The 288,358-nt window shown below is 40.0% G+C and overlaps 4 protein-coding genes across 5 annotated transcripts; 2 read left to right on the plus strand and 2 right to left on the minus strand.

Moving 5' to 3' along the window:
* Window positions 1-17,144: 17,144 nt before the first annotated feature.
* LOC5564667 (glutamate receptor-interacting protein 2) lies at window positions 17,145-158,508 on the plus strand. 2 transcript variants are annotated; one of them, XM_021839180.1, is made up of 11 exons: window positions 17,145-17,530; window positions 27,423-27,801; window positions 68,686-69,109; window positions 131,025-131,150; window positions 150,032-150,229; window positions 151,146-151,336; window positions 151,395-151,693; window positions 151,754-151,920; window positions 153,041-153,854; window positions 156,909-157,902; window positions 157,962-158,508. In XM_021839180.1, exons 3-11 carry the CDS (start codon window positions 68,797-68,799, stop codon window positions 158,070-158,072), a joined length of 3,213 nt encoding a protein of 1,070 aa, XP_021694872.1. In that variant the 5' UTR covers window positions 17,145-17,530; window positions 27,423-27,801; window positions 68,686-68,796; the 3' UTR covers window positions 158,073-158,508. The 2 variants fall into 2 exon arrangements, with proteins under 2 accessions (XP_021694872.1, XP_021694871.1); XM_021839179.1 differs by having other exon boundaries at window positions 17,145-17,335.
* Window positions 158,509-179,401: 20,893 nt separating this feature from the next.
* Window positions 179,402-208,914, plus strand: LOC5564669 (pancreatic lipase-related protein 2). The gene is made up of 4 exons (XM_021839181.1): window positions 179,402-180,000; window positions 207,141-207,562; window positions 207,623-208,401; window positions 208,463-208,914. Exons 1-4 carry the CDS (start codon window positions 179,895-179,897, stop codon window positions 208,758-208,760), a joined length of 1,605 nt encoding a protein of 534 aa, XP_021694873.1. The 5' UTR covers window positions 179,402-179,894; the 3' UTR covers window positions 208,761-208,914.
* Window positions 208,915-217,924: 9,010 nt separating this feature from the next.
* LOC5564668 (pancreatic lipase-related protein 2) lies at window positions 217,925-222,650 on the minus strand. Its single transcript, XM_021839182.1, has 4 exons — window positions 222,223-222,650; window positions 219,333-219,604; window positions 218,452-219,271; window positions 217,925-218,388 (listed from the first exon to the last, which is right to left on the minus strand). Exons 1-4 carry the CDS (start codon window positions 222,344-222,346, stop codon window positions 217,973-217,975), a joined length of 1,632 nt encoding a protein of 543 aa, XP_021694874.1. The 5' UTR covers window positions 222,347-222,650; the 3' UTR covers window positions 217,925-217,972.
* Window positions 222,651-252,617: 29,967 nt separating this feature from the next.
* Window positions 252,618-254,845, minus strand: LOC5574426 (pancreatic lipase-related protein 2). Its single transcript, XM_001661391.2, has 4 exons — window positions 254,482-254,845; window positions 254,098-254,360; window positions 253,295-254,039; window positions 252,618-253,232 (listed from the first exon to the last, which is right to left on the minus strand). The coding sequence occupies exons 1-4, from the start codon at window positions 254,591-254,593 to the stop codon at window positions 252,802-252,804; spliced, it is 1,551 nt and encodes a 516-aa protein (XP_001661441.2). The 5' UTR covers window positions 254,594-254,845; the 3' UTR covers window positions 252,618-252,801.
* Window positions 254,846-288,358: the final 33,513 nt, after the last annotated feature.

The raw sequence follows: 288,358 nt of genomic DNA on the forward strand, positions 1-288,358 counted from the left end.
TGTGAATTTTCTCTAGAAAGATTGGAAATCTTCTCCAGGGATATTGGAAATTTTCTCCAGGAAGACTTAGAAATCTTCTCCACGAAGGATTGCAAATCTTCTCTAGGATGATTGTAACTTTTTTCTAGGAAGTTTGTAAATCTTCTCCAGGAATATTGGGAATCTTCTCCACGAAGATTTGGAAATCTTGTCTAGGAAGATTGTGAATTTCCTTCTTCAGGATGATAATCATCTTCAGGAATATTTGAAATTTTCTCCATGATGATTGTGAAATCTTCTTTGGGAAGGATTGCAAATTTTCTCTTGGAAGATTGGAAGTCTCCACTTGCAGGATTGGAAATCTTCTCCAGGAAGGTTTAGGAATTTTCTCCAAGAAGATTGGAAATCTTTGCCAGGAATATTTAGAATTTTCTCCAAGAATATCTTCTTCAGCAATAATTGCAAATCTTCTTCATGAAGATTGGAATTCTTCTCCAGGAAGATCTGGAAATCTTCTTTAGGAAGATTGCAAATCTTTTTGAGGAATCATTGGCAATCTTCTTCGAGAAAACTGAAAATCTTTTCCAGGAAGTGAATCTACAAAAGATTGGTAATTCTCCCAAGGAATGATTTCATTTATAAAAAATTGCGTTCCAATTAAGATTTAAAATCTTTCCAAGAAAATAGGAATTCTACCCACAGAAGATTGGAAACTTTTTCGAGATTGAAATTTTATCAGATAGGAAATGATTATGATTTTTTTCAAGAATGATAAGAAATCTATTCCACGAATCTTCGTAATCTTCTCCAGATAGATTTGTAAATTTTTGGCTGGTAGATTTACAATCTTGGGAAATTTCTTCAGAAAGATTGGACATATTCTCCAGGAATATTGGAAATCTTCCTCAGATAGATTGGGAATCTACTCCAGAAGATCGGAATTCTTATCCCCAATGAAATTCTTAGATATAAACTCTGAGAGATGTCAGGTCGTATTTTCTGAGGAATTCTTACTAAAATTTAGGAGTATTTTCTAGACCCTATCTGATCTGTTTTTAATTCATGCTCAGGCTTTTTTAGATCTCTTTCTTCAGGAATATAAGGTCTCTAAAGTGTCCTATTTTTCAGACACTCAGTCGCTACCATCCCTGTTCCCAACGCGACGACCAACGGTGGGTGATGATCCGTCCCTCCAGTCGATTAGAAGCAGTCACCAGCCTTGGAGGAGGTAAGTCCCACTAGGTTCCCAAAACCGTCGACAGGATGTTACCGTCGTAACGCTCATTTAGGTGCGCATTTCTGTCACGCTCGTTTGGTGGGGTTGTTCGTCGTTTTAGGCGGAGATTTATATCTTGTCGCCTGGCTGATGCGTTTTGTATGCGCGCGCGCAATTTGGGACGGTACGCTTGCCTAAGCCGAGGAGGGGGAGATTTGGTTTAATGTTCAGATCGGATGACGGATGTGCGTCCTCTTTGCTTTGGATTCGGTTGGATTAGAATGCTTAGCGCAGATGGTTTTGATGAACTACAGTCAACTCTCTCTTACTCGATATTACGTATCTCGATATCAAGTTAGAGAACCATTTTAAAAGTTGGTTTTCATGGTTACCTCGATGGTCCCTTGGGTCGTATTTGCACTGGTTTTGTGTGCTATAACTTGATACCAATATCAATATCGAGTTATGGAAAGTTGACTGTATATAGGGAAAACTGTTCAGCGTTAAAATGTTGTGGCTTCTGTTGGGACGTGGGTAACTTTCCATATTTTCGATGTTGCGTGTGGATTGTTTAAGCGAGATTTAACTCCTTGCATTTGTTGTTGAAGAAGAGTTCGAAGATCTCACAAGAAACGTGACTATGAAAGAACAAATAGTTTTTATCATTACAGCAAGACAACTTTTTGTGTTCATTAATGATCAATCTATTCTAAAGCGTATTATCTATTAGATAATTGAGTTCTGCCAACTAATTTGATTTAATTTTAAATAATATAAATCAGTGCACTATTCAGAAAACCATAAGCGCTAATAATCAGCTCCAAATCAGCAGCAGTAATGCATTTGAGCAACTTTCGCTGAAACAAGGCCGCCTTTGGCACACATCGTTAGAATTTCAATTTTATGTCACTGATCGCTAGTTGTGTTTATTCTGCGCGGCGTGTGAGTCGAGACGAGTCGCTCTCACCGCGAGTGACGTGAGACGACTAATGTTAATCAAATGGGAGTGAGTCGACAATTGTCACCTCATTCGACTCATGTCACCTCACACGCCGCGCAGAATAAGCACAAGTATATGCCCGAACTGTTTAGCTAGCTGGCGAACGAGGGGTACACCAATTTGAGAAGATTGAAAGGACCACCCTTTAGTTTTAGCGTGTGGCGTTTTTGTTGAGTCAAGTTTGAAATTTCGACTCATTTTTTAAATTAAAGTTTAATTATGACAAAACCGTTTTTTGAGCTGGAAAATTTGCCAATGTATTAGCAAGACCACGCTATATCGTGTTATTAAATAATAACAAGATCATATATATATATAAAACTGAACTCCTATTTTTCTAGTGATTTGATTACCATTCATAAACACTGGAATCTCTAGCAGTAGCAGAGAATAATAAAAAATCATGACGACTGAAATGACGAACATCTCCTCAGAGTCTGCAGAAAGAGCTATAAGCAGACGATACTCTTATACTCTTCGGTATAAGTGGATCACATTTAGATAAGAACAACCTCAAGCAAACTGCAACGATATGGCATGCTGTCGCCATCTAAAGAAGAAAACGGAAGTGCATTTTTTTCGTTTTTTATACCATCTTGCTCTAGGTCATGCATTGTCGATTTTCATGGAAGGTAGATGTCTCGTGCTTGCTGGTTCCTTCTTTTCTGACGAAAATTTTGAAGCTGTTGTAAGCACTTCCATATTTCGATTTTTTCGTTCGAGCAACGTTCTATCTAGCCAAACTGCATTTACATAATAATCCAGTTATAGCTGTAATTTGTTGGCAAACTACATCCACTCACATCCATTTGCACATATGCACACTTTTGAGTCATGCTCGCGCTTCAACGGTTGTCATTTCGGACCGTGTGTCTCCATCGTGAACTGCCGTCGTCGCCGTGATATCTCGTGATGCTCTCGCTCTCTCAGAAGATACCACACAGTGTAACGATTCCATCATGGAGAGAGATGTTGCTGCTCTACGCTTGGATTCAGACACGCTTCACGGCGGTTACAGTCTGCAGTGAAACTAGGATAAGCCGGAAAGCTGAGCAAGGAAGAAGTAACTTTTTCCTTGGAAGGCCTAGCGAATGAGATGATAGTTTCTTTTGGAGTAGTTTAGCTAGCTACATGGAAATGGCCCTTCATAGATGGAACAACATCAATGACCTCGACGATGATGTCGTCTGAGAGGCGGCTTCATGGTAATAAAGTATCGCGACAGTTGGTGCACGCGAGTGTGTCTCTTCTGGTGCAGGATGGGCAACGGAACTTAAAACTTAAAATTTAAAACTTAAAACTTAAAACTTAAAAACTTAAAACTTAAAACTTAAAACTTAAAACTTAAAACTTAAAACTTAAAACTTAAAACTTAAAACTTAAAACTTAAAACTTAAAACTTAAAACTTAAAACTTAAAACTTAAAACTTAAAACTTAAAACTTAAAACTTAAACAAAACTTAAAACTTAAAACTTAAAACTTAAAACTTAAAACTTAAAACTTAAAACTTAAAACTTAAACTTAAAACTTAAAACTTAAACTAAACTTAAAACTTAAAACTTAAAACTTAAAACTTAAACTTAAAACTTAAAACTTAAAACTTAAAACTTAAAACTTAAAACTTAAAACTTAAAACTTAAAACTTAAAACTTAAAACTTAAAACTTAAAACTTAAAACTTAAAACTTAAAACTTAAAACTTAAAACTTAAAACTTAAAACTTAAACTTAAAACTTAAAACTTAAAACTTAAAACTTAAAACTTAAAACTTAAACTTAAAACTTAAAACTTAAAACTTAAAACTTAAAACTTAAAACTTAAAACTTAAAACTTAAAACTTAAAACTTAAAACTTAAAACTTAAAACTTAAAACTTAAAACTTAAAACTTAAAACTTAAAACTTAAAACTTAAAACTTAAAACTTAAAACTTAAAACTTAAAACTTAAAACTTAAAACTTAAACTTAAAACTTAAAACTTAAAACTTAAAACTTAAAACTTAAAACTTAAAACTTAAAACTTAAAACTTAAAACTTAAAACTTAAAACTTAAAACTTAAAACTTAAAACTTAAAACTTAAAACTTAAAACTTAAAACTTAAAACTTAAAACTTAAAACTTAAAAACTTAAAACTTAAAACTTAAAACTTAAAACTTAAAACTTAAAACTTAAAACTTAAACTTAAAACTTAAAACTTAAAACTTAAAACTTAAAACTTAAAACTTAAAACTTAAAACTTAAAACTTAAAACTTAAAACTTAAAACTTAAAACTTAAAACTTAAAACTTAAAACTTAAAACTTAAAACTTAAAACTTAAAACTTAAAACTTAAAACTTAAAACTTAAAACTTAAAACTTAAAACTTAAAACTTAAAACTTAAAACTTAAACTTAAAACTTAAAACTTAAAACTTAAACTTAAAACTTAAAACTTAAAACTTAAAACTTAAAACTTAAAACTTAAAACTTAAAACTTAAAACTTAAAACTTAAAACTTAAAACTTAAAACTTAAATAAACTTAAAACTTAAACTTAAAACTTAAAACTTAAAACTTAAAACTTAAAACTTAAAACTTAAAACTTAAAACTTAAAACTTAAAACTTAAAACTTAAAACTTAAAACTTAAACTTAAAACTTAAAACTTAAAACTTAAAACTTAAAACTTAAAACTTAAAACTTAAAACTTAAAACTTAAAACTTAAAACTTAAAACTTAAAACTTAAAACTTAAAACTTAAAACTTAAAACTTAAAACTTAAAACTTAAAACTTAAAACTTAAAACTTAAAACTTAAAACTTAAAACTTAAAACTTAAAACTTAAAACTTAAAACTTAAAACTTAAACTTAAACTTAAAACTTAAAACTTAAAACTTAAAACTTAAAACTTAAAACTTAAAACTTAAAACTTAAAACTTAAAACTTAAAACTTAAACTTATTTAAAACTCATCTTCCAAATTCCAAAGTCCAACTTTCAACTTATAAACTTATAACTTAAAAACTTTCAACTTTCAAATTCCAACTTTCATCTTATAACTTACTTCAACTTACAACTTAGGAACATTCAACTTTCATCCTTTAACTTACAGCTTCCAACTTAAACTAAAAGAAGTAAAATAGATTAATAACAGTTCAAATTAGGAAGACCAATAAAAACTGAAAGAATCCGAAAAGGACAAAACAGGCAAATAAGGTAAAAAAGCTTAAAGAGGTCCAAACTTGGGTGATGCGAACTGCAGCTAGCCTGCTGTTAATCCTTAATTTTCTTAAAAATGATCTGAGTGTGCGTTGAAACGTACGGTCCTGATTTAGTCACGCTAAAAATGTTATATAATTTATATAACACAAAGACTACAAACTGTTAAGAAATTTTTTACAACTTTTCTGAAATATCTTTATAACTAACTTTTGGCCAGCAACTTTCTGATTTTATTGGGTTACTTGCCTACATCGAAATGATGAAGATTTGTGTGAAGTATTTTAAGGGTGCACTTTTACTGTGATTTCCTGCGAGACAACTAAACAAATAACGGATAGCAACCTGAATATTCATGTCCGCATCTCCTAGGTCCAAACACACAATAGAATGGAATAGAATCAACTAAAAATGTGTTTGACAAATTTGCCAAATAAGGTGAAACAAGGCCAATTTAAGCCAAATATACTACAACAGGGACCCAGTTAGTTTTAAACGATAGATAGTTAGTGGTAAACGCGCAGCTACCGTACACTCCTCTGAATTTGAACGACATCTAATGCAACCCTTCGATATTAATGTTTGTTTTAAACTTCTAGTCATCCTAGGCCAACGAAAAAAAAGTGTTCCTAATCACCTTATTTCCTGTTCTGTTTTAATTAAGTATCCCTTTTCACATTGTTCCATTTCACTCACGATGTACAAACTAGTGGGGGTCAAATTAAAAATGTTCAGATTGAAAGCGGTGCCAGCAACGGGGGTACACGGTATTCAGCAAGACTAAGCTGAGGGTCATGGGTTCGAATCTTACCGGTCGAGGAACTTTTCATAATGGAAATTTTCTCGACATCCCAGGTCATAGAGTATCTTCCTACCTGTCACACGAAATACGCGCAGAACAACTTGAATCATCGCGACACTGCACAGCAACTGTTGTGGCAGTCAACATCGGAAGCAAGGTGCGACGTTGCGATCATAGTTGAGCCGTATAGAGTACCGCTCGATAATGTCAACTGGTTGGCAGACAGCACGGGAATAGCGGCGATACAGGTGATGGGTAGGTTCCCTATCCAAGAAGTGGTTTCTAGCACCAAAGAAGGATTCGTGATCGCGAAAGTCAATGGTGTCTACGTAGGCAGCTGCTACGCTCCTCCGAGGTGGACGCTCGACGAATTCAGGCGGATGTTAGAGGAATTAACCGATGAGCTTGTCGCTCGGAAGCCAGTACTAATTGGAGGTGACTTCAATGCATGGGCCGTGGAGTGGGGTAGCAAGGTAACCAATGGCAGGGGTTACAGTCTGCTGGAGGCCCTAACAAAGCTAGATCTTCAGCTGTGCAATGAAGTTACCGTTAGCACATTTAGAAAAAACGGACGAACATCGATCATCGATCTTGCATGGTGTAGCCCATCGCTGTCGGGCAACATGAACTGGAGGGTAAGTGATATAACCAGGCAATCCGCTATGTCATTGGCCGACGGGACTGCGTGGCAAAGCCGAGAACTTCTACTATCGTACAGCAGTGGAAGACGAAGGCCTTCGACAAGGACTTTTTCGTTGAAGCACTTCGTGTAGACAGCGATGTGCCAGGAAAACGGAGGCCATCAAACATCCGACGTCTCGTATACTGGTGGAACGAGGCACTCTGCACTCTTCGCGTCGCTTGTCTTAAAGCGAGGAGACGATATCAGAGGCACGAGGAAGTCCCAGAAGAGCGAAGAATTGTGTTCTAGCAAGCCAGGACGGTTTTCAAATGAGAGATTAAGCTGAGCAAGTCCAACTGCTTCCAAGAGCTGTGCCAAGCAGCTGATGCTAATCCTTGGGGGGATGCCTACCGAGTAATAATGGCTAAAACCAAGGGCCCGTCGACGCCGGCCTAAACAGTGGATACACTCGGTAAACTCTTGGAACGGGTTATCCTCAGCACAGAGGGCGAGAACGGGCTATCAGAAAGGCAGTTTGGATTCCGGAAAGGAAGATCGACGGTGGACGCAATTCGGACAGTGCTCGAGAGGACCGAGAAAGCATTGAAACAATAGATATGAAGAACGCGTTCAACAGCGCCAGCTGGGAGGCCATTGCCAGTGCGCTGCACAGAATGCGGGTTCCCGACTACTTGTGCCAGATTTTGAAGAGCTACTTCCAAAACGGTGTACTGAGGTATGAAACCTACGCCGGCCCGAAGGAGTTAAGAATAACGGCTGGAGTCCCACAAGGTTCCTAGCAGGTGCTACTAGTAAGCAACTGAAAAGCAGTCATGCAAGGTGAGATCACTGTCGGGGGGCATGCCATAGCATCACAGCGAAAGTTGAAACTCCTGGGCGTAATGCTAGACGATCGGCTGAACTTCAACAGTCGCGTCGATTATGCATGCGAGAAGGCGACGAAGGCGAACAATGCGCTCACAAGACTTATGCCCAACATAGGTGGTCCTAGAAGCAGTGAGAGACGTCTTCAGGCTGTCGTATCAACATCGCTACTAAGATACGATGCGCCAGCCTGGGGCGCGGCGCTACAGACCAAGCGGAATCGGGATAAGTTAAATAGCACGTTCCGACTCATCACCATGCGAGTGGTGAGCGCGTACAGGACTATATCGTCGGAGGCGGCATGCGTAATCGCTGGGATGATCCCGATCTGCATCATTTTGTCCGAAGAGATCGACTGCTATCAACGAAGAGAAACTAGGCAGGCGAGGAAGTTGGCAAACATTCGTTCGCTGGCTAAGTGGCAGCAAGAATGGGATGCCTCCGAGAAGGGTAGGTGGACTCACTGGCTAATCCCGAAACTATCGGCCTGGGTGAACAGGGAGCACGGAGAAGTGAACTTCCACCTGACAGAGTTCTTGTCAGGTCACAGCTGCTTCAACCAGTTTTCTTCTTTCTGGCGTTACGTCTCAACTGGGACAGAGCCTGCTTCTCAGCTTAGTGTTCTTATGAGCACTTTCACAGTTATTAACTGAGAACTTTTTTCCAATTAAACATTTTTGCATGTGTATATCGTGTGGCAGGTACGAAGATACTCTATGCCCTAGGAAATCGAGAAAGTTTCCAACCCGAAAAGATCCTCGACCGGTGGGATTCGAACCCACGACCCTCAGCTTGGTCTTGCTGAAAAGCTGCGCGTTTACCGCTACGGCTATCTGGGCCCTGGGCTTTAAGCAGTATCTGCACCGATTCGGCCATGCGTCTTAACCATTCTGTCCTGAGCGTATGGAGATTGAAGAAACGCCAGAACATGTTGTCTTCGACTGCCCGAGGTTCAACATAGAACGAAACACGGTGGCGACTGCTTTTGGTGAGTACTTCAGCGTAGAAGGTGTGGCCACGGAATGATAAGCGATTCCGATCTTTGGAATCTGATGACCAACATGGTGGTGCAAATAATGTCTGGCTTACAGCGCAACTGGCGAGAAGAGCAGCGAAACGAGACGCAGAGAGCAGCGCTTGACGTCAGGGCGCTGATGAACCGGAAGCCAAGCTCCCACCGGAATTGTCGGACTAACCTCGGCACTCGATAAGCCAGTCTGTTGATGAGAGGAGACCATCGGACGCGATCGGAGTAGGCTAGATCCTCCGTCGGGGACTAGACCGAGTAGAACGAGCGTAACGTAGTATCGGTAATAAGTCGTCGAGGCGCCTGTGAACCGAAAGTCACCCTCCAACCGGAATTGCAGAACCGATCCTGACATTTGGCCGACCACCATCGAGTCGGAGTAGGCTAGATCCTCCGCAGGGGACTAACTGAGTAGATCGCGGAACAGCACCGGCAAATGATCGTCGGGGCGCCTGTGAACCGGAAGTTTCCTTCCACCGGAATCACAGGATCGACCTCGGCATCTGTCCAGATAGCATCGGTTCGGAAGGTCTTCCGCCGCTGGGGAAATCTTCGTCGGAGTAGGATAGATCGGGAGATATTCCTCCGTCGTGGTAATCTCCATCGGAGAAGGCTAGCTTCACCGTCGGGAACTAAGCCTCAAAATGTGAGTGACGGTGAAGAGACAAATTGCAGCCAGATCGAATAGAGCACAAGCTGACGCAAAGGCGTAGAGGCATCAACAAGCCCTCTGCCTCCCGAAGTAATACCATGAGGCAGTTCCAGGAGGAAATCGGACTTTTATCCCAAGCCAAAGAAAAGCGGCGTGGTACAGAGTTGGTTAATCCTTTTTCCTCTGTTACCGCACTCGAGACGTGCATCCGCAGTAGACCGTTGAGTAATAGACCGTAATAGACCGTTAAGTGAGAACCACAGAGCCTAAACCCCATGTGCTCCCCAGATAGCCGGGTTAGGTGAAAGTTTCTAGCACTGCGAAAATTCTATATATACAAAAAAACACGAAATACACATGGTCCATTGCCAAAGAAAGCTCTCAGTTAATAACTGTGGAAGAGATCATAAGACCAGCTGAGAAGCAGGCTTTGTCCCAGTTGGAACGTAATGCCAGAAAGCAGAAAAAGAAAAAAAAAAATACTACAGAAGATCAAACAAGTGGTCGCAGTGGTTTAAGTTCCGAACAGAAGTCATATACGGTCAAAGAAGCTTGAATAAGGCCAAACAAGCAAAAAAAAACATACCAAGAAAGGCCAATAAAGTTCTAAAGAGTTAAAAAAGATAAAAAATAAGGCCAAAAAAAGTCAATAAGGATCAAGAAGGGAAAAAGCAAAACGAAAAAAGGCGACACAATTTTGAATAAGACCAGGTGAGGACGAAAAGGTCAGCGCGTAGACTAAAACAGACCAAACAAGTCGAAGACAAAAAGTTCCGAAACAGCTTTAGGAGACCGAAAACTGCAAAAAAAGTTTAAATAGGGAAAGTGTATCAGTTATGGCTGTAGTGGTTCCCTATTTGGCCATATGTTTTCCAGAAATCTTTCACCTTTTAAAATTTTTGAATGTTTTAACATCGAGTTATATTTGATATCAACCTACTTAAACACACAGAATTATTAAACATGAATTAAACAGAATGATAAATAAACTATTACGTATGGCGAAATAGGGAACCATTATGTCCATAACTGGTACACCTACCCTAGGGTACAAACGTCGGGAAAGCCATATGGCCCAAAAATGTCAAATACGCAGGGTGTCTTCTACCTGGAAAAACCTGGAAAACCTGGAATTATCAGGGAATTTTATTCAACCTGGAAAAAACCTGGAATTCTCAGGGAATTTCGGCTATACTCAGGGAAATTATTTTGAAGCAGTAGTGCATGGTGGGGCCCAGCAGTGGTGGAAAGAATCATGCTAGAAATCCTTTATAAGAGAGATTCGCGGAAGCTAACATTTCTGTCAAAGTGTAAGCCAATTGAGCAGCGATAGCTGTCAAAGTGTGAGCCAAACGAACATGCGTTATGTTTGTTTTGAACTTTTCTTGAGGAGTAATGTTATCCGCTTGAAATTATATCGGTAAAAGTAATTTTGCATGAAGCAAAAATATGAAATATTTTTTTTTTAATTTTTGTCAATGCGATTTTTAGTTGTTGATTTTTTTGGGCTGTTTATTAGTTTGAATATGTAGCTCAAAGATCTATAACGAAACAAAATATTTTTTGTAGCAATGAGGAAGTCATGTCCGTGTTACAATATTGTTCTCGACGCCGAGCAAAATCAGCACTGCTGGTCTGTTGTCAAATCTTTCCATTTTACTTCCGCTTATCTCTCTATAAAGGATCACTAAATCATGCCGTTTACGCAAAATGAACCAATATTAAGCAGGATCCACGCTCACACGCTCACGAACCAACAGCGACCGATTTGGTCACAGATTCTTGCATCGGAGAACCAGAACAAAACAAATGTAAAAAGAGCGTGATTGCTGGATGAACAGAGTCTGCTCGCAGCTTTTTTTTCCGTTCATAGCTATTTTTGTGAATAATTGGATGGATTATGAGTATAATAGATAGATTACGAACTAATGTACTACAGTATTGAAAAAATTGACCGATATGTGGTATTATTGTAGAAATATCACAGGGAATCGGACGCGTGATTGCATGTCAAAATAAAATGATGCGATGCCTTTTACAGTATATGTGTTCGGGCGATCGTGAGCAAAGAAAGCAAGAACGCAATCGCACAAATTTTTCTGGTGTGCATGAACAGACTCTGTTCACCGTTTTACAGCACTGGGGCCCAGATAGCCGTAGCTGTAAACGCGCAGCTATTCAGCATGACCATGCTGAGGGTCGTGGGTTCGAATCCCGCTGGTCGAGGTTTCTTTCGTAAAAGAAACTTTCTCGATTCCGAGGGCATAGAGTATCTTCGTACCTGCCACACGATATACACATGCAAAAATGGTCAATCGGCAAAGAAAGCTCTCAGTTAATAACTGTGGAAGTGCCCATAAGAACACTAATCTGAGAAGCAGGCTTTGTCCCAGTTGGGATGTAATGCCAAAAAGAAGAAGAAGAAGAAGTGCATGGTAGAATATGGTAGAAAATGTTGTTTAGGTGGCACAAAATATATTCAATCAAAAAATTTTAATCAAATCGCTAGTTGACATGTTTGAACCTTTTAACGATTTTTATTTATTCAGCATAAAACATGTTTAGACAAGAAAGCAGAACTTAAGATTGCCAAGTTGGGAAAGGCAAGTAAAGTTCCAGTTGAGTGTCGCATGAAAGTTGTCATGAGCATATGAAACCTAGGTGTAAGCATTCCAAATTTTCTTTCAAATTCTTCTGGAATACTTCCAGGAATGCTATAAGTGATTTTTCAATGATGCCTAGAAGAATTTCTTCAGAACTTGGTTCAGAAAATCTGTAGGATCTAATCAATCTCTGATTTATATTGTATCTACCTGCACAGAATAAAACGATCATTATTAGTTGACACTCAGACAGAAGTAGACGTCTCTACAAAATCCAGAGCCAAAAAAAAAAACTGCAGTAATTTTCACAGAGATAACCCTGAAAAAATTCTAGTGATTATCCCAAGATTTTCTCAAGATGCTTTTCCACTAATATTTCCACCGATAACTCTTTTTGTTACTTCTAGAAGATTTTCCACAGATTTTTCAGGATTTCTTTTTTATTCCAGACTTAAAAAAAATCGTTTAGACGTTTTTACAAGAAACTCTACAATAATTCCTACGCCGATTTTTCATTTATTTTAGGCATTTTCATTTCATCAAAATATTATTGCCGTTGTTCAAAGATATCTTTAAAAACATTCAAAAAATATTTCCAAATCTCCATGGTTCACTATATTCAAGATTCCACACAAATTAATACTATAGCAATTATTACAGTTATTGCTCCGATCATTCATAGATAGTTTTTTTTAGGGATTCAGTCCGAATTTCACCAAAGAATTTCTTCAAAACGTCTTATAGGACATTACCCAGAAATTTTAATTGAATAGATAGAACTCATACAAGTTTCAACAGAGGTTACTCTAGGATTTTCTTTCGAAATTCCTCGTAAATGTTTTTGACACTTTCCCCAAAACAATCTAAAAAAAAAATACCGTTTCTCTGGAGATATTCTTGTATGAATAATTGATTTAGCGTTAAAAAAATGAAAGGTTTTTCTAAAGAAGTTTCGAATTAGGTGCTCTAATCGGAAATGTTGGAGGAAGTCCTAGGGAAATCAATGAAATATTTTTTGGTGAATTTGATGCTTCATTGAAAAATGTTTGAAACGATCTTTGTATGGAATCTCCAAAGTATTTTCTATGAAAAATTCCCGATTAAATTTTCGGAGGTATTTAAAACGATTTTTTTTGTAAGAATTACTTAGAAAGTTCGTGAAAAATCTCAAAATAAGCTCCTGAAGAGATCTTCGAAATGAAATATGAAGGAAACCAGTTAAACATTCGATATTTTTCGCGACTTTTTTTTTTCTTCCATGGTCAGCTGTCAAACGATTTCTCTACACTTATACGTCACCTCTTGTACACAGCACGAACGGTAGAATGAATATCTAAAAACACAAAAAACGTGGAATGAATGTCGTCTAACACAATGACATTTTCATGAAGCACAAATTTTGTATAGAATTCAGAAATGTCCGACCATAAACAACAAGAATAGTCTACTCTTGCTTGTAGTGTCGATTTTGACACATCTATATGAATAAAAACGGAGTGGTGTTTGTAATGTCACAAAATGGCTTGAAAACTGGTGCACGGATTGACGTAAGTTTTAAAATGTTGCACTCGCCAAGGGATGCGACGTGATCTTGTGAGGAAAAAATTGGGAAGTTTCCGGAATAATTGCGAAAACGGTAGAATACATAACAATAACAGCAGGAATACTTGTAATGTCACGAGGAATTACAAAAAAGTCTTTAAAATAATCTTATAAAAACATCTGTTCAACTTAGGAATCTTACTCTCATGTCGTAGTTCCTGTTAGGTTTCTTTATGTATTCATAATGCATGTGATACATCGTTTTGGCTGATAATTGTTTCTTTTTACAAGCAAGAGGTGTCTCAAGTTTTTATTTTCAAGACGATAAGTCGCTACCAGCACTGAGTTTTCCAAGATATCAATCAGTAAAAAATACAAAACTTTCTCCGGGTACGTCACTGATGTTCATAAATCTTAATTTCGTTTTAAAAGAAAGACTATTTTTTCCTTAAGTTCGAATGGACTGTTTTTTATATCTGACTTTGATGATTATCGGCATTTTCAGATCATTTGATATGAACCTTTCATGGAAATTAAGTAGAAATCACCAATTTTTTCCTATGTTGCTTAAAAGTTTAGAATAAAACAGATAGTTTTTAGAAGGTAAAAACACTTTGAAATTTATCGTTACATATTTTTTCAAGATATCAATCTTTGAAAATTTATTTTCTAAATTTATTTTTTAATTACCTTACATCAATTATTTATGTATTTTGGAGATTTTTTCAAACCTGGAATTATTTTTTAAGACCTGGAAAAACCTGGAAATATCAGGGAATTTCATATCTGTAAACGAGTAGACACCCTGAATACGGGTCAATTAGGACCAACAAAAATTGAAAAAGCCAAGGAAAGACCAGAGTAGGAAAAGAAAAGATAAAAATAAAAAAGAGCAAACGAGGCATTAATGGTATAAAAAGACAAAAAAGAGAACGAAACCAAAGAAAAGATGCCAAAAATGATCAAATAAAGCCTAATAATTCCAAAACAGTTGAAATAGCCCAAATATGCCGGAAAAGATCAAATAAAGCCGAAAAAAATGGCAGCGGCCAAAATAGGCTTAACAAAGACAATAAAGTCAAAAAGGTCAAAATAAGAAAATATGGGCAAAATAGGTAAATAATATCAAATAGGGTCAAATATAAGGCCAAAGTTAAGAAATGTCAAAAAATGGTCAGTAAAGATTAAACAAAAAGAGTAATAAATGGAAAGGCGAACAAAGCCAAATAAAGACCTAAAATCGCAAAACGCGGCGAAAAAGGTTAAAAAGGGTCAACATTTTGTAACTGCTGGTCAGCTCAGAGGGGAGCCTTCCTGAGACTCCCTGAAACATGACCTCAGGGTCGGCATGCTTACTCATTACAATTTTCGCGAGGCAGGGAATGTTCGCACTGTCACACATAAAAACTCACGTCTTATTGGTTTCGACACACAAACTACTTATTCATTCCGGACTTTTCCGGCTCATACTTCCTTCATTTTCCCACTTTCTTAATCCTACTCTAACCTGTCCTTTCTTCTCACTACTTCACATCTTTCGGGGCCCCTCTTCTTCCACCATCCATCACCTCGACCTTCTCCATGGCTGCGTCTACGCTGATCGTCGGCTTCTCTTCTTCTCCTTCCATTTGGGATGACGATGGCGGCATTTCTGGACCTCGTCCATTCCCCGGGCCTCCGAGTATGGTGACGGACTCGGTCAACGGCGTCTTCGCCGGAACTGCCCAACGTAGGGGGGGGGGGGGGGGGGTGGGGTGGTGATGGACCGCCAGCAGACGTTCTGTCCAAAACAGCGGGGTTCTACGAATCCAGAATATGGTGTTAGGTTTTTTGAGAGCGGCCTTGGAGGAAGAACCTGATTACCTGCTGTCATATTCCACTTCACTCAACTCCTCTGCGTTTTTTCGTGTTCTAATTAACTAACACTTTGTCACTAGTGCACGCTTCTAGTTTACGACCGTATTTGGTTGAGGGTCACAAGACAAGTGATTTTATTAAACCTGGGTCACTGTCCTTTAAGTCCTGGTCAGTGACCCAGACCATTCGTGTCGACTCCGTGAAATCATCGTGCCCGTTAGACCGTCCATCTTGGTTACCGTCTATCTGCCCTTTTTGGCTACCAATATTTTCAGCTTATCCCTCTGGTGGCAGGTGGAGGAAGTTGATGGTGGATGATGGTATAGTACGGTGGACTGTTCTACTATGGCCTAACATGGGACTAACTGACGGAGAAAACTGCACAACATATACGGACACTACCTGCACTGTATTTTAACAAATTTACGAATCACTTACAAACAAAACCTCAAAAATACTCTACACTGAACTACGAACACTTACAATTTTTAGTGAAAATGACTATATAAGTTCAAATAAGGTAATGAAAGATAGAAAAAAGTCAACAAAAACCAAAAATGGTTGAAAAATAAATCAAAAATAGACAAAAACGACAGGAAGATGCTAATGAGAGGCCAGCCGAGAGTATATAGGGAAAGTGTACCAGTTATGGCCATAGTGGTTCCCTATTTGGCCATATTTGAAATTTGATAACTCTAACTTTTTTAATCTTTTTGGATGTTTCAATATCAAGGTATATCTTAAATCTAACTACTACAACACACAAACATTTTCAAAAATTGTAGACATTAAAGTAATCACGTATGGCGAAATAGGGAACCACTATGTCCATAACTGGTACACCTACCCTACTATGAGATCATAAAATATAAATGACGGTTGAAAAGGCCAAGAAGAAAGCTAACAAGGATGAAAATTGGGAAAAGTACAACAATGGCTGAACAAATGGTAAAGTGTATTATCCTGAATGTAATCTGAGAAATTTCGTATTTTCCTCACGATCACGAAAATCTAAAATGTTGAAAAACTAAAATTTTCCGAACAAATCCTACACTGTCCTACCGTGTTTCGCCGCTATTTGGTTTGTTCAATGCTTTCAGTCTCTACCCCATTCCGCTCTTCACGTTATCTTCAATAGAAACGCTTCAGAAGAAATGGGAAAACGCAATTTTCCTCCATTCTACCGATGTACCATCTGACTACTACTAGATTACTAGACGATTGGGTTTTCACTCTCTCTTGTACACGTAATAGGGTGTCTCAGAAAATATCAATGTTCGAAAAATAAATGCTTGTTTACAGCATTTTTGTAGAACATTTAAACTTTCTAAAAAAACCGTTTAGATGTTCCGCAAATTTTGGACTGAGAATTGACTCTTCGAACATTTTTTTTTCTGGGACACCCTTACGGGCATCCAGTCACATTTATTCGAGTGGAAGCGAAGGAATGCTTGCTAAAAAATCAGAGCATCCATGCGACAGAGCGGTCGCTCTCTCTCGCATTCTGTCATTCTCTCTCCCCTCCTTGGGATGGTTTTCCACTTCGCTTTTCCAACCATCGGCTGCTTCGCCTTCCGTTTGCTGCGATGACGACGATGATTGCTGATGATGATATCCGCGCTTGGCCTACTCTGGATGGTACATCTCTCACTGCTCTCGTCGAATCGTATGGAAGGAAAACTCGTGAGAAAATCGCTCACTACTTTATATCGTTCGTTCGTTCCGTTCTAAAGCTAAACGCGCGTCGCATCGCAGTCTCGCGAGGATTTTGGCTTCAGTCAGATAAATTTCGGCACTCGGTCGGCGCGGAAGGAAATTTCGCCAAGTCGCGCGCGGAACGTTTTTATAGTTGAACGAGTGTTTGTGTGAGTGTGCGCACCTTTTGATGGCTGAGGCGCACACTTTATTTTTCCTCCCGTGATTAATTAGTGGGGATCTTTCTGCGCAAAGAATTCGGGTAATTTCATCAATATCAGTCGGGAAAGTGCTTGATTTCGGTGGGATCGGATTACAGATGGACATCGGGAGTGCGAAAATCATGCGGATCGAAGAAGTTGAAGACGATCGCTGAAATAATTTGTGAAGAAGCAATATGGTTGTGGTTGTGTGAAGGGTGATCGTGACACGGAGTGTCACAACTGTGCGGGATTTGGTGTGTACGAAGAGATAGCGAAGCGTGAAGATGTGCGAAGCGATCAGTTTTTCCTGTGGTTGTGAACGGTGAAAACGTTTTCCCGTGCGGATTAGATGGTGTTTTGAAGAAGTTCGACAAAGGGTGTATTTTTTCTAAGAAAAATTAAGAAGTGATGTTTTGGATATTTTGAATTGAAAAAGGGAGAACCAGTATACTATTCTGAAACGACATTAACATGTTGCATATTGTCCTATCTCAAGTAATCATAATGCTTAAGCTGCAATTTACGCATATAAACGGTGTATTTTAAACCAGCATTACTTTTTTTTTAAATTTCTTCATTAGTATCATTACACAACACTATCATCCTAGTTTGGTAACACAAATCTAAGATTTTATTACCATTTTGTTAACAACATATTACATTTCATTTGCCGTTGCAGTTCAGATTTTTTACAGGTGAGTTGATTTCACCTTCTTATAAGAGAAAAAAAAAAACGTTTTGAATATACTTAACCTAACTTAACCTAAACATGGCTAGTATTACTGTATAACTACAGTCAATGTTGATTGAAAGTAGGGAAGGCTCCCACAAATTCCGAGTAAGTTATATGCTTAATATGTCTACTGAGGTCCTTTCTCACTACAAATGAACTTTAATGGTACTTATATAGTACTACTAGCTTTATTTACACCATGTGTATGCATAAATTACAGCTTCAGTAATTGTCACTTGAGATATTTGAAATCAATCCAATGATACTAGTCCATATTCACTCGAATTTTCAAGAGCACAAATCTAGTGTTGTGTTGAGCGTTGTTGCCTCTCAGCACAATTGATCGAGTTTCAATTCTCATAGTCGCGGTGGGTCGCGAAGAAAATTTCAATTTGTTTTTATTTGGACTTTACCAATTTGGATTGAACCTAAATTAATGACATTAAAAAGATTATAATATCATATGCGCTGTGATTTACATGAACTTTTACATTTTGTGATCAAATTGCGTATCCGACCTAGTGACAAATGACTATGAAAGTTTCAATACGAAAATCAATTATTAATCATTTTTTCCTGATCGGTTGCGAGGAATATACATGTCGACTAGGTGGGTCGCACACTCGAGAAGTTTGAAAACCTGTATTCAATAAAATATTTGAGGTGTATCTCTCTTGAATATCTGTAACGCCTGAAAGAAGATATACTACTGAAACAGAGCCTGCTTCTCAGCTAGTGTTGTATGAGCACTTTGACCAAAGACAGTAGAGGGGGCTCAGAATTGGTACCACTTCTAGTACCGTAATCCGGGGCAAATTGATCATTATTTTATAACTTTTTGTTGTGTGATCCTTCGGAATTCATATCTTGTCAAAAAATTTCGACAAAATCAGTACTCCATCAATCTTCATCAGTTTATTTAATCGTCTTTTATTGAAATAATATTTAACATATCATAAAAATAGTTTATATATTAAAAAATGAAAATTACACATTGGGGCAAAATTGATCACCATATAACAAAGCAGGTTTAAGAATAAAAAAATAATCTATCTACTAAATTTGGATCTCCTGAATCTGAAAATGACGTTAAAATTCTTACAACTTGAGTATTTCATAATTTTTAGGGGTCTATTTTGTAATTCGAGCGAATTTTCGTGACTCGTCTGTAGTCATTGTCGATCAAAGTAAGCTTGCATATTTCAGATGTCACCCGTCGACTCCCATAGTCCATTTTACGAAACGGCAACACTGATGATATTGCACGTTACGACACCGCCTTCTGTCAAATTTTTATTCATAAAATGAGCGATCAGCTGTTCAAAAACGTCTCGTAAAATGTAATACTATAACAGTCACATGCTAGGACAGGACGTGACAGCTCAACTAAGACTGCTCCGTTGTTATTCAGCCGATAACCTTGACGATACAGAAGCCAGTGCTACCAGTATCCTTTTTAAGCAAATCTTGTGATCAAATTCAAATATAAAGGCTCATAATTTGATTGTTTCTTGCACGCTTTATTCATTTAGCGCAATAAAATATGCTATATTTATAAACTAAAAACAGTTTAAAATTCAAAATCGGCGATATTTCGGGGAAAATCGACACAATTTCGATTATATTGGTCTCAATGAGGTATTTTTATTTATTTAAGCATTATAGGAGCACTTGCTTTGATCTTTACATCGAACATAAATGAATTTGAAACAAAAAGATTTCATTTAAAAATTCCAAACTTTTGATAAAAACTCTAATTTATGAACTAGCAACACGGCCGGGCTAGCAACAAAGTGCCCTGTTGCAATCCAACTGAACGATGTGAAAGTAGGCCTTTGCCAAAACGACCAATGAGAAGTGGTCTTTTTTTTTTGTCAGGCAATTGGTTTCATTTTTGTACTTTGTCCTGTCACGTCTTGTCTTAGGTCACATGGAGTGACAACTGTCGATAAACTCGAGTGACAGAGCCAAGCCGAGCGAAATTTTAGGTCGACAGTGACTCCAGTCGAGTCGTTTTTGATCGACTCGACTTATAAAATAGGACCCTAAACTTTGAAAATCTGCCTAATACGCCTAAATGTAGACAATTGTTCTTGTAATAAGCACATTATTTGAGAATAAAAGGTTTTATGAGTTAGAAACTATACTTACCAAGCTGTATGACATCACAAATGAGTTCAGTAGTTCATACTTAAGCTGACACAACATTTCAAACACTCAAAGTTAACATGTAGGCATAGTACCAGTGAATTGTTTAGCACCAACATTTCCAACTGTATTGCTTACACCTTCAAAAAGTTTGAATATTTCTATGCAAAACTGATCCTAATAAAAATGAAATAGTTCAAAATCATCATTAGACATCTATAAACGAGAAAACACGGAGCGTCTGTGGTGCAAAACAAAACCTTCAGCATCCTTGGGAGGACATGTTTTTTGCTACCGACCTGATCAGATTCACCCCAGTGATCAATTTGCCCCCGGATTACGGTACGGTGTTTAGACAGAACGGACTAGGTGATATTTTGGCGTTCTAAAGATTCGTCAAGGATTCTACCGATTCAGATTTTTTCCGTTGCTATTTTTATACAGATGTTTCCTCCTATAGATTAGGTCTATCATAACAGCAAATAAAGCACATATATTGATATTTTCAGGATTCTGAATTTTCGTATCAATGATGCGAAATCTAAGATTGTTCGCATGTAAGGAGAATGCTTTTTTCGCTTCCTCACGTGAACATCTTTTATCGCTCACACTAATTTTTCCTGGAGCTACGATGGAGGATAACCGAAAATCACTCCACTCTGGGGATAGTTTATTTTTCATTCCATCATATTTTCGCTCACCAACTGCTCCCGAGAATTATCACTATGTGGATAAATAAACAAAAACTAGTGCCGGCGACGTGATTCGAACTTATAACATTGCTAAAAACAACCGCGATGTGTGCACGCTAACCATGCTACCACACCAACTTGATGAAAGGAGTGGTTAATAGGGTCCTAAAGCCCTGTCCCAATTTTAGTGCCAAACGCTTAAGTTTAGGCCAAAAACACATGTTTACTCAATTTTCTAATGTTTTCCGTTGGTTTAAGCCCAAATACATTTTTTTTAGATTTTGTCACAACCTTTGGCTTAAACTCAAATTTTAGGTGTATTTTGTTTTCCGTGTCCCTTACGAAATGTCAGATACGAACAACCCCAGTGGTCGAACTAAAACCCCTGTGGTGTTTTTGTCGACTAAGCGAACGTCAAACATGATCAAAAGTGTCAAGGTTCATTTATGGACTAAATTTTTAAATTAAAGTTTAAACATGATATAGCCATTATTTGAGCGGGAAAAATTGCTAAAGTAGTTAGAGTAACATGCTCTTTCGTGTTATTAAATAAAAACAAGATTTCATTAAAAATTTTAGGACCCAATTTGGTGCATAAAAGCAACTGCTGCTCGTGGCGATGGATACAGGAAAAGTTCTCCATGGATCGGAGAAGGAGTAAACAAACTTCTCACAGCTGCGGAAAAGTGCAATAGGGTCCTAAAATGTTTAATGAAATATTGTTTTCATTTGATAACACGAAAGAGCATGTTACTGCAACTACTTTAGCAATTTTTCCCGCTCAAATAACGGCTATATCATGTTTAAACTTTAATTTATAAATTGGGTCCATAAATGAACCTTGACAGTTTTGATCATGTTTGACGTTCGCTTAGTCGACAAAAACACCACAAGGGTTTTAATTTTAACACTGGGGTTGTTCCTATCTGAAATTTCTGAAGGAACACGGAAAACAAAATACACCCAAAATTTGAGTTTAAGCTAAGGGGTGTGACAAAATCTAAAAAAATAGTACTTAAACAAACGAAAAACATAGTGCATGTCGCATTACTCCATTTCCATTGATAGGTAATGAAGTATCGATTTCTGTACAGTTCTTGTTTTGATTCCTCAGATATTGATAAAAATCGACTATGATGAAAAGGTACCGCTAAAATTTTAATTACGAAAAGATCCTGAATCGACCGGAAATCGAACCCAGAACTTTCAGCGTGTTTTTTCTTTGTAGCGGATTTTACCACTAGGCTAAGGAAGGGCCATGTGAAAACTACATGCGTATCCAGTGATGTATCTGACATGCATGAATAAGATCTAAATATTAACATTATGGTTCACTTCCAATTTTGCCATACATACGTTTAGCGACCCGTTTAGCATTACCAAGAGTACCATCCGTTGACGAAAATTGTGATTAAACCATGTTTTGGTTGAATCCATTTGATCATACACTGGTTTGACGTCAACTCGATGACATTTCTCATTGTTTAGATTTTATATTCCTAGAGTTCAAGCCCAACATTTGAAAACGTACTATAGAAAACATCGTGCAAAGTAATAAATGGAAAAAGGTTGACTTATTTAATCTGCCTCTTCTTAACTATTGACGAATAAATGTGAGGTTAAATTTCGTAAAATCTATTTTGAAAACTTAAAATTGGTGCCTACCTGTCAACTTTAATTGTGATGAAAATATAAGAAAAATGGTTTTATCAGAATCTTGACAAATTTTCTATCATTTGGGCTAGTCAGAAATAGCAAACCCTTTTATTCGTCAATAACCTTTGGTGAATGGCGTAAACAGTCAGGCGCTTTATCTCTTCTAATTAGGACTTGACACGTGAATCACTCGGTTGCTTTTGTGAGAAAAAAAACAATAATTACTCCCAAACGGAAGCGAGTTTCTTCACTCACCAAATTACGCATTTTTTAAAGCTTTAAAAGCGTTTCATAGACTACTTTGGGGCCTTCCTTAGCCGAGTGGTTAGAGTCCGCTGCTACAATGCAAAGCCATGTTGAAGGTGTCTGGGTTCGATTCCCGGTCGGTTCAGGATGTTTTCGTAATGGAAATTTCCTTGACTTCCCTGGGCATAGAGTATAATAGTACCTGCCACACAATATACAAATGCGAAAATAGCAATTTTGGCATAGAACGCTCTCAGTTAATAACTGTGGAAGTGCTCATAAGAACACTTAGCTGAGAAGCAGGCTCTGATCCAGTGGGGACGTTAATGCCAAGAAGAAGAAGACTACTTTGATGAGATATTTGAATTGAAATCGGTAGAGCCAGAAAACCAGTTTTGTTTGAACCACCCAATGTCTCCGTAGGAAAATGCTCTAAATCGATTAATTTAAGATATACAAAAAAACTTTTTTAGCAAAGCTGCTTGAAATTCAATGGTCTACAACTTTGCTGAAGCATGTGTACTATAATTTCTACAAATAAGAAAGTTAGTTACACCATTTCCATGAAAACGTGGACCTCCGACCTCCCTAATTTTCAATAACACCAAAAAGGGCCTAACCAATATAAACAACTTTGTGGAAGACCGTTTTCGTCTAATGTTTCATTCTACAGCTCAAATCTTACCAGCTCCCATATTGAGAGAAGTTAAGAAAGCCAATCAGCATCCTAATGATTTTAACAAGCATCTCTTCTGTAATCCACCAATAAACTTAACAGCAATTCAACAATGAGTTATTAAAGAATTTATCATGAATATTGCCATGAATCTACAAAGGATCGCAGAAGACAAAAGACATGTTTTGCCGGGAATCCGCCAAAGTTTTTTTCAATCTACACAGAAAAAAATCCGTTCTCGTATCCGTGAACAGCAGACGTGAACTCGTCAACAAGCAAAAATACATCGAGAACTAGATCATGTATCTGTGACCAATGATGGTAGTTCACGGTGTATTTTTGACAGTTCACGTTTCCCAGAACGCTTTTTTGAGCGGGGATTCGCTGGTTGGAACACGACTGCCTTCCATCTAACGAATCCGACCCGTTAGTTGGAACGACTGACAGCTGGTGAAAATGCTCCAGACTAACGCATCCGGAACGCAAATCGTCACGAAACGCACATATACATACACATTTGTTCTATATATGGAGATTTCAATGCGACGGTAGTCAGACGTCAAAGTTAGTTTGACATCTTCTCCTGACATTCGAGTGCTTTTTAGTTGGATTTTTTTCAACCAGCGAACATTCAACGATCGAGTCATTCCATGTAGAGGACCCCCAACGAGCGAATCCCCACTGTAATAATCTGACACATAATAGGGTCCTAAAGGCCTGTTGTAATTTTAGTGCCAAACGCTTAAACGACTAAACGAACGTCAAACATGATCAAAAGTGTCAAGGTTCATTTATGGACCCAATTTTTAAATTCAAGTTTTAATATGATGTAGCCGTTATTTGCCGGGCCCAGATAGCCATAGCGGTAAACGCACAGCTATTCAGCAAGACCAAGCTGAGGGTCGTGGGTTCGAATCCCACCGGTCGAGGAATTTTTCGGGTTGGAAATTTTCTCGACTCCCAGGGCATAGAGTATCTTCGTACCTGCCACACGGTATATAAATGCAAAAATGGTCAATTGGCAAAGAAAGCTCTCAGTTAATAACTGTGGAAGTGCTCATAAGAACACTAAGCTGAGAAGCAGGCTTTGTCCCAGTGGGGACGTAACGCCAGAAAGAAGAAGAAGCCGTTATTTGAGCGGAAAAAATTGCTAAAGTAGTTGCAGTAACTTGCTCTTTCGTGTCATTAAATAAAAACAAGATTTCATTTAACATTTTAGAACCCAATTTGTCAGAATCGTGATATGAATAGGGTCCTAAAGCCCTGTCCCAATATTAGTGCCAAACGCTTAATTTTAGGCCAAGAACCCATGTTTACTCAATTTTTTATTGTTTTCCGGTAGTTTAAGTACAAAAAACATTTTCTATGTTTATTTTAGATTTTGTCACACCCCTTGGCTTTAACTCAAATTTTGGGTGTATTTTGTTTTCCGTATCCCTTGCGAAATGTCAGATAGGAACAACCCCAACTATTTTTGTCGACTAAGCGAACGTCAAACATGATCTTAAGTGTCAAGATTCATTTATGGACCCAATTTTTAAATTAAAGTTTAAACATGATATATCCGTTATTTGGGCGGGAAAAATTGCTAAAGTAGTTGCAGTAAGGTGCTCTTTCGTGTTATTGAATAAAAACAAGATTTCATTAAACATTTTAGGACCCAATTGCCCACAAACATTGTTTCAAATCGATCAATGATATGGTTGTGAGAACGAATTTTCGTTAAGACCAAAGAAAAAATATAGAAATATATTATGGATCCGACAGAAATAAGGACAAACATTTTTTTTAAATATATTTATTTCTCAATCTCCAAGCGTCGCGAGTAATATTTGAATAGTGCGCTGTGTTCATAAACATCGTAAGAATGCAGCGCCTCACATGTCATTATGACAGTTATGTCGGGAAGGAGTCACACGTCGCGTGTCCCACACGCGCATTCCGATTTGGTGGGCGCACTACAATAGTCGGACTCAGAATGAGTACTACATTTGATCCCTTGGTACTGCACTCGGTACCCAAGTTTGACAGATCGCAGTAAACTTTTCACAGCATTCTAGATTTTGATCTATTACCTCATGTGCTATAAAATTTTGAGCAACTGCAAAAATCATGAAGGTCTATATGAGCCTCTGTACGTGCCATCAATTCTTTTGTTCTCATGACTTTTACTGTGCGCCGTGTGTTGGTGCTGTCTCGCTCACTCTTACGGGCAACTTGAAAACAGGGCGCACAGTAAAAGTCAAACGTTTTATATTATGCATAGGCTCATTTTGTCTTTTTTTTTTGACAATGATTCAAGATAAAAATTGAATAGTGTTTCTACGAAAAAACGTTTTGAGAACGGGTCAACTAATGTTTATAACCATGCCATTGCCGCATTCATCCAGAGCTCCCAAGTACTTTTTTGAAGTGAGAGTTTATAAAAGCGTTCAAATGATTGAAATGAAAAAACAAATGAAAATAAAATTGTTGTTTTGGGGAGTTAGAGTGCCTATGTCTTTATTTTATTTTATTTTTTGGTGTAACGGTTATTTATTATCGAGGTTCGGAAAATTAAACAGAAAAAATTTGGCTACCTACAATAGAATCACTAGTTGCCGAAGCCGCGAATCGTCCAATTTAAATGAATTGTCTGAAATTCAAGTGAAGCTTGTAATTGAATGACTGTACTCGTTGAGGAAAAGTTGTGAACATCTTTCACTGTCTGAAAGTCTGCCTCGAACGTCCCGACCCGAAAGTAAACCATTTACGTTTGATCAGTCTCGAAGAGTGCAATCACGCGTGTTTTGTTTTCCTTCGAAGCAAAACAAAACTTATCTTTTCTCGTATGCGCGTTTTCTTTTAGCCTACTTGGATCCGCGTGGCGCGAACAAACTGTCACAATCAATTTGCTGAATGAAAAATTCGTGTAAAATACTCATCGAAGTCGACGTACTCAGAGGCGTACGCAGCACCGAAGGAGATGGACTTTTTATGTGTGTGTGGGTGGTGTGTCGCCCCCTCAGCAAAAGTGTGGTCAATTGCGGGCCAAGTTAATTAATGCTCAAGTCGTTATAACGAAAAGACCGAACGCCAAAAGTGGATCGCTCCTACTTTTGAATACGATGGTTGGTCCATAGACATACAGACGTAAGTGCTAGATGAATTATAAATTTGCAATATAGTCTCGCGAACAGTAACGCCTAATCCAAAATAAAATAAAGACTGTTATGTCCCTGGCAGATGCCCAACATATTATGGTACACGAAGTAATAGACCAAAATCTAGAATGTTGTAAAAAGTGGATTGTGATCTGTCAAAAATTGGGTACCAAGTGTAGTACTAGAAGTGGTACCCATTTTGAGCCCAACTACTACGTGTTTGGTCTAATCTTTTTCTAATAATTAAACATGGAAAGGTGTTTGTATGTCACGAGTTGGCTTGAGAGGGAGTTAACGGATTTCCATAATTCTTTTATTGTTGCATTCGAAAAGGACTACGACGTGTTCGTACTTAGAACAAGTTTAGGGCAGTCTTTGGATTGGTCGAAATTCAAGAGAAAATTAATCTGTAATTTTGTATAGGATATTGCATGTCAACATTAGAAAAAGCTCTGTTTTGCTGTACGATGAAAATATCTCAAGTGTTTCGTCTGTTTGCCTGTGGAGGTACCTGTCGCCGTCGCTTTACATTACGGTGCGTCGTCGTCGCGTTGTGACGATTCTTGACGAGAGGACTTTGGCTGGCTGGCTGGCGGACGGTTATGAAATCTTCGACTGTGACTCTGACTGGTAGTGATTTTTCCGAGAAGGGTCTTAAAAATAGACATTTGGCGCTTTATAGGTGGAAAATTATGACAAACGGGACGAGGGGCAGATTGAACGATGGTCGTCAAGAAAAAAAAATGGGAAAACACAGGGAAGACTGATCGCGAACGCCATTTGAATGGGGGGATTTGTGGTTTGTGTTTTGAGTTTTTATCTAAGAAAAAGAAGTAATTTTCCCACTTACAGCAAGATTGAAGATTCATTCATCGTGTCAAGCGAACATTGTAGTACTAGAGCGCGGTTGGACAACAATGGCGGATGAAAAGCGGTTTTAGCAACATGGCGGCCTGAAGCGATGAGTGCGCGTCGGTTTTGACAGCCCACTAGAACAGAAAAAAAACACCATCAGAGTAGGCGAGGGTATTCAAAACAAACAGTGTGTAGTGATTTGTCGACGTGGCCGCGGGCAGAGGGCTGCTAGCTGCCAGCTTTAACGACCGGATTTTATGTGACCGCGCGAATAAAAGTGGCGAATGAGCTATTAAAAAAGGAGATTGCGATTTTTTTCGTGCCATTCGCAAATCTGTTGACGGATTGATTTTTCAACTGGCGTCGAGAAACCGGGGTGAGTTCAGCGAACAATAGCTTCGAAAACGATAGCGGAGTTTGGGGCAAGTAGGCCGCTCGAACTTTTTAAAACAACGAGAAAACATATTATTGCTTTGAGTTCAATAATATTTTCCCTTATAGTTCCGAATGCAATTCACAAAAGATAATGAAAATTGCTATATTTTTTCACGTATTTTCATTAGTTTCTACCAAATATCAGTGGATTTTTCTTAGAATTCACGGTTTCATTGCAGGGAGTGTCGACTCACGGATGCATAAAAAAAAGTATGAAATTTGACTAACGAGTTTCAGTTTGTTTGAAACCTATATTTTTTGAGCCAAGTGATGCCAACAAAATCATAATAAATACCTAGGGGGTGCGAACTGGATATCAACAAGCAGCCAGGCTGCTGTGAAGCTAAAATTTTCTTCAAAATGATCCGAGTATGCCTAGGAGTGTGCGGCCATTACTTCGTCACGCTAAAAACTGCTATACATTTTATGTGACACAAAACTATCAACTGTTGAAAAAACGTTTACTTGGTCTTATTGATGCGTAAGTTTGTCAGAACTTTTGTGAAATATATGTTTTACTAACATACGGTCAGAAACTATGTGATTCAGCTAATTTATTGAACTAATTGCCTGCATCAAACTGCAGAAGCTTGGTGTTTTGTATTTTGAGTGTGCATCTTGAAAATGGTTTCCTGCAAGACAAGCAAACAAACAACGGTTAGCACTGCTTAGCTTAGCTTAGCTTAGCTTAGACTGACTACACATATCAATGGTTGCTATTCCGTGATTGACCGAAGTCAGTGAAAATGCACAAAGAATCAACTAGAAGTTCGGCTGGGATTGGCCATAATCTTCTTCAGTGTGCATAATTCAGTGCCTCTATTTATACATGGTCAATAACGGCGCCGGCCACGTCCTTGCAGTCAGGTGGGATTGGGGGAAGGAATGTTAGTGTGTAACCTTTGCTATTTGGAGACCGTGTTTGCCTCTGCATCTCCACAAAGGTTACTGGGAGGGATGTTTGGTCATGGGAAGGATCGTTGGGTCACAGGATTCACTTTGATAAGCGATTAGACCATGATAAATAATTATTTGTGAGATATAAACATGCTTATATGTAAATATAATATTTTCATTTGAACAATATCTATTTAGAGAAAAATTATGCCGTCACTTGAGGTGACGAACCTTTCAAAGTTTGTTGAATAAAGTGAACCTTTCGGAAGTCTACACTTGAAGTGTCGAACCATTCAAAGTTTTTTTTTAATTACAAAAATAAAGGTAAAAAGAATAAGGTGTATTGAATAAAAAAAAATTAGACATAAATAATTTATGAATCACAGTTTATGTCGACACTCACAGTGACGAACCATTCATATTTTTTGAAAAATCATATTTACGTCTCACCGTTGTAACGATTGAAGGTGCAGTCATACATATTTTATAGATTAGAAACAGTAGCATGAAATGAGCTCACCAATTGATCCGTCATACTCGAGCAGCAACAATCCTCTTTCAGCTTCACTCGTTTGCTAGGCTATATAAAAGCATTCAGAGAAAAAAGGCATGCGACCCGTGAGGGAAAACAACTGACGGCTGCTCGGGCTTTCTTAACGCACTGCCCAGGAGCAAGCGTCAACGTCGAAAGATCGAAAAGGACTAATCGAAAGCGGCACTTTATCACTTTACTCGATCGACGCGCGACATATTTGACCCTGCCCTCATCGCCGGCCCCCGCAGGAGCAAGCGTCAAGGTCGGAAGATCAAACACAACTCTCAAACAAACAACGGTTAGCACTGGTAGAAAAATTTGTTTTCGAATTGAATGACCAAAATGTTGGAGACCGCACCCCTCAGATAAATACTTAATCAATAAGTACAGTGGTGATTTCTCTAGTGTAAAAGGGGAATAGCTGACACACTCTAAAAGTGATTGTTTTTTGATATTGAATATGATGATATATTTAGACGTAATAAGCACTTTATTCAAAGAAATTTTGGTCTACATCGAGATTTCACCGTTCTTTAGTGCTAATATAGTGTAATATTACACATATTTATCGTAATCTGTGGTAAAAAAGCATTTCCAGGCCAAAACGCAAACTGCGCAGACGCTTCACACTTAGAATAAACCGTAGAATAAATCATCGAATTTTAACTGTGAACACCAAAAAATATACTTTCCTGTGATATCTACTATTAGGGCCCATTTACAAATTTCATAACGCTAAAGGGGGTGGGTGGGTGTCGTCGTGGTGTTACGGCTCATACAAAATTTGTAAACTATTCATACAAAAAGCGTTGCGAGGGGGTGGGTGGGTGTCGAAAATGGCCATTTTTGGCGTTATGAAATTTGTGAATAAACCCTTACACCGACAAAATCCGTGAAATTTACTATTTTACTGATAACAAATAAATTTATTGTAATCCTGTGAAATACAACAGATGAACGAAAATAACGAAATAATGACATAGGGTAACGGTCGTATTTTGGACCCGCTAAGGAAGTGATTTTACATTTTTGTCCCAATTAATTAATTGCACAGCGTAACCAAGTCAAAGAACATACCAAAATGTAGAGAAAAACTTCCTCTACGAGATAAAAATGCCCATACGGTCATGTAGGATCCAAAAGACGTCGAAAATAATTGAGTTGTGATGCACTGTTTTTCATTATTTTGGACACACCAATACATTTTGGACCCTCAAAGTATATATTTTGGACCCCCGGCATTTTTTTTATCGTTTGGCGACAAAGTCCACGGCACTGGTTGTATAATATGCTTGCCCATAGTCTAATCATTCGATTGACAATGGAAAAGCGAAGAAATTCTACGCTTTTAGTTCAGAAATTAGAAAAAAGTTTTTGTTTACATTTGAAAAATTTCTGACGTCTTCAATTTCTGTCTGTAACGTGTTGTAACGGTTGCATGGATGAACCGATTAAATTAAATTAATTTCAGATAAAATAAACACATTTTCCATGCACAAACGCTTGTTGCAAGTGCGGAATAGTCCTATCTTTCCAAATGGCATGCGGATTATATTGGTATTTCGATTTAAACTGGAAAATTTACAGGAAAATGGCCCAGGGGGTCCAAAATATATAGAAGTCCAAAATATATTGGTTACCCTAGTAGTCGCAGGTCCGTCCCACTCGGGCTCAGATTGGGTACCACTTCTAGTACTGATCCCTCGTATCGGGCGAAATTGATCCCTATCCAGCTTTTTACGCTAGCTTGCCATAAACTTTGAATTACCCCTTTTTGACGTTCCTTGTCTACACTATAATGTTTTTATGGTTGAATCTAAGCAAGCTTTGCGTTGCTGAAAAATTTTCATGTTTATGCAAACGAACGTCAAAAAAATCCCTCATCCAGGTAACAAAAATTTGAAAGTTTTATTACGAATTTTCTGCGTTTAATACAGTTCAATACTATTATTTGCCATTTTAGATTTATGATAAGCAGCCATGGACTGGTGCCTGTTAATTCTCGATAGGTTATTTTGAGAATTAAACAACGTGAATAAATGTTACGAACTTTACAACGAATTTAGTTTGTTTGGCAGTGCTCTAGTGATCAAATACTAATATTTTTTTTAGATTTTTCTGCAAGGCGTACCTTGGACGACCTTTGAATGAATTTATGGAGTTCGGAGCTATTCTCGTTTATAGAACAGACCTTCAACCCTACCTTCCCCGGCAGTTACTGAGCCTTTTTTGAATACAAAGGAATGAAACATTTTTTTTAACAACCAAGTGATCCAATAGGTAGATAGACTGTACTCCACATTTGGTTTACACGGCGAGTCACTTAACTCGGGTCTGGAATTGTCACCTCGCTATACGAGACCGAGTTTCTCATCCCACTCGCAGAATAAACCCAAAAATAACAGCATGTGTGAATGACAGAGACCTGGACGGAGATCTATATTTGAACATCTCAGACCACTTTGAAAATATCCATGTAACTTTTAATGTATCTCCTCTTCCGTGAAGTTTCCGGAAGGTTATCAAAAATATAACGGCCGAGGTTGGATTATGTTTGTTGATTGTGTTAATCAGAGTATAGAGCCAATAACGATGCATAAAATGCTGTCCTCTCGAATTTCTTTATCTTAAATAATTAGGTCAGGAACGCTTTTCTCGTGTCGATGCCTAATATAAATAGAAAGAAGTTCGTAAAAAACTAGGTGAGTTTTGTAATATAAAAAACACAGTTGCAAAACAAACCCAGTGAAAATATTTGACATTGCAATCAACAATCGAAGAGCATGGCCTACTAAGACCTAACTATAAAATCGGTTGCCAACAAATGTCATAGTCAAATCACCCCCCACAGTTTTATAGCTAGCGTAAAAAGCTGGATAGTACAAAAGGTACCCAAGTTTGACAGATCGCAATACACTATTCACGGCATTCTAGATTACCTTAAGAGCTATAAAATTTTGGGCAACTGCAAGAGACATAGAGGACTTTAATGCGTCTTTGGTAGTCGGGCCTAGTATGGGTACCACTTCTAGTACTACATTTGGTCCCTTGGTACTACACTTGGTACCGTAATTTCGGGCGGAATTGATCAATTTTCATGGTTTTAAGAACTGTTTTCTATAATGTTGTCTATATCAAACAACTGAATTCATCAAAACAAGTGCGACGGTGATCGTCAATAAGACTCTCACAACAACAAGAACAAAGGCGAATTTTCGTTTGTTGTTTTCATACGGAAACGGTTTCTATACGAAAACAATCCATATGAATGATTAAACGTCAAATTCCCTTATAGCACATGTACCGAACTATGATTTTAGAGCTAAAAATTGTGTCTAAATCCCATTTCTATGTAACAACACAACATTCGACAAGGGGGTGACCCATGTCACATAAAGACGTTTCGCATAAGGACGTTTGGCATAAAGCAGTTCCATATAAGAAAAGGTAGCATTTTAAAGAAGGCGTATAATTCTCATTATGCCAAACGTTTTTAAGCGAAACATCCTTAGGGATGGTACACAAATTATGTCACGCCAAATTTCAACTTTTTTGACCCCCTCCCCCCCTTTATAACGTTTTTTGTATGAGTCCTCCGAAATTTTTGTAAGACTTGTCAAGCTTGGCTTGACCACCTACCCCCCCTCGGAGAGTGACGGAGAAGATCGTGAAATTAAATGATTCCACTAGCAGTCTTATCATCAATGTTTAAATACTCAATGATTTTATGTTGAAGAGCATAGGAAAACAACTTGAATTTTCAATCACGCTTCCTTCAGTGTGGCAAATTTTTTGCACTCTTCTCTACCAATGTGCGGTTTTCGGTGACAGTTGATGACAGGTTCGCAATGACTTTTGGGAGCTTGCAATCAAAGCCAGCTGTCTCATCTCTCTCTGGTTAAAACAAATGACGTTCATTTGACACAGTTTGCTTTGATATTGATGATATTCTATTTGTAAGAAGTAAAAAAATTCACCCTACCGATCATTTTCACCAGAATTTAACCAATTTTGACAGATCGCAGCACATTTTCCTGCAAATTTTCCAGTTTAAATCGAAAGACCAATATAATCCGCATGCCATTTGGAAAGATAGAACCATTCCGCACTTGCATCAAGCGTTTGTGCATGGAAAATGTGTTTATTTTATCTGACATTAAGGTGAAGCGGCGTGTAACTCAAAGAATCAATAGAATCATCATTGATGTAACAGTAGTAGTGTCGCCTTTCCATGTATATTTTCAAAACAAACAAACAAAAAATATAACATTTGTGTTAAGCATATTTTTATGTAAACACATGGGAAATTTAGTAGATTGACGAATATTGGAAATCAAAATCAACTGTTCAATCGTACATATCAAAAGTAAACATTACAATTCAACGGAATTTCTCTGTTTTTTATTGGATTTATCGCATATTTTTGTTATGCATCGGTACGGTTTATGTTTACAAGGGATGACGGTGTTGCCAGGTGATTGGTGACAGATTTTTCTAGCAATTGTTATATGCTTGTTTCCGGAACAATTGCTGCAAATTATAAAAACTTATCATTTTGCAAATAGTTTTCCATCACAAGATCACTGATTTCATAAAATTTTAATGATTTTTGTGATCAATCCACATTAAATGCTATGATTTTACAGATAACAACTCTGACATCACTGCGCTCAACGATCGCGATGATTGTGCACACACGATAGATGCGTCTCGACGCATCCCGACGCATCGCACTGTGGAGCTTTTCAATTATTTTGGGTGGTCCAAATTGATAAACACTTGGTATGATTTTATGCTTCGTAGAGATGGTTTCTGTAATTTGAGAGAATCGAAAAACAAACAACGTATGAGTTTCAAGTTTCTATGCTTTGCCCAACCTGTCTGCACTGAAAATTAATACAACAGAAAAAAAGTTGGATATTTTAGACTATAAACACAGGCTTGTCTCAGTGTGCGGTGGCGGCGTCGATTCGCAACAAGTGAAAACCATCGCCATAATAATTTTGAGTGATGCGGTTGATAAAACTTTATAAATATTGAAATCCCGGTGGAAATGTGTTCCTTTAAGGAAAGTGAATAAAAGTTTTGTTTAGAGGAAGTGTAGTGAACGCAATATGGAATCCAAAACACAAATGCTTGCCGCTGAATTACAATCGAAAAGGTAGGCACCTCCTATTTACCAGTGAAGTTGTGTGAGGCAATGAAATGTGGCATGAAATCGGAGATTATTTTTGAGAATATAAATCTCATGTATATTGTCGCTAAATTGATAATGCTGTATCTGAAAGTGTTGATTAAATATTGAAATACCACCTGAAGCATTTTTCTTCGCATAAATTATCCATTAAATCAGGTGATAAGCAGTTATATTTCATCGATGTTGCAAATACCAATACTATCATAACAATATGTTAATGATTTTGGAAGAAGCCATTTTGTGATGACGCACCAAAAGGCCTTAATTTAATTCAATCGGTTCATCCATGCAACCGTTACAACACGTTACACACAGAAATTGAAGACGTCAGAAATTTTTCAAATGTAAACAAAAACTTTTTTCTAATTTCTGAACTAAAAGCGTAGAATTTCCTCGCTTTTCCATTGTCAATCGATTGATTAGACTATGGGCAAGCATATTATACAACCAGTGCCGTGGACTTTGTCGCCAAACGATAAAAATTTGCCGGGGGTCCAAAATATATACTTTGAGGGTCCAAAATGTATTGTTGTGTCCAAATTAATGAAAAACAGTGCATCACAATTCAATTATTTTCGACAACTTTTGGATCCTACATGCCCGTATGGGCATTTTTATCTCATAGAGGAAGTTTTTCTCTACATTTTTGTATGTTATTTGACTTGGTTACGCTGTGCAATTAATTAATAGGGACAAAAATGTAAATGTGTAGGGGCCTTCCTTAGCCGAGTGGTTAGAGTCCGCGGCTACAAAGCAAAGCCATGCTGAAGGTGTCTGGGTTCGAATCCCGGTCGGTCCAGGATCTTTTCGTAATGGAAATTTCCTTGACTTCCCTGGGCATAGAGTATCATCGTACCTGCCACACGATATACGAATGCGAAAATGGCAACTTAGGCAAAGAAAGCTCTCAGTTAATAACTGTGGAAGTGCTCATAAGAACACTACGCTGAGTAGCCGGATATGTCCCAGTGGGGACGTTAATGCCAAGAAGAAGAAGAAAAATGTAAAATCACTTCCTTAGGGGGTCCAAAATACGACCGTTACCCTATTAGTAGCTATCGAATATAACGTTTCCTATCAAAATTTTGCTAAATTTGCTAGACCACTTTTTGAAAAAAAAACTGTCAAACAAAAGGATCATTATGATTTTAAAATTTATGACTCGAAAACGGTGCATGCGGTGTCATACGATTGAAATGATGTTTTCAAGGAAGTGTCAGTGAATAACAAGGACTATTAGAAAAAAAGTACACTGGAAGAAAAATTATAGTGCATCCAAGTTAGATTATATATTAAGCCGATTTTTTCAGAATCACATCCTTCAATTTTTTTTTTAATTTTTCGATGAGAAAGCTGAAGTCTAGTCCTAAGATTGCCCATGTAGCGTAGAATGGTCAAACATATTTTTCCATTATTTAATTTTTGATGGTGTGCAAAATAAATTGTTGTTATGTTCGATATCAATACCCGATTTAACGCAACATTTCCTTTCAATTTGATTATACACTTTTTTTTCCATATCTCTTACCGTTCTTAGGTTGTTGCAAATATTAAAGTGAAACTTACATTTTCCAGTATGTTGGCCCATTTAGAATGTTATTCGAGGTGTAAAAGTGTGTACTATGCTTATCGCAATTTGTAAGCACTGATCAAACATTCTAGGCTGTATTTTTGAATATAGGGAGAGGCTTTTGCTTTCTACAAAATCTATAACATTGTATTGAAAAAAAAAAATAATCTATTTAATAAGGCGCAGGCAACTTTCCTCTCCTTCACTCGATATTTCGTGTCTCTATATCGAGTTAGAGAACAATAGTAAATGTTTGTTTTCATGCCAACGTAGATGGTCCCTTGGATAGTATTTGAACTGGTTTTTGTTTTTGAAAAATTCCATTCAGAACGAATCGATTTTTTTTTTAAATCGCAGTGAAGACTATCTATTGATTGAATGTCGCATATGTTTTCAGTATGGTAGAATGAATGCATACGCCCCTATTCTAGCACACGCTTGAATTGAACATTTTGACTTAAGAATAACTTCTGAAAATGGCCGATGGGTTTTTGCTTGCAATTTATTTGAAAAATATTAGCTACAAAGTTGTTGTTCTCAGAGAAAAATGTTCTATGAGATGTTATAATCGACCGTTTGAGCTACGTGGAAAAAGTACAAACTTTATAATGAATTTATAAAGTTCTTCAAAAATCCATTTATTTTTTATTTTATTTATTTATTTCTTACATCTTCAACTAGTGTTGCACAGATATTTACTTAAGCTAGATATTTAATTCTATGCTTATACGCAGACTTACTCAAATTGAAATCAAAGACGTCACATGTTTCGTTGAACAAACGGCAGCACATGGCCCATGGCTCGTTGTATCCATAGTTGGTGCGATGAGCTGGTTGCCACAGAAGACTGTAGTTGCGAAGGGGTCTTTGGGGAATGGAGAAATTGAGTTGTCCCAAAAGGGAGTTGCAATCTACATCACCATTCAATAAGCCAAATACAAACATTCGTTGCAATAGTTTTCTCCTAGTTGCTAGTGAGTCCAAGCTGATCAGCCTACATCGTTCTTCATAGGGCGGTAAGTTCACGGTATCATTCCAGGGAAGAATTCTTCTTACTCTAAAAAAAATGAAATACAACTTGCGACCATTCTAAAAGTTTGTTCTGAGTAACCTGTGAGAAATCCTTCAAGAACTTCTTCGGAAATCCTTAAAACAATCCTTTTTCATTCTAGGATTAATTCAGAATGCACACCAAATCAAGAATTCTACTGAAAACATCTTCAAATTTCTCAAGTAAAAGTTAATCTTACTTACTTACTTATTTGGCTTTACATCGATTATCTTGATAAATCCTCGCCAACAATATTCCGCCAATTCACTCGGTTCATGGCCGCTTCTCTCCATCCTCGACTGTGACCCACGATCTCCAGGTCCTGGTGCACCTGGTTAATCCACCTAGCTCGCTGCGCCCCACGCCTTCTTGTTCCGACCGGATTCGTAGCGAACACCATCTTTACAGGGTTGTTGTCCGGCATTCTTGCAACATGCCCTGCCCAGCGTATCCTTCCAGCTTTAGCTACCTTCACGATACTGGGTTCGCCGTAGAGTTGAGCGAGCTCGTGGTTCATCCTTCGCCGCCACACGCCGTTCTCCTGTACGCCGCCGAAGATCGTCCTTAGCACCCGACGTTCGAAGACTCCAAGTGCTTGCAAGTCCTCGTCGAGCATCGTCCACGTTTCATGCCCGTAGAAGACTAATGGCCTTATGAGCGTTTTGTACATGGTACATTTGGTGCGGGCGTGAATCTATTTTGACCGCAGCTTCTTGTGGAGGCCATAGTAGGCCTGACTTCTACTGATGATGCGCCTCCATATTTCACGGCTAACGTTATTGTCAGCCGTCAGCAAGGATCCAAGGTAGAAGAAATCGTCGACCATCTCGAACGTATCCCCGTCTATCGTAACACAGCTACCTAAACGAGCCCTGTCGCGCTCGGCCCCACCAGCTAGCATGTACTTTGTCTTGGACGCATTCACCACCAGTCCAACCTTCTGGATCTCGTAAAAATCGTAACCCGGCTGTTAAGCCCGGCTCTCCACATAACACCTTCTAGCGCAATATTGAACAACAGGCACGAAAGTCCATCACCTTGTTACGACCCCGGTGGGATCCAAATGAACTGTAGTATTCACCTGGAACCTTCACACAATTTTGCACACCTTCCATCGTCGCTTTTATCAGTCTCGTGAGCTTCCCTAGAAAGCTGTTCTCGTCCATGATTTTCCATAGCTCTACGCGGTCGATACTATCGTATGCCGCCTTGAAATCGATGGAAAGGTTGGGACCTGGTATTCACGACATTTTTAGAGGATTTGCCGCACAGTAAAGAATTGGTCCGTTGTCGATCGGCCGTCAACGAATTCGGCTTGATAACTTCCCACGAACTCGCTTACTACAGGTGACAGACGACGGAAGATGATCTGGGATAATACTTTGTTCGTCGCATTTAGAATGGTGATCGCTCGGAAGTTCTCACAATCTAACTTGTCGCCTTTCTTGTAGATGGTACATATTACACCTTCCTTCCACTCCTTCGGTAGTTGTTCTGTTTCCCAGGTTGTACCTATCAGCCGATGCATACAAATGGCCAGCCTCTCCGGACCCATCTTTATGAGTTCAGCTCCGATCCCGACCAGACGGAAGAAACAAGATTATAACAGAATGTGTTCCCCTGATATTATTTTTTTATATCACCAGTTGTTATAAAACATGTACCGTTAGTAGTTAAAATAACAAAAATCCTAACAAAATTTGCACCAAATTAATCTAAAATATAACAAACCCTGTTACAATTATATCAAAATTATTATAGAATGTGTTGCAAGGATGTTACAAAATAACAAAATTATAGCAAACTATGTTACTGTTAATGACATCGGATGTTATTTGCAACAAACTTATAAATGCGATGTCAAAAATATAACAAATCTTGTTATAAATGTGTTGTTAAAAATATAACAAGTTGAGAACAAAGCCATCTTGATAACAAAATTTTATCAACTTCTGTTATTTTTAACTGCGGTCGATAGAAATGTGTTATGATCTTGTTATGTGGTTCTGGTCGGGATACCATCCTTACCAGCAGCTTTATTGTTCTTGAGCTGGTGAATGGCATCCTTAATCTCCCTCAAAGTAGGGGCTAGTTGGTTTCCATCCTCCGCAGTACTGACGAAGGCATTTGCTCCGTTGCCCCGTCCTTCATTGCCTGTGCCTCAGCGCCATTTAGGTGCTAGTCGAAGTGCTGCTTCCATCTTTCGATCACCTCACGCTCGTCCGTCAGAATGCTCCCATCCTTATCCCGGCACATCTCAGCTCGCGGCACGAAGCCTTTGCGGGATGCATTGAGCATCTGATAGAACTTACGCGTTTCTTGAGACCAGCACAGCTGTTCCATCTCCTCCCACTCCGTCTCCTCCAGGCGGCGTTTTTTCTTCCGAAAGAGGCGGGTCTGCTGTTGCCGTTTCCGTCTATAGCGTTCCACGTTCTGCCGGGTCCCTTGCTGCAGCATGACCGCCTGCGCTGCATTCTTCTCCTCCAAAACCTCCTGGCACTACTCGTCGAACCAATCGTTTCGTCGACTCCGTCCCACGTACCCGCCGTTGCTCTCAGCTGCATCGTTGATGGCTGCTTTTACTTTTCTCCAGCAGTCCTCAAGAGGGGCTTCATCCAGCTCACCCTCTTCCGGTATTGCAGCCTCGAGGTGCTGCACGTATGCAGCTGCGACATCCGGTTGCTTGAGCCGCTCTAGGTCATACCGGGGCGGTCATCGGTACCGTACGTTGTTAACGACGGAGAGTTTTGGGCGCAGTTTGACCATCACCAGATAGTGGTCAGAATCGATGTTAGCGCCACGATAGGTCCTGACGTCGGTAATGTCGGAGAACGTGGTTGATTTGCGATTCTGTCAGCTGTGGTGATTTTCAGGTGTATCGGCATGGAAGGCTGTGCTGAAAGTAGATGCTACGAATGGCCACATTCTTGGAGGCGGCGAAATCAATTAGTCGTAGGCCGTTTTCGTTCGTCAGCCGGTGGGCGCTGAACTTTCCAATCGTCGGTCTGAATTCCTCCTCCTGGCCAACCTGAGCGTTTAGATCTCCTATGATGGTTTTGATGTCGTGGCTTGGGCAGCTGTCGTAATCGCGTTCGAGCTGCGCGTAAAAAGCGTCTTTATCATCATCAGTGATTCCGGAGTGAGGGTTGTGCACGTTTATTATGCCGAAGTCAACCCGACCACGCGCCTCTGCATATCACCCATCACTATAAAAGCTGTTCCCAGATCATGTGTATTGCCGCAGCTCTGGTAGATGGTATGGTTACCTCTAAACGTTCGCACCATGGATCCCTTCCAACACACTTCCTGCAATGCTACGATGCCGAATCCGCGGTCTTTTAGCACGTCGGCGAGTATGCGTGTGCTCCCGACGAAGTTGAGAGATTTACAGTTCCACGTACCGAGCTTCCAATCGCTAGTCCCTTTACGTCGCTGTGGTCTTCGCCGATTGTCCCGGTTCGTATTCTCTCGTTGATTATTTGTTGTTTGATTTTTTTTACGGCTGGCTTGCAGGGCCTGACACCAACCCCCTAGATTTCCGGAGAACCATTCCCCCTAAATGTTCGGAAGACCATAGTGCACAGTTTAGCGTAGAGTCCTTCTCTGGCAATCGGACGATGATCAGCCACCCCTGACATGGGCAACAGACGCTGTTGTGTGCCGCTCCTAACATGGAGTACAGACGCTCCAGGTTTGCAGAAGCAAAAGCAACCCCCTCCCCCTTCCCTGTCAGCATACGACCAAAGTTCCCACCGGGGGTTGGTTACCCGATCTTCCCTAAGGTTACTCGTACCCCGGCCAGTACCGCGAGGAGGTAGGGATAGGAGTTGCTGGGCAAGAGGCTATGGACCGCACAGAGGGGTCTATTTTATTTCTTCAGGTACGTGAGGCTTTGTTTGAGAACAAATGAAAAATTGGTAAAATTCGAAAAATCTCGTATTTTTCTCTCCACATAACACAACATCTCGAAGTTATAACTCTATAAATATTAATAAAAATAAAACATTTCAGAATTGCGAAAGGTTAATCCCCATTCTCTTGGATAAACAACTTTAATTTTTGATTTATCCATGTGTTTACGTAAATATAAGGATTTTTTTTGACCACTTTCAAATCGATCACGGTTGAAAACGGATTTTGAGTTCCAATACAAATTTTACATGCTCAAGATTAAAGTTTCAATTTGAATAAGTGACAATCCAATCAATTTTAATATCGTCGCTGATAAATACATTTTTTCAGATTTTTACTAAACGCACCTTCTGACATATAACAATTTTGTAAACCAAAGTCGCTCAAAAATAACGCGATTTGTTAAATTATTCATTGAAAAATCGCAGTCTACTCTTGTTGGGCACAGTAATTAAATGTATAATAATCAGATTTATATCTTCACTAGTCTTGAAATGGCAGTATGGTGAAGTCGTGCCCATACTTTCTGGGGCACTCTATATGAAAAAAAAAACTTGTACAACATTACATTTTTTATGTGTCTTCTGAAGATTCGATGTTTTATATTGAACGAAATTTATATCAAAAGAAATAGGACGAAAAGGTAGCTCTATTGGAAAATAAGGATTTCAAACAAATAAATTATTGCTCTATGAAAGCTCAATTATTGGAATAAGGTCTGTCATATACAGCAATAAATATATAGGGTACAATGTTTTGCTTACGGTTTTTCTTAAATATGTATAGAAACTTTTCCAATCAAAAATTCTTTTTTTTTCGTGTTTTGAATTTGCTCTCAAATGCTGTATTTTTCAATAAATTGTTTACACTATGTCATGCGAATTGTGACAACGAGTATATTAGCATAAACATAAATCATTTTTTCTTGAAATTTCATCAAATCACATTTTTCTACATATTTTTTTAGAGGTGTGCAAGATTTTCTTCGTCATCTGTTAGTAATTTGAAAAATTAATCATACCAAAAGCCATTTTATTGAAAGTATATCACGACCTCATCATGTTTAAATACATTGTAGAGCATTCCTGATCATAAAAGTGTTTGTGGGATAAACCCAATATTTCTGAGATTGTTATACATGTTTGCAACTACTTTTGGATACACTCATTAGCCCAAACGATTCACCACAACTTTCCAGAGAACTTTTTCCTCTAAAATACAGTTCCGGAGCTAGCTTTTTTCAAAAGAATTGCATGCAAAATCCCATACGCCATTCTCAGGAGTTATTCTTGAGTCAAAATGATCGATTTATTTTTGGAAAACACTTATACCATAACAACATATACGCGCAGTACATTCTTGGACACTTCGAATAATATGCAAACTTTTAAACACATGTGTATTTTATTATAAAGTTTACAATAACATGAGAACGGGTAGGAATAAAAAATGTTATTATAATCAAATTGAAAACAAAAAATGTGAAAAATCTGATTTTGATATCGACTTTAAATATCAAAAATTTGATGTTTTAACCTGTTTTGCATATGATTAAAAATTTAAATCACCTTTATGATATTTTAAAGCATTTAACCATTTCGAACTATATATTCGAAGTTAGGCTAGACATCAGCTTTCTCAAGAAAAAAAATATAAAAAATCGAAGGGTATGGCTCTTAGAAAATCGGCTTTATGTGTCTTGGAAGAAGTTCTAGCAAATAACAATGACTATTGAAAAAAAAGCATGGCAAATCCACGTTAGATTGGATTTGCCATGGTATTTTCTCTCGATGTTTTTTTTTAACATAGTCATTGTTATTTGCGTTTGGTGTTCCCGCATTTGATGTTTGCATTTCAAACGCACACAACAATACTATTGAGGACGCAATAAAGAGTCGACTAGCTCGTACTAAGGTTGGAACAAGAATGATCAAAATTTATTTGTCAAATTAAGCTACGCATAACAATGGGTTACTTCGATCTGCTTCGCAACACTCCTCCTTTAGCCAGTTATGCGATTCCCATGGCTTGTCGATTCCGCTCCAGCTTCATCCGTTGGAGTGGTTTCGTTAATCCGTCAGCTACTTGATCGTCGGTATTAATGTAGTTGATCTTCACAATTTTCCGATCCTGTGCGTCTCGGATGTAGTGATGACGAATATCTTTATGCTTTGTCCTTGGGGTGTATCCGCCATTCTTTGCTATACAAATGGTGCTTTTGTTGTCACAGTAGAGATCTATTGGGTGTTTACCGCCAAACTGCAACACGAGTCCATGCCACCAGGAAGCCTCCTGAACCGCTGCAGACATGTACTTCGCCTCGCAGGTGTACAATGCAACGGTCGGTTGTCTCTTGCAGCTCCAGGATACCGCTCCGCCTTGCAACAGGAACATGTATCCGCTGGTTGACTTCCGGTCGTCCATATCAGCGGCCCAATCAGCGTCGGAGAAACCACAGATGTCCTCGTTGTCAGTTCTTGAGTACTGCAGCTTCAACGTCGATGTTCCTCTCAGGTATCGCATCAGGTGCTTCACGGCTTGCCAATGACTTGGTCCGGGGTTGGTGTTGTACCTACTCAGTTGGTTGACGGCGAACAGGATATCGGGTCTGGTGCACTGAGCGAGATACATTAGGCACCCTACCGCTTCTTGGTAAGGTACCGCCGCCATTTGTTTGGCTTCTTCTTCGGTTTGCGGAGACATTTCTTTCTTGACCGCAGTGGTCATCGGTGTCGCTGTGGGTTTTGAATCTTGCATCATGAAGCGGGTCAAAACCGATTCGATGTAGGCTTCTTGATCAAGTCCTATGCCCTCCTCCGTGCGCGTGATCCGGATCCCTAGGCAACTCTTTGCGGGTCCGAGATCCTTCATACGGAACAAGCTATTTAGCTTGGCCTTGATTTCGTTCTTCAAATCTTCGTCGTTGGAGAATAGCATCAGGTCGTCTACGTAGATTGCGACAAACAGAACTTTCCCGCCGCTAACAATGTAGTAAAGACACGGATCGTATCTCGAAGGCTTCAGTCCAAGCTTCTTGAGCGCCGCATCCAGTTTCGCGTTCCACACGCAGCTTGACTGTTTCAGTCCGTATAGGGCTTTATTTAAACGGCACACCATTGGTCGTTTTCCGGGTTCCTCGAAACACGGGGGTTGTTCCATATATATCTCCTCGTCCAAATCGCCTTGGAGAAAAGCGGTGATGGCGTCCATCTGGTCGACGAGAAGATTATGCTTGGCAGTGTAATGCTCGACTAGCCCCGTGGCTATACCCTCTCAGGGTCGGCGATGGCTTGCTGGAAGAGGTCTCACCAGAATCAAACAACTGAACAACAAGGTGAAAACAGCACAAAGTGGAGAACCAAACGAGACAAGTGGTTTGAAAGGCTCAGGTTTGAAAAATAATCGTAACAGAAAAATATAGCTTAACCATACATATTTTATTTAAACGTACAAATTACATGCTTCTTTAATTTTGATTGAGCTCGGTGCGGCCGTTACTGGAACGTTGGGGCCCTTGCTACTCTTTAAATAATGGTAAGGAGGAGGAGGAGGATTTGTCATACCTTTTCATGCGGCTTGTTCGATGGCTTGTCTGATGGAGTCGGCGACTTGGCGCTGGCCGATACCTTGCTGACGATACAGACCGGGTTTACCGAAGGGGGGGGGGGTCTGAATGCCCAAAAGCGCTCCTTGTGGATGGCTGAGCAACGTGGGTGTCCTGGTTATTGGTGGTATTGGCTTCCGGCCTTAATTCGTCCTCGAGCTGATCGGCTCCACCGGGTCTTGGATGTGGTCGTTTAGGCTCTCACGGTTGGCTTGGCTCGTCATGGATTTTGAAGGGATTCTCGGTGCCCGCTGACGGATGCGGTACGCATTGGTCCGGTATCCTCGGTAAGCGGGCGCGAAACCACACAACCTTACCGGGTCCTAACCTCAGTAACGAGCGTATGCGCAATCTCGCCGCGTGTGACCCAGCGAAATTGGCGATGGGTACTCACTGGTCACCGGCACGGGTATTTCGTCAAGGGTGGTTCTTACTGTCGTCAAAATGGTCCAAATGCCCGCTGGCGGACGCGGAACGCATCGGTTAAGGGTCCTCAGTAAGCGGGCGCGAAACCACACAACCTTACCGGGTCTCAACCTCAGAGACGAGCGCTTCGGCGATCACGCCACGTGTGGCGCAGCGAAATTGGCTATGGGTACTCGCTGGCCACCGGCACTTGACCTTGATCTGGTGTCTGGATCCGTCTGGTGGCACAAATTGTTCCCGTAAACGTGGGAAACCTGTTGTCCTCGATCACACGCGGAACCACTTTCGAAGGTGTTGAACCGGCCACAGTACTTCACACGCCACTTTTGGTGATCTCGAAGCACACTTCTTTCCGGGTTGACGGACCGAACTAGACTCTCGTCTGCTCTCGTTCTCTATTCTCTCCTCCTCCCTTACCATCCTCCTCCTTTTTCTTGATGACTATTGCTACCGGAACTAGTGTTGTCGCATGTGTTTTAGATCCCCTTTAGGTAGTTATTTTATAGCATGAAGCGTTAGCAAGTATTTTTGGGTGGGGGTATAATTCCCTTTGATGCCTAACTTTTATATAATTCAAATCTAATTTTAAATATTCTTTTGAGCCTATTTTTAGGTAATTTAATCTACTAACAATTAACAGTTCCCTAAACCTATATGTTTTGGTTGTATCCACATTGTGACTGTGTATATTAACGGTAACAATCATCCCACCTCCCGAATAAAAATTACCTTGCAAGCTGTGAACGCTTTCAAAGGTAATTTTTCTCATGAAAATATACTGTGCATCATCCAATCAGTTTTTTCAAAGAAACGTCACTTATCTGAATCACATAGTTTTTTGTTTTCCTTATAAATACTACTCCTCACAGTTCATCTCAATTATTCTCTATCTGTCATCATTTCAACTACAGAATCTTATTCATTCTCCAGTTAATAACAAACCCTTCTTTACCCTAATATTAATTCATTCAGCTTTTCTCTTATTACCTACATTTCTTTATCACAGCATAACACTCTCACACTCAGTCGGGATCCCTGCTAACTCATTCATACCTTTCATTCATTCCTCACATTCAAAATTAGTCTAATTTATACCCTATACTATTTCAGAAGACTATTGTGTACATCTTCCGTAACCTGAAGAGGAAGATCCACCTCTTCAAGAACTAATCCTTAGAATATTGTGCCGTGTATAACCCGTTCATCTTTCTCGAGTAAAGAAGAGGGTTGGAAGTGATCGTTTCAGATCTGTGACCTTTCAGTTTTCTCAAAACAATTGGTCCCTCGATCGAAAGTTTTATAGCATATTTTCGCTATCTTTTGACAATTAGGTTGAAATACCGGATCAACTGTGGTATAACTAATACAATTAAATCTATGTTCCACAACGGTTGTGGTGCAAACCTAAATTCAGAAAACGACCAGCTTCTAAAGAGAAGACTACAGAATTCAGACAAAGACTTATATTTTAAATAATTTCTATTTGTTTTCAGGCGCAGGACTACCCTGGTATCGATTTATTTATCTAGGACATGGATTGGATAGTTATGAACGAAGTTATGTTTAGCAGAAGCAGTGTTTCGGTGGAATTAGTGGACGATGAGAATTGCTTTAGCCCGGCTTTAAATGTGCGGCCGGCCAGACGCCCAATGATTTCCCTTCTAAATCTTCAAGTTCGTACGAAGCAGAGCCTATTTTGCGAACAATTTTGGCTGGGAGGTATTGAGGACCATATTTTGCGTTATATTTTTCAATGGCGCTTGATTGTTTCATATTTCGCCTATAGACCAATTGGCCAACCTCCAGAGTTTTGGCGTAAGTTCGATGGCGCAGATCATAACGTTTCTGCCCTTCGCGATGAGCTTTTTCTAAGTTCTTTTTAACAAGTTTATTGATATCAGCGAACATTTCAACTTGTCTTTTGACGTAGAAGTACGTCTTTCTTCTCTATACAGGAGTGAAATTGGAATTTCAAAACCAGGAGCGTTACGTTGGCATGAAATATTTTAAACGTTTATAACTTTGCACTGGCTTAACGGAATTTCTTGATTAGCACCTCAATCGAAAGCCAAGACATCAAAGCTTCATGTCGTTTACTTACTGAATCCCACATACCTGTCCAAATAGTTTAATAACTGTTTTAAAAGAGAACGTTGATTTCAAGCAAATCTATAAATAGGGGTGGCTAGAGAAAATTTGACGTCATTTGCTTTTCACTCTCCGATTGGCTCGCATCTCAGCAGGCGACAGATCGGCTTGCTCTGACCGGACGTGCTTTACAGGCACAGACATCGATAGCGAAGGACGCCCCCGTTTGTCTTGCTTCGCTCAAATCAAACTGTCGAGCGAGCGAGAGAAGATGCCGTCCGACGCTAAAGCCATCACCGCTGCCGCCGCCTAGAAGAAGAAGAGGAAGCAGTCCACAGGAGAAATTGCGGTCGAACTGTGAACACGGTCGGGCGAGTCATTCTCGCTTTGTGGTTCACCGCTTGTTTGCGTTCACCCAGCCATCGTCATCGCCGCCGCAAATTTAATCGGCCGAGAAGCTGTTGACCCGCGCTTCAAAATTTCGACTCGTGATGAAATCATCATTGGTGGTCAAAAAGCAATCCCGTTAGGAGCAAATAGGGTAACCAATATATTTTGGACCTCTACATATTTTGGACCCCCTGGGCCATTTTCCTGTAAATTTTCCAGTTTAAATCGAAATACCAATACAATCCGCATGCCATTTGGAAAGATAGGACTATTCCGCACTTGCAACAAGCGTTTGTGCATGGAAAATGTGTTTATTTTATCTGAAATTAATTTAATTTAATCGGTTCATCCATGCAACCGTTACAACACGTTACAGACAGAAATTGAAGACGTCAGAAATTTTTCAAATGTAAACAAAAACTTTTTTCTAATTTCTGAACTAAAAGCGTAGAATTTCTTCGCTTTTCCATTGTCAATCGATTGATTAGACTATGGGCAAGCATATTATACAACCAGTGCCGTGGACTTTGTCGCCAAACGATAAAAAAAATGCCGGGGGTCCAAAATATATACTTTGAGGGTCCAAAATGTATTGGTGTGTCCAAAATAATGAAAAACAGTGCATCACAACTCAATTATTTTCGACGTCTTTTGGATCCTACATGACCGTATGGGCATTTTTATCTCGTAGAGGAAGTTTTTCTCTACATTTTGGTATGTTCTTTGACTCGGTTACGCTATGCAATTAATTAATTGGGACAAAAATGTAAAATCACTTCCTTAGCGGGTCCAAAATACGACCGTTACCCTACCAGAAGCCCCCTGAGTGTTGCTGGTCCGAGCAGTGTTATTTATCCGTAACAACATCGAAGCTAACAAAGCCATCGGTTCTTTTCAGAGCCATCAAATTTGTGGAAAAGAGTTAAAAGAGAAATATTTCCGATTTTATTTATAACTTCTAATATTCCTAAATCAATTTCACAGCTTCATACAAAATTTCATTTGTCACGAATAATTTATGACTCAACCATTTGAGATTGTACTCGCGGACGCTGCTGCAGTGCCGTCGGGGTGAGTGCTCAACATTTCACAACGATTGCAAAATAGAGTGGCTTTTCCAACAGCGCCTTTTATGTTCCATATTTTATGGGAACACTTTGATTAGGAAAATTATCCCATGTGACAAAATTGCGACATATTAAGAATGCTTTTGAAAAGACATTCTCATTGAACAATTGTAATAATTATGGCACCCATGGATCAGAAATTTACCGTCATAATAAAGAAAACTATTAATTATCAATAGCTCGTATTGAATATTTAGGGAATGCCAATCATTCCAACAATTCATGTTCGACCAATTTCTCACGTATTAGTATTCTCCGTAATTTTCAAGTAATTCCAAGCCCAACACATTATTGGCACATACCCATTTCCCAGATTGGTCGTTCAGAAAGCGAAGAGCACAAAAGGGAGGAGCATCATCTGCTATTCCAAAGTTATAAAACATGCTGCCTTCGTTGGATTCAGTTTCATTCCATTTCCGCTTTCGAGCTGGTAAGAGCTCCTCCGAACTTGCTTAGCGAGAAGTACCTCGCTGCTAGAAGCTTGCTGAGCTGTTAATCCAGAATCTGGTTTGTGAAATCACTCAAGATTTCAAGATTGAGCTACGTTTCCAGATTTCAACTAAATCCCTGTGATCCGCTACCCTGTTTCTGTTGTGCACCCATGAATTATTCAGCTGGTTTGTTGAATAAACAGAAAACTTATTCACATCTTCTTCTTCTTGGCAAAACGTCCTCACTGGAACAGAGCCTGCTTCTCAGCTTAGTGTTCTTATGACACTTCCACAGTTATTAACTGAGAGCTTTCTTTGCCAAAGTTTCCATTTTTGCATTCGTATATCGTGTGACAGGTACGATTATACTCTATGCCAAGGGAAGTCAAGAAAATTTCCATTCCGAAAAGATCCTGGACCGACCGGGAATCGAACCAAGACACCTTCAGCATGGCTTTGCTTTGTAGCCGCGGACACTAACCACTCGGCTAAGGAAGGCCCCAACTTATTCGCATGCATTTGCAACTTTTTCGATTTTCCATACAAAATGACCAACTTTGGTAAGTTAGATCTCAGTTATTATGGAAATATTTTTGAATGAAACTTTCACAGAACATCAGATGTAACTTGAATTTTAACATATATTTTTGAATAATTTTTCCAATCACAAGTTTATAAGTAATAACGGTTTGACTAAACTGTAATTTTCGACGAAAAATTCAAAACTTTTTATCTTAAAATTTCATAGCCTTACACAAAAACTGTCTTCAGCAAACTTATTCATCTCGTCAAAGTCTACAACTTTGCTGAAGATACCATGAAGCTATTCCTTCAATATGTTTAGTTATGTCAATCATAAAAAATCGTCAAAATATTCACTTTAGTCAAACCGTAACTGCCTTTCAACGTGTGATTGGAAAAATCACTCAAAAACATATGTTAAAATTTAAGTTATGTCTGATATTCTGTAAAAATTTCATTCAAATCGGTCCATAAATAACTGAGATATAGTTTATCAAAGTCGGTCATTTTGCATGAAAAATCAATAGAGTTGCCTTTTTTTCTCAGCGAAGAATCACACCATCAACGAAAATAGCGCGAAAGCAATAACCAATCGCGTGCGAGTAGCGAACGGAGTGACGAAACAACCAAGCGAGAACCCCACCACTCGCCATCGGTGAACGGAGCTCGAGCAAATAAAACCACTGGTTGTTCTGCCCCCAGCTCATTCACAAATCGAACGGCATAACGAACGGATCAAGCAGCGGAGCAGCAAAGAAGAGCGCGTGAAAGCCACAGCAGTGTGCGAGTAGCGAACGGAACCAGAGATCAACGAAGCGAAAGCAACAACTGAAAATCATTCAGTGGTCGGATTAGTAGTCAGCGCGAACCGGCGACCTGTTGGAAAGTAACGCCAGCGAAATATACACCATCTGCCTCTCCTTACCATTCATATTCTTGCACTTGATGAATTCAATGAAATGGTTTGGTTTGGCGATGGAGCAAAGAGTTATTAAGGATGATTTTACTTAACAAAGAGTTAAGTTAAATATTCCAATCAATAAGAGTTGTTTTGAAAAAGTTCACTTTTATCAGAATTATCCTCGGAAAATTTCTGCTTTACCTAAGAGTTGTTAATGAAATTCCTGCAGTAAAGGGTCGAGTTTCTTCCCACGAATATATCCAGCCAGGACCAGTCATGGAGGACAATCCATCCAGAGCATCACGGCCCCCGCTTCCAAAATTCTCGAGTACGGAAATTGGAAAATGTATTAAAATTGCGACATTAAAATCAATAAATTGTTTCTTGACCAATTGTAATGAGCAACTATTGATCTGAATTGATTTTTCTACATGTTGTCTATTCCTCAAATTGTCGTATTGTCGATTATTCGTGATAAATCAGATATTGTACGAGATGAATTAAGAGATTATAGCAAGTTTTTGGTAAGCAAATTAAGAAATATTACTAGCTATATTATCACGAGAAGTTCTTACTAGCTCGAAAGTGTAAATGAAATGAACCGAATCCTGTTGTTGTTACAGAGGGATTTTAATCCGAAGGTCATTCGTCCCTTAAATGAACCGAATCTGTCAAAGATAGTATGTTTTACATAATTTGAATTGCAGACGATGCTCCTCCCTTTCGTATTCTTCGCCTTCTTCTGATTGACCAATCTAGGATAAGGTACATGAAGTTGATGTCTTGGTTAGGGATTTACATATCTTGGAAAATTCACATGCGCGTTCGTATGGACAGTAAAAATATCAACATTATTTTAATAGCTTACAATAAATTAAAATCACGCATGATATTCAATAGTTTTCTTCATTATGACGGTAAATTTCTGATCCATGGGTGCCAAAATTATTACAATTGTTCAATGAGAATGTCTATTCGAATGCATTCTTAAAATGTCGCAATTTTGTTACATGTGATAATTTTGCTAATCAAAGTGTTCCCACAAAATGTGGAACATCAAAGACGCTGTTGGAAAAGCCACTCTATTTTACAATTGTTGTGGAATGTTGAGCACTCACCCCGACGGCACTGCAGCAGCGTCCGCGATTACAGTCTCAAAATGTTTAGTCATAAATTATTCATGACAAATGAAATTTTGTATGAAGCTGTGAAATTGATTTAGGAATATAAGAAGTCATATATAAAGTCGGAAATATTTCTCTTTTAACTCTTTTCCACCAATTTGATGGCCCTGAAAAGGGCCGATGGCTTTGTTAGCTTTGATGCTCTTACAGATAAATAACACTGCGGGATGTTATCAGTTGCTTGCCATGGTCAAACGGGGAATCCTCAACTCAAATGTATAAATTTGAGCAAGTTATTTGCTTATACGACGAACCGAAAGATTCGTGGCGTGGATGACGCACAACAATAACAGGTAGTGGATCACCGGGCTTAAGTTGAAATCTGATGATGGCGGCGATGACGATGGCTGGGTGAATGCAAACAAGCGGTGAAGCACAAAGCCAGAATGACTTGCCCGACCGTGTTCACAGTTCGACCGCAAATTTTCCTGTGGACTGCTTCCTCTTCTTCTTCTTCTTCTTGGCGGCGGCAGCGGTGATGACTTTGGCTTCGGACGGCATCTTCTCTCGCTCGCTCGACAGTTTGATTTGAGCGAAGCAAGACAAACGGGGAAGTCCTTCGCTATCGAAGTCTGTGCCTGAGAAGCACGCCCGGTCAGAGCAAGACGATCTGTTGCCTGCTGAGATGCGATCCAAGCGGAGAATGGAAAGCAAATGACGTCAAATTTTCTCTAGCCACTCCTATTTATAGATTTGCTTGAAATCAACGTTCTCTTCTAAAACAGTCATTAAACTATTTAGACAGTTATGTGGGATTCAGTAAGTAAACGACATGACCCTTTGATGTCTTGTCTTTCAATTGAGGTGCCATTCAAGGAATTTCGTTAAACCAGAAAACAGTTATGAGAGTTCAAAATATTTCATGCCAACGTAAGGCTCTTGGTTTTGAAACTCCAATTTCACTCCTGTATAGAGAATTTTTATTTTACTTTCAAACTGTGCGGCATAATCAAATGCAAACGCATTCAGTTCCCGATGGTTAGCGCCTGTGCTTTTACTGTTCATAAGTCGCAAGGTGGAACTTTCCCCGAGGTCGTGTACGACTATGACAAAAGCCAGGATCAGCAATTGGTATATGTTGGTTTGTCGCGGGTTACTTCACTGCAAGGGCTATTTTTGACAAACTCTTCCAATTTTTTGACGTTGGATAACGTCTTACGGCAACATACTGGGGTACAATTTCGAAAAACGAAAAATCGCTCGCGTCACGAAAAGTTGTTAGATTTTGACTTTTAATAACTTACTAACGCCCGGATAGATTTTCAAGATTCTTGCACCAATCGATTGGAAATCTTTCGAATCTACTCCAACAATGAAAACTATTGATTATCATGACTAAACTATTGAAAAATTGGGAAATACCGAAGCATGTCTTATTTTTTATAGAAAAGTACATTTTTCTTGTGTATTCCTGACACAGACATCATTGCGCGATATCTTAGCCACTTTCGTCATTCAAAGGGAAACGCCCCTTTCGGTCTTCTTCTTACTTCTCTTTATTATCTCGTGTTCAGTCGAAGCCAACCAAACTCGACTTCACGCGCGCATCAGTCAATCGTTGACCAGCAACCGGAGAAGGACTCATATCGGAATAAAATTTACACGTTCGTCGCTGCTGCTGCTGTTTATTCCCAAGCTAAAAGCTGCGGGTTCCGTGTAATCGCTCATCATGGCCCTTGGCATCCAGCTAGCCCATCGAATTCGTGGAGAATGCGTCCAGAAACCTTGATAATTACCGTCGGAGGAGTGAGCAAACCATCGAATACAAGGATGGACAAGAGAGCACAAAATTACCGACCGCATTTTAATTTAATCGTTTTCGGTGATCTTTTGGTGTATTTCTGTCTAACAATGGAATGAAAACCCAGTTTGATCGACGGTGACTACCACCAACCGTCCTTTTCAGGACGACAATTTCATTTTAAAAGAGTTGTGAGAATTTTCCACCGTGAAGAGCGACATTACTGATGATTGAATGTGATTGATTCAGATTTTGGTCAGTCATTTGCACGCAACCATAAATGGGAAATAAATTTCCCATTGTGCGCGCGCGGGGCGATCCTCGACAGTGTGTGCATGAGTCGGATAAATTGCGAACGGCACTTGAATGAAGAATTCCTCCCGGTTTGTTTCGCATTTAGAGATGATCGCATAATGCCGTTGTCACCGTCGCTACCTAAATGATACTAGAGCGATCAGTATCAACTCGTCGAACACAGAGCTAAAACTAATAAGAAACAGCTTTGTTGTCTTTCGATTTGGTAAGACATTGTCGAACGAATGGAAATACGCACACAGAAAAAAACTGCTACCGCCGCCCGACCCGAACGACGGGAACCTATGTTAAACTTTGTTTGCCATTTATCTCCGTTGAAAACTAATCATCCGAAACTATAATTGATAACTAAATAAATTATTTAATCAATTGTGGCCCTGAAAAGGGCAGTTGTTTGAAATTGTGCTTCAATGCAATTTCAGCACGTTCGCCACGGATACGACGAGTATCGAAAGGCTTCGGAACCCACTTAAGCAATCAATCTTAGTGGATCATGCGTGGACCTTCAAGCGGAATATTTGTTTGTTGAGCAAAAGTTATCGCTCATGCTTCTTTTTCCATCGACCGGTTGAAGAGTTAATCGAACCAACCAAATAATAACACAAAATGTTCATAATAGGTCAACAATGGCATGCAACAAATAGTGTGAAAATTGATTAGAAGAGCACTTATTTTCGACCTACAAGAATTCTGTGCCAATTTTCGGATTTTCATACAAAGTAGGCCAAAACCGTATCGAAAATCGGTCGAAAGTTAGTGTTGGGTCGAAAATTGGTGCTGTTCTCTCAGAAATCTTTCATAAGTTCGTGACGGTCTCAAGCCAGGAAATAGAAGATGCTAATGTTATCCAACGTCACTTTGGCGGTCGTATCTCGGAAACAACCTCTTACTTTTTAAGTTCAATCACGCCAAAGGCAGCAATTCTACCAAGAGGGTTGACTTGAGGAATGAGCTGCAGCGCTTAGGCAATCATCGATTAGTGACGCTTTGAGACAAACTGCGTGAAATACTGGATCATAGCGGCCAAGCCTGCATATTGATGAGTATCAATGTACAGAGCCTAAATGCTCATGCAATGGATATTGCTACAGACCAAAGCACTATGGGCGGTTTCCATACAGACTGGCGGACAAAAATATTTTTTCCATCTCATGTCGTATTTGTGAGTTTTATGATACAAATTTGATGTTTTATTTTCAAAAACAAGTTTTCGAAACTAACTTTTGAATAGGGCCTATAGCGAAATATTAAACTTTGTTACTTATAATGCATATATGCCATTTATGCGACTAACGTTGTGCAAACCATTATAAATATTAAAACTTACATAGAAATAATGATATGAATGATTTAACGAAATTCAGTTATTTGCTGAATTAGTTTTTAGCTGTTTTCAATAGAAAATGTTTAAAAATATTGGAAAAATTCAAAAAGCCTTATATTAAAAAAGTGCAAACTTGTGCAGCTAAATTCTTCACGATCCTTTAGTTTACATCTCAAAGTATCCTCTGAACTGAATTTAAGGCTGGGACAACTTGGGACAAAAAAGTACTCGATGTGTTAACTATAAGCTTATTCGATTTTTGAACCGCTTTTTAAAAAAACATCATTGAAGCCACTATTTTGAAGCTTTTTTTATTTTTTTTATTGTTTCTAGGAAGTTTTTTTTTGTAAGCTTTCAAATGGTGTAAAAACATTTCACGTAAGTGTTATAGAAAAAAAGTTATATTCATTTGAGTAAACCATAGTTTTTGTTAATAAAAACAAGTTTTTCTCCATAGGCTCAACTTTGACACCTCATATCTGTGTGTGCAATGCAAATCATGCCCTAATATTTTGGGGATTTCTTAGCAGACATGTTTACAATGAGATGGCGAACAAGAATTGAAATTTGGGGCACATCATTTTTTTGATTATTGGCCACCTGATAAGCCATAGTGCAAAGCACTGGACCGATTCTATCGATTCTCACGATCGAAGCACCCGAGCTATCAAACATCTAATCTACTGGAGGAGTTTGGCGAACTACAGCTGGAGCCAGAAACCGATCACCCAACCAAGCAACACAAGTAAGCAAAGACCAAAAAAAAAAATTCAATCATCTGGCATTATTCCTGGAACACCAAACACTGGTTCTCGGAACCACAGAACGACAAATGGTTCTTTTCAGGACTACCAAAATAAGTCCAAAAAGAGTTAACTTCTGAAAACTTCATCCGATCAATAACAACACAAAACTAGTACACTTACAAATTCATTCACTTGACAAATCAAATTATTAATCATCGTAGTTCTACGTCAACCCCGCGGTAATGTAATAGACATTACCCACCCCAAATTTTTTTTCCCTTTGCGTAGAAGACAAAATTGGATCCCCACTTCTAATCTGATGATCGGTTCCTTTCTGGAACATTTCGTATCCATGGGTGATAAAAAAGGGTGTCAGATCTGTGGCGGAGTGTATGGACGTATTCAGAACAGTTTCTATTTCTGATAGTTTACTATCCCACAGTTTCTGATCTGTTTTCACATACGTTCGTATGGCAGCGTTAACGGTCCTGTTTACCCGCTCCACAGGATTCGCCTGGGAGTGGTATTTAGAGTTTAGCCAGTGACGGATCTCGAACTGACTACACAAAGATCGGAATTCATGCGATAGAAAACACGACGCGTTGTCTGTGATCAATACTTCTGGAACTGAGTTCCGATAGAACCATTGATCCTTCAAAGCTTTGCAAAGAGTCTTGCTGTCTATCTTCCGGAAAGGAAGCAACATGAGCCACTTGCTAAACATATCAACCACAGACAAAATGTATTGGTTTTGGGTGCGACTCCTTGGTAAAGGACCAATGAAGTCTAAAGCAACAATCTGCCACGGATGTGTGGTGATTCGTTGCTCTCCGAAAGGAGGGATTAAGGAAATTGTTGGAGCTTTTGTTTCTTTGCAGGTGGCACATCGAGTGACGTATTCTCGTACTTCGGTAGCCATTCGAGGCCAAAAGTAGCGCAATCGGATTCGACTCAACGTGCGATCTATACCAGGATGCATTGAGTTGTCATGGCACTCCTGAACGATTGCCAGACGATCATTGGGATGGGGAACAACTTTCCAATCAAAACGATTATCATGGGGTTCGCTGGTATTCTGAACGTATTTGTGCAACACCCCGTCACACGTTCGAAAATCTGGGTGATCATCCGGTGCTTCAGAGACTTTTTCAAGTAGCTCATCGTACCATGAGAGAGCTGAATCCCTTCCATTTGAATTCAAAGGTTCAAGGATCGTAGGCACACGAGAAGTATCTTGAGTGGTCTGAGCAATTGCGGTGACACTACGCGAGAGTGCGTCCGGCACCACGTTCTCCTTTCCTCGACGATGTTTAATCGTCATATCGTGTTGCTGTAAGTCTAGGCACCATCGACTACAGCGAGAAGCGGTTTTCCATTTAGCCGTGAGGATATGGGTTAATGCCGCGGAATCTGTGATCAGCGTAAAATGTGTACCCTCTATATAGCCTCTAAAGGCTTCTATAGACAACAGGGCAGCCAGCGCTTCTTTCTCACAAGCGTGGTAGTTTCTTTGCGGCGTTGTCAACTTGTGGGAAAAGTAGGCAATTACCCTTTCAAAGCCATCCTGAACCTGGGTTAAGATTCCAGCCACCGCTACATCGCTGGCGTCGGTTTGGATCGAAAATTCCTGAGAAAAGTCGGGGCATGCGAGGATGGGAGCGGAAATTAGCTTTTCTTTAATCAAATTGAAAGCCTCCTCAGCCGCCTCATTCCAACCAAGTACCTTCGACTTCGTTTTCAAGAGATCTGACAATGGGGCTGTGACCCCACTGAAGTCCTCTATAAAACGGCGGTAGTAGTTTGCCATTCCCAGGAACCTTCTCAATTTGGTGACCGTTGTTGGTCTTTCATATTCCACAACGGCTTGGACTTTCTCGGGATTGGGTCGTAGACCCTCAGTTGAAAGAAGGTACCCTAGGAATGGCAGTTCACTTACCCCGAATTTGGATTTCTCAATGTTAATGGACAGGTTCGCTTCTGATAGACGCTTCGCTACTTCCCGAAGGAGCTGTACGTGATGCTCGAACGTCTCCGATACAATGACTATGTCGTCAAGGTATACGAAGACGTTCGGTTCCAATTCACCATGCCCAAGAACCTTATCCATCAATCGAGACAAGGTTGCTGGACTATTAACCAATCCAAATGGCAGGCGGGTGAATTGGAACATTCCCTTGCCCTGGACGCTAAATGCCGTGTACCGTCTTGATCTGTTCTGCAGAGGTATTTGAAGAAACGCCTCCGACAGATCAATTGTGCTTAGGTACTTGGCTCGGGGCAGTTGACCGAGAATTCGACCGGGGTGGGGCAAGGGATATGCGTCACGTACAGTCCTTTCGTTTATTTTGCGAGCGTCTAAGCAGAGGCGAATCTTTCCAGTTGGCTTAATGACCGGTACAACATTAGAGCACCAATCAGAAGAAGTCCTTTCAATTATTCCAATCGATAGCATTCGGTCTAATTCCTCCGCTACTTTCTGTTGCACTTTCGGAGAAAGTGTATACGGATATTGTCGAACGGGAGCCTTTCCTCTCCAATCGTCCGCAATTTCAATTTTATGCTCGATCAGAGGCGTAATTGTCAGCCTATCCGACCTGGCACATAGGAATAACTCTTTGACTTCCGCAATCTGTTTAAGTTCGTAGGTGGAAAAACCGACGTTTTCCTGATCACAGGTTAAAGCTTCGTTACAATTAACTGCCGCACAATCTCGAATAGTGGGCCAAATTTGAAATTTCTTCCAAAAGTCAATGCCTAGTATGCAGTCAACCGATAATGTCCTCACCACTAGGGTGGGTACAATTTTAATTCGGCCCGTAAAATTAAAGGGTATTGCGACCTGGCCCAACACTTCCATTTCGGACCCATTGGCCGAGCGTACTATTATGGGCTGATTCATAGATTTGAGTTTCGGTTTATTGAGTTTGTTGTAAACATCCTCGCTTATTAAGGTAAGTTGACTGCCAGAGTCTAACAACCCTTTTGATGGGCGGCCGTAAATTTTTATGCTGGCGTAAGGTCGATTATCCTGAGTGTCCCCAAGAGAAATTTGAAGCACCTGGGACTCATTTCTGGCGTACTGATCCTCACGTACTGGTTCCCAGAATTCTGACAAGGTGACACCCACAGGAAATAAGTTTACGCGCTCGGATTGGACGGTCGGCGATTTCGGACCGTCTGCAATTCGTTTTTTTGACAGTAGGGGCAGTTTTGGGTATCAAACCCTTTGAAGCCACAAACCATGCAAAGCGAACCTCGATAATTTCGACATTGCTCTAACGCATGATTAGTCTGACGACAGAATAGGCATTCGTAACTCCGTGGGGGTCTATGAGCTTCCACCAGCATTTCCAAAGTTCTAGGTTTTGATGGGCCTTCTTTCGGATCCACTGGCTTCCCTTGTTCAGATTGTGGAGGACGAGGGGAATTTTTCCCAAAGGGTTCCTCTTTCTTTATAGGGTTTTCATCTTTCGTTTTTGATGGATTCGAGCCTTTTTGTTGAGGGAAGGGTTTAAACGGAGGCCTACCTTGGTCTCGGTATCCCTTAGAATCCCCTTTTTTAGGCTTCGATTCAGTAATCGCATTGGTGGTCTTTTCGTTGCCAAAAACTTTTGCATATAATGAAAAGTTCGAGGCATCGATCATATGTCCTGCCTCCAGGAGATCTGGCAGACCCCAAATTGGTTTCCAGAGAAGCATTTTCTTGTAGTCGCCTCTCATGTTTCTCTTTAGCACATCCAACTGTTCCGCATTACTCATGGGTACTATCATTGACCGGAACATACTTTCCATGTCGTAATAGTAGTCCTGAAAGGTTTCATTTCTTTGCTGGCGCCTTTGGTAGATTCTGGTACGAACTAGTGAGTCCAGTTCCGGGTGAGCAAAATTTCTTCTTAGTTCACTGATCAAATGTGGCCAGTTAGCTAGTCGTCCCGAAGATCGCATGGTCATGTACCAGCTTAAAGCTGGCCCGCTAAACAAATGAAAAGCAGAATCGAACAACTCAGCTTCGGAGGTTCGTTCTGAAAGAGCTAGCTGGGATACCAGATTCAAAAACTCATTTAACTTGAGCCCTTGATCTGTTCCGGCATATTTCTCCAGCTTCCACTTAGAAACCGGCAACGATTTGTAGCTAGAATGACTACGAGTTTGATCTACTCCTAGAAATGGTACTGAATGAGATGCCTGGAATTGACCTGATGGTGATTGCTGAGAAGTCCCTAATGGATAGTAATTATTACCAGCGTTCATCGGGTTTAATGAAACCCCGAAACTTGTAACCGACGGATAGGGGGGGACCGTTGGTGAAAATAGGATACTTCCTGGATATGCAGATGCTCCATAAGGGTGGGTTACTCCTTGCGCATATTGTGAAACCGAAGCTGTGCTAACCACCGATGTGGTCGTTACTACAGGTGCGGTAGGCATACTACAAGGAATGTGAGTCCCCGGTGTATATGCTAGGGGTACATTCGAGTGCACCGAACTGGTGACTCGAGGTATTGCATTCGTGGAAATCGGGTGTGTAGTGAAATTAATCACAGGGTAAGTGGTTGGAATATCAGGTACGCATCCTGAAGCCACTGTTGAATAATTTGCAAAACTAGTCATCGTATTCGCTCCTGCACAAGTAACTGTCGGCCACTGGCTATTGATATGCATATTGCTCGAAGCAATCGGCCTCGGTGTGTACCCCGCTGTTGACGGTACTGTCCACTGCGGTGAGTACCAGTTCAAATTAGCTACCTGTGGTTGAGTTTGTTTAGGAATTGTACCAGTGTATGTAGTACGGCTCTCCTGAACTGAAATTTGCGGAATATTGTTCCCAGCAGGATTTACTGTATTCGTTGAATGCAAATTCTTGAACCTACGAAGTAGATATAGCTCTTGCTCTAACGACATTAATGCTTCTCTTACATCTCCTTTATCAACGTGTTGTACGTTGTCAGATCGCAATAAGCCCAACCTAATCAAAGACTCCGCTATGTCCTTGTCTTCTACTGGCACTGAATCCAAGGTTGACTGCCGAGTCTCCCCTGCTATACATTGATCAGCAAATAATCTGTCTATACCAGTGTCCTCCGGGTCTTCTGTTAAAGAAGCTCGTTTACCGTAGAAGAATCGATTCAATAGCGATAAAATGGAATTCTGTAGCTTCACTAATTCCGCCTTCTCATTTTCTGACACCTTGTCATACAACAAAATCGACCTGCTCCCTAGATGCAATAGGCGTGATTGACACCTAGGAGGCACGTTTTTTGCCGAAATGGTAATAGCTCCCTCAATCTCTCTAAATTTCTGCATACAACAATTAAATTCTTCTTTGGGATCCCGTTTCAAACTCGATATTGAATTTGCTTCTACTTTTTCCTTCTTCAACGTTTCTCGCAAGGCACGACGTTTTCTGGACATGGATTCATCGTTATTGAACACAATATCGCGAACCTCTAATTCAAAGTCTAATTCATCTTCGTTCAAGTGATCAATCCTAATGTCGTGATAAAGTTGTTTCAATTTCTCCTCAACTAAGTCCTCTACGGTCGTAGCCATTATTACTGAAGTAAACTAACTAATTCAAGAGAAAAGCTAAATCAATTAAACTAAGTATTGTATTTACAATTGTGCTTTTGTGAAAATTTAACAAAACAGTTGAAATGATTTCAGTTTTAGAGAGAAATAACCTTAACTTTCTATGTGGTAGTAACTATAACGAAATTCAGTTTTTTTTTAAGATCAAACAGATTATGGACGAATTTCAAATAGATGATTGAACAACACACAGAATAACTTCACGATTATCGAAAGGCAGAATCGTGAGTCTCCCCCTGCAAGCTTAAAATATTCCTAGGGAATATTTTCCTTTAACGTGGATCGCCAAATGTAATGCTCGACTAGCCCCGTGGCTATACCCTCTCAGGGTCGGCGATGGCTTGCTGGAAGAGGTCTCACCAGAATCAAACAACTGAACAACAAGGTGAAAACAGCACAAAGTGGAGAACCAAACGAGACAAGTGGTTTGAAAGGCTCAGGTTTGAAAAATAATCGTAACAGAAAAATATAGCTTAACCATACATATTTTATTTAAACGTACAAATTACATGCTTCTTTAATTTTGATTGAGCTCGGTGCGGCCGTTACTGGAACGTTGGGGCCCTTGCTACTCTTTAAATAATGGTAAGGAGGAGGAGGAGGATTTGTCATACCTTTTCATGCGGCTTGTTCGATGGCTTGTCTGATGGAGTCGGCGACTTGGCGCTGGCCGATACCTTGCTGACGATACAGACCGGGTTTACCGAAGGGGGGGGTCTGAATGCCCAAAAGCGCTCCTTGTGGATGGCTGAGCAACGTGGGTGTCCTGGTTATTGGTGGTATTGGCTTCCGGCCTTAATTCGTCCTCGAGCTGATCGGCTCCACCGGGTCTTGGATGTGGTCGTTTAGGCTCTCACGGTTGGCTTGGCTCGTCATGGATTTTGAAGGGATTCTCGGTGCCCGCTGACGGATGCGGTACGCATTGGTCCGGTATCCTCGGTAAGCGGGCGCGAAACCACACAACCTTACCGGGTCCTAACCTCAGTAACGAGCGTATGCGCAATCTCGCCGCGTGTGACCCAGCGAAATTGGCGATGGGTACTCACTGGTCACCGGCACGGGTATTTCGTCAAGGGTGGTTCTTACTGTCGTCAAAATGGTCCAAATGCCCGCTGGCGGACGCGGAACGCATCGGTTAAGGGTCCTCAGTAAGCGGGCGCGAAACCACACAACCTTACCGGGTCTCAACCTCAGAGACGAGCGCTTCGGCGATCACGCCACGTGTGGCGCAGCGAAATTGGCTATGGGTACTCGCTGGCCACCGGCACTTGACCTTGATCTGGTGTCTGGATCCGTCTGGTGGCACAAATTGTTCCCGTAAACGTGGGAAACCTGTTGTCCTCGATCACACGCGGAACCACTTTCGAAGGTGTTGAACCGGCCACAGTACTTCACACGCCACTTTTGGTGATCTCGAAGCACACTTCTTTCCGGGTTGACGGACCGAACTAGACTCTCGTCTGCTCTCGTTCTCTATTCTCTCCTCCTCCCTTACCATCCTCCTCCTTTTTCTTGATGACTATTGCTACCGGAACTAGTGTTGTCGCATGTGTTTTAGATCCCCTTTAGGTAGTTATTTTATAGCATGAAGCGTTAGCAAGTATTTTTGGTGGGGGGTATAATTCCCTTTGATGCCTAACTTTTATATAATTCAAATCTAATTTTAAATATTCTTTTGAGCCTATTTTTAGGTAATTTAATCTACTAACAATTAACAGTTCCCTAAACCTATATGTTTTGGTTGTATCCACATTGTGACTGTGTATATTAACGGTAACAGCAGCTAGCGCAAACAGAAACCGAAACGAACTGTGACGAACCACTGGCGAATAGGTTTCGTCGTAGTCCACCCCCTTTCGCTGAGAGTACCCCTTGATGACTAGCCGCGCCTTGTAGCGATCGGCTGCGTCATGCTTGGTCTTGAATACTCACTTGCACTTGATAGCTTTTCTTCCTTCCGGGAGGGCCGTCAGCGTCCACGTGTTGTTGTCCATTAGTGCCTGGTATTCTTCACACATCGCCGCCTTCCACCGCTCGGAGTCGTCACGCGCCAGTGCATCCTGATGGGTGTACGGATCTTCAACCGTTGTTGAAATCCTGGCCTCGGATTCGGACGTTACGATCCCGCTGAATTGACCCTGGCTCTCGGGTCTGGTGGCATCACGTGAACTACGGACTTCGCTTTGGGATGTTGTACCATCGTCGGATTGACTCTGGTTCCTCGGTCCCGGGGGCATTACATTTTGTTTCTGGGAAGGAATGGAACTGGGAAGACCTCGTGTTGGAACTACAAAATTTTTATACTTGCCTGGAAGGGCGTGCTCCCGACCGCTGCGCCTCGACACCTCTGACCTAGGTGGATATGAGTTTTGTCGCGGTGGGAGCATAGGGATCAAGTTGATCACGGTACTGTTGGCATCTTCAGATTCACTCAAGGTCGCTTCATTGTCGTCGTAGGTTTCATCGTTAACATCGGTGTAGAATTCCTCATCCTCTTCCTCGTCCTCGCTTGGTACCTTGTCCTGGACAACATCGTTCGGTGATAGGGACACCACCTCTTCGTGCTCCAGGAGAATAACCTTCTTGACCAGACTTGTTGGTTGAGCCGGAACAGACTCCCCTTCGTTGATAAAGTTGACCTCCCGACTGATGACAATCATCTTCGACTGCAGATTGTACAGCCTGTATCCCTTGGTTTGCTCGTCGAATCCCGTAAGAACGCATTCTTCGGATTTTTCGTCCCACTTCTTGCGCTTCTGTTTCGGAACGAAGACCATGGTATGAGTTCCAAAAATCCGTATATCCGTATATCCGTGACCTTTGGTTGGCGACCGATTCAGCAGGTACACGGAAGCAGCCACTGCCTCCGCCCAGAATCCTTTCGATAGCTTCGCCATGTGCAACATGCATCTCGCACGCTCCACGATCGACCTGTTGGCACGCTCCGCCATGCCATTTTGCTCCGGGGTATACGCATTCGTTGTTTGGTGGACGATTCCGTGTCGCTCCAAGTACTTTTTGAAGCCCGCGTTGACGTATTCTCTTCCGTTGTCTGTTCTGAGTACGTCCAGATTGTCGTTCCGCCATAGCGTGGAAATCCTGGAAAGTTTTGATGCCCTCAGCTTCCGACTTCGTTTTCAAGAAATACGTCCACATTCTGCGCGACTTGTCGTCCACGAAAACGATGAAATAACGGCTTCCCCCAAGCGACTTGACCTCCATTGGCCCGCAGATATCGGAATGGACCACGTCCAGTACTCCTTCCGCGCGAGAACCTTGCTTAGGAAACGGATGTCGACTATGCTTGCCCATCGGACACACCTTACAGTCAGCCATGCTTCCTTTTCCTCCAACGACATTGACGCCAGTCACCGGTCCGTTGGCCAGGCTGCGCACGCCGTTGACATTCAGGTGCCCCATCCGTTGGTGCCACATCTCCAAGCTTCCTGCTGATGAACATGATAAAGCGGTTTGCTTACCTTGTTTCCGTTGTTCAAGTTTAAATAGATCGTTGCGGTGGCTTCCAGTAGCGATTACATCGCCGTCCCGTCGATCACCTTGCACCCATCGTTGTTGAAGACGACGGTATGGCCCCTCTTCACGATCTGGTTGACCGACAGTATGTTCGCAAACAGATCCGGTAATTACTGAACGTCATGGACAGGAATCTCATCGTCGTTGCAGGATTGTTGCAGTACAGATGAACCAGTAATCTTCATGTTACCTCCGTTTGCTGCTACCACGGTACCACTTGACGGTTCGATGTTCTTCAGAAGGCTGCTGTTGCGCGTCATATGCACGCTCGCTCCGGAGTCGAAATACCATTCCGAGTCCGGCATCGATCCGAAAGTAGAAAGCACGGTACAGAATGCGTTGTCCTTCCTCGAGCTTCGTCAGTCCTTCGCACATTTCCGGCACTTCGGCCCCTTGGGAGGATCCGATTTCTTCACTTGCTTACCGGCATTTCCGCTTCGCTTCTTTGCTGCAAACGCGGAATCGTTGGACATCGCCTGTACCTCTTGAAGAAGTTTTGTTTTGATCAGGGCAGGCAATCGTCAGATTCGTCACAGTGCGATGACGAAATAAAAAAAGACATCGTCATCCAGTATAATAACTCTGGCAGGTCGTCGTCTCATCGACGAAAGAATGCACGACGAACGTCAATCCAAAATCGTCAACTAACCACTTTGTCTTCATTCCGTTCGCTCCTCTTTCTCAAACAAAGGAGGCGTTCATTGTATATTCGCTTGCTATGCACAAAACGGCGAATGCCATCATAGAACTGCTTGTATTGCCGATTTAACCCATACTCCTCAAGCTTCAACAATAGATCTGTTGGTAAGCGCGTGACGTTGACGATCCAGAGCTCGTTTGATCAATTCCGGACACGTTTTGTTGTTTTGTTTTTGATTTATTTTTTCAAAAAAGGCTCAATCTATCGACGCTACGGTTCATATTTTTAGTCGGCTCAGAGCTCCCGAACGAAGATTCGACCATAACGAAGGAGGCTTCTTTGATCGTCATGACGCCGAGCCTTTGTGACGGACAACTGCAGCAAATCGTCATCCAACGCTGGTTGAGTGACGATGACGATTCTATTTTTAGTTTCGTCGGCGACTTTTTCCATTTGACGGTGACGATTGCCTGCCCTGGTTTTGATGATGTCTCCACTGATGGGTATTCCCGAGTTCTCCAACGCCATAATCATTGGACGGTACTCATCGAGCAGGCCAGTCAGCAGCAGTGTTCCGACCCACTCTTCGGTTATCGCGAATCAGATCCCGTTGAGTTGATGAGCAGTCGAGACAATCTGGTTCACGTAATCGTCCATGGATTCGCACGATGCCAAGTCCGTCTTGATCAATTTGTGGAGGAGTCCGACCCGCCTGGTCAGACCCGAGTCTTCGAAGGCTTTCTCCAGCTTCGACCAGACTTCTCTCGCTGACGTCGCTTCCTTGACATGAACGTAATTGATGGAGTCAAGAAGCAGGATGATCTTCGCTCTTGCCTTGCGATCCTTGTCCGCGTTTACGGCTTCGTAGGTTCCGCCTTCATCTTCGGCTTCACGACGCACCAGAGATCTTCGAGCTCCAGAAAAGTTTGCACGGCGAACTTCCAGGTGGCCCAGTTGTCTCTTCCGGTCAGTCGTTCAATTCCAGGAAGGCTTGAAGTGACTATGCTACTGCCCGCAGCGCTTGAGGATCCAGCTGTATTGGAGGTCATCTTGCAATCTTGATTGGCTAACAGTTCAGAAGTATCTTGAATACTTGAAAAAACTGTTCCGCAATAGGCCCATAACCTTTTGAGGACGCTATAAATAGTCGACTAGCTCGTACTAAGGTTGGAACAAGAATGATCAAAATTTAGCTTAGCTTAGCTTAGCTTAGACTGACTACACATATCAATGGTTGCTATTCCGTGATTGACCGAAGTCAGTGAAAATGCACAAAGAATCAACTAGAAGTTCGGCTGGGATTGGCCATAATCTTCTTCAGTGTGCATAATTCAGTGCCTCTATTTATACAGGGTCAATAACGGCGCCAGCCACGTCCTTGCAGTCAGGTGGGATTGGGGGAAGGAATGTTAGTGTGTAACCTTTGCTATTTGGAGACCGTGTTTGCCTCTGCATCTCCACAAAGGTTACTGGGAAGGATGTTTGTTAATGGGGAGGATCGTTGGGTCAAAGGATTCACTTTGATAAGTGATTAGACCATGATAAATAGTTTTTTTGTCAAATATAAATATGCTTTTATGAAAATATAATATTTTAATTTGATATGAACAATTTCTATGTAAAGGAAAATTATGCCGACACTTGAGGTGACGAACCATTCAAAGTTTGTTGAACAAATATCTAAATGTAACATTCCTACAGCTGTCAGGACGAAAGCATGTGTTATTATATTTTACTTATTTGAAAAGAAACAAAAACTCGATTGGCTGGAACATCATAGAACACTCTTATTCTTATGCCGACACTTACAGTGGCGAACCATCCAAAGTTTGTTGAATTAAGTGAACCTTTCGCAAGTCTACACTTGTAGTGTCGAACCATTCAAAGTTTTTTTTTTATAATTACAAAAATAAAGATAAAAAGAAAGGGGTGTTTTGTAAACAAAAAAATGTTAAACATAAATAATTCATGAATTAGAGTTTATGTCGACACTCACAGTGACGAACCATTCATAGTTTGTTGAAAAATGATATTTACGTCCTACCGTTGTATCGATTAAATGTGCAGTCATACATATTTTATAGATTAGAAATAGTAGCATGAAACGAGCTCACCAATTGATCCGTCATTCTTGACTGAGCAGCAACAATCCACATTCAGCTTAACTCGTTTGCTCGGCTATATATTGAGGATTTTGCCCTCTAATAGACTCACACCTAAATAATTTTGTCACACCAAAATATTCTCCCACCATGTTTGCCATATATTGGATGGCGTCGTAGCTAACAAAACCAACAAGTAACGCATATGTAACGCATTATGTTGGATTGTACATTGAATGCAAGTTGCGTGCTTTTATTAAAGTGCCGTAGAAACTGACGTGTGAGTATTTATTTTTCCACGTTCAAAATGTGCTTGAGAATCTATTCCTCAACAAAACGAACAATAAAAGCACTCAGAGAAAATAGGCGCACGACCCGAGAGGGAAAACAACTGACGACTGCTCGGGCTTTCTTGATGCACTGCCAAGGAGCAATCGTCAAGGTCGAAGATCAAACAGAACTAACCGATCGCGGAACTTTTTCACTTCACTCGACCGACGCACGACATGTTTGATCCTGCCCTCGTCACTCGCTCCCGCAGAAGCAAGCGTCAAGGTCGAAAGATCATATAGAACTCTGGAACAAGAATGATCAAAATTTATTTGTCAAATTAAGCTACGCATAACAATGGGTTACTTCGATCTGCTTCGCAACAAATACATTATGCCCAGGGAAGTCAAGGAAATTTCCATTACGAAAAGATCCTGGACCGACCGGGAATCGAACCCAGATACCTTCAGCATGGCTTTGATTTGTAGCCGCGGACTCTAACCACTCGGCTAAGGAAGGCCAGGTTATATTGGACAATATTTGAGAAGCATCAAAACTAAAACTTTTAGAATTTATTTTATTTTTACATGCTACAGTGCTTATGAGAAGATGAAAACCCCACATCATAAAACTAAAATGGTGGGCATGATATACTTTGGACAAAGTTAGAGAACAATTTGCTTGAGGTGGCACGCTAGCCCCGAATTCCGCTATTCGTTAAATTCGTAGAAGAAAAAATCAAAGTGTGAAGCAACCGCAAGGATAAATCGCTCAAAAAACTAAAAAACCGCATTGGAAAAGTGTTACCCGGTGCCAAAAAACCCGTCCAACTGCAAAACCATGAAACTGTGGAAATCCAAGAAAAGTTCCTCCGGTTCGGGCAGCAGTTGCGTTCCCGGAGCCGGAGGCGGAAGTGGCAAGGGCGGGACACTATCGAAAAGCTGCAATTTCAATGGGCACAGTAGCAACAGCAGCAACAACAGCTTCGAGGATAATAGCGTCGAGACGTCGTTCATCAACCCGACGGGGGGCAGCAGTGGCAATGGTGGAGCGGTTTCGTCGTCGGCTGCGATAACAACCGCTGGGACGCCGTCGGCTGGTCTGATGCAGTCTGGAGGAGGACCAGGAGGAACCACTGGGAGCATGCTGTCGGGTGAGTTGGCATTATTTTTGGACGGTTTTGTCTCGGAAGGGCATCGTTGTTGTAATCCAGGGGGTTTCAGCCTTTCAGGCGTGTGGAGCACTATACCATTAAATTCCATTAAAGTTTGTATTCTTTGACAGATACGCGTATTTCGACTCAACTTCTCGGGAGAACTAAGTGCCCCGTGGAGCATACTCCGAGAACCCCTGGTAATCGTTACCGAAGGGGAGCATATTTTTGGAAAGTGTTTGGAGCTTCCTCGAACGATGATGACGGCAGCTTTAATTTCTTTCTAAACAATGAAACGCCGCATTTCGGATAGTCATTATTGTGCAACATTACCGATGAAGAGCACACGCGGCATTGAGGTCATTCTCAACCGAAGGGCGTCAGTCGGTCTCGTTGTTCCGGTCGGATTGGTTCTTCGGTGTACTTAAAGGCATATGATTATTACTACTCGTTGCACGGAAGCGAATGTAGTTACTCATTGAGGCGTGAAATTTGGAATTTATTGTTCTATGTTGCGGAGCCTGGAATTGTCATTGCGTTAGCCAGATCAGTGGCCATGTGACTGAGTACTTCTACTGTTGGGCTCATTGAGTTAATTTCGGGTACATTGTCATGTCGTTAAGCTTTCATTGAATTACCGGGATGAAGCTGATTGAATGGACATTAAGTATTCGATGTTTGTTCTTTGTCAATTTCACCTATTGTGTGCAGCTTGGCGGAATCGAGAAAATTAAAATCAAGAATTATTAAATAATCCACATATAATATAAATCAAGTTTCATAAATGTTTAGAATTATCGAAATTGAATCATCAAAAACATTCATTTAATTTGTTCCACTCCTTTCATTTATTTCATTCGTTTACTTCGTTTTTTATATCATGCTCATTTAATTCTCCTTTCATTCACATTTCTTTGTCATTTCATTGTCGAATTATACCCATTTCACTCTCATTTCATTCTCGTGTCATTCTCATTTCATTCTCAATTAATTCTCATTTCATTCTCATTTCGTTCTTATTTCATCCTTACTTCGTTCTGATATCAATCTCATTTAATTCTCTTTTCATTCACACTTCATTCTCATTTTATTTTCATTTAATTCTCGTTTCTTTCCCATTTCATTCTCATTTCAATATCATTTCATTTTTATTTCAATATCATTTCCTTATCATTTCATTTCATTTATTCTTATTTCATTCTCACTGATTCTCAATCGAGAATTTAAAATCAAGAATTGAAAATCAATCGAAAATGTCAATCGACTTAACTACAACAATGTAGTTCCCAACTCGAATCGACTGATTCGATTGCCCTAACTCTAACAATCGAATCGAAATCGAATCGAAATCGAATCGAAATCGAATCGAAATCGAATCGAAATCGAATCGAAATCGAATCGAAATCGAATCGAAATCGAATCGAAATCGAATCGAAATCGAATCGAAATCGAATCGAAATCGAATCGAAATCGAATCGAAATCGAATCGAAATCGAATCGAAATCGAATCGAAATCGAATCGAAATCGAATCGAAATCGAATCGAAATCGAATCGAAATCGAATCGAAATCGAATCGAAATCGAATCGAAATCGAATCGAAATCGAATCGAAATCGAATCAAATCTAAATCGAATCGAAATCGAGAAACAAAACCGAGAATCGAAATCGATAAAAACAAAATCGATTTAACTACAACAATGTCGTTCTCATCTCGATTCTATTATGAACTCTAACATTTTTACAGACGACAAGTGTGAAATATATCCCCCTTCATTCACAGCTTTTCTGTTCCGAAGAAAGCGCGATCGATCTCCGCTTCTTGATGGATCCAGCCGTCGGAAATGCACAAGGCCTAATTCGATTGAAATTTATCGCCCATTTTCCATCGCATTCGCGTCTCACTCGGCTCGGAATTAACTGCACCATAAGACTGCACACTGCACTAAGACTAGTTTCCGTATAGTCTAGTGGCCAAGAATATTTATGAGTTTTGTGAAACAAATTCGATGTTTTGTTTAAAAAACATGTTTTAGAGAAAATCTTTCGAAACTAGTGAAATAATCAGTTTTGTTACTTGTGCGATTATCATTGTGCAAATCATTATTAGAACATACTTCATCATAATAGGGTCCTGAAGGCTTGCCTTAATTTTAGTACCAAACGTTTAAGTTTAGGCCAGAAACAAATGTTCATTCAATTTATTAACGTTTTTCGTTCGATCAAGCCCAAAAACATGTTTTTGTCGATTTTTGAGGTTTTGTCACACCCCTTTGTTTAAACTCAAATTTTGGGTGTATTTTGTTTTCCGTGTCCCTTCCGAAATGTCAGATAAGAACAACCCCAGTGTTAAAAAGTTGAACTCTTTGTCATTTTTGCAGGTAAGTGAATGTCAGACATGATCGAAAGCATAAAGGTTCAAGGGCCCGTAGAAGAGTGCATGGTGACGTCACGAAAAATTCTCCTTATCTGTCTTTGTTGTTACTGAGCAAGCGGATGAACCAGAATTTACGATAATTTCGTCACAAAAACAAAAACTTTGTGTTTGCATTGATTTTTTTATTTTTCTAATTAGCTGTATAAAACTACAAAAGGTCTTGCTCAGACGTTCAAGGAATATCTCAATAGAAGTGTTTGCTATGAAATGAAGAACAAAAAACAACAATCAAAGAAAACTATTTATTCCGATTTTTGACCACTTGATCGCTCATAGTGCACTGCCATCCTAACTGTTCGAGATCATCAAATCTAACCGCTGATAAAGTCTGATCTGAGGCACTTATAAAGAAGAGTCAGCTCTTTCCCCGCAAGTGGACCAATGCGGGAATGACCTTTTGCGATCTCGATCGGTGCAAATGAAGACGTTTACAAATCATCGCTCTCCGGAAAATTCGCGATCCGCCGTCAGATATGTTATTCCCATGCGTTTGGCTAGAGAAGTGTGTGCCCAACCGGTGTGCATAATTCAAGCCCGAAAGTGACGTTAATTAGGGAATTAAAATGACAAATTGTAGCCGCGCACAATGCTTTCGGCCAATTTGTCGGGGAATAGCGCGTCCGCGCCAGGTTTGAGCGCTATTTTCCCGCTAATGAGATCGGTTTTCTGAATTTCTCCGAATCTTGGTGGGCAAATTGAGATTCGGACTACATGGACGTAGCCAGGATTTCCGTCATGATGAAGGATCTTTACAATTACTTCACATGTTCCAAGCAAAAATTACAATTTTTGACACACTGCGCTCCCTCCTTATATGGTTATTCTTATATATTTTGTATGGAACGTGACAAAATGAGCTAAGGCAATTCTTCCTACTCTTTCATTAACCCGTGAAGTGGCAGAACGGACCTTAGTTCACAAAAATGCTTCGATCTCTGTCAATAATTACCCGATTCCAATGCTTTAAAAAAGTTATGGAAAGGGGATTAGTACCTATATGTACCAAATCATATTATGTAGGAGATCCTTCCTGGCTTACAATGACCTGTCTGGCCCTTCTGGAACTGATCTGCACAGGATTGAATACGGATTTATTTAGAAGTGCTTATATAGATGGCTATAGTTTGTTATCTGAATTCATACTGCGTTGCGTGGTAACGGAGTATTTCGTAGAGCTAAAAAGCTTTGGTTTAAGCGCCATTGCTCGCTCTCTGAAACGACAAAACAAATTGAAATAGCCCTTCTTGTTTCATTGAAAATAACTACTTTAATTTGGAACAAACTCATCAAATCCAATCTAAGCAAATGATTCCGTTTGTCACGCAATTGGTCATCGCCAAAGGCAGGCGCTGATGCTGTGTATGGAAAACGATAATTTCCAAGAAGTTTTCCCGCATGTCTTGTAGCTGTATGAACTACAATAGTGCGACCATTGAAGTGTTACCCGCGAATAAAAGGACGGTTTCTACCATGGTGTTCGATAACTTTGGAGGGAAAGAGACAATTGACTCTGGATTTAAATAATCACTTTTTCACCTGGGGATACGGGTTTGGGCCGAAGGGTCTCAGATTTTCATGAAACTTTTTCCACAGGCAGGGCTCATGGATATAGGAATAAAAAAAAAATTGAGAAAAATTCAGGGTCGCCTATTTTTCCGGAAAACTCAGGTGGAAATTTTTTGTTTTCCCTTAACACTACTTACTTTAAAAAATCATAACTCAAGAACGAAGCATTGTAGAAACAAAGTTTTTATGTGAAAATTTAAGCAAATTTTCTCAAAAATCCAAAAAAAATATGAACTGGAAAAAGTTTTCCACAAAATTTTCCACCGTTGGGAAAATTCGTAAAGAAAAGCCGGAAAAACTATGCTCGAACTCGTGGAAAATTTTCAAAAAAATATTTTCGAGAAGGTAATTTTATAAGCTTTAATCACTGAAATTTTTGGAATGCACTTTTTTTTCGTTTTTGAGTTATGGCCAATTTTGTGAAAAATGTCCAGATGTGCCATATAAGACTTTTCTTTGAAAAATCTTAACTCAAGAACGAAACATTGTAGAAAGAAAGTTTTTATATGAAAATTTAAGCAAATTTTCTCAGAAATCCAAAAAAATATGAACTGGATAAAGTTTTCCACAAAATTTTCCACCGTTGGGGAAATTCATAAAGAAAAGCTGGAAAATCTATGCCCGAGCTCGTGGAAATTTTTTAATAAAATATTTTTAAGAAAGAAACTTTATAACCTTCAATTCTGGTAACTTTTAGGATGTACTTTTCTTTAAATCCTGATCTATGGTCAATTTTGTAAAAAATGCAAAGATTTGCCATACATGCCTTTTCGTTAAAAAATCATGACTCAAGACTCATCATGACTTGTCGAACCGGATTCAAATTATCTCAAAAATATGAAATTTTTGAAATGGAATCAGTTTCCCAGGACATTTTTCACTGTTTAAGAAAAAAAAAAATAAAAACCCGATTAGCTATTCCAGCTTTCAAACAAAGTATATTTGAAAAGAGCGATCAATAAGATCCAATCCTACAATATTTTTCAATACTTGGAATGGAAAAGAAACAGTTTTTTAGCTTTGCTTAACGGTGTAATGTTTCATGAAAAATATAATCCAATCCGACTTATACTTCATTAAAACCAATCCCATATCGTTTCTCTCAGATCTTTTAAAAAATTTGCAATTGCTTTGATAAAAAAACCTTGTTTTTCTGATGCTTCGATTGAAATATGGGTTTTCAAAGAAAAGGCTAATATGGTCATTTTTCACAAAATTGACCATAAATCAGGAACAAACAGAAAGTACATCCTAAAAGTTACTAGAATTGAAGTTTATAAAGTTTCTTTCTCAAATATATTTTAATAAAAAATTTCCGCGAGTTCGGGCATAGATTTTCTAGCCTTTCTTTATGAATTTTCCTAACGGTGGAAAATTTTGTAGAAAACTTTTTCCAGTTCATATTTTTTTTTTGGATTTCTGAGAAAATTTGCTTAAATTCTCATACAAAAACTTTCTTTCTACAATGTTTCGTTCTTGCGTTATGATTTTTCAAAGAAAAGTCTTATATGGCACATCTGGACATTTTTCACAAAATTGGCCATAACTCAAAAACGAAAAAAAAGTGCATTCCAAAAATTTCAGTGATTAAAGCTTATAAAATTACCTTCTCGAAAATATTTTTTTGAAAATTTTCCACGAGTTCGGGCATAGTTTTTCCGGCTTTTCTTTACGAATTTTCCCAACGGTGGAAAATTTTGTGGAAAACTTTTTCCAGTCATTGTTTTTTTGGATTTTTGAGAAAATTTGCTTAAATTTTCACATAAAAACTTTGTTTCTACGATGCTTCGTTCATGAGTTATGATTTTCCAAAGTAAGTAGTGTCCAGGGAAAAAAATTTCCACCTGAGTTTTCCGGAAAAATAGGCGACCCTGAATTTTTCTCAATTTTTTTTTATTCATATATCCATGAGCCCTGCCTGTGGAAAAAGTTTCATGAAAATCTGAGACCCTTCGGCCCAAACCCGTATCCCCAGGTGAAAAAGTGATTATTTAAATCCAGAGTCAATTGTCTCTTTCCCTCCAAAGTTATCGAACACCATGGTAGAAACCGTCCTTTTATTCGCGGGTAACACTTCAATGGTCGCACTATTGTAGTTCATACAGCTACAAGACATGCGGGAAAACTTCTTGGAAATTATCGTTTTCCATACACAGCATCAGCGCCTGCCTTTGGCGATGACCAATTGCGTCATGTCTTTGGTTATTGCCTCGGAGTTGGAAAGCTTCTGAAGAGAATTCTGGCTTCCAATTGGTGATCAGAAATTCCGATGTAAGTTCCGAGCATCCAGTTGGAATCCTTGGAGTCCGTTAGGAATTCTGAGATTTCGATGAGAGTTCTGGGAAAATCAAAATCAGTAGAAATTGAGAGTTATGGTTTCATTTCTGATGTTCTGGACTTCCGAAGAAAATTCTGCCACACTAGAGATAATCTTGTGATTCCGAAGAGAATCCTGCGGTATCATAAGAAATTTTGTAGTTTTTGAAACAATGGTGTAATTTTGGTAAATTATTTCGATTCTTGAAGATCTGGTATTTTTACGGAAGCTTTTAGATCACGGAATTTCGTGATTTCAGTAGAATTTATCCTTAGGATTACGATTGGACTTCTGCGCTTCCAGTAAAAATCCTTGAAACCTGGAAGAAATTCTGTAATTCCAGAAGTAATTCTAGGGATTGTTTCAGTTGAACTACAGTTAAAGTTCGAATTTTATTGTGGGTGTTTGCAAACTTTCAGGAAAACTGCTAGAAATCCCATAGAAATTTTTAAAATTTCAGGTCCTGGGATTTCAATACGAATTTTCAGATTCCGGAAGCAATTTAGTTAAACTCTTGAATTCCGATAGGAGTTTTGAAATTTCAAAAGGCATCTGCTTGAGATTTAGGTAGAAACTACTGTGATTTCTATAAAATCTACTGATTACCGAAATGTATTGTTCAGTTTAATTTTAGAATTTGCGATTTCAGTGGAAATTCCAATGGAAATTTTGGAAATTATATTAGAATGCTGGAATTCCGATAAGTAGTGTAATTTGAATGAACTATCTGGGATTTTGGAAAGAATCCACAGATTTCAATAGGAACTACTCGATATTCGATTGGTTACTATAAATAAATGTGATTTGTGCTACACTTCAACCTCTTTTTACGACCGTTTTTTTTTACCGCCGGTTCTTTTTCCGACCACTTTTTTTCTACCGAAATTCAGATTAACGACCGTTTTTATAAATGATCATTATCTTAAAAATTATTCAAAATAGAGGATCATGATGTTCAGCAAAATTGTTTAGTAGTTCAAGGGCTAACATATGGTGGTCATTCAATTGCGGAATTCTGCCACTAGGTGGCGCTAGTGTGCATAGAACTTTTGCTTTGCGGATAGCTCAGGATCCTAACCACTTAGAGAGATGGCGTCTTCGACAAAGTTGTTCAGTAGCTCATGCGCTATCATTATAAACGCTATGAGGTTCAAAATTTTGCCACCATGCGGCGCTAGTGAGCATGAAACTTTTGTTTTGCGGATATCTCAGGATCCTGACCACTTAGAAATATGGCGTCTGCGACAAAATTGTTCAGTAACTCAAGGACTATCATTATTCTAGCCAAGAGATTCGAGATTTTGCCACCAAGCGGCTTCAGGGAAACGTGCATCATTTCAGAAGAGTATTGGCATCAATTTTGTATTTGAATTTGGAATGTTAACGATCATTAAGCAAATATGTGAGGATGTGCACCATATAAAAACTACTTTTTTTCTATTTCACACATCTGGTTCCTTATATAATAATTATTATAGGTTCAAGAAGACGCTTGATTTGGATTTGATTCTTTGCTCCATTCGATAAAGCAATGAGCAATGCAATCCAGTTACATTTGATTTCAACAAGGATACGAATACGGAAAATTGATGTGTCTGTTATGTTATATAGGCCGGTTAGTCTAATAATCTCTCAGCAGATTAAAATTAGGTTGGACACTGACATGTAAGTGGTCTTACATGAGCTAGTCGGTTTATCAGGTGCCGACGGCGAAGTCTGTGAAAAATGTGATAATATTGTTATTGACGATTTCCAAAGATTTTGATAAGTACTCATTAAGAATAGATTACCTATCGTGAGGTCCATTTGTTTTCAGAATATCCCTAGAAATTACAAACTAACGTAAAATAGCATCCAATAATTCAGTAATCAACATTTTCACATTTTTTGTGACACCACTTGACAGCCACTAAGGCGGGCATGAGCCAGAGCGTTAATGATTAACGGGTCGCAATGATTAATTAAATGATTAATGATTAAATTCAATTTTATCTTGATTAATGATTATGATTAATGATTAAAAATTTTGAAGCCATGATAAATGATTGTGATTGATTATTAAGCCAAAGTATGATTAATGAATATGATTAATGATTAAATTAAAGTTTTAGATGATTAATGATTATGATTGATGATTAAACTCAGTATGAAAAGTGATTATGATTAATGATTATGATTAACCCTTACGTGCCTGATGTCAAATTTGACCAAAATTTTTAATTTTAATACAATACTTTTTTAATTATCATCTATCTTATTTATATTTAGAACGTCGCGACCCATTGTGAGCCCGCACTATGCAAATCTCGTCCAGCACGTGTGTAGTCTTTCTATATGCTACTAGGTTACTAGGCATTCAACAATAGAAAGCGTTGTGTTTGGATGAGCATCTAATTTTTCCGAAAGAGGTTCACTTCGTGAAAGAGGACCGTGATTATTGAGTTGAAATCGTTGACTTCTCAGTCCATGAGTTCTCTCGTGGTGTAGGGGTAACTCGCCCTATCTAGTTAATAGGGAGTCGTGAGTTCGATTCTCACCGAGAAGACATGTAACCTTAGAGATCATTCAAATATGACGTCCATCATTTGGGGGAGGGGGGGTCTTTACTAAAGTGTGACAGTACATGTATAAGGTATTGGAAAAAGCCTGACAGAGGGGGGAGGGGGGTGTCCACAAATCCAGAAAAACGATGGACTTCATATTTTAATGTTCCCTTATCGCAAATTTCATATCAATTTTCCCATTTTTTTTAATCATATGTGTACCAATAAATTTTCAAGAGTGTGATACATTCGTTGCATACTTAAAGGTGGTTAGGGCATCTCATACCATTTAATTTTTTTTTTGTATTACTCTTTGATTAATCGTTAATCATTCATTAACTATGTGGCGAATGTGGCTTTGTGAAGCGTAGCTTGCGACACATCGTTTTAAGGCTAAGAAGTCCGTCGTTCGTTTTGACAGCCATGTTGATATTGCAGCTTGCAATTTTAAAGTGATAAAACTCAGTCATCATACCTTCTCAGTTATGTCAGTGCAAAACCAAGTGTTTTTCTTCAATTCGCAATCGTTAGACGAATTAGCCACAATCATCAACGCTCAGTACAAATTTCAATTACGGCCTACTTCGCCATAAACGGATGTTTCAAGCGTTATAGATAAACTTGAACATATGTCGGTATGTAAGGTTTGTCGATTTCCGCGGAAAAGTATTCAAAATATTGCTAGTTGAATTTAACCTTCCTTAGTCCCTAACAAAAAGTTACAAATTGTGACTTAGGGTCGTTTTCGACCCGAAAATTCAAACAGCTCGCAAAAATCAGTGTGTTGACCGAATTTAGTTCTGTTGGGCTTAAATGAAGGGCACACATGTCTAGTTTCAGAAACCCTCCCGGAGATCCGGATTTGGTCACTGTGGCCACCGGGAACCTGCTACATATGAAAAAAGTCCCTTAAGAGACCCTTACTTTGACGACCTGTAGTTTCGTAACTAAACAAGAAATCTGAACCGTCCTCATATTGTTGAACAGGTATTCACGTGGACTGTGAATAGAGATTCTCAAATCACTTAGTTATTCATACCCGGTTCCGGAAATCCGGAACATCCGAAAAGTAAGTTTCCATCGCAGTTCTGTATATGTAATTCACATCGGCACTATTCGGTTGATGGATATTTTGGCATACTTTTTTTCTGTAATGAGGAACCAATTACCGGCGCACATTCCCTGAAAAATTCGGTCCTGTATGGTCCATGCGGAACCGGTTCCTGGAGTTCCGGGAGGTGGCCAATCTGGACAATTCGATGAAATTACTCAGATTTGAACCCCAAAACCAAATGAACTGTGTCCAATTCTTTACGATTTCTTATGTTTGGATGTATTTTGCCAAAAGAATGAATGGATGGTTATTCTGGTCCTTTTGGAGCACCGGAATGGCCACCGGGAAACCCGTAATATGGGACCACAAAGTTTTAGCATCAAAAGTAGGCATGCGACGGCTCAATCTTCATGATTTTGCATCCCTGTGGCTATGCTGGTTCAATTATTCATGAATGACCACTTTGGTTCTTCTGGCCCACTCAAATAACTCAGGAATGGCCACCGGAGATACCCGTATTGTGAGACGTTTCAGTTTTTGTACCAAAACTAGGCATGCGACGGCTCATTCTTCATGATTCTGGATACCTGTGAATCTTCTAGTTCGATTTTAGATGAATGACCACTCTGGCTCATTGTTACCTCGAAATAACCCAGGAATGACCACCGGAGATACCCGTATAGTGGGACATTTCAGTTTTTGTACCAAAACTAGGAATGCGACAGCTCAATCTTCATGATTTTGCATCCCTGTGACTCTGCTAGTTCAATTATTCATGAATGACCACTATGGTTCTTCTCGCCCTCCGAAATAACCCAGGAATGGCCACCGGAAATACCTGTATTGTGGGACATTTCGGTTTTTGTACCAAAACTAGGCATGCAACGGCTCAAGCTTCATGATTTTGAATACCTGTGACTTTGGTAGTTCAATTATTCATGAATGACCACTTTGGTTCTTCTGGCCCACCCAAATAACCCAGGAATGGCCACCGGAGATACCCGTATTGTGAGACATTTCAGTTTTTGTACCAAAACTAGTCATGCGACGGCTCAACCTTAATGATTTTGAATACCTGTGACTTTGGTAGTTCAATTATTGATGAATGACCACTTTGGTTCTTCAAGCCCACCGAAATAACTCAGGAATGACCACCGGAGATACCCATATTGTGGGACATTTCAGTTTTTGTAGCAAAACTTGACATGTGGCGGCTCAATCTTCATGATTTTCAATACCTGTGACTCTTCTAGTTCAATTTTAGATGAACGACCATTCTGGCTCATTGTTACCTCGAAATAACTCAGAAATGACCACCGGAGATACCCATATTGTGGGATATTTCAGTTTTTGTACCAAAACCAGGCATGCGACGGCTCAATTTTCATGGTTTTAAATACCTGTGACTCTGCTAGTTCAATTATTGATGAATGACCACTTTGGTTCTTCTGGCCCACCGAAATAAACCAGAAATGGCCACCGGAAGTACCCCTATTATGAGACATTTCAGTTTTTGTACCAAAATTAGGCATGCGACGGCTCAATCTTTATGGTTTTGAATACCTGTGACTTTTCTAGTTAAATTATAGATGTATGATCATTCGGGATAATTGTGACCGAAAACAAAACCTGAAGTTCGCAGACACAAAAGTCAATTTGGACATATTGAGATGTAAAATTTGTGAAAAAATAATGAAATCGTTCTGGTGAGTTTCGATCCAACGACCCTCAATTCACTAGACTGGGCGCGTTAATCAACTACGTCACAGAACGGGTAACCATTCTACAACGTAGTCGCCCAACCTGAAACCTGAGTGGACTTTTACTTATTATTGTGTGAGAAAAGTCACATGCCCGAAAAAGCAGGAAGATTGAGCCGTCGCATGCCTAGCTTTGGTACAAAAACTAAAGTAACCCACGATACGGGATTCTTCGGTGGACATTCAAGGGTTATTCCAGTGACAGCGAAGGACCAGACTGGCCTGGTGAGATGGATCACGTGCTCAGAAAATTAGGAAAATTGAGCCATCACATGTCTAGTTTTGGAACTAAATCTGAAATGTCCCACAATAGAGATAACATCGGTAGTCATTCCTGGGGTTTTTCGGTGGTAATATTTATCCGGTTGTATGACATTTGCCAGAAAACCATTTGCCAAAAAGCCGTTTGCCAGAATGAACCATTTGCCAGAATGGACCATTCCCCAGAAAGCCATTCCCCAGAAAGACCATTCCCCAGAAAATAATAATACATCATAACTAAGATTTACATGGCAATGCTGAGGCGTGTAAAATCCTTCAAATTATTATGAAGTTCAGCATTCGGTGTTAATTTAAACGAAAAATAATTGTTTCGTAAGATTTTCATCTTTTTATATAAAATGTTTAACAAATTATAGTAAATATCATATGCTTCCGAGCTTTTCATAATTTCCGAAAAATTACTATTTTTTCAATTCTGTGATGATCATCTTTCAGACTATTCTATAACACCCATTAGAGACAATTATATTTTCAATATTATATTGAAGATTTTCCCTTTTTTGACTATAAAGCTGTCCTTTAGAACTAATTTATACAAGAACTTATATGCTTCATAGGAGATTCACCCTTCTTTATATCATTGGCTGTTCTTCTTATTTGTACTGAAAATTTGTTGAAAATTCTATCAACAATATTCTGTCATCTCAGTTTTCAATAAATATAGTGATTGAAAATATTGAATAAAGCACAGGTGGAAATACAAATTCTGCAATGTGGTTTTAACGAAATGATAAAATTCAAAAATCGTAAAATTGATAATCAATGCCTGTCTCCAAATAAAGAAGCCATATTTAAATTTTTAACAATGAAAAAAAAATGATTTGTAATCTTTAAGGGAGTGATTCCAAAAACAAAAATCTCCATCACCCATTTGTTTTTTTTACAGAAATTGACCGAATATAAGAAAAAAAAAATGCTCACGCTACATCATGGATCATGTCCACGTGGCAGTCCTCCAAAGGATTTCTGAATATATCCGGTAACAGATAGTTGAAACTTACAATCAGGACAAATACTGAAAATTGAAGAATTTTTGGGCAGCCTGTCGCAAATGATATAAAACTATCTTATAATTAAAACATATGTACGTGGTTTAAAATTATTTTCAAGATAACAAAAGTTTAACATTATTTTTTTGAATAATTTATTAGATATATGACCGAAAAAACGTTTAGCTGAATTTTTTCTTCTTCATTTGAGTTATACTGATAATTATTGGCGCCAAACTGATGATATTTCAAATATTTTTTTTTTATTTCAATGAAAAGCGGGTCTTTTAATTGTTTTGCGATAATTCACAAAGATACACTCTTCAGTCAAATATTCATTCGACTAAAAGTATGTTTGCCTAACATTTTTGCTCTTTTTTTCTCAGGTCAGTTATGCAACAAAAAATGGAAATCTGGTGACAGTTCGCCCCATATATCTTTCACGTTATGAAAAATGCATAAAATTGTATGCAAAAGATTGTAACAAAATAGACTTAATAACATAGTTCGACGAATCACGTTGTTTTACACTTGTTTTTATATTACAAGATTGAACTTTGATTTGGCCCAACATCCACGACGCGAATGATATGTTGCTGCAGTAGGGATGCTAAAATCAAATTCAGTTTTCGCAGTAGCTATGCAGTGTTAGTAGTCCACCCTTCTGGATAAAATTATCTGAAAGTTGGTTATACATTGTTTCGTGCTATAAGTACAAATAAGGAGCTGGATTCAATTCTCGGTACATTTAATTTACTCGGTAGTGTTTTTTTAAAAGCTACTGGGCTCATATTTAGACACAACATGAGTCGCATTCAAGTGCTTCTTATCGCAAAGTTTTACATAATTCGACCGAGAAACACTCTCCTAACCAACATGAATCATGGAAGTGCCCAAGTAGCTCTGCGCCCCAATATAAGTATAATCAAAATACTCAAATAGCAATTTTTAATACTTCGGTAGCCTTAAGTTTTCCATAATTTTTTCGTTCAATAGATTTCATATCAAAGTTGAAAATTTATTACAAAAAATGATTCTGGGGAATGGTTTTCTGGCAAAAATCATTCTGGCAAATGGTTTTCTGGCAAATGTCATACAATCTATTTATCCAGAGTGGTCTTTCACTTATAATTGAACTAGAAGAGTCACAAGTATTATAAATCATGAAGAATGAGCCGTCGCATGCCTAGTTTCGGTACAACTACTTAAATATCGCACAGTACGGGTATCTAAGGTGTAATTCTTGGGTTGTAGTAAAGAAGAAACAAAGCGGTCATTTATCTATAATTAAACTAGAAAAGTCACAGGTATTCAAAATCATGAATATTGAGCTGTCGTATACCTAGTTTTGGTAAAAAACTGAAATGTCCCACAATACGGGTATCTCCATTGTTGGCCATTCCTGAATTATTTCGGTGGTCCCGAAGAGCCAGTACACAATGGTCCGAATCGAAAATTAAGCCGGAAAAAAATGTTTTCTCTGTTCTCATCGATTTTAGACGTTCGATGTCTTCAGAGAAGTTATTCGTTATTGAGTTTTGCATCTTCTAAAAATGCATATCATTACTTCCTCTGCAACTCTTCTGAAGACCACATTCACGTAGAACTGAAAATACAATAGATAGACCAAAATAACTGATTTTTCGGGTCCACCCTGTGTTGAAACTTTCAAAATCAATTTACTTAGCTAAAATGAAGAGTAAGATCAAAAGTGTTTTCGACAAAGTTGTTCAAAATAACATTTTTCAAAACTACCGAAAAGCTAAATATTACATATAATTTGCAATTGGATTATGTAATGTTTAGCTTTTCGGTAGTTGTTAAACTTCCACTCGGCTGGTTGGCCGTAAACCACGATTCATAATTTAAAACAAGTATTTTTCAAAAGTTTTTGGAAGAGGGCAGCCACAAATTTTATCAAACCATAAAGATTGAGTCAAAATTTTAACTTAAATAGAGGCCACCTTTTTAAATTTTTTTCTTAGAAGATGCATTGTTGGCTTCGTAGCCGTGCGGTTAGCTGCGTCAGTCGTTTAGGCGTATTGTACTACGGAGTTTGGGTTCGATTCCCGCCCCAGTCGGAGAAATCTTTTCGTCAAACGAAAAATTCTTCACAGGTCCACTGGTCGTTCCGTGTGTCCGTTGTCTAATGTTAGTTATGTTCAGTCTGTGCAGCCTATGGCTGAAGAGGGTGTAAATTGACTTTTAAAACTCAATTACGAATAACTTCTCTGACGACAACGAACGTCTAAAATCGACGAGATCAGAGAAAACACTTTTTCCGGCTAAATTGTCGATTCGGACCATTGTGCAGTGCTTATTCAGTTATAATTGAACTAGCAAAGTCACAGGTATTCAAAATCATGAGCAATGAGCCGTCGCATGTCTAGTTTTGGCACAAAAACTGAAATGTCCCACAATACGGGTATCTCCAGTGGTCATTCCTGGGTTATTTTGGTGGTCCAGAAGAACCAAAGTGATCATTCATCAATAATTGAACTAGCAAAGTCACAGGTATTATAGATCATGAAGATTGATCCGTCGCATGACTAGTTTTGGTACAAAAACCGAAATGTCCCACAATTGCCGGTGGCCATTCCTGGATTATTTCGGTGGGCTTGAAGAACCAAAGTGGTCATTCATCAATAATGGAACTAGCAAAGTCACAGCTATTCAAAATCATGAAGATTGAGCCGTCGCATGCCTAGTTTTGGTACAAAAACCGAAATGTCCCACAATACGGGTATTTCCGGTGGCCATTCCTGGGTTATTTCGGTGGGCCAGAAGAACCAAAGTGGTCATTCATCAATAACTGAACTACCAAAGTCACAGGTATTCAAAATCATGAAGATTGAGCCGCCGCATGCCTAATTTTGGTACAAAAACTGAAATGTCTTACAATACGGGTATCTCCGGTGGCCATTCCTGGGTTATTTGAGTGGGCCAGAAGAACCAACGAGGTCATTCATCAATAATTGAACTAGCAGAGTCACAGGGATGCAAAATCATGAAGATTAAGCCGTCGCATGCCTGGTTTTGGTACAAAAACTGAAATGTACCACTATACGGGTATCTCCGGTGGTCATTCCTGGGTTATTTTGAGGTAACAATGAGCCAGAGTGGTCATTCATCTAAAATTTAACTAGCAGAGTCACAGGTATCCAGAATCATGGAGAATGAGCCGTCGCATGCCTAGTTTTGGTACAAAAACTGAAATGTCCCACAATACGGGTGGCCATTCCTGGTTTATTTCGGTGGGCCAGAAGAACCAAAGTGGTCATTCATGAATAATTGAACTAGCAGAGCCACAGGGATGCAAAATCATGAAGATTGAGCCGTCGCATGCCTACTTTTGATGCTAGAACTTTGTGGTCCCATATTACGGGTTTCCCGGTGGCCATTCCGGTGCTCCAAAAGGACCAGAATAACCATCCATTCATTCTTTTGGCAAAATACATCCAAACATAAGAAATCGTAAAGAATTGGACACAGTTCATTTGGTTTTGGGGTTCAAATCTGAGTAATTTCATCGAATTGTCCAGATTGGCCACCTCCCGGAACTCCAGGAACCGGTTCCGCATGGACCATACAGGACCGAATTTTTCAGGGAATGTGCGCCGGTAATTGGTTCCTCATTACAGAAAAAAAGTATGCCAAAATATCCATCAACCGAATAGTGCCGATGTGAATTACATATACAGAACTGCGATGGAAACTTACTTTTCGGATGTTCCGGATTTCCGGAACCGGGTATGAATAACTAAGTGATTTGAGAATCTCTATTCACAGTCCACGTGAATACCTGTTCAACAATATGAGGACGGTTCAGATTTCTTGTTTAGTTACGAAACTACAGGTCGTCAAAGTAAGGGTCTCTTAAGGGACTTTTTTCATATGTAGCAGGTTCCCGGTGGCCACAGTGACCAAATCCGGATCTCCGGGAGGGTTTCTGAAACTAGACATGTATGCCCTTCATTCAAGCCCAACAGAACTAAATTCGGTCAACACACTGATTTTTGTGAGCTGTTTGAATTTTCGGGTCGAAAACGACCCTAAGTCACAATTTGTAACTTTTTTCATGGAAGCTCCCCTAGGGGTCATTCAGAAGTTTTGTTTTCGCAAAAACAAAATTTCCCACAAAAAAATAATTGTCAGAAAGTTTCAAATTGCTAGGTTATTTCAATCAAAAGTTACATTGATTTGAATTTTGAAATGGGTCGAAAAAGACCCAAGGTCCTTACTAAGGTTAATACTTCACTTTATAAAAGAAAGAACAGTGTAGAATCAGTAAGGCGAGCAAACCCAAAGATAATATTTTTATTGTACATATAAAAGTATAATGGCTTTTGCTTGCCTTTCTAGTGTGTTTCTGTATTTTTTTTGTAAAGTGAAATGTTTAAATTCAATTAGTTGTTTATTCATACTCCAATGTTTCCTCCAAAGTGAAAGTGAAGCACTATATTGGTAGTTGTGAACCCTAGCTTTCCATATATTAAACATCATGAATTTTGCAAACCAAGCCATTGAATTCATTCTCAAGGGAATTATTGAAGTAGATATTGAATTTTTCGGAAGAATTGGCTTGTTTAGGTGTTTCCAGTATTTTTGTATTTTCTGAATCTACGTTAAAGTTTGAACCAGAACCCAAGGTTTCAAAATCTTCCGTGCCCTGGAACTAAACTTTTTAAATAAATTATAATATCAATATTAAGATATTGAAGTGCAATAAAATTGTGATGTACTTAGAAAAATGTGATCTTCCGAACTAGCTACAAATCACTATAAATATTTAATCACTAAACAGCCCAATTCTTTGAGAAATGTTGTGCGAAATCAGTTTGAACCTTTGGTAGGAATTTTCTAACGAGATCTTTATGAAAAACTGGAAAAATATTTTTTCAAACTATGTTTCAAAGGAATTTCCGCCCTTCCTTGATTTGAATCTAGATATCAGTGAAAACGGTTATAGATTAAAAATTGGCTGTAACGAAGCTCAAACGATTTTAAATCAGATTTATTGCTTTCTGTCATTTGATCATTGGCCTTTGAATAATTAACCATTAATCAATGATTATTAATCAAAATAATGATTAAATGGCATCTCCCTAAGGCACCGTCCACAAATCATGTAATGCTCGAAGGAGGAGGGGGTAGGCTCATGCGGTACGACTCAAACAAAATTTTGAAAATTTTCATACACAAAGCATTACAGATAGGGGAGGGCTTTCTCCGGGGTTCAAAAATTTAAATATCTAGCGCAGGCCTGCCCAACCTTTTTGAACCGCGGGCCAAATCGCAGAAGTAATTTTATGTCGCGGGCCGCATTTTTAAACGCACCAATATTTCCAACAATTCTGACAAAAGTCAGTAAATGAAGTTCATAAAACCTGAAATAATCAGTGAATGAAATAAATTTAATTTGAAGAAATCCTAATAAAAAATAATTGCTGCTAAGCATTCTAATATTCTAATAACAGCACCTGATATTATTAGCATGAACCGGGATGTGCTAAAATCCTGATCAAGCTATTACGAAAATCTTGGTCAGACTGTCCAAGATTTTACAAGAATCGTGCGTAGGATTCCTTCAGAATCTCACTCAATAGGGTAAGTGTTCCCTTAGTTGTGGGTGTTCCTATAGTTGCGGTAGTGCCGTTTCCACTGATTTTATTGCATTAGCCACAAAACCGACACTGCCAATCGACGTATTGGCTTGGTGATACACGGAATAGTTGAAAAGAGCGTTCAAATGTCTATAAAACTGATGCAATATCATTAAAATTTCATTAAAATTTCATTCATTAAATCATTAAATTGTTCTTGCTTGTACCAATAGTTGCGGTAAAGTGTTCGTATAGTGGAGGATTCATAAGAAAACAACGGATACCGCAACTATAGGAACACAAATTAAAAATACACCGCAACTAAAGGAACAGTGTACCAATAGTGGAGGTATTATTTTTCACTGACATGCCGTGGATTACTACGATGGAATCATTTTTCTCATTAAGTCATTGGTCGTTACTTCCCGTTACAACATCAACATGTGCATTAATTGCGCTTCTTGAAATTAGGCGGTTAAATGAAATTCAATCGTGCTTAGTACCTCCACTATTGGTACATCTACCCTAATCATTTTGAAATGCCACCTAGAAATCTTTGAAAATGTTGAAAAGTATTTCAAAAAAGAACCTGCTAACCTGCTCATAATTTATATAAATAAAAATGGAGTGGTGTTTGTATGTCACGAAATGGCTTGAGAACAGGACAACCGATTTACGAAATTCTTTCACTGTTATTTTCTTGAAGGGTTCCGACGTGTTCGTGTGACGAAAAAGTTTGGGAAAGTTTTCGGAAAATTTGGTAAAACAGGAGAGTAAAATGTCATGAAACCTCCCATACAAAATGACATATTAATGTCATTTTGTATGGGAGGTTTCATGACATTTTTCAACAGCCTACTTGATGGCAAGACGAAGTTTGCCGGGACCACTAGTTTTAATATAAATTCGTTTAGTGTTCCGACAAAATGTTACATAGCGTTCTTGCCCAGGATTCTAAAAAAAATATGAATTGGATTCGTTGAAAATCCTGGCTATGGAATCCTGGTGAAAAGTCTGTGAGAATCTTGCGAATGTTAAGGCTGCTGCTGATTTGCTGCTGATAAGAAAAGAAATCGCCAATCAAGATACATGGGAAATTACTTGCACGAAATGGTCACTAAAATCACATTTCTTTGATCGCAATACGCAGTTGAGAAGAAATGTCAATTCAAATGAGGCTCTGCTCCATTCAGTCGTGTCTAGAATTCTGTTCTGAAAGTCGTGTCCAGAATTCTTTAAAAATCCTGTTCAAGATTTTGTTAAAAGCCTGCCATTGTTGAAACACCCAGAATTTGAGATTTGGAATTTGAATCATTCATAAAATAAAATATCTAAAAGAGTGTAAAAACTAAACAATTTAAAGATTTAATAAGCTAGAATATTAGGTTGAAACTAAATTGAATTGGTTTAGTAGGTTCTAACTTCGGGTTGGTAGAATATTCAGCGGGCAAAACATGAGAAGAATCTTCGAACCCAACGCGGGCCGCACAAAATGAGGTCGCGGACCGGATGCGGCCCGCGGGCCGTACGTTGGGCAGCCCTGATCTAGCGCTTTGAAGTACACAACGAATGAGTAATAAACATGAAAATGAATGGCTTTATTCATTATTGAAGAGAACAATTCAAATTAAAAAGTTTTCAGCATGATTTATCGTATATAATCATCAAATGTTGAATCAAGATTAACTTAACGTTCTGCTATATTCAGTGAATACCTGCAGGCGATGTTAGACTTCAAACATCAAACGTGAACAAAGACAGCGAGGAACTATTAAAAGAAATATCATCTACTAGGCAAAAAGGACTGATTTCCGATTTTCATACAAAGTATACAGAAATCTTATGAACGACTAAAAACCTATCGCAAGGTCAAATTTTGGTGATCTGCCCCTATAAACAGAAATTCTTCATGTAGTATGGTACCACTCACATGCTTCCAACCGGGTCTTTGGATTCGGATCAAATACAACTAAGCAAATGCACCGTCGTACAGTCACCCCACGCAGTTGAATCACCCACAATTTATGAATCAGCTGACTTCAAAAGACAAAATTATTATCAAACTCGTCACAAAACATCATAGAATTATTTTTACTGATAAGAAACTATGTGTAAAATAATTCTATGATGTTTTGTGACAAGTTTGATAATAATTTTGTCTTTTGAAATCAGCTGATTCATAAATTGTGGGTGATTCAACTGTGTGGGGTCACTGTACATGAAGGAAACATTTAAGGGTCTTTTTTACTCTTATGGTAACGTCCTTGGATACAAAGCAAAGCTTGGTTGAATTTGGAACTTCCTTGGGCATAAACTGTCATTGTTCTTGTCACACGATATAAGAAATGTAAAATTTATTTATACATTAGAAAGCAATGTGGAAAATTTGTTAAATTTTGTTCAATGATTGATTAATGATTGATTATATGTTTGACTTATGATTAAGATTATGATTACTGAATAAAATTAGCGATCTTTATGATTAAGATTAGTGATTAATGATTAAAACATAATATTGCAATGATTATGATTAGTGATTAATGATTAATTCTTGATTTTTTGTGATTAATGATTAACATTTTTGATTGATCATAATCATTAATCATTAATCATGATTAAATTTATGATTAATCATTAACGCTCTGGCATGAGCTCTTTTTGATTCAGTTTGTGCACAATACTACCCAAGTAATCAGTAAGCACGATAATGCGGCACGGTAACAGCATTATATGCGCATATAGGGTAATCATTTGATGCTTGTCAGTTTTATATACGCATATAATGCTATTATAATGCCAGAAAAGGCGAAATAGCGTGCCATTATAATGCGAAGATATAACCGTGCTTCTCGGCATCACTAGTGCTGATATAAGACCACGTGAGAAACGTCAGTTGTTTTCGCCAGGTTTTTCGGGCGAATATTTTGTGCTTTCGCGTACGCAGCCAGAGAGCTTTCGCGTATGCGGCCAAGCAATTGACACACGAGGTAAATAAATGAATGAATGAAAACGGAAACCTCGAATAGTATGCAAAATGTAATAAAATGATTGAGATAGTACTTCTCCGTATCAGACATATTCGTTTTGGTAGTTTTCACGCTTTTGAGGACTTGCAATTGCCACATTTTGATCCTCGTTTTATGAAGATGAAATTCCTCATTTTGCGTCTCGAACCTGCGACACCCGTATTGTTGAGTTGTTGTCCTGCTCCTTTGCTCCTACGGCCACATAAGATGAATATTATTGGAAAGAAAGGTGACCAATTTAAACCATCACTTTTCCCCTTCATAAAACCTGCAATTGTAGTAGTGAGAAGATTTATGTTTGACTCCCTCTTACCACTATATGCAAACACAAAGCACGTGGTATATCTGTCAAAACACTGGATGGCATTTAAAGATGCCCTGTATTCGAATATAGAGCCCATATAGTGCTTATTTAAAGCCTGTATGCATCAGGCTTAGAAGCATTAATGATGCTGTAATAGGGTTTCTATGCAGCGGAAGTGCTGTTATAAGGTGTGTAAGCATTTGTGGTGCTATTATAATGCATGTACGCATCTATGATGCTGATTAAGGGCTTATTATTAGTGCTTATGGTTACTTGGGAAGGGCATTATAAAGCAAAGCCATGTAAAACAACTGCATATAGGTATTAGTAGAATGTGCATTTTACACAAAACGATAATATTTGTACGACGAAAATCAATTTACAAAAACATTCGTCTCAATTAACACAGCAGTGCTGTGGATATTGCATATTGAACATTCCTAGTAATTTAAAAAGGTATTAAAAAATGCGTTTTCAATGAGGATCCAACATTTCAGTCGAGTATTTTAAAATGGAAACAAATATTCTTGGTTTTCTTTATTACTTAAAACACTATGACTAGAAAAAAGATTTGATTCGTATGAATTATGCACACTAAATTTTATGGCAACACTGCAACGAAAGTCACCAATATCACTACTCAACACGATTGCGTGGTTGTTTACATTTCGCAAAAGTGAAATCTGACCTAGGTTTTTACTGCAGCTAAACGCGATTTCCGATGCTTTCCCGTGATTTTGCTCATGATGATGAATAAATTGGTGATCAAGTATTTTCATTGTGAAAGTGCTTATACGAAGTTCAAGGAATGTTGCCAAAATGTGTATTGTTGTTTGCGTTTGACGTGTAAATCCAGTCTAAGTGAGCTTCAAATGCGGCAACACAAAGTAATCAAAGGATATTTAGATCCATATCACCGCCAACCCAGCAAAGAAAATCAAGTTTTGACTTCGCCTTCCTTGTTAAAAATCTTACCGCGTTTCGTGTTCCCGCATTTGATGTTTGCATTTCAGCATATAATTGAGTTTTGGCGAATAGTTTTATAGCATACGAGTAAACAGTAGCAGTTTTGCATTGCAACAGAGGTAAGAGTGACTAAAATCCAATCAATTTTGCTCCAACCCAACACTGTGGTACGGTTAACGCCATAATCAATGCATGCAAATGACACGACAACTACACTATCCGTGACAAAACCTCGATAACCTGCTAAGGGGGTACTACAAACCGTTACACAATAGAAATTCCCATGTACAATTTGAAGGCCACAGTTTTATTACAAATTGGTTCAAATTTTGAACCTATTTTTGAGTTAATGGGGTAGAAGTTCTTTTAATTTATTACGGTTCTTTTGAAAATTTTCCGTTCTGCAGTAGCCGCCAAGTTCTACCACAGCTGTCAAAGTTCTACCGCAGGCTTGAGAATCATTGTCATATGAACGAAAAAATCTAATCGAAGTATGCTAGTTGAGTCCAAAGCTTTAAAAAAAGCCGAAAACAACAGCTATCATCGTGGTTTCCAAGGTATCATTGCAGCCGATCGATGATACTCTGTGAAAATCAGTAATGTGATTGCTGTGGTAGCTTTCTGTTCTACCGTAGAACGGAAAGTTATCTCTAAACTTGCAATACATCCATGCGAAAAAATACCCACCTTCTAAGTTATTTTCACTTAACCGGCTAATCAAATTATTCAACTTTCAGTACTGTGCCACGTAGCTCAAATTTGAGGTAACGCACAAAGGTTCAATTTTTGGATTGTTTTGTTGTTCTTCGTTCTCTGACAACAATAGAAAGAGCAAATGAAATAGGTAGAGAAAGAACTAAAATTTAAGGTAATTAATTCACTAGCATGGACGGGCAACAGGGTCGTGTATTTATACTAGCGCGTACGCGTTCTAGAGAGTTGTCGCGTTCCACGTGTTTTGGATGCGCGTTGAATATTAGCGACGCGCTAGCACTCACTACGATGCTTTTCAGGTGAGTGCCATGTGATTGCCGTGATGATGATAGATGGCAATGATGGCAGCGATCTCTTTCGCGGGTACTCACTGTTGATACTCACGCCAACTAATGGAATTCTCACTGATGTAGGCAGGCTGGGTCGCGCTAGGGACCGCTTTCGGTAAGTGCCAAATGTTGTTTTGTGGTTGGGTTGTTATACGTGTTACTTTCGCTCGTTCTGTACAGAACAATTATTTAGAATGGTCTCTAGAGAAATTTCTGGTGAAATACCCTATGGACTTAACTGTCTGGAAGAGTCCATTAAAACATGCACAGGAGCTAAGTATATATCTAGAACTCTGTAATGCTCGAACGAAAGTTCTTAAAACAATTTTTAGGGATTTTTTTTTCGAAAAAAGTCTGGTAAAATCGTTAAGAAGTTTCATGGAAAAATGCTTTGTAATACCTGATGTAAATTCTTAACGAATCCGAGAAGGAATGCTTGGTTTATTGAATAACGTATACAAAATGGATTGATCTGCGAGGAATTCTCGCCAACTTCTTGGAGGAATACCGAAAAAAAAAATCATCTGGAGTTACTCGTAAAGAAAAACTTGGAAATATCCCTGAACATATCCCTGAATCACTATGAATTCCAGGAAAAATGTCCTTCCAAGAATTACTACAAAAATAATGGTGGTATTACTCAGGAAATATTCCAATAGCAATATTCCTTAGATAAAGCATGTATACGAAATTCTGAGTGTACTCACAGGAATATATGAAGGAACTTCTCAATGAACATCTGAAGAAATTCTTGGAAAAGTTTTTTTTCGGGAAAATGTGAGGAGGAATCACTGGGAATCATTCTGTGAAACCCGTCAAAAATAATCAGAATGCTTACTAAAGAAATTCATCAAGAAAAGCATTAAAAGGAATCATAGGCGGAATTCGTAGAAAAAAAAAACTCAGCATACCTCCTTCAAAGGGTATATTTTAGGATAAATAGTAGTTTTACTTGCAAGATCCTTGATAGAAACCTGGAGAGCTTCAAGACGGTTGTGGATTAACTTAATATCTTTGGCAGAAGCCTGAAGTTTTGGTGTACATCTAGTATTATCGAAGGATTTTCGTATAATGCAATTATTTAATTATGCATGATGATAAAATTTTAATTTTCCTAATATAATAGTATTTTTTCGAAGGCCGGGAGGGAACCAGGTCGGTAATCTGGCTACGTCTATGTTCTGACATTTTCCTATGGGGCAAACCAGTCTATTACCAGATGACACATTTTAATGAAATAGCAGGCCGTGGATCGTCTCGATCGCATATAATATCAAAGTGGTGGCATCGATTGATTGCGTCACTCGAGCGTGGAAAATCGAAGTAGGCCGGAGGCAATTGTTGGAGTCAAAGCACTCGATATTTTGTAAGAATGTTTGTTTAGTGTGTACTTATGGTGAGACCATTCAGTTCCCCTTCGCACTTTTTCACTCTCATTCAAAACTACGGCGAGCATGTGGAAATGAGTGCAGAGTGCACTCTTCTTATGATTGCATTGGCGCAAGATAAACCGATTGAGACGACACAAGGGAAACGATTCTGCCCTTCTGCCCTGAACCTTCTTGTGTGCTTCTTTTAATTGAATTATTTATTTGTATTCCCACTCGGTACTCCTATGCTCGATGACTGCTGGACGGCTTCTGTTTGCGTGACGGTTTGTTTGGTAACAGTAATTCATTTATCACCACACAATTTTTTATCTTTATAGTCATCTGGAACGGAACGCGTGTGGATGTGCTGGCTTCCTGGTACTTGATCGACCATCCGCAACTGTATTTATCTTCGGAATGGGGATCATTTGTCTCTTAGAGTTAACGTTTCATTGGTTGATTGAACTTATATATCTTCTTATTCACTTATAAAGAGATTTGATCTTTCTATACCTATGATTTCGATTCTTGATTTAGATTCTCGAACACGACAGTTGATTTCTATTCGATTTTCGATTTCGTTTTCTATTTATGTTTGTTATTCTCTATTTCAAAGCTCAATTTGGATTTTTTTTTTCCATTCTCAATGCTTGATTCGATTCATGATTTCAATTGATTCTCGATGTTCGATTTAGAATCTCGGTTTCGATTCTCGATTTCAACTCGACTGCGATTCTTGCCGTCTTGTCTTCTAATCTTCTTATATTCTTGTCTTCTTAACTTCATTGATATGCTCGATTAAGATTTAAATTTAGGATTTCTTTTCTCGATTTCTATTTCTATCCTCAATTCAGATTCTTACTATTGATTTAGAATCAGCATTCTAGATTTTGACACATGATTTAGATTCTCGATTTCAATTAATTCTTGATCTTAAATTTTGGTTCGATTTCAATTCAATTACGATTCGTTTACTATTTTGATTCGATGCCGATTCAATTCAGATCCGATTTCGATACGATTAAATGTGATAACTTAGACATGTATTATTTGCTGGATATTCGACATCAGTCGTACAGTCAGCGAGACCTGTGTGAGGTCTTTGGAGCATCTTCGCAGCGGTGAATCGTCTCCAAAGTCCTGCCGCCCTCTGAAGCACAGCCCATTTGCAGTAGCTCAACCGTTTCCATTTAATTGTGTTTCGGTTTCGCCATCGGAGCGAGTCTTCTATTTCGTTACGGGACGGCTTGAAGTGCACGGTCTTCGTCACACGGGAACCATAAATGTGTGCTATCCCTGATAAAATAAATTATAAAAATACAATAAGTTGTATTGTAACATTATCATACTTTCGGATTTACCATAGAACCTAATGATTTTTCACAATTTACTCATCACCTATTCTATTGTTTGGTACCATTAAATTAATCGTAAATGTCATTTTTACAATAAAAATGTGGATTGTTATGTTAACTTTGCATACTAAATTTAGATCAAAACAAATGAATTTTTGATGTTTTGTTGTTAAATTGAGTAATGGTAATTTTTTATTCGGGTTCTCCTTTCCTCCGTGGACCGCTCTTCACACTCAAAAGGCCTCTCATTGCGATAAACAACAACACAAAACCGCGTCCCAAAAGCGAAGTCCCCATCGTCATCTTTAGTTTTCTTGTCTCTCCCTAAAATCGCGCAACTCCCTCAGCTAATGACTAAAAAGTTAGAAGACGCGCGTGCGACCATTGCATTATGCAGATTCTCAAAAACATAGTAGTCGCAAAACGGGACGCAGGAGGCTGTGACTGATCGCTGACTGATGCCGACGCGTCGCTTCGCGTCGAGAGAGAGAGAAACAGACCTCTTTCAAGCAGGTTCCAATTTCAAACGCAAGAGGGCGGCCGACAGACGACAAGCGGCATAGATCACAGGAAGCGCTGCGTGCAATATAAAAAAAATCCCGGTACACTTGATTTGATCCGTGGCGACCCGAATTAGACCTCTAGGAAATTGGATGTCGTGCCGCTGGGAAGCCTTTTGGGAAGTGAGTGGACGACTATAAAACGATTTCATTAATTGGGATGCTTCTTTTTGAACTACTCGCGTTTAGCTAATTTAAAACATTTTAGTTGATGCTGCAGCTCTCTAGTGCACTGTGAAGATGGCAGTCAATCGACGTGTCCCCATGTGATGGGGAGAATAATAGTTTTAATTAGATCGGAGCGTTAACAGATTTATGGCTCACTTGCTCTTTGATTTCGACGATTTTGTGTTTATTATTATAGTGGTCTTGATGTGACATAATTGAATTTAGGGCGCTGTGAACATAGTGTGAAGATAAGGCTAAGGACGAAAGAAGACAAGAAGACAAGAAGACAAGAAGACAAGAAGACAAGAAGACAAGAAGACAAGAAGACAAGAAGACAAGAAGACAAGAAGACAAGAAGACAAGAAGACAAGAAGAGAAGAAGACAAGAAGACAAGAAGACAAGAAGACAAGAAGACAAGAAGACAAGAAGACAAGAAGACAAGAAGACAAGAAGACAAGAGAAACTTCTGGAGAGAAGCTTCCAGGCTTCTGGAGAGTAACTTCCAAGCTTCTGGAGAGAAGCTTCCAAGCTTCTGGAGAGAAGCTTCCAAGCTTCTGGAGAGAAGCTTCCAAGCTTCTGGAGAGAAGCTTCCAAGCTTCTGGAGAGAAGCTTCCAAGCTTCTGGAGAGAAGCTTCCAAGCTTCTGGAGAGAAGCTTCCAAGCTTCTGGAGAGAAGCTTCCAAGCTTCTGGAGAGAAGCTTCCAAGCTTCTGGAGAGAAGCTTCCAAGCTTCTGGAGAGAAGCTTCCAAGCTTCTGGAGAGAAGCTTCCAAGCTTCTGGAGAGAAGCTTCCAAGCTTCTGGAGAGAAGCTTCCAAGCTTCTGGAGAGAAGCTTCCAAGCTTCTGGAGAGAAGCTTCCAAGCTTCTGGAGAGAAGCTTCAAGCTTCTGGAGAGAAGCTTCCAAGCTTCTGGAGAGAAGCTTCCAAGCTTCTGGAGAGAAGCTTCCAAGCTTCTGGAGAGAAGCTTCCAAGCTTCTGGAGAGAAGCTTCCAAGCTTCTGGAGAGAAGCTTCCAAGCTTCTGGAGAGAAGCTTCCAAGCTTCTGGAGAGAAGCTTCCAAGCTTCTGGAGAGAAGCTTCCAAGCTTCTGGAGAGAAGCTTCCAAGCTTCTGGAGAGAAGCTTCCAAGCTTCTGGAGAGAAGCTTCCAAGCTTCTGGAGAGAAGCTTCCAAGCTTCTGGAGAGAAGCTTCCAAGCTTCTGGAGAGAAGCTTCCAAGCTTCTGGAGAGAAGCTTCCAAGCTTCTGGAGAGAAGCTTCCAAGCTTCTGGAGAGAAGCTTCCAAGCTTCTGGAGAGAAGCTTCCAAGCTTCTGGAGAGAAGCTTCCAAGCTTCTGGAGAGAAGCTTCCAAGCTTCTGGAGAGAAGCTTCCAAGCTTCTGGAGAGAAGCTTCCAAGCTTCTGGAGAGAAGCTTCCAAGCTTCTGGAGAGAAGCTTCCAAGCTTCTGGAGAGAACCTTCCAAGCTTCTGGAGAAAATCATTCAGGCTTCTGGAGAGAAGCTTTTGAGCTTCTGGAGAGAAGCTTCCAAGCTTCTGGAGGAAAGCTTCCAAGCTTCTGGAGAGAAGCTTCCAAGCTTCTGGAGAGAAGCTTCCAAGCTTCTGGAGAGAAGCTTCCAAGCTTCTGGAGAGAAGCTTCCAAGCTTCTGGAGAGAAGCTTCCAAGCTTCTGGAGAGAAGCTTCCAAGCTTCTGGAGAGAAGCTTCCAAGCTTCTGGAGAGAAGCTTCCAAGCTTCTGGAGAGAAGCTTCCAAGCTTCTGGAGAGAAGCTTCCAAGCTTCTGGAGAGAAGCTTCCTAGCTTCTGGAGAGAAGCTTCCTAGCTTCTGGAGGAAAGCTTCCAAGCTTCTGGAGAGAAGCTTCCAAGCTTCTGGAGAGAAGCTTCCAAGCTTCTGGAGAGAAGCTTCCAAGCTTCTGGAGAGAAGCTTCCAAGCTTCTGGAGAGAAGCTTCCAAGCTTCTGGAGAGAAGCTTCCAAGCTTCTGGAGGAAAGCTTCCAAGCTTCTGGAGAGAAGCTTCCAAGCTTCTGGAGAGAAGCTTCCAAGCTTCTGGAGAGAAGCTTCCAAGCTTCTGGAGAGAAGCTTCCAAGCTTCTGGAGAGAAGCTTCCAAGCTTCTGGAGAGAAGCTTCCAAGCTTCTGGAGAGAAGCTTCCAAGCTTCTGGAGAGAAGCTTCCAAGCTTCTGGAGAGAAGCTTCCAAGCTTCTGGAGAGAAGCTTCCAAGCTTCTGGAGAGAAGCTTCTAAGCTTCTGGAGAGAAGCTTCTAAGCTTCTGGAGAGAAGCTTCCAAGCTTCTGTTGAGAAGCTTCCAAGCTTCTGGAGAGAAGCTTCCAAGCTTCTGGAGAGAAGCTTCCAAGCTTCTGGAGAGAAGCTTCCAAGCTTCTGGAGAGAAGCTTCCAAGCTTCTGGAGAGAAGCTTCCAAGCTTCTGGAGAGAAGCTTCCAAGCTTCTGGAGAGAAGCTTCCAAGCTTCTGGAGAGAAGCTTCCAAGCTTCTGGAGAGAAGCTTCCAAGCTTCTGGAGAGAAGCTTCCAAGCTTCTGGAGAGAAGCTTCCAAGCTTCTGGAGAGAAGCTTCCAAGCTTCTGGAGAGAAGCTTCCAAGCTTCTGGAGAGAAGCTTCCAAGCATCTGGAGAGAAGCTTCCAAGCTTCTGGAGAGAAGCTTCCAAACTTTTGAAGAGATGCTTTCAAGTTTCTGGAGAGAAGTTTCCGAAATTTTGTAGAGAAGCAGTCAAGCTTCTGAAAGAAAGCTTCCAAGCCTCTTGAGTGAGCCTTTGAAGAGCAACTTTCCAAGCTTTCGTAGGGACGCTTTCCATGCTTCTGACATAAAGCCTTTCGAAGCTTCTTAACAGAAGCTTTCCATATTACTTGGAAGACATTTTTAATATGAACTATATTAAAACTCGGTTATGAAGAATCACTGATATGCATTCGGAGTCTTTTCTAAGCAATTGAAACTAATTTCGCTAGCGTAGCTAACCATATTCGTCATGTAGGTTTCACTGTGTGTGAAGCGAAGCAAATACCGCAAAGAGCCCGTCTCCACCGCTGCGGTGGCGGTTCGGTAATTTAAGTTTTCAGAAGTCTTTCGCCTTAAATTACACGCTCACTAAACGTAACGAGCGTGACTTGTTGATGCACATTCGCCGCGTCGAACTCGCGGCTCGTTCATCCTACACACGAATCCACCGCAGCCGTTGACCATGCGGATTGGTCTAAATTAGTGTGGAAACAACTGTGGCAACAGCCGTCCTGAAGGCCAGCCAACCAAGCATCGAACCAGCAAATCGAGTTTGATAAAATTCTTCCCCAAAAACCGTGCAGTGATCGATGTTTCAACTCCTGCCGAAAAGTGCATTTTCTTCGGCCTAATGTGCAGCAAGCAGACGATGATCACCACGTGCACTTAATTAAAGTGACGCATCAACGAGTGGTGAAAGAGCAGCAGCCGTCAAAGCAAGCGGGGATGCAGGAGATGATGCGTCAGCTGTTAGCAGAACGGAGCGTAGAACAGAAGAAAAAAGTAGGCGATGTGGCAGACCTTGTTTTTCACTCTTTTTGGACGGTTAGTACACCCAAAACAAGACCTATTACAAACATTGTATAATATCGTTGCACGTTCAGAAAGTGTAAGGTTTCCTTACAGAAAGTGTAAGATTACAATACAAATACTGTACTATATCTTTTCATTTCTATTATGACAAAGGGTGTCTCACGTCAAATTGCATCACTGAAAAATACGCTGAAGAAAGTCATCCGTTGGGTATTTTCTCATGAAAACTTAGCTAGAAGCAGTTTAGAATGTATTGTTTGCACTGTATTTTCATCGCTGTCAGTTTTTAGAAAACTGGACTGGAAACTGTATACCCAGATGCTGATGATGTCTAATCATGGATGATGAGACTTACGTCAAGGCGGACATCCGGCAGCTTCCTGGGCTACTGTTCTTCACAGCCCAGCACAAATGTGAAGCTTGACAAGAAATACATGATTTGGCTAGAGATCTGTGCCGTTAATGATTACTGGGACTATAAACGGGGAAATCTACCTCAAAGAATATCTACAAAAGCGTCTGCTTCCACAGTTGAAGTAAGGCCGAGGACCCTACAATTTTTTTACCGGATCTAGCTTCGTGCCTCAACTCAAATGTTGTCCTGGAATGATACGATGCCAATGAAGTCACTTTCGTTACCAAGAACATGAACTCATTAAAGAACCGGATACAGTATTTGTAAAGTATTCATGCAGAATTGTATTAAAATCTAGCAGTCATTGTTTGGGTGTAAGGTAGATGGAATTGCGTCCTGCGAGTAATTGACTAGTAGCTGTCACAAAAATCTGTGACGACTTAGCTGTCACACTAGGGGATGACATGTTCATGAATCCACAGTAACGAGATTTATTTTTTTAAATTTTCTGGATATGGACCGATGCACGAGTTCACTAAATTGACGTATGAGCGGTGCCGAATTCACTAGTTTCCATGGTGACATAAATAACACGGCACCGCTCAAACGTCAAATAATGAACTCGTGCATAGGTCCATACGGTAAAGTTTTTGGCAAATCTTTAGAGATCTTCAGTAGTAGGCTAGTTGGTCTGTCGCTCAAGAAGTAGACGATAAACTTTTGTCGTTCTCTGATTGTATCATAAAAAAACGGAGGAAGAAAAATGTCGCACATAAAAAACTGTTCAAACGGTGATAATAAAAAAAATTCAGTACGGAAAAAAGCGTTTAAAATTCTCTCTAACATAATGAGCAAGACTCGTGCTGACGCTTAGCGAGATCATTTTCAAAGACAAAACAAAGGGACGAACAAAGATAGAAGAAAAAAATCTGATGATGAGTTATAAATTATGTTAGGCCTCTGACAGCCGTCACATGTGTGCGGCGACAGAGGAGAAATTTGATATACGAGATTTTTTTTCTGAAAACGGCCGAGGCAAAGAATCCGGTAGCAATTGCAAACTGCATGTGATTCTGGTGTTCGGCTTCAATGTATCGGCATACAAGGCTTGGATTGTGCTACTTTTCCCCGAATGTCGGTTCCCCGAAAGCCAGTTCCCCGAATGACCCGTTTCCCCGAATGCCATTTCCCCGAATGACCCGTTTCCCCGAAAAATATAGTGGTTCGAAAAGGTGCTATCATAGTTTTCATTGGCAGGATGATGAATTAGAAAGAACGATAAGCAATCAAAAGAAGGAGGTATTTAGTCATTCTCGACTATACACATGTTGCCAAAAATGCTGAGGACGGTAAAACTCGTATGAACCGCCAATCAAATAAAGAAGGGTGCATATCAGATGACCAGTACGTTCACCCCCTTGAAATCTATAAAGATATGACAAATATGAGTGCCAAAAACTTTTCGGGGAAGTGGACTATTCGGGGAAACGGGATATTCGGGGAACTGGCATTCGGGTAACTGGCGTTCGGGGAAAAGTAGCACAACCAAGGCTTGTTGGCACATTGTTTAATGATTGTTTTATTTATGAAGATAAACAACTAAAGGTCGTTTGAAGTTATGTGTCAGGGATTTTGAATAATCTCTAACCATACCTATAAAAAATCTCTGTAGTCTCTGTTCCTTGGTGTTTTGGTCATTGTTCTTTGGTCTTTGATTTTTGGTCTTTGGTTTTAGGTTTTTGGAGTTTGTATTTTTTGGTCTTTGGTCTTCGTCTTTAATCCATGGGATCTTTGGCCTTTAGATTTTGATCTTTGGCCCTCTGGGTCTTTGGTCTTGAGTCTTTGGTCTTTGGTCTTAAGCCTTTGGTCTCTTTTCTTTGGTATTTTGGTCATAGTTCTATGGTCTTTGGCCTTTAGTTTTTGGATAATGGTTTTTGGTCTTCGGTGTTTGGTGTTTGGTTTTTGGACCGTGTTTTTTTGGTCTTTGTTCTTTGGTCTCCAGTCTTTGGTCTTTGGTCTTTGGTCTTTAATCCTTGGGATCATTGCCGGCTAGACTTTGATTTTTGGTCTTTGGTCTTCTGGGTCTTTGGTCTTTAACCTTTGGTTTCTGTTCTTTGGTATTTTGGTCATTGTTCTTTGGTCTTTGGTCTTTGGTCTTTGGTCTTTGGTTTTAGGTTTTTGGAGTTTGTATTTTTTTTGGTCTTCGGTCTTCGTTCTTTGGGTTTTATCTTTGGACTTTGGTCATTGGTCTTTGGTTTTTGGCCTTTAGACTTTCGTCATTGGTCTTTGTTCTTTGGTGTTTTGGTCATTGGTCTTTGGTCTTTGGTTTTTGGTCATTCGTTTTTGGACTATGGTTTTTGGTCTTTGGTTTTTGGATTTTTGTTTTGGTCTTTGTTTTTTTGTCTCCAGTCTTTAATCTTCGGTCTTTGGTCTTTGGCATTTGGTCTTTTGTCCTTGGTCTTCGATATTTAATCCATGGGATCTTTGGCCTTTAGATTTTGATCTTTGGCCCTCTGGGTCTTTGGACTTGAGTCTTTGGTCTTAAGCCTTTGGTCTCTGTTCTTTGGTATTTTGGTCAAAATTCTATGGTCTTTGGCCTTTAGTTTTTGGACTATGGTTTTTGGTCTTCGGTGTTTAGTGTTTGGTTTTTGAACCTTGTTTTTTTTTGGTCTTTTTTCTTTGGTCTCCAGTCTTTGGTCTTTGACCTTTGGTCTTTGGTCTTTGGTCTTTGGCCTTCAATCCTTGGCATCTTTGGCCACTAGACTTTGGTTTTAGGTTTTTGGAGTTTGGATATTTTTGGTCTTCGGTCTTTGTTCTTTGGGTTTGATCTTTGGACTTCGGTCATTGGTCTTTGGTCTTCAGTCTTTGGTTTTTGGTCTTTTGTCTTTGGTTTTTGGTTTTTGGACATTGTTTTTTTTTGGTCTGAGTTCTTTGGTGCTGTGTCTTTGGTCCTTGGTCCTTGGTCTTTGGTCTTTAATCCTTGGGACTTTTGGCAGCTAGACTTTGGTTTTTGGTCTTTGATCCTCTGGGTTTTTGGTCTTTAAGCCTTGGTTTCTGTTCTTTGGTATTTTGGTATTTTGGTCATTGGTCTTTGGTTTTTGGTCTTTGGTCTTTCGTTTTTGGACTTTGATTTTTGGTCTTTGGTCTTCGGTGTCTGGTCTATGGTTTTTGGTCTTTCGTTTTTGGACTATGAATTTTGGGTTTTTGGTCTTCGGTGTTTGGTTTGGTGTTTTTTTTTTGGTCTTTGGTCCTTCGGTTTTGGACTATGATTTTTGGGTCTTTGGTCTTCGGTGTTCGGTGTTTGGTTTGGTGTTTTTTTTTTGGTCTCCAGTCTTTGATCTTTGGTCTTCGGTCTTTGAGATCATTGGCTTTTGGTCCTTTGGGTCTTTTGTCTTTAGTCTTTGGTGTTTGGCCTTTGATGTTAGATCTTTGGTCGTAAGTCTTTTGTCTATGGTCTTCGGTCTTTAATCATTGGGTTCTTTGGCCTTTAGGCTTTGGTGTTTGGTCTTTAGCCTTTGATTTTTTATGTTCAGTATTTAGTATTCGATCTTTGGGATTCTTCTTCCCAGAAGCAACGTGTTTATTTCTTTCCTGAAGCTTCAAGTTTATTTCACTAAAAACTTGAAAACATTCTACTCAGAAGCATTGATTCTCCTGAAACTTGGAAAGTTTCTTTTCAGCTTGTAGAATTTCTTCCCAAAAGCTTCATAAGCTTATAAACAGAAAGCCGTAAAGCACTTCTATGGATGATTGTAAAGATTCTTTACAGACGTTTGGAAGTTTCAGTTCAGATTAGGAAGCTTGGAAATCTTCTTCCCAGCAACTTTCAGAACTTCTCGTCGATAACATGGAAAGCTCGGAAAAAGCTTCTCTCCAGAAGAATTGAACTCTTTTGTCTAGAAACTTGGCAAATTTTCTCTAGAATCTCAAGATGTACTTGCAGAAATCTTGGAAAACTTCTTGCCAGAAGCTTGAAAATTTCTTCTTCAGAGGATGAGGAAACTTTCCATCAAAAGATTGAAAACCTGCTCTCCAAAAGCTTAAAAACCATCTCACATGATGCAGGAGAGCTTCTCTGCAAACGCATAGAGAAGCTTGGAAGCTTCTCTCCAGAAGCTTGGAAGCTTCTCTCCAGAAGCTTGGAAGCTTCTCTCTGTCGAATCCGCCGTTCATTTTTCGGGATATTCGCAGTCGAACTTTAATTTCCCAGCACTGAGAGTGGAAAGGACACAAAATGCGTTCGTCCACATCAACGTATGTCTATGTAGACATACGTTGATGTGGACGAACGCATTTTGTGTCCTTTCCACTCTCAGTGCTGGGAAATTAAAGTTCGACTGCGAATATCCCGAAAAATGAACGGCGGATTCGACACTCTCCAGAAGCTTGGAAGCTTCTCTCCAGAAGTTTGGAAGTTTGGATAAATGCGATTATCTGAAAATGTCGATATACCGTCGCAGTGATAATGAAAATCACCAAATGTTTCAGATTAAGCAAATTTGAAACATTTGCGTCCTTGAAGAACGAAAAAATCCAAGCCTATTTGAATTTTGACATTGCGTTTGAATTGCGCGCATATCTTCTGCGCGTTACCGCCGCCGTTGGATGGGGATTTAAAATGAGCGCCGCAATATCCATAGGGTGGCTGATCCAGTGATAGTGTGAATCCCAATAATAGTGGTAGTGTGGTTTTTAGCGTGTTTTAGGAAATTTTTTTTTATGTGTATTTTTCTAACATGGCCCTTGTTAAAATAATATGAACGTGTAAAAAAATTGGGGTGGGTAATGTCTGTTACATTACCGCGGGGTTCACGTAGAACTACTGTGGACACAACTTTGATTTATTCTGGGTCAGACTCATACAACAGTGCCGTAGCTTTTTGCAGATGATAGAATGCTTGATGATAGATGATAGGTGCTGTGATTGTGAGAATTCAATTACGTTATGGAACGATCAACGCTCCGTCATCGTAATCATCGTCATCATCGAAACTTGAAAAGTAGTTTTTCTGTTCAAAACTAAAAATTATTCGATGAAAATGTGTTCACTGTGTTTCGGTAGGGGAACAGAATACAGTGAACACATTTTCCTGTAAATTTTCTTGATTTTGAACGAAAAAACTGGTTTTGAAAATTCCGAAATCAATGACGGATCCTGCCCCCTTAAGAGAGATGTGTCATTTGATTTGAAAGCTCTTTTAGAGTTTAGGATTTCAAAGTAAAATACTTTCAAAAGGATTTGATTTGATTATGATTTTTGAATGACAGTGAAGTTTGAGTGTAGTTGAAGATTATTAATAATTTGTCATGTGTATGAATTTGTAAGTGTACTAGTTTTGTGTTGTTATTGATCGGATGAAGTTTTCAGAAATTACCTCATTTTGGACTCTTTTTGGTGGTCCTGAAAAGGACCATTTCTGTGGTGCCGAGAACCAGTGTTTGGCGTTCAAGGGATAATCGGTTTCAGTTCTGGATCCAGCTGTAGTTAGCCAAACTCCTCCAGTAGATTAGATGTTTGATAGCTCGGGTGCTTCGATCGTGAGAATCGATAGAATCGATCTATGGTAAGAAAAGTATGAACAATATCGACTGCACTCTACACTTATATTTTCAATAAACGTTAAATCAATACAAGAACCTCCTAATGTGGTCGCTTCATTTGGACGATTTTACAACTTTAAATTAAAATGTTTATTCATAAAATCGAAAAATTTAACATTTTTTTGTTTTGAAACGTCAAAATTAAAGTCACCGGTGATTACAATAGGAGTATCTTGTTTTACATCTTGCACAGTAGTACATGGAGAAATGTACACTATTATTATAAGTACTTCAATGTCCATAACCATAATCGATGCCACACAAATATCATATTCCTCACTAATCTTTTGAATTGTGTGAGAAACAGCTACGTTGAAGGCCGTATCCTTCTGATAAATCGCCACACATCAAGCTCTCACACCTGGGCGTTTGAACTGGTTATGAAGCTGTAGCCAGGAATTCTTCACTGGTCAGAATTTGGTCTGTAGAAATATCCATTGCATGAGAATTTAGGCTCTGTACTTTGATACTCATCAATGTGCAGACAGGGTCACTATGATCCAGACTATCTCCATCATCCATAACTATCTTAATGGGAGAATTGCTGCCTTTGGCGTGATGGAACTTGAAAAAAAAAAAATTGGTAGAAATTGTCAAAAATAGTCCTTGTAGTGAAGTAACCCACGACAAATCAACATATACTAATTGCTGATCCTTGCTTTTGTCATACAGTGAGAGGCAAAATAAAGTGCCCACCTTACCAGTTTTCGAATTTCTCTCATTGATTTGGTTCAAATTAAAGTTAACACACCTAAATCTTTTGTGATATTTTATTTTTGATGTTCTTTTAAAGTTGCACTTACGAAATTTTGATTAAAAAAAGAATTTTACTTAAAGAAAAAGAAAATCAATTTGTATTGAAAAAAAAGTAGTGACAAAAATAAGTGCCCACTTCCTTCTTGGCCCCAGAAAAGATGATTTAAGAAAAATAAAAAGCAATTTAATAGTTAATGTGTCCTCCTTTGGCCTTAAGGACTTGCTGGAGGCTCTTCGGCATGCTTTTCACCAGGTTTTGTAGGTGTTGTGGATCTAGTTCTTCCCAGGCGCGCTCCAAGGCTTCAAAATAATTATTTTTGTTGGTAACACCAGTTTTTTCAACCCTAGCATCGAGAATCGCCCACAAATTCTCGATGGGGTTGAGGTCTGGGCTTTGTGGAGGCCATTCCAGCGGTTTAATCCGACAAGACCGGAAGAAAGACTTGGTCTTCTTTCCAGTATGCTTCGGGTCGTTGTTCTAGAGAAATATGAATTTCTCTTCAAGGCCCGTCTGGATCAGCGAAACCTCCAGATTTTCCAGCAAGATGTTAATGTAGGATGGGGCCAAGAAGGAAGTGGGCACTTATTTTTGTCACTACTTTTTTTTCAATACAAATTGATTTTCTTTTTCTTTAAGTAAAATTCTTTTTTTTTATCAAAATTTCGTAAGTGCAACTTTAAAAGAACATCAAAAATAAAATATCACAAAAGATTTAGGTGTGTTAACTTTAATTTGAACCAAATCAATGAGAGAAATTCGAAAACTGGTAAGGTGGGCACTTTATTTTGCCTCTCACTGTAGTAGTACACGACTTCGGGGAAAGTTCCACCTTGGGACTTATAAACAATAAAAGCACAGGCACTACCCACCGGAAACTGAATGCCTTTGCATTTGATTATGCCGCTCAGTTTAATACTAAAATAATAATTCTCTATAGAGAAGTGAAATTTGGATTACAAAACCAAGAGCGTTACGTTGGCATGAAATATTTTAAACTCTTATAATTTTTTGCTGGCTTAACGAAATTCCTTGATTAGCACCTCAATCGAAACACAAGGCAAGGTCATGTCGTTTACTTACTGAATCCCACTTACATTCCCAAATAGTTTAATAACTGTTTTAAAAGAGAACGATGATTTCAAGCAAATCTATTAATAGGGGTGCTAGAGAAAAGTTGACGTCATTTGCTTTTCACTCTTCGCTTGGATCGCATCTCAGCAGACAACAGATTGGCTTGCTCTGACCGGACGTGCTTCTCAGGCACAGACATCGATAGCAAAGGACCCCCGTTTGTCGTGTTTCGCTCAAATCAAACTGTCGTACGAGAGAGAGAGAAGATGCCGTCCGAAGCCAAAGCCATCACCGCTGGCGCCGCGAAAAAGAAGAAGAGGAAGCAGTCCACAGGAGAATGAGATGGTTGTAACCGCCATCGCAGTCCTACACTGTGATTGTGCCTGGCATCCGAGAAGAAGGAGGAGAAATAGAAGGCAGTTGCTAAGCAAAACCCCACCAAGTTTCAAAGACCGCCCTGATGAAGAAGACCCCGAAGAAGCCGGCACCGCAAACTTCATCAGGCGAGGAGAATTTCAACCAGTGCGCCAATCAATCAATGTGTCCGTGTGACTCGAATTCAACAATTCAATCGGCTCTTTTCAGAGCCAACAAATGTGTTCTAAAGAGTTATTTGTGTAATATATCCTAATATGTTTACCACATACTTGCTATAATCTCTTAATTCATCTCGTAGCATCATACAATATCTGATTTATTAAGAATAATCGACAATAAGATAATTTGAGGATGTTTCCGAGGACGCTGCTGCAGTGCCGTCGGGATGCAATAACAGCATAATGCTCATCTTGTAGATCCCTTGCCAAGACATCAATTTAATATAGCTCATTTCCTATTTAGCCTATTTCTTCGCTTTCTGATCTGGGAAATAGGCTATATGACAACCACAGGGATTAAGTCGAAATCTGGAAACGTAGCTCAATCTTGAGCAATTCCATATACCCGAAGATTGGCAGCTTTTCAGATCATGAGGCTTCTTGTAGGGGTTGATTCACAAATTTCATAACGCCAAAAACGACCATTTTTGACACCCAGCCACCCCTTCGTAACGGCTTTTGTAAGAATATTTTACTAATGTTGTATGAGCTGTAACATAACGAGAACACCCACCCACCCCCTCTAGCGTTATGAAATTTGTGAATGGGCCCTAGTGGTGCCCAACGGGATTGTATCTTAACTGTACCGATGCTGCGACTATTACGAGGAGCTATTACTAGCTCGAAAGTTTAAATGAAATGAATCGAATCAGTCGAAAGTAGTGTTTTACACCATTTGAATAGCAGACGATGTTCCTCTCTTTCTTATTCTTCGCCTTCTTCTGATCGACCATTCTGGGACATAAGGTATATGAAGTTGATGTCTTGGTTAGGGATTAACATATCTTTGAAAATTCATGGACGCGTTCGGATGGACTATAAAACATTATTTCAAAAGTTTACAACAAATGTAAAAACACGAATGTTTTGCCTTCGAGCAAATTTTAAATATTTCTGATAAAATCTGATAAATATTCTGACTCGTAAAAGTTATGGAAATCGGAATTCGAAACACAATACAAGCGTAAATATTAATGCTTTGCTTTATATAATATGACATTTGCAATGGATTTCTTCATTGAAACTAGCATGTAGAAAAATTTCAGATCAATACATGCTTATTACAACTGGTCAAGAATCAGTTTAGTGAACAGTATTTATCGTCTGTTGCAATTTTAATACATTTCCAAATTTCCGTAGTCGAGAATTTAGGAAGTGTTCCCGCATTATATGATAAATCAACGACGCTGTTAGAAATGCCATACAATGCTGAGTACTATGATCTTATTAAGGTCCGACGGCGCTGCAGCGGCGTCCACGAGTAAATTCTCAAATTTGGGATGAATTATGTGAACCAAATCAAATTTTATACAACACCGCTCGATCAATATCATGATAGATAAATCTGGAAATATGATTCTATAATTTTTTTTAAGAACGTTTGATGGCCCTCAATAGGGCCGATTGAGCTTGTATGCTGTCACAGATGAATAGCACTACGTTATCAGTTGATTGCCATGGTTAAACAGGGAAACCTCAACGAAAGTGTATAGTGAATAAGTTCTCTGTTTATACGACAAACAAGCTGAATATTTCATGGGTGCAACAACAGTAACACGCTACCCTGTTATCCCTGATCACAGGGATTAAGTTGAAATCTGGAAACGTAGCTCAATCTTTTAATCTTGAATTTCACAAACCAGATGCTGTATTGACAGTTTGAAGGTTAACAGCTCAGCAGGTTACTAGCAGCGAGGTACTTCTCGCTAAGCAAGTTCGGAGGAACTTTTACCAGCTGGAAAGCGGAAATGGAAAGAAACTGAATCCAACAAAGAAAGCATGTTTTATAACCTTAGAATTGCAGATGATGCTCCTCCCTTTCGTGCTCTTCGCTTTCTGATCGACCAATCTGGAAAATGGGTATGTGCCAATAATGTGTTAGGCTTGGAATTACTTGAAAATTGCGGAGAATGCTAATGCGTGAGAAATTGGTCGAACATGAACTGTTGGAAGGGTTCAAATTAACTAAATATTCAATACGTGCTATTGATAATCAATAGTTTTCTTCATCATGAAGGTAAATTTCTGATCCATGGGTGCCAAAATTATTAAATTTGTTCAATGAGAATATCTTTTCAAAAGCATTCTAAATATGTCGCAATTTTGTTACATGTGATAATTTTTCTAATCAAAGTGTTCCCATAAAATATGACGCTGACATTAAAGACGCTGTTGGAAATGCCACTCTATTTTACAATCGTTGTGAAATGTTGAGCACTCACCCCGACGGCACTGCAGCAGCGCCCGCGAATACAGTCCCAAATTGTTGAGTCATAAATTATTCATGACTTTGTATGAAGCTGTGAAATTGATTTAGGAATATAAGAAGTCATAAATAAAGTCGGAAATATTTTTCTTTCAACTCTTTTCCACTAGTTTGATGGCCCTGAAAAGGGCCGATGGCTTTGTTAGCTTCGATTCTCTTACAGATAAATAACACTGCGGGATGTTATCAGTTGATTATCATGGTCAAACGGGAAATCCTCAAAAGTATAAATTTAAGCGGGTAGAACGGGTAGTGGATCACCGGGCTAAAGTCGAAATCTGGAAACATTGCTCTCTTGAAATCTTGCTGATTTTATCACGAGTCGAAATCTTGAAGCGCGGGTCAACAGCTCCTCGGTCGATGAAATTTGCGGCGGCAATGACGATGGCTGGGTGAACGCAAACAAGCGGTAAACCGCAAAGCAACAATGCCTCGCACGACCGTGTTCACAGTTCGAACGCAAATTCTCCTGTGGACTGCTTCCTCATCATCTTCTTGGCGGTGGCAGCGGTGATGGCTTTAGTTTCGGACGGCATCTTCTCTCGCTCGCTCGACAGTTTGGTTTGAGCGAAGCAAGACAAACGGGGGGGTTTCTTCGCTATCGATGTCTGTGCCTGAGAAGCAAGCCGATCTGTCGCCTGCTGAGATGCGAGCCAATTGGAGAATGAAAAGCAAATGACGTCAAATTTTCTCTAGCACCCCTATTTATAGATTTGCTTGAAATCAACGTTCTCTTTTAAAACAGTTATCAAACTTTTTGGACAGGTATGTGGGATTCAGTAAGTAAACGACATGAACCTTTGATGTCTTGTCCTTCGATTGAGGTGCTTATCAAGCAATTTCGTTAAACCAGCAAAAAGTTATAAGCGTTTAAAATATTTCATGCCAACGTAACGCTCTTGGTTTTGAAATTCCAATTTCACTCCTGTATAGAGAAGAAAGACGTAGTTCTACGTCAAAATCTTGGATATCACTAAGGAAATAGTAGAGAACAATTTAAAAACCTTAACTTTTTTGGTTCCTTGCACCAGTAATAGTGGGTCGTTCCTATAATAGTGAGTCTCAATGGGAAATCAATGTAAACCACTATTATAGGAACACAAGTTAGCAAATACCACTATCACTGGAACATGTTCCAGTAATGGAGGAAATGATTTTAAAGGAGATTCAATGATTTTATCATTCTAGGATTATTTTTTACGTAGAATACAATCGATTAGCTATCAAATGACATATTCAGATATACAAAACGACCTTCCGTTATTTTTTGGCGATTTTTTATTCCTCAGCCCGTTACTATTGCCTCTGTCACTGGTACAGACGTCCTATTTATAGCTGGACGCCAAATGAAATATTATTGTATATCATCAAAGTGTCAAAATGGAGTTAGTCATATCACATTTTTATTAGATAATTACTTAATTTACCAAAGATGGAAAAGATAAAACACCATGCATCTCCATTTAATGAATGTTCGTTTTCGTTTTCGATTGCTTCCACACTTGCCAATCTTTCAACAGCCAACGGTTGATGACATGAAAACGACAGTAGAAGACGCATCATATCAGCTTCATTGAAGGTTTGGGAAAAGACGCAAAGGAGACGCTCGAGTCTGTTGTTTTACAGCCTTCAATTCAGGATAGCTTTTATTAAAATCAGATGTCTTCAACGTCGCACGCGGGCAAATTTACTTAAAAGATTATCTAGTGTTATAAATTAGAGGAAGAACCAAATGAAAAGAAACCTGCGACAGCAAACATTGTTTTCGGCTTTCGGCATTGTGGCCGTCTGTCTGTTGGATGCGGTGTGAGTATGATTTACGATATGGCTAAGCCGACGACATTTTTCTTGAGAATGGACCGAATAGTGAACGAAAAGCCGTACGCATCCTCGTGAAAGGGTTAGAATGCAATTACACTTAAAATATTCCAAATTGAATTGACACATAAAAGTGTCGCTTGGCATCACCATTTGTCTGTTTAGAGACATTTTCGGAATTTCTTTTGCTGAGGATAAGCTCCATACCAGACCAAAAGTCATTAACCTTGTACACAACGTGAAAATCGAATTGAAAATATGTCGCCGTCACTCGTTTAATGTCACTTTCCCGAATCCCATCATCTAATCCCGAACAATCACCGCCATTCGTTCGTTCGTGCGTGATAATCGCGGTGATCATTGCAGCAGATCTCATAAAGGTTCTGCAGCAGAGTGCATCATCCAAGCAATCCAGGCACACGTCGTCGACTTGCCACTTTCCATCCCGGCCCATGTCATCAAGGCCTGCTCCGATCCGATGGAAGATGACAGCCGCGATGACGTACATTTCAATCACCGGAGCATGAATTTTCATTCCATAATTAGAATTTTGCCCCTGCCGACCGACTCGAGTGGGGCATTCCCCCTTATTCGGCCGCATCATAATTGTAAGAGAGGCGAAAACCGGCGAACGACCGGGGAGCCAAAAATAAGCGAATAACAAACACAATACTTCTGTGAAGAGACTCAACTCACTATAGGGAAAAAAACGACACTGGAGGAGAAACATTTGTCTCCCATTAAATCACTTAACAGTAGAGCATAATAAAAGTGGAAAATATTACTCATTCGAAGCTGGAGATGAGGAGTGTCGTTCCCCGACTGAAGGAGTCAGTCGATTTTTGGATTTTGAGGCCGGGTGGGGCGGGAGAGGAGTATGGTAAACAACAGACAGCATGCAGCTTTCCGCGACGGAATTCCCCCCGATTTTCTATGGTGGCCGAGTAAAAATATACATCAGTATTCTGATATCTATTTTTTTTTGCTTTCTTCCTTACCTTTGAATTTACTTATTTCCATACTTCTTACTCTCTTAATTTCTTACTTGCTTACCTCTTACTTTCTGACTTCCTTGCTTTTTTACTTCTTTCCATCCTTACTTATTTGCGTAACTGCTTTACTTCCTTATTTTCTCACCTAATTAATTTCTTACCTTTTAACTTACTTTCTTCCATACTTTATTACTTTCTTACTCCTTTACTTCTTTACTTCCTTCATTCCTATCGTACTTTCTCACTTCCTTACTTCCCTACATCCTTTCATTTTTTTTTTCTCACTCACGTTTATACTACATTGCTTGCTCACTTAGGGTAACGGTCGTATTTTGGACCCGCTAAGGAAGTGATTTTACATTTTTGTCCCAATTAATTAATTGCATAGCGTAACCGAGTCAAAGAACATACCAAAATGTAGAGAAAAACTTCCTCTACGAGATAAAAATGCCCATACGGTCATGTAGGATCCAAAAGACGTCGAAAATAATTGAGTTGTGATGCACTGTTTTTCATTATTTTGGACACACCAATACATTTTGGACCCTCAAAGTATATATTTTGGACCCCCGGCATTTTTTTTATCGTTTGGCGACAAAGTCCACGGCACTGGTTGTATAATATGCTTGCCCATAGTCTAATCAATCGATTGACAATGGAAAAGCGAAGAAATTCTACGCTTTTAGTTCAGAAATTAGAAAAAAGTTTTTGTTTACATTTGAAAAATTTCTGACGTCTTCAATTTCTGTCTGTAACGTGTTGTAACGGTTGCATGGATGAACCGATTAAATTAAATTAATTTCAGATAAAATAAACACATTTTCCATGCACAAACGCTTGTTGCAAGTGCGGAATAGTCCTATCTTTCCAAATGGCATGCGGATTGTATTGGTATTTCGATTTAAACTGGAAAATTTACAGGAAAATGGCCCAGGGGGTCCAAAATATGTAGAGGTCCAAAATATATTGGTTACCCTATTGCAATTCATCCTTGCTTCCTGCCTGTCGGATTTCAAGTTGAAACTTGCTGAATTTCGTGTCGACCCGCATAATCAAGAACTATATTGGTACTGTATCTCTTAGTGTGCACAACTATTTGCAACAAAATATCGTTTACATTTTGCCAAGTTGTAGATATATTATCCACTTTTTGTCCATCCTACTGTAAGTCAAACAGTACAGGAGAAGTTTTACCATAAAGTTGGCCAAAGCACGAATAATGTATGTTATTTGGTTGGTTCATAGTGCTTTATGGTATTTTAACCGTATACGGTTCTGTTCTGATATATTGAAACTTTATAATTATAATTATTTAATAAATTTTATGTAAAATAATGAAACAAGGAAATACGCGTAAAACATCTCTTTTAACTATTGACTTCTGAAGTAAATAATGGTTTCTCGTATTTTCAGTTCCATTATTTTATTTTATATTTTATTTTAAGCACATCTTATCTTTCATCTATTGCATTTTTCAAAAAGGTAAATTTAAGAAATTTAACAAATATCATCATGCTTATCTAAAATTTACCTACCAGCCTACAATCGGTTGCTAATGTTACTACTTATGTTTATTTAAAATATAAATTAATTATACAAGTCAATCAATCTGAGGAATTCAAGTAAAACACAGCAGTTGTTCTCATCTCAGACGATGGCATACGGGAACACCGATTGTACCCCGTTTGGCATAAAGTCGTTTGGCATAAGGTCGTTTGGCATAAAGCCGTTTGGCATAAAGTCGTTTGGCATAATGGTCTTTTGGCATAATGGCCGTTTGGCATAATGGCCGTTTGGCATAATCATTGACTCCGAATGAATATCGGTATTTTTGAAGCTTTTACCGAGATCAACACCACCGAGCCCATAACATTTTTGGTAGGTTCTCAATAAGCGTGGTGTTCGTTTAGAGATTTTCCAAGCTATGAATGTCAAAAATTGTTGTGACATTGGATAGCATTACTAAATGAAGCTCGTTATTTTTTTCATCCCATAACATAGAGTATCGTTGAGCTTGTTGCGATATACTTATTTGAATATAGTAAATTGGCAAAGAAAGTTTGCAGTAATTCATAAAGGCAGAGGTTCCCAAACTTTTGACGATCGTGGCGCCCTTAGAAATTTTCTGGGAATGACGCGGCGCACCGGAATAAAAAAACTGTAGTACATAAACTTTCATAAACAAAAGTTTTTTTTATCTTTGTATGCTTGATTTTTAAAAGTTTTCAATATGGACTAAACGAGACAATAACTTGAAGAGAAGTATCACAAAGAACGAAAAATGCATTGTGATGAATGCTTTCTGTACTTGGCACAAATCTATACGTTCAAAATTGTTTTTGAAATCAATGTCGGGTTTTTATCGATCATAGGAAATTTAAATTTATTCGTAAATCATTTCATAGAATGATATGATGAGTTATAAAAGAGTGCACTCGTGGAGCTTATGTTTTCAAAGGCGAAAATCCTATTACAAAACTTAACTAATTGTATGTTTTACTTTCGCGTTACAAGCAATCCACAGAAAGTCAAACTCCGCAGTTTTTTTTTCAGATTGTGAACCACTTTTTTGTTTTTTATTATTTCTTAACTCTTAAAATTATCTTGGCCATTCAATAATTTTCTTGGAAAAATAATCATTTTTAACAATTATTGATGCTAATACAACTTTTTGATATGCACTTTTAATTGTTTGTGAAAAATGTATGAATGCGAGACATGAAACATGAATAATTTAAAAAAAACTTCGTTGAATATTGATTAAAAACATGATTGGACTTCACAATATTGAAAAACTCGGAAATGATTTGGTGATGGTAGTTATTTGAAGAAATGTTTCTAATTTTGATGCTAGATTTGCCGGTCACTGGTTTTTAATTCTACTTGAAAGATGGACTTTTAATCAACTTTTCTTGCTTGCTTTCAAAAATATCTGTTTACTACCAAAAAAGATGTTTATGAAAGTCAGCTATTAACTATTGCATATTTACATGAAAACAAATAAATCTAGATTTTCAAAAGGACTCTCAATTAAACAAAAAGTATGAGCAAAAAAATAGTCTCAATCGCTGTTCTTTGATAGCGCTACTCAAACAAATCTTGTCTATGGAGCAGATACATTTCTTATAGTGACTTTTCGCCCTCGGCAAGCAACAAACATAGCCAATTAAAGGTGATTAGACAATTTGTAAAATTTTCTAGGATCAAGCGCTGATTTTCAAATTCAGTACTAATCAACTTGCGGCGCCCCAGGAAAAGTGCTACGGCGCACCAGGGCGCCGCGGCCCACAGTTTGGGAAATACTGCATAAAGGGAACGCTCATAGAATATTTCGCTGTAGATCAAGCTCTGTCCCAGTTTGGACGTAACACTTTTTGAAAATTACTTGATAAAAGAAGGGAAAATTTATTTGCAAAATATAAAAAGCTCCAAAGATCTATTACTGCAGCATAATGGGAAAAATAGCCTATATATGAAAGCAGATTATTTTTCGTTAAAAATTATTAAGGCTTTAACGCAAAAAAATCTTCTCACAGCATAACTCCAATGAAAAACACATTTTTAAAAGAAAACATTTGTGGCAAAACTTTTCATGCATTCAATATAAATTTATTTATTTTTGAAGTGTACATCAAAAACACCGTCTATTATCGAAAGAAGGGGAAATTTGTGATTGAGATGATATTTTCCCAGCATATTTCGAAAGGAGATCATGCGTTTGCAAAAAAAAAAAATGAATATTGGCATGTTCTGAAGTAATTATCATTACAACAGCACGTCTTGCAAAAATTGAAAAATGGTTATCATTTGGCTTTACTAAATAATAAAATTGAAAACAGTATAAATATAAAGAACATCCTATATTTAAAAGAAGGCAAAATTTATGATTAAATCAATAGAAGATTAGACGACAAACATTATTGAGGCATAATCAAACGAAAAGACATCAACAATTGCGCTCAGAATCATTGAAGTGTTTGTGCTACTTTTCCCCGAATGTAGTTTCTCCAAATGCCGGTTTCCTGAATGCCTGTTCATCAAATGACCCTTTTCCCTGAATGCCATTTATCGCAATTGAGCGGTTTTCCTGAAAAGTGGTGCAGTTTAAATAGGTGCTATAATGGTCTTCAGTGGCTGGATAGTGAACGAGAAAGAACGATAAGCAATCAAAAGAAGGAGGTATTCTGTTATTCTCGGTTATACACATGTTGGCAAAAATGCTGAGGACGGTAAAACTCGAAAAAACCGCCAATTAAATAAAGAAGGGTGCATATTAGATGGTCAGTTCGTTCACCACCCTGAAATGTATAAAGTTACGACAATTGTGAGTGCTAAAAACTTTTCGGGGAAGTGGGCTAGTCGGGGAAACGGGATATTTGGAGAACTGGCATTCGGGAAACCGGCGTTTGATGAAAAGTAACACAACCCATCGAATCTGCAGTCAATTCGATGGGTTGTGCTACTTTTCCCCGATTTATCTTTTCGCTGATAATTTGAGCAGATCAATGTTATCGATTGCCGCCCTTTTGTCAGTTGGAAACAAAAAAAAAAATACTTTAAAAACATAGCTCCAAAGAACAGCCTATGCATAAAAGAATGGGAAATTTATTGAAATTTTAAATCAACAGTTTTCATACCAAAAATTATGGATACATCATATTATTAATTTAGGGGCCTTCCTTAGCCGAGTGGTTAGAGCCCGCGACTACAAAGCAAAGCCATGCTGAAGGTGTCTGGGTTCGATTCCCGGTCGGTCCAGGATCTTTTCGTAATGGAAATTTCCTTGACTTTCCTGGGCAAAGAGTATAATCGTACCTGCCACACGATATACGAATGCAAAAAATGGCAACTTTGGCAAAGAAAGCTCTCAGTAAATAACTGTGGAAGTGTTCATAAGAACACTACACAGAGAAGCAGGTTCTGTCCCAGTGAGGACGTAATGCCAAGAAGAAGATCATATTTAGAAAAAAATAGAACAAGAACAACAGAAGAAGGGTAAATTAGTGCTAAATATATAAAAATCTTCAGTGCAAAAATTTGTTCCAATAGCGAAACTCAAAAGAAGAATTAATATGTGAAAGAAGGGTAATTTCTAGATAAATAATAAAATACAATTGACAATAACTTTTCTAATATGCTTAAATTTGTGTTGAATGAAGTGTAATTTTGTATCAATTGACTCCAAAACAAGCCTGATGTCATCAGAAATATTCAATAGAAACGTAAAAACGAAAAATTGAGAAATTCTTGGTTTCAGACTTATTATGCCAAACGACTATTATGCCAAACGACTTTATGCCAAATGACCATTATGCCAAACGACTTTATGCCAAACGGCTTTATGCCAAACGACTTTATGCCAAATGACCTACCACCGGCACACCTATGCTGATGACTGATTTACTGATGTCAACTCATCCGGAAGCAGGAATAACGGGGCAATTACGACATCTGTACACTAGCAACGAGTTCTGGAGGAAAAATAAAATACATATTTTTAGAACATGCCTCTACACCGCAATATTCTTTTATGTTACTTACCAATTCTTCCTTCTATTGTTCGAATGCAGTTTCAATCTGCACTTTTTCGATGATTTCCTATAGGCACCCACATGCCCAGCGCAGCTTTACAATATTGTGTTTATTCATTAAATTTCCACTCACTTTTCTACACTTTTCGCTTATGGGCGAAGAAAACAAACATGACAGCACAGCTAAACGGCAGAAATTTGGGAGTACACATCGCTTACGAACACAAATTCGTTCTACTATTTGCCAAACTGTTGTTAATTGATATTATATGTTGAAATGCACATGTGTAAGTGTGTTGTGCAATAGATAAAAAATAACCATTTGGCAGAATGTGAAGACACAGTATCACTATTTCTCACACTTTTCGATATTTATATCATTTCACAATATTTGGATAATATATTTTATTGTAATTGTTTGGCATTTGGTATACAAACCGTTTCTAATAGTCTGAATCTTTAGTATTTATATTGTTCAACATAAATCAGACAGTTTGTGATACAGTAACAATAACGGTTAGAAGAAATTTATTGTTGACAATGTTAGACATATTGTGATTTTCTATGCGGATTCCCAAAGGAAATCCTGTCGGATTCCCGAAGGAAATCCTGTCGGATTCCCGAAGGAAATCCTGTCGGATTCCCGAAGGAAATCCTGTCGGATTCCCGAAGGAAATCCTGTCGGATTCCCGAAGGAAATCCTGTCGGATTCCCGAAGGAAATCCTGTCGGATTCCCGAAGGAAATCCTGTCGGATTCCCGAAGGAAATCCTGTCGGATTCCCGAAGGAAATCCTGTCGGATTCCCGAAGGAAATCCTGTCGGATTCCCGAAGGAAATCCTGTCGGATTCCCGAAGGAAATCCTGTCGGATTCCCGAAGGAAATCCTGTCGGATTCCCGAAGGAAATCCTGTCGGATTCCCGAAGGAAATCCTGTCGGATTCCCGAAGGAAATCCTGTCGGATTCCCGAAGGAAATCCTGTCGGATTCCCGAAGGAAATCCTGTCGGATTCCCGAAGGAAATCCTGTCGGATTCCCGAAGGAAATCCTGTCGGATTCCCGAAGGAAATCCTGTCGGATTCCCGAAGGAAATCCTGTCGGATTCCCGAAGGAAATCCTGTCGGATTCCGAAGGAAATCCTGTCGGATTCCCGAAGGAAATCCTGTCGGATTCCCGAAGGAAATCCTGTCGGATTCCCGAAGGAAATCCTGTCGGATTCCCGAAGGAAATCCTGTCGGATTCCGAAGGAAATCCTGTCGGATTCCCGAAGGAAATCCTGTCGGATTCCCGAAGGAAATCCTGTCGGATTCCCGAAGGAAATCCTGTCGGATTCCCGAAGGAAATCCTGTCGGATTCCCGAAGGAAATCCTGTCGGATTCCCGAAGGAAATCCTGTCGGATTCCCGAAGGAAATCCTGTCGGATTCCCGAAGGAAATCCTGTCGGATTCCCGAAGGAAATCCTGTCGGATTCCCGAAGGAAATCCTGTCGGATTCCCGAAGGAAATCCTGTCGGATTCCCGAAGGAAATCCTGTCGGATTCCCGAAGGAAATCCTGTCGGATTCCCGAAGGAAATCCTGTCGGATTCCCGAAGGAAATCCTGTCGGATTCCCGAAGGACATCCCGTCGGATTCCTAAGGAAAACCTGTCGGATTCCGAAGGAAATCCTGTCCTGTCGGATTTCGGAGGAAATCCTGTCCTGTCGGATGTCGGAGGAAATCCTGTTTGAAGAGGTGATTTTCCTAGAAACAGTTACAAGCAGTTCGGAAAAAGTTGTTCTCCAGAAGATTTTCTCTCAACATTTTCATTCGGCAATCCGTTTTGTCTTGTTTCATATATTTTTGTAACTAACGATGTGAAGATTTAGAAGGAATTTCTACTCGGGCTGTCACGCGCTCCAACATCGGAAAAACGGCCTGCTGTGCGGTTGTGTGTTTTTATTGAGGAATGGAAATAATAATAGTAGGCACTGAAAAACAATATAATCCCGTCAGTACATCATCCCGAGCATTCCGGTAGACACACGTTTTCCGCCGTCGTCATCGCTGCTGCGAATGGCGACGGCTGTTGACTTCTGTCGACGTGTTTTTGTTTTGCGCAATACTCCATCTTTGGAAGAGTTCTAAGCAGCAGGTTCTCTCGCAGGAACTGAATTTATGTAGCCGCAGCCTGCTTTGTGCGCCGGACATAAATTGCGCTCTTATGATCTAAAGTGGCTTCATTAGATGGTAAATAGACAGACTGAAGTGCAAACAAAAACGACTCAGGTCCAATTGTTTACGTTTATAATCTTTGTTTACACAATCAGAGCTAGACAGTGGCGGGTGGCGGTTGTAACACTTGTTGACGCGGGAATCGAATTGTTTATCCGATCCAACAACGACGCGCATCGCTTTTTCAATCAAAATGCGCGTGCCGCGCAATCTAGTACCTCCCTAGGTCGCCGTGCACTGTCAGTCAGTCAGTCAAGTCAGATCAGTCAAACTGACAGCCATGGCGCCGCCATTGTCGCTTTCGTTTTGCACTTTGCTTTTCACGCGGATGCAAAAATGCAAACGATTTCGCTTGCAAATCACTTATCATCAATCTGATCCGAGAGTGCGGTAATTTGTGCGTTACTCAGTGAATATCTACCGACTCGTAGTCTGTCGCGGCAGATATCCTACGACCATACTGATCCGAGTAACAGCGTTCTGTATAGTAAATGGCTAATGGCGCTCAGTCAGCTTCCTCGCGAGGCGTAATGCGTCGGATCGGTATGTTGTCTGTTTTTACATTTGTTTTCGTCGTTTTTTTTTTTCGTTTTCTGACCCATTAGTAGTTGTTTTTCTCCGCACTTCGCATAGCCATTAGAGTGGTAGGTATTACGAGGAGGTGCCACACCGCACCAGAAAGTAGCAGATGACTAACCAAGATTCAGGAACGACTCTTCATTCCATGGGGGAGGTGAGAGGAAAAAGGGAAACGCTGCACTCTCAATCGAATCCATTGTCTCTTCTCCGCGGATGGCGTACTTTGACATGTGCTTGTTTACTTAGCTGGCATCTAGTTGGCCATTTGATTGACACTGTTGGAATTCCAATTAACGTGCGAAGATGGTTTGATTGGTGCGCTAGCAATTGACGATCGAATGACAGATGGCTCTGATGAGTGGTCTTCTGGGAGCACTGCACTTGTTGCCAATTCGAACGGTAGTTGTTTCGATAACAAATAAGTTTCATAAGTTAATAGATGAAGCATGAGGTGAAAGATAAAGATCTAGGTTTCTGATTTAAGCATACTGCGATCTGTCAAACTTGGGTACCAAGTATGGTACCAGAGATGATGTTCCTTGTAGTTGGCCAACATTTTATGGCAATATCTTGAATGCCGTAAAAAGTGTACTGCGATCTGTCAAACTTGGGTACCTCTTGCAGTACCATGGGACCAAATGCAGTACTAGAAGTGGTATTTATTCTGAGTCCGACTTTTATGTCATTACTGCGTCTTTTAACAGAAAGCATTTAAGTCATCTCATGGTTTTCCCCATAACCACAAAAAGTAAGACGCCATGATCTTCAATTTTCTCGATCGACTTTCATCAGCGTTAGTCTCCCACTTTTCAAGTCAAATCTTCATGTCCAACATTCACCTTGGCCTTCCAAAACCACCACTCAGTTGGCGCCTACTGCGATTGATTCTAAGAAACGCTAAAAGCGAAAAAAAGGAAGTCAGGAAAGAAAAACAAAGTACGAAAACACAAAATACGGCCAACTGGATCTCGGCCGCCTGGTGGAAAACTTCTTTACCTCTGCTATCAATTAACCTATGGTCGCCACTAACTGCGCGATGGAAGAGACGACCGCGGAATTACGACTTGTGCTACAGAAGAAAGGAGTTGGCCACTCAACTGTAGGAGCGGTGAAAAATATTCGAAAACAAATTGGGTCTGACAGCGAAGAGCGGCGAACAGGCGTGTGTCGTCCCATCCTCCAGCTTCAGTTGCAGATAAACAGATGGAACACTGACGAAATTTAATAAATTTTAAAGACACAGCTAGGGTTGTCGCAAAATCTCAATTAATCGATTAGTTGGTAATCGATTATAGTCCAAGAATGCCGATTATCGATCACGATTAATCGACTAGAATTTTTCGATTAATCGAATTAATCGACATTTTTTCTGTAAATATGAGTTTTTACTGTTATAAGGTACACCGGAGTAAGCTAAAATGGGTCGGGAAAAATGAAATTTTCTCGAAGGTTTCTCGTTCCTTAAAGTTTGTTACATTAGTTAGCACAATGTTTCTGTAGTAAAATTTTACATTTCATGTAACCCCAGCTTAAAACGGCTTGCCCGAAATTTAATTGAAAAACGATTTTGAGAATTGCTCCCAATCCATCCCTCTCCAATTTTTCATGATTTCTATTAATAAAATGAAGAAAAAACCCACATAGAACTGACCCATGCAGAACATACATGAATGAGCTTCGTAGAAAATTTTTGTTTTGCTTCCCTTATTTCTGGAGAATAATTTGGATCAGACAAAAAGTGACCAGGAAAAAGAATCGATTCTTCTCCCGTATTCTCCTTCGATCGTTGTAACGCTTAATACGTGCCATGCTTAGCAGGCCACTCTCAGCATACACAGCCAAACCCGCCCACTTGTATACAGTCAGATGAGGGATAGAGAGAAAATATCGTGAGTTTTTGAGGATTTATGAGAGAGCGAAAAACACGACATGTGTCGTGCAACAGGAAATAAACCGCTCTTTTTTCTATTCGCTCGGTTCAGTTTGCTCTGCTTTTGCGAACCACTGAACCATTCAAAAGACCTCGTTCACTCAAATGAGTGATTCGGATCAGATCCCTTCACTTAAATGAACCGTTTTGCCCATCTCTACTATTAATCCATTCGTTTTTTTTTACATTACAACCTAACTATCCTGGCATACTGCGCGTTTATGGGCGTTCATTATACAAATTATAACACACAATTTCCTAACGTTATCTCTAAAGTTTATTGAATTTTTCCTCGCACGAACGCGTTGGAGTCCTGGACAATTGCATTAGTAAAAAAATGCAATTCCTTTGACCCGTTGCCATGTCAACTCTTAACCAGGGCTGGTATAGCACTGGAACTTTTTAGTTCATTCCTGAAAAAAGACACCAAACTGGAACCAGAAAAAAAAACAATAAAAAACCAAACAAAAATTTAGAAAACAAAGAGAAACTTAAGAAGAAATAAGGGATATGAGATCGATTTATCATAAAATCTGACAAGGAATTTCTTCAAGAGTATCTTGAAGATTTTTTTTTTGCATTGCTCGTGACATTACCATAAGTGTTACTTTTGTATTATTTTGTATGCATTTTGTCATGATTTTCACTAGGAATAAGATTTCCCAGTCATTTTTCTAAGGATGCCTCCAATGAAACATCAGGGATTTTTTCAGAAATTATCAGTAAATAAAATACCTAATTTAGTACTATACCATTTGATTCCACTACAGTTTGTATCCTTTGACAGGTACGCGTATTTCGACCTCAACTATAAGGCCGTCTTCAGTGTCATGTACGAGGTCATGCACAAATTACGTCACGCTCCAAGGGGGGGGGGGGTCGAGCCAAGCGTGACATGCCTTACAAAATTTTCGAAGGAATCATACAACAAGTGTGACAAAAGGGGGGGGGGGTCGAAAAAGTTGAAATTTAGCGTGACATAATTTGTGTACCATCCCTTCTAGACTCGACTTGGAAATTTTTAGATTATTTTTTTTAAATAATTCTGGGGTAAATTCTAAAAAAAAAATAAATGACGAAAACTAAGACGCACGGTAAATAGTCACATAGAACGGCACGAGGCGATCTTAACATGACATTTGTAAACACAGTTTTTGAGTAATTTTTTGTTATGCATAACAAATTTTAAATTTTTCTCTGCGTGCGACGCTTCGTATTGGTATACTAGTTCGCTTTAAATTATTTGGATTGCAGATTTCTTTTTAAATACACGGGAAATGGTAGCTTGACGGTAGTTTAAAAATAAATTTCTTTTTAGTTTTGACCCGTGAAAATGTTCAGGCAAAACAGCTGGAGAAATCTTCAAAGAAAATCCTTGAGGAAATGTTGGATAAATTTCTAGAATTAAATCCTTTAAGAATTCATTTAAAGAATTTCAATAATAAAATAGGGGAGAATATTAATGGAAACTTCTGGCAGAATTCACCGTGGAATTCTTGGAATAAGACCTGGATATTTCCCCTTTTCCTCATGAAATCTGGATATTTTATTGATGTACTTTGTTAAGGTTTTTCACATCATGCATTGAGGACGAAAATGGTCAATGACATTGAAACAATTACAGTAGGAATTCTAACAGGGACTCTTTTAGTAATTCCACCAGGGATGCTACCGACAGGATTTTTTTATGGATTTCTCCCATAATTTCACCATTATTCATGCTTCCAAAGATTCCTCCCAAACATATTTTTAAATTATTTCTAGATCGCTTTCAAAGATTCCTCCATGCATTCTACAAGGATTTGTTCCAGATATTTCTCCCAGGCTCCTTCAGGATATTTTACAGAAATTTCTCCCAAAATTTATCTCAAGATTCCCTTGTTAAAATTCTCACAAGAATTCTTTCAGGGAGTTCTCTAGAAATTCTCATAAGATTCCTCCAGCAAAACTTCCAAGGAGTCCTCATGAAACCCCTCCGAAGATGCCTCCATGAATTCTTCAAGAAATATGTTTTGGAAATATTACAGGGAATTACCTATTCTAGATTCTGCTTCACAAATTCTCAGTAGATTTTTTCAGTTATTTCCTTAGCGATTTTTTTTTTCATAGTCCCCTAGGCATTTTGGTCAGCAGTTTCAATTTTTTACCATAAAAAAATATTTAAATCCCTGTAACTTTTTTGTTTCTTAATATATTTGCACCACCACGAGTTCTCAAAAAACTTCTATTTTAATAATCTGTATTGGTTTTGATCATTGGTCATCTGGATCCGGAGATATTTCAAAATACCTTGGGGGACCGACGAGTAGCCATGACCCACGTTAATATTTCAAGTTTTTTTTTCTTATTTTCGGTAATTGGCTTTTCATAACTATACTTTGACGAGAGTCTGTCGGTGCAACCGTTTATTTTTTTATTTTTGGATATTAAGCTTTTATGTTTTTATGGTACCACTCCGGCCGTTACAAGAAAACTTAAAAACATGATATTGTAGTTTTTAGATATCTCTCAACCGATTTGAATGATTTTTTCAGAGAAGCTCCTCATTACCTGACATTATATAGCCCACATTGTCGGTCTCTCAAGGAATACCGGAATATATTTAAAACAAGATGACCAATGGTCAATACCGACACAGACTCCAATTTTATTTTTTTGAAGACTTGTGAAAAAGAGTTGCAAAAATATCGAGAAACAAAAATGTTGTCGCGATTTGAATATTGTTTTGTGGTGAAAATATGAAGCTGCCGGTAGAGGAGTTAAGAATTATGTTTGGAATTATTTGAGTTGTTTCTTTTTTGATGCTACAGATTCTCTTCTTCAGATTTTACTATGAATTTCTTTTGAGATTCCTCTAAAAATTCGTGCAAGTATTTAAATAATTCATCCAAACATTCCTTCATAAATGGCACTAGTAGAACTTTTAGGGATTGCTTATGGGTCTCCTTCTGAAATTTGTTCAGAAATGGCTGCAAGTATTTTGTTTGAAATTCCTCTAGGGAAGAAGAAGAATTCTTTTAGAAATTTGTTTAGGGATTTCTCCAACCATTGCTTTAAAAATATCACTTGGTTCCTCCAAAACATTTCCTGTGGTTATATCAAGAGTTACTCCAGGAATTTCATCAGGAGTTAAAAAATACTCCAAGAAATTCCTACGATTTTCCTTTAAAAATTTATCCAGCGATTACTCTACGCCTAATTCTAGGAATTGTTTCAGATTTTTTCAAGGGATTCTACCTGTTTTTTACAGTCATTCCTCCTAAAATCGGCCAGAATTTTCTCAAGTTTTTTGTTTTTATTTCAGAAATCCCTTATTTGTTCTTGCAAGATTTCCATGAAGCCTACCGATAATTCCTCAACAAATTCATCCTGAAATTCATTCCAGGGTTTCTTTAGTAAAAAAACAACAAGTATTATTCCTGAAATTCTTTGAAGAATGCCTGTAAAAATTCATCCAAGACATTGATACATCTGAAAACTCCTCTTGAAATTGACAGTTTTGTTTTCTTTCGGAATTTCTCCAGTTATTTCTTCTGTTTTCTTCAAAAATTTCCTCCAGATTTTTTCCTGGAATTCTTTCAGTAAATACTCCAAGAATTTCTGCAAGAAATCCGAGGAAAAGTTTGTATTAGGTATCCTGTTTGAAATAGTAGAAAAAATCTCTTAGTAACGCCTGGAGACATTTGTGAAGGAATTCTCACAGGAATCCTAATAGGATTTTTTGGGGGAATTCCTTGAACAATTTCTAGAAAAAAACAGAAGGAATCTGTGGACGGCTCCTGGTGGAATTCTTGGAGGATTTTCTGTAAGGATTTTTAGGGAAAATACTGCAGGTGCACATAGAGGACGTCGTGTACGGTTTCATGAGGGTTTTCTAGTAGAGCGTTCCATAGGAATCCCAGATGGAAGTGATAGAGAAATATTTTGGAATGTTTTTGGGAATCGCTGGTGATTAATTCGACAGTATTTTTTGTTTTTTTTTTTCTTTTTGAAAAATGCCTTGAGCAGTAGTCTTGAAAATAATGCCTGGAGGAATCTGGGAATTTAGAAAAGTGGTATTACTGTAGCAACACCTGGAGGAATCTCCATAAACATTCTTAATTGATTGCTTAAAATAAAATTCGGGACAATCTCTACCAACTTCCTTGATAAATTCCAACAATCATTTGAAGAAATGCCTGGTTGAATCACGAAATAATTTAGGAAGTAATCCATGAAGGAATTTCTGAAGCAATTCCTGGAAAATATGAAGTAATATCACATTTGAGCTTCGTATTGAATTCCTACAGACATCTACAGGTATTACACAGCTATAAATATTCCTAGAGATCTCTATAAAAAAAAATCTTTGCAGTGTGATTTCTGGAGCAATTTTAGGATTTATCTATGGAAAGATTCATACAATTTTATTCTTCTAGGAATTCCTGGATAAACTTTCGGGAGAATCACTCTGGAAATTTTTCATGCAATATTTGTTAAACATTCTGGAGAAATTTCTGTAGCTCTATTTGTACTGATTCCATGATCTCAGTTATTGGTCGCAGGGTTTACGTTTTTTTTACTTTAGTATAAAAAAATATAAATTTTGTTCTATCTTGATGTTTTGTTATAAAATGAAGGATTCGGATATAACCTATTCAATATTTGCTATGGTATGACGTCTCTCTGAATGTGGATAAAAATCATGGATTTTGAGCTGTCGATGGTACAACATGATGTTCAGAAAATATCCACACAACGATCTTCTTCTTCTTCTTCTTGGCAGCTTAGTGTTCTTATAAGCAATTCCACAGTAATTACTGAGAGCTTTCTTTGCCAAAGTTGCCATTTTCACATTCGTATATCGTGTGGCAGGATTATACTCTATGCCCAGGGAGGTCAAGGAAATTTCCATGACGAAAAGATCCTGGACCGACCGGGAATAGAACCCACACACCTTAAGCATAGCTGTGCTTTGTAGCCGCGGGCTCTTACCACTCGGCTAAGGAAGGCCCCAAAGATCTACCATGGCCAAAACCAATCGTCCATGACTTGATGCTCTTGTGAATCAGAATAAAAATGTGAGCCATACACGTTTATGAAATTTTTAACAATAGGTGTATACCACTTCCTTGTGTACATGATCAATTTTACAAAAACTGTTCAGAACTCTATTCAAGGGTCTCATACCTTTTCATTAGAGTGAAAAAAAAAAACTAAATTCGGTTCAAAAATGGATTTTTGAGAGCGTTTAAAAGCATTGTAGCGCCGCTCCCCGAGGTCACTGAAAGATTTTTGCAGCATGGATATGTTCGTTTTCTAAAGTTAGTTTCCTTAAGCAAAACTTTTAGAACTATCTCTTCTCAGTGCCAATGTCCAAAAATTACCCCGATGTACAAAGAAAGCAAAAACAATCTATGAGAATTTTTGATAAATGAATTGTAAACAATCGTTAGAAAATGTGAAAGAATCTCAAGAGATACTTTTAGCAGACCAAGAAAACGCTGAAAGTGGAGGTCGGAATTTTTCCAAGAGTGAATTAAGAAAATAAGCAGAATATTTTACGCTTTCCACTGTATAATGTAAAACATGTAAACGGTAGTAAAAATGTGTAGCGTGGGCAATGACATAATGATCCATGGCCAATTAATTGAAAGACAATATACTGCTGTGAATCACAAGTGAGTCCCATCCATCCATCCATCCATCCAAACGATTACTAAAATAAGTTCAGGAGATTGAAACATGTTTGGATATCAACGAAACTTTCACAATTTGCTTACCATTCTGATACCTTTTGAGATAAATATTCAGGTGAAGATGCATCGAAGCCAAACCTCAAATATTCAAGAGCACAAATCTAGAGAGCCAGATAGCGGTTTGAACTGAAAACATAATCGATTGGTCACTCGCTGGTGGTGACCAATCGATTAGGTTTTCAGCTTGAACGGCTATTTAGTTCTCTAGGTTTGTGCTCTTGAAAATTTGAGGTTTGGATTCGATGCATCTTAACCTTAAGATGATCAAAACACCGTTAACTTTTGTATAACACGTTACAAAACTATGCAGTGGGGCTGAAATGAGGTTACATTTCAATAAGGAACAATTCGACTTGGTGTTTTGTTTACAAATTTTACCGAACAAAATATGTAGCTGGAAGATCATAGGAATATATTTTGAAAACTTGTATAAACTAAAATTAGACCAAAATGCAGATGAGACTACCTTGCGATTCACGGTAGTATAGGACTATAGGACTGTGTTTTTTGAACAATTCTGGCACCAATGATCTTGGAAAACGACAATTTGAAGTTAATGCACAGAGAATATCAAAATGAATAACTGCTAGATCTATCAACATATTCGTGGTTTTATGATTGCCTGTACGATAAATTTTCGTGCACAACCTCACACAACATTATGTTTTACAAGAAAACATCACCGTAGTTTCAATTGGACAATTTATTTGGAAAAAAAAATAGACAAATAATCGATCGCAGTTAATCGATTATCTCGATTATTGAGTGAGCCAGGTATCGATGAAAAATTAATCGATTAGTGAGTCGATTAATTGATTAATCGAAATAATCGATTAATTTGCGACAACCCTAGACACAGCATGCACAAGGTGTCCTCTCTATAAAATGAACAGTCCTTATATGATGATGGACAACTTTGTTCCAAGCGTTACGTCTGTTTGTCTGTGACTGTGCTGGGGATGACAACGGCGGACCTGGTGGAGCCCGTCTCTAGTGTTGTTTTCATTCTACATTCACAGAAAACACTATGCTCTACAACTATGCGTCGTATCCCTCTGGCTGCTCACCGTCCCAAAATCTGCGCTTTCACGTGCGTTCATTTCTTTCAACTTTGTTGCCTGCCACCGTCGTGAGCCGGAACGCTACGCACGAATTCGTATTTCACGCTCCCAATCCTGAGTCGCCATCGCGGTAGCCATGATGAACGCACACGCGTGCTGGTTGTCAAAAAACACGATCCCCTCGTAAATTGTTGCCCCATACAGTAGTAGCACATGGCCTACTCCGTTGAATTCACCAGCCACCACCTCCAGAAAGCGACCGAACGTTATTGATTTTTCCTCCAAACTAACTAGTGGGGGGAAGTTTGTCATTTTTTCACGACTAAATAATAGCCGAGTTAATTTCCGACTCTATTGGGCTGGAAAATGAAAACAAACAGTGCCGGTTTTCCGCTCGCTTAATTAACACGTTCGAATCGGCATTCCAACACGTGCTCCCCCTGATGCTTCCAACGAGAGCGCAGTAGGCGCAGATGTTTGTTTAGATCTAGTACCGCGTGGTCCATTAATCAGATTCCACTGTTCTTTCTTTTTTTTCCATTGCAGCAATCGATCGAGCTATGAGTCCGGCACAATCCGAGGATTCCGGCCTGGCAGCTGATCGCGGAACAACCTACGCCACAATTTCAATCCCCCGTGACCAGGGGGCGTCCCTCGGGATCATTCTGGCAGGTGAGTACGAGACATCTTATAGCGATTCTAGTACTGCAGTATTGGAGCAATCGTGTGGATTGCGCGCGCCTATTTCGTAATGCCGCCCTCGCTCCGCTCGCGAATCGTCTTTAACGTGTGGTTGATGAATGAGCTCTCTGGTGAGACGACTTCGATGCAATCCATCCGGATGGGCATATTTACGCCGCGCTTGATTTCGTATTTTATTTACTTTAACGACGCCATTAATTTGAATTAGGACCGCAAAAGCTGCGCCATCGGAGAGTGTGGCCTTAGGGTGGCCCAAAAATTTTACCTTGTCGGAAAACATGGAGGCTCAACCTCCAAACGGTAGCTGAGGGTGTTACAATCAAACCTGGGAGGGAGAAACCGATACAAAATTGATGTACGTCATAGTGAGCCGAGATTCTGCTGTCACGAACTGTCACTGTGAGCCCTGATCTTGAAGAATGGACAAACTTGATAAAAGCGCGTAATTGATCAAAACAATTTTTTGCATTCCAACAAAGTTGACAAGAGTCGGTTGAATATCAATTCCTGCAACACCCAAAATAGTACCTTTTAATTTGATCGAATATAAATATTTTTTATACATTTCTATTTAAATCATTCGTTTTAAGATTATCATTAAGATCTTGTTATGCCATTCTATGACGACCAGACTTCGGAAAGGTCTACTTTCATGCAAACTTCTATGGACCCCTATTGTTTATTGTGGCAGATGTTTCTCATACTTTATATCGCTTAAAAGTCCCTATTGGTTTCTTATAAGCTCTTTGTTTACTATTTGTATGAATGGACCATGTGAAAACAATAAACCCAAAAGTGACCTGAAAAGTGTGGACTGAACAATTCCTTACAACTGTGTAAGAATACTGAAATACAATGCATATCATTATAACCGTATTTAGAAAAAATATGGGTATCACAAGACTGAATTTTAATTTTTACTCAAATAAACTTAAAAATCCGTCAAATTCACCAAAACTTCATAAGTTGGAAATGGCTCTTCAATTTTTTTTTCTTTGAAAGGTTAAAACATGTCATTCTGACTGCAGTCAGAAAGGCAAGCACAATCAACTTTAACTAATTACTGCACACAAAAATTATGGCATTTAAAAAAAAACAGAATATTGACTTAGAACTTAATAGGATTTTCCCTACAAATATGAATATGAAATTAATAGAGAAATGATTTAAAAATTGTATAGAACAGAGCTAAAGTTGCAACCAGTGAACTGGATGGAGAATGCATGTTCCACAAACGTGACTCGTTATTTAGTAGAATGCACAAATTAGCTTCTTATCATTCTAATTTGAAATAAGAAGCTTAAGTTTAAGAAGGTAAACTTGATGCAAATCATATGATATCTCTCAAGAGCCTGATAGAAATTTTCAGGTGTTCGTTAGAAATCCACAGGATTCCACTAGGACTCAGAAGCATCACGCATGAAATCCTGTGATATCGCCTATGTTTCAGGAGTCTCGAAGATATCGTTTAGGAGCTTAAAATTCCGCTGCGATATTGCTGAAAATTCTCAGGTCTCAAATCAATCGCTAGCAATTCCTTAATTTCGCTAGGAACCTATTCAGAATTCTAAAGATTTCCTCAAAATACCCCTAGAAATCCACAATTTCCTGCTAGGAATTCACAGGATGCCCCAGAAATCTTACCCATTTACTAGGAATCGTCAGATATTATAACTTCTCAAGATTCCGCAAAAAACTCCTAATGTCCGCTAGAAATCATCAGATTGCACTCAGCGTCCTCAAGAATCTGCCTAAAATACTCAAAAACACACTAGAAATACCTAGGATCCAGCAAGTATTCTCCAGGATCTAGTTAAGAAACTAATAATTCCGGCTACAGATCCCCAGGATCTCGTTAGAAACATTTTGATTTTTATGCGGTCTGTATACTTGACTAGAAATCTTGATATGACTCGTAGTATACTCTATCCTGAGCATCATTGACAAATAATGTTGGATCGTCTCTTAAAAATCGAACGTCATATAGAATCTCTAAGAGGGAACATAGCTCTAAATAATTAACGCAGATAGATCAACATACACGCTCATACCACAGACAAACATTTAAAACACGCTCAATCATATTCATCACATGCTTAAGGTGAAACAGTTTGGAATCAACTTATAAGATTGCACTCGAACTTCAAAGGCACAAATCTCGCGAAGAAAGCATCCAACAACAGTGCACTTTTTATTTTGGCTTTGTGTACTAGCAGAAAGGTTAAAATAAGAAGATCAGAAACATTTGCTTACTATTTCTCCAGTTTTGTGCCTTTGAAAACGTGAGTAGGGGTATGAGTCGGCCATTGTGCCGGCCATCTTTGAACTCCGATATGTTTCACCTTAAATGATCGTATTGAGAACGAAGCGTAGTTTCTGTTTAAAACTTTTTTGTTACTCTTTGCAATGCTGTGCACAGAGCACCTTTTTGGACATTGAGCAAGCTTGAGTTACTCACAAGTTGCTCAAACCTATGCGCGATTACTTTGATCGTGAAAGCAACCGATATCTATGGGGCTCTGCATTGTTTTGATTTTGTGTGAGATTTTGACGTCCACTGGCCTTGTTGTTTACAAATTGTATGTAAGAGTGAAAGGAAGAGGATGATTTTTGTGCACTGACCCATTATACGCGGTTATCAATATGTCAAACGTATTTCTACATAATTGACTAGAGGCCTATTCAAATGACGTCTCAAATCAGCTGATCGGGAAGCTCTTTGTTTAAAGTCCCTCTCAAACAACAACAACAAGGGAAGCTCTTTGACATTTCTTCTATGAAAATGACAGGCCCGTGTTAGCACTGGTCCTCCACCGATGTAAACAAATGCATAGACGGATCTGTCACATGAAAAGGCATATGTGTTGGAATAAAGGTAGTGTCGCACCTCAGGTAGAAGAATCGTCGGTTGAGAAGCATGCGTCGTCGTAGGTAACAGTGTGGAAGATTTGTTGTGAGGTATAATATTTGTGTAGGATTTTGAATTGTAAAAATAGATACCAGGTTTGAATAAAGAGAGTTGCAGCTGCTGATTGAGGTATCAGTCAGTTAGCTGCCCAGTTGAAGGAAACATCTACTGTATTGTATTTCTTTATGATTTGCAATCGGATGTGGACGGGCTAGCCTCGCTAGGATCTGCGTGGTCTTAGCGGACTAGCCTTTCAACAGGTTATGGGCCCAGGAACGTGTTCTTACAGCATGTATCGTTCTGGAGGAGGATTGGCCGCATAAGCCGCGTGGCGCAGTACGGAATCCTCAGGCTGGATGGATTGGCCGCAACGGAGGACGGGATCTATCGGGAACGTAGGCGATACAGGATACTGGATGGCAGCTGGCTGGTCAAAGGAGCTCGTGTGACAGGATCGAAGTCAGGAGGAGCTCGGATGGAGGACGGAGCATGTACGATGTTCGGAACGAGGAGGAGTTTCGAGACAGGAGGAGACGATCGGGAGTCGAGGTTGCGACCCTAAGGAGGAGTGTTGGAATAAAGGTAGTGTCGCACCTCAGGTAGAAGAATCGTCGGTTGAGAAGCATGCGTCGTCGTAGGTAACAGTGTGGAAGATTTGTTGTGAGGTATAATATTTGTGTAGGATTTTGAATTGTAAAAATAGATACCAGGTTTGAATAAAGAGAGTTGCAGCTGCTGATTGAGGTATCAGTCAGTTAGCTGCCCAGTTGAAGGAAACATCTACTGTATTGTATTTCTTTATGATTTGCAATCGGATGTGGACGGGCTAGCCTCGCTAGGATCTGCGTGGTCTTAGCGGACTAGCCTTTCAACAATATGAATGCTATAAAACGTTTGACTTTTACTGTGCGCCCTGTTTTCAAGTGGGAGAGAGTGACACAACACCAACACACGGCGTACAATAAAAGTCAAAAGAACAAAAGAATTTATGGCTCTGCACAAAAATCATTGGCTCTCTTTCACTCCTTTATGAAATTAGTAAACAACAAGGCCAGTAAACGTCAAAATTCTATACAAAAGATGAAGTAGAGCTAAGGTCCAAATTCCAAGGTCACAGTTTAAGTGTTCATACTTTTAAAAGAATAAAGCAACACATCAATGAGCCTCTGTACGTGCCATAAATTCTTTTGGTCTCATGACTTTTACTGTGCGCCGTGTGTTGGTGCTGTCTCGCTCTCTCTCACGGGCAACTCGAAAACAGAGCGCACAGTAAAAGTCAAACGTTTTATAGCATGCACAGGCTCATTGGATAATGTTTAGCTCGCGATGTTAGTTTTCGCCACAGGCAATGTCAGTAAAGTCGAGAAGAAATTTGAAATCGATTAGGAGAGCTTCGGGAGAAACTGATCAAATCAAAACTAATGTAAGCTTCAAACATTGTAATAATATAATAAAATCGCGTGTGTGATATGAATAATGTGGGAGAAAAATAAAAACTCGTACCATTTCGTTCTGTAAACCTTGGGTACGGGTTTCCCTGGCGTATTGGTATGCATTACCGATTAGAATTTAAATTTAAGAAAAAGCGATCCCCGAATCGAAAGCAGTATTACATCATTTTATACAACTCTCCTTTAATTAAACTCAAAATAACAGAAGAAAAATCTTCTTGAATCCATAAACGGAATTGATGGAATGGGGCTTTGCACTGTTTTGATTTTGTATGGAATTTAACGTTTACTGGCCTTGTTGTTTACTATTTTCATGGTAGAGTGAAAGAGAGATGATGGTTTTTGTCTGGGAGGGAGAAACCAATACAAAATTTCTGCACGTCATAGTGAGCCGAGACTCCGCTGTCACGAACTGTCACTGTGAGCCCAGATCTCAAACATTGGACTAACATGAAAAAAGCGCGTAACTGATTAAAACACATGTTCGTATTTCTTCAAAAGTGATAAAAATCGAATGAAATTCAATTCATGCTCATAACGCAAGTAATGTCACGTGAGCACCATTTAATCTGATTGAACATAAAGCATTGAAAAACGCATCGTTCTACATTTTCCAATGAAAATGAATATTTAGTGCATAGAAAACTGTGGCCCTTTTTTCATGTTTGTCAGGAAAGATCGAAGGTGCACAACAAAAGGAAACTACCGATTTTCTCGAAGCCTGCCTTGATTGTTGTTGGCAAGCTGGAGTTATCTTGCAGTTCAATATAACGTTGTCTTATATTTCGTGTGTAGTATCGGTGCCTCCCTCCCAGGTTACGACGAACCAACTCCATGAGTTATGGACATCTAAAATTTCATAGTTTTCAACTTAAATTTGCACATAACTTCAAAATCACAAGAATTACTAACTTGCAATGTTCAGCAAAAATGTGTATACCTACTTCATCTACAACTTTTCTAAAGACCACTTTCACGTTAAACTGAAAACAAAAATGTTAGACCAAAATAACTGATTTTTCGGGTCCACCCTTAGTTAAAACTTTCAGAATCAATTTACTTACCTCAAATCAATGCTACCCTTAATCAGCTAAACATTTTTCAAGCACGCTTAAAACTTTAAAAAATACTATATTCAGGAGCGATGGGTGACAGCAATTGTTTTTAAAAAATATAAAATTTGCATTTTTAAACGAAATTTTTAATCAATATCCAAAAAAAAAACTGATTAATATTACCCCGGATTACGGTATATAGAACGATTTTATGGAACGTCAAGTCCCAAACACAATGTGAACGGCAGCTCGATACAACAGCAAAACTGCAAGCCCATCTTGACCTGCATTCTCCTTGTCAAGTCCATGTTGAATCTCCCGCATAGAAAATCACAATTCGCCATACATTCAAAACAATTAATCACTTGTATCTGGTAAGGTTAGTGTACAACAAACAGTTGCTTTTATGTTGAACTGTATTTAGTCTAAGAATTAGAACTTTTAAAAATGGTTTGCGTAAACCATGCCAAACAGTAACAATATTAGATACTGTGCAGACGTTGTCGAATTATACAGAAATTCAAACCCCCCAGAAATGGTAAAACTATGACTAGACCGATTGAGAAATTGTTGTTGAAATTACCGTTGCAATACATAAACACATATGTATTTTACCATATACAACAGTTATTTAACAGTTTCTCAAACAGTGGTACGCTGTTGAGTTTGTGAGCGAAAATTTTCACCGCCTAGCTGTGCACGCTTAAAAAATAGCACACTGATCGTAGTAACAATTCGAAAAACTGATCGAAATATTTCCGTATTTCATAGTATTTCTACTAAAATAATATGAAAAAACATGATTGTTATTTTGTTCTAAACATTTTCGTTCGATACGGGTGGAAATTTGATGAAAATAGAAATATATTTTACTACCGTTCAAACCATGAAGTTGCATAGAATTATTTGAAAGTGCCTTTTGTTTTGTTTGTTGTGAATTGAAAAATGAAAATTGTGCGGAAACAAGAATCGTTATTCTAGCACTTTAAAGCTTCTTCCCGTTGTTTGGAGGGTAACATTTGAATCCCAAGTGGCCTGTTTTACATCCGGAATTCATTGGTGAGTAATATATATTGTATTATTGAGTTGAAACTAAACTCTAACGGGGCAACATTTCGTTCCTTCCAGAGTGGGTTGTTGCAGTAATCCAAAAATGGAACCATTAAACCCGGATGTCCCCGCACTGAGACAGCAAAAAATTAGAATGGCAAAAGCGGTAATGGATAAACCGAAAAAGGAATTACGTGTACGGCAACATATCGAAAATATCGAAACTTTCCAGTATATTATGGTAATGTAAATAAATATGCATAAAAATTTTTTTAACTCATCTTTCATTGTTCAATCACAAGAGGGGTAAATCTTGGGTTAAAAACTATATCGCACTGTAAAATGACAATTACATATACAGTATTAATTTCAATTCGAATTATATGGGTCAACCATTCTCTACCTGTTTGGTGTACAGTAGATTGATCAAAAATGGATGGTATTTGAACCGTTCGACAAATTGTAATGTAAAAATTTTGTTCGACAAAATCGGCGTTTTTAAATGGTAACATAACTTAACCGCCTATTCCCCACATGGTAGTTTGCTCAATTACAATTTGTCAAACTGTAAAAACTGTTCACGGTACGGTTGGTTTATTGTTATTTTAAATGTTATACAGAATTATTTTGATACTGTCGTAAATTGTTGTGGATCGAATGGGAAACAGTAGAAGTATGGTTTATAATTATGCGGGCTGTCTTAGTCTACATTGATCAAAACACTTATATGTCATTCAAGTTGCCGTTCTTGCCGTAATGCCGTTAAATTGTGTATGACCCTTCACGAATACATTCCGAAGTGATGAGCTGTGTACGGGAGCTCTATTAGTTGGTGTAATTTTGGAGAACATTAACGAATTGAAACTTTTATGCCAATGGAAAATTGCTCAATAATTAATTGATTATGATCTAATTTTTGGGTTGAAAAATTGAATTTTGGACGTAAACAAACATTGTCAGTGACATTTCTCTCCTTCTTCCACAGCGACCTCTATGATGGTGGCGCATTCTATTTGCCTATAGGGGGTCCTGTTAGCAATGCAATTTATAATACCTTTCCTCATCTTTCTACATCCTCACCTGAACAATTCCCCGGTAAGTCCCATTCGGAAATACTTGATTAAAAGTATACCATGTTATGCATTGCGTTGTTCATAACCCACATTGATCTAGACGTAAATACATTTTTGAACATCTTAGACCATTTCACTTTTGCACACTTTGGACATCTCGTCAGAATGGTATCATTCTGGCCAAAATGGCTGTTCTCAGGCGTAGCATGAGGCTCCCTATGTGGAGAAGATCAATGCGAATGAGTGAGGAAGGGCTGAACGATCCTTGAGGGGAACATAGCTCAGCCGGGGCTGTTTTGCTTGGGTCGTTCCAAATATTTTAGCCAACAATGGAGCGCAAATTAATATACATGTATCAAATATGCCATCATTTTTATTGATTTATTTCTGGTTCTTACTGATCCTTTCCCCTTACAAATAAAGGTTCTTCAGTGCCTGGTTCCTGGAAGATTAAAAGGAATGCAGTTACTGATAAAAATTGATCTTTGATTCAATTTATTTGATTTTCAATAGGTACATGAAAATTAGAACTAAAAAACAAATAAAGTGAAGATTATTGACAGTTCGGTCAACATTACGAAAGCATGAACCTATGCATGCTATAAAACGTTTGACTTTTACTGTGCGCTCTGTTTTCAAATTGCCCGTGAGAGAGAGCGAGACAGCACCAACACACGGCGCACAGTAAAAGTCAAAAGAACAAAGGAATTTATGGCACGTACAGAGGCTCATTGCCTACGAAGATCATGCTATAAATTGTGTACGCAAGACATGTCAAAATCGCTTCACCTCTCGCAGTTTTATAGCCAACGTAAATAGCTGGATTGAACCATCGCCTAATTTAACATTTTTTATAACCAATAAAATAATATAATTTGAACAGGTAAATCATTTTTGTATATTAACTTTCCATTGGTTGTTTAATTTTATAGAGAACAAAAAAAAATATATATTACACGACTTTCTATGAGATTGGATCGAGCATATTCTTTTTAGGTGATTTTGTAACAATTACGCGATAGTCGTTTAAGAATCTTGTCTTGCTTGTGATTTGCTAGTAGCTGTTCACAAACTCACCTTTTTGTTCATAAAAATAAACTCTACTATACAAAGAATTGTCGGGTTCGGGCTCAAAAAATATCGGGTTTAGTCGGGTTTTGGTCGAGTTTAGTAATAATTGAGAATAGAGTACCAACCTGAAAGCTTCCTTATGTATTAGAAACGATGAATTTATCATATTTTCGAACTCGGGTTTTATTCGGGTATTTCTTACAAAAAAAAAATGGGTTTCGAGTCGGGTTCGGGTTTGAACAGCGGATTTTATTCTGTTTCGCTTTTTGATTATTGTTTCGAGTTCGGATGAATGAATCGGGTACGGGTTTGAACAATGTGAAAACCGACCATCTCTATTGAAAAGATTGCGACAATGGACTTATCCACGGTCTTCTTTTATTGTCGATTTTCTTTTTCTTTTCCGCTCTAAATGCGGGCCGTGTTTACATGAAATGACATCCGGACCAACATCCAGTGAAGGAATGTTCATCGAGTGAACATGGAGTGGATGAATGTGTAGCAAAATCGTTCATTTAGTTTAAACAAAGGATTGTAAACACGCTTGCGTTGTTCTTTTTCGCTAGTTTCCACATATCAATGTTTTCAAGGATGGTTTTATAATTTGATGTCAATTTTATATATTACGGGCCCATTACTTCTCATTGCATTGTAGACAGGGCCGGATTTACAAATGTGGTGGCCCGGGGGCCATTATATTGTAGGGGCCTTTTTCCCAGAAAAAAAAAATTGATACTTAAGCACCGAATAGATTTTTGTAATGTTTTTATAGGTAGGTAATGTTTTTGTTTTAGGGGGACTGGGGGTAGTTTGCCCACGTTAAGGAGAACAGCGATTTTAGATGTGAAAAACAATATTTTATGATCTTTTTTAATTATGGTTGGATAGACAAACATGTTTTCTACCAAATAATAGAAACAGCTATCCATTTTAACTTTTCTGGGGTTTATTAATTAACTTTAAAAAAATGCTTGCTTAACTGCATATGTATTGTTTTGCGGGGTAAAACCCCCGCTTGAGTTCGGCGTTAGCCATGCTGTAAACCAGTGCTTCCCAAACTTTTTCAACTTTCGCCCCCTTTAGGCCAATATTAATCTAAAATCGCCCCCCTGATATGTGATTCAAATATTTTAATAAGGACTAAAAATGTCTTCGACTCGCATATCCAAAGAATCATAATACAATAACTATTATGTACATTTAAAAATATTTTCTTAAATATCGTTAACCTGGGCTGTAAATCATAACATCGATTTTTAAAATATTTTGCGTACAGTACAGGCTACTGATTTAGTTGGTGGCGAAGTTCTCCAAAACTGAACCAAATGCAATGTTTTCTTAGCAAACGCATTTATTTTTACATGAATATGTCATATTTGGGTGAACTACAATGATTCTGTTCGCAATTGTTCGTTTTTGAAAGATCTCACCCCGTGAATTGTGACTTATCAGCTATTTTTTAAAATTACTGGAATCATTTTCAGAAATTGTGAGTAATAAATGCCTGACGTTTCTAACGCTTTTCTTCATCCAATCCAAAAACCATATGAAAATCCAGAATGTTTTTCAACTCATTTATCAATTCAATTTATCAAAAGGGTGTTTTTTCAACACTAAGAAAAACTCGAATTTTTCGGACGTTCTGGAGGTATAAATCCAACGCATCTCTGAAATTTCTTCAAATCTATTTATAAATAGAGTTTTTTGTCCTTGGCTTCGCTGGAACGCGATTTTTGCAGGCTAAATTTCCCAAAATTTGTTTATAAAATGATAAAAAACATCACAATTGTAAAAAGCTGGATGCCTTATATATATTGGGCATCTGCAAAATCTCGTGGAAATCTCAAAAGCTGACCATTCTTAAAACTCACATGATATTTAAAAAGCTTAATGAATAACACACATATTTTGTGTTTGACAATCATGTAATGTTGTATATAATAATTTTAAAATGACCATGATTAGAGATATAACGATCTAAATATTTAAGTTTTGAACTGATTAACCTTCAGATGTGTGTCCTCCAAAGGTTATTAGTAATTATTTTCAAATGCTCCCATGTTAGCTTTTTCGCCCCCTTTCTGGATTTTTCGCCCCCCATATTCTGTTTCACAAATTTTCGCCCCCTTGAGCCTGAAAATCGCCCCCAGGGGGGCGAATTCGCCCACTTTGGGAATCACTGCGTGTAAACGAACGCACACAATCATGCTTGTATATGAGTTGCATACATCCGGGCGTTTGTTCAGATGTTATTGTTCAATAATAGTATACATGCTGATGCGAAAAATGTACATTTGTAAGGTTCCAATTTTTGCGTAACTTCAACGTGCCATTACGTTTGGTAGAATTTGAATTCAAACGGCTGTTTTGGCGTTATGAAATAGGGGTGGGCGTTTTGCCCCCAGAGTTGATTAAAGTTTAGGTCCTTCAATAAGCTTTTTGAGGGCAAATTTAACATATGTTTTGCACGTAATACAAACTATGACAGTGCACAAGTTGGTTCTCGGCAATAGTTTCAGAAATTTGGTTGTTTATCGACCTAAAAAATGACAATGAAAATCGCACAAAATTGCAATGAAAACAGCGAAAAACGTTTTTGTACGATTTTATCGATTTGGTTGAGAAAACCACATAAAATCATATTAGGAAAAGCATTTCTATCCATTTTCTATGATCTAGGGTGAAAAAAAGCATTTTAAAACGCATCGTTCGGCCAAATCGATGGTGGCGCGTTTTGCCCCCTATGGGCATATTACCCCCAGTTCCCCTATATCTAACATATCTTAGTAGATTTTATATGTTTACAGGTTAAATTCAATGCTTAATGTCAATGTCAATCAATGTCAATGTCAACAACAAAATTGTTTTGATGATTCTCTCATTATAGGTACCTTGATTAAAATAATGCTTATTCTATTCATGTTTAATATTCAAGTTGTTAAACAAACAAATTTGTTTAACAGTTTTGAGTTGAATAAATTGCTGTAGGGCTGGTAGCAGGTCTTTTTCTATAGACTGTCTCTATTTTAATGAAATTCTCTGAATAGTCTCCATTTTTAATGGAAGATCTTTAAGATCTCTATTTAATCAAAATGCTCTCTAAAGTATCTTTTTCTCTCATTAAGATTGCAGTTAATCCTGATGCAAAATTCTACGCACTCCAGAGAAAAAAAAAATCAAAGTCTTTAATGCAGCTTTTCAGCAGGTTCTTCAAGAATTCTCTCTCACGTGTCTCATGGAAAAACTTCAAGAAATCTTCTTCTAGTGATTTTTCCAGAGATTTCATCTGAAACATTTTCAGGGACTCAAACTGGGTTACCTCTAAAAATTTTCAGAGAGATTCCTCTATCAATACCCCCTTCAACCGAATTCTACAGTTGATACTAAGGAAATCGATGGAAGAATTACCTGATACAATCATGGAGGACTTAGGCCTTCATTGAAAAATATCTAAGAGAATCTTTGGAGAAATTCCTGGGTAACTTCTATTGTTAAAATCCAGGTAAAATTCTTGGAGAAAAATTCCACAGGAAATAATAACATAATCTAACGAAATTGTCTATGAATCTTTGGGAAAATACATACATTCTCACAAAATTCCTGCAAAAAATACATACATGTCGAAATGTCGGAATGAAGAACTACAAAAAAAAAAAGAGATTGTTTGATCCATTTTCGGTCTTTTGTTGGATCCTGTCTGGTCTCTTTTTGGTCCATTTTCTCAAGCTAGAGTTCTCTAAAGTTCCTCTATTCAAGACACTTAAACGCTACCGGGTGTGCAATGTGATCGATAGAGTAATTTTCAAAATAAATAATAAATAATCAAGTCCTATTACATGATCAGCAGATTAAACTTCGTTGAGAAAGCTTTCGTTGTAGTTGGAAAAATCATGTTAGAAAATCGTTAAGAATTTAAGCAAAAGGATGGCACTCTACTTGTTTATCCAAATCATTTTTGAATCTTTCTTGATCTTCTTGTTTCTAGTAAAGTCAACAAAATCCCAGTCTGAATGTTTGAATATTTTGTTCTAGTAATTTTACAAATTAAAGTTTATTTCCAAAAATTTCGTAAATTTTTCCGGATTTATAAAAAAATGATGTTTTTAAATCATATGATGCGTTTCTCAAACGTATGTACTATTTCATTGTTTCTAATTATTCGTGAAAGTTTAACTATAGATATTTTTGTCGAGATTTGTGGGGGCCCGGGGGCCACGGCCCCCTCAGCCCCCCATAAATGCGGCTCTGATTGTAGATTACGAAACAGTGTTGTTATGCTATTGGCACAAAACCTTAACACATATTTATGGATCTAAAGCGAAGTATGCACTTCAACAGAAAAGTAATCGCCTATCTTGATGCGTGGAAAATTTCTTGCAAGAAATGGCCAAGAAAAGCATTTTTCTTTGATCGCAGTACGCAGTTGAAAAGAAATGTCATTTCAAATGGAGTTCACTGTAGAAAATTTATTGACTATTTCCACCGCAGAAATTTTTACTTCTCTTGACCGGATCAGCATACTTAGTTTAACAAATTAATGAAAATTCTCAATTAACGCTAAAATCCCGGGACAAACTTTGAATTTTTGCATGACCACAAGTCGGAGACCAGTATATCAATTAATTTAAAAGAAATTTTAAAGTAAATGCGATTAGTTGGTCTTGCAATCTTTGGGTGAGACCTGAGACGAGACTCGCGAAGACGGTCTTCTTTTTCTGTGATTGCTGAGTTTTTTCTTATTCCCCTTTGTGTTTATACCAATTATGCGCAAGCCGTTCAAACCCTCACATGTACCTCCCAGAAGAAAATGATTGAGATTGCATCACATCGGATCATAAATAGCCGTTTAAGTGAAATTTCATGCCAGCAAACGTACCAGACATTAGAAATAATTAATCTTCTGCTTAGATTTATCAGCAACTTTGGAAAAAAACTGCTCCGCTGACTGAGGTTTTTAATAACAGTTTACTTTAAACACAATACTTTTCACTTTTTCAGCCATAAAAACGATGGGCTGCATTTGACGTTTCGTGAGAGGGGAATCTGGGCTGCATATGACGTTGATATTCTCTTCGCGAGTCTCTCTCAGGGTGAGACATCCCTCTGACCTCTCTGGGTCCAAAATCGGCCTCTTACTGATATCTCAACATCCAAATGAGCTAGAAGGTTGATGTCTTCGGTAAAGTTATCCAAAAAAATATAAAAAAAATAAAAAGCTGTCTGACAATGATAAAGCTGATTGAGAAATCATCCGCTAGTTGGTGCTAGTGACAAATTTGATGTAATCATCTGTATCTGAAGATTCTCATCAGCTAAAAAGTTGGTGTCTCCGGCAAAGCTGTTCAGCAGATCATGGGCTATCTGACAGGAAAGTGCCTGATTGAGAATTTTCCGCTGGGTGGCGCTAGTGATAAATTTTCTTCAATAGTTTGTATCTCAAGTTCTTAAATAGCTAGAACGTTGTTGTCTTGAGCAGAGTTCATCCGTAAGGTGACGTTAGGTATAAGAAATCGTCAATTTTCTCTCCCTCAAGATCCTTATCAGCTAAGAGATTGGTGTCTTCGGCAGAGATATTCAGCAGATGGAGGGCTGTATGGCGGTGAAGAACTGAAAGAGAATTTATACCGTAGGTGGCACTAATAACATTTTTTCAATGGGTTACATGCATGGCCTGATTCGCTACTCACCACATAGTAACGCACATGCGCTAGAGTCTATATGAGCAATTCTCGCTGAAACCAGGCCGCCATCGGCACCCATCGTTGGAATTCCAATTTTATGTCACTGATCGCTAGTTTTCGATAAAACTTAAGGGTGGTCCTTTCTGTTTTCTCAAATTGGTGGACCCCTCGTACGCCAGCTAGCTGAACAGTTTGCGAAAAAGCCCATTTTTTGATAAATCTTGGGTATTTCTTCACGGGATATGTCTCATATTTCGCTTGGAACACATAGCAAACTTGGTGGCATCGTATAGAGGAAGGATATAGCTTTCATTTAAACTTGAAAAAAATTTGGCGGCCATCTTGAATTTTGTTAGAAAAATCGATTTTTCACCATTAGCGCACCGCTAGTTTTGAATTCTGAGATCACCATCAGAAAGCTGAGGAAAAATTGCGTAAGATAGGCTACAAAAACTAGGTGAGCAAAGGTATTTACACTATGATATGAACGATTTTCTAAATCATGTTCTACGATTTTGACGTATATGGCGAGTGCAATCAATGCAAACATCATTTTTTGTACAACAAAGAAACAAGTTTTCAACCTTTGGTGTTTTATTCGAGTCGAGTAAAGAATAAGAATATTATTTTTAGTGAAAAAATCTGGCGGCCATCTTGGATTTTGACGCCATCTTGATTTTAAGTAGTAGAACTAATTTTTCACCTTGATAGCACTCAGCATGTCGAATTTAGAGGCTACCAATAAAAAAAGGTTATGTATACTCTTCTTCTTATTATTCTTCATTTTACTTACGTTACGTCCCTATTGGAACCGAGCCTGATACTCAGCTTTTAGTTATAAATCCAGGTTATTAAACAGGAATTTTCTTTTTTAATGCGATTTCTGAATAATTCTTCAACATATATTTGAATTCATTAATAATGAATAAATAAATTCAATAAATAAAAACCGTCGAAAAACATTGATTGTATTAAACAAACATTTTTTTACCCTATGCATTGTTGTTCATTGTATGAAGTTTATAGATTGCGTGTCTGTAGTTCTAACGTAAAACATTGACAAAAGTGCATTAATTTATAATGAAAGTCTTAAATTTTGAAGCAAAAAACATCCTTGATTTTCTAAGCCATAAAGTATCGTTTTTAGTACCGCCCAACATGCATGTGAAAAATAGTGAAATTGAATGATGAGAAGCAGGTTTTGTTCTTATGTGGACGTAATGCCGAAACGCAGGTGTATAATTTCGAGGTTAGAAAATCTGGCAGCCATCTTGGCTTTCGAACGCCATCTTGGTTTTTAGCAGTTGCATGATTTTTTACCATCTCAGTGCTCATCATGTTGAATTATAAGGCCTCCGTTAAAAAAAACAATCAGATTCTATCTTTCTTATCTTATCTCAGCTGTTCAACTGATTGTTCATTTGTATCAATGGTTTTAGACCAAATAAATGAAAGAAATAATGCTATTTTACAACTCGAAGATATGCAGAAGAATCATTCAGGTAGCAAATAAGCGTTAAAAAATCCTATTTGATAATTTGTTTTTAAAACTAGTTAAGCTGAAGGGCTGGCTCTGTTCCAGTAGGGACGTAACTTAAGGAAAAAGAAGAACAAGAAGAATAATAAGTGTAACGGTAGCATTGAAATTCAACATGTTGAGTGCTAACAAGGTGAAAACTCATTCTACTACTTAAAACCAAGATGGCGTCAAAATCCAAGATGGCCGCCAGATTTTTTCACTCAAATTAATACTCCTATTCTTCATCTGTCTCAAATAATACACCAACGATTGAAAACTTGTTTCTTTGTTGTACAAAAAAATTTGTTTGCATTGATTGCACTCGCCATATACGTCAAAATAGTAGAACATGATTTAGAAAATCGTTCATATCATAGTGTAAATACCTTTGCTCACCTAGTTTTTGTAGCCTATATTACGCAATTTTTCCTCAGCTTTCTGATGGTGATCTCAGAATTCAAAACTAGCGGTGCGCTAATGGTGAAAAATCGATTTTTCTAACAAAATTCAAGATGGCCGCCAAATTTTTTTCAAGTTTAAATGAAAGCTATATCCTTCCTCTATACGATGCCACCAAGTTTGCTATGTGTTCCAAGCGAAATATGAGACATATCCCGTGAAGAAATACCCAAGATTTATCAAAAAATGGGCTTTTTCGCAAACTGTTCAGCTAGCTGGCGTACGAGGGGTCCACCAATTTGAGAAAACAGAAAGGACCACCCTTAAGTTTTATCGAAAACTAGCGATCAGTGACATAAAATTGGAATTCCAACGATGGGTGCCGATGGCGGCCTGGTTTCAGCGAGAATTGCTCATATACGAAAAATCGCTAAAAGGTAACGCGAAAAATGTGTGTATAGCGAAATGCATTGTTCTTCTTCTTTCTGGCGTTACGTCCCCACTGGGACAGAGCCTGCTTCTCAGCTTAGTGTTCTTGTGAGCACTTCCACAGTTATTAACTGAGAGCTTACTATGCCAATGACCATTTTTGCATGCGTATATCGTGTGGCAGGTACGATGATACTTTATGCCCTGGGAAGTCGAGAAAATTTCCAACCCGAAAAGATCCTCGACCGGTGGGATTCGAACCCACGACCCTCAGCTTGGTCTAGCTGAATAGCTACGCGTTTACCGCTACGGCTATCTGGGCGAAATGCATCTAATGATTTATTTCTCAAAATTGGAAACTTTTTTCGAAAAAATATTTGGTACCGGTTGTACGTAATGACTATCACGCCTTCCAAATATTTTTTGGATTACTGCTTTCATTTACGAGAAATTTGAAGTTAGATGCTTTTTTATTCGAGCATTACAAAAACCAGTATGCAAATTATCCGGAAAAAACATAAAGTGAATGATTTACCCATAGTTTTTACCCCGAGGAATCCGAAAAATTTTCGGCGAAAATTACAAAAATAATGGGTATAACGGAGTTATGTTGAACAAGACATATTTTTTTATATTAGTCGCGTAAATTGGACTTTTTTCAAAAATCTCAACGGGAAATTTTTTAAAAGTCATGTCCCAGAGTTCCCCCATACAAAAGTTAAATTCTCGCATACTCTGAGATAACGCCCTAAAAGCCATTGGTAACCATGTGTGTAGCTTGTTGTTTCTGAGCAAGTGAAGGAATAAACATCCAAACCAACATCACTGGTAGGTAGATAATGATCCTTTCTTCACCATAAAGTTGTTAAACAACGTGTAAATCCATTCAAATGCGTTATGCGAGAATTGTAACACCTAAGCTACCATCTGGAGGTTGAGACCCCAAATTTCCCGATGAAGGGAAATTTTGGGGCACCCTAGTGGCCATCCATCGACTCCGACGCCGCCAATAAAAGACGGATTTGCTTAATCCAATCAAGATGCTTTAAAAAGAGTGCATTCGGTCGAGGGACGACGCGCGATGGCCACACAAAATCTGCCATAAAGTGAGAAAATGGGTGATCATTTTGCGGGCGAAGAATTGGAAACACGCCGCTGCATGTTTGCAATCGGATTATGCTTGCCCCATTAAAAAGTGCATAAACCGAAGAAGCGCATCGGATTCGGATTTCGCCTGGAGCCAGCTGCGGCTAGAATTGCCATTGAAACGAATCGGATTCGAATTGGACGACATCAAAAACGGTCATAATGGCTAGGGGAATGACACTAAAAAAATCAAGATTGCAATATCCAAGTAACCGTTGCTTACGCAACGATTTCGTTTTAATGCGTGTTGTACACTGAGAATATTTTAAAAATGTAGAAAACTTAGAATAGGAACATAAAAGTTTTTAAATAGGATTTTATAGTGTCGTTTCCCCTGCAGTGTTCAAAATTTCATGAGGTCGATATCGAGTTATACAACCATACTGCCGTTCTACGCATATTTGTGCCGCGGTCCATAAGGTTTTCATAGAAAATGGGACAAGTAGGCGTAGAAGGGCAGCATAGTAAAAACTGGTTTCCATGGCTACCTTGTTGATCCCTTGAGTCGCAGTTGCACTGATTTTGTGTTATATAGCCCGATTCCTCCCTAACTCTATGGTCCCTTCAATATCGAATTATAGAGAGTTGACTGTAGTGTAAAATCGAGAATGTTTTGAAAAGTGTACTGCGATCTGTCAAACTTGGGTACCGAGGGTTGTAGTATTGGAAGTGGTACCCATTATTAGCCCGACTACTATGTTTTTATTTCGTATTTGTTATATGAGTTAAACTGTTAAGGCTAAGTAGCCCGTCATTCGTTTTGGCAACAATGATGACTTTTCAGCTTGCATTTCAAAGTGATAAAACTCAGTCTTGATGGTTTATATTGACTTAAAAAAGTATCACTTATGCGCTAACATGCATAAAGTATGCTGATACTTTTCAGCTGCGTCAGTGCAAAACCAAATGATTTTCTTTGTTTCGAAATCGTGAGATGAATTAGCAACAATTATCAACGACGCGTACAAATTTCAATGACGGTCTAGTTCGCCTTAAAACTGTGGTAGCTGCGTTATCACCGATTTGAAGATGTCATTCATTTAACAAATTTTCTTCATCTTTCAAACAGAACGATCGGATTTGTCTTATCCACCGGTGGTTGAATCTATAAACGGGCCTGCTGCGGATATATTGGCGCCAGGGGACCGTATTCATCAGATCGATGGTATCTCGACGATCGGACTCACCAATCAACATTTGTTCAGCATACTGGCACACGGCGAGGGACCGGCCGTCATTGAGATCGAGTATTCGTTTCCGGAGTACAGTAAGTATCCTTGTTGACTGTAATCGAATCGAAATCGAATCGAAATCGAATCGAAATCGAATCGAAATCGAATCGAAATCGAATCGAAATCGAATCGAAATCGAATCGAAATCGAATCGAAATCGAATCGAAATCGAATCGAAATCGAATCGAAATCGAATCGAAATCGAATCGAAATCGAATCGAAATCGAAATCGAATCGAAATCGAATCGAAATCGAATCGAAATCGAATCGAAATCGAATCGAAATCGAATCGAAATCGAATCGAAATCGAATCGAAATCGAATCGAAATCGAATCGAAATCGAATCGAAATCGAATCGAAATCGAATCGAAATCGAATCGAAATCGAATCGAAATCGAATCGAAATCAACTCGAAATCAACTCGAAATCGAATCGAAATCAACTCGAAATCGAATCGAATTGTGATCGCATCGATGGTCTCTCGATTCCAATCTTAACCTATTTTTAAGAGCGCTGTTTACGCATACAAGATTGTTTTATGGCGAATTGGACATGGCCTACTAAATCACCGAATTCCATCGCTATCATCCACATACGCCTTATTATCGTCCCAAGAGTATTCGCCTCGGAATAAATCTTGCGGATAAAGATTTACCCATTTGTTTACCTTCGCTAAAAGAGGATTCCGAAACCCAATCCCTGCGTCAGAACAGCATCATTTTATTTCACCGCCTGCTGCAGTTTATCTCCATTCGGTGATAATTTACGACGTTGACAGTTGCCATTTCTAAAACGTGGCCCCCTTCTAGAGAAGTGCGTGCGTGGGCCCCTCTTCACACCCACCGCACCCTCTCGCGGCCCAAAATGGCAAGACAAATGACGGACACGATCGTCGCCACTCGGTAGATTCTCGGTCCATTCTTTGATCGTGTCGGTGTTTCTTTCTTCCAGTTTCACAGAACAGCTTGTGCGTGACCACCAAACTGGCCCAGATCACGGTGGAGCGTGAAAATGGCTGCCTGGGGCTGACGCTACGTGGCGGCGGAGAGTACCCGCTGATCGTGACGAACGTCCGGATGCACGGCCCGGTGTTCAAAACGGGACAGATCAAACCGGGCGATCGGGTGCTGCGGGTCGATAATGTAGGTTTCTTCGTTTAGATCTAGGTAATTTTGAAATAATGGGAAGATTATTTTGCAGGCATCGCTGGTCAACAAAACTCTTTCGGAGGCGCAGCATATCCTGAAGAATGGTCACCTGTCAGGATACACAAATTTGACGATCGAGTACGACGTGTCGGTAATGCAGAGCGTGGAGTTCAGCATGGGTCCGCTGCTGCTGGAGATCGAGCGGCCGTTGAACGAAAAGTTGGGATTGATCCTGAGCAATTACTCGAGTGCCGTCAACCAGAGCGACATCTACCACGGTGGTAAGCTGGACGAGGTTCAACCAGCCGGGATCTACATTGCCAGCATTCTGCCGGCAAGCATTGCCGATCGGTAAAGAAGATTTGCTTTCATTGCATTCGAAAGGGATTAAAATGTCTTTCTGTCTTGCAGATGTGGCGCCTTATCGGTTGGCGATCAGCTCCTATCGGTGGACGAAACGATCGTGGAGAACAGTGCCTTCTCGCCGGAGGAAGTGTCCTCGCTGTTGGACGCCAACTGCACCAAAGGTTACACCCAGCTGCAGATTCTGCCAGCGCACACTTTGATTCGGAGAAGAGGTTAGTACCTGTAGGGGCGTGGGCAAAGCGAAGTAGGCTTAATTAATCGCGGATTCACGACATCAGCCAAAATAAATACTTCGGCGTCCCGTAGTAGGCAGGGTGATTTTCTCAGTCGTCGTCGCCGTAGTTACGGTTCGGGTGATTCATCATCTGGCTTGGCACGATCCTCATTTACTTTCCTACTGAAGGAACGAGGTCTGTTGGTGCTTTTTTCTATTTGCAAGCTCATTCGTTTCCCCGCCAGCGCAACTTCCTGTTTTTACTGGTTTTCTACGGAGAGAAACGCCCCACTCGCAATGTTGTTTTCATTAGGGAGCAAAAAATCCACTTAAATCACGGTTGATGTAACATTATTGCTGACTTTTGTTACTCTGACAGTGGAACCTTGCTAAGTTGATCTTTAGTTTGTTTGAAATTGATTGACGGTGAACTAATCACAGTAGCTTGCTTTGCGTAGAATAAAGTAAACAAACACCTGTCAAAGTCGTGCCTCATAAATACTTATTTCGCATTAATCATGGCCTACTGTTCTTCAATTTATCTGCTTGCATAAACTGAGGAACGACAATTCGTTTTTTGTCTCTACTTTTCTTTCCTTTTGCCTCGATTTTGTGCACCACTTTCGTCAATAATTCGGAAACTCTACTGGCGCAGCTCGTATATTTGCGATGACATTAGTCATTTCGTCTTTGGTAACGATCTCAACGCAGCGGGACTGAGTTTGCGTCTCGTGCACCCATATTTTATTACGCGATGAAACGTCAGAATACCGTTCGTCAGACTTAGACGCGGCACTGTTATTGGAAGGGACTTTTCCAGCACGCGTCCATGCTAATTAATTCTAAAATGCGTCATCCGCTTTCCGGAGTCGTCGCACGTCTTGGCGTCAAGATTGCTTTTTTGTTCGCTGCCTCCGGCGTTCATTGGGTGGGTAGTTTTCCATTTTTCATCTCTATCGTTTTGAGACGGAATGCGTATCTAGCCATGCAGTGTTGCCGGGTTGGCGGTTCTTTTAACCTTTATCTTGTAGCAGTTAGTTAAACCTTGATCAAGTTACATAGGTTAAGATTTCGTGACTGAAAAGCCTACTGAGATTCATGATAATTTATCGTTCCAGGAATCGCCTGCTCCAGCCCGAAGTACGGCTTCAACACGGTGGACTCCCGCAAGAATCTCTCGGCCGCGGCTAAGAGCCGTCGTCTTGTACGCAAGAGCTCCCTTCCGCAACCGGCGGAGAACGGCGCCACCCTTCATCCGAACGTGGGCCTCTGCAAGGCGGAAACCATCCAGCTGGTACTGGATTGCTCGCAAGGCTCCGGAATCTGCCTGGGACCGAAGACTCCGTGCGGACGTGGCTACATCATAGCACAAATCGTACCCGACTCAGTAGCCGAGCGTTCCGGGTGTGTCTCGAAAGGGGACCGCATTCTGGCAGTTAACAAGATGTACAATCTGGACGCGAACACGATCCGGCAGGTGCTGGGAGATTTTGGACCGAAGACGGCAGCCAATCACTACCACAATCAACCGCAGACGACGAACTGGGTCGAACTGGAGCTGGAGTTTGACGTAGCGGACGCCGTGATTCCCTCGAGTGGAGTCTTCAACATCAAGCTGATCAGACAGAACAAGTGCGGCTTAGGGATCACAGTCAACGGCAATAGTCATGGTTCGTTCGTCATATCGGAAGTTAAGCCGGGAAGTGCTGCCCACAGGACGGGATCATTGAGAGCTGGTGATGTTCTGCTGGCGGTCGACAACCATCCAGTTCAGCATTACAATCTGGATTTACTGTTGAAAGAGAGCAAGAATGAGTACATCACGTTAACAGTGAAGAGAAACTCGCTACCGGATTTCCTTTTCGATGCACAACAGAAGACAAATTTGCTGTACGGCAGTACGGAGGACAACGCTTACATCTACGGAAACAGGTTTGTTCAAAACTGTAGAAAAATTTCACAATCTACGGAACTTTTGTAAAGTACCCTGAAGTTCTTCTACGGAGCTTCTCCTGGAAGCCCTACGGAGCATCTCATGGAAGCCGTACAGAAGCTTCTCCTGGAAGCCGTACGGAGTTTCTCGTGGAAGCCGTACGGAGCCTCTTCTGGAAGACCTTCGGAGTTTCTCCTGGAAGCCCTACGGAGCTTCTCCTGGAAGCTCCAGGATGCTTCTCCTGGAAGCTCCAGGAAGCTTTTCCTGGAAGCCTTGGAAGCCCCAGGGAGCTTCTCCAGGAAGCCCCAGGGAGTTTCTCCAGGAAGCCCCAGGGAGCTTCTCCTGGAAGCTCCAGCGAGCTTCTCCTGGAAGCTCCAGAGAGCTTCTTCTGGAAGCTCCAGCAAGTTTCTCCTGGAAGCTCCAGCGATCTTCTCCTGGAAGCTCCAGCGAGTTTCTCCTGGAAGCTCCAGCGAGCTTCTCCTGGAAGCTCCAGCAAGTTTCTTCTGGAAGCTCCAGCGAGCTTCTCCTGGAAGCTCCAGCGAGCTTCTCCTGGAAGCTCCAGCAAGCTTCTTCTGGAAGCTCCAGCGAGCTTCTCCTGGAAGCTCCAGCAAGCTTCTCCTGGAAGCTCCAGTGATCTTCTCCTGGAAGCTCTAGTGAGCTTCTCCTGGAAGCTCCAGTGAGCTTCTCCTGGAAGCTCCAGCGAGCTTCTCCTGGAAGCCCCAGCGAGCTTCTGCTGGAAGCCCCAGCGAGCTTCTGCTGGAAGCTCCAGCGAGCTTCTCCTGGAAGCTCCAGTGAGCTTCTCCTGGAAGCTCCAGTGAGCTTCTCCTGGAAGCTCCAGTGAGTTTCTCCTGGAGTTTCTCCTGGAAGCTCCAGCGAACTTCTCCTGGAAGCTCCAGCAAGCTTCTTCTGGAAGCTCCAGCGAGCTTCTCCTGGAAGCTCCAGCAAGTTTCTTCTGGAAGCTCCAGCGAGCTTCTCCTGGAAGCTCCAGCGAGCTTCTCCTGGAAGCTCCAGCAAGCTTCTCCTGGAAGCTCCAGTGATCTTCTCCTGGAAGCTCTAGTGAGCTTCTCCTGGAAGCTCCAGTGAGCTTCTCCTGGAAGCTCCAGCGAGCTTCTCCTGGAAGCCCCAGCGAGCTTCTGCTGGAAGCTCCAGCGAGCTTCTCCTGGAAGCTCCAGTGAGCTTCTCCTGGAAGCTCCAGTGAGCTTCTCCTGGAAGCTCCAGCGAGCTTCTCCTGGAAGCTCCAGCAAGTTTCTTCTGGAAGCTCCAGCGAGCTTCTCCTGGAAGCTCCAGCGAGCTTCTCCTGGAAGCTCCAGCAAGCTTCTTCTGGAAGCTCCAGCGAGCTTCTCCTGGAAGCTCCAGCAAGCTTCTCCTGGAAGCTCCAGTGATCTTCTCCTGGAAGCTCTAGTGAGCTTCTCCTGGAAGCTCCAGTGAGCTTCTCCTGGAAGCTCCAGCGAGCTTCTCCTGGAAGCCCCAGCGAGCTTCTGCTGGTAGCTCCAGCGAGCTTCTCCTGGAAGCTCCAGCGAGCTTCTCCTGGAAGCTCCAGTGAGCTTCTCCTGGAAGCTCCAGTGAGCTTCTCCTGGAAGCTCCAGTGAGCTTCTCCTGGAAGCTCCAGTGAGCTTCTCCTGGAAGCTCCAGTGAGCTTCTCCTGGAAGCTCCAGTGAGCTTCTCCTGGAAGCTCCAGTGAGCTTCTCCTGGAAGCTCCAGTGAGCTTCTCCTGGAAGCTCCAGTGAGCTTCTCCTGGAAGCTCCAGTGAGCTTCTCCTGGAAGCTCCAGTGAGCTTCTCCTGGAAGCTCCAGTGAGCTTCTCCTGGAAGCTCCAGTGAGCTTCTCCTGGAAGCTCCAGTGAGCTTCTCCTGGAAGCTCCAGTGAGCTTCTCCTGGAAGCTCCAGTGAGCTTCTCTTGGAAGCTCCGGGAAGCTTCTTCTGGAAGCTCCATGGAGATTCTCCTGGAAACCCCAGGGAGCTTCTCCTGAATACCCCAAGTAACTTCTCCTGGAAGCTCCAAGGAGTTTCTCCTGGAAGCTCCAAGGAGTTTCTCTTGGAAGCCCCAGGGAGTTTCTCTTGGAAGCCCCAGGGAATTTCTCCTGGAAGCCCTATGGAGCTCCTCCTGTAAGCCCTACGGAGCTTCTCCTGGAAGCCCTATGGAGCTTCTCCTGGAAGCCTTACGGAGCTTCTCCTGGAAACCCTACGGAGCTTCTCCTGGAAGCCCTACGGAGCTTCTCCTCAAAGCCCTACGAAGCTTCTCCTGGAAGCCCTACGAAGCTCCTCCTGGAAGCCCTACGGAGCTTCTGGTAGAAGCCTCAAAGAGCTTCTGATAGAAGTCCTGGAGAGCTTCTGGTAGAAGCCCTGGAGAGCTTCTGGTAGAAGCCCTGCAGAGCTTCTGGTACAAGCCCTGAAAAGCTTTTTGTAGAAGCCCTTCGGAGCTTCCGGTAGAAGCCCTTCGGAGCTTCCGGTAGAAGCCCTTCGGAGCTTCCGGTAGAAGCCCTTCGGAGCTTCCGGTAGAAGCCCTTCGGAGCTTCCGGTAGAAGCCCTTCGGAGCTTCCGGTAGAAGCCCTTCGGAGCTTCCGGTAGAAGCCCTTCGGAGCTTCCGGTAGAAGCCCTTCGGAGCTTCCGGCAGAAGCCCTTCGGAGCTTCCGGTAGAAGCCCTTCGGAGCTTCCGGTAGAAGCCCTTCGGAGCTTCCGGCAGAAGCCCTTCGGAGCTTCCGGTAGAAGCCCTTCGGAGCTTCCGGTAGAAGCCCTTCGGAGCTTCCGGTAGAAGCCCTTCGGAGCTTCCGGTAGAAGCCCTTCGGAGCTTCCGGTAGAAGCCCTTCGGAGCTTCCGGTAGAAGCCCTTCGGAGCTTCCGGTAGAAGCCCTTCGGAGCTTCCGGTAGAAGCCCTTCGGAGCTTCCGGTAGAAGCCCTTCGGAGCTTCCGGTAGAAGCCTTCGGAGCTTCTGGTCGAAGCCCTAAAGAGTTTCTGGTCGAAGCCCTTCGGAATAATTGGAAGAATATCTGTTACAGTCCTAGAAGAGCTTCTGGTAGTAGGCATAGAGAGATCCTGACTGATCTTCACCCTTCCAGATACAACGAATCACCATCCCTGAAATCGAACAACAACGTAGACTATTTCCAAATCGAGGACAACTCGCAGTACCAACAGCCTCAGCAGTTACGGCGACCCATGTGGAACCATCCAACGCTGAATGACGTCCTTCCCGCTCCCGGAAACTCAATGACCCAAAGCACCGGTACGCTGAAGGCCCTCCATCACCCCTCACAGCAGCAGTCCCATCTGCAATCCTCCAGTGCGGAGAACCTTCCGCACCCGTCCAACCAACTGCTCGCTTCGGACGGTGATCTCTGCGAGGATCGCTACGACGATATTGTCCACTACAAGATGGCGTCGATGAACATCAACAGCACAAACTACGTATCAGCCGCCGGTGGAGGGGCGGGAATAGCCGGCGGTGGAGTCAACGGCGGTTCCAACGATCAAATCCATCAGATCATCTTCAACGTACGGCTGGAACCGAATGGGGGACCGCTGGGAATCACGCTAGCCGGTAGCGATGATCTGCAGAAGCCTATCAAGATCAGTGCTCTGACGGAGGGAGGCATAGCGTACAACAACGGCCAACTGAAGGTCGGCGATTGCTTGCTGGCTATCAATGGAGAAAGCATTTGTGGAGTTCCGTTGACGACGGCGACCAAGCTGCTGCACAAGTTCGAGAACGTGGTCGACTTGCAGATATCCCGAACGGAGTGCGTTGGAGGATCGCGGAATCATGGACTGGGCGTTGGAGGAGAGCCACAACCGCAGGCGGTCTATGCGAAGGTCCAGCGTAGACCACGAAGTCCTTCGATCACGGATGCGCTGTCGACGAACTCCAACTCTAGTGGAGCAGGAAACTGCCGGACGCTGCACGTGACCCTATTCAAGGATCGAGTCTACGACGACTACGGATTCTCCGTGTCGGACGGTCTGTACGAGCGGGGTGTCTACATCAACAGGATCCGCAGCGGAGGACCGGCCGATTTGGTGGGGATGTTGAGGCCTTTCGACCGGATTGTGCAGGTGGGTTAGACGTTTCTGAGTAGTCGTTCCGATTCAAAAGGTTTTCGTCTTCCTTCCAGGTCAACGGAACCAAAACGCAGGACTTCGACTGTTGCCTGACCGTGCCTTTAATAGCCGCCGCTGGGGACAAGATCGATCTGGTAATACAGCGGCCCCTGACGGTGGAATAACCTCCGTGGTGGAGGCGACCGCCGCCCACCGGTTTGAGGAATCTAATCCAACAAGTGCCATTTCCAGAGCGAAAAGCAAGCCAAGGTGCCAATTCGAAGAAGCCAAATCCCAAAGAATAGTTTTACTCGTAAGCATTTGAAATCATTCGTATACTCGGAAGGTTTTGTCCCTACTCTCTTTTGTCCCTCCATTCATTCATCATTTACTTCAAGTATACTCTTATCGTATTTATTATCTACACATGAACGCCTAAAATCTAAAAACTTCTCTAGAAATTAGATAACTCCAAACTTTTACACAATACTCGTTATAGGACAATAAACCAAAGTTAGTGCAAGGTTTTTCTCGCAGATTTTTCGAGTTCATCAGAGTTTTTCAACACGACAAGTTCTACTATAGGGTTATCGAAAAGAAAAAGTCAATTTTTACAACCGATTTTGGGCCGTTTCTCATTTAGAGTGTATAGAGAAATCCATGGCATGCTGTGCTGTCAAGCGTACAAAACTTCGTTGGCGCTATCTACGTTTTTCATAGCGGTCGTTTTGATTATTTTTATTATCCACTTCTCACTTTGATTCCAATCCGGTTGGAGTTCCAAGTTGTAACTATGCATCAACCCGTCAACAAGACCGATTGTATTGACGTCAATGCTCCTGCAGGAGGTGTGGTCATCTACGATGCCCCTTTCCTGGAGCAGGTCGCCATTTGTACAAACAAATCAATCCGGGCTGCAGCGCCTCCAACCGAGCCTTCAATCTCCAACCACTACTTGCTAATCGCTCGAATCAATTAAAAGTTGCAATTCACATTGCGTCGCAGCCTTACAAGCAAGAAACACGAGTATTCAAGGGTAAACAAAACGATCAATGTAAACAAAAATATCAGAGTGGAAAGTTCAAAACGAGAGGCGCCTTTCGCTGGACTTTGGTCGAAACGTTATTCCGAAGGCGGATCTCGTTCAAGCGTTTTTGTGTTGCATCAGCTCTCACTGGGCTCAATATGGGCAATCCGGGATGCTGCATTATCACGATCCGAAAGGGGCAGGTCAGGTTGAGTACGATGTCGTATTTGATTCGTTGGGAAAATGTGTTTATTCTGTTAGTTTACCTTTCTTACCTTTTTCGCACGAAAGAGGTGAATTTTGCTTCAAATATTGTTATGTACTCATGTCTACAATGGTAATATTGTCGTAATGGTAAAATTACATTAGAACCAATTTTGCACGGTCAAATTTTGGAAACATATATCGAGGATGAGTTGAATTTTCATAATGGATCGGTTTCCGCCTTCAAGAGGCACCTTCTGGCATAGTTCTGTGGAGTTTCGATTATTGATAGAAAAGGAATCACCCTCCACGCGATACACGCACAACTTACCCAGGCAAGTGCTAGTTCACAAGTGAGGTAGAATCCGATTGCCATACTTCAACGCAGTGGATTCTATATCTCACATTCTCCCTCTACTCCAAATAAATTGCATTGTTTCATTCAATGGTAATTGAAGGTTTTGATAAAGTACCTTTTGTCGGCTGTTCATACATACTATTTAAAATAAAATATTTTCATTTTGTCCATTCTACAGTTATATTTTGGTTGACACATCGCCATATCCCTTAATTCTTTGACTGTAGAATTACATATTTTTTATTAATTCATTCTTCTATACTTCAACCTGACTGTTGAAAAACAAGCCTTTGGAATACAAAACCGTTCCGGCAAATTTTGTACTGCAATCGGTATAGATTTACGCCAATTGCAGAGCTTCCAACTCATGGCCACACCCATGGCACCCTAAATTGCTGTCAGTACCTACATTTCAGGTGATTTATATCGCACATTGCAACATTTTTAGATTTTCACAATTTTCTAAGATTTTTTTCTATTCTAATATTTTGCAATTCATTTACTACATGCACGTTCATACATGCTGACATTATTCGTCCTCTTTCGAGATAAACAGTAGATCTAGGCTCTCAATCTAAAATTTTCCAAATTAAAATAACGTGAACGTCAAGTCTCACTTCTTGACATAGGATATTGCCGGGGCTCGTCTTCCCCCACAGCAAACAACATGCTCAAGCTTTTTTTTTGGCAGCGGACATTGCCGGGCTCGCCTTTCCCACGGCAAACAACACGCTGAAGCTTTTTGGCAGCGGATATTGCCGAGGCTTGTCTTCCCCCACGGCAAACAACACGCTTAAACGTTTTGACAGCGGACATTGCCGAGGCTCGTCTTCCCCCACGGCAAAAGATATTATAGTACAAGATAGAGATTGTCGCTGTCGTCGCTGTCCGCAACATGCCGGGGCAATAACTGTCAAACGGTTTTTACTTTCACGCTAAACTTGCTCCGCTCAAAAATGATTGCCGAGAACACATTTTTATTTCGCTTCAGAACATTATGAACATGCTTCTCAAAAATTCCATTTTGTTTGTTTTTTCAAAGATTTTCCTATTTGAATTGCCGAAGCACTTCCCCACTTGGGGAAAAACCATCGACCATCTTCCGGCATTTTGCCAGAAAAAATCCAGAAAAACTTCTTATCCTACCAATGGCCAACTGTTTGCTCAAATTGCTGCTCAGCAGGCTTCTGGCACCACAATACTACCCCATGGGAAAAAAACGAGCCACCATCTCTGGTTCCTACTTGGAAATGGTTCCCCATGACAGTTCAATGTTAGTAAACAAATAGTCGTTTCGGGACAAACAATCTAGAATGGCGAAACTAATTTCATGAGGGAAATGTGTTTAATACTACTGTATGCTGTTTTAAATAAACACACAGTTGCAAACGCTCAATATATTTGATTCTGAACGAAAACAATTTTTACACTGAGCCTCGAAAAAAGTTCAACAAAATGTAAAATTATCATTGATACGATTTGGCCAAAGTGAGTAATTACTCTTGAATTTAATGCTCACTTCAAAAACATGGCTACTTAGCAGTGGGCTGCTGCTCAGATAAACGACGCGTTAAAAACCGGGATGGAGGAATTGGTGAGAAGTCTAAATGGTACCATGGATAAGGCAATTTTTGAAATGTCAAAATCTGTGAGCAAAGAGTTGGAAAGTATGAAATGTTCATTTTTTGAATTTAACTCGAATAATAATTTAGTTGCAATGAATGATAAGCACGGTACATCAAGTACGGCATCGGAGCCGAGCCTGCTTCCCAGAGGCAAGAAACGTAAGGTTCAGGAAGACGTTTGCGCTATGTCGGATGATGTGTTTGTTGAAAGTATTACTTTCGCGGATGTTGTCAAGAGTAATGCTGGGATTAAAATTAGGAATAAGAGTACAAAAAAGAAAAGCACTGCGAATGATGTAATGCAAGTGACTCGTAAGGCTCGTCCGGTCATTGTGATCAAGCCAAAAGAGTCCAACCAGAGTAGCGAGGATACTCGCAAAATTTTGATCAACAAATTGGATCCGAAAAAACACAAAATAAGTAACTTAAGACACGGGAAAGATGGCTCTATTATTGCTGAGTGTGCAACAGGATACAATGTTAATGTTGTGAAAGATGGCATTCAAAGCGATTTGGGTGAAAACTACAACGCTGTCGTTCCCTCATCGGTGCCAAGACTTTTAGTGAAGGGCATGGGCGATCAGTTTTCCTCCGATGAATTCATTCAGATTCTAAAAGATCAGAATGAAGACATCGCGATAAATGAAGGGGTATATTTTGTAAATCGAGCAGATTCATGTGACTCGTCTGAAGTCATTGTCGATCAAAGTAAGCATGCATATTTCAGAAGTCACCCGTCGACTCCCATAGTAATCCAGTCACATAGAGTGACAACTGTCGATAAACTCGAGTGACAGAGCCGAGTCGAGCGAAATTTTTGGTCGACAGTGACTCCAGTCGAGTCGCTTTTGGTCGATTCGACTTATAAAATAGAGCCCGAAGTCAAAGTAATAAGGATGTATGAAAATCCACATTTCAAGTACAAAAAGTACAATGTTGTTATTGAAGTTGACAAAGAGACGCATAGTTGTTTGTTAACGGCGCAACAAGTGTATGTTAAATTTGATCGGTGTCGTGTTGTTCCAGAGATTAGTGTTTTGAGCAGCCCACTGCTAAGTAGCCATGTTTTTGAAGTGAGCATTAAATTCAAGAGTAATTACTCACTTTGGCCAAATCGTATCAATGATAATTTTACATTTTGTTGAACTTTTTTCGAGGCTCAGTGTAAAAATTGTTTTCGTTCAGAATCAAATATATTGAGCGTTTGCAACTGTGTGTTTATTTAAAACAGCATACAGTAGTATTAAACACATTTCCCTCATGAAATTAGTTTCGCCATTCTAGATTGTTTGTCCCGAAACGACTATTTGTTTACTAACATTGAACTGTCATGGGGAACCATTTCCAAGTAGGAACCAGAGATGGTGGCTCGTTTTTTTCCCATGGGGTAGTATTGTGGTGCCAGAAGCCTGGTTTTGAGATGTTTCAAATGTGGAGAATTCGGGCACATGAGCATGAATTGTAAAAATTGCGATGCATGCTGTAGGTGCAGTGGAAGTCACAAGACATCCGAATGTACGTCAACTGTTTTGAAATGTGTCAATTGTATAAAAATGAATAAAGAACGTAAAATGAACTTGGACGTCAACCACGGAGCATTCAGTTATGAATGTGAAGTCTTTAAGAATTTGTATCAAAGAAAAAAGAGCAGCCTACATTTCAATGAATAGCAACCAAGTTCCAGTAGTAATGTGAATCAGTTCGATATCTTGTATTTAAATATAGCCGGTTTATCTACAAACTACGTTGAATTACGTCAGATTGTAGAAGAAAAACGTCCATATCTAGTATTTTTATCAGAAACGCATATTGTTGACATAGATGCATTTGATCAATACAGTATTCCGGGTTATAATGTGGCTGCATGTTTATCACATTCGAGACACACTGGCGGAGTTGCTATTTATGTCAAAGAATCAGTTCAGTACAGGCTTCAATTGAACGAAGTTTGTGAAGGTAATTGGTTCTTGGGCATCGCAGTTGATCGTGGCATGAAGATGGGTAATTACGGTGTATTGTATCACTCTCCCAGTTTAAGTGACCAGCGTTTTATTGAAATTTTGGAAAACTGGCTTGAGATGTTTGTAGATTGTAGTAAATTAAATGTTCTTGCTGGTGACTTTAATATTAATTGGTGTGACAATTCGAATTCGAATCATTTGAAACGATTAGCTGACTTTTTTAATTTAAAACAAAAGGTAAATGTTTATACACGTATTTCCAGACATAGTCAAACTTTGATTGATCACGTTTATACTAATTTGGATTCTGTTAGTGTTATTAAAAATTCTGATTTAAAAGTAACAGACCATGAAACATTAGTTATTAATATTGATGACAATAGTAGAAATAAAAGTGACTTTGTAAAATTAAAGTGTTGGAAAAAGTATTCAAAACATGCCGTTTCAAGTCTTGTCGAAAGAAATGTTGATTTTCATACAAACGACGGTTCGTTAGATCAAAAGTCAGCTGTTCTAACTGATGTTTTAAAAACCTGTACCAATAAATTAGTCGAACATAAATTTGTTTCGTTGAAAAATTCGAACAGCTGGTACAATTTGGATTTGTTGCGTTGTAAACGCAATAGGGACAAACTGTACAAAAAATGGCGTAGAAATAATAATAATACAAATTGGAATAGGTACAAGGTCGCGCGTAATAAATACTCGCAAATGGTTAAACAAACTCGTTGCGAGTATATTCAGAGGAAAATTGATCAGCTTCAAAACAACAGCAAAGAGTTATGGAAAATTTTGAAATCCTTGTTAAAACCTAGTAATTGTAAACCGCGGTCCATAACTTTCAATGGCACATTAGAAGAATCAGAACGAGTAATAGCATGTAAATTTAATGAGTATTTTGTGAACAGTGTTTCATCGATTAACCAATCCATTGAGTTAGTAGATGAACCTGACGAAATAAAACAGCCGATTAACAATAATTGCACATTTGAATGTTTTCACCCAATAACGTTGGAAGACCTACGAAATATTTGCTTTTCTATGGGAAAAACGGCTGGCGTAGATAACGTTAATGCAAGAGTAATACAAGATTGCTTTGATGTCATCGGCCACAATCTGCTGGACCTGATTAATGAATCGTTACAAACTGGGCACGTGCCACAAGTTTGGAAGGAATCACTTGTGATTCCTATTCAAAAAGTTGCTGGGACGATTAAAGCCGATTAAAGCCGTCCCATCAACATGTTGCACACATTAGAGAAAATTTTAGAACTTGTTGTAAAAGGCCAGCTGTTAGCATATTTAAATAGTAATAATTTGCTAATACCAGAGCAATCGGGATATCGGGAAGGTCATTCTTGTGAAACCGCATTGAACCTGGTGTTGGCAAAGTGGAAAGAAAACGTAGAGCGTAAAGATACGATTGTTGCTGTTTTTTTGGATCTCAAACGCGCTTTTGAAACGATTTCTCGGCCCTTGTTGTTAAGAACAATCAAGCGCTTTGGATTTTCGGGTTCTGCATAAAGATGGTTTGAGAGCTATTTAACTGATAGAACCCAACGGACTGCTTTCAATGATTTTGTTCCGAGCCCCGTGGTGAACAGCCTTGGCGTACCACAGGGGAGTGTATTAGGGCCCGTTTTATTCATTATGTATATAAATGACATGCGACGAGTTTTACGTTTTTGTGACATAATTTTTTTTTGCAGATGATACCGTGATATTCATTGCGGCTAAAAATCTTGAGGATGCCGTTGCACATATGAATGCAGATTTACGTTCTCTGAGTAGATGGTTGAAGTACAAACAGTTGAAATTGAATATAAGTAAAACTAAATTTATGTTGATATCGCTGAATCGAACAAATATAGACGTCTCAATACAAATTGATGATGAGACAATTGATCGCGTGCGCGAAATTAAATATCTTGGCGTGATTATTGATGACAGATTAAAGTTCGACGCTCACATCGACAATGTTATCAAGAAAATAGCCAAGAAGTATGGAATACTCTGCCGATTAAAAAACGATTTAACGATTGCTAGTAAAATACATTTGTACAAATCAATCATCTCTCCACATCTGGAGTTTTGCGCTTCCATTTTGTTTTTAGCAAATGAAACACAAATATCGAGAATGCAGCGTTTGCAAAATAAAATAATGCGTTTGATTTTGAGATGCAACAGATTCACTTCCTCGTCTTTCTTATTAGATGCTCTTCAGTGGTTATCGGTGAAGCAAAGAATTGTATTCTTGACGATGGTGTTCAATTTTAAAGTAATTAACGGTTTGTTGCCTCGATATTTGTGTGATCGAATTGAAAGAGGAAGTGACATTCATAGATATAATACTAGAAACGCGACTGGATTAAGAACACCACAGTTTTTGTACGGTGCTTCACAAAACTCTTTGTTTTTTAAAGGAATAAATGTTTTCAATTCGATGCCTATACACATCAAACGTGCTGCAACTCTATCACAGTTTAATAGACTATGTATTTCACACGTCAAAGCTGCCTTCTGAACAGCTACATGTTAACTTTTTTGTACTTGACTAATATTGTATCTTGACGAAGTTTTGACTAACGGATATTTTGTATTGACTATATTGTAAAATATGTTTAATAATTATTGAGGCACTAATAAACTACGATGTTCGCCTCGATGATGATGATGGATTTTTTTATATATTGACGTAGTTATAGTTTATTCCTTTTTATGTGTAGTCTACGGAGGTTTGAGTCCCGCGCGCGGTACACAGGTATAAACGACTGTTTGATTACTTATCTTTTGAATTGAGAATTTATGCTGTTGGTGGATGCCATGCATTAGTAGTAAGTTTTCTGGTTGAATGTCGGAAATTTCTTGAAAATGCAAATGTTTCCGATAGTTTTGACATCATCGGCGGGGTTATCAATTCTGGCAATGTTTTGGATTTTGTTGAACTTTCTTGATCACTATTAAAACTTATGAAAAGTGTGGTTGAGACCAACAGATTTTTACCATTTTTTTTTGCTGTATAGTATGGGAACTTGTAATGTTGTTAATATCTGTTGAAATAATCAGACCGTTTATTGTTTGCAAATCTGGTTAACATTGATCATAATTAATTATCTTAAAGATATATCGTCTCGCTCAAACCTTTGTAGGGGTATGTGGTGGGACCATCATCATCATCATCATCATCATCATCAAATGCTGTCCAGCGGGAGATGACTGATGACTTCCGTTTCCATCGATCCGCACACAGCTCGTTGGACATTGGCAACTCACAGAATGAATGCGACTCATACACAATATTCACTCATTCAGCCAGTTTTGCATTGGTTGCCTCATTCTGTGAAGTTCGAACACATGCGCTGCGTGCATCTTATTAAGGTGATTATAGAACGAAGCCACACCTGAAATTTTCAAGAGCACAAGACTTGAGAACCAAACAGCGCTCCGTGTTGAAAATCTATCTCATTGGTCACCACCAGCAAGCAAGCAATTTGATTGGTTTTCAACGCGAACTATTGTCAAATTCTCTCGTCTTGTGCACTTGAAAAATTAAAGTTTGGCTTTGTTTTATAATCGCCTTAAGCGTGTCTGAAAAAAAGTAGCAAAACACGGGACAGCTCCGCTGCCGCCTTTAAGGTCAATATGTGTAGAGTCCAAACGTTTACACTGCCACTGCTGCGCGCCGTTTTCAAAAACACAAATCGTCACAAAGATAGCAATATAAAGAGTTTATTTGTTTTCTTTCTATAAGTAAACTGATTATCAAATAATTAAAACTAATTTTCAATGCATATTTTCAATAACGATTGTGATTTGTGTCGTGTACAGGAGCGTTAGCAGAGTTTCATATTAATTGCTGTAGAGCAACAAAATGTTTGGCCTTAACGCATTCGCTTTTGAACTTGACAGTTATGTACCCACCAGCTGCAAGGATGTTTCGGCAAGGCAAACAATGGGAACACTAGCGACAATCTCTATCTTGTACTATAATATCTTTTTCCACGGCAAACAACACGCTCAAGCTTTTTTGGCAGCGGACATTGCCGAGGCTTGTCTTCCCCTACGGCAAACAACACGCTTAAACGTTTTGACAGCGGACATTGCCGGAGCTCGTCTTCCCCCACGGCAAACAACACGCTCAAGCTTTTTTGGCAGCGGACATTGCCGAGGCTCGTCTTCCCCCACGGCAAACAACACGCTAAAACGTGTTGACAGCGGGCATTGCCGAGGCTCGTCTTCCCCCACGGCAAACATAGCAGCTGCTTTTTCACTCACTTCATACTTCACTGTCAACCCCCAGTTTTTCGCTTGTGCCGGAACCATTTATTTTTGCTTTTGATATTTTTTTTTCACACGTGAAAATTAAACTCCGCACACATGATGCTGTACTACTAATTTTTAACATATTTTTTTTTTCACTTTTGCAGCGCGGAAGGGTGATTCCTTCCATTACATAAATATGGAAATAAATACCAGGTATCTTTCCGCAAATTAGCAGAAAAACTGGTAGGATCGCCAATGTGGAGTTTCGATTATTGATAGAAAAGGAATCACCCTCCACGCGATACACGCACAACTTACCCAGGCAAGTGCTAGTTCACAAGTGAGGTAGAATGAATGCAAGTCTGCAGGTGACAGTTGCTTTTCACTCAGGAAACCGATTGCTGTGATCAATCCTATTGCCATACTTCAACGCAGTGGATTCTATATCTCACAAGTTCCTGGACGAATTTCTCCCGAGTATCAATGTGCTTGGACCTGCGGCTGGATCTTAAGGTTCGAACAAAGGCTAGGCAGCCTTGATTGTCCTCCTTGATAGTAGTTGGTTCTGTTTGACGTTCTCCGAAATCAGCGAGCAGTTGCCGCAGCCTCACTGAGCGCCACGTATTCCGCCTCCACGGACGACAGTGTGACGCTTGTCTGTCCACGGCTGGCCCAGGATATTGTGGCTCCATCGAAACGGAATGCGAATCCAGATGTTGATCTTCGACTCTGCAGACTGCCGAAAAGCCCGACTATGTTTCTTCAAACGCTCCGCCCAAACGTAGACTGCAGCTCTTCGTCTTCTGTAGGTATCACAGGGCACGTTTTGCGGTTGTCCAATCTGACTCGGTGGGAACAGCGAACTTTCGCCCGAGTATGACCGCACTGTTAGCGATGTCCGGCCTGGCCACTACGGACAAGTACAACAAACTCCCCACAACACTTCTGAACTTCTCTGAATCTCTCAACGGTTCACTATGGTCTTCACTCTTCAAATACCCCGGATCAATAGGGGACTTTGCTGGCTTTGCGTCGCTCATTCCACGGGTCTTCAGCAGCTTTTCAATATAGTTCTTTGGACGAATCTTGTAGCCTTGCTGGTCTCGTCGCACTTCTATGCCAAGAAAGTGGCGGACATCTCCCAAATACGTCAATTCAAAATCTTCACTGAGACACCGGATCACCTTCTCCGATTCCTCCTCGTCGGACGACGCCACCTGTACACCTGTAGGAAGATGCTGGTTTTCCCACTCTCCTTTACGTACACACACGGATCGGCGCTTGATTGCTTGAATCTTAGGCGTGACAGCGTGTCGTTGAGCGTGTCGATTTTCCACTTACCAACTCTAGAAAGTGAACATCACGACTGACAGTAATCTCGTCTGTTTCGCAGTCGACGAACCGATAAGCTTTGTGCTCCATCGAATACTCCACAAACTTCAGCTTGCGAGATTTGCTGTCCAGTTTACTGCGCTTCTTGTCCGAAACATGGACGTAGACTTCGGCACCAAATACACGGCGATGTGCCAAATCCGGTTTACGCCCCCACCAGAGCTCGTACGGAGTTTGCTGGAGCGATATTGACGGTATACGATTCTGCAGGTACGTTGCAGTGAGCACAGCCTCTCCCCAGTACCGCTTTTCCATACTGGCATCTATAAGCACGCAGATAGCCATCTCTGGTATCGAACGGTTCTTTCGCTTCTTTGCCATTCTGCTGAGGCGAGTACGGCGCGGAGAACTGCGGCTCGATCCCTTTAGCACGGTAGAAAGCCTTCAACTCGTGGTTGTTGAACTCGCCGCCCCCGTCGGAGCGGATCACACGAACCTTCCTCCCAAAAAGAGTCTCCGTCCATCGCACGTACTCCTTGATGATCTCCGTCGCCTCTGATTTCTGCTTCAGCAGATACGTAACCGTGAAGCGGCTGTAGTCGTCGATGAGATGCATTAATAACGGTTGTTGTTGTTTTCATTGGCCCGCATGGCCGAGGACCCGATCCACTCGGTAACCGGAGGAAACGGTTGTCTCGCCGACTTTCCTTCCACACAACACTCACACACAAGATGTAAACCACAGTCGCTTACCTTAATGCCTGTAACAAGGCCCTCCTTCACGACTCGTTCAGCGGCGGCCCAATCTCTGTGGCCCAACCGCCGGTGCCACTGATGCTGGCAGTTTACGTTGTGCTCACCCGTCGACACTTTGTGTGATTCCTCGATCGTCCGCAAGTAGTACAGGCCACCGTAACGACAGCCAGTCGCCACGACAGCTCCTCCTGCATCCATGATTCGGCAACCTTCATTGTTGAAATTCACTTCGAGATTCTTCTCGGCTAACTTCGCCACCGAAATCAACCCAGTCGTCAGACCAGGCACGTACTTCATATCACTCATTTCGATACGAACCGGCTTTCCACGATCGTCCACTCCGCGAAGCACGCCACTACCTTCTCCGATTTCATTTCGTCACCACCGGTAAACGCCACATTCCGGCTTTCACTGTGCACTGCTTTAGCCTTCGGGTTATCTTTTTCGCTTCTAGAACTGCCTTCTTCCTTCACTGAAGCCTTATATTTTCGGCAGTCACGGCGTAGGTGACCTGGCTTTTTACAAAAATGGCACACGCGACTTTCTTTCCACTTTTCCACCGAACGCATCACTTTTTCCGTTTTTGAACCGGCTTTTTCGAGTTCTCGCATATGCTCTTCGAGTAGCGAAACCCGTACCGATCGCGTTGACTTCTGATGGTACGATTTCAGAGCCTCAAACACATCATGCACAGAAACACTGTTTTTCACAATGAGCAACTGATTGTCAGCAATCGACAAAATTATTGTTGCCGGTCGGCCTTGACCCACTCGTCGTCTTCGTTCTCCGGGACGTCTTCCTCCATTATGCACCACAAATCCTCGCGTTGAAGCAACATTTCAATTCGCACCTTCCATGTCTGCCAATTGGTGCCTGTAGGGTCCTACACCTTGCATAGAGATTGGATCGATCAGAGTAGTCATTGAGTTTAGGAGGCAGTTTTGTTCGGTTGGTGACTGAAGAAAGATTATAAATAAATATAGCAGCTGGATATTGTAAATAATCGAAAACAGTGTTTGTTCGGTACTATTATACCATTCCGAATATCGAGTATTCTACAAATGGCGACGAGGATAATGGTAAGAACATAGTTTTCTAGTTACTTTTGAATTAAGAGTGCCATAAGTATAAACAGAATTATGGTGCTACGCCACGTGATGCACTCGGAGTTGAGGCGAAGAGCAATGTGTTGAAGCGTGCTGGGTGTTTGGTTGTTTTGCTGCAGTTTTTGCATGGTATTATTTCAATCATATTAGGAGTTGTGTTTGATCCTTCGACTTTGACGCTTGCTCCTGCGGGAGCTGGCGATTAGGGCAGGATCAAACATGTCGCGCGTCGGTAAAGTGAAAGTGAAAAAAAACCGCGATCGTTTAGTTGTGTTTGATCCTTCGACCTTGACGCTTGCTCCTGCGGGGGCCGGCGATGAGGGCAGGATCAAACATGTCGCGCGTCGGTCGAGTGAAAGTGAAAAAAAACCACGATCTCTTAGTTGTGTTTGATCCTTCGACCTTGACGCTTGCTCCTGCGGGAGCCGGCGATGAGGGCAGGATCAAATATGTCGCGCATCGGTCGAGTAAAGTGAAAAAGTGCCGCGTTCGATTTGTTTCATTTTGATCTTTCGACGGTGACCCTTGCTCCTGGGCAGTGCGTCAAGAAAACCCGAGCAGTCGACAGTTGTTTTCCCTCACGGGTCGCGCGCCTATTTTCTCTGAGTGCTTTTATATAGCCGAGCAAACGAGTGTAGCTGAAAGAGGATTGTTGTTGCTCAAGGATGACGGATCAATTGGTGAGCTCGTTTCATGCTACTATTTCTAATGTATAAAATATGTATGACTGCACCTTTAATCGTTGCAACGGTGAGACGTAAATATAATTTTTCAACAAACTTTGAAAAGTTCGTCACTGTGAGTGTCGACATAAACTCTGATTCATAAATTATTTATGTCTATTTTTTTTTTCAAAACACCTTCTTCCTTTTACCTTTATTTTTGTAATTAAAAAAAAACTTTGAATGGTTCGACACTACGAGTGTAGACTTGCGAAAGGTTCACTTTATTCAACAAACTTTGAAAGGTTCGTCACGTCAAGTGTCGGCATAATTTTTCTCTACATAGATATTGTTCATATCAAATGAGAATGTTATATTTACATATAAGCATGTTTATATCTCACCAATAATTATTTATCATGGTCTAATCGCTTATCAAAGTGAATCCTGTGACCCAACGATCCTCCCCATTAACAAACATCCCTCCCAGTAACCTTTGTGGAGATGCAGAGGCAAACACGGTCTCCAAATAGCAAAGGTTACACACTAACATTCCTTCCCCCAATCCCACCTGACTGCAAGGACGTGGCCGGCGCCGTTATTGACCATGTATAAATAGAGGCACTGAAATATGCACACTGAAGAAGATTATGGCCAATCCCAGCCGATCTTCTAGTTGATTCTTTGTGCATTTTCACTGACTTCGGTCAATCACGGAATAGCAACCATTGATATGTGTAGTCAGTCTAAGCTAAGCTAAGCTAAGCTAAGGTATTATTTCAATCATATTAGCAAAATATTGCTTTGAAAAGCGGATTTTGTTGACAATTCAATTCATACGACGTAGTCCATTGACATCTATGGAAAAAAAGTTACCATGGTCGTGGTATACGTCTGCTGTGACGCCACATTGCATACTTGTGATTTCCTAAATTCAAAATTTTATTCCTCTCTCTAACATGTTGTCGTCGTATTACGCATCTTCTCTCTTAGCGCAAGATGTAGTGATGAAAACGTTATACGGATGGCAAACGTGAATGACACACCCAAGTAACAATTCAACAGCAATTTGGCTTTCGTGTGGATTTATTGATGTTTTATGACAGTTACGTGAATGCTGGAATAGTTTAAGGCAACATTTAACGTTGCCAAAAGATTAAATTTTGTAATTCGACTCTTGGATGTATTATTATTATTATTTATCTTTATTAGAGAGATTCTCAGCCCTTGGCTGGTTCATCTCCGCTCTTGGATGTTTTCAGAACCTTTTAAAGGCAAAAGTAAGTCACAAATACCTTATTGAAATTCCTTATCGCGGCTGAATGACTCTTACTTGTTACGGCTTTGATAAAAGTCTCATATAATTCACCTTGTCGTCATAAAACCTGCTTTTAAACTTATTGACTTCCACTTGTCTTCTGACAAATTACCTTATTTACACATCTTAAATCTTTTTTTGGGCTCCTAAGTTGCGATAACATCATAAGCATTGAAAATTTAATATTCATCACACCATTTAAATTACTACACAACGTTTATTCCTAATGAGAAAATACGAAATTAATACCCGTTTTCATTGTTTTTGGGTATAATTTTCGTAACAGCACGGCCAACCTGTCAAACTTGGTTGAATGCTGCTTGGTTACCATAAAAAGCGAAAAAAAGCTGAATCATCTTCAATCAGCCTTTATTAAAGCAAGTTTACAACCACAAATGCCGAATCATAACAGTGTGCCCTTATTTGTGTATTTATGATGACAAAACAGCATTTGTCTATCAATTATGGTACCGCCTATTTCCAACTCAAATTCACTTCATTAATCCGCACATAAAATGTTATGGTGTGATGGTTAAACTGACTAAATATGATCAAAAGCACATTTACTGCCCAAACAAACCAAGAACGGCTGAACATGTTTATTCATCACCTGGCGGTTTTTATAAGCAAATACTGAATTACTAGAAATATACCACTTTCAGAAAGGGCACGCAAAATTTTGCTTCTTTCTCATCACATTTCACAATAAATCTCACTCGGCACTAAAGATTGGAGCACTATATCCAAAAAAATCACGTCAAATAATAAGCACTACGAAATAAATTATCACAGACGTGTTTTCAATCTTATTTTGTCTTGTTTACTTTGGAATAAATCCGGCAAGATCGAAGTTATGATAAAATCATTTTCAAGATGAAGTGGCATTCATCTAAAACAGGCGGCCTCAGAATAGTTTTGCTTTATTTGTGTGACATAAATATATACTTCATAGCCTCTTTTAGAGTGGGCCAACTAGTCACATTCTAGTCTACAAGGGGTTTTGGGGGATGCGATGACGGCAAAAATACCTTGACCATGGTTTTATGGGCGTTTATTTATAACACACTGGAAGTAATTCATAAAACTAAAATTGTTACTTGGGAGAGGGTAACGTCAATAAATCTATGAATGGAAAATTAGCATTGGGCGAGTGATTTCGTTGATGCACTAAATGTTCGAAAAGAAAACGAGAATGGTAAAAGTCACACTTTATCTTGAGGTTGATTAGCAGAATATCTTGCTAAAATAACGGTATTCAGATAAGCTAGATTCATTTTTTTTCATTGTGAATCCCCTTACTAGCAACTAATGGAGTCATTGAAAATCAATGCATAAAATAATACTTTCGCTTACTTACTTTCGCTTACGAACTGCTAAAAACAAACATGATAAAATTAAATAAAAGCTTTTTTTTACAAGGTTGATTTTATATTATTTTTTTTCTTTTATTTTGAGCATGTTTCTATTCTGGTATGCTGCAATTGCTGTTCTACTGTCACAGGTTTTCTTGAATATGATTAACCCGTATAGGCCTGAGTGAAAGCAAAAATTCTAAAACCCTCACCGCTTAGCGAATTCTTAATGAATTCAGTATACTGGCACACATATCTAGTTTCTAGAAGTGGACAGAGGAACGCGGAAATATTCATGTGTCCGAAGTTATTCTGGTGGATCACTGGGTCAGGTCGGGTGAGAAGGGTGCTGAAAAAATCGAGTTTTGCAACGAGTTGCATACAACATTTTTTGCGATTACGAAAAATGTCATTACCGCTGGATTGACTATTTTAGCATAAACAAGTTTCAAAAAATGAGCATCAATGCGTAGTAACAACCTGAGAGAGACTCGCGAAGAGGAAAAATATCAACGTCATATGCAGCCCAGATTCCCCTCTCACGAAACGTCATATGCAGCCCACCGTTTTTATGGCTGAAAAAGTGAAAAGTATTGTGTTCAAAGTAAACTGTTATTAAATACCTCAGTCGGTGGAGCAGTTTTTTCCAAAGTTGCTGATAAATCTAAGCAGAAGATTAATTATTTCTAATGTCTGCTACGTTTGCTGGCATGAAATTTCACTCATACGGCTATTTATGATTCGATGTGATGCAAACTCAATCATATTTTGCTGAGAGGTTCATGTGAGGATTTGAACAGCATGCGCATAATTGGTATAAACCTAAGACAAGACGTGACAGGTCAAAGTACAAAAACGAAACCAATTGCCTGTCAAAAAAGACCACTTCTCATTGGTCGTTTTGGCAAAGGCCTACTTTCACATCGTTGAGTTGAATTGCAACAGGGCACTTTGTTGCTAGCCCGGCCGTGTTGCTAGTTTATAAATTAAAGTTTTTATCAAAAGTTTGGAAATTTTTCATGAAGTCTTTTTGTTTCAAATCTATTTATATTCAATGTTAAGTTCAAAGCATGTTCTTTTACAATTCTAAAATAAATTAATAATATCTAACGGAGACCAATACAATGAAAATTGTGTCAATTCTCTTTAAAAATATCGCTGGATTTGGATTTTCACCTATTTTTTTTTAAATATAGCATCCTCCATTGCACTAAATGAATGAAGCGTGCAAGAAACGATCGAATTATTGGTCTCGTTATTTGCATTTGTTCACAAGATTTGTTTAAAAGGGACACTGGTAACACTGGCTTTTGTATCGTCAAGGCTATCAACTGAAAAACAACGGGGCAGGCTTAGTTGAGCTGTCACGTCCTGTACTAGGTATAAACACAAAGTGGAATAAGAAAAAACTCAGCAATCACAGGAAAAGAAGACCATCTTCGCGAGTCTCGTCTCAGGTAACAACTCAGTATTCCTCAATCAGGTAGGCCTTGAAATGGTTGTCACAAATTTTCACATTTCCGTTGCTGACTTTATTTTCAGGCTAATCAGGTAAGATGCCGCTTATAATTTTCTAATAATAATAAACCTAGCAAAGAAAGCTCTCAGTTAATAACTGCGGAATCGGCCAACGAACAACGGAAACAAATATATGAAATAAGTTTGCTATTGGACAAATAATTGTAAATACTCAATAATAGAACATCATTTAATAAGGATTCTATTTTCAGCTCAAACTTTGAAGCCATTCATTAGAAGGAAGAAAATACAACATACTTTTCGGAATAATTGGATATTCTTGGCCAACAGCAGCATAAGATTATGGCGATGATAATAAAACAACGCAAAGAACAAAGAAAGAAAACGTGATAGCGAGCGTGAGCTTTGATAATGTGAGTTGTAACAAGTAAATAGGAATAACTCAACAATAAACTAGATATATTGGAAACGATAATTCGGTACTTAAGGAGAGTTCGTCCCCTTAATGCTACAACTAGATAACTCGAAAATCAAAATTTTGAGATGTGCAACTTTGAAAGTATGACCGTTTAACAAGGTGATGGTTAATCGCAGCAATTATGATTGAAAAATAATCATTAACTTATATATTTTGAATCACACGCTCAATACCTGTGGATATTTTGCAGATCTAATTAACACTTCAGTCGTCGCGCTGTTGTATTTTGTACAACACTGCTGAAAAACCTCGCTTTTTGTTCACAACAGCAGCGCGGTGGTTCTGACGGTGGCAAACCGCGCGACGACTGAAGGGTTAAGAAAATTTTTTTGACAAATTGAAGTCAAAAAATTCAAATTTCGAGTTATCTAGTTGTAGCATTAAGGGTAGATATTACATTTGAAATATGGTAGTGAGATTTTTAGGAAAAAATGAATTATAACAGTGACAACTTTACGAACGAAAATCTTTTGGACGTTTCTAAATTATAAAGTACATTAACATAATAAAAGCTAGGGGGATTGTAGGGCCCTACACCTTGCATAGAGATTGGATCAGGCTTCTGGCACCACAATACTACCCCATGGGAAAAAAACGAGCCACCATCTCTGGTTCCTACTTGGAAATGGTTCCCCATGACAGTTCAATGTTAGTAAACAAATAGTCGTTTCGGGACAAACAATCTAGAATGGCGAAACTAATTTCATGAGGGAAATGTGTTTAATACTACTGTATGCTGTTTTAAATAAACACACAGTTGCAAACGCTCAATATATTTGATTCTGAACGAAAACAATTTTTACACTGAGCCTCGAAAAAAGTTCAACAAAATGTAAAATTATCATTGATACGATTTGGCCAAAGTGAGTAATTACTCTTGAATTTAATGCTCACTTCAAAAACATGGCTACTTAGCAGTGGGCTGGATTGGATCGATCAGAGTAGTCATTGAGTTTAGGAGACAGTTATGTTCGGTTGGTGACTGAAGAAAGATTATAAATAAATAAAGCAGCTGGATATTGTAAAAAATCGAAAACAGTGTTTGTTCGGTACTATTATACCATTCCGAATATCGAGTATTCAACAGTGCTGTTGAGTTTGGTTATGGCAAACTTGGTATCTGACATTATTTCTTCTTTTCACTCACACAGTCAGAAAAATGATTGCAAACGTACCGCTCTACGCAAGATAGCTTTTCCGCAGTCTGCCGCTCGGTTAATGGGTAGTATCCACTTCGTATGTACTGTGCAAAAGGATAGGACAAGTAATGGCCAAGAAATACTTCAGCTGTCCAAATTACTGCTGTATCCAGTTGACAAGTAGAGCTGATTTCGTAACATTGGTAACGCCTGCCGTACAAATCAAATGGAGCTGTCACTATTCCGTACGTAAATGTGCCGCTCAATTATTCCGCAAGTAAAAGTGACACTTCGCTCATTCTAGATCAGCTGTTAAAATTACTTTGGTAATTAGCAACAAATTGTACTTGACCGCTCTACTTACGATGTGGATACCAGGCTTAACACTCGTTAGCCATAGGATTAAGATGGGCCCCCATTAGACTGATGCAAATTTTGAAGTTTTTGCTCCCCTATGCTTAAACGATGTCAATTATGATGAAAATGATCCTCCCAAAATTTGAAGTGATTCGGAAGAAATTTGGTTGTGCACACGCTATTTGAAGTTTATATGGAGATTACTATGGAAAAGGCAAACCTTTTGTGTTTAGTCCTCTAACTGCTCGTCATAATAATCTACGGAAAAGTGAACACTCTCATCTCATGTGAAAACTTCCCAGCTACAACTTTGCCGAAGACCACAATTCGATGGGATGTAAGGATAATTTGCTATTTTTGATAACAAAGTCTAAATCATGCTGGGATGATCATTCAATTACTTTCAGAGCAACACTGCTTTTTTGCTGTAGAACATAGTAGCCTGGATTACTTTGATCTATTCTTCCCGCCAGGAGCTCCAATGTAGCCTGACGAACAGTTGGTGAAGCATGCTACATGCAAACCAACTTTATGATGATGAATAACAATTTATCCTGAGGTCCAATCAAAAAGTGGTCTTCGGCAAAGTTGTAGCTGAGAAGTTTTCACATGAGATGAGGGTGTTCACTTTTCCATAAAGTATGATCACGAAAAGATAGAGGGCTGAACACAAAAGATTGGCGTTTTCCATAGTAATCTCCATATAAACTTCAAATGGCGTGTGCACAGTCAAATTTCTTGCGAATCATTTCAAACTTTGGGAGGATGCTATTTACCATAATTAAAATCGTTTAAGCATAGGGGAGCAAACATTTCAAAATTTGCATCACTCTAGCCCCCATATTCCACAACGTATTGCGAGGACAGCAGAGAAAGAGTACATCACGGCATCGATTAAATCCCACTATGCGAAACTGGACTAGCTGACGACGAAGTGTTATTTTCTGCATTTAAAATTGGCTCAGGAATATCCGGAAGGATTTACATTTTTCCTGACCAAGATTAAACGAGCGGAAGAATGCGAACTACTTTTCTTCACTAATCAGCATAAGTTTGTTCCGTAGAAAGTGAGGAAGCAGGAACTTTCAAAGTATGCCAAGAAATACAAGGTTTGGCAAGCAATCTGCACATGTTACAAACGGAGTGCATCGTTCGTGACAACCGGGATTGTGAACGGGGAGGTTTACTTCAAGGAGTGTCTACAGAAGTGCCTGCTTCCTCTGTTGAAGCAACATGAGGGCCCTACGATCTTCTTACCGTACCATGGACATGGAACCCCCTCCCTCCCTTTACACTAGAACTAAGGCTCATTGAAACATACTGGGCTATTATAAAGCAGACACTACGGAAGCATCCAAGACATGAAAAAAGTTGGTTTCATTAAGAGGGAGCTGCAGCCAGATGTTGTACAGAACCAACCCTAATGAAAGGTTGAAGTTTGGGCTGTGAAGCGTAAAACCACACCATTTGCGTACCATTAGCGAACCAGATAACGAAAAGCCGGCTCCCGCTATTTGGAAGACTTGTGCCTTTATTAACGGATGCATTCTCTGTTTATTCGCCACGAAGGATTTTCTTCTGACTCTAAAAAAAAACAATTTCAATTGATTTAGTTCCCGGTAGCTTATAACCGACATTAGTTCACCGTAACTTGAACACTTTAGTGAATAATATTGACATACCAGAGTAACAACATGTTTTTACGCCCCGTTATTTAGGTTTCGATTAACGATTACCGAGGACATAGATCGTCATTATTTTTAGCACCGTATCTTGGCCCATTTCAGTCACAGATAACACGTGTCAGAATCTAAATCCGTAATCCTAACTAAGTTCTTACAACTATTCCTGGTTTCCCGTTCGCTGCTCTGATTGTGGTGAATTCGCTCTTCTATTTTTGATTTATGAGGTGAGAGAATATTGCGAACAAAAGAGCATCCAATTAGGGAGAGAGAACCGATGAGCGCAATTATCGCGAAGACGCCATCGTTGCCATGACCACGCGCACTTCGCGCTCTCTTCGGAAGTGTCTCTGCGCTACTCACGAGGACTTTCCGCGTAGATCGTCGCTCTGTTAAATAGTGGCACATGTGCAACGATCGCGATCAGTCACCGCCCGAAGTTGAACGCGCTAACACATTTCCCCGGCATCCTCGAATTACACATAGCAGCGACCTGTTTAAAAGTTCACATCATTTCCAGAGAAGAATCAATTTTTCCTCAGAACGAGGAAGTAACTTGCTTCCCGTATCACTTGGACATTCCTTATCAGCAGCAGCAGCCGTTCGGAGCGATTCTGTGAAGAAATTCTGCGTGCATCGTCGGTGAACTCTTGACCGAAATCTGGGCATTTTATTGTGACGTTCGCGCGTTGATTAACTGGGTACTTGTCGGGTGGATTGCAAGTTCTAAGATTGACGGTGGCGATAAGGGCTAGATCGCGTTCTAATCGCGCATCGAAGAGCAACCTGAACTTGATCTACTGAGAGTGGACGTGAGGTCGTCAGTGCATGTGGTCGCAGTTTTGCGAGAAGAAGAATAGTGTTTTTGAAAGTGTTGGATTAGTGGATGCAGAAGACTCGCGGAAAAAATGAACGGAACGGGATTGCTGTTACCCACGCTTATGCTGTTGTCGCAATATTCTGAAAACAGCTTGGTTACGCGATATCCGGCCATCAACGAGGAGTATCGAGCAGGTGAGTGGAAAAAAAATAGATTAGGTAGCAGGACTTGGTTTTTATTGTAATACAAGTCTCTTATATGTCTTTTGTAATGCAAGCCTCGAAATGTTTCAATGGAAGGTCTCTAATGTCTCTATTTCAACCAAAATGTTCCCTAAAGTCTCTTTTTTCGTTATTCTGTATTCAACTAGCTCAACTAGCCATGTTGAAGATATCTGGGTTTGATTCCCGGTCGGTCCAGGATCTTTTCGTAATGGAAATTTCCTTGACTTCCCTGGGCACAGAGTATAATCGTACTTGTCACACGATAAACGAATGCGAAAATGGCAACTTTGGCAAAGAAAGCTCTCTTGATAACTGTGGAAGTGCTCATAAGAACACTCAGCTTAGAAGCAGTGTCTGTCCCAGTGAGGACGTAACGCCAAGACGAAGAAAAAGAAGAACTAGCTCCAGAGAATCCTTTGGGGACTATTACACACCTATTCAACCGATTCTTCAAGAATTTCGACTCAGATTCTTCGAGGAAAAGCATCAGAAATTATCATAGTGATTTCTCCAGAGGTTCCATCAGGAATCATCAGGACTACTTTCAGGGACTGAAAGCATTTCGTCTGAAACTTTTCAAGAGATTTCTCTACAAATTCTTTTAGAACTGCTTCCAGTGATTTTTCAATTGTTCAATTCAATATTCGTTCCAAGAAATTCTTAAGCTCTCCAAGGACTCTCCAAGGATTCTTGGATAATGAATCGATTACTACAAAAACTGTGGAATATACCCTTATAAATTCCCTTGAACGAATTTCTGTAGATATCTTTGGAAGATCTCATAGAGTAACAACTAGAGAACTCGGTTGAAGGATTAATCAATAAGCGGATCCTCCAGATATTTTTCCACTAATCGTCTAATCCTATTCTACGTCTTTCAAAACTTTTCCAATAATAATTCATAGATTAATTCCTCATGGTATTCATCATTTAGTTCCCGTAGAATTTGTTCTAGGGCATTTTCAAGCATATCATCATTAGTTCAGTACTCCCAAAAATTTCCCAATGAATTTCTTAAAAACCTCCCAATAGAATTTTCAAAGGGACTTCAGTCCGTCGTTTTTCAATAATTTCCTTCTGAAATTCCAACCAGGTATTATCCGAAGATTCTATTGTTTCTTTTTTCAAATATTTTAGCATGTTCTTCTTCTTCTTCTTTGCACTAACGTCCCCACTGGGACAAAGCCGACTTCTCAGCTTAGTGTTCTAATGAAGTCAAGGAAATTTCCATTACGAAAAGATCCTGGACCGACCGGCAATCGAACCCAGACACCTTCATCATGGCTTTGCTTTGCAGCCGTGGACTCTAACCACTCGGCTAAGGAAGGCCCCTTATTTAGTTAATAAATCTTTGCGCTGTTTAGTGAAATATTACGGTTGTGAAGAAAATTTTCCGGTTTGCGGTAGCCGCAGAGTTCTACCGCAGCTGTCAAAGTTCTACCGCAGGCTTAAAACCATTCCATCATTGTAGCAAACAAATCAATCATAGTATGCTTGAAAGAGAAAACGTTATGAAAAATTGCAACAAACAACGATCATCAAGACGGTATCCAAGGTATCATTGAAGCCTACTAATGATTTACCAGTGCAAATCAGTGATGTGACAGCTGCGGAAGCTTTTCGTTGAACCGTAAAACGAAAGCTGAATCCGTATCCGACAGGACTTCCAACGAAATTTGACAAGAATTCAAACAAAAACCAACTGGATTTTCAACGGAATCTGACAGGATTTCCAACGAAATCCGACAGGATTTCCAACGAAATCGAACAGGATTTCCAGCGAAGTCCGACAAGAATTCCAAAGTAATCCGTTTCGATTTGCAACGAGATCCGACTCGATTTACATCGAAATCCGACAGGATTTCCACCGAAATTTGACAAGATTCCTAGCAAAATCCGACAGTATTTCCAACTAAATACGACAGGATTTCCAACGAACTTTTACAGAATTTCGAAGTCCAAAAGGATTTTATGCAATTCATCATGATTCCTAATGGAATGTGACAGGATTTAGTAGGAACCCGACTGGATTACCAAATTAATCTAAATATCCAATGAATTCTGACGAGATTTTCACAGACATTTTTCCAATGCAGATCGACAGCATCGAAAGATTTCCAAAGAAATCTTATAGGATTTTCGAAGATTTTACCAACATAATCCGACAAGATTTTTTCTGAAATCAGAAACGATTTACAACGAACTTCAAAGAAATTCGATTTTTATTTTTAACGAAAACCTGCAGCATGTTTAACGGAATTCGCTGAAGATATCCGACAAGAATTTCCAATCAAATGCAACAGGATTTCCAGAGAATCATCTTCTAAATGGCGAAATTAGAAAAACAATTCCAAATAAATTCCAAATTAGAGTTACAAATAAAAGGGTTTCTTACAAAAAAACAACGATGGGCAGGCAGGATTTCCATCGAGTTCCGACAGAGTTTCCAGTGAAATCTGTTATCATAGTAAGCCATGAATTCTAATGTGAATAAACTCTCATTCTGTCTGTAACGTTAATGATAACACAGCGTAACAAAAATGACATTTTTGCTTGTCTCAAGGATCAAATTGTGTGTCTCTAGAAGATTTGGGGTTGATGTTCACAATTTTAGCTACAGGTCGTTAAAGTTATATGAAACACGGTTTTCATTAATGTTAACATGAAATTCAAATTATATTGAGCATTTTGCACCTTATTAGACTACTGTGCAAAAAAATTTTGCACAGTGAATATTTTCACACCTCACACATACAGCTGCATAACAATTTGACAGTTGCTTCGATACCCAGTTCGATACCATCAGTTTTCATAAATGTTTTGATTTTGCTTTGTGTGAATAATTATTATCTCGTAATCAGACACTAGTTTTTGCAAAAATGCACTCTTTAGGATTTCTATAAAGAAAGTGACTCTTCCGCAATTTAACCCTGATAAGTGTTTCGTTCGGAATTTAATGTGTATTGAGTGATTTCTGACTCTCGCAACTACTTTTGTTTTAGTCATCATCATAAATTTTCGGAATGCAATGCCAAAAACGCTGCCAGAGCGCCGGATATATGTGAGAAGTGACTACGACCTGAATCTGGCAATGGGAAACGAAACTGATTCCTGACACTCGGACGATGACTCGCCCCTGACATGAGGAACAGACGCTGTTGTGAGGCGCAAACACTCCAAGTTTGTAGAAGCAAATTCCTCTTTCCTGTCAGCATACAACTAAAGTTTCCACTGAGGTTGGTTAGCTGATCATATTAGCTCATATATTGGCCTGTCAGGATAGGAATTGCTCGGCTATGGGATAAGGGATCTTTTCTATTACGCGAGGTAGACACCCATGTTATCGAAAACAACCCAGTCCTCGATCTGAAGTTCTGGTAGGTTGATGGTTTCGACGACCTGATCCAGCGCGTCGCACGAAGGTCCCCAAATGGAGGTACCAATGGTACGTCATGCCCAGCATTCATCAATTAATTCGTTGCACATTGTGGCCAATATGACCGTAATAATTACTTGAAAAAAGCATGAAAACGTGCGTGAAAACGAACAAGTTTTTGTAAATTGTATCTTTCTGTTTTGAAACGTCATAGCTTTTAAAGCCTACGCCTACTGGTATTTGTGAGTGTGTAGATTGTATCTAGCAAATGAACAATTTCAATGGAACCATGCACGGGTTCATTATCTGACGTTTTAGCGGTGCCGTGTTATTTATGGGACCATAGCAACCAGTGAATTCGGCACCGCTCAAACGTCAAATTAGTGAACTCGTGCATCGGTCCATAGAGTCTAAAAATTCGCGCAATGGTCAATAGTTTATCAAAATTTTTTGTGATCTAATCCAGCAAGCATGCAAAATAGGACCTGGTCCGTCACACTCGGGCTCAGATTGGGTACCACTTCTAGTACTGCATTTGGTCCCTCGGTAGTGCAAAAGGTACCCAAGTTTGACAGATCGCAGTACACTTTTCACGGCATTCTAGATTACCTTATGAGCCATAAAATTTTGGGCGACTGCAAGGGACATGGAGGTCTTTAATTTGTCTTTGATAGGACTTCAACTTTCATTTCAGACATAATTTGGATGAAATTTCACGATAAAATTCAGATTAAATAGATTTTTTCTACATGCTTGCAGTCTCCATACAAAGCTCTTCGTTTCTTTTATATGGCAAAATACAAAACTTTTCTAAAACACCACGAAATTACTTTTGAGCATCGATAGTATCACGAATTTTGCTGATAAGTATTGTTATACACATAAAGTTTGAATTCTGTGGCAAATTAAGCAAAAAATTTGCCTTACAAGCTGGCAAACTTGTATGCAAGTTGACTGATATAGTCCAGTTGAAATCCAAAGATGGCCGTCACAAAGGCTGACTTGTGCCCCTACTCATGTTTTCAAAGGCACTAAACTTGAGAAATAGTCTGCAAACGTTTCAGATCTTCTTATTTTAATCTTTCTGCTAGTGCAAAAAGCGTGTTTTTTCGATCTTAGAACCTTTAGGTTACCTTCGTGACGCCCACACAAGTGTGATTTTTTTTTCACTGGAGGTTTCCTATCTCAAGATTCTTTTGCGTTACTGAGTCAAGCCAACGAAACCCAATCCGGATCTGGAGATGGAATCCAAAGGCCTACCGGAGATGCAAATGGAGGTCATGGGCAATTGCGACCCATGACTTGCACTAGCTACTGCCTCAGCATAGAGCCGAACTTGGTGCAATCGGCAAACAGAACGAAGCAAGCATGGGGCAACCTCAAGAACACTTCCCAGGGCTCATCCCGTTGCCCGGCGAATCGGATAGCTGCGTAAGTAAGGTGACCGTCGAAGCGTACCGCAACGAAACGATGTGCACTAGTCATAAGCTGAGCGAAGCGGGAGTCAAGGTCGACGACAAGTGGTAATGATGGGACGCCCCGGTGGTGTACGAACCAATGATGATGGGCCTCGAGGCGTCCGGAAGAAAAATTACGGCGGACGCTGAGAACGCCATGATACTGCAAAACGTCAAGGTTTCCGGCGGTTCAAGCTCGAGCGGACAAGACGGTGCGTTTCATTCCCAGCGAATAGGATTAAAGTCATCGTCCAACAAGGCTGGCATGAAGTGCTATAGATGCATGTGCACTACACTGCGGAGTGTTCGGTGAAGGATGATGTTACTACCGATGACGCCCACGCGTCTATGGCATGGACGTCCTCACGTCCCGAGCTAGCTCACCTTGTAAATTGCCTCTCAGGGTCGGCACACGTGCTTGAAGGTACTTACCGTGACAGACCTAAATGTTCTCAACCTGAAATGTTTTCTTTCGGTGCATGCAAAGAACTGAAGCAGGATTCTAATTTTACAAACCAATTAACCAAATGTATTCAATTACTAGGCACAAAAATCGAGTAAAAGGGCTCAGAACTCACTCACAGCTTGGTGCTGGCGTCGTCTTCGTTGCTGGGCCGACGCTCTCGGGTACTCGCTCGCTGATGCTTCACGCTGGATCACAGGATCGCTTCACCCTTGAAGGGCTGTTCGACACTAGTCACGTTTTTGGAGGCGGGATTACCGTTACACTCGCGGAGTCACAAAACACCTAGCTCAACCGGTTTACAAATTTTCTACACCGGAAGGCGACCTCTCACACTCTGACTGGCCTCGCGTTAGCAATTAGGAGGTCCAGTTTGCCAGAATCTGGCCACTAAAAGCACTCAAATCACTTTAATTGCCTTCTCAACTGAAACTTTTCAGAGCACTGCCACTATTTTCAAGGTGATACGTTCACAACACTTTGGGTAACTATTTTGCCGAACACTTCGAAGAAACACTTCCGCTGATCTTGGCTTCCCAGGATAAAAGAGACCAGCGGCTGGCTGTCGGGCCCTTTTATAGGCGCCCAGGTAGAATTTTGGACAATTGGATTTTGGTGTTACACCAATACTTCCTCGAAGATGAAGGTCATCGGGATGCTGAATTCTGAGTGGTGGAGCTCAATATCTGAGTGGTTCTACTTCCGTAGGCCCTATCGGTGGCTAGTATTCTACTACTTCAATTTTATTTTTTTTATTTAGGGTGTGTCAAATATTGCAAAAGTTTAACTTTATATAAACCAAATAAGTTCTCGCATTTGTATTTACATTTACTTACATTTATATTTATTTTGTATGGCAAAACTAACACCAAACTGAAGACATTTTGGTTGGAACATTTGTCAAATGTTACAATGACAAGAAGAAGCTCAAATCCGATACGCATGCTGCGTTTAATGTTGGCGAGTCGTCCAACAAGCGCGAGGTGAGTTGGGTTTTCGATTCTGGGGCTATTTCGCACATGTGAAGGATTTCACGCCAACTCGACAAAGGGATTGGCAGTACCCCTTCAGAATTCAATGAAACTTTCTGGGTGTGAAGACCTGGGAGGGGGGCACAGATACTACACACGAAATATAGAACAACGTTTGTTTGAACTGCAAGATAACTCCAGCATGCCAACAACAATCAAGGCAGGCTTGGGGAAAATCGCTAGCTTTCTTTTGTTGTGTACTTTCGATCTTTCCTGACAAACATGGAACAAGGGACATAGTTTTCTATGCACTAAATACTGATTTTCATTGGAAAAAGTAAAATGATGCGTTTTTCAATGCTTCATATTCAATCAGATTGCAAGGTGCTCACCTGACATTACTTGCTTTATGTGCATGAATTGATTTTTGTCACTTTTGATGAAATGCCAAAATGTGTTTTAATCAGTTACGCGATTTTTCCATGTTAGTCCAATGTTTGAGATCTGGGCTCACAGTGACAGTTCGTGACAGCGGAAACCCGGCTCACTATGACGTACAGAAATTTTGTATTGGTTTCTCCCTCCCAGGTGAAGACTATGCGAAACTAAGATACTTTACATCAGGGTTTCTCAACCGGTGGTCCGCGGACCCCTGAGGGGGCCGTGACAACTCTCTAGGGGGTCCGCGAAGCCATTGAGAACTAGAATTTGTTTTTTCTTGATAATGAATGAATGTGAGGAATCTCCTAGTCAGTTTGTTACAAGAGAGCTTTTTCAAACTTTACAAACTTTTGCTATGTATATGAAATATCTTTATCTTTATATTTTTGAAATTATTTTTAGAGACATCCATAGGAAAGTTTGGAATATTTGCGGTTGAATTCTTGTCAGATTTCATAAGGCTACCTAACGCTAAAATTGGAAATTTTCGACAACTCCCCCCCCCTCCGTAACGCTTTTTGTATGAAAAAGTTCAAATTTTTGTATGAGTCGTAACGCTTGAGCCTACTCCCCCCCTCCCCCTCAAGCGTTACGTAATTTGTGGATGCCGCCTAAGTAGTATAAGTATTGATGACCGTACAATTTGTAGTTGCTACTCCATAATTGACCAGAATAGTCGAAGTTGCACAAGGAACTAAGAGATGTAGCTTTCAATCTTCAATGTATTCTTTCGAGAACTCCAAACATTAAAAAGTCAATAACGGCGCCGGCCACGAATTTACTTAGGTCATCGGGGAAGGGAAATAATTGACCGGGATCACATCTGCATCTCCATGGTTGTCATGGGAAGGAGTTTTGTTAGTGGGGGGAGCTAAATCTCAAACACTCAAGAGCACAAACGTCTGGTTGTCAGTAGTTTAAGCTGAAAATCTTAACGATTGGTAACCACCAGCGAGTGACCATTCGATCAAGCCCTCAGCCCGATCCGCTCTCCAGACCGGTGCTCCTGAAAACTTAAGGTTCGCTTTTATGCATCCTTACCTTCTGCGTGGGCTTTGACAAAACACTGCCCAGCAGAGCGCGTGCAGAATTAACCGTTTCATTTCCGAAATAGACACTTTTTTTTCACAAACTGCCATTTGCAGTTGAAATCTTGCCAGCTTTCTTACAAAATCTTAAAAAAAATGCTTTGTGACCCTGTCAGTTATCAGCAGGATTAGAGAAATTTGAAATTCCCATCAGTGTTCCCATCAAAACCACTCGCGGAATCTTCTGCAATCTATCTCTATTGTTATCTTCTGCGAATTTCTGCAAAAATTCTTGACGGATATATAATAAAGTTTTCTAAGAGTTCCTGGAGAAATTCAAAAGCTTTTTTCCCAAGACCGATAGCTGGTCTAAAGCATCTAAAAGTGGTGCTTGGTAGATTCCTTACAATACAAATTGTTTGGCAAATTTTTCGTGGATTTCGCATTCTTCGGGATACTTCCAAATCTTGTGAAAATTTGTATGTAAAAATCTCCAGGAAATCGTTGATTAATCCTTATGAATATTTTTATCCAATTGCTAGTACGATTTTTTGTTGGAGTGTTTCCAATCACAGAGATGTATTTTTTCCATTTTGAGGAAGGCTTTTAGGTAATTGTTCCGAGCTAAACCCCCATGTTAGTGCTTTTTTCTACGTCCATATCTGCATCACTTTTTGTATGATTTAAACACGATCCTTTCAAAAAAATTGATTTCGGATTATTGGAAAGATATTTGGAGAACTCTTAATTTAAAGCCCAAACAAAAACTTCTATAGAGAATCATAGCAGATTTTTGCATGTCAGGGTTGACTAAAAACGTTATTTTTAGTGTACCTACCTAGTGGCAAGTAATTCTTTAAAAAAAATTGCATAAACATTGATTTGAAAAAAGATTCATTTTTGGGGTCCGTGGGATGTTTGTAAAACTTCTAAGGGGGTCGCATCTATAAAAAGGTTGAGAACCACTGCTTTACATACTTTGTTTTTTTTCAAAATCGATCTAGACTAACATTTGGAAAGGGTCAACGTTTTTTTTTTACTTATTTTCATAAACCCGTATAACTCGAAAACGATAAGACCTACAAAAAAGTGTTGTCCCCCATGTCGTGAAATTTCCTGACATATTAGAGAAAAAAATTGAAAAAATAAAAACATTTTCTACACTGAAAAAAAAAATTCAAAACTTCAACGTCGATTTAAAAAAAACGGCCATTTCAGATTTTGATCATCCTTAAGCAAAATGTTTCGTAATTAAATTTACTAAAAGTCGTCCATACATTGCAAATTGGGCATATTTATGGGAAAAAAGTTTTTCTAACTTCAAAATTTTTAAGTCCCAAACTGAAATTTATTTTTTCAAAGATTTTGTTTTAAACCGTCAAATATGATTGTGTTTTCAAGTGATAAATGAGTTTGAATCAGAAAATTGATTGTATTTTTATTGAGAATAGTTAAAAAACGGAATTATACAGTGATTATGTTTTTAAATGCAGGCAATCAATGGACTTCGCCTCTGGCTATGAGAAAATCAACTCCGTCAAACAATCCGACGGAATTTTATGGTTTGAAAGGTATCACAACAGTATTGCAAACATTGAAAAGTAACAACCTTATTCATACCCCATTAAATTCTCTTCTAGAAAAAGTTTTGTGAAAAAAAACTTACTTAACGTACCTGCGTTAAACGCCAGATGAATAAGAAATAATGAATATGTTTGTATTGTTATCTACCTAAAACAAGTTGATAAGCTCATAACTCATGATTTTATTTGCAAATAACAGTCTGCTTTTCTACGAAACAAAAAAGACTCCTTAAAACAAGGTTAAATACTGGTAATTAGCGACTTTTCTGAATATTATAACGCTGCTCAAGGATATCACTGGAATTATTCCCAAGCAACGATAAACCAATTCTAGATTTACCATAAAAAAGATAATAAATTGGAAAATGTTAGTTTTATTATAATATCAGACCCGTGACACAGTAGCAGTTCAGGTATTTATTTCAAAATTGATAAATTTTGTTAAACAAATCAAAAGTTATTTTTAAGTCAGATGGAGCTGCAGCTCATTATAAAAAAAAGTGTCAGCTTATGTAATTTCAAGAAAATACATGGATTGGAAGCAGAGTGGCACGTTTTTGCCACATCCCACGGCAAAGGCCCCTGTGACGCTATTGGTGGCACTCTCAAGCGAATGGCAAAAAGAGCAAGTCTTGCAAAAGACTATGGAAACACAATCGCAACTCCGCGAGAACTATTCGACTGGGCAGTGAAACAAACTGATATATGTATCACCAAATTAAATTTCTGTTATATATCTAATGAACAATATGTTAAAATGTCAGAGGAATTGGTGGAATTTTTTGATAAGGTTAAAACTGTTCCTGGTACCCAAAAATATCATTGTTTTATGCCTATTAGTGATACACAAATTGCAGCCAAACAGTATACCAATTCAGAGGATGCACCAAAAATATTCAATTTATTCAGTAAAGCCCAAAAATAATGTAAATATTCATGTGCAGATGCTACGTTTTAGGATATATTTATTTAATTTAATTTAATTTAATTTTAATTTATTTGTTCCATCAACAGGCTAATACTAAGCCCTAATTATGTCTACAAAAAACTCTTTTAAAATTTTGCTTGATCGCTTCTCTAGACAGATGGAAATCGAAATAATCTGCAACTCTATTAAAAAGCCTTAGAAGACCAACAATGGCCCCATAAGATCCGTAATTCGTACGCCGAAGGGGAATTTGCAGAAAACTCCGGTTTCGTAGGGCTCTTGGTTGCACCTGCAGCTGGATACTGTTGAGCAATACCTGGCATTCGATCCTGGAAGTGAAGACATCCAAAACGAATAACGCACGAGCAACATTACGACGTATTGTCAGCGTTTCTAACTGTATGAGCTGACAGCGGCTCTCGTAGCTGGGTACACTGAATGGGTTGCTCCATGGAAGGCGTCGGAGGGCGAAACGGATGAACCTTCGCTGTACAGCTTCAATCCTTTCCACTGCATTATTGTAATAAGGATTCCAAACCGGCGAACAATATTCTAGGGTGGAACGCACCAGCGAGCAGTATAAATTCTTCAGGCAGTAGATGTCAGTAAACTCCTTGCCGACACGAAACAGAAATCCGAGGCTTCTGAAGGCTTTCCCGACCATGTATGATATGTGCTGCTGGAAAGATAATTTGCTATCAAGCTGCACCCCTAGATCCTTTATGCAGCTGGTTCTTTCGATAGAAGTGCCGAAAATATTGTATTCGAACAACAAAGGTTCCTTCTTCCGGCAGAAAGATATGACGGCACACTTGCTTGGGTTGACTCTCATCCGGTTTGTACTGCACCAATCCGCAAAGTGTATCAAATCCTGCTGGAGAATGTGAGCATCAGCGATCGAACTTACTTGAAAATAAATTTTCATATCGTCGGCGAACGACAAACGAGGAACTTTCATTTTTTTTATTGACGTCGTTGAAGTAAAGAAGAAATATCATTGGACCGAGGTGGCTGCCTTGAGGAACGCCTGACGGAGCAGCAAATTTGTGTGAGGTGACGTCTCCAATTCTCACTTCGAGCTGGCGGCCAATAAGGTAGGAGCGCAACCAGCCAAGAATTCTGCCACCGAAACCAAGCTTTTCTAATTTAGCCAACGCAATTTCATGGTTAATGCTGTCGAAGGCAGCAGTGAGGTCCAAATAAATTGCATCAGTTTGCTTTGCGTTATTAAAGCCTTCGGTAATGTATGAAGTAAAAGAAAGCAGATTTGTACTGGTAGATCGCTTAGGCATGAAGCCGTGTTGCTCTTCAACAATGTAATGTCGGCAGTGGCTAAATATAGGTTCCAGTAGCACAAGCTCGAACAGTTTAGCAACTGAACTCAGAGCGGATATTCCACGGTAGTTTTGGATGTGCATTTTGTTACTTTTCTTGTGAACAGGAAACAAGAATGCAGACTTACATGAGTCTGGGAATTTGCCAGTGGCTAGCGACAAACTAAATATGCGCTGAAGAGGAACAACCAAACTCGAAGCACACTTTTTCAGCAAGATAGGAGGGATTCCATCGGGGCCCGTGGAGCAAGAAGCTTTAAGTTTACTGGTAGCCATCATAATCATTGATCTATCAACATCGATATGAGTGATTGATTCGCCGAGATAGGAGACATCTTCCACAGCGGCTTCAATTTGTTGAGGCGTAATCCCTTCTCCCGAAAAAACGCCACCAAACTTATCGGCAAAAAAGTCGCAAACGATTTTAGGGTCGGAGCTCCAATTTCCCTCATACATCATCGTCGTGGGTAGACCAGATTCCTTTCTTTGGTCGTTTACGAACTTCCAGAAAGATTTCGGGTTCGCTTTCAGCTCGAGCTGCATGTTTTTCATGTACGATTGGAAACACGATTGTTTCATTCGTTTATTCGTTATTCAGTTGAACGTAATAATGTCTTGACGATTCAGTCCGGTGCTTTGTATAGTATCGCAATGCCGCCCTTTTAGCAGTTTTGATTGACCGTAGCTCGTTTGTTTGCCAAGGAGTTTGTGTGTGCTTGGAATTAACTCGTTTAGGCACATGTCTATCAATCACGTAGTTCATAATATTGGAGAAATATTGCACTGCAGTATCAATTTCGTCATCACCTAAAACGTCTTCCCAATCGATATTCGATAGGACGTCAGAAATTGCGTCAAAGTCAGCATTTTTAAAATCGTAGTATACTGCAGCTACCGTTTGTCTGAAACAATCGTTAGACCGGTTTTCTAAGACAATGTGCAGTGGAGGGTGGTGATTAACGAGTTTGACGAGCGGAGCAACAGCCTCGGAGATTACAGGAGCATAGTCGACGTTGCTTACGAAGCAGAGATCCAAAATTCTTCCATTACTGTTCTCAACGGGATTGATTTGCTGCATCAAATTGGTACTATACGAATCGAACAAACTAGTGGTACTGGTTGGAAGCGTGGAACGATCGGCGTCCGGGTGCATGAAACCAAAACGGGTGGGTAACCATTTTATTCCAGGGAGATTGAAGTCGCCAATAATCACAATCTCATCCACGGGTTTCAGCTTTGAGCGAATGGTTGCAATCGATTCAGTGTGGACTGCTATTAAGGATGACACGGTCGGGTGGCAGATAAACCACGCAAAAGAAAAGTGATCGGTCGGAGAGTGGTATTTCGACCCACACTTGTTCGACGCTTGTCCAAGAGTCGTTTGGGACCATGCGTGGTTTCAGCTATTGGCGTACTGCAAGGATAACCCCACCTCCAGCTGATTTGCGACTATTTGATGAACAACGATCGCAACGGAAAACGGCATAATTACTATCGAAAACTTGCGATGATGATGTTCGCTCATTCAACCACGTTTCAGTGAGAGCAATGATGTCGTAGCAGTTGTCAGTACTGGCCAGCAGGTAATCGTTTATGGTACTATTCATGCCGCCAACATTCTGGTAGTACACATGTAGGTTTGAAGCGAGTCGATTACTGCAACCATAATTCCTGCCCGCAGCCGAATCGAGACTACGGCGAGAAACATCTTCGAAGACTGGCATGTTTGCAGAAGACGTACGATCGTTGATGTCATTGATTGTCAAGCTGAAATCGGAATGGTCTTCAGGGACAGGTCGACTGATATTGCACGCATACTTGCCTGGAGAGGCAGGTTGGAAGATCCCTCCCAAACCTCCGTGAACAGGACCAGGACGACTGCGACGGCTGGAAACTTGTTTGGTGTTGGTGACGCAGAATGGCTCGACTGTCACGGGGTCGGAAGGGACTTCCATAGAGCTTCTGGGCGTGCGTCCTGGCTGGTTTGATGCTGGTCTCGAATGAAGTGGGCTCGAATTTATTGTAGCTGCGTTTGAGTGACTTACGGATGGCACTTGTTCGACGTATTGGCAAGTGTCGACGGAAGGACTGCAATTTGGATAATCTTCAAGGAGAGGTCGACTGGAGTTATGCGTATACTTGCCTGGAAGTGCAGGCTGGAAGACCCCTTCCAAGCCTCCGTAGACAGGACCAGGACGACTGCGACGGCAGGAAGCGAGATTGATGGTGGTTGAAGAAGTAGGCTCGACTGTCACGGGGTCAGAAGGGGCTTCCAATGTGCGTCTTAGCGTGCGTCCTGGTTGACTTGTAGCGGATTCACCAATGGCGAGTTTTGAACTAAGCTGACCAGTAGATTGAGTTCGTTTGTTGTCAAAACCAGCTTGAGAGGAACTGGAAATCGAAGCGCCATCAGGGAAGAAATTGTTGATATGTCGGATATACTTGCCTGGAAGTGAAGGTTGGAAGACCCCCTCCAAACCTCCGTAAACAGGGCCAGGACGACTGTGACGACTGGTAGTTGGTTTGTATTGGGTGACTTGATGTGGATTGATGATGGCAGGAAACGGCTCGACTGTTACGGGGTCAGAGGGAGCTTCCATAGGGCTTTCTAACGTGCGTCCTGGTAGACTAGATGGAACATTCAGACAGTTGAACTCGATTCTGTGGTGTTCATTACAGATGGTGGTCCCGTCGGCAGCAAGCTCACAATTTTGGGTCCGTTTTTTGATCGAAGATCTTCAAATTCCCGGAAACGAATATTTTCGGGCCAAGTGTCGCAGGCGAGAGCTTTTTCTTTCAACTGACTAGCGACACCAACTTTGAAAGACACAAATTGCAGCGAATTCGGGTCTTTACCTTTGGGGACTAATTTAACAACCTTAGGTATGTTGAGCAATTCCAAGCATTCACTAACTAGTGAAGCAATCTGACCCTCTGAAGTGTTTGGGTGGAAGGCAGAAAGGTTAATCCAAAGTAGATTGTCGTCGTCGCGCTGATTGAGTTGTACAGTTTTGATGACACCAGTTGATTTAGTACCAAAGTTGCTTGTAATTAATGGCACGTTCGTCAGAGCTTCATCGTTTATTCTGCGACGTTTAGTTGAGCCGAATGGAGTGTTGATCCTATTCCTGGTGGGCCATAGGTTGGGCGTAACGAAGGGAGAGGGAGTGCAAGGCTTGTCTTCCACTTTTGCTGCTAAAGCCTCCACTGCCGATTGCAAATTTTCAATTTTCGATTGCATCGATTGGACTGCATCTGGCAGAGCAGAATACTTGGTGTCGACATTGTTCATCATTTCGCGGAAAACTGTATTTGCAAAAAGTTCTGAACATGCATCGCACATCCAGAAAACATTTTTCGCATTTAGAGCCAATTGCTCTTGAAGAGGCCCATCGACGTTCACACACACCGCGTGGAAAGTCGCTCCACAGAAGCCATGGCAAAGCACGCTTTCCTTTTTGGATACCTTTTTCTGGCAATGCTCACAAGCCATGGTGAATTTTGTTTCGGTTGCAGATGCGTGAAACGCCTTCAAGTAGGCAGCGCCGCAAGACAGTTCTGATGATGCAGTTCACAATGAAATGGTGTATGGGTTGAAAGATAGGCGATCGATGGCGGTGATGTAAACGATGCGAATTCCACTGTATGCCACAATCAGGAAAAACAAACCGAGATAAACGTAGCACAAAAACGTGAACTTAAACCGAGACTATACGACGATCACGAAGGTATGCACTATGTTGCTACGATAAAACAGGTATGGACATTTAAAAGCACGTAGTCACATAAAAATCGACAAAAAATCGGGAGCATAGATGTATGCGAAGCAAATCAAGACAAACCGTGTTGCCAGCTATGTAATATGCCAGAGTAATAAAAACTTTGACCCTTTCCAAATGTTAGTCTAAACCGATTTATAAAAAAAAAAAACAAAATATGCAAAGTATCTTAGTTCCACATACTTTTGACATCCAGAAAGTTTCATTGAATTCTAATGGGATGCTGCCAATCGCGTGTCGAGTTGGCGTGAAATCCGTCAAGTAGATCTCACGGTCTCTATCTTCACCACTTTATACGAGAGCAACTCGAGAGGAATGCGATCTCGTTACATCACATCAAATCGGAGCTTCAGAAGGCGGACGTTCTCTACATACCCGTTCCTGGTGATCGTTTGCGGAAGCTTTACATAGTTTAGAAGGTTAATGCCGTTCTACGCATATTTGAATTTTTAACTGGAATCGCATTTGCGCAAAAACTCAATTTGTCAACTCGTGACTAATTCTATTCGAGCAGAGCGTTATGTCTAACACTTCTTCTCTAATAGATACCATGAAGGTTGGACGATTGACTATGTTAAGTAATCCATGATCTGTACTACTTATGTTTTCCATCAGACAGGAGCCTCTCAAATTGCCTCAGATGATGTGATAAGCATTGGCAGCACTACCCACAATCAGCAGAAGGTCTTTTGTTACGCAGTGTACAACAACTCGTTTGAAGTCATCCGTTGGGGATGGTTCATCATGTGATAAATTTACCGAACAATAGACGTATTTCCTGTTTAGGTCATCAACAGAAACATCGATTGTGATAGCACATAAATCTCTGGTAGTTAACTCAGGAATGAGTGTTGCAACGATTGCTTCATCAACGAGCACGCATGCGCGGGGCATAGAACGCGAGTTTGCCATTTCAGATTTGCTGAAAGTAGCAAAAACTGGGTCCACAAGGTTACCTAGATAGAAGTTCCCTCTACGGAAGTAGGGTTCTTGAACTAGCGCCACTTGGGCTGTACCATTTTGCATGAGTTTGCAAAGATTGATCGTTGCTGTTCTTGTATGCTGAAGATTGATCTGAGCTAACCTAACCGTAACCACTACCGAAACTAGGCAGGTTTGAGCTTTTTGCAATCTCAGCACGAAAAAAACACATCGGAATCTACACACAGAATACACTGTGTAAAACACATAATGCGAAACCTTATAGGTGATAATTTAAATAAAATAGCAACATATTCATAATCCCACCCTTATTTAGCCTCAGGCTAGAGACTGAAATAGGGCAGCCGATTATCTCAAAGAAACACAAGGTCACCTGCGCCATTGCTCCGGGTAGCACAGGGGTCACCTGTGAAGTGGAGTTTTACCCCCGTAACAGGCAGTCCGTAGTGTTAATTCTCAGCCAAATGAAACAATCGCTACCGGCACTACGCGGCTATCTAGGCTACTGGTTGATTAACTCCTGACGTGCCCAAGCAGCCCAGGGATGTCAAGGAAATTCCCATTGCTAAAAGATCCTGGACTGACCGGGAATTGAACCCAAACACCTTCAGCATGGCTTTGATTTGTAGATTCTAACCACTTAGCTAAGGAAGGCCCTAAGATCCGTTAAGGAACGATCTAAGAACCTTTAAAACCCGACGGGATTTCATCGAAAATCAACTGAGTTTCCATAAAAAGTCGACAGCTTCTTATTTGAAATGCGACAGCATGTCCATGAGTTCCAACAAAATCCGACAGAATTCCTTTTGAAAAAAAAAACATCCGGAATCCGACACAGTTTTCAACGAAATCAGACAGGATTTCCAACAAAATTCAAACTTTAAGGTAATTCCGTCAAAATCCCATAGGATCACCAAACAGATCCGATATAATCTCCACCTAAATCCGGCAGGATACACAAGGAAATCCGACAAGGACCATTAAAATCCAATAGAATTTTTACTAACATGCCCTAAGACTTCCACAGCAATCTAATTTCTAATACATTTTAATTTCGATATATGTATTCTACCGAGATCCAAAAGGTTTTCTTTTGGATCCTACAAGAATTTCTGATAGATTTCCAACGAAATCCGACAGATTTACAAGGAAGTCTTACAGATTTCCAATTAAATCCGACAGATTTCCGACCGAATCCGACAAATTTCCGACGGAATCCGACAGATTTTCAATCAAATCCGACATGATTCCCAATGAATGTCCTTATTGAGCTTGTCAGAATCGGATTTTGTTTGAAGTCTCGGAGCTCATTCGTAAAATGTCCGCTCACTACTGTTTAAGAAGGGTGACTGATTACGGGGGTATTCTTCCGGAGGATAACTTGAAAAAGAACAACTTGTGTTCAGATTTACTTCACGATCAGAACTGATCTTTCGATCTCTTTATTGACATCAGAACAGCTAGCAAGTAGCTGGAAGTGTTGCGCGTAACGCTTTCTTTTCTTAACATGATTGCTGAATATGCATATGCACGTATAAATGTTTTCAGTCAAATGTTATTTCAATATACAATAGTCCTTTCCCCTTTGGAAAGTTTGAAGGAAATACAATTCTAGTTATATGATCTTGGGTTTAATAATATTCGAATTCACTGTCTAATCTCGATCTCTTAATTCTACTTGAACGCCTCGGTAGGCCAGTAAGCTCTGCCGGTTCGATATGTTTTCTTTTCCTGGCTCTTCTTGTTGTACTAACTTCTGTTGCATCGTCACTCAGATCAGGTAACTGCCTGACAGTAATCTCGTCGTTCTCGATGGGCATCTCGGATTCTGGGACATCAGTCGGAAGTTGCCGACCAGTCTGGACCACACGCATCGACGTCCTGTTCTGGTCAGATGCTCCACGTCCATTCTTAACGACTCGAATCTGCGTTGGATGGGCGGTTGTTGTTACCCCGCTTCCAACCATGATCTGTTAAAGATTTTTCGAAAGTCTTTTTAGGAATGATGCTTTGATCCATTTTTCATGCATGTGTGGAACGTTGCGCTTGTACCACAGCACGTCCCCAGGTATTAGTGCGTCCAACGGATCTAATTGTATATTAGTATGATTTGAAACAGTTATAGACTCAACATCAGCCAGGCGTCCCGGAAAGCCGAGAAGGGTGGGCCCGAAAAGGCTGGCCCCTCACGGAGTGATGGGAACAGGGGGTTGCGACCTTTGAGAGGTCCTCCATCACCACAGGTCAGGGCGGAGCAGGGGGGGGACGCCCCCTGGACAACCGTAGTGAGGAAGAAGAAGAAGAAGAAACAGGAGAATCAGGAGCGCAGGGATACCAGACCTAAGAAAGGTAGGAGGGTAGGTGCCAAGCGCGAAAAGGGTGATGCGATCATCATCAAGACGGAAGAGTCCAAGTACTCGGAAGTCCTGAAGGCGATGCGCAGTGACGCGAAGCTTGCGGATCTAGGAGCCGACGTACGCAGTGTCAGACGCACTCGTACAGGTGAAATGATCCTCGAGCTTAAGCGCGACAAGGAGCGCAAGGGCGCCGCCTACAAAAGTTTGGCGGAAGAGGTCCTTGGCGCTGGTGTTGAAGTGAGGGCTCTGACGCAGTCAGTGACTCTGAAGGTGATGAACCTTGACGAGATCACTAACGCAGAAGAGCTCGTCACGGCACTGCGGCAACAGTGCGAAGTGCAGGTGCCCACCACCGCCGTTCAGCTACGGAAAGGTCCGGCAGGTACTCAGGTGGCCTTAGTACACCTACCTGTGGCAGACGCAAATAAGTCCGCTAAGGTAGGTAAGATCAAGGTTGGTTGGTCAGTATGTTCACTGAACATACATGAGCAACCAGTGATCTGCTTTAGGTGCAGGGAACCTGGACACAAGTCCTGGGGCTGTAAAGGCCCTGATAGGACTAAGTTGTGCAGGCGTTGTGGTGAGGAAGGTCATAAGGCACTAGGCTGCAAGAACCCTCCCAAGTGCTTGATTTGTTCCGGCAAGTCCGTGAACAACAATCACCCAACGGGAGGCTCAAGGTGCCCGACCTTCAAACGAGCCATCAACGAAAAATCACAGTGCAGGTAACGCAGCTGAACCTGAACCACTGTGACGCAGCTCAGCAACTGCTGTACCAGTCAGTTGCTGAGTGGGGGACGGACATCGCCATCATATCGGACCCATACCGAGTACCCGCCGGCAACGGCAACTGGGTCGTGGATGGATCCGGAAAAATGGCGGCGATATGGACAACGGGTAAATACCCTGTCCAGCAGTTGGTGTCTACTACCTACGAGGGCTTCGTGATCGCCAAAGTAAACGGGGTCCTCTTCTGTAGCTGCTATGCGCCTCCGAGTTGGTCGACCGAGCGGTTCACGCAGATGCTGGACTGTATGACGACCGCGCTGACAGGGCGAAGGCCAGTTGTAATAGCGGGTGACTTCAATGCCTGGGCCGTGGAATAGGGAAGCCGTAACACGAACCAGCGAGGTCAAATCCTGCTAGAGGCACTGGCCGTGCTAGATGTCGATCTGGCTAATGTTGGTGCCAAAAGTACCTTCAGCCGTAACGGAGCGGAGTCGATTATCGACGTTACTTTTTGTAGTCCTGGCCTAACGAGTAGTTCGAACTGGAGGGTAGACGATGCCTACACTCACAGCGACCACCTGGCGGTTCGCTACAGTATCGACTACAACAACAGCAGGCAGCGGGTTGAGGAAGCGGCTAGGTCAAGGCCAAGCCCTCGTAGGTGGAAGACATCGTACTTCAATGATGAAGTACTTAGGGAGGCGCTCCGCCGTGAGCGTAACCTACTCGGCCTAAGCGGGGACGAACTGGTAGCGGTGCTTACGCGTGCATGCGATGCGACCATGCCTAGAAAAGTCCACCCTAGGAATGGGAGACCACCGACATACTGGTGGACTCAAGCTATTGCGAACCTGCGCCGTGCCTGCCTACGGGCCAGGAGACGGATGCAGCGAGCACGTACCGAGCAGGAGCGTGAAGAACGACGGGCGGTGTTCACCGCTGCCAAAGTCGCGCTGAAGTCTGAGATAAGGGCAAGCAAAAAGGCCTGCTTCGAGGGACTCTGTCAGAGTGCCAACGCGAACCCGTGGGGTGATGCCTACAGGATCGTAATGGCGAAGACAAGAGGTGCAATTGCTCCTACGGAGCAGTCTCCACAGATGCTGGAGGGGATCATCGAGGGGCTCTTCCCGCGCCACAACCCTAGCCCATGGCCTCCTTTTGTAGGACAGCCGGGGATTGGGGCTGGTGATGAGGATAGAGTAACTGATGAGGAACTTGTAGGGATTGCAAAATCCCTAAGCATGGGGAAGGCACCAGGTCCGGACGGAGTTCCAAACCTGGCCCTCAAAGTCGCAATCTTGGAGGCTCCCGGTATGTTCAGATCTGCTATGCAGATATGCCTGGACGAGGGAGTATTTCCAGATGCGTGGAAGAGGCAGAGCCTGGTACTATTGCCAAAGGCGGGGAAACCACCCGGTGACCCGTCGGCGTATAGACCAATATGCTTGATTGACACGGTGGGGAAAGTGCTCGAGAAGATCATCCTCAACAGACTGTCGAGGTACACCGAGGGTGTAAATGGTCTCTCAGGCAACCAGTTCGGCTTCCGGAAAGGGAGGTCCACTGTAGACGCTATTCTGACGGTTAAGAAAACCGCTGAGATAGCACTCCAGCGTAAGAGGAGGGGTATTCGCTACTGCGCAGTAGTGACTCTGGATGTAAGGAATGCATTTAATAGTGCCAGCTGGGCGGCTATTGCTGATGCGCTCCTGCGTCTGGGGATACCCGAGTACCTGTACAAGATTCTCGGAAGTTACTTCCAGAATCGGGTATTAGTCTATGACACAGAGGTGGGTCGGAAGTGCTTTCACATAACCTCAGGAGTCCCGCAAGGTTCCATCCTGGGTCCGGTGTTATGGAATGTCATGTACGACGAGGTGTTGAGATTAAAATTCCCGGCGGGTGTGGTCATCGTTGGCTTTGCCGACGATATTACGCTGGAGGTCTACGGTGAATCGATCGAAGAAGTGGAATTGACTGTAGCCCACTCGATCGCAATTGTGGAGGAGTGGATGAGCTCCAGGAAACTGGAATTGGCTCACCACAAAACGGAGGCTGTTGTTGTCAACAACCGAAAGTCGGTGCAGCAAGCGGTGATCAGTGTAGGTGACTGCACAATCACTTCGAAGCGCTCCGTCAAACACTTGGGGGTGATGATCGACGACAAGCTTACCTTCGGTAGCCATGTCGATTATGCCTGCAAGAGAGCCTCCACAGCTATTGTGGCACTGTCCCGGATGATGTCCAATAGCTCTGCGGTGTACGCCAGCAAGCGTAAGCTTCTGGCCAGTGTCGCCTCGTCCATACTGAGGTATGGTGGCCCGGCTTGGGGCACGGCTTTGAGTACCGATAGCTACCGTAGCAAGCTAGAGAGTACTTATAGGCTAATGTGCCTGAGGGTTGCGAGCGCGTACCGTACCGTGTCACACGATGCACTTTGTGTCATCACCGGTATGATGCCTATTGGTATCCTTATCATGGAAGACATAGAGTGCTTCGAAATGCGCGGCACAAGAGGCATACGCAGGACTGCCAGACTGGCCTCCATGGTCAAATGGCAGCGTGCGTGGGACAGTTCCACCAAGGGAGTGTGGACTCACAGGTTGATTCCGAGGTTAGATATCTGGGTCAATAGGCGCCATGGGGAACTAACATTCCACCTAACACAGGTCCTTTCGGGTCATGGATGCTTTAGACAATATCTACACCGTTTCGGTCATGCGGGTTCTCCCGAATGTCCAGTTTGTGCAGGTTTAGAGGAAACGGCGGAACACGTTTTGTTCGTGTGCCCGCGTTTCCGCACAATGCGTGACCGCATGTTTGCCACATGCGGTCGGGACACGACTCCGGACAATTTGGTCCAGAGGATGTGTGCAGACGAGTTTGGCTGGAATGCCGTTTCATCGGCTATCACCCACATCGTCTCGGAACTCCAAAGGAGGTGGCGTGTGGACTCGAGGAGTGACTAGTGCAGACGCTAATCAACAGGTGGTCCAAGGGTTCGCAGTCGGCTACGTAGGTCATACCGGTGCCCTACGGTCGAAATCGACCCTTACAGTGATTAAGTGGCCGCGGGGAGAACATCCTGGTAGCGCTGCTGTCGTGGCGCCGGCCTACTGGGTGGATACGAGCCTCTGGTTGTTCGGGGCAGGTGGAGGCCCCTTCGTCAGCAATCCCAGCTGGTGCTAGCTGATAGGGCCTGAGCCTTCAGTAGGTCAAATTGCGAAGCCCGCAGTATCAGTTCTTGATACCTGCGGTGCAGCTGGGCGCGGGCTTAGTGGTCGACCCTGCCCGCCTTCAGCGGACAACGGGAGGTGAGGACCACCCGGGAAGCTGGCAATGCGCCAGCATGCTACCTTGGTGGACCCCCATAAGCGTGTCATCGATGTTCGTTGCTGCATGGCTACGCAGCTAACCTGGAGGATGCGATGTGCAATAGCCCCTCTCCGAAGCAATGCCTTCTTGGTGGTCCCGGAGAGACGAAGGGTTTGGCGGCAATGGAAATGGTTTAGTGGGTCGGGGGTGTAGTCCTGTTTACTGCTTGTACGTAGTAAATGGTCCCCAACCCCACACTTTCGGACCTCGGTCCGGAGTCTGTTGAGCAGATTATCCCCCCATTGCTTAGAAGGAAAAAAAAAAAAAAAGACTCAACATCGGGGGTTTTTGGTACCAGCATCTGCCTATAGTGTTTCTTTGGGTTAACCAAATCGATCAACATCTTTGGTGTATAAGCAAAAACCTTTTCAGAAGGGAAACTGCCTTCCATCGTCAAATTGTTATTTCTATAGTTAAATAAAAAAAGATTTATCTGGTCTTCCAAACTCAATTTTAGCATTTCTGGTTCTAGTAGGAATTTCTTAAGCACGTCCTTCACCGTTCTTCCGAAATCGGTTATAAGATGGACCAGCGGATGAATCACGATATCTGGAATGCTGCGACTTGAAGTGTACACGTGAACTATGCGGACGATCTTCTGCCGGTCGAACACCTAGCCGGCTTTTTACAGGACCACGGAAACCCTGGGATACTTCCCTCATCCTTTGGATAACTGCTCCTCTACCACCAGTCAGTGGGTTCCTAGTATTCAACGAAGCCACCAAGCCAACATCCTCATTGTTAGTCAAAGCCTTTGTATGAGCCGCCGCCATTTCCCAAGTCGCGATAATCTTTTCGGCTTGATCCAGGGTCAATTTTGTGCTATCTTCCGCAAAAAGGCGATGTTTGAGTGACCCGTCAGCCAATCCAACGAGAATACGGTCAAGTATAAGGCGGTTCTTTTGGTCACCGAATTCACAGTGTTCCGCAAGAAGCTTTAAAGAAAAAATAAAGTCGCTCGCTGACTCGCCAGCTTGCTGAACTTTGGTACTAAAATTGTATCTCTGGAGCAAGACAGAACCCGTCTTGTCCAGGACTTCTTTGAGCTTCTGGGTAAGTACCTCATAGGTCACTTCCTCTAAAAGCGCTTCCGTAGGATAAATTTTCTCGGCAACGCTGAATAAATAGTCGCCTCCCAAGAGGAACATCTGGTCCTTCCTTTGACCATCGTCGACCTTATTAACTCGGAAGTGAAAAGCAAGTCGCTGTATCCACGTAGCGAAAGACTGTCCCTTACGATAGGGTTCAATGTTGGGAGCCACCACGTAAGATGACATATTAGCCAATATCTACACGAAATACAGATAATAAATTTATGAATGGATGCACAACAATAATTGGCAATTGTTCGTCGAAAATTTAATCTAATATCTTTTTATCCCTTTTTTCGAGCAAAAAAAAAACTCAAAATGGAAGAGGCACAATTTATGCAACTCCGTTTCAACCACAAGGTTAAAATGTCAAATATTTCAAAACTCACCTGAACAGATGATCCCTCAAACCAAGATGCTAAGAAGCCACCAGAAATCCACCGGATGAAACGTAGTAGATCCTTAACGGCAAGGGCAAGGTCCACCGCAAGATGTTACGATGTATAACCTCTCAAAAATAAAGGAAAAAGACACTCTTAATAACTGATATTTAACTCTTCGATATGTTTAAAAGAATTCATAGTAAGCAGAAACGTAGTCCTACTCCAAAATCTCAGTTCTAATAAACTATTATTTTGTTCACAATGAAACGACGCCACGCCACCAACGAACGCAAATGGCGTTCCAATTAACAAAGGCGCTTTATTTCCTTTTGTTACCACCGAAAAACCACGCCAACTGTTCACCTTCAAACAATAGCTGCGGTTTCACCACTTTTTCCACTATTACCTTCTACCTTGAACCGGATTGTCACCAGCTAATTTTCGCTGCCTACTCCAGCTCGTTCTACGGAAAGGGAAAATCCGTTCTTCGAAATGGTCGTGCCAGATTCCGCCGCTTCCAAATTCTCTCGTCGCCACTAAAATGTCCGCTCACTACTGTTTAAGAAGGGTGACTGATTACGGGGGTATTCTTCCGGAGGATAACTTGAAAAAGAACAACTTGTGTTCAGATTTACTTCACGATCAGAACTGATCTTTCGATCTCTTTATTGACATCAGAACAGCTAGCAAGTAGCTGGCAGTGTTGCGCGTAACGCTTTCTTTTCTTAACATGATTGCTGAATATGCATATTAGACAGTTTCACAAAAAACAAAATTTCTGGGATTCAACCAGTCACCCCCTAGTCCTAGCTGCAATACTAAAACAAACTACCAGTCAAATTTTCATCCAATTTGGAGAAGATTAGGAGGTGCCTCAAGTCGAATTTGTGTTTTTTGGCTATTTTTTACATTCCAAAAATTCTAACGAGAATTTGGAAAAACGAAAATCAAAATAAATACCACTAGTTGAACGTATTATTAGTACTTTACAACTTCTGAGAACACTGTATGCCGATTAGAGATGGTTTTGACCTCATAAAATTTATTTCTGTTCATTAAAGTACCTGTAAAACATACATTTCTCTACAGTTTTTGTTCTACAAGTTTCTTAATCTCATGCCTAATCATAAAAGTTCAACCGTAGTATCATTCCTTTGTTATTTCTGAACATTATTGTAGTACATCATTTTTGTATCCGAATTACAGATAAATTGTAAAAAATCGTCGGAAATACGACATTCCTCATTCCCCTGCATTTAGAGCTGCTGCCAAATGGCGCAATTGCTGACATGTTACAAAATTGAACATAGTAGCTTTGCTTTTTCAATGATGGATGATGATTTAAGAAAACAGCTATCAAATGTCATCAACGCAGTCGTGTTTCAAACAACATTCGCATTTGATGCCAAGCAATTACATATGTGATATAGCCCCGAGGTTAAGCTCTCGACTACTGATCTTGAGGATCAGAGTTTGATTACGGGAGTTCATTTAGAGTGTTGTTTTTTGCCATGGACCAAATGACCTGAGGCCAAAAAATTTCATCACGATTCATTGTTCAAAAGTGCATCTTGTGTCTGAGTCTTAATCACAAAAATCTCCCACTTCTAAGTGAATGAAGAGAAAGTACTGATTTGCGCCTTTAGTCCATTTTCTATGCTGCATATAATAAACATTGGTTTCACTTTTTTTTCTTTTTAAGAGACTTTGCCCTGACGGGGCATTCGTCTCTGTAAAAATAATTGGTTTCACTCGAAAAAAAGAATCATAATTGAACTCCGATCCTCAAGATCGGTAGTCGAGGAGCTTAACCTTGGGGCTATATCACATTTGTAATTGGTTGGCATCAAATGCGAATGTTGTTTGAAACACGACTGCGTTGGTGACATTTGATAGCTGTTTTCTTCAATCATCATCCATCATTGAAAAAGCAAAGCTACTATGTTCAATTTTGTAACATGTCAGCAATTGCGCCATTTGGCAGCAGCTCTAAATGCAGGGGAATGAGGAATGTCGTATTTCCGACGATTTTTTACAATTTATCTGTAATTCGGAGACAAAAATGATGTACTACAATAATGTTCAGAAATAACAAAGGAATGATACTACGGTTGAACTTTTATGATTAGGCATGAGATTAAGAATCTTGTAGAACAAAAACTGTAGAGAAATGTATGTTTTACAGGTACTTTAATGAACAGAAATAAATTTTATGAGGTCAAAGCCATCTCTAATCGGCATACAGTGTTCTCAGAAGTTGTAAAGTACTAATAATACGTTCAACTAGTGGTATTTATTTTGATTTTCGTTTTTCCAAATTCTCGTTAGAATTTTTTGAATGTAAAAAATAGCCAAAAAACACAAATTCGACTTGAGGCACCTCCTAATCTTCTCCAAATTGGATGAAAATTTGACTGGTAGTTTGTTTTAGTATTGCAGCTAGGACTAGGGGGTGACTGGTTGAATCCCAGAAATTTTGATTTTTGTGAAACTGTCTAATGCATATGCACGTATAAATGTTTTCAGTCAAATGTCATTCAATATACAATAATTCGAAGTCCTTTCGGATTTCCTTTGAAATCTAGTCGAATTTCGTTGGAATTACTGATCGATTTCTTTGGAGATCCTGACGGGTTTCGGAAAAATATCCTTCCTTTAGAAAGCTCGTTGTGGAGTGTAACACATTGTACGAATTTGCACAGCCTTTTAGGGACCCAGATATTTCCATGAGATCCCTGGCAACAGCTACGTACACTTAAATGATTATTGTCAGACTTTTAAATTAGATTTATCAGATCCATCTCCCTTGCATTTCTAGTTCGAAGTTCAAAGGACTGCTTTACAATCTAACTACAACTTTCCCCTACTTCCAGATCCCAACAACCCGGTATGTTACGGAATGTACGGATGCTTCCCAATTACCCATCCGTGGACGGACGAGCGCCGCCCTATCGCTCTCTACCCGGAGTCCCCCGCTAAGTTGGACGTTCGCTTTCCGGTGTTCAACCACCGAGCGCGAACCTGGCCCAAGTTCATCAACCTGGACGATCCGGACTACCTGCTCGATGTGGGAATCAACGCCACGGGGCGGATCTACGTCATCACGCACGGCTTTTTGGAGTCGGGCAAAGCCAAGTGGGTCGAGCGGATGATCAACCTCATTCTGGATCAGGACGCCGAAAGCACCTGCATTGTGATCGACTGGGGTGGCGGTTCAAGCCCCCCGTACAACCAAGCCAGTGCCAACATCCGGCTGGTGGGAGCGATCGCTGCGCATATGATCAACTTGATTGCTGTAAGTTTGTAAGTGATTACGATCGTTACAAGTTTTCTAACATTGCAAATTTCTTTACAGGAAGAATTCCGGCTTAAGGACCTAGATAACGTTCACATGATCGGTCACTCCTTGGGAGCACATCTGTGCGGCTACACCGGGTACTATCTGAAGAAAGACTTCAATATGACACTCGGTCGTATCACCGGCCTGGATCCGGCCGAGTTGGCGTTCACCGAAACGAATCCGATGGTGCGATTGGATGTTACGGATGCCAAATACGTGGACATCGTGCACAGCGACGCGACGCCATTCGTTCCGAAGATCGGCTTGGGTTTGTACGAGCCCATTGGGCACTTGGATTTCTACCCGAACGGAGGTTTCAACCAGCCTGGGTGCGATCAGACGCTCAGGAAGCGGAAGGATGGAATGTGGATCTCAAGCATGTTCCAGTTCTTTAGCTGTAGCCATGGTCGGGCGATACATCTGTACACTGAGAGTATGCGTACCAAGTGCCCGTTTACGGCGATCACTTGCGAAAGTTACGAGCAGTTTTTGGCTGGAGATTGCTTCGATTGCGATCAGGATGGCCATATGTGCTTCCAGTTTGGGTTCCATAGTCAGAACAGTTACCGAAAAATGCTGGACGCGAAACAATTGATTGGAAATCAGGAAATTCAGGCGTTCTTCATCACGGGTGCTGGTGAGCCGTATTGTCGTACGCACTACAAGGTGTTGATCAAGGTCTCCGATACGGAAGAGAGTGTTATCCACGGGGGAGAGATCGGCCGCTTCCATATGAGTATATACGGAAGCAAGGGCGAACACTCGGACAAGCTAGCGTTCAGTGAAGATGCTGAGTCAGTATTACATTTCTGATATTCAAGTTCTTCCTTACTAACACATTTCTCACTGTTGTAGATTATACGAACCGGGTCAGAACTACACCCGAGTCTTGGCCGGTACCAGTGTGGGCAAACCGCGGAAGCTAGCAGTCAGTTGGGAGTACAACACCAGCTTCCTGAATCCACTAACGTGGCGGATCCTGAACTCCCCGCGGGTCTACATCGAGTACATCATTCTGCAGTCGTTGGAGTACAAAAGCAAGATCCGGCTCTGTCCAAGCTACAACATGCCGGTGACGAACAACGTGGACAGTTGGTTCACAATGGCGAACTGCCGCTACTATCCGGTCCCGCTGGAAACCGAGCTCAGTTGAACGGGCTCGCTGCTGTTGTCTTCAGGGGTCTTCAGAGACCCCGCACCGCATCAATGCAAATCAACCAGTAAACTTAGAAATATCTCATTAAGTTTAATGTTTAGTCACTTAAGTAACCACGTATTAGTATTTTAAACGCAATAATCTTGAACCACGCGGTCGCCGTTCTGATTGTGAGTGGAAAGAACGAATCCCTTGGCTTTATCTGTAAAGACGGATCCTCACCTCGGTAGCAAAGTCCCATAACTGTGTTGTATTCTGCTACTGCAGCAAGTAGAATACGTGGATTTCGTCATAGTGTGCGAACCGGAGCTTGATCTTGGGCCGTGAATGCGGGTACAAAGAACGCACTGATAAGCGCCATTAAGAGTTACGTGTCTGACGTCAACTGGCACTTCACGGAGAGTGAGGTTGTTTACGTCGGTCTGTACTAAGACCGTGATTATGTGAGGACCATAGACATATCAACCGTTCCAGAATGAAGCAGGTGGATCTGGTTTGGTGATGTAGGGATGGATTGAACTACTACAGCTGGAATTTCGCTGCCCTATTTTAGATGGACGGGAAAATACTATGTGTTCAGTATGCCTTAACAGCGCATCTTCCTGGACAACCACTAAAAAATCTTCAACATTCACCACTTTGGTATTGTTGAAACCAAGGTATTTGAAAGGGAGGTAGTTCAATGTGTGAAATCGCTTATTCAGCCATATTGGAAGCGCATATGACATAGCCAGCTGTTTGTTTTGATAAAACTTAGATTATAGCAAAAATTAGAAAATTAGATTTTCAACATTGGAGGTGTGAAATTTCAACCCAACAGTGTAAATTGATAACAATCAATAAGTCATGTTAGCCGGTACAACGGTGCGCCCCTCTATCATACACCTTGTGCTGCAAGATCGCGCACTACTATATGGTTATCATACCTTGTCCATTCAACACACTGCGTAACAAATCTCACTGAATCACAAATTATATTTCCTCAAAATTCAGAAAGAAATGCACATAATCTTTCACAGGGTTCTTAGAGTACGGTACATAATTATCACAAAAAATATACGGTACATAAGTTCACATGATAAAGGTGAGTTTCTGGCGGATTTCTTTTGTAAACTTCTTTCAGAAAAATTGTCACAGAATTCCTAACAATACTTCCGGAGAATTAGTAAAAAGCAAACAAGAATAAAAAAATCCAACACCAAGAAGGCGAAGTTAATTTATTAAACAATTTCCTATTTTTCCATGTTACTATTTAGAAATTAAACTTTTAAATGCAATCTAGACGAAACACAAGTTTTCTTACAATTTAGACTGATTCTACCATATGGACGCCATTCACCGCTCCTGCTCCATTCACCGCTCATTGAATTATTTTGAATAATCTGAACAAATTTTCGCAATAAAAGTCATCAACATGTATTAGTATACCAGAACGGATTGTATCAGAATGAAATATATATGATTTCAAAAAAAAAAATAATTTTAGGCTGTTTAAGGCGGTAAAGATGAGTTGAACAATGATTTTATTATGGCAGATCGAAAAATGCTTCATAGCTGCCTAGAACCTCATACTTAGGATGAGCGGTGAATGGCGCCCTACACATGTATTATTGGCATACATGTCATTCGGTACCATTATGCGTTGTTCACATTCTAACTTCTTTCCTACAAAAAAAAGTTTTATCTTGCGTCTAGCGCAAAAAGTTGCGAAAAATATCGAAAAAACGGATTTTTGACAGAATTTAATGTGTTGAAATGCTGTTAAATGAGCGGTGAATGGCGTCCTTACGGTACTTAAAAATATGAAAAGCTTTTTAATTTTTTTTTGAACTTTATCCAAAGGATTAGAAGAATTTTCTTCAATTTATGGGAAAATTCTAGGCTAAACAACTGTAAAAATGTTTTCTTGAGGAGTTTATAAGAAAAATCAGTATACAAGTTTCAGCAGTCTCTTTATTTTTGTTAAAGTTGAAGTTGATTGATTCACTGCTGGAAAGTAATTTTTTGGCCTATCTTGATGCATGGGAAATTCCTGCAAGGAAAGGAAGCGCATTTTCTGATCGCAGTACGCAGTTGAAAAGAAATGTCAGTTCAAACGGGTGTCGCTGAAGAAAATTTCTGCAAAGAGTCGGCGAGAAATTTCTTCTGCGATTTCTTTTCAGTAGCAAATCAGGCTTAACCAAAGACAAATGTAGTAAGAACATTGTATTCAAGAGAATAAAAAAAATGATTCAGTGATTTTAAAAATAATTTCTAAAATGTTATGCTCATGATTTTGCAGATACGTCTCATGAACAATAATTTTGTTATGAATTTCTTCAAAACATCTTTTAGATAATCTTCAACACTTATCTAGAAGAACTACAATTTACTCTAAATTAGTGAATATTTAAGTCTCAACAATATTTTGGTGGATTTTGATAATAATTTCACAATCTATCTATTCACAATGATCTGAATTAGCATAAAAAATCTAACTCTATAATAGATAAAAGGTCAATTCTGATTAAATTCATGTTGAGGGCTTAACTCTAGACTTGCTGTAGTTAGCGATGCAGTTTTATGACATTGATTCCTTGATAAATTTAACCACATAATTATCATGAAAGCCAAAAGGGCGCCCAAAAGAAGTTGCCAAGGCGCGTGATTCCTCCTTGACACTTGATTGTTTCCTATAGTAAATAACGATTCAACGACGCGCGTGCTTGTTACATCGCTCCGATAATCCGATTTCATGTTGTTCTCGAAGCGTGATCACTTTGTACTGGCTCACAGTTAGGCCGTGGAAGTTCCGATGAAAAAGTGTTTTTCCGGTCGATTTTTCGCGGTGCAAAGTTGGTCGCGATTTGCTCGTTTTCGGCGGGTGCTTTCGCGGTTCATTAGTGTGCGTGTGCTTTGCCGGACCGAAAAATTGTTTTGTTCGTGTGTGTCGGGATGGAAGCGCTAAGCAAATTCTCCAAACTGAAGAACCAAAACTGGCAGTCATGGAAGTTCAGAATGGAGATGCTCTTGATTCGCGAAGAGCTTTGGTATGTGGTGGAAGAACCAAAGCCGGAGCCCGTGACGCCTAAGTGGTCGACGAATGACAAAAAGGCGAGGGCTACCATGGGGCTATGTGTTGAAGACAGTCAATATAGCCTCGTGAAGGGTGCGACTAACGCAAAAGATTTTTGGAAAGCGCTTCGTGATTACCATGAAAAGGAGACGGTCACTTCTCGAGTGAGTCTTCTACGGAAGTTGTGTCACCTAAACCTAGTGGAAGGTGGAGACATGGAGGCTCATTTGTTCGAGGTTGAGGAGTTGTTTAGTCGGCTGGAAAATGCCGATTTGAAGCTGGAACAGCCGATGAAAATTTCGATGATGCTTCGCAGTTTGCCCGAGTCATACGGTGGGCTCGTGACAGCGTTAGAGAGTCGCTCTGACCAAGATTAGATTTGACAACCGAGCTCGTTCAATCAAAACTTCTCGACGAACACGAACGGCGCAGGGAGCGAGGTAGTGGTCCCTCGCATGAGCGCGTAATGAAAAGTGACGTGAAGAACTCGAATAGTGTCGCGGAAAAAGTGTAGCAGCTTGGTGTCTGTGCCAAGGCTCACCGCAAAAGGATTGAAAGTGGTGTTTGCAGAGAACAGTTGTGACATTTGTGACGATTCCGAAAAGGTGGTTGCCAAGGGTGATCTTCGTGGATGTGTGTATCATCTGAAAGTGTCCGAAGTAGTGAGAAATGCGAACAGTGCTCGGCACAATGAATTGTGTCAGCACCAATGGCACCGAAGATTTGGGCACCGAGACCCCACGGTAGTGCAGAAAATGTGTAATCTTGCTGATGGTGTGAAGGTGAAGGACTGTGGAATCCACCTCATATGTGAGGTATGTCTTGAGGGTAAGGTGCCTCGAACGGCCATTCCGAAAACGGCCGAAAGGAAGTCAACACAGGTCCTAGATCTGGTGCACACCGATCTGTGTGGTCCGATGCGCACCACCACACCGGGAGGAAAGCGTTTTCTCATGACGGTAATCGATGATTACAGCCGGTACATTGTCGTGTACTTGCTTAGCAAGAAATCTGAGGCAGCCGATCGACTCATGGAATACGTCAGGTATGTGGAAACTTTGTTTGGCAGAAAGCCGTGTATAGTAAGATCAGATGGTGGTGGCGAGTATGCCAATGAGAGACTGCAGAAGTTTTTCGCTGCTGAGGGAATAAAGGTGCAATATACCACGGCATACACACCTCAGCAGAACGGCGTCGCCGAGCGGCGCAACCGTTATCTGCAGGAAATGGCCACAGCGATGCTTCTGGATGCGAAGCTGGACCATAGGTTCTGGGGTGAGGCAGTCCTTATCGCTGCTTACCTGCAGAACAGGCTGCCCTCAAAATCGGTTGATGCTACTCCATACGAAAAGTGGCATGGTAGGAAGCCGAAGTTGGACCACTTGCGGATATACGGCAGCGAAGCTTGGGTTCATATCCCAGCGGTAAAACGCGGAAAGTTCGACGGTAAAGCCCAGAAGCTGGTGTTCATCGGCTATTCGGACCAACACAAGGCCTATCGATTCGTCGATCAGGCAACGTTGAAGGTCACCATAAGCCGTGATACACGGTTTCTCGAAATGAACGAAGCAAAGGATCCGTCTGGCGAAAAAGGAATCTTGAACGAAGAGGATGGTATTCCATTCACACCGGCACGGCAACTGGAGGGAAGAGAGCAACCGATTGCTGACCCTGTACCAGGTGAAGAGTGCGAAGAGTCTAACGACGAAGAATTTGATGAGTGCGAAGAGTACGTGGAAGAAGAGCCAGAATTGGCAGAAGATCCCTTGGCAATCAAAAATGAACCGATAAATGACACTGACTATCCGATGAGTGACAATGACGATTTGATGAGTGACGAAGATAATCCAGTGAGTGAGATGCGTGGAAAGCGAAAGAATCGCGGTAAAATGCCCAACCGATATTCCGATTTTGATGTGGGTGCAGCCACGCAAATGGTGAAAGTGCCGGTGATCTACAACGAAGCAGTAAACTGTGCGGAACGTGACTCCTGGAAGCAGGCGATGGATGACGAAATCCGGTCGCATGAGCGTAATGGTACCTGGGAATCCGCAACTGCCAGCAGGACGAAAGGTTGTGGGAAGCCGCTGGGTGTTTAAGGTCAAGCAGAATGAAGCAGGACAAGTGACGCGTTTCAAGGCTCGTGTGGTGGCTCAAGATCACGTTCAAAAGTTCGGCGTCGACTATGACGAGATCTTCGCTCCCGTTACTCATTATTCGACATTGAGGACACTGCTGGTTATAGCTGGAAGGGATGAACTGGTTTTGAAACACCTGGATATCAAGACCGCTTATCTTTATGGCGAGATTAAAGAGGAGGTTTACATGCGGCAGCCAACCGGCTACGCAGTGCGCGGCCAAAAGACGAAGGTATGCCGATTGCGACGAAGCATTTATGGACTTAAGCAGTCCGCCCGTTGCTGCAACAAGAAGTTATCCAGTGTTCTGAAGGCAATGGGCTTCACTGCGAGTCCCACCGATCCCTGCTTGTACATCACTGCCCCGAATGGACGAACAGAGTATCTCCTTGTATACGTTGATGATTTGCTAGTTGGATGCGCAGTTGAGGAGGAGATTACAAGGGTGTACGAAGAGCTGAAGAACCACTTCGAGGTGAACTGGCTGGGTGATCCGAGATTCTTTTTGGGATTGGAGATTCGTAGAGATGCAGATGGAGTGTTTAGCTTGGGTGTACAGCAGTACATTCGCAAGTTGATCCAGAGTCTCGGACCTGAGAACGCGAAAATTGCACGAACTCCAATGGACACGGGCCATCTGAAGATGGAGGAGAAAGGCGAGGCATTCTCGGACAACACGAAGTACCGTAGCGTTGTAGGAGCTCTAATGTACATAGCAACTTGTGCTCAACCCGATATCGCAACGAGTGCTTCCATATTAGGAAGGAGCTTCGAGGCTCCGAATGAGAGTGACTGGACAGGAGCAAAAAGGGTCGTCCGGTACCTAAAAGGTACAGCTGATTGGCGACTGAGGCTTGGAGGAGACACAACTTCCATGCTGGAGGCATTCTTGGATGCGGACTGGGCCGGTGACCCCAGGACGAGAAAATCCATGACCGGATATGTATTGTTTTTCGGTGGTGGAGCTGTGACTTTGACGAGCCGATGACAGGATTGCGTTAGCCTCTCAAGGCGACTACTTCAAGACTTGGGCGAGAAACAAACGGATCCCACCCTGATCAATAAAGACAACCAAGGGTGTCTAACTTTTGTGCACTCGGAGAGAACAGTGCTTCATCCGTGTCTTAGTCCTTCATCCGTAACTTAGTCGACCGTGGTGTCGTGAACCTGAAGTGCTGTCCCACTGACGAGATGAAGGCGGACATCCTCACGAAACCGCTTGGAGCGGTGAAGCATAAGCGTTTTGCTGAACAACTCGGACTCGCGGCTGATCGAGGGCCTTACGTTGAGGAGGAGTGTTAGCCGGTACAACGGTGCGCCCCTCTATCATACACCTTGTGCTGCAAGATCGCGCACTACTATATGGTTATCATACCTTGTCCATTCAACACACTTTGATTCTTTTCTCTATAGTTTATAAACGATTCGCAACGACGCCGCGTGCTTTTACAATCGTCTCCGATAATCCCGTATTTTCCCAGAGTTTGTTCCTCCGAACGGCGTGATTCCACTTCGTAACCTGCCTTTGGTCTCACAAGTCATCTTCTATGAATGCTTGAAGCAAGTTTTATCTTTATTTGAAATCTTTTTTTCTACTGCCGTATGCAATGGTTTTGATACGCTTCCCAGCGAATCCTCAGGAGTTTCTTCGAAAATACGCTCAGAGTGCACGCTCTTATGCTGTTAAGAATTTGGTTGAGATACTTTTCACATAATGGTAACTCTCTATTTGAGGCCGTCCCGTTCTATTCTGCTGGAATAATTTTAAAAGCCTTCCATTTAACGGCAGATGCTCTGCAAGTTGAATAGAAAATTCAACAAAATTTCACGCCGAAGACACCAAAATCAGCTTTATCTTGTGTTGTAGGATGGTCACAAGTTCTAAAATATAAGCGGAATTTTATGTAATTTAAATAAATGATAATTACTTTAAAGAACCTACTTGTCCGGACAGACAAACAACGCAGCAAATAGTGAGAATGCTGATGCGCGAGGAATTTTCACTTGCGTGATAAACAAACAAGTCCTAGCTACTGACTTTCCAAGTTATTGAAAAGAAACTCATGTACACAAACTCGCCAGCTGTCAATGGATCATTAAAATAACCAAAACGGCCGCTATGAAAAGCATAGATAGCGCCACCGTAGCCTTGTGTGTTTGACAGAACAGCAATGCTGTCACAATGTTAAATCCCATATACAGTGGCGCCTTTGTTTTGATGCGGTGAGCACTTGCGAAAACTACCTTCAATGATCCATTCCACCTTCTTCTCAGTATACCACACTCCGCATCTACTGACTGCTTAGATCAATGTACCTAAGCATTACAGGTACCTTGGTTGAAACATTTTAAATGACGGCAAAGCATTGGCAGATTTCTTTTGGTTCCCTACTTTCCGATATATAGGCTGAGCTACAATGACGTGAGCGACAACGCTGCGCTGACGTTAACCCATACATTTTCTGTCAAAACCTGCCGTACCGCGTTGCCGCTCACATCATTGTAGCTCAGTATTAACCTGGAAATACGGAACATTGAACTCGATGGTCTAATCCACCATCGTACTGAATTCACTCGGTTCAATAATTGTGACACTAGAGCGGGGCACGCTCCCGTATGATCCCCACGTGGTTTAGTACACCAGTGTATAAGACCTTTGGCCCTCAGATTTCGTCCGTGTTTAGCCTATTATCCACTGGTGTACTAAGCTAACTCGGTCGAAGAATGTTGACACTAGAGCGGGTCCAGATCACGTGGGGATCTTACGGGAGCGTACCCCGCTCAACTGTCACAATTCTCAGACCGAATAAATTTAGTACACCGCTGGATTCGACCATTATATCGTGATCGGCGACATACAGAATCGCGTGTTCGGATAGTATCCTATAAACGAAAGGGTGTGCAGATTGAATGTCAAAGTCCCATTTTCCATCTTTAGCATAATACGCACAGCTTGAACGTGAATTCGATCGCTGCCCAAGTCACGAAGACAAGGTGATCATCGGAGATTTAAACGCTCCAGTTGACCGGGACGAGGAGTTCAGATTGACTATTGGAAAGTTTGGCGCCCATCGACTTACGACGATTTATTTGGCCGCCTCCAAGAATATAGCCACAGATAACAGACGTTTAAGTTCGATTGTAGAACTGTGTAAGACAACTAATGGTTATTTTTAAAAGCAACACAACATCTTGGTGGCGCTGTCATCGCTAAGTTCCCATGACAATGTGAGTGGTGAATATGAAATATTCCAAGATAGTGATATTCACCACTGTTTGACACAATAAGCTGTGTGGCGGCGCTAGTGATTTCAACGTGTTTTAGTTTGAATATTTACACAGGTTTACGGAAGATTTTTGTGCTAGCATAAACATCTGCTATCTGTGATATATCTATTTCTAGTACTTACTTCCAGCAACGCCTTCCGTATCGGTACACCTGGAGCTCAACACAGTCGACACAATCACAAATCGACCACGTTTTGGTTGATAGACTACACTTCTCCGATAATATCGACGTCTGGACCATTTTAGGTGCTAATATCGACTACCTATCTGATAATGGCTAAACTGCACCCAAAAATATCCGTCATCAACAATTTTCGGTACGCCAGCCTCGATATGATCTAGAGGGCCTATGGTAAGCGGATATCGCATCTGTATAAGCGCAGCGCCTCGAGGCTGCATTACCAAAGAAGGGTGAGTTTGAGGGCTGTCGGAGAACAATGAGAGCAATCATCAACAATGCAGATGAAAGCAACGTCGGGTACTTGAGACGAAGTTTTGATGAAATGATAGGTCCGACGAGGAGCGTTGGCAGATTAACTTCCAAGTAGAATTACAGGTTTTGTTATGGTTTTAAAACAGAAAACATTTGTACAACTCCAATATACACTTAATTGTCTATGAAGTACCTTTTATCCCTCGATAAGCCAGGGATATCTGTAATCTACAACAAAAACACAAAGTTTAACAAGATTATATCATTTTATTCTAAAAATACTAAACCCTCCCTCTCACGAATCTTTACTGCAATACTCCTCCCGGAACTCATTATCCTGATCCGCCTTCACCGGTATCTCATTCAGCGGGCAGAACTTCTGCCGGGATCGATGCTCCAGCGTCTGCACGACAATATAAGCCACGTAAACCCGTGGGGTATTCATCACCCTCCACGTAAACGGGTTCATCGGATTCGTCTTGTACTCCCAGCTGAGGAAGGCCCGCTTGGGCATTCCGACGTCCTTGCCGGCAGCGACAGCCGAGTAGTTCTTCCCCGGTTCGAAGTAGAGCGGTTCCTGCGAAAGATCCATCCGTCCGGAACGTTCCCGCTGACTTCCTAGCATCTCTACCGCCATCTTACCGATTTCGCCTCCGTGGACGAGGCTCTCATCGCTCTCCGATACGAACATGATCACCTTGTAGTGGGTTCCTGCGAATGAAATGGGGGAAAGTTTGAACAGTTGTCTTGGTGTTATCTACGCTCTTGACTTACGACAAAAAGGTGCGTCATCGCCAGTGATCATGTAGGCCCGGATGGGCCGAGGTTCAATCATCACTCCGTTCTCGATCAACCTCCGGTAAGTGTTCCAAGCGTTCGGCCCGAAGTCGATGCAGTAATGTCCGTCCTCATCGCACTCGAAGCAATCTCCCGCCAAGAACTTCTCGTACGATTCGCATCCGATGGCCACGAATGGACACCGCTGCGGAATGGCGTCCGTATACAATTGGTGACACCGTAGGTGATTGCATCCGAAGAACTCCTGGAATCCCCAGAAGAACGAATCGTTCTGCTTGTTGATGAACTTCTGCATAGGATCGTTACACCCGGCCTGATTGTTGCCTCCGTTCGGGTAGAAGTCCACGTGACCTATCGCTTGGTACATTCCGAGTCCGCCAGGACGTGGCCAACGCTCGACCCACGGAGTGGCATCCGTGTGGATAATGTCCACGAACTTGGCATCCGAGGTGTCCAGGCGAACGATCGGATCCGTGTCGGAGAACATCGGTTCGGCAGGGTCCATTCCGGTGATGCGTCCCAGCTTCAGACCGAAGTCCCTCTGGACGTAATAGCCGACGTAACCACAGACGTGTGCTCCAAGCGAGTGGCCTAGGAGGTGAACTTTGTCGAGGTTTCGCATTCCAAGCTCGTGGTAGAGCATGTGGATCACGTGGGCAGTTATGGCTCCGACCAGCCGGATGTCCGCCACGCATTGGGTGTACGGGGGTGTTGAAGCCTTGCGCCAGTCGATGATCATCACAGAGGCCGTACCATCGGGGTCGTTCTCCAGGAAGGCGTGGACCAAGTCGTGAACCTTCAAGATGGGTAGAATGTTAAACAGGTTCAGTTATATCTAGGCATGTGTAACGCGTTACCCAAGGTCGATCACCGGATTCGATGTAACCGTGCGTTACCACGTAGAGCCGCCCATTGGGATTGACGCCCAGGTGCTTGACCTCGTCCGGATCGTTGATGTCCACGAACTTGGGATGGACGCGAACGGGCTTGTTGAAGATGGGAAACCGAACGTCCACCTGGGCCGGCGACCGCGGATGGTAGGCAAGGGGGCGCTTTTCGTCCACCCAGGGATATCCGAGTGGGAAGCATCCGTAGACGCCGTAACAGCGCGTTAGGTTGTCGTCCACGGCTGAAGATGAAGGAGAAGCGATCATTCACGTTGTAAGTGTGTTACAAATAGGCAAAAGGACAAAGCTGTAGGACCTCATTCTCAATCTCAACCTCAATCAGAATCAGAATCAGAATCAGAATCAGAATCAGAATCAGAATCAGAATCAGAATCAGAATCAGAATCAGAATCAGAATCAGAATCAGAATCAGAATCAGAATCAGAATCAGAATCAGAATCAGAATCAGAATCAGAATCAGAATCAGAATCAGAATCAGAATCAGAATCAGAATCAGAATCAGAATCAGAATCAGAATCAGAATCAGAATCAGAATCAGAATCAGAATCAGAATCAGAATCAGAATCAGAATCAGAATCAGAATCAGAATCAGAATCAGAATCAGAATCAGAATCAGAATCAGAATCAGAATCAGAATCAGAATCAGAATCAGAATCAGAATCAAATCAGAATCAGAATCAGAAATCAGAATCAGAATCACAGAATCAGAATCAGAATCAGAATCAGAATCAGAATCAGACAATCAGAATCAGAATCAGACAATCAGAATCAGAATCAGAATCAGAATCAGAATCAGAATCGGAATCTAAATCAATTTTGGATTTTGGATTTTGGGATTTTTGGATTTTGGATTTTGGATTTTGGATTTTGGATTTTGGATTTTGGATTTTGGATTTTGGATTTGGATTTTGGATTTTTGGATTTTGGATTTTGGATTTTGGATTTTGGATTTTGGATTTTGGATTTTGGATTTTGGATTTTGGATTTTGGATTTTGGATTTTGGATTTTGGATTTTGGATTTTGGATTTTGGATTTTGGATTTTGGATTTTGGATTTTGGATTTTGGATTTTGGATTTTGGATTTTGGATTTTGGATTTTGGATTTTGGATTTTGGATTTTGGATTTTGGATTTTGGATTTTGGATTTTGGATTTTGGATTTTGGATTTTGGATTTGGATTTGGATTTTGGATTTTGGATTTTGGATTTTGGATTTGGATTTTGGATTTTGGATTTTGGATTTTGGATTTTGGATTTTGGATTTTGGATTTTGGATTTTGGATTTTGGATTTTGGATTTTGGATTTTGGATTTTGGATTTTGGATTTTGGATTTTGGATTTTGGATTTTGGATTTTGGATTTTGGATTTTGGATTTTGGATTTTGGATTTTGGATTTTGGATTTTGGATTTTGGATTTTGGATTTTGGATTTTGGATTTTGGATTTTGGATTTTGGATTTTGGATTTTGGATTTTGGATTTTGGATTTTGGATTTTGGAATTTTGAATTTTGAATTTGAATTTTGAGTTTTGAATTTTGAATTTTGAATTTTGAATTTTGAATTTTGAATTTTGAATTTTGAATTTTGAATTATGAGTTTTGTTCTGTTTTCTGTTTTCTGTTTTCTGTTTTCTGTTTTCTGTTTTCTGTTTTCTGTTTTCTGTTTTCTGTTTTCTGTTTTCTGTTTTCTGTTTTCTGTTTTCTGTTTTCTGTTTTCTGTTAATACGAATAATACAGTACTGACCCGATTTTGTCTACCCCCGATTTTGTCAGCTTTTTGACCTGATTTTGTCAGCCTATTTTAAATTTGTCAAAAAATTGTTATCGTCATGTTTTACCACGTTTACATTAAAATTGATGGTGATGTTTGATGTCATGCACGCATGGGCGTAGCCAGAGGGGGCAATGGCAATGCCTTTTATTAAGTGTTAAAAATCGATATTACTTATATAAGGGAGGGGGGAGCCCCTGTTAAAAACACTGGCTACGCCCATATCCATCGCCCTTTTAAAAGTCCATGTAATCATGTAACACGTCAAAATTTGAAAAACAGGAACAAAATAAAATGACCCGATTTTGTCAGGTTTCCCATTTTGTCAGCCTAAAATTCATCGAGTGGCTGACAAAATCGGGTCCTTACTGTAATCAACTGATCAATTAAAGCTTGCTTTGATATTTTTGCTAATACACGCTTACTACAATTCGATTTTTGCGGACCAATTACAGTCGCCTCTCCACATCTCGATATCGAAGGGACCATCGAGATAGGGAGTGATCGAGACAAAGAACAAATTTTTTGAGGAATACTAGATTGAAAAACACTCCGTTGCCAAGAAAGTAATACACAAACAGACGTCATTTTACGTTCCTAATTTGTTTTGAATCCCAAATCTTTGGTCTAGCAACCTTCGATATTGGACATATTAACATACGGAGAGAAAATTGAGAACAAACAATCAACAGAAACACATCGAGATATGGAGATATCGACATAAGGATGATAACGAGATATGGAGAGTAAAAATGTATGCAGACTGAAGGGACTTTTGAAATCATCGACATAGGGAGAGATATCGAGATGTAGAACATCGAGATGTGGAGAGTCGACTGTAGTTCGATACACGAAAGATTCTGATGGTGTGTATTACTATTACACTGAACAAAATATTGTCTCTAAACTCCTAAGATGCGATGAGGAAATTGTTAGGATTCCGTATTTCTAGCATCACAAAAATATTTGTTTTCCTATTTTTTTCTGTGCGATAAGAAATAAAAGCCGTCCAAAGGTCACGGTCGGCCGTCTCGTATAACCAGTAGCAAACAATCCCTCTCAACTTACGCATAGTGCCATTACTGGTGGACGTCACATTATGGATCGTATTGTACAGACTGTTGTTCCACTGGTGATTGGCCATATACAGCATGGTTTGCAGCAGAAATCCTGTGTGGTTTGTAACTTCCATGACGTCGTACTCCTTAGTCGTATCCCGGCGATCCCTATCAGTTATACGTCATCGAACGATGATTCTCCTGAACTTACCCTTTCGCTCTCACTATACACTCACAAGTTTCACAAACGCAGATTAACCACTTATTGACAGACCGCAAGTTGACTTTTGACCGCTAGTTCTTCCAACTAACAAACAATTAACGCTCGTCCGACTTAATCCAACTTGGCACCGCACTCGACGACTTGCACAGAAATACTGCCGGTTGATCAGCGCAATCGCTGTCTTCGGCAGCTCTTCTCGATTATCAGTAATGAAAAAAGCTGTGTGTGGCAAAACGGAATCATAACTTGTGGCAATTATGATTTGCATCGATGTGAAGGGAGCCCTCCATGGACAGTGTCCCGTCGATCGCGCAATTAAACTCTAAATTGATTTTATCTCTTCAGTAACGCACATTGTTCGAAGACGTATGCGTATTGTAACGCATCCGTTACATCCTTCTCTTTGTGGTTGTTACGTAATTTAAGATCGTCACGTTTTACAGAAAACAAGCAATCTCATCAATCATGTCCGGTACGATTGCATCGCTGTCCCGAATTCAACGATGAGTAATGGAATTCGAGGATCTCTCGATCGGCGAACAGTAACGCCGCGAAAGCGCTCTCATAACAGCAACCGATAAGCCGAAGGTCAGCGTGACGGACATGTGCGCTAACGCTGTTGCATGTTCTAGATTTTTTGTTTTGCTGTTGTAAGGGTGCAACGGACGAAGTCGTGTGATGCTGTGCTTCTATTGCACCCAAACGGTGTTGGGTGGTGCAGATTTCCCGGAGATTTTGAAAGCGGTATGGATTGGAATGATTCTGATCATATAAATACGGTGAATCGATGGACTACAACACAACTGTCTTCTACATGAGAAGAGCTAAGCCGACGACTTCGTTTTGTTCTCCAGAAATGGCACTGTAAGGTACTTGAACTGCAGAAGTTCATCACTCAATTGAGCAGAATATTGAACGTCTGGTATTTATCTGTGGTCTGGAGTCATTGGAGAAGGCCGACTTTAGGACGTGATTTGCTATCGAAGCTAGGAGTCGGGTCAAGCTGAAACCATCACACTGGAGGAGCTGGTCACCAACGATATATCACGCACGACACAGGATTGGAAGAGCAAAAACCGACATATTCAAAGGTCCATGAGATTTGGGACATCAAGAAGCACCGCAACAACCAGATAAATCTTCAGCTGAAAAACGCTAGCCATGGACTTCAGTGGCGATAAGAAGACAAGGACAGAAGAAAAAGAAGCCGTACATTTCGAAGGTCATGCGAACATTGCTGCAGGTTCGCTGCCACCGGCAATTGATCTTGAACCATCAGCTGAGCTGCCTTTAGATTGTGGTTCTGACATCACCACTATTATATCTAACGCTTTTAGGGTATAACTTGCATAGACAACCGTGTGGTAACAAGAAACGATTCCGCTCCAGTAGCGACAGCGGACTAAAGTGGATGAAAAGTAGACAATGAAAATAACTAGTCCTGTGTTTAGATTTATCAACATCTTTGGAAAAACTGCTCCGTTGACTGAGGTTTTTTATCAACAGTTTATTTTGAATACAATACTTTTTACCTTTTCAGCCATAAAAAACGACGGGCTGCATTTGGTAAAGATCTGGGAGTCACCTTTGATTGGTGATGCGATCCATGATATGTTCACGCCTAACCGGAATCACGATATTATTCGATAAACGTATGTCGAAAAAGTGTTCATCGCTTGCCCTCGCAGAAGCAAACGATACGATCAAAAGATCAAACACTTCTAACGCAAGTGACACAAGCAAATGATCAAATACTACTCTGTCCGAGATGCCAAAAACCGCAGAAGAACTTCTATATTTGCGTCCTCCAAACAGCTGCTGTTGTGGCAGTCGACAACCGAAACGAAGTGCGACGTTGCAATGGATCATTGAAGGTAGTTTTTGTCAGTGCTCACCGCATCAAAACAAAGGCGCCACTGTATATGGGATTTTACATTGTGACAGCATTGCTGTTCTGTCAAACACACAAGGCTACGGCCAATGTGATGGATTTTACTAAGGTGGCGCAGATCATTGATGCGTTCCACTAGTTCTCTCTTTCATTCTCCCGCTGTTCTTATGCAGCGCAAATAGTGACGTCACTATTTGCGCTGCATAAGAACAGCGGGAGAATGAAAGAGAGAACTAGTGGCACGTATCAATGATCTGCGCCACCTTAGTAAAATCCATCACATTGGGCTACGGCGGCGCTTTCTATGCTTTCCATAGCGGCCGTTTTGGTTTTTTTAATGATCTATTATGCAGAACCGTATCGAGTTCCTTCCGATAGACAGAGCAGGGATGGGGGCAATTCAAGTCATGGGCCGATACCCCATCCTAAAAGTAGTCGGAATAGTTGAAATTTTAAGCTTGCATTCCTTACAAAAAGATTGGAAATCGGTTAAGCTGTTCAAAAGTTATAACTTTTTTTAAACATTACAAATCTAATCTGTGCGTTATATTCCTGAGATGGAGGGGGAGGTGGTAGGGCTTGAGTGTTGCACATTGGATCCGACAGTTTCGATCTCGGTGGGCCGCAATTCAAGTTTCACTCATTTCATTTCACCGAAACTTGAATTGTGGCTCTCTGGGATCAAAATTGATCGATTTTGTGTGCAGTACTCAAGCTTAACCATCTGCTTTTCTATCTTAGGAGGATAGAGCATGGTTGTAGTAGTTCGTGGCTTCGTAGTTCGGAAAATGTTATTTTCGGGGAAATGAGTCTGAACAACACTGATGTTCACCCTAATCAAAAAATCCAAAAATACATGTATCCTTATTTCGGATAAGGAACAAAATAGCAAATTTTAACGGAATTCGGAGACCCACTAGATCGGTTTTTCATGGAATGGCTGTATATATATATATATATATATATATATATATATATATATATATATATATATATATATATATATATATATATATATATATATATATATATATATATATATATATAATATATATATATATATATATATATATATATATATATATATATATATATATATATATATATATATATATATATATATATATATATATATATATATATATATATATATATATATATATATATATATATATATATATATATAGTCACGACATGAACCAGCCACCACAGGTGCAACGTCACATGCACCGTCATCACCTTTGGATCGGACCACTGCCACGTGCTATGCAACGTCAACACCTTTATGCCCAACAGCCGGAATTGCTAGGTCAGCAGTTCAATTCTACAAAACCACCGGACTGACCGTGACCGGTGTTCAGTTTATTTTTATCCGTGTTTCATTGCGTTTCGGCTTAAGTAATAAAGTGATTTAGTGAGGAAAATCAGTTAAGTGTTTTTTAAAAAGCCCGAACCGCCAGCAAACCCAGGATTGGCGCAGCCGTGCAGTGCTCGAAAAACAATTTCGCGAAAAACAGTGTAGTGACTCTGGTCTACCAGCCAGAATCGAAGTGAACCCGCGAAAGCATTCGCTAACATCGAGGGTGCAGCGGAGTTGAGGTTCCACCGCGTGAAGTTGGACGTCGAGAGAACCCACGCACAACGATTGCAAGGTGAGTGTTTTTTTTCTTTATCCTCTATTCCACACCGAAATACGAGTGAAAGTGAAAACATCGCCTAGGTTGGCGTTTTATTTTTCCGTGAGTTTGAAGCCCGTTCTAAGAGAAAGGCTCGAACTCATTAAGAAATTAAAATTTGCTAAACCCCTGGAGTGAGAAGAGTTCTAAGAGAGCTTCCCCTCCAACCGAAATTGTGAAGTTCTAAGAGAATTACATTTCGGGAGTCATACGAGTTCCGAGAGATCGTACGGCTCAAAACAAACAAAACTATAGCTTGCTTTTATCCTCTAAGTGCATGTCATGCCAAAGGAGCATAAAGTAAGAAACAGTCTGAAGCAAACTCACCACTTGTTATCTAAAATTAGAAACAGCGCGTGCGTGTCTTCAGATTCAGACAGCTCTGAGTCTACCGATTCGGGAGACTTAGCACATATTCCAATAAAGAACATCCCTTCACTAGAAATCCTTTCTCTAAACGACAACAACAATATGGAAGAAGTCAATGCCAAACTGCAAACGATGATGCAGATGATGGAGGCACTGGCAAAACAACAAACAGAACATGCCACGTATTTCAGTCAAATTCAAACGCAAACAAATCAAACTCAAGAAAACGTTATCGCACATCAACCTATAAGTAACATCGACCAGCTATTCAAAATTCCAGACCCGATCAAAATGATCCCCATATTTGACGGCAATAGAAAACAATTAAGTTCATGGCTGGAAACAGCAGAAGAAACCCTTAATGTATTAAAACCACATGTATCAGCTCAGCAGTTTAGAATGTACTTTACTGCGGTATCTAATAAAGTTCAAGGCAAAGCAAAAGACATTCTTTGCTTAGCCGGAAATCCGGACAAATTTGAAGATTTAAAAGAAATATTGACGAACGCCTTGGGAGATAGACACGAATTGTCAACATACAAGAGCCAATTATGGCATTGTAAAATGACCGAAGATATGTCTATCCATACTTACCACCGAAAATCCAAAGAAATAATACAAAATATTAAGACTCTAGCAAAACAAAAAGATACATACAAAAATCATTGGGACGCCATTAATGAGTTCATTGAAGAGGATGCGCTAGCAGCCTTTATATCTGGACTCTCAGAACCGTACTTTGGTTATGCACAAGCTGCACGACCAAAGGATATTGAGGATGCATATGCATTCTTATGCAAATTCAAATCTAAACAAGTTGTAGCTCGAAACCTGAATCAAGACCAAAAATTCAACAAAAACAAAATATTTGAAAATAAATCCCAAGGATCATCAAATTTCAATCAAAATAAGAAACCTTTTATAAAAACCGAACATAAAGATACAACTGAACCAATGGACACAAAAACTACTCGGAGTCGGTTAACCATAAATAATCATGTAACGGAAGAAGAGGAAACTCAATCACATTTAAATTCAGAAACTGAATCTGATGAAGAAGTAGATCTAGATCTAAATTTTCACTTGGTCAACCCCACACAAAAAACAACCTAAATTACCTCCCATATTTGAAACTGAATCATCCTAAAACAAAAAAGCAGTTAAAAATATTAATCGATACTGGGGCAAACAAAAATATTATTTCACCAAACATAATAGAATCCGTTAAAACCGTACCGAATACACAAATCAGTAATGTTTGCGGAGTCAACAACGTCACTTCGAAAGGAGAACTCGATCTTTTCGGAAATACGTTTAAACCTTTGCAATTTTACGTAATGAAATTTCATTATTTCTTTGATGGAATTCTGGGGTCAGAATCCCTTGCAAAACTTAAAGCACAAATCAACTATGAGAATGAAACCATTACGTTAAGGGATAAACAATTTTCATACTCAAAATTCTACCCTGCAAAAAAACTTTACAATCATTTCATAACTATTGATACAATGAACAACGGAGACTGGTTAGTACCCACATACCAAAAACTTCATAAAAAAGTTTTCATTCAACCAGGACTATATAAAGCACATAATAATAAATCGACCATCCATGTTATTTCTGCAACCAAAAACATAGAAAATCTTCCAAAACTTCAACTGACAGTAAACAATTTTGAAACAATTCTCCCAGAAAAGATTGACTCTCAACATATTTCCAAAAATGATATAGAGTCTATAATTAGAACAAATCATCTTTCGAAACTAGAGAAACAAGAACTGCTTTGCACTCTCTTCAAACACCAAGAAGTGATCCAAAAGAAAGGAGAAAAACTTTCATGTACGTCAGCTACAAAACATAAAATTATAACAACAAACGATTCTCCCATTTATACAAAAAACTATCGCTACCCACACCACTTTAAAGGCGATATCCAACAGCAAATTGAAGAAATGCTAGACAATGGCATCATTAGGCCTTCGAAAAGCCCATACTCTTCACCGATATGGGTAGTACCGAAAAAACTTGACGCGTCAGGCAAAAGAAAGGTACGCGTCGTAATAGATTATAGGAAGCTGAACGAGCTCACTATTGACGACAGATACCCTATGCCTCAAATAGAGGATATTCTGGATAGCCTCGGAAAGTCATCGTACTTCACAACGATCGACTTAAAGTCTGGTTTCCATCAAATCCCGATGGATCCTGCCCACATAGAAAAAACAGCTTTTTCAACGGACAAAGGACATTTTGAATTCACGAGAATGCCCTTTGGCCTAAAGAATGCTCCTGCTACATTCCAGAGAGCAATGAACAATATCCTAGGAGATTATATCGGCACCAAATGTTATGTCTATCTTGATGACATAATTATTATCGGATATAATCTAAAAGACCATTTAGAAAATCTTAGCCTTATCCTGAAACGCTTATCGGATTTCAACTTAAAAATCCAACTCGATAAGTGTGAATTTCTCAAGCGAGAGACCGAATTTCTAGGGCATATAATTTCAAATGAAGGTGTCAAACCTAACCCCGAAAAAATAGATAAAATTCTGAAGTGGCCTCTACCAAAAACGCAGAAAGAGATTAAACAGTTTCTGGGTTTAGTAGGTTATTACAGAAGATTTATTAAGGATTTTTCAAAAATAACTAGACCTATGACCAAATATCTCAAGAAAGATTCATCAATCAATATAAATGATTCATCGTATCACACAGCATTTGATACGCTCAAAGGGATAATTGCCACAGATCAAGTTTTAGTCTATCCCCAGTTTGATAAGCCTTTCATCGTAACAACAGATGCTTCAGGATATGCATTAGGTGCAGTTCTATCTCAGATACAAGACAATATAGAACGCCCAATCGCCTTTGCATCCAGAACACTAAACGATGCAGAAACCAGATACGCTACCAACGAAAAGGAAGCGCTGGCAATCATATGGGCCGTGAATAAATTCAGACCATATCTTTACGGGACTAAATTTACTTTAGTAACTGACCATAAACCTCTGACTTTTATTAAAAGTTCAGAGAAAAATCAAAAAATTTTGCGATGGCGCCTAGATCTGGAAGATTATGACTACGAAGTCAAGTACAGAGAAGGCAAATCAAATGTAGTAGCAGATGCACTAAGCAGAATGCCTGTTGAAGTAAATATTAATGAAACCAATAATGATGAAATTCCTTATTTTTCAGGTTCCGAAGATCTTGAAGATGATGCAGATTCCATTGCCAATAACTCCCCTGAATCCCATGATTCCCTTGATTCCCAAACTGTTCACTCAGCTGATGATTCAGCTAATAACTATATTCATTTCACGGAACGCCCTTTAAATTATTTCAAAAATCAGATAATATTCCGTATTTCCCGTATAGATACTATTATCCAAGAAACCCTTTTCCAGAACTACCATAGAACAATAGTATCTCAGAAAACCTACACAAAAGAAAATATCACACATCTTTTGAAAACCTTCCACAATGGTAGACAAACAGCCCTTATGGCACCAGAAAATCTTATCCAGACGGTACAGGAGTCCTTTAAAGAAAACTTCAATCAAAAAGGTCATTTCGTTTTTACTAACAATATGGTCGAAGACGTGCAAAATGAAGAAAGACAGAATCAAATAATAATAAATGAACACAATAGAGCTCACCGAGGTATAACTGAAGTCGAAGCCAAAATTAAAAGATCATATTTTTTCCCAAATATTTACTCAAAAATCAGAACCTTTATAAACTCATGTGAAATATGCAATACTCACAAATATGAACGCAGACCATTTAACATAAAAATTTCACCCAGGCCAATAACAGAAAAACCATTAGATAGAGTCCACATGGACATATTCATCATGGATAAATGCAGCTTCTTATCTCTAATAGATTCATTCTCTAAACATTTACAGTTAATAGTTTTGAAATCGAAAAATCTTGTACATGTGCAGAAAGCACTAGGAAAATATTTCAGCTCCTTTGGAGTACCCAGAGAAATTGTCACCGACCATGAAACCACTTTTCAATCAATTCAACTAAGAAATTTCCTTAGCCAGCTAGGGGCACAAATTCATTACGCCGCTTCGTCAGAATCGAATGGACAAATAGAGCGTACACATTCTACTATAATAGAAATTTTTAATACCAACAAGCACAAATTCAGAGGAATGGGTACAAAATCAATTGTAAAATTATCCGTTGCATTATATAACAACTCTGTACACTCTTCAACTAAATATACTCCAAATGAAATATTGTTCAACCAGAATAATATTGTTAACCCGGAAGAAATTATAAGAGACGCCCAAGAGCTATTCCTTAAAGCAAAATTGAACATGGGTAAAGCACAAAAACAAATGATTTCTCAAAATTCTAATAAGGAAGACCCTCCAATTATAAATGATGGGCAAGAAGTTTATGTTATTCCAAATATTCGCACAAAGACTCAACCCAGAGCCAATAAAACAAATGCAAATGAAGTCACAGACAGAACATTCAAAAACAACCGTCACATTAAAAGACATAAAAACAAAATCAAAAGACCGAAAAAAATGTAACACCATTTACTTTTATAACTTTTTGCTTCCAGATGCTTCACTACTTTATCACATTCACCCTCATTCTCACAAACATCTCATGTCAAGACCTAACTATCAGGAATCTTCATAATGATTTGATAATGATGCAAAAAACAGCCTATGTAGAATTCAGACAGGAAATATCCGAGTTGTACACCCGATCAACCTAACAGACATAGAAATTACTATCAATCAACTCACAAATTTGGTGTATCGTAAACAAAATAATAACGCTTTATTTGAAATTAGTAAATACAAGATACGAGAATTGTACTCTAATTTTATGCAAATCAAACCAATATCGCACAAACGGTCCAAAAGATGGGACATCATCGGCACAGCGTGGAAGTGGATAGCGGGCAGCCCAGATGCTCAAGACCTACGGATAATCGACAGAAGCCTCAATGAACTTGTCAACGAAAATAATCATCAAGTAAAAATTAATCACCAAATCGGCAAAAGAATTTCGGAACTTACAACCACCATCAACGAACTAATCGAAAAACAACAAATCAATCAAATCATTCTCGATGAACTTGACGTCATCACCACCATACTGAACATAGATACACTCAACAAAATTCTAACAAGCGTTCAAGAAGCGATACTCTTTTCTAAAATGCACGTCACAAACAGCAGAATGTTATCTGGCAAAGAAATTCATCTGATCAAGGATATACTCAGAAATCAAGGAGTCCAGCTAGACATCCCGGAAGAAGCACTCAATTTTGTTACACCAAAAATGGCAACTAGCGAAAATACTTTACTCTACATATTACATGTTCCAGAATTGGAGACAGAAGAATCGACAATCATGCGAATCCACCCATTGAGTCAAAACGATTCGATTATTAAGACTTACCCTCAATTCCTTATCAAACAAGCAAAACAACTCTTCACCACTGCAAAACCAGACGACTACGTCCAAAGACACAGTTTTATCAAAGAATTCAAGGATCTGTGTATTTATCCACTCATCATGGGAACTGAGCCACAATGTCTCATGGAAATCAACGCAGAAACTACAACCAAACTAATAACCAATAACAAAATTCTTATCTCAAATGCAAAAAACCAAGAATTACGCTCAAATTGCGGTCCTAGCGACAGATACTTATCTGGAAATTTTATAGTATCGTTCTCAAATTGTACAATCGAATTTATGGACCAAAATTTCACATCTACCGAAAAAATAAGTGAAAGCGAGTCTATTCAAGGAGCATTACACAATCTGCAGATAAACAGCGAGATTTTGCAAAATCATGACGTTGCAAAAATAGAAAAAGCCACCCTTCTGAACAGACGCAAACTGGAAAAAGTATCTCTTCAACACGAAACCGACCAGATTTGGAAATGGAGTCTATTAGGAGGAACCGCTCTGATGTCGACTCTACTATTCTTCACCCTTTACCTTATCTTCATTCATTTAAGGTTTACCCACAAAAGGACATCGAGGAAAACCCACCAAAGGAAGCCAGAAACCAAATCACCAGGACATGGTAACCAGGAGCTGAGTATCGAGGACGACACTTCTTCACCCCCCGGAGGAGTCACGACATGAACCAGCCACCACAGGTGCAACGTCACATGCACCGTCATCACCTTTGGATCGGACCACTGCCACGTGCTATGCAACGTCAACACCTTTATGCCCAACAGCCGGAATTGCTAGGTCAGCAGTTCAATTCTACAAAACCACCGGACTGACCGTGACCGGTGTTCAGTTTATTTTTATCCGTGTTTCATTGCGTTTCGGCTTAAGTAATAAAGTGATTTAGTGAGGAAAATCAGTTAAGTGTTTTTTAAAAAGCCCGAACCGCCAGCAAACCCAGGATTATATATATATATATATTATATATATATATATACATATATATATATATATATATATATATATATATATATATATATATATATATATATATATATATATATATATATAGGAATATATATATATATATATATATATATATATATATATATATATATATATATATATATATATATAGGGAATATATATATATATATATATATATATATATATATATATATATATATATATATTTATATATACCTATACCTATACTTATCGTGGCGCTAACATTGACTCTGACCACTACCTGGTGGTGGTGAAACTGCGCCCAAAACTCTTCGTCGTTAACAACGTACGGTACCGACGGCCACCCCGTTATGACCTAGAGTGGCTCAAGCTACTGGACGTCGAAGCGGCATACGCGCAGCACATCGAGGCTGCATTACCAGAAGAGGGTGTGCTGGATGAAGCCCCTCTTGAGGACTGCTGGAGAACAGTGAAGACAGCCATTAACAATGCAGCTGAGAGCAACGTCGGGTACATGGGACGGAGTCGACGGAACGATTGGTTTGACGAGGAATATAGGCAGATTCTGGAGGAGCATAATGCAACGCGGGCGATCATGTTGCAGCAAGGGACCCGGCAGAACGTAGGAGACGGAGCGCGATGAGATGGAACAGCTGTGCCGGTCTCAAGAAACACGTAAGTTCTATCAGAGGCTCAACGTATCCCGCCAAAAACAAGCGAGGTTACGACTAGAACCAAGCTGAACAAAATCTAACGCGCTGCGTGCGTCGCCATTACTGGTGCAGTTCGCAGCGCCCCTTCATTCGCCCTAGATGCAATGCTTAATGTGCCCCGGCTAGATCAATTCATAAAGCTAGATACTGAGAAAAGCGCTCTGAGGCTAAAACGATCAATAAACCTTCTTCTTCTTATTGGCATTAACGTCCTCACTGGGACAGAGCCTGTTTCTCAGCTTAGTGTTCTTATGAGCACTTCCACAGTTATTAACTGAAAGCTTTCTTTGCCAAAGTTGTCTTTTTCGCATTCGTATATCGTGTGGCAAGTACGATGATACTCTATGCCCAGGGAAGTCAAGGAAATTGCCATTACGAAAAGATCCTGGACCGACCGGGAATCGAACCCAGACACCTTCAGCATGGCTTTGCTTTGTAGCCGCGTACTCTATCTGCTCGGCTAAGGAAGGCCCTCGCATCAATAAACCTTCTGCCAGGTGATTTAACCGGTCACCTAAGCATACTAAATGAATTGTCTATAAATCCAATGGACCAATGCACTAGTTTACCCTTTGACGTTTGAGCGGTGCCGTGTTATTTATGTGACCATGGTAACCAGTGAATTTGGCACCGCTCAAACGTCAAATTAGTGAACTCGTGCATCGGTTCATTGTAGAAAAATGCAGTGACTGGATGGAAATGGATGTGCATTATGACATACCATATACGGTGTTCATTCCTTCTCGCCAAGAGTGGCAAGAAGGTGGACCGAATATTCCTCCAGGATCAATCAAATTCTACACTGATGGATCGAGAATGAACAATCGTTCTGGATCTGGAGTGAACGGACCAAAAACTAAAATCTCTGTCCCTCTCGGACAGTGGCCTACAGTTTTTCAGGCTGAAGTGTATGCTATCATTGAATGTGCGCAGCTCAGCATAAAGAGGAATTACGGAAATGACACAATCTGTAATTTCTCCGACAGCCAAGCAGATCTTCATGCTCTGAAAGCTTACACTTTTAACTCAAAATTAGTGTGGGAATGTGTTCTTGCTCTAAAAAACTCTAGACATCCGCAATCAAGTTAAACTATATTGGATCCCGGGGCATACGGGTCTAGGCGGTAATGGAATTTTAGATGAGCTAGCCAGGAATGGATCGGCCAATGTATTCATTGGTCCTGAGCCTTTCTTTGGCATATCAAACTGCTCACTAAATATTGAACTGAACAGTTGGTTGTCCAGTCAATTGGAAAACAGTTTCCAATGCGAATCAGTCCAAAAGATTTGTCATAATTAATTCAAAACAAACACAAAAACTCATTGGTCTCAAAAAAGGGACCTCAGCACCTACACCGGTCTAATAACTGAACACTGCCCCAGCAGATACCATTTACAAAAGATCGGAGCCATCCAAAACCCAAATTGCCGTTTGTGTAGTGAAACGTGCGATACCTTTCAACACCTTCTCTGCTCCTGCAGTGCACATATACAACGAAGGGGACCAAAATATTTGACAAGTCCTTTTTTGAGTCGGCCGATATTTGAAACACATCCCCCAGGGAAGTGGTCGGCTTTATCAGGCTGATCGTACCAGATTGAGGGATTCACAATGCTGCAACTTAGGACTTCTGCCCATCAATGGCAGATGGCTAAAAGTTCAGTCACCGTACAAGGTATTCCGGTGGCGTTCTCGCTACCGAGGGTCTTTGTAAAAGCAAATGGGTATATCACAATAGTTCTAAAAAATGGACGCAGTGATCTCACACCCGACAGAAGAAGGAAGTGTAGGAAAGTCAGCAAAATTGGACTGCTAAAAATTAATGAACTACTTCAAACAGCAACAAAATCATAATCGATTTAAGCTCAATATGCTTCATTTGAACGCGTAATTTAAAGGTTTTTATTTGTTCATAATTACATAATTTTCAACATGGTAAGTTGTTACTTGTAGCAAAACATGTTTTTATAGTGTTTCTCCAAAGTTTTGATAAATTTTCAAAATATCGTACGTTTTATGTGAAGTGTTTCGTGAATATGAGTTACTCACTATAAAGCAGCATATCATCCATACTTTCAAACGTACAATAGTTTTTCGTGCCCCTCTTTGACCTCTAGGGGCAAAAAAAGTCCATTTTCATTTTCCATTATAATTTATCTATTTCATGATTTAAATCTGCATCATGTGTCATAACTCGTTTAAGATTTTACATAAATTAGTAAAGAGCAGTTAAATTTGTATCTTTTGTTCACGTTTATGTACACTAGGGTGCGGCTTATTTTTCAAAAGTTCTCAAAACCAAAAATTCGTGTGCTCTACTGAACTCAAATCACATCAAAAGAGAAACCTCAAAATCTGAGCCAAAAATATTAACATTTAGAGGTGGCGCAAGCGTCTTGAAGTTGAATTTTCAGGTTATAAAAAAATGACCTTGAGTGATGTGCACATAGCTTGTTATTTTTCAACCGATTTTAAAACTTTTAGCATCAATACCTTCAAAATTAAATTTATAAAAACTTTGTTCAACACCAAATTTGTCTAAAATCAAAACAAGTTTTAGTTAAAAGTAATTTATTCCACATTTTTCCTCATTTTACTTAAAATTTCAACTTTGTTTGACCATAACTTCATGATTACTCAACCGATTCCAAATCTTTTTACATGCTTTTGAAGATAATTTAATTGTTTTCAAACCTTTCATATATCACATTTCACTTAAAAAAATGCCTTGACCAAGTTATTCGGAAAAAACTGCACAAAAGCATTATTTTTTTAACTAAAAATGCCAGTTTTGTCAAATTTTTGGCAGTTAAATATTGTCTCTTAAGCTGAAACTTATTTTTCTCATTTGTTAAACCTTTGGAAAGGACTTTGCAACAATTTTTAAATAATTTTGAAACAAAATTATGTTTGCATATGTTAAAAAATATATGCACTATTCAACTCGTAATTAAGGCAAGATGCTTCACATATATAAGTTTTATAGAAAAAATGCTATTTTTGGCAAAACAAAGCTTAAATAATCCAAAGAAATTTGATTTTTTCATTGAAAAAACATGTTTTTGGGTAGTTTTTGTTGAATACCTAAGTCAAAAATATTTTTTAGAAAAAAATGTTGTATGTACAGTTTGAAAACAAATAAATTCGCTTCAAAAGTATGTAAAAAGATTTGGAATCGATTGAGTTTTAATGAAGTTATGGTCAAACAAAAATGATTTTTTTAGCAAAAAGAGGAAAAATTTGGATAACAGTATTTTTAACTAAGACAAGTTTTAATTTTAGACAAATTCGATGTTCAACAAAATTTTTATAAATTTAATTTCAAAGAAAATGGTGCTAAAAGTTTTGAAATCGGTTGAAAAATAACAAAGTTATGTTTACTTAACTGCAGGTCATTTTTTATAACTTGAAAATTCACCTACAACACGCTTGCGCCACCTCTAAATGTTAATATTTTTGGCTCAGATTTTGAGGTTTCTCTTTTAATGTGATTTGAATTCAGTAGAGCAAACGAATTTTTGGTTTTGAGAACTTTTGAAAAATAAGCCGCACCCTAATGTACACACTTCTGTTGTACTGTGTAATCCACCCCTCGTTGTCAGCACTCATAACAATAATACTGGCAACACTATCCACATTTCCTTCAACGCATTTGTTTGATTTACGTTCCATAAGGCAATCCATGAGACAGCTACGATCAGCTGGTTTTTTGTTTACCAAGAGCTTTTGACGTTTCACGATCGGAGTGACCGTTCGATTACAAAGGAAAATGTAAAGCTCCGGCAACACTCGCATGCTTTGTTTACTCATTCGTTTCGGTTGCATTCACACTTTGAGCTGTCAGTCCTATCGCGGAATGTCCTCATTAAGCTCTCGCCGAGCGGTGTCACGAACACGTGCGCAAATTTGCTGGTTGAAAATTCTGCCATTTGATTTTGCTGGGAACAGCTGATCTTTGTTTACATTTTCAACCAGCAATCTTTAAGTAGTGTTGGTGACATGAAACGTGTATGTACACGAGCGCAGAAACCACTATGGATAGCCTAATGGACCCATGCACGGGTTCATTATTTGACGTTTTAGCGGTGCCGTGTTATTTATATGACCATGGAAACCAGTGAATTCGGCACCGCTCAAACGTCAAATTAGTGAATTCGTGCATTGGTCCATTGTCAGTTCATTCCAAAATAAATCGGCAAGAAGTAGGGTAAAAGCACCGGTTTTGGCCAGCCTAAGAGAAAATGTCAATAAAAATTAAATGAGAAGCCGTGCTTATACGACAAATATGTCCAATGCAAGCTTCAGTCCAATGCAACTAAGTCCAGTCCAATGCAACTGAGCTAATACATTTTTTCGTTTTGAAAATCCCGTCGATCAATATAGGCCAACGGAACCAGTTTCGGCCAGAGATTTAACTTCGGTTCCTAAATTGGCCAATTGCATTGATTTCTCATGAGAGTGGCCAAATTAGGAGTGCCCTGGCCAAATTAGGCGTATGGGAGTTGAAATTATATGAAAATAAATTGTTTTTCTTATGTTTTGAATCAATTTGAACGAGTAAATGCATGTAGCTCTATCATATGAATGTGATCTACTAAACACAAAAGGTTTCATGCTGATTGGCTATGTAAAACGGTGTATAATCCACTATGGCTACAATTGGCATATGGCCAAAACCGGTGCTTCTATCCTACCGACGCGTTTGATTTAACAGAAATTGTTCCGTGAATTATTCCGCTTAATCCGTTTCCGTCCCCACTAGTTTCCACCTCTACCATCAGGTAATGGGCTCAGATACGGGTGGTGCGAACGGATCGTGTGTTATACGAATTTTGCTGTTTTGAATCGCGATTTCATTCGGAAGTTTCCTCGATGTTAGTGAACGACAGTCAAAATGTCGGAAAAAGTCGTGTTTGAAAAACTCGTTGGCCATAATTTGCCGCTCTGGAAATATAAAATCGGCTAGGTGCTTGGTGAAAAAGGAGTGGCAGACGTCGTGAAGGGAAACGTTCCAGAATTGCTGACGAAAGAATTGCTGTAACGCGATGGTATGGCGCAGGCTGTAATCGGCTTGGCTCTAGAAGATTCGCAGCTGTGTCATGTGATGGAAATGTGGGATGAACCATGAAAGGCGATCTATGTGTGGCAAAGTGTTCCTTTTGCGGCGTTTGTTGTCAGTGCAATTAACAAACGACGGTAGTTGGGCTGATCATTTGAGTCAGATATCATTGCTAATGAATCGCCTAGTCAGCATTGGGGAGAAGATGGCAGATCACTGGTTGGTGGCGTTTATTCGATCAAGCCTTCCAGAATCCTATAACATGTTGATAATGTCGTTTGAATCGCGCTCGGAGGAGGAGCTGACACTAGATTTTGTGAAAGGACGACTTCTCGACGAGTGGCGTAGGCGGTGTGAAGAAAACGCCGTCACAGAAAACAGTCACAGAAAGTGTTAATGAGTGGAAAATCGAAGCAAAAGCGTCATTACTGTGGAAAAGAGGGGCACTATCGGCGTGAATGCAGAAAGTTGAAACAAGATCAAGACGGATGCGAGTGGTCAGATTATTAAGCGGAAAGCCCGAGTTGAAAGATTTAAGTTGGGAGTTTGTCACCACTCCGCAGAGGGCGCATGAGACTCGGAGACAAAATGTAATGATATAGAATGGCTTTTGCGAGCACTGGTCCCCCGACCCACGTACTCGACCCGAAGATAGCACCAGGTTCTATAAAGCGGAACCAACGCAATGATAGCGGAACGGCAACGGAAAGCGGAACCGGTTCGCCAGCATGAAGTTTACCATGCTTGTTGACTCAGTGTTGGTTCATTTTCATTCGTTGACAGCTCAATCAAGATGGTGTGATTCATACTGGCGAACCGGTTCCGCTTTCCGTTGCCGTTCCGCTATCATTGCGTTTGGGGCTTAACTAAATCGAGCCACCCCAAATCAAGAAAGAAGTTCAAGTTTCACAAAAAAAGGAATGATCAAAGGGGTTTGTGTACTTACGTTTAATTGTTGACTTAGCCTAATTTTACGCTTATCCTAGGGTTCTGTTGGAGTGTACTGAAGTGTGGGCGTGTATCCCTCGGCGTCTGCAGGCTCTAATCTGTCCGAACAGTTATGGGGAATATAGACCACCGGCGCCATGCCGGCAACCCCGCTGCTTTGCACGCCATTGACATGCTCACACCACGACATCATCCCACTGTGGCAAAATGCACCACCATGGGTTTGCTGGTTCGAAAAAGTAAGAGGTTGTTTCCGAAATACGATCGCCAAGTTGACGTTGGATAACGTTAGCCTCTTCTATTTCCTGGCTTGGAACCGTCACGAACTTATGAAAGATTTCTACTGCTAAAATCCAATTGATTTTCACACTATTTGTTACATGTCAATTCAGATTTATTATAGACATTGTGTGTTATTATTTTGTGTTAATACAAAATAATCACATTCTGAATACAGCTTAGGCCATTATATTGAAGAATTGATTTTCCAGTGTATACCTAATCATTGTTAATTTGGAGCAATTAATTCAAAATAACTCTTTTCCATTGATTTTGGGTTACGTAATATTTGAATCATTCCTTAACATTAGAAAATGTATTGCATTCCGACAGCACTGCAGCAGCATCCTCGGAAACATTCTCAAATTGTCGTTTTGTCAATTATTCATAACTAATCATTTATATTATGATGCTACGAAATGAATTATAGCAAGAATGTGGTAAACACATTAGCAAATATTACACAAATAACTCTTTAGTACCGTAAACTGGGGGGAAGTTGATCACTTTTGAGCGATTCTGTGCTATAATTCCTAGCGGGATGCACATATTATCATCTAAATATTTTTAAAACCTGTACTGGTTGAATGTTTAACGTATTATACAAACGAAATTTTGACGAATTATTATCATAATAACGAAAACATTTTTTAGATATCAAAAAGTGGTGTTTTTGATTCCGGGGTGAAGTTGATCAATTACTGCGATAGGTTCCCTAAAATAAAGAAATATGCTATTATCTAAATTTGGGGTCTCTGAATCTGAATCAAGACTCAAAAATCTTACAACTTATTGATAAATCGGTTAATTTTTTAATTGAAAGTTGTGGATTACAGATTACACCACATTAAACGCCTAAATGTAGCCAATTTTCTTTGAAATTTGCAACCCTCTTGCAAAAAGATCATTTTTTCTCTAAAAAAAAATATTTGTATCCTCAATACAAATTCAAAACTGGGTAGACAGAACATATCTGGAATGTATGAAACAGTTTATTAAAATTGTAGCTTTGTATAGTCGTGGAAATAGTCGATTGTTTGGAGAAGAACCCTTCAACAGTTCATCAAACATTTCTTAAAAAATCTGTTTTTCCATGGAATAATTACCCTGAATGCCAAACCGAATTTATGAAAATCAAGAGTAGCTATCAGGTAATGCCACAACTCAGAAATTGTGATAATTGAAATCGGGTCATAGCTCTTATAACAGTCTATACATGTGGGTACAGGAATGATCAACTTCTCCCCGCTGATCAACTACACCCCGAATTACGGTACACATTTGTTGGCCCTGAAAAGGGCCGATTGAACTGTGAGAATCGAGTAACACGGACACATTTTGCCAGCGAACAGGTTGAAATCCTCCTCGCCCGATAAGGTTTGCGGTGGCGATGACGATGGGCGTAGCCAGCGATTTCACAAACCGAACACTGGATTTGCAGCAGCTTAATGATTGTAAATTTTCGTGGAATTTTACTGATTTTGGTAAAATGTTTACCGCAAACCACTAAAAATTTCGCCATAACTATTATTTAATTCACCGATAGTTCTGTTGCTGTGAGAATTGCCAATAATGTTGCGCTTCACGGTAAAAATATTTTCAAAACTGAAAAGGACGGTTGGGTGAGGATATCGTCGTTCGCCATTCCATGCTCAAGTTTTGTGGATTCAGTGGTTGTTTGGAATTCTGGTCTCGGTGATGGAGGTGATTTAACCTCCAAATCTGTACAGCGTACGGCCCTGCCACTTCAGAGCGTAGCCGACAGAATTCTGGATGACTTCAGCACACCGTGGGTTTTCTTGTAGATGAGAAGGTACGTTTGACGTCGCCACGGCGAGCCAGACGGCGGATGGCGGGTTTGGTGATAATGCAATGGATGTTGTCACGCAAAACCTTGCGATGACGCTTGGCTCTTCCTTATCCAAGGCCGGTCTAACTTCGGCAACGATTGTAACAAAACTGATGCTCGGCTGCTTTTATGCGGTACGCGATGGATGAATTCTTCTTGCTCGCTCGCTGTTCACTGTTCGTCTCGCTCGCTCGCAAGAGAAGGTCATAAAAGGGATCGGCAGCCGCGCAAATTCAACATTCGTTTGTTTCAATCCGTCCAGAGAACACTACTACGACGATGGCTCTCACCAAGCAGACTGCCCGTAAGTCCAATGGTGGAAAGCGGCCCCTCGCAAGCAACCGGCCGCGAAAGTCGCTCGCAAGAGCGCCCCAGCCACAGGAGGAGTCAAGAAGCCGTATCGCTATCGGCCAGGAATAGTCGCTCTGCGTGAGATCCGTCGCTACCAGAATTCGACGGAGCTGCTGATTCACAAGTTGTTTTTCCAGCGCCGGGTCCGTGAAATCGCTCAGGACTTCAAGACCGATCTGCGATTACAGAGCTTGGCCGTCATGGCCCTGCAGGAAGCGAGCGAGGCCTATCTTTGAGGGTACTAACATGTGCGCGATCCACGCCAAGCGTGTCACCATCATGCCGAAGGCCTTCTAGCTGGCTCGTCGTATCCGTGGCGAACGATTTTAAATTGAATTGGGACACAATTTCTTGCAAAACGGCCCTTTTCAGAGCCACAACAATGTATTCCACGTAAAAGAGTTACGGCTAAAGATATTTCACCTATTATTAATAAATAATTTATTTATTTAATTACCAATTTAAATTTCGGATGATTAGTTTTCCAACGGCAAACAAAGTTTTACCTAGGTTCCCGTCGGGCGGCGGTAGCATTTTTGCAGTTTTCTCTGTGCGCATATTTGGTTTCGATCGACAATTTCTTACCAAATCAAATCATCAACAAAGCTGTTGCTGATAAGTTTTAGTTTTCAATTCGACAAGTTTATACTGATCGCTTTGGCATGCATGTGGCAAACGACTGACCGAAATATGAATCCATCACATCCATTCACCAGTTATGTCGCTCTTCACGGTGTAAATTCTCATAACTCTCTTTCAAAATTAAATTGTCGTCCTGATAAGGACGGTTGGTGGTAGTCACAATCGATCGAACTGGGTTTTCATTCCATTCTTAGACAGAAACACACCAAAAGATTACTGAAGACGATTGAATTAAAATGCGGTCGTTCGCGTGCGCGTGAAGTGGAATTTGATTGGCTTTGACTGAACACGGGATAATAAGGAGAAGTAAGAAGAAGACCGAAAGGGGCGTTTCCCTTTGAATGACGAAAGTGGCTAAGATATCGCGCAATGATGTCTGTGTCAGGAATACACAGGAAAAATGTGCTTTTCTATGAAAAATAAGACATGCTTCGATATTTCTCGATTTTTCAATAGTTTAGCCATGAGAATCAATAGTTTTCATTGTTGGAGTAGATTCGTAGAAAGATTTCCAATCGATTGATGCAAGAATCTAGAAAATCCATCCGGGCATTAGTAAGTTATTAACAGTCAAAATCTAACCACTTTTCGTGACGCGAGCGATTTTTCGTTTTTCGAAATTGTACCCCAGTATGTTGCCGTAAGACGTTATCCAACGTCAAAATGGAGTTTCTTCCAACTGTAGCAGACCCGTGTTTGTACACCCGTGATTCCGTGAAGAGGGTCTATATCGTGGTTTATGTAGGTGATGTAGTTGTGGTAAGTGACGATGAAAATGAACTTGACACCGTGTATGAAGAATTTAACAGCTACTTCGAAACAACTGCACTCGGACAGCTAAAGTACCGTTTTGATTCATATTACGGACAGCTTCAAATTCCGGACACTCTACTTTGTATGGGAAACATTTCACGCGAAATGTTTCAATTTTTGCTGTTCAAAAGTTCTCAATTTCAAGGCTCGTTTTAGTAAACTTTTTCCATAAATATCTTTGAAAATTTATAATGCCCAACTACCTTAGATGTCTTTTCGGTGGTTTAACGATTTCAATTGATGATTTGACTGTTCCATTAATGATTATCATGAGCTGTCCGGAATTCAATTCAAAGTGTCCGGAATATGAGGCAAAAGTGAGGAAGCGTCCGGAAAAAGAATCATGAAAAGGCCACACATTTTGATTTATTTAAGATTATTGAAGTTGCGGAAGCGTATTCTGCACCCATCGTTCGAAAGTAAAGGGCTTCCGACGCTCGATAGCGCTAAGGAATCATACAGAATGATTTATTTTGTATGCTCTATGCTGGGTTATATTTCCCTGAGTCCTTAAGTGTCCGTAATATGAATCAAAACGGTACTTTCTCGGTTTAGAAGTTGAAAGAGACAAAGATGGAGTATACAGTCAGTTTGAAAGGATATATCAAGCAAACAGCGAACGCTTCGGCCTTGGCGACAGCAAACCTGCTCGCACTCCCATGGATGAACAATATGCTCGAGGAGAATCAGAAATCATACTGCTGCCTAATAACACTGACTACCGCAGTCTGGTCGGTGCTCTTCTTAATGTAGTAGTGAACGCGCGCCCATATATCGCTGCAGCAGTTTCTGTGTTAGGCCGTAAAGTTAATCAACCACCACTGGCTGAGTGGGTGGCCGCTAAAAGAGTAGTGGGGTATCTTCGTGGTACAGTTGACAAGAAGCTTGAATTCTCCGGCTCATCGTTCGACCTAATTGGTTTCGTTAATGCCGATTGGGCCGGCGATCACACAACGCGCAAATCGACCTGTGGATACACTTTTGTGATGTGTGGAGTCAGCAGCAAAGTGTTGTCACACTTTCATCTATGGAATCCGAATATATCGCCCTTTGTCAAGCTACAAGAGAAGCTATTTGGTTGCGGCAATTGCTACTAGATCTTGGAGTACCTCAGCTGAATCCAACTTTGCTATATGAGGACAACCAATCATGTATTGCCTTCGTGCGGTCGCAAAGAACGAGTAAGCGTACAAAACACATCAGTGTTCGAGAGATGTTCGTCAAGGATTCATGTGATATGCAATGTTTGTGTTCTGAGGAAATGATAGCTGATGCGCTGACGGAACCTATTGGGCCGACCAAGATCGGTCTATTTTCGCAGGCTATGGAACTGATTGGAAGTTCTAAAACAACGAGTGATGATTAAGGTGAAGCGGCGTGTAAGTCAAAGAATCATTAGAATCATCATTGGTGTAATAGTAGTAGTGTCGCCTTTCCATGTATATTTTCAAAACAAACAAACAAAAAATGTAACATTTGTGTTAAGCATATTTTTATGTAAACACATGGGAAATTTAGTAGATTGACGAGTATTGGAAATCAAAATCAACTCTCCAATCGTACATATCAAAAGAAAACATTACAATTGAATGAAGGGCAACGAAATTTCTCTGTTTTTAATTGGATTTATCGCATATTTTTGTTATGCATCGGTACGGTTTATGTTTGCAAGGGATGACGGTGTTGCCAGGTGATTGGTGACAGATTTTTCTAGCAATTGTTATATGCATGTTTTCGGAACATTTGCTGCATATCATAAAAACTTATCATTTTGCAAATAGTTTTCCATCACAAGATCACTGATTTAATAAAATTTTAATGATTTTTGTGATCAATTCACATTAAATGCTATGATTTTACAGATAGCAACTCTGACATCACTGCGCTCAACGATCGCGATGATTGTGCACACACGATAGACGCGTCCCGACGCACCCCGACGCATCGCACTGTGGAGCTTTTCAATTATTTTGGGTGGTCCAAATTGATAAACTCTTGGTATGATTTTATGATTCGTAGAGATGGTTTTTGTAATTTGAGAGAATCGAAAAACAAACAACGTATGAATTTCAAGTTTCTATGCTTTGCCCAACCTATCCGCACTGAAAATTAATACAACAGAAAAAAAGTTGGATATTTTAGACTATAAACACAGGCATGTCTCAGTGTGCGGTGGCGGCGTCGATTGGCAGCAAGTGAAAACCACCGCCATAATAGTTTTGAGTGTTGCGGTTGATAAAACTGTATAAATATTTGATTCCCGTTTGAAATGTGTTCCTTTAAGGGAAGTGAATGAAAGATTTGTTTAGTGGAAGTGTAGTGAACGCAATATGAAACCCAAAACACAAATGTTTGCTGCAGAATTACAATGGAAAAGGTAAGCACCTTCTATTTACAAGTGTAGTTGTGTGAGGCAATGAAATGCGGCATAAAATCGGAGATTTTTTTTTGAGAATATAAATCTCATGTATATTGTCGCTAAATTGATAATGTTGTACCTGAAAGTGTTGATTGAATATTGAAATACCACCTGAAGCATTTTTCTTCGCATAAATTATCCATTAAATCAGGTGATTAGCAGTTATATTTCATCGATATTGCAAATACCAATACTATCATAACAATATGCTAATGATTTTGGAAGAAGCCATTTTGTGATGACGCACCAAAAGGCCTTAAAGAGGAGTGTTGTACTGTGTAATCCACCCCTCGTTGTCAGCACTCATAACAATCATAACACTGGCAACACCATCCACATTTCCTTCAACGTACACTGAACGAAAGCTCCAGCCTTACATTGAATGATTTGTAATACACAAGGCTGAATATATTCATATTCCTTATTTTGAATGATTATTAAGGAATATGATGCATCCTCATGCGTCTGAACAAAAATCATCCAATTCTGAAATGACTTTTATTATATTTCCGTATGACAATAAGTAGACAGTTGAATTAAGACAACACAAATGAATACCATGCAATAACTGACGGATTTTATTTTCTACCATGCTCCTAATCAAAAATCATTCAACTATCGTGTGAAACATCATACGGAAAACTAACGATCCTAAACGTCAAATTGTTCTTGGAATGTTTACCTAAAAATGATTGAAGCAGCGTGGTGTTCCTAGTTTTGCCTTTTGGATTTCACAGGTGATTTCATTTTATAAACGATTTTTCCAGAATTATTTCTATAGAAATTATGTTTATTACTTTCAAGCTCGCATTTAAGTGTACAAAAACCACAAATCGTGCATCCTAAGGACTTCAGTTAGAATTCTGGAGTCACATCAGCAGCCGCTTCATGCAGGTGTCGTGCGGCCATGAGATCAATAATTCCTGGATTAATGTGAATTTGTAATATTGTTAATTTACAATTAAATATAATGTGTATAAAACTATAACCGTTTGGTTATTGTTTGAAATCGAGTTGTATAATTTTTATTATTACCAAGCATGTAATGACGGTTGTTTACATTGACGTATGAAAATCATTCAAACTCGAGTATCTTTTGAAAGGATGAAAATACTTTCAAGATAGGATGATTTCCATACAGTGCGATTTGTAAACAGATGATTTCACCGGAGATGAAAATCATCTTGAATGTGTCTGAAATTAGGTATGGGGCTCGGATGAGGCAAAAATCATTCAATCTATGGCGGGTGATTTCGTTCAGTGTATTTGTTTGATTAACTTTTCATTGTCAGTTCATTCCAAAATAAGCAAGAAGTACACTGCCCATAAAAGCATAACTGCCCCATATTGATTTACGCACCAACACCTTTTTTCATCGCAACATTAATGTTTTAACACAAAGTTCATTACGCATTAGAAAATTCTTACACTTTGTTTGAAAATGTTGTGGAAAAATATGAAGTTAGTGCAGTCCCATATTGAAAAATAAAGGCATAACAGTCTCTTAATGAATTTTGAACCCCAATAGCAAATGCAAAACTGGAATTATGTTCGACTTTATATTTTTTACTGATTAATATAAGCAAAATAAGTGTTCTATGGAGTTGAACTAAATGAATATAGCATTAAAAAAATACTAGAAAATTTTAAACATTTGTCTGAGAATGCAAACTTCAAATTTTGAGCGCTATTTTCTCAATGCCTACTAATACCATATGGGACAGTTTGCCTTTATGGGCAGTACAGACGCGTTTGATTGTTGAAATTGTTCCGTATATTATTCCGCTTAATCCGTTTCCGTCCCCACTAGTTTCCACCTCTGCCATCAATTTCTGCATTACAACCATTCTTTTTTTTTTTTTTTGTGAAAATAGCCTTTTTATTCGATTGGATGAAAAAACTTAATTTGGATAAATTTTACTAGAAAATCAAATTTTAAATTTGACAGTTTTTTTTTTCAACGGGATGATATCAGGTACCCAAAAAAGTTAATCCAGCTATTTATGCTAGCATGCCATAAAATTTGAATCACCCCCTTCTGACATGTCTTGCCCACACTATAATTTTCTTTATGGCAAAATCAAAGCAAGCTTTGTGATGTAAAAAATTGTCATTGAGACGTCAGAAGTCTTCATTCTTGGTGTTGAAAACAGAAAAAAATGTTTCTTGTTTAATTATGTCATAATTTATCGTTATTTTAGGTCAAAGAAAAGCGTTTGAAAGCAGCAACATGGACAACTGGCTTCCTTATCATGAACCCAGACAACCAGAGTGTACATACACTCCCGTGCATAAGTTTGGGTTCTCCCCCTAAAAAACATGCAAAAGTGTTCAGTCCAGTCTGTGATTACACGTCCAATTGAAACTCTTTAAGCCGCATTCGAAAGGCAAAGAGTTATTCTTACTTCGTATGTATTTTTCCAAAAACATTTTTTGAACTTTGTATACTAATTTTTTTTAAGTAAGTTGTGACATTTTTCAAAAAACACGCTGAAAAATCATTTCTAATTTCCTCAGCATTGGATTGACCAAAATTTTAAAACAAGGTGTCATTAGAATCGTAATCTTATATTCTTTGAAGAGCACTCATGAAATTTTTGCGGAAAAATCTGAAAAGTATTCAAAATTAATGAAACAGTCAGTCAAGTCATCGTGCAAAAGTTTGGGTTCACCCCTCAGTATGGCACCTTTACGAGGTGCGTTACGGGGTAAGATCTACCATATTGTACTCTTGTTGTATCTGTTCTTGTGAATACTTATAAGTTACGGTCGGAAGAGTATAAGAGAGTAACAAGCCACTAAGACCCACCTATTTGTCCTAGATGATGAGGAGGTCGAAGTGGAAAAATGGCTCAATCAGCAACTGAGGTTGGTTTCAACTCATGAGACAATTTCTTTCCGAGTTCAAGAGTTTATCATTCGATATCTAGGAGGGAAACGATTCCGAATCGGTGGAGTAGCAGAACTCTTAAATTCTAAAATAAGCTTTCTGTTTCAAGGAATCTAAATGTCTCATGCGATGAAACCTGTTCACAGTTTCAAAAAACGACTTTGAATCTTATAAGTAGAAGCAATAATTTGATACGCTAGAGTACCGATGCATGGTCAAAATCAGTATCATTCAACCAGCTTAGTGGCCGAAACTGATTAAGGGGCGCACTTTTGAGAGTTTGATGGTGACAAACTGTTTTCTCCAAAAGGTATAAATAGCGGTATCTTTTTCTAAACAGGCTCTATGCAAAATGGTAGAGAATGATATTTGTACAAAAACGACTACTTCATTATTTCTCAATAGTAATGGAGTAGAACGACATGCACTAAACAAAGGACACGGGTATACCACAAAAGATCAAAGAAAACTGGTCGCAGTGGCTCATCCTGAACAGAAAAAAAATGGTATATCGTGCAAAAGTTTGGGTTCACCTGAACTTACTTAAATCTGTGAAATCTCAAACCAATCATGTTCGCGCCATTATTTGCGCTCAGAAAAGCTCAAAACTATTAAAATCGGTTGAAAAATAGCTGAGATATTGACAAAAATGATGCGCGTGCGGCTCAGGTGAACCCAAACTTTTGCACGATTTGCATCATACTGAGGGGTGAACCCAAACTTTTTCACGATGACTTGACTGACTGTTTCATTGATTTTGAATACTTTCCAGATTTTTCCGCCAAAATTTCGTGGGGTCTCTTCAAAGAATAGAAGATTACGATTCTAATGACACCTTGATTTAAAATTTTGGTCGACCCATTGCTGAGGAAATTAGATATGATTTTTCAGTGTGTTTTTTGAAAAATGTTTGCGGTAGCCGCCGAGTTCTACCGCAGCTGTCAAAATTCTACGGCAGGCTTCGAAATCATTCTATCATTGAAGCAAACAATTCAATCATAGTATGTTTGAAAGAGAAAGCGCTATGAAAAACACCAACAAACAACAATCATCAAGACGGTATCCAAGGTATCATTGAAGCCTACTGACCATTTACCACTGCAAATCAGTGATGTGACAGCTGCGGTAGCTTTCCGTTGAACCGTAAAACGGAAAGTTTTCTCTGAAATTGCAATAAATCAAATTAGTTACAAATAAAAGTAAAATGTTGAAAAAATATAAATTGGAGCTCCTGTAACTACCATGATGTACAAAAAAATGTAAATAGTCAAAATTCTTGACATTGCAATCAACAATCTTGAATTACAGCCTACTGAGATCAAGCTATAAAACTTGTGGTGTCAAATATAATTCACCCCCTGTAGTTTTATAGCTGGCGTAAAAAGCTGGAAAGATTACCATTAATCATGCGATTTGGGACGTATTTGAGGTTTTGTTCGACTTTTGTAGGAAGGCCCGCCACTGTGTGATGGTTTGAAAATGTACACATTACACCCTAGCGAAACCGGTTCCGGAATACTCCGAAAAACCGGCCAAATCTAAATGTTGGTCCTCTTGGTGCTCTTTTAAATCGGAATGAAAAACCATAAAATTTGAACCGTCATTATATGCATGTGTATGAACTAGCATTGGGCAAATTTGATCTGAACATCGATTTTACTAAATCGATTCAAATTCGATATGTCGAATCGATTCACCGATTTAATCGAATCATTTGAATCGATGTTTTTGAATCGATTCAATTTGCAAGCTGCTATGAAAATTTACAAAAACATGGTCTCAAAATAAGACCAAAGGCAATTGCATATGTTTTTTAAATCCCTTCAATTGAATTACGTTGGAGATTAAAAATTATATATCAAACACTTCAAGTCTGATTCAAAATTAAGTTTATTATTCATCGACTCAATAACAAATTCTAAATAATTTCATTCTTTTAAATCGAAACAAAAAATCGACTGAATAAAATATATATTTCGTCCTGAACTTATTCTAAATTTTTATTCGATTCCAAGTTCACATCGTAATTTTAGGTCAACCATTATCCTGAGCCCATTGCTTGCTTTGCAACGCCTGAGACGCTACACCACCAGAATGCAACAGCGTGGAAAATGTTGCAGGAGGCACGCTTGCAGCGACACGGATAAATGTTGCACGATGGTAGTTACACGGAGAAAAACGAATATACTAGTTAGTGTATGATATATTACTTGTTCAATATTATGCCCTTTTATTCTTGAGGGTGCTTAAAAATTATTCCCCGAATTATTATATTTTATGCTTTACCATGCTTATTCACGATTAATTTTTTGCCCTGCATATGTAGTGAATCACGTTACTCTTGGGACTTATTCAAAATAAAATGGCATTTTGTTCAGTTCTGGTTCGTCATCTCATCGCGTTATTCAATCATTTCCGTAATTAAAACCCATTATAGAAAGTTTTTCTTTTCAATCAAAGTGTCGTATCATTCCGACTTTTTTGTCTGTGTCTCAAGTGAAAACCGTCGAAAAAACGAACAGAAATGTGTTGGTAGATCATCCTTCACCGCCACCGCCTTTTCGCAATTTTCACTTCGGAAATAGCATCATCGAAGGGAATGAGAAATCAGAAAAACCGCCACAGAAAGCGATCAAGAACTCAGCACTTGAAAGTAAAATATGGAACCGATAATATCGAGAATGAAGGTAAGTTTGTTCATCGTATTCATTTGGAATTTCGTCATCATTTTGTCAAACTTTTCCAGATTGTTCTATGGAAGACCTCATCCATTTCGGTTGTCGAGAGCACGATGGAAGCAACTGCGGCAAATATGCGGAAACTGGATTTTTAACGCTACGAATAGGTAGCAAAGTCAGATATAACTGCACATGATTAATGTTAAAATAAAATTCACTAAATGCAAAAATCTACATTTTAGTATTTTTCTGGTCTTTGTTTACTATGATTAACGAAAATGGCTTTTTTTTATTCATATCACAATATTTTTGAACATTAAGCATCAAACGCATACTTTCCAAATAATCATTTACCAATATAAAATTCGTTTATACTAGCCAAGCTTAAAACGTTAAAATGCACCGCAATGAGTGAATAGACCGAATATGGTTTTAGAATAGTATTTAAGCCATCTAGTATAATATTTTCTTAGCGTGTAACGCTACTCGTCGGAAGATGGCGGCAACATTCGCATCGCATAAGTAGCGTTTCATTCGTAGCCCAACAGAATGCAACATGTATGAGACGCAACACGTGAGGGATATGCGATTCGCCTGGGTGAAACTTGGAAGCACGTGATCGGGATTTAACATTTTCATTGATAGTCCGCGTGATATACATTCATAATCTCTCTAGTTTACATGTGGGTAATTTTGGAAATTAATCTAACTTTGTTGGAAAACAGCTCAATAAAATAATAAATCTTTGAGTCGTATCCGTCAAAGGATGCAAGCTCTAGTGGAATTAAATGGTACAGTAGTAAATTCGGTTTTTATTTGGTGGGCTCAAAAGTAAAGGGGCAAGAGCCATTCTTCTTCTTCTTGGTATTAACGCCCTCACTGGGACAGAGCCTGCTTCTCAGCTTAGTGTTCTTATGAGCACTTCCACAGTTATTAACTGAGAGCTTTCTTTGCCAAAGTTCCCATTTTTCGCATACGTATATCGTGTGGCAGGTACGATGATACTCTATGCCCAGGGAAGTCAAGGAAATTTCCAATACTAAAAGATCCTGGACCGACCGAAAATCGAACCCAGACACCTTCAGCATGGCTTTGCTTTGTAGCCGCGGGCCTTAACTACTCCGCTAAGGAAGGCCCCCATAGGGCAAGTGACATTTTCCGTCCAACAGAAAAAAATAACTTAATTAGTACTTGATTGATTATTTTGGCATCCATACAATTTGTACAAACTTATTCGAAAATCGTCATCTGTAAACGGATTCGCCAAGAACCTAACAACTGATACCTCGGTAATCATTAAAAAAGTTTTAAAATTATGAATTTCTTATTCATATTATATGAATAGTAGCTATGATAGCTTGCAATGATTTATTTGCAGTATTCTTCCCGAAATTCGTTCATCCTGTCTCGTGTGTAATCTTCGTTAACAGCCGTCACCGGTTCCCTATTCGGAGGGCAGAACTTCTGCCTCGAACGGTGTTCCAAACTCTGCACCACAATGTACTCCACGTAGATTCGTGGCATTTTCCGCACCCGCCAACTTTTCATCGACAGCCGTCGATTCTCATTGTACTGCCAGAAGAGAAGCACCCGTTTCGGGATTTCAACATCCGTTCCGGCCACCACGGCTGAATAGTTCTGGCCCGGCTCGAAGTGGAGCGGTTTCTGGGACAGGTCCATCGATCCGGATCGTTCCCAATGCTTTCCAACGAGCTCCACTGCCAGTGTGCCGATTTCAGGGCCAAGGATACGGCTTTCTACGTCGTTCGATATATGCAATGTTACCTTGAAATGACTTCCTTTAGTAAAAGGATTCACGATTTAGTTTTAAATCGACTGATTTCAATGAGTTGATACTCACTGCAGTATGGCGAATGATCTGCGGTGATCATGAACGCTCGTACTTGTCCTGGAACGGTCATCACTCCGTTTTCAATCAATCCTCGGTAGCTGTTCCACGCATTTGGGCCGAAGTCGATGCAGTAATGTCCATCCTCATTGCACTCGAAGCAATCTCCGGCTAAGAAACGCTCCAACGACTGGCATCCGATGGCTACGGATGAACAGCGCCTTTGGATGGCGTTGAGGTACAGCTCGGGACTACTCATGTAGTTACAACGTAATCCAAGCTGCGTAGTGTGCGTCGATTCGTCACATCCTAGATGGGGGTGACCTCCGGTTGGGTAGAAGTCCACATGCCCTATCGATTGATACCATATCGCATGTGTATGGATTACATCCACGAACTTGGCATCCGAATTGTCCAAACGTACGATCGGATCGGTGTCGGCGAACATTTCCACAACCGGATCCATTCCGGTGATCCGACCCAACCGAAGGCCAAAATCTTTCTGCAAGTAATAGCCAACGTATCCGCAGAGATGCGCCCCCAACGAATGACCTAGGAGGTGAACCTTATCTAGGTTTGGTATTCCAGTTTCTGTATAGATCATGTGAATCATGTGAGCAGTAATGGCTCCAACCAGGCGACTATCCGAGACGTGTTGCAGGTTACCTAGAGGCGAGGTCCTTCGCCAGTCTATGGTCAGTACGGATGCTGTACCAGAGGTATCGTTCAGCAGAAGTGCTCTCACAAGTCTATGAACCTACGATGATAAACTGATTATTGCACAGTCCTTCGGATTATCTAGCCTGACTACTCACCCAAGGTTCACCTCCGGCTGCAATGTGATCATGAGCAATGACATACAGCATACCTTCGGACTCGATGCCCAATTGCGGGATCCCATCTGGATCATCCAGGTCAACGTACTTTGGACTGTTTTGGGCATGTTTGTTGTAAACCGAAAACCGAACACCCAACTCTTCCGGTGATCGTGGGTATACCAGGGGACGCCTTTCACTAACCCATGGGTAGTCAAAAGAGAAACATCCGTAGATACCGTAACAACGAGAACCTTTGTCGACTGGAACAAAAATGACATTCAATCGTATTTCAGATTTCGACTCAACCCTTGCCGTTATTAATAGCGCAATCTCTATTTTTACACAACAGCGATAAGAACCGCGTTCAGCCGTCGAACTTACTGTTCGTGTTTGGCACGTTGTGAATCGCCCGATACAAGCAGTTGTTCCACGGATGGTTTACCATGAAGAGCATGGTTTGCAGCATAAACCCTGTGTGACTGGCAACTTCCATGATGGAACTCTTCTAAAATACTCAGTCAAACTTATCATCAACTATTTGTCATCCGACTGACTTCTGCTCTGATTCGGGATTTGAACTTCACTAGTTGCTTTCGATTATGAGACTGACATCAGTAGTTGATTACGACTACGCGACAGAACTCAATGGACTTAAACTCAGGGTGGTGCAATCGGGGGTTTTCGGTTAAGTTTGAATCGGAGCAAGGGCTGACCTTGACAATTTCTGTTTGTATGGTTTATAGTCGATAATACAAACATTCAAGTTGCTGTAGAAATTTTAGAAAATCGATTGAGTATTTTATTTTGTGGCATTTTGTGAAATCTATACCATAATTTCGGGTGAAATTGATCACTTTTTACAGTTTTTGAAGTCTGTTTAATTTAATGTTAATAATCCACCACAATTGAATGCAGGAAAACATTTACGACGGTAAATCTCGTTACCTCACGTATCGAAATTCGTTATCAAAAGTTATTTTATTGCTGATAAGTATCTCTAAAACAGAATGAAATTAACCATGTGTTGATATATTGCTCGTTTGTTTCAAAACCAACTCTTCTCTTCATACTTGAGGTCCCTAGAAAAGAGAATGTTTGCTGAATTCTCAATCTCAATCTCAATCGCAATCTTAAACATATAGGAATCTTGAAATCAAAATCTCGCGTTTAGTATCATAACATCGTAATTGCAGTGATCGATTTTCTCTTTAGCTAATATAAGTTAAAGGTTTGCCAAAGGCCAAAGAAAGCATGCGGACTTAGCTTTTTATTCCCCAGGGGCTACCTAGCCTACGGTTTCTAACGGTACGACAACAGGCAAAAACTTATGAAAAATAGTTTTTAAAATATTTTTTGATCACAAATGTGCTTTTTTAAGTGAAAAATGAATAACAAAAGGGTAGCTGATACAATAACTACGTGTAAACTTGCAGTAACATTTGGATCTCTGCTTTGCCATTTTTTTTCATATCTCCGTTTGGTATGATGAGGCGTTGTTAAAAATCACGCTGGATTTTATCAGCACAAAATCCCAGGTCTCCTGTCAATTGATGCCGTTGCGACGACCAGCTGTTCCGAAACGTCTCGTAAAATGGCTTATTGCGAATTCCAATGTACACAGTAACGCGGATCTACTTAAACCTGAGTTGTTTCAACGCAAGAACCTAAATTTGGATAAATTTCAAAGGCCTCCAACAGGTACTTTGTCTCTAAAGCCATAAGAAAAAAAATACTTTAATTTGATTTGATTCAACGGAAAATTGTGTTCATTCAATCCAAGATTGAGATTTGTTTACTGGGCTCTACTGGGCCCCCATTGGGTAGGTGCTACTCTCTTTTTTTGACAACATTGATGCACGGAGAAAACGAAGTACTCAAAAATAAGTATTTTTATACTCAAAATTAAGTTAAGACTGTGGAACTGAAGATATGGGTGATTTACATTCTGCCAAATACGTAAATTCAACCCAAACTTTGAGTTGTTCAACAGGAACTCAAATCTGAGTAAAAAATACTTGTTCAATTTATTGCGCCCTACTGACGTACTGTCTGATTAGAAAATATGATGAAAATTTATTTTGTTTTCACATATTACTGCTGGTATTCAGGGTATTTAAAATCATCCCGAAATAACAGTCTTACCAGTTAATCACACAACAATGCAAACGATCATTAATTTGTCAAACACTTAGAAAACACAAAACTGAGTAAATATAACTCAACATAATTAATTCAGATTGCGTACTAGCCATTGGGTACTTTAAACTCAATTTTGGATGAAAAAATGCGTCTGCCATTTTGAAATGTCAAAGCTGATCATTTTAAATCAGTCACAGTCGGAGTCAGAGGCATTAGCTAAAAAATCGTAATTTTCTTTAAAGATAATCCCAAAATTGTTTAAGAACATTATTTGTGCTTAATTATTTGTGTTCCTGACGTCGTTTCACACAAAACTCCGGCAGCCTTCCAGCAAATGTTCAGGAAAAAGGTAAATTTTCATCGTAGAATTTTGTGTGCCAAAATAATAAAGTTAATCCCTTCCTTTTCAGGATTCCAATCATCCTGGGTCAACGATTGTCGGAGTGAAGAAGTTTCTGTTGCCGGTAAATTTACTGCGCAGTTCCCGGTAACTAAAACCCCATCTTTAATTCTGCTCGCCATTCCTGTTACCCACCATGCACGATTTTCGGAACCGAAAAGCTGGTTACTGCCGTTCCAGCCACCCATCCGGTTCGTAATTTGACGCTCCCGGAGATCGGAACCAACATGGTGATTGGTGTAAATGTGATATAATTGTGATGAAGTGAATAAAATAAAATGTGAAAATAATTTCGTAAAATAAAATAAAATAAATGGTTGAATTCTGTTTCCTTTACCAATCATAAAAGAAAACCTCATGCGGATTTTGATTATTTGTTTGTTTGCATTTCCCTTCGATCAAAAAACTACCTAATTTTGAGTTTTTTCACCTTAGGTTACATTGGGTAAATACTACCTACCGAAATAATTCAATGCAGCTACCCAAATTTGAGTACTAGGCTATTTACTCAAATTTGGGGTAACGCACGAACGTGCCGAGTTGGGTTACAAGAACCCAAATTTGAGTACCGTAATCCGGGGTATCATTGATCGGAATGACCCATATCGTAAAAAATTCGTATCGCCATATATTGATGGAACCTTTTCAAATCATGAATGGTTCTTCTCTTTCTTATATTCATAAGCTAATAAAAGTGAAGATTATTGCGTAAATTGCGTTTACCTTATGCGTAAATTTATCAACTTTTCGAAACAGTTATTTCAATGGGTAAGAATAACACTACCGAACATTCATGTCTCACATAAGTTCTGCAAACGATATGAGCAATAAGAATGCGGTTCTTACTAAAAAAGGCATCGCCGAAAACGATTCCGTTGTCAAAACTTTCATAAGTATGCTCAATTAGGCAACATTAACGAATTACTGTTACGAATATATTATTCCCTTAGGAAATTGCCTACCTTTAGGCGTATTCCGTGGTTTGAGGTGTTTTTAATTTTGAAATAACTTTAAAATTAAATGACTTGTAAGCGTTTGGCCTTCATATTCGGCTTCGGGGGCCATGATTTAAGTAAGTAACGACATTTTCAATATTTTCGAACATGGTTTACATAGGTGATCAATGTTACCCCATATCAGCTTAATCAAAAAATCACTTAAAACATTTTTTTAAACATGCTTAAATCTTTCAAACAACAAAATACAGTATGAAGTCACAAGCTATTGGTGGCAGTACTTGTTTTAAAAATATAAAATTTGCAACATTTGCATTTTCAAACGAAACATTTGAGAAATATTCAAAAAAAAAAAAAATGATCAATGTTACCCCGGATTACGGTACTTCGTTCTCTCCGTGTGGGGAAGTGAGAGAATACCGAGAGATTTTGTGTTGAGAAAATATTCGATATACTTAATTTTGGGTAAAGTCAACTAAAATAATAGTAAAAAAAATTTTCCGTGTAGGAGATTCAATCGCAATCGCAAAATAGAAATCTGTAACTCAAGTTATGAATTCCAAAATCGAAATCTTAAATCTTTTGTCCTTTAGACATTTTGTCTTTCAATCATAAGGCTATCCTTGAGACAACTAAGATCAGCTACTTTTTTATGTTTTACCAAGGGCTTTTGACGTTTCGCGATCGGAGTAACCGTTCGATTACAAAATAAAATGTTAAGCTCTGATAACACTCGCATGACTCGTTTACTCTTCGGTTTCGGTTGCATGCCCACTTTTAGCTGTCAGTCCTATCACAGTAAGTTCTCAAGGATAGCTTTCTTCTTCTTCTTCTTCTTCTTGGCATTAACGTCCCCACTGGGACAGAGCCGGCTTCTCAGCTTAGTGTTCTTATGAGCACTTCCACAGTTATTAACTGAGAGCTTTCTTTGCCAAAGTTGCCATTTTCGCATTCGTATATCGTGTGGCAGGTATGATGATACTTTATGCCCAGGGAAGTCAAGGAAATTTCCAATACGAAAAGATCCTGGACCGACCGGGATTCGAACCCAGACACCTTCAGCATGGCTTTGCTTTATAGCCCCGGACTCTAACCGCTCGGGTAAGGAAGGGTAGCTTTGTTGATCATATATTCGGAAACTAATGAGAGAACCATTGGAAGGAGCTTTTCATTATTGCGATTTTTTTTGAAAATTTTAGCCGCCAAGTTCTACCACAGCTGACAAAGTTCTATCGCAAGCTTGAAAATCCTTGTATCATTGAACGAAGACAGCTAGTCAAAGTATGTTTTTAGAGTTCAAAGCTTTGGAAAACAGCAGAAAACCACAGTCGTTACCGTGGTTTCCAAGGTATAATCGCAGTCGATCGATGATGTTTTGTGTAAATCAGTAACGTTGCAGCTTTCTGTTCAGCCGTAGAATGGAAAGTTATCTCTAAAACTATAATACAGTCGACTTTTCACATCTCGATGTTCTATTTCTCGTTATCTCTCCCTATGTCGATGATTTCTTCGGTCCCTTCAGTCTGCATACATTTTCTCTCTCCATATCTCGATATCCTCCTTATCTCGATATCTCCATATCTCGATTTGCTCCTGTTGATTTTTTGTTCCAAATTTTCTCTCAGTATGTCGATATGACCATAATCAAAGGTGACTTGACTAGATTTTAGGGATAAAAAACAATTTCAGAACGCGGGATGATGTCTGATTGTTTATTATTTTCTTGGTAACGGAGTGATTTTCAATCTAGTGTTCATTAAAAATGTGTTCTTTGTCTCGATCTCTCCGTATCTCGATGGTTCCTTCGATATCGAGATGTGGAGAGGCGACTGTAGTACACAAACAAGCTTCAAGAGAAGATTTTGAATAAAGTTGGTTCAGAAATATGGGGATTCAAAATTTCCAAATGTTTGAAAATCCAATCTCCCATATGTTCCTTACCATCCTTACCATAAGAAAAAAGTTCTGTGAAATTTCCAGCTTTTCCGGTGCCGACTTAAAGGTGGTACAAAGACGATGTAGGTTAATATGGAAATTACTATGGATTTTTATGGTAAGGATGGTAAGGAACATAAGGCAGATTGGATTTTCAAATTTTGAACCGCCCTAATGTTGAATCTTTTGAAGTTGAAAGATTTTTAGATTACGATCATGCGAGTCTTAGTAAATACAAAAACACATGCTGCCCATAAATTTGCACCAATATTTTTAGAGGAAACAAATTTACGCCATAAAATGTTACGTCATTTATGGACGCTGCCTTGGAAGAATTTCTGCCTTTGACGTGATGGAACTTGAAAGAATTGGTAGCGTTTATCAAAAATAGTCCTTGCAGTGAAGTAACCCGCGACAAACCAACATATACCAATTGCTGATCCTTGCTTTTGTCATAGGCGTACACGACTTCGGAGAATGTTCCACCTTGCGACTTATGAACAATAAGAGCATAGGCACCAACCACCGGAAACTGAATGCGTTTGCATTTGATTATGCCGCTCAATTCGATACTAAAATTGCTATAATTCTCTATACAGAAAAGAAATTGGAATTTCAAAATCAAGAGCGTTACGTTGGCATACGTTTATAACTTTTTGCTGGCTTAACGAAATTTCTTTATCAGCACCTCAATCGAAACACAAGGCAAGGTCATGTCGTTTACTTACTGAATCCCACATACCTGCCCAAATAGTTTAATAACTGTTTTAAAAGAGAACGTTGATTTCAAGCAAATCTATAAATAGGGGTGCGACGTCATTTGATTTTCACTCTCCGCTTGGATCGCATCTCAGCAGGCAACAGATTGGCTTGCTCTGACCGGGCGTGCTTCTCAGGCATAGACATCGATAGCAAAGGACCCCCGTTTGTCTTGCATCGCTCAAATCAAACTGTCGTACGAGAGAGAGAGAAGTTGCCGTCCGATGCCAAAGCCATCACCGCTGCCGCGGCCAAGAAGAAGAAGAAGAAGAAGAAGAAGAGGAAGCAGTCCACAGGAGCATGAGATGGATTGGTTTTGGCATGTGATTGTGGCTGACATCCGAGAAGAAGGAGGAGAAAAAGAAGGCAATTCCTGAGCAAAACCGCTTCAAGTTTCAAAGATCACCGTGATGAAGAAGACCCACCGCACCGCACCCACCGCCGTGATGAAGAAGACGCCACCGCAAACCTCATCGGGCAAGGAGGATTTCAACCAGTGCGCCAATCAATCAATGTGTCCGTGTGACTCGAATTCAACAATTCAATCGGCCCTTTTCAGAGCCAACAAATGTGTTCTAAAGAGTTATTTGTGCAATATTTCCTGATATATTTACCAAATGCTTGCTATAATCTCTTAATTCATCTCGTAGCATCATACAATATCAGATTTATTACGAATAATCGACAATACGATAATTTGAGGATGTTTCAGAGGACGCTGCTGCAGTGCCGTCGGGATGCAATAACAGCATAATGCTCATCTTGTAGATCCCTTGCCAAGACATGAATTTCATATAGCTTATTTCCTATTTAGGCATCCATTTATTACGTAACGCAAAAATTGAAAATTTTTGACCCCCTCTCTCCCCTCCGTAACGCTTTTTGTGTGAAAATTTTTAAATTTTTGTGTGGGCCGTAACGCTTGAGCCTACTCCCCCCTCCCTCAAGAGCGTTACGTAATTTGTGGACGGTGCCTTAGCCTATTTCTTCGCTTTCTGATCTGGGAAATAGACTATATGACAACCACAGAGATTAAGTCGAAATCTGGAAACGTAGCTCAGTATTGAGCAATTGCACATACCCGAAAATTGGCAGCTTTTCAGACAGCCGATCATAAGGCTTCTTGTAGTGGTGCCTAACGGGATTGTATCTTAACTGTACCGATGCTGCAACTTTCACGAGGAGCTCTTATTAGCTCGAAAGTTTGAATGAAATGAACCGAATCAGTCGAAAGTTGTATGTTTTACACAATTTGAATAGCAGACGATGTCCTCACTTCCTTATTCTTCGCCTTCTTCTGATCGACCAATCTGGGACATAAGGTATATAAAGTTGATGTCTTGGTTAAGGATTCACATATCTTTGAAAATTCATGGACGCGTTCGGATAAACAATAAAACATTATTTCAATAGTTTACAATAAATGCAACAACACGAATGTTTTGCCTTCGAGTAAATTTTAAATATTTCTGATAAATATTCTGATTCGTAAAAGTAATGGAAATCGGAATTCGAAACCCAATACAAGCGTTAATATGAATGCTCTGCTTAATATAATTTGACATTTGCAATGCATTTCTTCATTGAAACTAACATGTAGAAAAATTTCAGATCAATAGATGCTTATTACAACTGTTCAAGAATCAGTTTAGTGAACAGTATAAAAAAATCTGTTGTAATTTTAATACATTTTCCAATTTCCTTACTCAAGAATTTAGAAATGCCATACAATGCTGAGTACTATGATGTTATTACAGTCCAACGGCGCTGCAGCGGCGTCCACGAGTAAATGCTCAAATTTCATGAGATTATGTGGGATAAATTATGTGAACCAAATCAAGTTTTGTACAATACCGCTAGATTTAGATCATGATAGATAAATAAGGAAATATTATTCAATACACCCTTTCAACAACTTTTGTTGGCCCTGAAAAGCCGATTGAGCATGGATGCTGTCACAGATGAATAGCACTACGGGATGTTATCAGTTGATTGCCATGGTTAAACAGGGAAACCCCAAAGAAAGTGTATATGTGAATAGTTCTCTGTTTATACGACAAACCAGCTGAATATTTCATGGGTGCACAACAGCAATAGGGTAGCGGAAGGTCATGGGTTCGATTCCCAGCCCCTCCACAAAAAAACCGTCCAGCCACCAGAAGACGCCTCACGGTGGACCGTGTTTTGGGGAGCACATCCATCCTCCGTCAGTATCAGATGGTGACTGAGACAACTGACCCTCTTCGCAGGCAGCTAGCCTCACTAACGAGCTCTCTCCTACCTGCTCGGTGTGAGAGTAAAAGAGTAGGAGAGAGTGAAAATAAGATGTAAATATAGATAAGTTGAAAATAGATCTGTATCGGTAAAGAAGAAGCTACAGTTCAACTGATTCCGGCACAGTAGTGGCCACGAGCACAGAGTGCCTTTAATAAAGAAAAAAAAAATTTCGACTTTTCTGACCCCCTCCCCCCCTTTGTCACGTGTTTTGTATGAGTTTTTCGAAATCTTTTTAAGGCTTGTCACGTTTGGCTTGACCCCCTCTTCCCCCCTTGGAGCGTGACGTAATTTGTGCATGACCCCTTACCAGCTCGAAAGCGGAAATGGAATGAAACTGAATCTGACGGTTTTATAACCTTAGAATAGCAGATGATGCTCCTCCCTTTTGTGCTCTTAGCTTTCAGATCGACCAATCTGGGAAATGGGTATGTGCCAATAATGTGTTGGGCTTAGAATTACTTGAAAATTGCGGAGAATGCTAATGCGTGTGAAATTGGTCGAAAATGAACTGTTGGAAGGGTTGAAATTAACTAAATATTTAATACGAGCTATTAATAATCAATAGTTTTCTTCATTATGAAGGTAAATTTCTGATCCAGAGGTGCCAAAATTACTACACTTGTTCAATGAGAATTTCTTTTCAAAAGCATTCTAAATATGTCGCAATTTTGTTACATCCCAAGTAGCACTGGTAACAAATGCAATATTTTAGAAAAATAAAACAAATTACATTGCCGTTGCATTTTAGATAATTTGTAGCATATCTTATTGATGATATTCAATTTTGGTTACTAAACTATTACATTGTAACTTACGCTTTGTTTACATTACATAGGTGTTGCATTTTTACTTGCATGTAACTTAACATAGAGCTGTCAAAATGAATAAGTTACATTGAAATTGAATCTGTGGTTGCAAAGAAACAAATAACACGCTAGGTTACATACAGATTGCTAAGTCACATGTGTGTAACAACATGCAGTTTGTTTACCATTTGCCATAGGGGAAGGGGTGAAAAAATGAACAGGATGGTAAATGAACACCGAACTTGTTACGCATGAACAACAAATTTCAATAATTTTTACTACGCACGGATGATTTAGAGCATAAATAAGAGTGTTTTTGTTAATACGAAGATAAATTGAAGTCAGAATCACGTTCAGAAATTGAAACTGATGTAATTTTAGGCACGGAGATGTTGAGCTTTTTCAATGAGGTGAATCGTAATGATATGATGTCGAAGCCGAAACCTTTAGAACTGTTTTCGAAGGGATTATAATCATTCATAGATGTTTTTTAGGACTGTAATAAAAAGATTCAAAAATGTTTGTTTTGCTCGTGTGTTCTACCACCAACATAAAATGAACATTTCCATAATATTTTAATGACGATGAAAGTATGTGAAAATATAGCTGTCTTAGTCTTACTTCGTGTCACTGCGCTAATTAACATCTCTGATGTTGTGTGATAGTACTAGTTATAATTAACAAACAAATTAATAAATGAACGACAATTTCTGGGAGTAGACACAGTACAGTTTTTCAATAGGCGTGATATTTTTTTTACGCGTATCGTTATTTTATACAATCCGATGACCCTGGAGGGATCGGTTTTGCTTTTTACTGGTTATTGAGCAAAAATATTACTGCACAATCAACAAGCATTTCGCGAAATACTATTTATACTATAAAAAAGCTATTGTTTTCTCTTTTGATTGCCGGCATTCAAAAGATTAATTTGAAAACGCTTAAACGACAAATATTTATGGTCTATCGCCAGCTTTCTAGGCGAATCCTGATAATATACCTTCCCCAACCTCCAACTCCGTAGCACTTATGAGGGTGTCGCTGAGTCGGTAGCCTCTCATTAAGTAAGTGCTACATCAACATTTCCTTCCCCTATCCCAAGTTACGGTAAAGATGGGCGTGGCTGGGAATAGCGATATTCATGCTTTTAATATTCTTGTTTATGATTTGAACAAGGTATACTCCCCTGCCTTGTTCTTGAAAGTAGTCAGGATGAGATTATTAAAAAGAAACATGAATGTTGATAGTATCCAATCTACGAAGTATACCGTAACTACGCTAACGCTAACGCTAACGCTAACAATTTCTGGGAGTAGACATATCATAAAACATTGAGTTACATTTGTGATGTTCTCTTTTCTACTTTTGTGGGGAACGCCAATCTTTGCGCCCATGACACGGAATGAATATATTCATGTGTTCACTGTTATTCTCCAACCGAAACACAGTGAACACATTTTTGACGAGCAAATTTCAGTTTTGAACAGAAAAATGGCTGTTGAAGTTTCGATGATTACGAAGACGGATCCTTGAACGTTAAAGTGTTTGGGTCCTCTAGACAATGCGTAATCAAACGTCAACATTCCACCGCAAAATCGCTAGTGTTTGGAGGTGATGTTTACTTCAAAATTTCGAGATCAACATCTCCTTCTTAGTTCTAATATTGTGGCGAATTATTGTGGCGCGTCGATCGTCACAAGTTTCTCGTTAAACAGTCAATCCCGTAAATGATTGTGTTTTGTTAAGCTTAATTACTTTTAGACGACAGCAGTCAGTGGCTGTCTTCTTTGTTGAAATTTTTTCTGGGATTCCAACTCCCACAGGGTCCACTTATGCACTGTCATAGTTTGTATTACGTGCAATAAATATGTTAAATTTGTCCTTGAAAAACTTATCGAAGGACCTAAACTTTAATCAACTCGTAGGGGCAAAACCCCCACCCCCCTATTTCATAACACCAAAACAGCTGCTGAATTCAAATTCTACCAAACGTAATGCCATGCTGAAGTAACGCGCAAATTAGAACCTTACAAATGTTAATTTTTCGCATCAGCATGTATCTTTTATTGAACAATAACATTAGAACAAACGCCTGTAGGTATGCATTATGCAGAATCGATGAAGAGAAATCACTAATGTTAGTACACGGAGAAATATTTTTACTTAATTTTTGAGTTTACTTTACCCAAAATTAAGTATATCGATTATAGTTTCAACCCAAAATCTCTCGGTTTTCTCTTTCTCCCACACGAATGTTGTCAAAAATAGAGAGAGCTGCATCTACCCAATGGGGGTACTTTGGCCCAATAAGCCAAATTTGGGTAAATGCAACTTTTCTTATGTTTGGGTCGAAAGAACTCAATTTTGCGTTAAATCAACCCAAAATTGAGTATATTTTTCTTATGGAATTAAAGCCAAACTACCTAGTGGGGACCTTGGAAATTTAGCCAAAATTGAGTTATTGGGCTCAACTACGGAATTGCGTTGAAACAACCCAAAATTGAGTTGAATTCCGTCTCCGTGTAGGCCCTATTGAAGTGACAGCACAGAAATGCACAAGGGGCTACCATTAACAACGTGGTTATTTTTTCCCAATTTAAGACCCACCTTCACCCTAGTTATTTGTCCGGACACAAAATTTACAATTTGTATGGACCGTGGTCATTGGGCAAAATCTCTCCCCTCCCCCAATAAATGACTACGTGGTTTATGGATGACCCATAAGCACGCATTTTTAAATTGATTTATTAACCCTAGAAATACTCAAATGGATGGATGTTGTCCTTACTATTTGATAGAGAACATATTTGTATATCCGATTATAATTAAAAAAAAAAACATGTTCTCACATCTAAATCGCTATTTTCCTTATCATGGGCATATTACCCTCAGTCCTTAAAATTGGCACAAATTGATCAATTTCTAAATTCAATTCGTTGTTTCACCTCAGGACGCAAGATTGCATTACTTCCTAGCGTCTTGTAGTGAAAAATTGTTAACAAACCCGCATCTTGTCACCTTTATTCACAGAAGAGAGGATCGATGAAGAGAAATCGATCATGCGACTTGCGCCCTTATTATAGCACACGCTTGATTTTGCCTTCTTTCGAGCTATTTGAGCCATTTGAGCACGTCACAAACCATGTGCTTTCTTGGACGGAGCATTTAATTTTCATACTTTTGTAAGGTTCCAGTCAATTGACTTAGGGAATTTTTGCACATTATTTGATGGGTTATCGCAAATTCATCGTTTTTCCCATTAAAAGCAAGACAATATCGTTTAAGTGTTCATTTTAATACCCCTTCCCCTATTGACAGCAGTGTAATTTATTGACAGTTTCAGTATAGTTACACATCAGTTTCAAAATAACATAAGATTTCTGGGTAACTAATGTGTATTAAACGAGTAACTTGCTGACAGTGGTCAACACTACATGTCAAAAAATTTCATACTTATTGTGAATTTTGATATAAGAACTTTACCATTTTATGACTAGTTATTGTTTTCATAGATATTTTTCCAGTGATTAATTAAAATTGTTGAATTTACAATTTGCAGCCTCTCTAACAGCTTTTCAATAGTTTTCATCCTTTTTCGATTGGCTGTCCTCAAACAGTTATTCGGAAGTGTTTCTGCAGCAAGATGAAATTAAATGGCGATTTTTGATAGGCAACCCAGAAAATCCAACTGCGGGATACGAAACAACGTGATTTTGGAATCACAATCTTCACAAACAATTAAATTAAAATCAAAAACACTGCTGATTTGAGTAACAGTACCAATTTCCATTTATTTTGTGTCAGTTCTAATGGGATAATATCTCAACAATCTAGGTATCATGTGTTATTCAATATAAAATTATCATCTATTTTATGAGCGCGTCAATTTTGAGCAAGTAAAATGATTGATTTCACCACAAATTCAAATCGGCATATTAAATCTATTATTTACATGTGAATAATTACGCGTTCGAAAATCATACGTATTACTTTTATTGACATTCAATTCTGAAATGGTTGTTCGGTTCCAAAACTGTCAGAAAGTAACAACAACTTCAACGACGTTTCATTTATTTTGTCGCAGGAAAACCCATGCGTAATCAACAAATTACATAGCAGTCGCTCGTAAACTTCTTATGTAACGAACAAACAAGTTACATATTTTACAATCGTTGTGAAATGTTGAGCACTCGCCCCGACGGCACTGCAGCAGCGCCCGCGAATACAGTCACAAATTGTTGAGTCATAAATTATTCATGACAAATGAAATTTTGTATGAAGCTGTAAAATTGATTTAGGAATATAAGAAGTCATAAATAAAGTCGTAAATATTTCTCTTTTAACTCTTTTCCACTAATTTGATTGCCCTGAAAAGGGCCGATGGCTTTGTTAGCTTCGATTCTTTTACAGATAATTAACACTGCGGGATGTTATCAGTTGATTGTCATGGTCAAACGGGAAATCCTCAACTCAAATGTATAAATTTGAGCAAGTTCTTTGCTTATACGACGAACCAGCTGAATGTTTCGTGGCGTGGACGGCGCACATCAGCAACGGGTAGTGGATGACCGGGCTTAAGTCGAAATCTGGAATCGTTGCTCTCTCTTGAAATCTTGAGCGATTTCACTAGTCCAACGTTCGATTAGCTGCTTCTCGGACCAGCAACTCAGGGGGCTTCTGGTATTTGTTCCTAGCGGGATTGCTTCTTGACCACCAATGCTAATTTTATCACGAGTCGAAATCTTGAAGCGCGGGAGAATAGCTCCTCGGCCGATGAAATTGGCGGCAGCGATGACGATGGCTGGGTGAACGCAAACAAGCGGTGAACCGCAAAGCGAGAATGACTCACCCGACCGTGTTCACAGTTCGACCGCAAATTCTCCGGTGCACTGCTTCTTCTTCTTCTTCTTCTTCTTGGCGGCGGCAGCAGTGATGGCTTTGGCTTCGGACAGCATCTTCTCTCGCTCGCTCGACAGTTGGATTTAAGCGAAGCAAGACAAACGGGTGGGTCCTTTGCTATCGATGTCTGTGCCTGAGAAGTACGCCCGGTCAGAGCAAGCCGATGTGTTGCCTGCTGAGATGCGATCCAATCGGAGAATGAAAAGCAAATGACGTCATTTTTTCTCTAGCACCCCTATTAATAGATTTGCTTGAAATCAACGTTCTCTTTTAAAACAGTTATTAAACTATTCGGACAGGTATGTGAGATTCAGTAAGTAAACGACATGAACCTTTGATGTCTTGTCGTTCGATTGAGGTGCTAATCATGAAATTTCGTTAAGCCAGCAAAAAGTTATTAACGTTTAAAATATGTCATGCCAACGTAACGCTCTTGATTTTGGAATTCCAGTATCTCTCCTGTATAGAGAAGAAAGACGTAATTCTATGTCAAAATGGTCAGGTTTTGAGCGCTAATAACTTAATCATTTATCGATAGATTTTCAATATTTTTCCATGAATCGATTGGAAATTTATCTACGCTATTCTAATGGAGGACACTATTAATTATTAGCAACAAACTATTGAAAAATCGTAAAACATTGACCCCTTTCTTATCTAAACAATCACGCTCAAGCACATTTTTGGATTCCGCTTCTCTATATAAAAGCGCTGCACCGCACCCTGCTTCTTCCCTCAGTCTTCTTTTTGCGGTCGGACTGTGAACATGGTCGGGCGAGTCATTTTCGCTTTGCGTTTGCACCCGCGTCACAGTTCAATTTGTGTCGTCAGAAGAGGAACAGCAGCGTGGTGGTTCTGACGGTGGTCAACCGCGCGACGACCGAAAAGTTAAAGCGCACATCGTCATCCCCACCGTAACCCTCATCGGGCGAGGATGATTGCAACCAGTGCGCCGTCAAAATGTGTCCGTGTTACTCAAATTCAACAATTCAATCGGCGCTTTTCAGAGCCAACAAATGTGTTTTAAAGAGTTAATTGTGTAATAATTAGGGAATTTGTACGAGATGGCTGAAGATAATCAGCCCAAGCCGCTTGTTCAAGCGCCCATCGTCATCGCCATCGTAAAACTTATCGGAGGAGGATTACAATCTGTGTCAAAATGTGTCCGTGTTACTCGATTCTCACAGTTCAATCGTCCCTTTTTCAGGGCCAACAAATGTGTACTAAAGAGTTATTTGTGTAATATTTGCTAATGTGTTTGTTGAAATAGGCGAGAGCGGAGTGGAGACAAAGGTTACCCGTGAAATACTTCACCTGGCAAACCGTTGTCCGAACCAAATCAAACAGCAAAACCAGGGCGGATGCAAAAGCTTCCCGTGAAAATCTTCACCTGAAAGCTGAATGCACAACCTAGACTAAGTTCAGAGGAAAGTCTTCCACCACGAACTTATGTACTCACCAGTAGCTTCTCTTTCTTAGGAAAGCTGAAAGTATTGTTACGTTTAAACACGTTGTTTATTAACTTTGAAACTGGATACAGAGTCTGTTCATTCGCACGGTTGACCTATCTGCTGTTCATGTAACGCTAGCGATGTGTGGCCGCTTATTCGTTTCTCCTAACGACTATTTCTCTCTTCTACTTCTCTCTGATCTGAGTTTGGTTCAGAGGCCTGAACCGATAGTTAAAAATATGAAGCAAATGCACAATAAGAATTTAAATTTTCAGTGTTTACCACATTCTTGCTATAATTCATCTCGTAGCATCATACAATACATGATTAGTTATGAATAATTGACAAAACGACAATTTGAGAATGTTTCCGAGTGCGCTGCTGCACTGCTGTCGGAATGCAATATATTTTCTATTGTTAAAAAATGATTCAAATATTTCGTAACCCAAAATCAGTGGAAAAGAGCTATTTTGAATTAATTGCTCCAAATTAACAATGATTAGGTATACACTGAAAAATCAATTCTTCAATATAATGGCCAACAAATAGTGTGAAAAATTAATTGGATTTTAGCAGTAGAAATCTTTCATAAGTTCGTGACGGTCTCAAGTCAGGAAAAAGAAGAGGCTAACGTTATCCAACGTCAACTTTGGCGGTCGTATCTTGGAAACAACCTCTTACTTTTCCACCCCCCTCACCACATGATAAGATTTTTTGTATGAAAATTAAAAATAAATTGTATGGCGCGTAACAAATCTTACGTAATTAATGGACCACCCATAAGCGGTAAAATATACAGTGCCAGGCCAACTCAGGACACAAGGGACTCTCCGGCAATCCCAGGTCGGCTAGCTACATTACCCAGTACCCTAGGGTTTTTCGCGAATACAAAATTTAACAAAACGGGGAACTTTCACTGTACTTGTGCATTAATTAAAATACCCTGTTTGTGACGTGTGCGTGTTGCTCTGTTATTTCCAATGAAGTGTAAACTTTTTAGGTGTAACCTAATTCTATTACTCGTACCGATACATACCGCTGCCGTTGGTTGGTAGATGCGAATGGCCGACACAGCGACTCAGTCCTGCTGTGCGGCTGGAACTCTTCCAGGAATGACGAAGCGGGCGGATGTAACGGACGGGTTCTTTGGTCACTTGACGGGCCAGCGGGCGTTGCTGGACTAGATGGGCAGGCGTCTTCCCTCTTAGACACAGTCGGCCGGCCGTGGCATGGTCACCTTGGACGAAAATTGAGTGAGTTATCCAACAATCAACATGGACAGACGTCTTTGACCCATTGCCGCTTCTGACGACGTTATCAATGATATGCTGCTAATGTTAATTAATCAATATTTTTCTTAAATTTTTTGGACAGTTGTTGATGTACCATCAATGAACATACACACCAAATAAGTAGTTTATTGTAGTTAAACTGCAATAGTAATTCAATAAGTAACTCGTACATATCATTTTTTATTATCAGCAAAATTTCGTCAATAATCCAAAGCATTCCTTGAAAGGAATCCGATAAGCATCCTGGCAATGGATCGTTGCGTACAAAAGTTTTGTAACAAAACACATTACAACCTATGTCAAAATCCTCGTCCCGATACAAAACGGGTTGAGAATCGAGATCGAGATCTCCGGCTGGCGATATCATTGGGCAACAAACCCATTGAGAAATCAGATAAAGATCGAAGAAAGACAGCTGTATAGCTTGCTTCCCCGCGGGGCAAAAATATCACCAATTAAAACTCAAAACGAAACAAAACAACATGAATATGAATAAAGAATGGGTATAAAAAAGCGGAGTCAGAACCACTGCCATCATCCAAGGCAGAGCAGAGAAAAGTCCCATTACGGTTCGAGTTCTACACCGAACGAAATTGTTAATAAAAATGTCACATTTTTCAGCGCTAATTGGATTGAGCATAGGCTCTTTCCGTGAACCGCACAGAACGGGTTCGCGCCCGTGCAGAGGATCCTGATGAGCGCGGACCCGAAATGAAAATTACAATTCATTCGTTAGATGACCTTATTTAAACACCATACAATCTACGGTGTTCAAAGGGTGTCTAAAATTTATCAGCAAAGTTGAACTATTTGTGGTTTGTACTGAAAATTCACAATTGTTTTTGAATGGTATAGTACTCAAAGATTCATTATGAAAACATTTGTTATATATATCAACCAAGAATGATAAGCTACTGTCGAAGACGTCCTTTTGATTTAGAATGCTTTCGGAATCCCGAGTAAGTTGATTTTTAATTGGAAATTGTGCTCGCTTTCAAACTGCTCAGCAAGTTTTGGAGCTTTTTCGCCATTAGTTAGTACGAATGATGATGATTTCCAAAAAAGATTAAGGCCAGGGTCCAATTACCATAGTAAAAAATACACACAAATATAGAAATTACTGTGAATACGGCATTACCACTGTTACTGGACACACACTATCGTTGGAACAGCCACCATAGACTAAAACAAAAGTTTATGGGAATACAATAGATGTTAATGTTTTGGTAAAAAATGCCTTGAAAACCATCCAATGAAAGTACCATAAATTTTATTGTTTTGGTCTTCATTTGGTATGGAAAACTTTCCAAAATTCCTGTGTGGAGATACATAGCGACTCTCGTCTGTATTGTTAAAATGCCATTTAATTGTTAATGGCATTTTAACAATACAGACGAGAGTCGCTATGTATCTTCACACAGGAATTTTGGAAAGTTTTCCATACCAAATGAAGACCAAAACAATAAAATTTATGGTACTTTCATTGGATGGTTTTCAAGACATTTTTTACCAAAACATTAACATCTATTGTTAAATGATACAAAATAATAGAACAGATGATGAATGAATTCAAAAAAAAAAAAAAAAATACATTCCGTTCTTTAGTAAATCTGTTGGAAAATCTGGTATTGTTACAATAAAACCTATTCTATTTTTAAAATATTTTTATCAGTGGATTGCATGTGTGTGAGCCTTTTTCTTGCGCGCGCGATGATGACAATCAGTTTTGTGATTATGATTCGTCGTTCTGTCTGTTGGCAAAATGTTCAATTGGTGCACGAGGGTAAGGGGAACGAAACCTTGTCGAACAAGAATTCCTGTGGACACCTTGTAACGGCGATCCAAGCAATCCACACTTTTAACCGAAGGAAGAACAACGATCAAAGTGAACTGTGCGCAAGGAAATTGCAGAAATTGTTTCTCGCGAGTTGCTAATTAATTCATTAGCGAAACTACGCTTACACGGAAAAACAAATGCAAATGCAATTCCATTTGTTGATCGTCGTTTGAAGTTCGAAGACAATAGGCCTATTCAAATGACGTCTCAAATCAGCTGATCGGGAAGCACTTTGACATTTCTTCTATGAAAATGACAGGCCCGTGTTAGCACCGGTCCTCCACCGATGTAAACGAATGCATAGACGGATCTGTCACATGGAAAGGCCTAGCTCCAATAAAAAGCAATCAATTCGCACCTCCGGCAGCTCGCTGACGTTCGATCGCTTGAATGGGAAGCCCCTTTGGCTTCCGTTGAGGCTTTTCGTTTTTTTCCTTCCCTGAAACATGAAAAATGAATACAAACATAAAACATAACATAATTAAGGGCATAAATTAGCCCTGCAAATGTATATCCTCAAAATAGCACTTGTCCCTCTCGGGTTTTCCGCCACGGAGACGCCTGGCTCTTGCTGTGAATCCTTTAGGAAATAATCTCCCAAACAACAAAAAAAAAAACAGCAAAGAACCACATGGTGTGGTGGAGACTCTTCCTGCTGCAGGGATCACGATTTTCAATCTTCCAATCGTTGCGTCGTCGCCTCGGCTCATCTTCTCTCGATTTGTAGCACAAGGTGCATCTTCTGCTTCAGGGATGCCAGATTGGAGGGCATGCCTTCCATTGGAAGACGTTTTAGTAAAGCGGAAGACATTTGGAAGACGGGGGATATTTGGAAAAATATTTTAAATTATTGGATTTTTTTTCTTCTAATTTTTATAGGTTTAAAAAACCTAATAGGGTTTCAAAGCTCTGTCCCTATTTTAGTACCAAATGCTTAAGTTTAGGTCAGAAATACATGTTGTATGGTTTTGGAGTTTACATCCCAAGTAACCACTAGCCCGCTGATAGGCCTATTCACAAGACGTTTCAAATCAGCTGATCGGGAAGCTCTTTGACAGTTCTTCTATGGAAATGACAGCCTCGTGTTAGCATCGGTCCACCACCGATGTAAACAAATCCATAGACAGACCTGTCATATGAAAAGGCCTATTCGCCTTTTTGGGCTTATAGGGCTGTTATACGGCTAATATAGGGCATGTCAGCTCTATATAAGCCCTAAATTAGCACGGAGGGCGAATTAAAATGCTATTTTATTATTTGGGATGTGTACGACGAACACGTGTCAAATGCACAAATTGTAATTGAACCTGCGAAAAGAAAAACACGTGTTCCAGTGGAGATCGAACCTACGACTATCTCCTATTCGCTAGATGGCCTGTTTAACCTACAACCTGCGGAGCCCCTTGAGAGACCATGATGCTCGGAGGCGAACTAAACTTGATTACCATTTCAGGGCATGACGTTAGAAATTCCTCTAGAGATTTGCTCCAGAAGCTCTTCAGGAAATTATTCCCAAATTCGTCCAGGAATAGTAGGTAATAACGCTGAAGTTCTTGTAGGACGTTCTGAAATATTTTCTATAGGAAACTTCCTGCAGAAATCTGGAACGTTCAGAAGAGTTTTTAGAGAAAGTACTGGATGAGTTTCCGGAAGAACTCGTAGAGGAATTTCCAAACAATGGTTCTCTAATCCACAGGAATTCCTAAAGCAGAAATCCTTCCATAGGAACTCCTAGTGGAACTTTTGGGTTAGCTTCCGAAGGAACTCCTGGGAATTCTTGCGAAACTCTTGGAGGAACTCCTAGCAGAACTTCCGAAAAAACTGCTCGAATAAACTTGAGGAGGAACTTCAAGAGGAACTTCCAAAGGAATTCTTAAGAAAACTAGTGGGCGAACCTTGAGATGGAATTTTCGGAGGAATTCGTTGCGAAACTCTGAGTCATTTTCGAAGAAATTTCTACAAGAACTTTCGGAGGTGCTTCTGGAGGAACTTGCGGAGTGATTCTTAGAGGAGCTTCCGGAAGAATTCCAGAATGAACTTCTAGAGAAAATACTAGTAGTACTTCCGGAGTAACTCCTTGTGGAACTTCTGGAAGAAAACTTAGGGGAAATTCTTAAGGAACAACAAGCGGAACTTCAAGAAAAACTCTTTGCAGAAATTCCAGAGTGACTCCTTGAGAGATTTGAGGAGAAACTATTAAGGAAACTTGCGGTAGGACTCCTACTTCCAGAACTTCCAGAAGAATTTCAGAACTGGAACTTTTGGAGGAACTCGTACAGAAACTTCAGGAAGAACTACTGGAAGTAATTCCAGAGGAACTTCCAGAAGAACTCTAAGAAAAACTTCCTGAAGAATTCCTAGTACAGTCTGAAGAAACTTTAAGGGAAACTTCTACAGCAGTTTCGGGAGGAACTGTTAGAGGAGCTTACAGATGAACTTTCGGAAGAACTCCAAGTGGAATTTTCGGAGGTAATCTTGGTGGAACTTCAGGAGTAACTCCTTGGCAAATTTGTGGAGGAACTTCTAGAAGATCTTCCGAATGGAATCTTGAAAAGCTTGGGGAGAAAAATTTAGGGGACATTGTGGAGGAACTTCTAGTGGAACTCCAGAAATGGAGAAATTCCTGGAGGAACTCCTAGCAGAACTTCCTGAATAAACTTTCAAGAGAATTTCTGAAGGTACTCCAAGCGGATCCTCATGGAATAACTCCTAGCAACATTTCCAGAGTATCTCGTGGGGAAAAACTTCCTGAGAATTTCCTTGGTGAACTTCCGGAGGAACTCCTGGGTATTTCGTTGCATAAATCAGTCGATTTTCCGTAGGAACTTCTGTAGGTATTTTCTTAGAGGAACTTTCATAGAAACATCTAGGAAAACTTCCCAACGAACTCCTAGGGGAGCTTCCGAAGAAATTGCTAGAGGAAATTTGAGAGAAACTTCCGGAAGACTTTCTGGAAGATCCCAGATGTTTCGGAATAAACTTTACAGCATCTTCCAGAAGAGTTCTCTAGATGAAATCCAAGTCGAACTTTCGGAAGATCACCTGGAGAAACTTCCGGAAGAAATCCGAGGATCTTTAGGAAGAACTTCTGGAGAAGCTTCCAGAGGAATTTTTGAGTGATGTGCTATAGGAACGTCCAGATGAACACCTGCAATACTTCTAAAGGAACTCCTATAGGACCTTCCTGAGGAACTCCTACAGGAACTTCCGTAGGAACTCCTACAGGAACTTCTGGAACAACTTCTAGAGGAACTCTTACAAAAATTTCTGGAAGAACTCCTACAATAACTTCCGAAGAAATTCCTACAAGAACTTCCGAAGGAACTTTTACAGGAATTTCCGAAGGAACTTCCATAGGAACTCCTGCAGAAACATCCTGAGGAACTCCTACACGAGCTACCGGAGGAACTCATACAGGAACTTCCGGAAAAAAAAATTCAAGAAGAACTCCTAAATGAACTTATAGTAAGATATTTAAGAGGATCTTACTTAAGAAATTCTATAGGAACTTATGGAAAAAGCTCCTAGAGGAACTTCCGGAGAAACTACTAATGTATATTCTATTACACTCTAAGTGAAAACACTTAAGAGTGTATTCAGCAGTCAGCGCAGGCGTACGCGCAACACTGCTGTCGAACATACACGGAGACGGAATTCAACTCAATTTTGGGTTGTTTCAACGCAATTCCGTAGTTGAGCCCAATAACTCAATTTTGGCTAAATTTCCAAGGTCCCCACTAGGTAGTTTGGCTTTAATTGCATTAGAAAAATATACTCAATTTTGGGTTGATTTAACACAAAATTGAGTTCTTTCGACCCAAACATCAGAAAAGTTGCATTTACCCAAATTTGGCTTATTGGGCCAAAGTACCCCCATTGGGTAGATGCAGCTCTCTCTATTTTTGACAACATTCGTGTGGGAGAAAGAGAAAACCGAGAGATTTTGGGTTGAAACTATAATCGATATACTTAATTTTGGGTAAAGTAAACTCAAAAAATAGGTAAAAATATTTCTCCGTGTATAAATAATAATAAACAAGCCCGAAGGCTCTCTCCAGTTTTTACACCTCAAACGAACAAGTTGTGTTTTGCAGTCAGTGATAAAGAAAACCCCCAAGTTCCCCCTGATTACATTGAGGATAATTCTCCAAGTTTCGGTTTACCGTGTCCGTTTAAGTGCGTGAAGGTTTTACCCATAATCCGGTTAGCATCCGGAACTTCAAATATAATAACTACTACAGGATCTTCCTGATGAACTCCTACAGGAACTTCCAGAGGAACTCCTACAAAAACTTCTGCAGGAACTCTTACAAAAACTTCCGGAGGAACTCCTACAAGATCTTTCGTAGGAACTCCTACAGGAACTTCAGAAGAAACTCCTACAGGAACTTCCACAAAAAAAACTCCTACAAAAACTTCTGGAGGAACTCCTACAAAAACATCCGAGGGAACTTCTGAATGAACTCCTACAAGAACATCTGTAGGAACTCCTACAGGATCTTACGGAGGAATTCCTACAGGAACTTCTGTAGAAATTCCTACAGGAACTTCTACAAGAAGTTCTAGAGGTACTCCTACAAAAACTTCTGGAAGAACTCCTACAAAAACTTCCGGAGCAACTCCTACAGGAACTTCAAAAGGAACTCCTACAAAATTTTCTGAAGGAACTCCTACAGGATTTCCAAAAAAACTCCTACAGGAAGTTCCGGATGAACGCCTACAGAAACATATGTAGGAACTCCTACAGGAACTTCCATAGGAACTCCTACAGAAACATCCGGAGGAACTCGTACACGAACTACCGGAGGAACTCATACAGGAACTCCCGGAAAAAAAATTCAAGAAAATCTCCTAGATGAACTTATAGTAAGAAATTTTAGAGGATCTTACTTAAGGAATTCTAAAGGAACTTGTAGTATCCGGACACTTTCCGACTGCTTTCAGCCATCAGCCGATTCTCCACTTCGGCTGAAAATTCAACAGCCGTTTTCACCACCGTCATCCACAACAATCTTCACTAAACTGAAGTCTCCATTCGACGACCAGCCTGGAAGCTGTTTTCGCGCTCATTCAAGCTGTCAATAGTTACACTCAAATCAAAAAGTGCTCATATAGAACATGCACGCTAATATCAAACATGCACGCTAAAATCAAACATGCACGCTCAACTAAATTCAAGTAATATTTCAATTTAAAATCAATAAACCCGCTCTAGCTACCACAGAACTTACGGAAAAACTCCTAAAGGAACTTCCGGAGAAACTACTACAGGATCTTCCGGAGGAACTCCTACAGGAACTTCCAAAGGTACTGCTACAATAAACTTCTGCAGGAACTCCTACAAAAACTTCCGGAGGAACTCCTATGATATCATCTGTAGGAACTCCTACAGGAACTTCTTGAGGAACTTCTACAGGAACTTCCAGAGGAACTCCTACAAGAACTTCAGAAGAAACTCATAAAGGAACTTCCGAAGGAACTCCTACAGGAACTTCCGGAAGAACTTCTAGAGCGACTCCGACAAAAATTTCTGGAAGAACCCCTACAAAAACTTCCGGAGGAACTTCAACAAGAACTTCCGAAGGACCACCTACAGGAATTTCCAAAGGAACTCCTACAAAAACTTCCGGATGAACGTCTATAGGAAAATCTGTAGGAACTCCTACAGGAACTTCCATAGGAACTCCTACAGAAACATCCGGAGGAATTCTTACACGAACTACCGGAAGAACTCATACAGGAACAAAAATCCAAGAAGAATTCCTAGATGAACTTATAGTAAGAAATTTAAGAGGATCTTACTTAAATTCTATAGGAACTTACGCAAAAACTCCCAGAGGAACTTTCGGAGAAACTACTACAAAATCTTCCGGAGGAACTCCTACATGAACTTTAGAAGCAACTCCTACAGGAAAAACTTCCGGAGGAACCCTTATAGGATCTTCTGGAGGAACTCATACAGGAACATTCGGAGGAACTCCTACAGGATCATCCGAAGAAACTCTTACAGGAACTTCCGAAGGAACTCCCGCAGGAATTTCCGAATTTACACTTATAAATATTGGGACAAGTCCCTATTGAAAGACATTGAAAAAGAAAACCATCTGGCACCGCTGCTTCTGCATCCGAGAGCGCGTCCGATTTTGCATGTTAACGGTCTCCTCCCGAGACTGCGGCCAGGCCATGGAACCGGTATTTAACATTTCAACGCCTTATTTGGTTTCTTATTCTTGCGTAAATAAATCAAGCAATTATCTCTTCTCGATTCTTCACTTTTTTCGGGGTTTGAGTCTTTCCTCCTTAGCGCTGCATTTGGTCTCGTGTGATTTTTCGGTTTGACGTGAGAAGGGTGCGCTTGGATCTGTGTGTTTTTATAATTTTCTTTTTTTTTTTGTTTCTCAATCCCAAAATTCCTAGGTTGCAAGCTTTCATTCACGCCTTTCGATCTGGAACTGTTGATCCCGTTGAATAGGGGGCAAAGTGAATAATTATATGGTTCGGGTGATTCTCGAAATTTATAACGATACCCCAGTGCGAGATTGCGTTGCGCCGTTTATTATAGCAAATGAGCCCCAGACTGCGATCACATCACGGCGTCAGTGCCTGCTGTGGTTTGTTTTATAGCTGTTGTTTGACAGGTGTCACTCGTGGAAAATTATGAAGCAAATTGTGCTTCAGGCGAGGGTGAAAAACAAAATGAATAAATTTAAATACCACCGTGCTCGAATCTGCTTCAGTCGAAGGTATTTTGTAAGCTAAATTATTGGCTTTTTATGAAAAATGTGCATCATTTAATCGAACCTGACGACAGGCATCGATGATAAGAGTCTCGCTCAGGTGGCTGCTATAAATCAAATGCGAGACGAAATTATATGCATGGAACTTTGTGTTTTCGTCTACAGCAGCTAACTGGCAGCCTGGTAGTTGAAATTGACCAATGATGACAAACATTCTACGTCAAAATTGTTTTAAATAGGCTTTTTGTTTTTTTTTTTATAAAGTTGCATTCATTCAGTTTTGAGTAATAATGATGAAAACCGTGATTGAACATTGCGCGTATTTTGTCTTTGAATAGTAAAATTGTTGGGTAAATAGTAGAATTGTTACATAAGTTGGTTCAACCATTATCAAATGACAATGCAGCCATTTTTTTTAATTTGGGGGAAAAGACTGCATGCCACGGGATTATTTTTCCTAAAAATGTTGTATCAAAGTATCTCAAACGTCAATACTTTCGATCCCTCTGCCAATATACAGACAATGAATTTGTGCAGCAAATAAATTCTATTGGTAAAATTTCTTGGAATTGTGATATCTCTGGCGCAGTGGTTGAATTATGAGTAGTATTTAGAGTACAGTGGGGATTCGCTCGTTGGAGCTCCGCTACATGGAATAACTCAATGGTTGGATGTTCGCTGATTGGCAAAAATTTCAATTAAATGCACTCGAATGTCTAGAGCCGATATCCCAGACAACCAAAATGTACGTATAACAAAATCACCTGGAGGCTTTGTATATGCAAAATTTCACTTATAAGATGACGCGAAAAGGCCTTCTACGTACAAAAGTGGAGGCGATATGCGTGCATATATTATGTGATGAATAATAACATACATTGCGAGTGTATAAATATTCTACCGAACTAACCTGTGATCTTATGCGACTTAACTTATGATAACAAATGTTGATTTGACAGCTGCTACGAATTGATTCGACTTACTTTGTACGAGTGTACGGGACGAAGCAAAATATACAAATGAACTCAGAAAAATAGTGTTTTATGCGAGGAAACTCATCAATCTGATGAGTTCATCCACGGTGTTTAGCGGGTTTGATGTAATTAGTATGAATAAATGAGCTATAACGTGAACTTTCATGCGATTTCTGGTTGTCTGGGATCAAATTCACTTTGACGTCTGAGCAACGTCGCATTGAAGTCTACATATGTAGAACAAATGTGCATGTACAGTCACCCCACGCAATTGAATCACCCACAATTTATGAATCAGCTGACTTCAAAAGACAAAATTTTTATCAAACTTGTCACAAAACATCACAGAATTATTTTTACTGATAAGAAACTATGTGTAAAAATAATTCTGTGATGTTTTGTGACAAGTTTGATAATAATTTTGTCTTTTGAAATCAGCTGATTCATAAATTGCGGGTGATTCAACTGCGTGGGGTCACTGTATATGTGCGTTTCGTGATGATTTGCTCCACAGATGCGTTAGTCTGGAACATTTTCACAAGCTGTCAGTCGTCCCAACTAACGGGTCGGATCCGCTACTTGGAAGGCAGTCGTGTTCCTACGAGCGAATCCCCGCTGTATCTCTCACTCATCGCTCTCCGTAACAATCATGATCCCCAACACATCATGAGAGTCCAAACCTCTCACTAGCTCCAAACCTTGGGGGCACTATTGCTATAAAATATTATAGGATTATCATCGCCTTGGGGCTCTCTTGGAGCTCGCAGCTACCATTATCAAGCTTTTTACAACTTGTTAAGCCTGATTCGCTGCTGACAAGTAATTTCTCGGCCAATCTTGATGCATGGAATATTTCTGCAAGGAATCGATCAAGAATGATCTTTTTTCTGATCGCAGTACGCAGTTGAAAAGAAATGTCAGTTAAAATGGGAGTCGCTGTAGACAATTTCTGCAAGGAATCGGCGAGAAATTTCTTTAGCGATTCCTGTTCAGCAGCAAAACAGGCTTCAATCATTGCCGACCATGGACCGATACAGATGCGATGTTTTTCTTCGCTTACTTTGATCGTGCTTCGAAATCAATCCAGCTTCTTACGCTCGCCATAAAAACAATATGCTATAAAATATCTGACAGAAGCAGGAAACCACCATAGGCCAGGAGAAGTGGATGAACTTGTCATTCATTTTCCTGTCAAATTTCATATAAAATCTACTTTTTATCTGCTATAAATTCACTCTGGGTGAACCACTTCCCCTGGCCTATTGAACTGAAACTTGGAAATATGTCCTCAGCAAGCCTTGACAAACAGTTAATTTTTATGGTTTTCATTTTTATTTTTTTTTTTTCCTGTCAATTTACTTCCGCATGTTCACTTCGTCTAATTGCATCATTTAGAATTTGTCCAAGTCGTTCCTGTGCCATGACCAGGTCTAAAAACATGCATGGATGAACGTAGGTGCCCCATCGTTCAAAATCGCGAGGTTTTTGCGAACGGCGAAATTTGTGATAGCAGTACCTCGTACGTTGGATTTTCTGCTTCCCCATGTGTGGTGATGACTGTTAGAACGAATTTTGCGTTGCCTTTTCCGGCGACTAAATAATCGATTCATATGGCTTGAGTAGATCAATGCGGGGAATGGTAACAGTAGTAGGCTTGAATTTCGTGAAACTCACGTGGCTCTTCCCAGTACAGTAGTTAAAATACGTGAATCTCATCAAGTGGCCTATGTTGGGTGCATGAATTTTCTAAATCAGTATTGCCATTGAAGGCTCTAAATGCGGGAAATAGAACATTTTTCTACAGTAATTTTGGGTTGCCCTTAGCAACGGGTGTTTTTCTATTTTCAAGGCTTTGTGCCTACAGCAGCGATGGACGTGAGTTTCACTGGCTTCGCTAACTATGATTTGCTTTGCTACTATAGAGGGAATTTCAAGATTTTTCCCAACCCTGGAGTGGATATACACTGAAAAGAAAGTCATAGTAATGCTGACCAACTCGAGGGTAAAATTAAAACATGTTTACCACTTGATTTTTACAGAACACGTTTTATTATTGGCATTACCATACCGTTGAAAAATTTACTATGGTTTGACAGCATATCCCATAATTGTCAAATTTACCATGTGTCTGGTGATGATGATCATATGTATTTAGTACATTTTACCCCTGTGTTTATTTGTATGGAATATACAGTTTAGTTGTTTTGTTATTGTTGGGAAGTTTTATTTCATCATCTTTAAATTCATTTTTTACACAAGGGGAACAACATTTCAATTAATAATTACAGTTTCTAATCGAATAAAGCTCAATGGATGTAACACTACCAAGGCTGCCAAGGAATGCATTTGCCCTCCTCGCTCAGCAGATTCTGATCCTCCGTCAGCACAGCTTCTGGTCCGCGGGAACCGGCTTCTTGTTGATCCTTTGATGGCAATGTCGACGGGCATTCCGAGCTTGTGAAGAGAGGTTACTGAATGACAATAATTCAGGACATTTATTATCCCGGAAGTTTTCCACACAATCGAACTCTCACCAATATTTCCTAATCGCGTGTGCTAGAGTGCCGTCCGTCCGTGCAGTGAATAGCTGCTCCAATTTTCATGAATCCACCGGGACAAACCGGTGGAGGTGGAATGTATTCAAGTGGTTCCGGAGGTGCTCTTGGTGCATCGCCATAGAAGTTGGGTGTTGGTGGGCAGGTTGGTGGCGTTCGTTCTGCAAATAAGAGCTGGTGCAGTCAGTAATGCTGGGACACGGTATTAGTGGTGCAGCTTTGTTAATTCCAACATTGCTCGTGGAACTGAAAGTTTACCGTCATTAGCAACCAAGTTCGATACATCCGCTATCGATTCACTAATCCAAACCGGCAGGCAGAACTTTTTTAAAACACTTCACAATTCAAACGACAGTTATTATAAAGTAAAAAGTTTCCACTTTAGCTATTCTTGAGTAGCTAAAAATTTGTGGCGAAATAATTCACAAATTGTTTTTGCACCAGAGTTGACTATAAAACGTAGTTCAGTCTACTATGCACATTGGAACGAATTCTTGGTTGTATAAACTATAATTTAGTTAATATCTCACAATGCGTGATTATTTTTACTATTTATTGGCATAGTAGAATTGAGCATACTGTAATGGTTTGCATTACCACATAATTTTTATCAGTGTAGCGAACAGCGCACGCTATGTCCAAACCAGCAGGGTCTGAAAATTGAATGCACCTCGGATTTATTTTTCGCTAGAGTTCAGAATTTGGGTTATTTTTTCATCATCGGAAGGTTTTAAAACATTTCATAGGTGAAATTTTGATTTTTTTTTCCACTTTGGGGTCGTCCATTAATTAGGTAAGGGTTTATGGAGGGAGGGGGGGTTTGAGATTTCTTACGCGCCATACAAATTATTTTTAATTTTCATACAAAAAATCTTACTAGGAGGGGAGGGGGTGTCTAAAAACCACCAAAATTGTCTTACGTAATTAATGGATCGCCCCTTTTTAGCTATTTTTTCATATACAGCCCATGGATATCACGTTTTCCTACGCATTTCATTCCATACAAAATGTATGAAAAAAAAAATCACCGAAATAATATTTTAAAACCTTCCGATTACATAATTATATTTCATAAATTATATACCAAGCGGGAAAAAATCCGAGGTACATCTTCATAATCTGCTGGTTTAGACATAGCATGCAGCGAGATCAGGTATTCTTAATTTCAAAGACAAAAAAAAAATCAGGAGAGTAATAGGGCTTCGTTCTGCTTCATCTAAAGCGTTATTATTCGTCGTATCAAACTTAAAAGCACAGACAAACAGACGTAACACTCAGAACAAATCTCGATCAAAATCATGGTCACAAGGGCATGTACGCCCAATGCTAAAACCGATGTGTTTGGCCGACAGGCCAACAGATGGCGGTAGTGTGTAAACGTCAAACACGAACGAAAACGATGCGAGCGCTGCGGGTGGCGGATTGGCCACATACCATATTTTTAAATCGATCGTTAAAAAGGTGGTCGATGGACAATGATGAGAGTGTGACGTCTGTTTGTCTGTGTTAAAAGGTTCCACTACGGCGGATATTCCAACTTATCTGCAACATAAATTCATTTTCCTAGTGTATTTTTGTGAAAGCTGTCATGGTTTGTACACTTGTACGCAAAACATACATTAAAACTACAGTATTTCGTCGAATAACTTCACTTCAATTATCTACTTTGCACTTTTTTACCGAAATCACATGGACGAACACGTTTTGAGAGAAATGCTTAAAGATTGACACCAGTCACACCACTTTATGATACAAGTTTCTTTCCGCCCCCCTGTGTGACTTTCTTCACGATGGTAAACCTTCGTACTTCTTCACTGAAGGTTCTCATTCCAATCGCACGCCGTAAAAGTTCTATAATTCACGAAATTTTATGAAATTTCCTCGACGACCGCGTAAAATTGAGAATGTAAACAAAGTTCAATCCATCGTACTGAGAAAAACAGCTTGTGCACATCAATGCGTGCGCGATGCTCGACGCAAAAATACGGTTCCTTTGATTGTGTTGTTTTCGCTGCACTGTGAGCAAATGCCATAATTGTACGGTCAAAAGGAATTGTGTTCATATGTTTGGGCTAAATTTTGATGACGAACAATGAATTTTATAGGAAATCAATACATTTCATCATGCTGAAGGAATGGAGGGATATGCCCGTAGATCTATATATTCTAGTAAAAAAAAAATTGTAGCGTTGATATGTTGTGTTTTGACCACTCAATATATCACAGTGAGCCGTAAGTTGTGAGACGAATCTGAAAACATATTGCGACAGAAATGAAAACGATACGACGGATTGAGAATACGGCAGGATGCATTTTCTGTGCATTATTTCCAAAAAGAGATCAAGATTTATCAAAATCTTATTGTATAATGCTAAAGCTGTTTTGAGAAAGAATTGTTTGGCTTCAGTTTGTATCTGCATCATGCACTGCTATTAGGTATTTCACGGCGAAATTCTCTCTTTTTCGCTCTTTAACAAAACTTGAAAACAATGGTGCCAGTACCTGTCAACTTTGACAGATACTGGCACCGTTGTTTTCAGATTTCCCGAAGGAGGGAAAGGGAGCGATGTTCTGATGACGTCACCGTGCAATGGGCAATACTGGTAAAATGGCAGTTCTCACTGATCAATGCTTAATACGATGGATACTAGCACATCACCCTAGATGCATAGCATTGTTGGCCGAAGCGGTGCACGCGCAGCTATTCAAGGGTGATAGGTTCACATTCAAATGGGTTTATAACAGCATGTATGTCCCGAAACAATAACAATTTTATTAAAAGATGAAAATTCGGCCCCGCTTTTCCAATATTTTATACACGTACAAAGTAAGGCACCTTTCGTAGACCCCTATCCCTTCAGTAATGGACGTCATTTTGGAATGATCCCTAAAAGATTTTAGGGAATTTACAAAAGAACCGTTTCATGTTTGATAAATAATTTTAAAAATTTGAAATAAATTTGCGTTCACGCCTAATTCTTTGATCCAAATCATTTCTGGGTTGTTTTAAACCTTTTTGAATGCCCTGAAAGGACTCAGTTCAGGCTATGCCCCCTTGCCCTTCCCCCGTAAATACTGCACAGCTCATCACATGCTTATGACATAGTATGCAACGGAACACCTGTTGGATAGATCTGGAGAATTTGAAGGCAAATGCACCTTTCAATTTCTTCCATCTAAACGAACCCTTCCAGCAGTGCACACAAAGTCATGGCCCACTTCGTCCTAATGAGCGATGATTAATTGCCTGAGAAGCTGATGAAGAAAGCCTACTGTGACGCGAATCCATCCACGCTGTCGAAAGTGTAGCAAAGCTATAAATCATCCCACACAGTAGCCTTGGCCATACACAGAATGTACCTTCCGGATCTTCAAGAGTTGTGTACATTGTGCACAAAACCCTATCGATCCAAACGCGCCCAGGCGCATGTCAACGGCCGCCGGAACGTCTTCTTGCACTCAGACCTCTGATGACGACGACAGCGATATCCTGCGCTGCCTCGAATGAATAATTCCCAGGTGATTTAGATAACCCGCAACACGGAATGACCATTTAGAACGGTTTGGGTTATCGCAATCCAGTTCCTTTCGATGCACTTGAAGGATCGATGCACTCGGCTCAGCTCTGGCCTGAGTCGACGCAGACAAACCTCCCGACCAGTTGATTACTACACAATTAGCAAGTACCTAACAATACCACAGCGATTTGGTTTTGTGTGGATTTATCAATGCTTTATGATGCTTAGTTAGAGTACGTAGAGTAGTTAGAGACGACGTTTCACGTAACGTAAAAAATAACATTATGTTATTCGACTCATTGTAATTTCACTTGGCTTCTGATAACAAGTCTTATTTATACTTCCTAAATCATGTTTGTGCTCTTAAGAATTTAGACTTAAATTTAGAAATAAGGTTTTATTTTTTATCAATTTTTTGTCCAAACCTAGTGAAAATTACTTAGGGGAACTTACGTATTGTCGGCAGCCTAAGCAGCTGAGCTTTTAAGAAGGCAATTTTACGCAACAATGGAGCACAACAATTAGCAGGAGACACCTGAACTACACTTGAGCACTCTTTGTTTATTGATTGTTATACATAAAACACTATTTTGTTCTCTTAATCTTCTATTTTTCCTCACCAAAGTCACGAGGCACTTGTTCTTTTATCGGCAATGCAATTACTATTGTCGGCAACAAAAATGTTCACTTCGGCAATCCAAAACTGAGCAAAAACTAGTTTATGTATTGGTAACATTTCGTATTTGTTGACAATTCCTGAAATTAAACGTCACTCATTATGTTCTACTCGTTGAAAGGGCCAATGCAGAAAAATACAGACTACACTGAGAAAAAAATTGCAGTTAGAAATAAAATAGCGGAGATTCAAATTGAATACACAACGCCACTAAATTTATGCAGACTAAGGCGCCGTCCACATATTACGTAACGCTCTAGGGGGAGGGGGAGTAGGCTCAAACGTTGCGGCTCAAACACAATTTTTTTTTCATGCAAAGACCGTTGCGGAGGGGAAATGGTCGAAAATTGTACATTTTTACGTTATGTCATAAATGGACACTGCCTAATTTCATTTTCATTTATTTTATCGAATAAATTTTGTATTCAATCTCACTATGGCAGCATTTCGGCTTTAAAAATTACCATGTCATGGTAATAAACTTGCAGCAGGTGTGAATCCAACCTAGAAGTTGCAGCGTGACGTCATGGTTAATTGATTCATAATATTGTGCTCTGCAAGAAAAATCCACGGAACGCGATTATCGGATTACTTGAATTTCAGAGTTGCGTTTGAATGAGTTACATGCATGCTCCTATTTGCTACTCGCACATGCGATACAGTATATTTAGGGTGCGGCTTATTTTTCAAAAATTCTCAAAACCAAAAATTCGTGTACTCTTCTGAATTCGAATCATATTAGTAGAGAAACCTCGAAGTTTGAGCCAAAAATATTAAAATTTAGAGGTGCAAGCGTCTTGGAGGTGAATTTTCAAGTTATAAAAAATGGCCTTCAGTGAAGTCACCATAACTTCGGTAATTTCAGCACCATTACCTTAAAAATTATTTTATTTGAAAACTTTGTAGAACATCAAATTTGTGTAAAATCAAAACTAGTTCCAATAAAAAGTAGTTTACTCCAATTTTTTTTTTATTTTACTGAAAAAATATTTTTGTTTGACCATAACTTCATGAATACTCAACCGATTCCAAATCTTTTTACATGGT

Source organism: Aedes aegypti, chromosome 1 (assembly GCF_002204515.2).
Source record: "Aedes aegypti strain LVP_AGWG chromosome 1, AaegL5.0 Primary Assembly, whole genome shotgun sequence".
Taxonomy (NCBI): Eukaryota; Metazoa; Arthropoda; class Insecta; order Diptera; family Culicidae; genus Aedes; species Aedes aegypti.

Excerpts from the sequence above, each read along its gene's own strand:
- LOC5564669 (XM_021839181.1), top strand. The coding sequence starts at position 179,895 with ATGAACGGAACGGGATTGCTGTTACCCACGCTTATGCTGTTGTCGCAA. Across the intron at positions 180,001-207,140 it reads CAACGAGGAGTATCGAGCAG|ATCCCAACAACCCGGTATGT; the intron begins GTGAGTGGAAAA and ends CCCTACTTCCAG. Across the intron at positions 207,563-207,622 it reads ATATGATCAACTTGATTGCT|GAAGAATTCCGGCTTAAGGA; the intron begins GTAAGTTTGTAA and ends ATTTCTTTACAG.
- LOC5564667 (XM_021839180.1), top strand. The coding sequence starts at position 68,797 with ATGAAACTGTGGAAATCCAAGAAAAGTTCCTCCGGTTCGGGCAGCAGT. Across the intron at positions 151,921-153,040 it reads CACTTTGATTCGGAGAAGAG|GAATCGCCTGCTCCAGCCCG; the intron begins GTTAGTACCTGT and ends TTATCGTTCCAG. Across the intron at positions 153,855-156,908 it reads GCTTACATCTACGGAAACAG|ATACAACGAATCACCATCCC; the intron begins GTTTGTTCAAAA and ends TCACCCTTCCAG.
- LOC5564668 (XM_021839182.1), bottom strand. The coding sequence starts at position 222,346 with ATGGAAGTTACAAACCACACAGGATTTCTGCTGCAAACCATGCTGTAT. Across the intron at positions 219,605-222,222 it reads CACCAGTAATGGCACTATGC|CCGTGGACGACAACCTAACG; the intron begins GTAAGTTGAGAG and ends CTTCATCTTCAG. Across the intron at positions 219,272-219,332 it reads AATCCGGTGATCGACCTTGG|GTTCACGACTTGGTCCACGC; the intron begins GTAACGCGTTAC and ends CCCATCTTGAAG.
- LOC5574426 (XM_001661391.2), bottom strand. The coding sequence starts at position 254,593 with ATGGAAGTTGCCAGTCACACAGGGTTTATGCTGCAAACCATGCTCTTC. Across the intron at positions 254,361-254,481 it reads CAACGTGCCAAACACGAACA|TCGACAAAGGTTCTCGTTGT; the intron begins GTAAGTTCGACG and ends TTTTTGTTCCAG. Across the intron at positions 254,040-254,097 it reads CAGCCGGAGGTGAACCTTGG|GTTCATAGACTTGTGAGAGC; the intron begins GTGAGTAGTCAG and ends TTATCATCGTAG.